This window comes from Urtica dioica, chromosome 1 (genome assembly GCF_054948205.1).
Source record: "Urtica dioica subsp. dioica isolate 48M chromosome 1, U.dioica_male_clone48M_v1_H2, whole genome shotgun sequence".
Classification (NCBI taxonomy): Eukaryota; Viridiplantae; Streptophyta; class Magnoliopsida; order Rosales; family Urticaceae; genus Urtica; species Urtica dioica.
Window position 1 is genome coordinate 4,953,489 of NC_142756.1, and position 242,293 is coordinate 5,195,781.

The 242,293-nt window shown below is 37.2% G+C and overlaps 24 protein-coding genes, 4 long non-coding RNA genes, 2 other non-coding genes and 1 pseudogene across 63 annotated transcripts; 19 read left to right on the forward strand and 12 right to left on the reverse strand.

Annotated features, from left to right (window-relative positions):
- The first annotated feature begins 13,728 nt into the window (after positions 1–13,728).
- Positions 13,729–16,425, forward strand: LOC149406651 (putative transcription factor bHLH107). The gene is made up of 2 exons (XM_089608002.1): positions 13,729–13,992; positions 15,715–16,425. The coding sequence occupies exons 1-2, from the start codon at positions 13,795–13,797 to the stop codon at positions 16,150–16,152; spliced, it is 636 nt and encodes a 211-aa protein (XP_089464128.1). The 5' UTR covers positions 13,729–13,794; the 3' UTR covers positions 16,153–16,425.
- A 15,700-nt stretch (positions 16,426–32,125) lies between these two features.
- On the forward strand, positions 32,126–36,496 carry APG7 (ThiF family protein). The gene is made up of 14 exons (XM_089608014.1): positions 32,126–32,336; positions 32,594–32,811; positions 32,912–33,103; positions 33,189–33,243; positions 33,330–33,424; positions 33,496–33,685; positions 33,783–33,888; positions 33,981–34,125; positions 34,214–34,372; positions 34,642–34,830; positions 34,937–35,140; positions 35,237–35,352; positions 35,869–36,028; positions 36,137–36,496. Exons 1-14 carry the CDS (start codon positions 32,219–32,221, stop codon positions 36,308–36,310), a joined length of 2,121 nt encoding a protein of 706 aa, XP_089464140.1. The 5' UTR covers positions 32,126–32,218; the 3' UTR covers positions 36,311–36,496.
- A 105-nt stretch (positions 36,497–36,601) lies between these two features.
- TRNAG-GCC (transfer RNA glycine (anticodon GCC)) lies at positions 36,602–36,672 on the forward strand. The gene has a single exon. It is a non-coding gene; the product is annotated as a tRNA-Gly (tRNA).
- A 5,651-nt stretch (positions 36,673–42,323) lies between these two features.
- On the forward strand, positions 42,324–51,432 carry LOC149406654 (ARM repeat superfamily protein). The gene is made up of 2 exons (XM_089626193.1): positions 42,324–42,769; positions 50,437–51,432. Exons 1-2 carry the CDS (start codon positions 42,342–42,344, stop codon positions 51,287–51,289), a joined length of 1,281 nt encoding a protein of 426 aa, XP_089482319.1. The 5' UTR covers positions 42,324–42,341; the 3' UTR covers positions 51,290–51,432.
- TRNAG-GCC (transfer RNA glycine (anticodon GCC)) lies at positions 43,330–43,400 on the forward strand. Its single transcript has one exon. It is a non-coding gene; the product is annotated as a tRNA-Gly (tRNA).
- Positions 51,433–56,535: 5,103 nt separating the features above from the next.
- On the forward strand, positions 56,536–57,829 carry LOC149406656 (membrane-associated kinase regulator). Its single transcript, XM_089608025.1, has one exon. It carries the CDS (start codon positions 56,932–56,934, stop codon positions 57,661–57,663), a length of 732 nt encoding a protein of 243 aa, XP_089464151.1. The 5' UTR covers positions 56,536–56,931; the 3' UTR covers positions 57,664–57,829.
- Positions 57,830–62,252: 4,423 nt separating this feature from the next.
- On the forward strand, positions 62,253–66,354 carry LOC149406657 (uncharacterized; annotated as a pseudogene). The gene is made up of 4 exons (XR_016299777.1): positions 62,253–62,307; positions 64,454–65,082; positions 65,209–65,405; positions 65,561–66,354. The product of XR_016299777.1 is annotated as an uncharacterized LOC149406657 (transcript).
- Positions 66,355–68,656: 2,302 nt separating this feature from the next.
- On the forward strand, positions 68,657–73,662 carry TRM22 (DnaA initiator-associating protein). The gene is made up of 5 exons (XM_089608048.1): positions 68,657–69,510; positions 69,674–69,741; positions 69,820–71,493; positions 72,484–72,595; positions 72,699–73,662. Exons 1-5 carry the CDS (start codon positions 69,345–69,347, stop codon positions 73,409–73,411), a joined length of 2,733 nt encoding a protein of 910 aa, XP_089464174.1. The 5' UTR covers positions 68,657–69,344; the 3' UTR covers positions 73,412–73,662.
- A 108-nt stretch (positions 73,663–73,770) lies between these two features.
- Positions 73,771–74,804, reverse strand: LOC149406659 (homeobox Hox-B3-like protein). The gene has a single exon (XM_089608532.1). It carries the CDS (start codon positions 74,661–74,663, stop codon positions 73,989–73,991), a length of 675 nt encoding a protein of 224 aa, XP_089464658.1. The 5' UTR covers positions 74,664–74,804; the 3' UTR covers positions 73,771–73,988.
- Positions 74,805–76,853: 2,049 nt separating this feature from the next.
- Positions 76,854–79,842, reverse strand: LOC149406660 (Peptidyl-tRNA hydrolase family protein). 2 transcript variants are annotated; one of them, XM_089608067.1, is made up of 9 exons: positions 79,737–79,842; positions 79,310–79,544; positions 79,084–79,168; positions 78,915–78,982; positions 78,513–78,563; positions 78,332–78,405; positions 77,665–77,723; positions 77,497–77,573; positions 76,854–77,202 (listed from the first exon to the last, which is right to left on the reverse strand). In XM_089608067.1, exons 2-9 carry the CDS (start codon positions 79,538–79,540, stop codon positions 77,086–77,088), a joined length of 762 nt encoding a protein of 253 aa, XP_089464193.1. In that variant the 5' UTR covers positions 79,541–79,544; positions 79,737–79,842; the 3' UTR covers positions 76,854–77,085. The 2 variants fall into 2 exon arrangements, with proteins under 2 accessions (XP_089464193.1, XP_089464184.1); XM_089608058.1 differs by having other exon boundaries at positions 79,728–79,842.
- Positions 79,843–92,470: 12,628 nt separating this feature from the next.
- On the reverse strand, positions 92,471–93,312 carry LOC149406661 (zinc finger protein 3-like). The gene has a single exon (XM_089627781.1). It carries the CDS (start codon positions 93,081–93,083, stop codon positions 92,595–92,597), a length of 489 nt encoding a protein of 162 aa, XP_089483907.1. The 5' UTR covers positions 93,084–93,312; the 3' UTR covers positions 92,471–92,594.
- Positions 93,313–97,819: 4,507 nt separating this feature from the next.
- LOC149406662 (uncharacterized) lies at positions 97,820–102,626 on the reverse strand. 16 transcript variants are annotated; one of them, XR_016295619.1, is made up of 10 exons: positions 101,861–102,626; positions 101,581–101,723; positions 101,433–101,485; positions 101,091–101,267; positions 100,926–100,998; positions 100,644–100,753; positions 99,524–99,855; positions 99,251–99,434; positions 98,519–98,770; positions 97,820–98,417 (listed from the first exon to the last, which is right to left on the reverse strand). It is a non-coding gene; the product is annotated as an uncharacterized LOC149406662 (long non-coding RNA). The 16 variants fall into 16 exon arrangements; XR_016295655.1 differs by having other exon boundaries at positions 99,524–99,622; positions 99,739–99,855; positions 101,581–102,626; XR_016295631.1 differs by having other exon boundaries at positions 99,524–99,642; positions 99,734–99,855; positions 101,581–102,626.
- A 4,072-nt stretch (positions 102,627–106,698) lies between these two features.
- LOC149406663 (uncharacterized) lies at positions 106,699–113,752 on the forward strand. Of its 7 annotated transcripts, none has more exons than XR_016295743.1 (10): positions 106,699–106,809; positions 107,044–107,164; positions 107,522–107,636; positions 108,505–108,557; positions 108,691–108,881; positions 109,648–110,017; positions 110,106–110,183; positions 110,646–111,346; positions 111,535–111,901; positions 112,023–113,752. It is a non-coding gene; the product is annotated as an uncharacterized LOC149406663 (long non-coding RNA). The 7 variants fall into 7 exon arrangements; XR_016295749.1 differs by having other exon boundaries at positions 110,646–110,896; positions 111,229–111,346; positions 111,535–113,752; XR_016295731.1 differs by having other exon boundaries at positions 109,648–109,791; positions 109,881–110,017; positions 111,535–113,752.
- On the reverse strand, positions 113,650–117,198 carry LIGB (catalytic LigB subunit of aromatic ring-opening dioxygenase family). Its single transcript, XM_089608074.1, has 3 exons — positions 116,915–117,198; positions 115,217–115,587; positions 113,650–113,918 (listed from the first exon to the last, which is right to left on the reverse strand). Exons 1-3 carry the CDS (start codon positions 117,149–117,151, stop codon positions 113,705–113,707), a joined length of 822 nt encoding a protein of 273 aa, XP_089464200.1. The 5' UTR covers positions 117,152–117,198; the 3' UTR covers positions 113,650–113,704.
- Positions 117,199–129,071: 11,873 nt separating this feature from the next.
- Positions 129,072–134,119, forward strand: PGLCT (plastidic GLC translocator). Of its 2 annotated transcripts, none has more exons than XM_089608076.1 (14): positions 129,072–129,287; positions 129,537–129,792; positions 130,341–130,455; positions 130,559–130,626; positions 130,766–130,898; positions 131,005–131,104; positions 131,215–131,327; positions 131,739–131,832; positions 131,933–132,086; positions 132,578–132,724; positions 132,810–132,883; positions 132,980–133,068; positions 133,153–133,267; positions 133,726–134,119. In XM_089608076.1, the coding sequence occupies exons 2-14, from the start codon at positions 129,546–129,548 to the stop codon at positions 133,906–133,908; spliced, it is 1,632 nt and encodes a 543-aa protein (XP_089464202.1). In that variant the 5' UTR covers positions 129,072–129,287; positions 129,537–129,545; the 3' UTR covers positions 133,909–134,119. The 2 variants fall into 2 exon arrangements, with proteins under 2 accessions (XP_089464202.1, XP_089464203.1); XM_089608077.1 differs by having other exon boundaries at positions 129,540–129,792.
- A 350-nt stretch (positions 134,120–134,469) lies between these two features.
- LOC149406666 (uncharacterized) lies at positions 134,470–136,025 on the reverse strand. 2 transcript variants are annotated; one of them, XM_089608079.1, is made up of 5 exons: positions 135,853–136,025; positions 135,236–135,296; positions 134,988–135,129; positions 134,788–134,839; positions 134,470–134,512 (listed from the first exon to the last, which is right to left on the reverse strand). In XM_089608079.1, exons 1-4 carry the CDS (start codon positions 135,967–135,969, stop codon positions 134,797–134,799), a joined length of 363 nt encoding a protein of 120 aa, XP_089464205.1. In that variant the 5' UTR covers positions 135,970–136,025; the 3' UTR covers positions 134,470–134,512; positions 134,788–134,796. The 2 variants fall into 2 exon arrangements, with proteins under 2 accessions (XP_089464205.1, XP_089464204.1); XM_089608078.1 differs by lacking the exon at positions 134,470–134,512 and having other exon boundaries at positions 134,633–134,839; positions 135,853–136,024.
- A 6,271-nt stretch (positions 136,026–142,296) lies between these two features.
- On the forward strand, positions 142,297–146,299 carry LOC149406667 (Core-2/I-branching beta-1,6-N-acetylglucosaminyltransferase family protein). The gene is made up of 2 exons (XM_089617292.1): positions 142,297–142,821; positions 145,479–146,299. The coding sequence occupies exons 1-2, from the start codon at positions 142,297–142,299 to the stop codon at positions 146,118–146,120; spliced, it is 1,167 nt and encodes a 388-aa protein (XP_089473418.1). The 3' UTR covers positions 146,121–146,299.
- A 13,370-nt stretch (positions 146,300–159,669) lies between these two features.
- On the forward strand, positions 159,670–162,445 carry LOC149406668 (delta(7)-sterol-C5(6)-desaturase-like). The gene is made up of 3 exons (XM_089608080.1): positions 159,670–159,989; positions 160,616–160,921; positions 161,960–162,445. The coding sequence occupies exons 1-3, from the start codon at positions 159,764–159,766 to the stop codon at positions 162,256–162,258; spliced, it is 831 nt and encodes a 276-aa protein (XP_089464206.1). The 5' UTR covers positions 159,670–159,763; the 3' UTR covers positions 162,259–162,445.
- A 2,041-nt stretch (positions 162,446–164,486) lies between these two features.
- On the forward strand, positions 164,487–168,216 carry LOC149406669 (LEAF RUST 10 DISEASE-RESISTANCE LOCUS RECEPTOR-LIKE PROTEIN KINASE-like 2.4). Its single transcript, XM_089617302.1, has 4 exons — positions 164,487–164,505; positions 164,670–165,008; positions 165,092–165,392; positions 168,189–168,216. The coding sequence occupies exons 1-4, from the start codon at positions 164,487–164,489 to the stop codon at positions 168,214–168,216; spliced, it is 687 nt and encodes a 228-aa protein (XP_089473428.1).
- Positions 168,217–169,335: 1,119 nt separating this feature from the next.
- LOC149406670 (uncharacterized) lies at positions 169,336–172,537 on the forward strand. Of its 3 annotated transcripts, XR_016295839.1 has the most exons (4): positions 169,580–169,884; positions 170,560–170,664; positions 171,041–171,157; positions 172,232–172,537. It is a non-coding gene; the product is annotated as an uncharacterized LOC149406670 (long non-coding RNA). The 3 variants fall into 3 exon arrangements; XR_016295833.1 differs by lacking the exon at positions 172,232–172,537 and having other exon boundaries at positions 169,585–169,884; positions 171,041–171,535; XR_016295827.1 differs by lacking the exons at positions 171,041–171,157; positions 172,232–172,537 and having other exon boundaries at positions 169,336–169,884; positions 170,560–170,866.
- Positions 172,538–175,915: 3,378 nt separating this feature from the next.
- Positions 175,916–178,822, forward strand: LOC149406671 (uncharacterized). 3 transcript variants are annotated; one of them, XR_016295856.1, is made up of 4 exons: positions 175,942–176,239; positions 176,915–177,019; positions 177,396–177,512; positions 178,587–178,822. It is a non-coding gene; the product is annotated as an uncharacterized LOC149406671 (long non-coding RNA). The 3 variants fall into 3 exon arrangements; XR_016295862.1 differs by lacking the exon at positions 178,587–178,822 and adding an exon at positions 178,564–178,582; XR_016295850.1 differs by lacking the exons at positions 177,396–177,512; positions 178,587–178,822 and having other exon boundaries at positions 175,916–176,239; positions 176,915–177,221.
- Positions 178,823–184,865: 6,043 nt separating this feature from the next.
- Positions 184,866–191,483, forward strand: LOC149406672 (LEAF RUST 10 DISEASE-RESISTANCE LOCUS RECEPTOR-LIKE PROTEIN KINASE-like 2.4). Its single transcript, XM_089608082.1, has 4 exons — positions 184,866–185,856; positions 186,708–187,391; positions 190,084–190,116; positions 190,239–191,483. The coding sequence occupies exons 1-4, from the start codon at positions 185,061–185,063 to the stop codon at positions 191,330–191,332; spliced, it is 2,607 nt and encodes an 868-aa protein (XP_089464208.1). The 5' UTR covers positions 184,866–185,060; the 3' UTR covers positions 191,333–191,483.
- A 42-nt stretch (positions 191,484–191,525) lies between these two features.
- LOC149406673 (RNA polymerase Rpb7 N-terminal domain-containing protein) lies at positions 191,526–193,663 on the reverse strand. Of its 3 annotated transcripts, none has more exons than XM_089608083.1 (8): positions 193,473–193,663; positions 193,247–193,365; positions 192,942–193,037; positions 192,743–192,830; positions 192,510–192,594; positions 192,353–192,416; positions 192,174–192,266; positions 191,526–191,783 (listed from the first exon to the last, which is right to left on the reverse strand). In XM_089608083.1, the coding sequence occupies exons 2-8, from the start codon at positions 193,355–193,357 to the stop codon at positions 191,700–191,702; spliced, it is 621 nt and encodes a 206-aa protein (XP_089464209.1). In that variant the 5' UTR covers positions 193,358–193,365; positions 193,473–193,663; the 3' UTR covers positions 191,526–191,699. The 3 variants fall into 3 exon arrangements, 2 of the variants coding, with proteins under 2 accessions (XP_089464209.1, XP_089464210.1); XM_089608084.1 differs by having other exon boundaries at positions 191,528–191,783; positions 192,174–192,263; positions 193,473–193,662; XR_016295908.1 differs by having other exon boundaries at positions 191,742–191,783; positions 192,174–192,269.
- Positions 193,664–194,622: 959 nt separating this feature from the next.
- LOC149406674 (serpin-ZXA-like) lies at positions 194,623–195,689 on the forward strand. Its single transcript, XM_089617334.1, has 4 exons — positions 194,623–194,974; positions 195,215–195,219; positions 195,315–195,439; positions 195,477–195,689. Exons 1-4 carry the CDS (start codon positions 194,637–194,639, stop codon positions 195,687–195,689), a joined length of 681 nt encoding a protein of 226 aa, XP_089473460.1. The 5' UTR covers positions 194,623–194,636.
- Positions 195,559–201,250, reverse strand: CRS1 (maize chloroplast splicing factor-like protein). Of its 2 annotated transcripts, XM_089608086.1 has the most exons (9): positions 200,406–201,250; positions 199,325–199,742; positions 198,505–198,635; positions 197,795–198,148; positions 197,153–197,309; positions 196,474–196,766; positions 196,301–196,360; positions 196,102–196,205; positions 195,559–195,684 (listed from the first exon to the last, which is right to left on the reverse strand). In XM_089608086.1, the coding sequence occupies exons 1-8, from the start codon at positions 201,141–201,143 to the stop codon at positions 196,149–196,151; spliced, it is 2,208 nt and encodes a 735-aa protein (XP_089464212.1). In that variant the 5' UTR covers positions 201,144–201,250; the 3' UTR covers positions 195,559–195,684; positions 196,102–196,148. The 2 variants fall into 2 exon arrangements, with proteins under 2 accessions (XP_089464212.1, XP_089464211.1); XM_089608085.1 differs by lacking the exon at positions 195,559–195,684 and having other exon boundaries at positions 195,837–196,205.
- Positions 201,251–208,402: 7,152 nt separating this feature from the next.
- On the forward strand, positions 208,403–212,972 carry LOC149406676 (uncharacterized). Its single transcript, XM_089608087.1, has 5 exons — positions 208,403–208,925; positions 210,300–210,336; positions 211,438–211,674; positions 211,758–211,805; positions 212,234–212,972. Exons 1-5 carry the CDS (start codon positions 208,621–208,623, stop codon positions 212,627–212,629), a joined length of 1,023 nt encoding a protein of 340 aa, XP_089464213.1. The 5' UTR covers positions 208,403–208,620; the 3' UTR covers positions 212,630–212,972.
- A 723-nt stretch (positions 212,973–213,695) lies between these two features.
- On the reverse strand, positions 213,696–215,721 carry LOC149406677 (anthocyanidin reductase ((2S)-flavan-3-ol-forming)-like). The gene is made up of 6 exons (XM_089608088.1): positions 215,567–215,721; positions 215,317–215,483; positions 215,018–215,218; positions 214,774–214,933; positions 214,193–214,406; positions 213,696–214,107 (listed from the first exon to the last, which is right to left on the reverse strand). The coding sequence occupies exons 1-6, from the start codon at positions 215,691–215,693 to the stop codon at positions 213,963–213,965; spliced, it is 1,014 nt and encodes a 337-aa protein (XP_089464214.1). The 5' UTR covers positions 215,694–215,721; the 3' UTR covers positions 213,696–213,962.
- A 3,330-nt stretch (positions 215,722–219,051) lies between these two features.
- Positions 219,052–220,375, reverse strand: LOC149406678 (50S ribosomal protein-like protein). The gene has a single exon (XM_089608089.1). It carries the CDS (start codon positions 220,022–220,024, stop codon positions 219,512–219,514), a length of 513 nt encoding a protein of 170 aa, XP_089464215.1. The 5' UTR covers positions 220,025–220,375; the 3' UTR covers positions 219,052–219,511.
- A 3,513-nt stretch (positions 220,376–223,888) lies between these two features.
- LOC149406679 (Ribosomal protein L14p/L23e family protein) lies at positions 223,889–225,902 on the forward strand. Its single transcript, XM_089608090.1, has 3 exons — positions 223,889–224,089; positions 224,219–224,310; positions 225,213–225,902. Exons 1-3 carry the CDS (start codon positions 224,056–224,058, stop codon positions 225,591–225,593), a joined length of 507 nt encoding a protein of 168 aa, XP_089464216.1. The 5' UTR covers positions 223,889–224,055; the 3' UTR covers positions 225,594–225,902.
- Positions 225,903–226,525: 623 nt separating this feature from the next.
- LOC149406680 (Protein kinase superfamily protein) lies at positions 226,526–235,528 on the reverse strand. 2 transcript variants are annotated; one of them, XM_089608091.1, is made up of 4 exons: positions 234,561–235,528; positions 228,562–228,597; positions 228,120–228,458; positions 226,526–227,603 (listed from the first exon to the last, which is right to left on the reverse strand). In XM_089608091.1, exons 1-4 carry the CDS (start codon positions 235,357–235,359, stop codon positions 226,699–226,701), a joined length of 2,079 nt encoding a protein of 692 aa, XP_089464217.1. In that variant the 5' UTR covers positions 235,360–235,528; the 3' UTR covers positions 226,526–226,698. The 2 variants fall into 2 exon arrangements, with proteins under 2 accessions (XP_089464217.1, XP_089464223.1); XM_089608097.1 differs by lacking the exon at positions 234,561–235,528 and adding an exon at positions 231,251–232,177.
- Positions 228,605–230,950, reverse strand: LOC149406681 (LEAF RUST 10 DISEASE-RESISTANCE LOCUS RECEPTOR-LIKE PROTEIN KINASE-like 2.7). The gene has a single exon (XM_089608109.1). It carries the CDS (start codon positions 229,877–229,879, stop codon positions 229,109–229,111), a length of 771 nt encoding a protein of 256 aa, XP_089464235.1. The 5' UTR covers positions 229,880–230,950; the 3' UTR covers positions 228,605–229,108.
- Positions 235,529–242,293: the final 6,765 nt, after the last annotated feature.

A 242,293-nucleotide genomic window follows, 5' to 3' on the forward strand; every position in this document is an offset into this window, starting at 1 on the left:
TTATGCTATAACAAGTTAAAAAAAATCGCTCAGAAAACAAGTGAAATATTTTGTTTCCATATTTTCAATCTTTTGATTTGATATTGTTCATTCATTCTTATAGAATGGTCTAATTAACTTGGCAGTCAAGATTAAAAATGGTCTGAGATTTGTTGGATTTAGCAACTTAGTGTTCTATAAGTGAAACTTGCATGTAGTAATGCTAATTTTTAAGTAACTGTAAGAATACCGTGTTTAATTTTTTTTTTCCCAAAATAATTTTTTTCAAGTCGTTACAATGATCATTTTTCTTGATGTTTACATAATTTTTTTTTTTTTTTTTTTTTTTTTACTTTTTTTCACTACTTAGTCTTCATTTAATTTTGTTTACCATTTATAGTTTCACTCATAAACAAAGTTACTATTTACAATTAATAAAAAAAATACGGTTCTTGAAAATATATAAAACGCCCACTATTCTGAAAATGTTACATTTTTAAAACGTCGTTCTTATATGTCATATATGTAACTCATCTCGTGAGGCAACATATTTGCATTTTTTTTAAACATTGAAAATTATAATTGTCTTTACCAAATAAGATAAAAATAAAAAATAAAAAAAGCCCGATTAAAATTACTTTCTCATTCTCTCATACTTCACTCACCCCATATATCGTTTCCACATTCTCTCATACTTCAAACTTCATTCACTCATTCTCTCACTACGTTGTGTAAACTAAAGCACTACGGCTCGTCATGTTTATTGTTTTGTTACCATCGAAGTAACCCTTTCAAAGCCTTGCCGTAGAAGAAAGTGTTTAATTGGTCTATACTCGATTGTCCAACACAAAAATAATGCACCAGTTTCTGAAATAGTTATAAACGAACGTTTTCTCATTTAAGAAAGTACTTTTTCAACTATTAGATTAATTGAAACAAATAGAGCAAGAAGACTAGCCAATAACTTATATTTGTTTTTATTTTTTATTTTTATAATTGTAAATGTTACTTATATTAGATTCAGAGGACAATTGTTTGCCCAATAAGGATTATAAAATGGGACTTGAGGATCATTAAAAATTTGAACCGATAGTTCATTACGTAAGAGCAAACCATTCTAAGCAGGACATCAATGAGAAGAAAAACTTACTAGTTAAAAGAGTACTCAAACTACAAAAAGCTGGTTACATCATAATTTAAATAAATCGACTAAGAACGCGTGTTAGGCGGTTATCACAACAACAAAAAACTCCGCTTTCGAGGGTTTATAAACAGTTAGAAGATTACCGCTCAGTCATGTGTTTTGTGACCCTCAAACTCACCTCTTTAAGAGGGTAACAAAACAACAAAGAAAGTAGACGCTCACTCGCATACTCGAACATATTTATCTTCATTATCTTCCTTGTCACACAACCCCCTCGATTTATCTTATTTCTTTTTGCTAGATTCATTTTAATGAGCGACAATCTTATAAAAATATTCATAGTGTTCAACACCTTTAATGCTCGGTATTCTGTTCTCGTCGGCAGGGTCGCTCGAAAGCGGGGCGAGTGGGTCAGTGGTCCAAGGCCTCCTACATGAAAGACCCAACCATATATAATTAGCCGGCCATAATTATAAGGCACTCACCAAAGTATAAGGTTCAATATGTTTATTTTGTGTGGAAATTAGTTTTAATAGCCGTTTTTTTGTAATTTTATCTAAAGTTTAAAATAGTTACATTAAAAAAAGTAATTGTAAAAGACTATTTTCACAATGAAAATTAAGAGGCATTATTCTTGGGATAAATTACATAAATGCCCCCTGAACTTTTAACAATTTAACAACGTGGTCATTATTTTTATTTTTCTTACAGCGTCACCCTTAAACTTTGACAATCTTATAAACTTAGTCCTTCCGTCTATTTTTCTCAACAATCCATCCATTTTTGCCCATGTGATTGGCATGTGACTATTTAAACATGGACAAAATTGTAAAATAACAAAAAATTAATGATTTTATAATTATTAAAAATTATTATTTATTATATAAAAAATAAATAAAAATAAAATAATTATGTAAAATATGAATTTTTAATAAAAATGAATTGTAAAAATGAATTATTATTTATTATTAATTTTCTATTATCGTGAAAAAAAAAATTATAATGGAAATGGATAAAAAAAGTATTAAAAAAAGACAACAAACAAAATGAAAAATTAAATTTTTTAATTTTAATTTATTAATTTTGAATATAAACTAATTAAATAAAGGATATATAGGTAATTTTAAATATTCAAGTTGTAATATATCGATTACACAAGTTAAAATAGACGGAATATAGAAAAAATTTGACGGAATATAAGAATATGAAAGTTCAAGGGTGACGCAGTAAGAAAAATAAAAATAGGGACCACGTTGTTAAATGGTCAAAAGTTCAGGGGGTATGAGTGTAATTTATCCATATTCTTGTGAGACAAACAATTTTCACTTTCATCTCAGGTCCCAGCATATTGCCCTTCTCTGTTTTTTTATTTTGTTTTCTGAACATATACCTTTTTTTTTCAGAACATGTATTATTTGAAAAATATGTTACTTTTTTGAAACATGAGTCTTATGATAATTATTAGTTTATACAAGAGTCGTATGTGATAAGGAACGAAATAAATTAATCCTTTGGTCCAATATTTGACATTATTCATATAAGAAAAAAAAATGATTTTGGCTTGTGGCTTTGTTTATGTTTTTTTGTCGTGACGTATGGTTAAAAGTCATACCCATATAATATAAGAATTAATTAGTGAGTGGTACAGGAAAAAATGGTCGATCTTTTTAATAGGAGAAAATAAAGTAAAGCACGAGATTGTCAATTTCTTGTTTAAGATCATCCCGTCACAGGTGGCATAATGCGACCTAATAATGTATCGATCTAAATAACTTTGACAAAAACTTATAATAATTAAAATTTGTGGTAAAATAAAGACAATAGAGTATCAATGCAGTCAATGGGGATATACGGGAACAACGAGGCTTAGTCCTAGTAAAGATTCTTTAGTTCTTTCCAAAGGTAATTTGCAAGACATATATTTGATTTTTTTTTAATTGTAATTTGAATTGGATTCTTCTTTCTAGGAGGTGTTACTATCCCTGATGAAGTGATATTCTTTTTTGTGTACACTAATTCAAAAGGAGACTAAGGATTAATACAACATGAGTGTTAAGGTTTGAGAACATCGAGAATAAGAGTGCATCTTCTAAACATGGCTATACCTGAAATATTGGATAATATGTTAGCTCGAAACTTGTTCATTTTCATATATGAGAGCTTCATGTTAGTTAAAGTACTGCTCACGAAGCCGATCGAGGCTACGTGAATCCAAGATTTCTTTTCGGAAGTGCGAAAATACAAGCAGAACTAGGTTGTCAATGAAGCTAGGGTTGTATTTTCAATTTCGTTTCCATAAAAAAGAAGATATATGAGCAAGGTGCTTGTTGGCCAGCCTTGAACATTTAGATGAGTTATTACCTAAACGTTTCCTATACAAAGAGGACTTTCTTTTTGATACGACCACAACACCCGATACATCCCAGGAGCAAGCCCAACCTTCTGCAGCAGCCCAAGAACCAGTCCAGCCCAATACAAGCGAAGAAGAACTGATGGGGCGAGGTCATAGGAAGCCCAAACCGTCAAGATGGATAACCGAGTACGGACGCTGAAAAGCACCTGAAGCAAGGACGTGATTCTAGAAGTATTTTCATAAAATGTGTTGTCTTTTTTTTATTGGCTGAGAATGAATTCTGTTACGTGAGGGTGTGGTCCATGAGGGATATGTACTGACTTTTGGAGATTTTGGAAACATTACCAGAAATAAGAAATCTCTTCTTCTCTCTAAATATTCTCTTCCTCTGTATTATTGTGAGCATTCCTGATACTCCTGAAGCAGGAGCGTATCATTGGTGCTTTCATTATCTTCTTCCCACAATGGACCTCCAAAATTTAGTGGCGTCGATGCAATCACAGTTGGATGCTATGATGTCGAAAATCGAATCTCAGGGAGAGACCTTCTACAACACGCTGAAGCAGCAGGGGTTGTCGGTGGAGGCCAAAATCGCAGATCTGCGTGACGAACTTTACCACCATAAACCCACACAAGCCGGACCGTCCACAGCCAACTTCGCCGCACCACCACCACGCTTCTTCGACCCAAACCATGCGGCGCCTGCTCGTGGCCTGAAGCTCGACTTACCTCGCTTTGACGGCGGAGACCCGACAGACTGGTTATTCCGCGCGGAGGCGTTCTTCGATTTTCACGCCACGCCACCGGAAACCCGCCTTCAGATCATCTCCTTCCATTTGGAAGGATCGGCAGCGGCCTGGTTTCAGTGGGCCCAGCGCAATCGCTTACTTCCCACTTGGTCGGCGTTTGTCGCCGCCGTGAAGCATCGATTTGGCGCGTCGGTCTACGAAGATTACGAATGACGTCTCTCTAAGCTCACACAAACCGGATCCATCTCGGAGTATCAAGCCCAATTCGAGGAGATGATGAACAGGGTTACTAACATCTCCGAGCCCCTGTTGATAAGCTTCTTCATAGCGGGATTGAAACCCCATCTCAACCGCGAGCTGCTCTTCAATCGGCCGTCAACATTGATGGAGGCTTTCTCTATGGCACGGGCTTACTCAGATCGCTCTGATGACCATCACCATACCCAATCAAAACCATGGACCAGATCTACTTTGGCCCACTCAAGCCCAAACCCAAATTTTACCCACCACCGCCAGGCCCATTTCTCTCAGCCCAGTTCCGACCCAAACACACACACCCAATACCCTAAATACACAACCGCTGCTCCAAACCCTAACCCCACAACCAACACAACCCCTCTTTTTCCCAGCCCGCCTCTCACTACCCCCACTACTATGCCGATCCACAACCTTCCCATTCGGCGCCTCAGCCCGGCCGAACTCCGTGACCGCCGTGCTAAGAGCTTGTGTTTTTCTTGCGACGAGAAATATACACCAGGTCACCGTTGCAAGAGTAAATGCTTGCTCCTACTCGCTGACCCGGAAGACGACGCTCCGCCACCCATCGCCAACCAAGAGGAGTCACTCCAGGAGGACAGCACCGACGATATTTCGAGCTTCTTGGCTCTATCCACTCACTCGGCGGGGCGATCCCTTCGCGTCACAGGATCCATTGACGGGGTGACGTTCGTGGTGCTTATTGACAATGGCAGTACTCACAATTTCATCAAGCCTACGCTAGCCGAACGACTCGGCTTGTCGGTGACGGCTTGCCCACGATTCAGGGTGGCGACCGGCAGCGGTGCTCCATTGTTGTGTGATCAGGTCTGCGCCGCCACGACATTACACCTCCATGATATTTCGTTCACCGTCGATCTGTTCATAATCGCTGTGGAGGGACCAGATGTTGTACTGGGATTCCCTTGGCTTCAACAACTGGGACGCGTAACACACGACTATCCAGCTTTGACCATGGAGTTTACGTGGAACGGCGTCCCGACGGTGCTACGTAGCGAATCTGGCTTATCCCCTCTCCCGGTCTCCCTACACTACCTCCAAGCACTCGCACACAACCACACGGAGGCAGCGCTCTTCACGATTTCAGCTTCCCCATTGGAGTCAAACATAGACGCGACGGTACCAGCCCCATCGACAGCCGACCTTCCTCAACCGGTTCGCGTGTTGCTGCAGCGCTTTGACGCCGTCTTTCAGGCGCCAACAACGCTACCTCCAGTACGAGCCATCGACCACCGGATCCACTTGACGGACGGTTCTCGACCGGTGAACGTCCGACCGTACCGGTACCCCTATTTCCAAAAAGGGGAAATGGAGCGACTAATACGGGAAATGCTCGACCAAGGCATTATTAAGCCAAGTCAAAGCCCATTCTCGTCGCCGGTTCTGCTGGTAAGAAAGAAAGATGGAACGTGGCGTTTTTGTGTCGATTACCGTGCCTTGAATGCAGTAACGGTGAAGGATAAATTCCCTATTCCCACCATCGATGAGCTTCTCGACGAGCTCGGCGGTACGTCCATTTTCAGCAAATTGGACCTGCGAGCAGGCTATCACCAGATACGGGTACACCACAGCGACACTCACAAGACGGCCTTCCGAACTCACGACGGCCACTTCGAGTTTCTCGTAATGCCGTTTGGGCTCACCAACGCACCCTCGACATTCCAAGCTACGATGAATCAACTCTTCGCCGCGTACCTCCGTAAGTTTGTCATCGTTTTCTTTGATGATATACTTATCTATAGCTCTTCGTTAACCGAGCACATCGCTCATCTTGAGACGGTGTTCGGGTGTTTGCAATCTAATCACTTCTACGTGAAGCTTTCGAAGTGCTTATTTTGTCAGGCCGCGGTAGAATACCTCGGTCATATCGTCTCGGCTCGCGGGGTTCACGCCGACCCGACAAAGATCAAAGCCATGACCAATTGGCCAGCGCCGAAGACGATCAAACATCTTCGCGGTTTCCTCGGACTCACGGGATATTATCGCCGTTTCATCGCGGGATATGCATCGATCGCAGCTCCGTTGACCGATCTGTTACGCCGTGATGCGTTTCAGTGGACCGAAGCCGCCGACGCGGCATTTGTGGCGTTGAAGGGTGCCATGGTGGCTGCCCCGGTGCTTCACCTGCCAGATTTTTCACAAGAGTTCGTCATCGAAACGGACGCGTCAAATGTCGGGATTGGCGCGGTGTTGATGCAAAACGGACATCCGTTGGCATTTTTTAGCAAGAAGCTTGGTCCGAAACTTCAATCGTCATCGGCTTACATCAAGGAACTCCACGCCATCACTGAGTCCGTACTCAAGTGGCGTCAGTATCTGCTGGGCCATCCCTTTGTAATCCGAACAGATCACCGCAGCATCAAGGAACTGTTTCAACAGGTTATTCAAACCCCGGATCAACAAGCTTACGTACGGAAACTACTCGGGTTCCATTTTCGCATAGAATACAAGCCCGGGGTTACTAATCGGGCTGCCGATGCCTTATCTCGAGTCCCCGCCGAGTGGCTGCCACAAGAACCACCGTCAGAATCCAGCCTTATGGCATTAATGTCCAGCCCCTCCTTCGACATCTTATCGCAGCTCCGCCAGGCCAATGTTTCGGATCCCTATCTACTCGATCTACACCGACAATTCGAGCAAGGGACACTTTCATCCTCGTTCTCAGTTCGCCGCGGGTTGTTGCTCTTTCGTGGTCGATATGTCCTCAGTTCTACCTCGCCACTTTGCAAGGATCTCATTCGGGAATTCCATGATACACCGATTGGGGGCCACGCAGGCATAAAGCGAACAATGGCACGGTTGTCGGCGAACTTCTTTTGGCCGCACATGCGAACCACAATCACTGACTACATCGCGGACTGCATCCTATGCCAACAGATCAAACACTCGACACAGGTCTCGGCCGGCCTTCTTCAACCATTGCCGATTCCGGGATCAGTTTGGGAAGACGCGACAATGGATTTCATCACCGGTTTACCCCCTTCCAAAGGCTACACAGCAATCATGGTTGTCGTTGATCGTTTGTCGAAGTATGCCCATTTCTCGCCATTGCCGACCGGGTTCGCAGCGACTCGCGTAGCTGATGCTTTTGTGGATTCGGTCGTCCGCCACCATGGGTTTCCTCGAACATTGATCTCGGATCGCGACCCAATCTTTGTGAGTTCATTCTGGAAACATCTCTTCAAACTCAGCGGCACCACACTAGCCATGAGTACAGCGTACCACCCACAGACTGACGGGCAGTCCGAGGTAGTTAATCGGGGATTAGAACAGTACTTGCGAGCATTTTCACAGGATAAGCCATCGTCTTGGAGCAACCTTCTCGGCTGGGCAGAGTTTCACTACAACACCAGCTTCCACTCGGGACTCCGCATGTCACCTTTTCAGGCTCTCTATGGTCGTCCACCACCGACAATCCCGATGTATACAATGGGCTCTTCTTCAATCCAAGCCGTCGACGACGAGCTGATGAATCGCGACGAGCTGCTGCGCACACTCAAGCAGAATCTTCTCTCTGCTCAACATCGCATGAAGGAAAAAGCCGACAAACATCGTCGAGTGGTCACCCTCGATGTTGGCACCCTAGTCCTGGTCCGCCTTCAACCCTATCGGAAACTCTCAGTCGCAGGATGTCGATACCACAAGCTCTCGAAACGTTACTATGGGCCATTCAAGATCCCGGAGCGCATCGGCCCGGTAGCGTACCGCCTCGACCTGCCGAAAGAGAGTCGCATACATCCGGTGTTTCACATCTCCGTCCTCAAGCCATTCCGAGGCTCCGCGATTTCCCTTGGTCGCGACTTGCCAGCTCACTCCCAGGACAACAAACCGGTGGATGAGCCTCTTGCGATTTGCGCCACTCGCACTGTCCTCGTGAATGGCAAACCAGTACAGCAAGTGTTGGTTCAGTGGAAAGATACTCCTTTGGAGGAGGCATCGTGGGTACCCCTCGAGACGTTCCGCACGACGTACCCCAGCTTCCACCTTGAGGCCAAGGTGATTTTCGAAGACGGCGGGACTGATACGACCACAACACCCGATACATCCCAGGAGCAAGCCCAACCTTCTGCAGCAGCCCAAGAACCAGTCCAGCCCAATACAAGCGAAGAAGAACTGATGGGGCGAGGTCATAGGAAGCCCAAACCGTCAAGATGGATAACCGAGTACGGACGCTGAAAAGCACCTGAAGCAAGGACGTGATTCTAGAAGTATTTTCATAAAATGTGTTGTCTTTTTTTTATTGGCTGAGAATGAATTCTGTTACGTGAGGGTGTGGTCCATGAGGGATATGTACTGACTTTTGGAGATTTTGGAAACATTACCAGAAATAAGAAATCTCTTCTTCTCTCTAAATATTCTCTTCCTCTGTATTATTGTGAGCATTCCTGATACTCCTGAAGCAGGAGCGTATCACTTTTCCTATGGATTCAGGGCATCACCAACGTTAACATCAAATTTAGTGTTGAAATCACACTATTATTGTATGTTTTTAGCACTAATTTTTTATTTTCCAATTCCAACCACAAAACAAAATTTCATACTAAAAATACTATTCTCTATTATTATATTAATAAAGTCAAATAATCTCTAACAAAATATTTCATAAATAATTATAATTCTTATTTTTTTATTAAGTGATTAAAATTGTATCTAACATGTCAATACTTAATAAAAATGTACTAAATCTAAAAATAATAAAAATTTGAAACAAATATCACATTACAAATTAGCTTTTATGTTTATTTGATGTGTTTAATTTTAACTTTATAATTTATGTTTAAGTTTTTCATGTTTTATTTGAACTTTGTTTTAATATGACTTTTTTGTTGTCATTTTGTAAAATTTGATGCTTTATAATTTTGGTGTTTTAATATGATTATATATATATATATATATATATATATATATATATATATATAATTGGTAAAAAAAAAAAAGTTTTTGCCACCAAATTTGGCGTGTTAAACGGTATAATAAAGTGTGAGTTTTACCGTGTGATTGGAGGCAATTTGACACAATATATAGTGATTTTTTGTAAGATCGGAGTTGGCCTCAATGCCGATACAGAAATTTGGGAAAATTTTGTTTTAAGTGAGGAGGCAATTTGACACTATATATAATGATAGGAACCATATCCAACAATGATCGTCGTATGAAAATTAGGTCAGAAGCCGATCTCAACGGCCAGGAAAAGGGTGAAAATCTTCACCTTATAGAAAGAACGTGAATATTGCAGGTGAAGATTGGGGTCTATACCCTATGGAAAAAAACATTCTGTACAAATCATCTTTCACATTAAATTGAAAAAAAAAAAAAATCATCTATATGCTATATCCTCTCAATTTCATTAAAATGCAATCTTTTTATATTATGCAATTATTGGTGTTAAAAATTAATCTCTTAATCAGTATTATTATAGTGATGGGAATAAGATGCATCAGAAACTTAATTTGACTCATTTTTCTCTACCAAACTTGCGTCATTATATATAGGAAAATTATTAGTTCACTCCCCACATTTTAGTCATTTACACAAAAAATTCAGCAAGATAACAAAAGGTAAGGAAAAAAAAAAAGTCGGCAACAAACAAACAAAACTTGTAGAAAAACAATAATTTTTAAGTAATATTATTGTCTTATCTCCGATATAAGCTGTATCTAGACAAAAGTGCCAACATATTCAATGTCGTTTAGATTCCTGAACATATATAGAAACTGCATGTATTATTTAACATAACAAAATTTATTATTGGTCTAAGCTCTAAACTATTAGAAATGGTGAAAAGGAAAAGAAGCCAATTAAGAGGACCACTTGGATACACATTCATCTTTTCTCTCTCTGCAAAACTCTCTCTCTGCAAAACCCGTTCAAAGTTCAAACCCAGACTTTCTTGCCGCCGCCCCCCTGGGAACCGGACGTCGGTGGTACGACTCCGACCCGGGGGGAAGGCGAAGGTCGCGTGTCTTCGCGAGTGGTGGCTTCTCCGACCTCGCACGACTTCCAAGGCGGTGACCGTGGGCATTTTCAGATCTGGGTTGGTGCAGATCTGGGTCGGCGGCGACCGGGGCTGGTGCAGATCTGGGTCGGCGGCGACCGGGGCTGGTGCAGCGCTTCCGCCGGAGGTTCTTGCAGCAGCCGTGTTCATCGTGCTCCACCGGAGAAGGCAAAAGCGGTCCATCGGGGGTCCATGGCTCAGTTCGGCGCCGGCCTCGTCGTCCCGGTGGTTCGGTTCCTCCACGGCGAGGGTGCCTCCGTCGCGGTCCTTGTGGGGTGGGAGGTCTTTGAGAGCTTTTTCTTTTTCCTTGAAGATAATATTAGTTTCGTTTTGTGTTTTGATTTCTTAGTACTAGTTTATGCTTGTACTGTAGTGAATCTTTATTTTTATTGTTGTGCTTTGGTTTTTTTGACTTGTTTTGGAGCCGGATTAGCCGTAGTCTCCTTATCCGTAATGGATTTCCTGTTAGGTTTTGATCTATGCAGGTGGAAGAGTCATCTTCTTCGTGGTCATCGGACCAAGGTTGGTTGGATTTTTCCACCGCCAATCTTTGGGTTTTTGAACGAGCCTCTTGTGTGCTCTATTGGTGCTTGTAATCCTTCTCGTTGTCGGAAGTATGCACATTATGTACTTTTACCGGATCTTAGTGTTAGATTCACTTCGACTTAGGTCTTGGTGTTCCTTGTACTAAGGTGATATTCTCCTGTATGAATGGGTTTTTTACCCAATTTTAATGGAAAATCCGTTTCTTCAAAAAAAAAAAAAAAAAAAAAAAGAGGACCACTTGTATAAACAAGACAAATGAAGACCCATTAAACACACATAAAAGTTAAAAAAAGAATTCCCAAGTGGATTAGCAGTACGGTTTCGCCTTTTCAATTTTAATTAGTAGTTATACTTAATTTAAGATCGATGTGTGTATAACATATATTATACATCTTTATCTTTGGTGTGAACGAACAGCCGAGAGCTATTCCGACCCATTAAAAAGATGGGGCAAATATTTTGCATAATCCAAACCCTCCAAATGCTTACTTATTTTGGCTTTTGGCCTTACCTGAGGAGACAATTAATTCTGATAATCCAATTATCCAAACACAAATTTGATACCTTTAGTTTGTCTGTGTTTTTTCTCCTCTTCTCATAATAATATTATTACCCTTTCAACATTTTAATAGACTTTGCCATTGCAAACAATGTCTGAACGTGTTTTTTGAATAGCAGTAGATAATACCACTATAATACTTCGTTTTTTAGTACGCCATCTTCAAAAATGAAAATTTTATTTTCGACACAATAATTATACAAAATTTGAAAACTATACATATATATTGTCATTCTTACTAATGACGGAGGCATGATTTGCGTTACTTCTTGCAACCATTTTCTACTTGATTGACTTTATAATAACCCTATGATTTAACTTAGTGACGTGATGAGGTGATTTTTTTCGAGACGGCTGAAAGTTCAAATATTATATATCAAATATAAAAAGTTGTTCATGCTGAAAGTCATTGAGAAGCTAACAAAAATTAAAATGATTTTGTCCAATGTATTTGTTTGTGCATTTAATGTAAAATTATAAAATACTAAAGAAAATAATTTTGTAAAATATAATATATATATATATATAATATATATTATATTTTACATTTTTATGTCCAAATGTAGTTCAGATAAACGACAGGTTGGCAGTACTCTGCCAAATTGCATCTCAAATATTTATATTTAATGTTTAAATCTTACATAAAAAATGTTTATCTAGAATGCATACGTTTACGACACTAAATTAACATATCTTTGAGAGTTCCAAACAGTAGTATATAATTTATGAAAGCTATTCTAATGAGATACACTTGATTTAGCATAAAAAACACCAAGGTTTGATCTCATTAAAGTGATTAATCTGAGAAGGTTTGTAGTTTTCAATTTGAACATTCCAAAGTAAACGTAAGTTTCGTGTGTCTCTATGAGTTTTAAACTAGGAATTATTCACACTAGTATTTTTTTTTTAAGGACAACATTTTGGACTCTCTCCAACCTCTAAATGTCAAAGTTCGTTAATTAATAACCCTTAACTCCGTTAAAGAGTAAGGACTATCGAACAAAGCTGTCTAGTCGAGAAGTCGCAAGCAGTCGAACGAAGATAAGAATCATATGAGAATACGGTTTTAACATTATGAATATCAACCGAAAAAGGCATGCATAGTCACACAAATATGAATATGTCATGCGTGTGATAGAAAAATTTCACTCTAAATTAGATTTGATCGCAAATTTAATTAGAGAATCATTATTCCGATGCAACAACGCAAGTATTTAACTGTTTTGGTTTGATGGCCAAACTGTACACATCCAAATGTTCATGTGTTTTGTTAGTTGTTACTAAAAAAGTATATAAGCAATGTTAACAAACCTATTTATATGAGTTATATAAATGATTCATACATATTGATTGTAAATGAAATTTAGAATATTATTTATATAATTAATAACTTTGAGGTTTTACGCAATAATAATTTTATTAAATTATATCATAGTGGAAAACTTATTAACGAGATGGCAAGAATATTTAGTAATAAAATAATCTTTTTATATTAAATACTTAAAAACCTTTTCTGCCGTATCAGATTTTTTTTTTAAATGATGAAGGAAAACAATTAATGTTTTTTCTTCTTCAAACATAAGATCTATCATTTTTCTAAACACAATATACACACCTTTCAAAGCTCAATTAAAAGAAAGAGTAAATATAAAATTGACTTATGTGCCTTTGGTTTAATTCATATAATATAATCTACTTTATTTCAACTTTAAAAATAATTGAAGGTATGAAACCTCAACTAATTATTGTAGTGGATGATGTAGGCCAAAAATATGACGCACAAATACAAACTAATAAAATATATTATACATGTATGACATAATCGGCTCTGAAATAAATTAATTGTTTCAATTGAGTATAAAAGTAGGAAGTTTCGGAGGATCGTGGATTCCAATCATTCCATTTGAGTGTCTTCGAAAGCATGGTTACCACCAAGAATAAGATGTGGGTGTTCTCTTTCTGAATTAAGAATAATCTCAATTGTCCAGTCTTTTCTTGTCACAAAGAATGAAAGCTGGGAATGAAAAGATGATGATGATCACGGTGTTCGTGATTCTGAGTAACAAATATCTCTCCTTTTGGTTCGCTCCCACTACTCGCCCTCCTGGCTTCTAATAAACAAAACCCTATTCACACGAACTTATTTCCTTACTTAATTTCATAATTAAACTAGACTATACAATACATACATATATGAATATTATGGCTTGCTACGGTTTCTTGTCCGCGGATACCCGGGAGCTGTTGCCGGGGAAGAGATCGGTGGGTGTGGCTTCGGAGGCCAAAGCATTGGCTGCTCTAAAGAATCATAGCGAGGCCGAGCGCCGGCGCCGCCAGAGAATCAATTCCCATCTCGCCACTCTACGCGGCCTTGTCCCATGCAACGATAAGGTATTGTGTGCGCTTCTCTCTCTTTTTTTTTTTCTTGCAAAAAATTGAGAAAATGATATTTATTGCTCCGACTTTGAGATTGATAGATTTTTATACCATTTTCATCTTTTCCTTGTAGAAATACTCTATATTTGCATAAAATTTTACATTAAAATGGCATTGATTTGGAAACAAATGTGGAATGAGACATAAATGTCTACCGCTACAAAAAAGGGACAATCCAGTGCATTTCTCTTTTAGATTCAAGTTTTTATTAAGAGTCAGCTATTACATTTATATAACAATATATGGAAATATGGATACAATGAGAGGATGGAAATTGTTGATAATGAAAGAAATTCATTTTAGGGTCCATTACGTAAATAGTCATATTTACACTTTGAGATTGTTATTTAGTCAACGTTTGGTAAATATTTGGTAAATAGCCTCATCTACGTAATTTACACGTTTAAATTAATGTAAATGCTCCACTTTTTTTATTACAATGAAATAACAAATCAAGAATGTCACGACATGTTTGTGACTATTTACCAAATATTTATCAAACATTGGCTATATAACAATCCAAAACGTCTAAGTTAGCTAGTTACCTAAATTTTTGTTAATTTTATTTGCTTATTTTAGATAGACAAGTATATATTTAAATATAAGTTATTAAACTTTCTTTATCTACCATAATAAACAAACTAACAACAACAATAAAAATATTTTTGGCTATCTTTTTTTTATTATTTTATTTCTAGTACTTCTATGTGCTGATTTTACTGGTGTATGGTCGATTTTTTTTTTTTTTTTTTTCAGTGGAAATCGCGCAATCACTACGGTAAAAGTAATATAAAATTTTGATTCTTTTGAAAATAATACAAAATTCTTGCAAATAGTTGCCGAAAATCTTTCCAGCGAACTTTAGGCTATTTATAATTTAAGATTTTTGTTGATATTTAAATAAAGAATCAAAGCCACGTTTATATTAATTATTTAAATTTATGTCGAGTGGTTATCTTCGTAGAATGCAACTCAAAAGAAAGAAATACTCATTTTTCTCATAAAAAAAAGGCATGAATTAATTATCTGAAATTGCTTTGTGTACTTTTTTGTTTAGGAAAAAAAAATTATCATCGTCTTTAAAAACTTAGTAGGATTAGAAATTACAGGATCATGAATTTGCAAACCACCCTATGCCACACGCACAACGCAATCAATCGTTTCTATAAAGGAAAAAATTTCCCTGGAGATGTGATGGGTTGTAATGGTACATTATTATGTTGGACATATGGTATTTTATGATTCAACTAACCAATTTTTTTCTCTCGAGCATTATTTGTTATTCATCACGTCCATCATCATCACCATGTAGATGTTATATTGTTATTACAAAAGTCAACTCTTCCATCTACTATTTTTGACTCTATCATATCTCTATTCATACCTATCATGTTGCGGAATTGCAATGATGACGAAAAGCTTAATAATACCATTTTTAAATTTATTGGTTTTTGTACATGATGTTTAACTCGCATTAAAATAATCATTAGATTATATATGTATTTAAGTTGTGACATCCTTTATATAAACGAAAACGTATACTCTTTATTAATTTTAGTTATAATATACAATACACTCTAGATTGAACGTACGTATCCCTATTTATTACACATTATGTACTCCATATGATATCACACATCGAGCCTTTTTAATTAAATTGGATTTTAAAATAAACAGATGGACAAAGCGACATTACTAGCAGAGGTGATAAAGCAAGTGAAAGAGGCAAAGAAGAAAGCCGCGGAGGCGAGCAATGGGGTTCTAATCCCGACCGACTATGACTCGGTCGTGGTAGAGACCGAATCTCTTTCATCTTCATCTTCATCTTCATCTTCATTCAGTATCAGTTTGTGTTGCGGATACAGACCAGAGCTTCTATCAGACATAAGGCAAACCCTAGAGGCTCTCCCGATCAAGACGGTCCGCACACAAGTGTCCACACTCGGAGACCGGCTCAATCTCTCATTCGAATTCACCGCGAACCAAAATGTGGATGGTGCACCGAAATTGGTTCGCGACGCACTGAGCTCGGTGCTTGATAAGGCCTCGGCTTTGGCCGAGTACTCGCCCCGATCCTCACTGCCCTCTAAAAGGCGTAGGCTTAATCTGATTTAGCACAACATTGCAAAGGCTCAATGAAACTAATTTCTACTTTAATTGTCTTAGTTTCACTTCTATATTGTATAACCTAATGCTTCTCTATGTGCTATGTATTCTAATACTAGCTTTTTTCATAGGTTAATTGATATTCAAGATTTATAGAGGGGTGTTCTATTTTTATCTCCCTTTTACTTCATTAATGTATGGAGTTGTAGTGATCATATATTGTATTGTATGTGCATGAATATATTCTATTATTTTTTTAAGGAAGAAATGATTTAATTATTTAATTTACTAGCTCCGTTTGGTTTAGTTTTGCTTTTAAAAGAAGTGTTTTTAGATCTGCTGTAAGAAAAACTGTTATTTTCAAAAACAGATAAGTGTTTGGTAAACTATTACAAAATAGATATAGCAATTAGTCAAAGTAGATTTAATGTTTGGTAAAATAGATATTAACATTTGTAAGTAATAATCATTTATATAAAACGTAGTTAATAATAATGATACATTTTTTCGGTATATAAAAATATATTAAAGTGGGTGTCTATAGATTGTAAAAAATAAATTATAATTTTTTGCTCATATCGAAAAAAAATATTCGATAAAAGAATATAAATATAATTAGAATTAAAAGTTAAAATAAGAGAATAAATGAGTTAGAAAAGAGAAAATTAAAGCCAAAAGCTAAATCTATGTACAAAAACTTCAAAGTGAAATTTGTTGTAGCTAGCCAAATTTGCTATTCTTATTGAGAGAATAGCTCAAGTTTTATTTTATTAAGCAAATAGCTCATATTTTTTGCTCAGACCATAATGCCCTCGCTTCCTTCACGAATCAGTAAATTAATTAACGTACTGGATTGAGTTAGGTTAATTAATTAACTGATTCGTGAAGGATTTGAAATTCACAAAAAATTTACAAAAATAAGAACTTAAGTCAATTGATATTCAAAGCATTCAATTAATTAACCTAATACATAATTCAATCATTTAGTAAATTAACTTTACTAAAAAAAAAAATCAAAACCTAAGCTAATATTCAACCAATAAGTTATTAATTAACCTAACTCAACAGACAGTTAATTAAATTAACTGATTCGCGAATTTACAGTGAATCAACAAAATCGGCGAATCCTTTTCTTCTTCTCCACCACCAGCGAACCCGAGCCACAATTTAAAACAAAAAACCCTAGAAAACCTCTAATCAACGCCGGACACTTTGTCGGAGGCTCGATCGCTGCGTGAAACGCGAGGCGGTGGAGGTGAAAAATCTATCGGCATCGTCGTTTGAGTCGGTGGAGGCGGCGAGTCGACCGTCACCGTCGTTTGTGGCGGCGGAGGCGACGAAATCTTCTGAGTCGCGTTCGACGTGGCCGGGGCCTCCGACGGAGCCTCCGGAGGCTGTGGAGATGTGTCGTTCGCCGGCGGAGAGATAGTCGGAGAAGTAGACGACATCGTGAGAGAGAGAGAGAGAGAGAGAGAGAGAGAGAGATAGTGAAGTTGGGTTGGGTGAGTGGGATTTCAAGGATAATTTAGGTAGTGTACAAAATATGGGTTATTCCCTTAATTAAATGAAATTTTGACTATTCTCTTAATATTCGTAGCTTGATCGGGACAGTTAGCAAAATAGCCCAACTTGAAAATGTAGGTTTTAGATTTTTAGTTAAAATATTCAAAATCACTTTCAACTTTAATTTTTTTTTTTTTACCAAACACTTAAATATGATTTAACTTAAAAAAAAGTTAAAATTAAGCTTAATAATAAGCTATGCTAAACACAACCACTCTCTAAATATGAAATTGTGAGTTGAAGATGATGTTTTCTATAAATTGATGATTCTCTAAGATTATTATTATTACTTTTTTAAGTATAATATCATTTAAAGAGAGATTTGTTTGAATTACTATCAAGCCGACCACGACAGTCATGTTCAAAACTTCAAACAATCGTACAAAAAACATTTCACGTGGTGCCAATATTGCGAGCTTCAAGAAAACCAACCGAGTTTTATCCAATCAGGACGTCCATTAGGATTCTATTAATTGAAAAGAGTAAGATTTGACTCTTAGCATGTTTTATCTGGATCGTGAAGTGATAAAGATGTCCTAAAATGGCGGAGTGTGACTCGGGTGAAAATAATTTTATAGAAGGAGAATTAAGAATGATGACAATTTTTACAATTCTGTGCATTCTCGAGCGACGCTATGAAGATTTGGGTCTCTGTTCTCACCTCCGATTGAAAGCTCGATCTCTGGCGATACCATCCCAACCCCCAGGTTTGTTTTTTCACATTGATTTGAAATTAAATTTTTGAATTTCGATATATAGATTTTGATCTTTCTTCGACTTGAATTTGGTAATTTCAAGCTCCGAATAGGATTAACCATCCACTGTTCTTGCTATATGGAGTTGGGACTAATGCCATTGGATGCCATCTCTCTCCAGAGGTAAATTTTTGTTGCATGATTTTAATTTCATTTAACAAAAAATTAGGAAAATAACCAACTTAAATGTTTGATATTGGTAAATAGCCATAAATGATGACGTGGTTTAATATATGACAATGACTATTTACTTAAGATTTACGTTTGTAAATATATGAAATTGACTATTTACCTAATATTTACGAAATGTTGGCTATTTAGCAATATCAAACGTTTAAATTGGTTATTTTCTTAATGAAGGGTTAATATAGCTATCTTATATAGTGATACTAGTTTCTTCGGTTTGGAATATAATGGTATATATATATATATATATATATATATATATATATATACCATTATATATATATATATATATACTGTGTATGAAGCTATCTTACTATATAGTTTATTTTTTTTTCATTTATTCCCTCTAACACTATATTTTACAAAATCATTATAATATCTGTTTTTACTGAGGAATTAATGGTCAACTTTATTGTAAAATGCAGTATCCTATTATTATTAAGACAATATCCTCAATGGTCAATTTTATTGTAAAATGCAGTATCCTATATTATTAAGACAATATATGTTTTTATTAGTAATAAATTTTTATTTCTATAATTTATTATATAAAAAAATTAAGAAAATAGTCAACTTAAACGTTTGACATTCCTAAATAGCAAACGTTTGGCATATGAAAGTGGCTATTTACCTAATATTTACGTCTGAAAGTGGCTATTTACCTAAGTTTTACCAAAAGTTTGCTATTTAGCAATGTCAAACGTTTAAGTTGACTATTTTCCTAATTGACTCTTATTACATTTGTTTGTGTCTACGGTATTTAGTATGTCTCGAATCATATATTCTATATAAATTAAAGAACATAATACGATGAAGTTCATGACCTAGCTTAGTGGTTAGGTGCTTGATAACTGCATGGCCCTCGTTCGATTCTTGGACAACGCAACATTTTGGTTCGAATAGAAAGAAAACCAACATCCGTAAAAGGCAAACTACGAAATTCAACGCAAAAACGACAAAAAAAGGAAAACGGCGAAAAAACGACGATAAGCAACGATGAAATTCTGAAAAACGACAAAAAAATTAGAAAACGACGAAAAACGAGGGTATTCGTAAAAACGAAAAAAATGGAAAACGGACGGAATACGTAAATGAGAAAATATGGTTAAATTAGGAAAATGAATAATACTGCCCTTTTTTTAGCGGTAGGCATTTATACCCCATTTCACTTTTGTTTTCAAATCGATGTCCTTTTTTAGTGTAAAATTTTATGCAAATGTGGGGCATTTTTTAAGAGGAAGAAATGGAAAGGGCATAAAAACCTATCAATCTCAAAGTAGGGATAATAAATTCCATTTTCTCATCAAATTAAAAAAATAAAATTCATACCGAAGATAATAATAATAATAATAACCATTTCATATTTGAAGCTAGATTTCATACTGCTTTACAGTTCACATAACACGCCGCACCTAAAAATAACTTCAAAGACCTTTTGGTAAAAAAATTTGAAGAGAATACTCATGACATCAAGTGGCTTGATGAGGATAACTAAGCTCCTGTGATCCTACCAAACAAAGTCATCTGTCCCATCACGACGAAGTTTCTATCTTTCTCCAGCCAGAGATTGCAATCGCAGACGAGGAGCATATCAGGGCTAAATGTTTATCACTTTTTGTTCTCCGCCTACGACTACATGCGATAGCTACCAGTCGGTTGATCCCAAAATCGAAAAGAAAGCGAGTTCCGTGCTTTGCTGCTTACGTTCCCTTTGAGGGTAGGGTAGCTTTTTAGAAAGAGTGGATTCTATTTAATATAATAATATTTATAGATGATATCCCTGTTCGAAAGAAAAAAAAGCCTTTCATCACAATATGGATTGGTGAGGAAAGCTTGGTCACGAGCTGGATTCGAACCAACATTTCTAGATGAATTAGATTCATTCAACTTCATACATACCAAAATGATCGTGATTTGTTGACCCGGTTCACCTTTCAGCTACGTCCGGGCATTGATTATGTTAGTATTAGTATTGGTTGTTTCATGAGACCGTATTAGGACTTCCCGAATGACCGTACCGGGGAATTCTACCGTACTCCGTGCAGCTATTGTTGATAAGCCAGAGCTTGTATAGGATCCATTGATGTCATTAGACCCGTCCGGCAATAGGTTTTGTTTTCCCTCATATCATAGGTATCATTCAATGGTATTATGATGCCTCGATACCTCTTTCCTACGGTATGAGTATCTCACTGCGTTATCTTCGATACCTTAATACGGTATAGAGTATCTTCGATCCGTCATTATCTCACTGCGTTCGATACGTCATTATCTCACTTCCTCTACGAGCTCGATGCGTCATTCAAGATGATCGATTGGTGACTCTCGTATCCTCGATCTTATCTTCGATACCTTAATACGGTACGGTAGATTGTAGATTAAGGCATAGAGGTTCATCAATTCTTTGCATGCAAGGTATCGAAGCGAAGCGAGATACCGGAGTGAGATAATAGGTTTGGTTGTATTTCATGAATAGACTTTAATCCATTGAAATAACTCATGGTCCTGTTAACTCTTGAGATACCATACCTTCATTGGCTAACATTAATCGATGTACTAGAGGAGCCGTAGGATCACTACAGCTGTCTGTTTAACGTATGAGTATCGAAGCAAAGCGAAGATAATGCATCTTGAGAGTTATTGCAGTTATCTATATCAATGCCATTGATGAAATGCTTTATCATGCAGATGAAAGGGAGCAGCAATGAAAGAGGACAACAAAGAAAGAGGACATGAGAGTGACCGGGATTATGACAGGAGTTAACAAATGTTAAGGCGGTTGAGTTATTTCTATTAACTATGGAAAGTATTTAATGCATACTGGCATCTCCTTGATGATTTAGGAGCGACTGACCAGTATATCTGCGATGGGTAAAGTTCTATAATGATTCCAACAATGAATTGAATGCCTATGAAGAAAACTTAATTCATTGGGATCATGAGAAGACTTTTCTGCACGCACCTTTTTCACCCCGAAGTCGTAGGTATCACTCTACCGTATTAAGGCATCGAAGATGCTCGTAGGTATCACTCTACCGTATTAAGGCATCGAAGATGCTCGTAGAGGGAACTATAGAACTATAGGGGCATTATACTGCTCTTAAAAGAAAACCCTTCCTTGTTCCTTGAAGTCCTGTCCTATCCTAAATCGAAGAACAGATCTTTTAAGATATGCAGAGATTATCTATGGCATCATAAATACCAGTTATCAGTTATCGACCGGATTGGATTCGTGAACACTGTTTTTCTTTTCTTTCCTGGATATGTATCTACATGACCTTTTATCCTACGGCTATCGAGGGGGTATCTCGCTTCGCTTCGATACCTCTACGAGCATCTTTCTTCGATACCTCCCCTCTGTTTCACTCCAGAGACTCTGAACTGAAGCTCTTACCGGAATACGCAGCTACCGGCTACAATGGTGCTGTTGACTACTACCAAAAAGCTGCTCCTGTCATGATGAATATTTCACATGGAGGAGTGTGCATCTGTATGTTGGGTGTTCTTCTGTCGTGCGACCCGGAAAGAGGGCTATAGGCTATATATAATAACTCGATAGTGGAAAATGGCCCACGCCTCCTTTCTTTATTTCTTTATAGAGACCATTACTTAGGCTCTGTTTCCTTAACGGCGTTGGTATTTAGTTATGGTATTTAATTATGAGCTGTTAAGTCTGTCTATTTCATTTTCACTTATTTCTTTTATTATTAATTTCGGGCGGCGTGAACTCTGATTCGATCCGGTCATTGTATTCCCGCTTGTGCTCAGAATTGCGAAATGAGATGTTGACTCCTTAATTAACCTTGATAGGTAAATGGCTTATTTATTCTTCTTACAATTAATTCATTCGTGCATAAGGGTAAGGAACTAAGGATGAACTAATGCGAATGGGTGTAAGAATGATAAGAACCCCCAGTGCTGACCACACTTATAGCCAATGATTATGATTTAATAATTTCTGAGTTCATGCAAGACCGCCAGTTGGCGAAGTGGCCTTTTTTTTCATCCTTTTGTTGCGGTACGAAAAGAGAGGTCGTGATGATATCATCTACGTCCGTACCGCTCTTCGTGGAGTAGATCCCGCATCCAACCAAGTCTTTGACCAGGGAACGGGAGAATTTCCTTAATAGCTCTTTTTTCGATTTCTTGTTCACTAGGAAAAATGGTATAAGGGCTTCCCAAAAAGCATAGAATGAAGTAAAGGCATGAAACGGTTGAGCGGACGTGGGGAAAAGGGACAGCGTAACTAAGAACACACACTGCTTTACAGAGAGAACAGAACCGAGAGACAATGTGTACCCATAAGGTGTTTTTTACTTGACCCTCTTGCCACAAAGAAGTAAGATGAGGACCTTACCCGCATTATGATGCATTCCAAGACGGAGGAACAGTACCTTCAGGGTTTGTTTCCGAAGTATGAGCCCTATAAATGCCAGGTATCGATTTGAATGACGCAGTGAGATAAGCGAGATACCGGACATAAAAGAGAATGTGAGATAATTGGGCTTGTATTATCGCTCAAACAAAATTATCAACAATTCTCCGATCTTACCAAATGCTAGGTACTACGAGGCTCAGGATCGATTCGAGGTTCATCAATTGGTTTGTTTTGTTTAGAATCAACTTGATGATGAACGTATTTATCCGTTCTATGTTGACCTGCTATGGTCTCAAAACTTTCTCTTTTTGGATTACTATAGTTGGATTTCAAAGAAATGTGCCTCTTCAACATGTTCAACCATGATTTGAATCTTTAAGGCTCATGGTATTGGTCTCTTATTCATGACCTCGTGTTTCCCCGTTTCGGAAAGCGGTCGGTCTCACGCATAGATCTGTGATGAACATGTATATTTCTTCATTGAATAGAGAGCAGATGTTAGAATTGGTAATGGCCTTCTTTCCTTCATAATGGTCGTATAGAGCTGTATGAGGCAGAAGTCTCACGTACGGTTCCTTTGAGAGGCCGAGCCCTGTTTTTTCCCAGTACCAGTAATTGTATTAAAATGGCGCGGCTTAGGTCAACTAACACAAAGAGGATACAGTTCACTCAACGATTGCCTTTGGGTTCCGAACTCCATATGGGGAAGGAGCGTTGTTGTTTGCGAGGTCTCGATCATTTACATGGACCCACTTTTCATTCCATTTGTGGGAATTTGATGATCTATTATAAAGGGTCCCTAACGAACGATCGGCTCATGTTTGAGCATGATGAATCACTTCGTTCGGAAGGCGACCTGTTTCCAAAAAACTTTCCTCCGTTACCTTCGGGATCGAACTATGATGTGAACTCCGAAAGAGACTCCAATGCATGGTTCTTATGGTTGATTAAACTGAATGGAAAACAACTGCAGCTACATGAAGAGCATTTTCTGCATCGGTGGATGAAGAATAATGCAAGAGAACATAATAATTTCCGGTTGACCATATTCCCAGAAAAAAGATACTTTCGAGAAAGGACGAGCACGACTGAAGTGGCTATACATACAAATATATTTACGGATCTATATGCTTCGATTGGAACTTCCAGAACTGGCTGGTATACCACCATAATGAAACTGCCTTTTCTTTTTTTTATTCGGATAGGATTTATGTTGGCTTCGTCGGGAGGCTCGCGTAGTTTGTTACGTCAGCTCCAAAAGGAAAAGTTGCGTTGGAATCGTGCGCCGTGTGAACTTGTATTAGCTAACTAAGAGAAAGCCCGTCTATAAAGTATTGTATTAATGATGATCTATTTTTCTATCAGGTTAAAAAAAACTGAGAGCACACCGACGGCTATTCGGGGCAATTATCAGCCCCGTATCGTAATCGTATCTTGTTCTCTACCACCTTTTGTTTGAGTCACGCTAATATACATACCGCTAATAGCCCGTTTCTCCTCGTTCTGTTCTTGCGCTTAAATTAATTCAATTCGATCACTACCTTCGCTTCGGTACGAGCACCTCTCCTTTGGTACCGTACGTAGCATCTTCGATCTGTGCCTCGTTCGTATGGCCTGTTGTTAATGCTTAGGAGTTCATGTGTTTGCAGTTGTTATCTTGTAGAAGTTCTTATCATTGTTCTTGAGTTATTCTCTTTGTTATGGTTGTTATCTTGTAGAGTTAATATAGGTAATACCAGTTTCCTACCATGTTCATCTTTTGTTGTTAGAATAGGTCATTGAATATCATTGTTGTTATTCATAGGCCTCAAGTAATGTCGGATCTTATGTTCTAGTGAACGGAAGAACTCATAGGTCAGCTCATGTTATCCTTGTTAGTGGTAGCTATTGTCTTATTCATGGAATTGTTATCATCCGAAACAAACGCATTAATAGATGACTATGACTCTTACATTCCACTGGACTCATAACTCCCGATAACAACTTTATTTAATACTATTCCCTTGTTCATGATTTCTATTCATGACCTATTTATTCCGGCTCTAAGAGTAATTCTTTGTTTTCTTTAATGCTGCGGGCGGGTATTCTGTTCTAGATTAATGGTTGTCTCTATAATGTTGTTTCTTTTGTTGATAATGGTACCAGTCGCTTTCATAGAATTGGAGTTATAAGTTATTTATACGCCGCTTCGCTCATTAATGGCAGCATTATAGCAGGATGACTCTTACTACATTCTATCTGCAGCATGGTAAAAACTGTCAGAGCCTTTACTGCAAGGACAGCATGAACTAGAGTCTTTCTTATAGACAGACTGGAAGAGTATACCCGGTATTAATAGCTCTTCAACCCTATTCAATTTAGGGTTGACCGGTTCCGGCGGTTCCTACGGATAGAGAAGGTGGTTATATAATATGTATTTTTTTGCATGCTGTTAGCTCTAACTACTCATCCATCCTGCTGCTCATGACCAGTTGTTGTCTTTCCTTTCATTGGCCTCATTCGACACACCCACCGGGATAATACAATGTCCTTTCAGAACCTTCGGAATACGGGCACTATCAAAAGATAAGAGCATGAAAGATATGCAATTGGCTGGCGAATAATCAGAATGGTACTCTCATACTGTTGCTCCTTCAACTTCCTCGAAACTCGTTTCTAAAAATGATGCTTAAAACATAATGTCTTCCTCGTCCTTTTCTCTTATCAAACATGTGGTTTTTCGCTGCTCAGCCTCTGTCGGTTTTTCTCATAGGGCCCTGGATTCCGTGAGCTCCATAATGGAAGAGGTTTCCCAAACGCGCTCATTCCGACATCTTCCAGTGGACCCTTTTCGGATGAAGTTCTTGAAGAGGGATTACATTGATCACTCGGAAAAGGCATTAATAGATGACTCTTACAAAACCAACCCGAAAAGACGTCATTGTGTCATGTAGAGTTGATAGAAAGAATACAGAGGAACCGCCCTATTCTTCATGTATAGATCAATCAAACAACAACCCAAAATGGGATCAAAGAAACTAGCAGACTTATCATTCTTTCGATACATACACAGTTGAAAAAAACAGCTGAATCTTGAAATGGCTGTCCGGTGGGGTTACAAAAAATAAACAATAATACATAGAACAGGTATTTATTACTCGCAAAGCATGAATTAATAGAACCAATACATAAACAGAGAAAACATATAAACAATAAAACCATAGAACAACTATAGGCAAGAAACAGATAACATGACATAGAACAAAGGCCTAGAGAACTATCAATAAAAGAACTATCGATAATACATAGATTCATTTACATCTTTTTTACTGGCAACATAAATACATTATGACTTGAGTCCTGTATTTTCCATAAATTCTTTCCAATTCATGATATTACAGTTAATATCTATGGAATAACATCATTAACGAAATCTATGAAACAACCATAAATCAAGCACCGGTATTTATACGGATATAATAGTCTCTTAATACAAGTTCTCTCACGTTCTAATGGTAGTCTTAGGATGTTTAGACCGCTCACTGTAGTTCTGAAAAGATCATGAAAGAGGCGATCAGAATGGTACTCTCATCCATTTACGATCCCCCACTTGAGGCCGGCCCGAGGACAATAAACCATGCAAGGGAATAAAAACCCGACAACTTCGGTTTCCCAGGCGATGAAAGTGATGTTGGAAAACCATGCATGGGACACATCCATCGTTTTCTTCTGATGCACTATTTCGGTTTCACTATGCCCTAGGGGATACGGTGACAGGTGCGGAGCTTCCGCCTCATGATGTTGGAATGATTCAACAGCGCCCTATCGTTATTAACCCCATTATTCAACTCAAACCACCACTCGGCCCTAAGACGGATCAAAGAATAATGCATTTTCAGTGGGGTTTTTCCAGAACTGGAATTCGACATCAGGAAGTGTTCCATGGTTTTTGTTTTCTTTCACACCACCGACTCATCCCAATCTTTAAGGAAGAGATCGACGATCCCAAGTTCTTTGACAATAATAAGAGACAGAATAGAAAGAGCTGTTAAAAAGATGTTCATGGGCCGTTTGTTAACCTGACTTGGGTTATTGTTATTCTTCTTTTTCTACAAGCTTCTTTTATAGCTAAAATTCTTTTAGGCTATATTGAGTTGGAAATAAAAAAGTGAACTCTTGAAAGATTTCATGGTACTGTTATAAGAGTTATCAGTTCTTGAGTTCTTGAAGTCTCGATTCTAACTAAACTTTCCGTAAGCCCGGATAGATGGTGCAGGTCTTTTCTTATGGTTAAGACCTCCGGCTCCGGCTTGTCAATGCTATATGCGATATTGATATAAAAGTGAAGTTAGTTCATGATTTCAAGAATGATGGAACCAAGACCCTATAAAGCGCATTAACCATTAACTTTCTAAGAACTGAACTCCTGTTTATGAAACTACTTTCTTACCAATAACCGGTCTATGCCGATAGTGAGGTGAGCCGTGCTTCTATTTCTTCATACAACTTAACTTATATAATTCCCAATGTCAGGGGTATTAATACAATGGCTGCTTTAATGGCCTCAGGTACGGTTGTTCCCCTTCGGCTCATCTATATACCTCCGCATCATAGGCTTTATAGTTATCTATACGGTATTAATCTCCTTATCATGGTATCTCTCGTACCTCGAGTCCGATACCGTAGGCAAGTTCATGCAAGTTCATTGTTTCATGTTATTGGTCAATATTGGGAAATGCAGCTACGTTGCTTGTTATGGAATTGTATTGGCGCCTTCGGCTGTAGAGAATGGCATTCTATCGCATTAACTAACCGGAGGTGAGGTCATTCAATGCTCTTGAATGCAGTTCTTGTTTTCATTCAAGAGCATTTCATGGCATTAACCGGAGGTCATGAACAACAATGCAGTTTCATATCAATTGCTGAGATGCAATGTACAATCAGGCATTATAAATACAAGCGACATCCGGGAACTCCCATTTATGAACCGGCAATAGAAGTTCTTGTTATCGTTCTCATGGCATCTACATTTGCATTAATACAAAACAAACCCTCGTATGACTCGATACCTAACCTAAACTCGGTATTGTTCCGAGCATCAAGGTTGGTTGGTTCGATACATTGATCTATCTTCGATACATTGATTGGAGTATCTTCCATTGATTAATACCTCTCTCGTCATGATAGTATCTTCCATTGTTCAATTGATACCTGTCTTTTATTCGGTTCATAGCATCTTCGATTCAATACAATCTTTCTCCGATTGATCTTCAATATTCGGTAAAATAAAACTAGACAATCAGACATTATGGTTTATTGCCATGTTAAGTTTATAACGGTTATGATCAGTTCTTAGAGAACAACAGATAATTGATAATTGATAATGCTTGAAATGCACTCATTGAGAGAATAACATTATATACGGCATTTATATAAAATTAAACAAGGCGAAGAACATAAACAGACCATAGCAGGTAGTGAAAGGATAGACCATTAACGATTATCAAACTCATTAGCGTTTTTTCGAATAAATAGGCAAGATGCTCATAATCAATCATTGTCTAGTTTTAGACTCCATGCATTACTCGTACAGACCTTGGTATCAATGGAAGATGGTTTTATACTATCATGAGATCAGTCTAATTGACCGAATAAAAGACAGGTATCGATCATTACTCGAGGTATTGTCTATATAGTTTTAGACTCTTAATGAGGTATTTATTGATCATAAGTACGAGGAATCAATGGAAGATGGTTTTATACTATCATGAGTTTTCTACTCGCACACTCCGAGTTTAGGTATCGATCATGACTCGAGAGGGAACAATACCGAGGTCTATATCTATATCTTCTTGTTGTCCAGATTCATGCAACAGGTATAGAGTCCTATAATAGATTATTCCCCATATGATGCATTGACCGTCAAAATAGCATTATTGGCATGAAGTTCTATAGAAATAACCCGGTTCACATATCAAAGTTCTATAAGACTATAAAGCTATACAAGCCCTATACTCCGTCATTAGAATAGAATCATTTCACTCTTTGTTATAATAGATCTGTAACAACTAGAGTTTATTCCCCATATGATGCATTGACCGTATAACTGAGAGCATTATTGATAGAATTGATATATTATAATGGACAACATGAACTCTATAACTATGATTTATAAAACTCACTTTACTGGATTCAGATTCATTAAATAATGCAATGGAAGAATCAGGTATCAATGGAAGATGCTATGAATCGAAGATGCTCATTATCAATGGAAGATAGATCAATGTATCAATGGAAGAAAGATCAATGGAAGAAGATCGAAGAGGAAATAAAGAATAAGGAACAAGCTGAAGTCGGAAATGACCTACATTGTGATAGACAAGAAGAACGGCACATGCGACATCAAATGGTTCTATCGAATTATCAATTAATTCCATGATCTAGTTCTATGAAATCTCATTGCCAATACCTCGGGTTCATAGTCATGCTCTTTTATTCGGTTCATTCATAGCATCTCGTATCTACCATTGATCTGTGCATCTTCCTTCGATCGTATAAAACCATCTTCGTTACTACGGTACCCTACTCCGCATCTATCTTCGATTATGAGCTTTGTCTTTGTGCGAGCATCTTCGATTAAAACTAGACAATCTTTCTTTAACTCCGATTCCAAGGTTCCGAGCATCAAGGTGCCTCTCTATGATCTTCGATGCCTCGGTCAAACTGTCAAAACTATACAATCTATTGATCTGACATTATGGTTTCATGTTAAGTTTATAACGGTTATGATCATAACAACAGATACAGATAATTGAAAGATAATGCTTGAAATGCACTCATTGAGAGAATAACATTATATACGGCATTGATATAAAACTATGCGAAGAACATAAACAGACCATAGCAGGTAGTGAAAGGATAGACAATGCTGACTAAGGATAGTAATTGACCATTAACGATTATCAAACTCATTAGCTGCCGAATAAAGATGCTCATAATCTCTCATGAGATACTCCAATGTATCAATGGAAGATGCTATGAACAATACCGAGAGAGGAAGATAGATCAATAATCTAATCTTTTGCTTCTTGGTAACACAAATAAGACAACGGTAGAGCACTCATTTCCGTATCATAGATTCAGCCATTAGAAAAACGAAGTGTTGATCATTATTCTTATCATTACTCTTAGAGACCTTGAAAGATGCTCATTAATAGTCATGAAAGTCATTAAAGACCACTATGCATTATTCATAACTCATATAATAAATAACTATACAACAACAAAACAAACATAAGAGTTCAAGAGAAAAACCAATAAATGAGAAAATGACATTTATTGCTCCTACTTTGACATTATAAGGCTTCTATGCCCTTTCCAATTTTCTTTTCTCTTGAAAATATCTCACATTTGCATAAAAGCTTGCACTAAAAAGAGACATTGATTTGTAAACAAATGTGGAATGAGACATAGATGTCTACCGCTCAAATTAAATTGAAACACATCACGATTGTTAGATCAAATTGACGCAATATAAAAGCAAATAGGTTAAAAGGACATGGATTAGGATTTGCAATCAGAGGAATTGATAAATCAGATAAAAAAAAATTAACAGATAAGATAATTATCTTTTCTCTAATTTGATATTCTTCATAGGAATGTTATTTGATTCGATAGAGAAGTGACAAGGAAAAATGACAACAACAAAAAGAATTGCAAAAGGTTCAAGAGTAAAAAAAAAAAACATATCTAAGAAACAAAAATTAATGTTGAATGATACTCGATGATAATGGCGACTTTGAACGACACTCGACAACTCCGAACGAAGTTGGATTACACACCACGACATGTCTTTGTCTTCTCCAGCTCGGTCTTCCATTTTTGGGGATTTTTTCATGTTTCGAGGACGCCAAGAACATAATTGCTCTTACAAAGTTTAGTTCTAGAGCAATATATTATTTTCTTCAAGAGATAATTTTTTGTTATGCAAAGCCAAAATTTGATGTATGAAAGCGTGATGTATACTTCGTATGTTACATTTTATTGTTTTATGCGACAGATATATAACTAAAACTGAATTTTCCGGTTAACTTCGATTAACCATTCACCGAAATATACGGTTAAAATTAATTATTAACCGAAATTATAAATAGTGCAATTAATTGCAATTAATCGTTTTAACCGAAATTGTAAATAGTGGGTAATTGTTTCAACGTAGTGAGTAATTGTTTTTTTTTTATTGTTTTTTAACAATATCAATTAACCTAGGTTAATTGTTTTTTATTCGGTTAATATTAACCGTACGGTTAATTTTAACCAAAAATTCAATTAAAATTAACTATACAGTTAATTTAACCGATTATTTTCAATTAAAATTTAAATATAAATTTTTTCTTTTATATATAACGTGCACGCCCTTAATCTCAGTCCCATTTTTTTTCTCTGTGTTCTTTTTATATATTCAATGAAGGACTACCCTATTCTCCCTTTAGTAGAATGGCCAGTCACACCCTAGAATCCCAAACCAAATAAAATAGTTAAAGATGATATAATTCTAATGATATAATAAAACACTTTATTAAGCCTAATACTCAGGCTCTTAACATGTTTTTGTCTTAAATGTGGGACAAGGTTAGCTTTGAGTTTACTATGTGCGAGATTAAGAGAATTTAAAGTTGTTGAAAATTGAGGAAATTATGAGACTACCATTAAATAGACATAAAATACTCTAAATACCTTGGGTTTAAAATAATTATTGAAATAGCTATACGAGCTAAACATCTGGACAAAAATGCGCTTGAGATTATACTTAATAGTGTATGAGTAAACCTAGAACTTTCTTCGTTATTGCAAATATTATATTTCTACAAGTTTGAAAATGAACTACTCTTTTTTTTTTTTTTTTTTTTCGCGAAAACAAAGTGTTGAAGTAACGCCATATGAAATATAGAGAATGAGATAGGTCTTGGAACAAGAATAATGAGTAATTAGATAATATAAGATAGTTTTTGAAAATGAGGTAAATAACGTAATTTCCACGTAGAAAATTTCCCAAAGATGTATCCACAGTCCACACATTAGTGGGCTAACACCGGGCCGGCCCAGCAGTTTCAGACGAGAGAGAGAGAGAGAGAGAGAGAGAGAAGAGAAAGAGAGAGAGAGAGAGACGTGTGATCTTTCTTCTCAAACTCAACTGATCATCGTCGCATTTTCAATGGCGATGCTTCAATTTGCACCGTTCCAGAGCGCGGTGGACGATGCTTTCTGGCACAGACTCTCTTCTCTCAAGCTCAACAAGCTCGGCATCGATGATTCTCCGATTGCCATTTCCGGTTCGCCTCTCTCTATCTCTCTCCTTGCTTTTCTACTTCTTTTAGTCAATTCAATCATTCTCTCGTAGAATATAGTATATTCGATGTTTCAGTATTCTTTACGTTAACATGCACGGTAGGATTAGGAAGAAGGAATCAACTAATAGTAACAAACCTCTCAAAAGTCAAAACTTCTTAATTCGGGGATCAGATGGATAGAAATGATCATTTCGATTCTGTGTATGGCTTTGTATGATTTGGTTCATTCCGTGTGCCAGGTTTTTACGCCCCGTGTTCACATTCCCAAGTATCAAACCGGTTAACCCTTTTGGCCGAGTCTTTACCTGCCGAATCAAGCGAAGAATCGTCAATTCAGTTGGAAATTCAGGGGAATCGGAACCGATGCTCGGTCCCCGGAATCCTTTACAATATGAATACGATCGAAAGCTTTCAGGCTCTAGATAAAATGGGTTTGTTAAAGGAGCAAGCAAAAAAGGTAAAAAAAAAAAAAAATATGAAACTTTCGATGAACCCGATTCATAACGAGTATTGACAGACCATGATAATAAATGGTTTAGTTATTGTTTGGGTTGTAGATTTGGGAGGACATTCATAGTGGCAGAGCTTTGGAGGACACTTCATTGCTTTCGAGGTTTCTTCTTATCTCCTTCGCTGACCTTAAAAAGTGGACCTTCCATTACTGGTTTGCTTTCCCTGCTCTGGTACTTGATCCTCCGGTGACCTTGACTGATCTCAGGCCAGCTTCTCAATGGTTTAGCTCCGTTGAGGTGATCCGGATAAATGAGTTTACTTACTTGAACATTCTCTGTTGGAGTTTGATATTTATACCAGTTTTTTTGGTCTGCAACTTAGGCAGAATCTGTTTCGGCTGCGTGCAATGCTTGGCGTAACTCGAACTTAACAACTGGTATACTTGCTCTTCTTAACTTTATGTCATATTGTATATATGAAGATGGGCTGTTCGTAAACCTAATTCGAGCTGTCCCACTTCAGACGTTCCATTCTTTTTAATCAGCGTTGATTTGGAATCTCACGCAACGATCAAGCCTCTCAAGGATTTCAACGGCTGTCAAGACGATAGTCACAAGGTTTGTCTGAAGAACACGCAATTTGAACTTAAATACATTGTTTCTTAGCTTTCCATGGATGCATTTCGCAGTTGCTCTTTGGATTTTACGACCCATGCCATCTTCCGAATAATCCCGGTTGGCCTCTTCGGAACTACCTTGCCTTCATTTGCTCGAGATGGGATCTCAATTCGGTAAAGTTTCTGTGCTACCGAGAGAATCGAGGGTTCGCTGATTTGGGGTTGTCCCTCGTTGGAGAAGCGTTGATCACGGTTCCGCCAGGTTGAAAATAACTTTAATAACTGATTGATTGATTGTACTCTCTACAAAAGCTCAATGCAGTTTCTTACCTTTAAGCAATTGTGTCCCGAACATGTAGAATGGAAAGATCGGCACTCTGTTCCTAATGCAGTGGGGTGGGAATTAAATAGAGGAAGGAAGGTTCCTCGGTCCATTAGTCTCGCTAAATCTCTGGACCCCACTAGGTATCTTATTTTCCTTGTTTCAGTCTGCTCTGTAATAGAAGTGGTTATTGTTAAGATTTATTCCTTAGCTTTTCCAGATAAAATTATTACAGGTTGGCCGTATCCGCTGCAGATTTGAATCTAAAACTAATGAGATGGCGTGCTTTGCCTTCTCTCAACTTAGAGATTTTGTCGGGTCTCAAGTGCCTTCTATTAGGAGCCGGCACTCTCGGATGTCAAGTGGCTCGCATGCTCATGGTGAGTGCTCCAACAATTTATTTTATTTTGGGACTGGACTGTTTAAGTTTTCTCAAGGGATTTGAAATGAACAATCTTTTTCTTTTAGGCATGGGGTGTTCGGAAAATCACATTGGTGGACAATGGGAAGGTAGCAATGTCTAACCCACTAAGGCAATCCTTGTATACGTTCGAGGACTGCCTCAATGGTGGCGAGTTCAAAGCCACGGCCGCGGTTAGAAGCCTGAACCGAATATTCCCAGCCGTGGTAATTGTCTTGATACCTTTTTCCTGTGTAGCGTAGAGCTTGGGTGAAGAAAAAACGTGTTACAGACCTCGTAGAATCTATTAGTAGAAAGATGGAATACAGCGATACAGTTTTTGCATTCCTTTCTTAGTAGTGGTTTGTATCTGTAAACTAATGAAACTCCTAAATATTCTACATCAAACCTCTGACTATCTACTTATTCTATCATACCCCATAATCCTAAGATCCTAACAAAATATCTACTTTATTCCTTTAAATTGTTTTCTCAGGAAGCAGAGGGAATTGTGATGGCCATACCAATGCCTGGGCACCCGGTTCCTAGTCAAGAAGAGGACAGTGTAGTTGATGATTGCAAACGCCTTCGTGATCTTGTTGACTCGCACGATGTAGTTTTCTTGTTGACTGACACTAGAGAAAGTCGGTGGCTTCCTTCTCTTCTCTGTGCCAATTTCAACAAGGTCTATATTCCTCTATCTTTAATTTTTTATTTATTTATTTATTATATCTGCTTATTTTAAGTATAGAACTTGCTGGACGAGTGATTCAATTTTTCGGGTCTTACAGATTGCTATCACCGCTGCTCTTGGCTTCGATAGCTTCTTGGTGATGCGCCACGGAGCGGGTCCTTTTATTAGCTCCAACCACGATGCGAAACGCGAAGCTTCTAATGCTTTATCTGCTGATTTGGGAAAGCTTGGCCTTGTTGAAAGGGAAGGGAAACCAAGGCTGGGCTGTTATTTTTGCAATGACGTGGTCGCACCGGTGGATGTAATAAACCCTCGAAACCTTTGATTAATCCTCTGATTTTTACGTTAATACGCTGTTTCAGTGAGTGAGTGAGTGACTGATTGTTTGCATGAGCAGTCAACTGCGAACCGGACTTTGGATCAACAATGCACGGTCACACGCCCGGGGCTCGCTCCGGTCGCCTCAGCTCTCGCCGTGGAGCTAATGGTGGGAATCCTCCATCACCCTCTCGGGTAAGTACACGCCGCAGATTCGCATGCTTTTACACTTGTGTCCTTACATACGTTGAGCAATTAGTCCACGAACCTAATTTAACGGACAAATACCCTGAATTATTGATGTTGGTCCTTACAATGGTGTCAATTTTTTTATTCTTTTTGTTTTTTACTGGAATTCATCGTCTGGACATCTGGTAAACCTAATTAAATTTTTTGAACAGCTTGTTCGTTAAGATAAAAAAATTAATTAAAATCTAATTTAATCAAGAAATATCAGATAAGATAAGATGTTAATTACTTTTGTTTTAAATTACCACGTTTCTGCAACTCTATAGTCCTTCAAAATGTTAAACCGTGTCAACCAAAAAAAAAAAAAGGGATAGTTTAGGGATCAAAATGCAACTCGGTGTTATACTTCAGGGACCTCTTTTTCTATGTTCTTTTCTAATTATTATTATTCCATGCTCTTATCGTGAAGTGGTAGTCCAATTTGGGTACTTTGTGATGATCCAATCGCTTCGACTTTTGCAGGATATTTGCAGAAGCTGAGGTAGTTGGCTCTGACAATGGTGGAAATAACGATTTGCCTCTCGGGGTTTTACCCCATCAAGTCCGAGGCTCGTTCTCCCAGTTTTCTCAGATGAGCCTCGTTGGTCACTCATCAGATAGTTGCACGGCTTGTTCCACCACCGTAAGCTCTTCCATCAACACAACTCGATTCCTACTACTGACTTTTCAGAATCCCATTTGTCGGTTTCTTCTAAGAAAATGAAAATTCATTTTCTGATCCCTATTTCAGGTGGTATCGGAGTATCAGAAACTGGACATGGGCTTTGTACTTCAAGCGATTAACCATCCGAACTACTTAGAGGATATCACCGGGCTGACAGAGCTGATGAGAACAGCAAGCGCTTTTGAACTAAACTGGGACGATGAGACCGAAGTCGACGGCGACGACTTCCTCGAAATCTGATCAAATCTCTTTAACAAGTTTCTTGATTATACTGAATTTCAACACTCACAAGGAATGAGCAAAGCTTTGCACGATACGCTCTTGTAATTCTTCATTTTAGTTTCTAATCCATATTGTTGCAAATAAACCTTGATTCATATATTCTAATTTTAGATTGCTTCTACAACTGGTTTATGGTTTTGCTTACGTCTTCGCATCAAATTGATGTTCATCAGGAAAGCATTTAAAGTTTAAACATGGTCTTCATGATATTTCAAGAAATAAATTTTGTTCTTGAATTGAAGCAAGAAAGCACCAGTGGTCTAGTGGTAGAATAGTACCCTGCCACGGTACAGACCCGGGTTCGATTCCCGGCTGGTGCAGATCTGTTTTTTCTGTTTTTGTTTAATTTTACAATTACAATTTATGTATATAGGACTAAAAATAATCAGAAGATTTAATGAGCATTCATAGATTAGTTAATGATTATGATAGCGACTTCAGGAATATACGTAAAATAAAATAAACAGTATTGCTTTATTTTTACCTTCAAGTTATATTTAATTGGGCTGACAAGCAATAAAGAAATGATCAACATTTTCAGAATTGTCAAACTCGAAGCTTAAGCATTGACCTCTCGCTAAGTTAAAGTGTCCGTATAATGCAAGTTAGGTACTATGAGAATGGTCAAGGGATGAGAGTCAAAAAGCACATCGGAATGAACAAATGATACATTATAGTGTTGAGAAAATATGTTTCAGAGCTTAGTCACAAGTATTTGAAGCAGACTTTGAAGTAGTACAACTTACACAAAAATAATAAATTATCATTTCTCCAACTTTCGGACTCCTAAAGGAAGACCAGAAAGTGAAATTTGGGCGAGAAAGGATACAAGTCGTGCAACTTTTTGGGTCATAATCCACAGGTCGTGGACTATGAATTTGTATAAGAAAATTCAGGTCATAAACCATGATATAATTTCGACGTAAATGCGTATGTATATTAGGCACATAAGTTGGCAATTGGCAATTCTTACAACTTTTTTCGCCGCACCGTAGTAATAGGATATTATCTTAGCAAAATCACTAAAGGTTTTTTTTCCTTAAAAAAAAAAAAAAAAAAAAAAAAAACACACGAAATTGCGTCGATTTGGTGTCGTTTGAAGCACGTGGTGTTGTGCTACAAACCTTTGTTCTGAACTCCCAAAAATGCTCTTTAGAACTTTTTTGGTTGTCACAAACACAAATTTTTTTAGGAGAAAAAAGCGAGAGTTTATTGGCTAAGCCCTCAAAAGCCCCGTCCATTTTTATTTGGTCAAAAAAGTATCGTCAACCATTATGATACGCAATTTAGGCAGATATTATGCAACGTTCCATTCAATATATATCTCTATATATCTTTTGGAGTACTATGGCTGTTGATTGTTGAAATTGACCTTCATCGATTCATGACTAGTACTTCCAATATCCCAAACCTAGTGGGATCTCCATTTTCACCCTCGTTTTTCATGCTATTATTATTATTATTATTATTATTATACGTGTATTTAACTTATCAAATGTGGGAAAGAGAAGTTAGTAATCTAAAAATTATACAAATTGACACGTGGTATTTCGACTGAACTTGGCCACTTAGATTTATATTATATATTATGAGTTTGGGTGTTGAAGCCTAATTTCTCAAGATCTTTTAGGTTTTAGGAGTGTCGTGTGTTGAACATGCCCTTACAATGAAATTCAAAATGCAAAAAATTCAAAATGACATTCTTCTTCCTCCTCTTCTTCTTCAAACAACATCGTGGCGCTACATTATTTCTACGCCACAATGCGTGTTCCGAGGTAGTAGCATCACAACGTTACTTTTCAAATGATGAAGAAAAGACGCGTGCTTTATTTTTTTTGGATTATATATATATATATAGGAATCAATCAATCGTCAAAAAATTTAATCACAATATACAAAATAATTGTAGTTATATTACTTAGAACTTGAAACTTTGTCTATTTTATGTTATTTAAAAAATAATATGTGTGATATATGTAGTCCTCCTTTGATCCGCAAGTAAAATTCATGTTTTGAGATAGAAATAGTGTATATACAATTGGAAATTCAGCAATAATCAAACTTTTAATCAGTACTTTTAATAATGCATTAACTTTGTAGTACTATCACTGGAAACTATAATTTATTACTGTAACTAGTTTTGAAAGGTTAATTATTGTCACATTCCATTAATGGGCATTTTGTGAGATATCCATGAAAGTTATAATAAAAAGGCAATAGTTGCGGTACACATCATAAAAACACATTTTGATGTTTAAATAAGCACACATCAATCAAGAACATCACACGTGTACAAGCCAGCTAGATACCTTTGCATGACTTTTTTCCACATGGGATAAATATATTTTTGAGCGAGGCAAATATAAGTTGAGATTGAGAAGAAGAGAGTGCACATGTGTAGAGACTCGATGGGGCATGACGTGGCATTCACACTTCGTCTGGATATCGAAATTATTATTGTTAAAATAGTTTTCATTCTCTCAATATCAAAGAACCGTGGTTATCTTCTTCTATACTTGAGAAGAGGTCAATATTGGTGATCAAATTAATTAGTGGTGCACTACCGAGCATTTCTATATTCTTATTCTATACTACGTTTCTATTATTGTTATTATTTCAATATTAATATTCATCAAAGCCAAAGAGAGATATTCTACGAAAGGCAATCGAATTATCACGACAATTTTATAATACTATGGTTTAACTATTTTACGATCAAGGTTTAGAAAAATCGTTGATGATAGCTAATTTAATCGATAAATTGTTTTTTCATGCTATAAGGCGGCAAGCGTTGATTATTTTATTTCGTTGTTAAAAATCTCTAAAATGCATGTGAATTTATAAATTTTCCATAATTAGCAACATTCCCGTGAAATCTTTTAATTAGATTTTTACAAGAGTTTAGAAATTCTAATGAGCGTGTAAATACTCTAATAGAAAATTTAGATCTTTGTTATAAAATTTTAGTCGGCTTTCTCGTAAGCCACCGACATTTCTATAAATTTAAATCATTAATTAAACGAAAACCAACAACATTTTTAACTTATATTATAGGTACTTGTATATGTGGCCTCTGGATTTTACGGGTTTGATTAACTTGTCTTTATTTTTTTTTATTATGGCACCAATTACTGATGAACTTTGAAAATATGCCACTCGTGTTATTTTCCATATATATATATATATATATATATATATATATATATATATATATATATATATATATATATATATATATAATAGCAGAAGGCTTTTTATTATGTTACGCAAGAGTACAAACATAATACATCTTCTAATATTGAAGGATAAGATTTAAGAAAAACAACAATAACTCAAAACTAAGATCTAATGAATAATACATATAGTACATGAGCTTCCGACGAACGAAAAATAGGCTACACTAAATTTCAAGCAATTCAATAGTTCTTTCAAAGAACCCTCTGAAGCTAATGGATGAACAAAATTGCTCGCGGACCACTAACATTGAAAAGGATGTTCAATTGCATGCACCTCCAAATACTAACAGAGAGCTCGAACTATAAACTTAACAGATGATTATAACATCTTCGGAACACAAAAACTAGAATAAGCTATAATAAACATCCAACAAAGACAATCGAACAAATAATTTAAAAAAATTTAAACTACGACTCAAAATCAACCTCTTTTTGCATACCAATCAAAGGCCAACCACCATTGACGACGCCTTGCAGCGGGAGAGTGCAAAATTGAGATCGGTGAGAACAGTAGTAGTTAGTACCGAGTTATCGTTGTAGCTCTATGACTGAGGTGGTGCGACCATCGGTGGACCGGCGATAACAACACATACATTGAACAGAGGCAACATAGATGGATATGCAAAGGAAGAAAATAAGATGAAACCTAAACGAGGAAAAACCGGACAAAAATCACTAGAGAAGTAAAAGAAGAAGGTTGAGATTCTTTCTACGTCAGAGTCTCACTGTCAGCGGTGATTGGGAATCCAAGAAAAATGCGGCGGTCGAGCAGAGAAAGATAATTTTTTTTAAGCCTTAATTTAATTTTTAGAGAGAGAGGCTCGTTATTTTTTTTTTTTTTTTTGTATATATAACGAGCTCATTTATATCTGTAGTTATTATTACTGCACAAACCAATTAGAGTATAATTACTTTTATATAATCATATAAACAAGTTATTTTATCATTTAAAAAAAATGATCACGTTGGTCACAAATTTAAGATTTTCAAAGAAAAATGTCAATAATTAAACAAAAATGCCACTTAAGTGCTGAATTTTCAAAATTGAAATAGTTGGTGCAAAAAAGAAATATGGGTCTGTCTGACTTGATTCGTAAAACTAAAAAACACTTGCATGTACAAATAAGAGTTATCTGAACAACAAATAATTATATGTTAATCATTTCATTACCAGCTCATTCCCAAATCTCAATGATGCAGCGTAGACGCATTTAATGCAACCATGCAATAAAAGATTAGCAAGATCAGATTAGTTATATATAGACTTGTAGTGCAATAGAAAAAATTATAAATAATTTAAGCCCCCTATGTTTTAAATACATGATCATTAATTAATGTGCACATGAATTGGAGGGATTTTGATTCTTGGGGCAGACAACATTTTTTCAAACAACCAGCATGTGGCAAATATCAAGGCAGGTATACATCATAGATTTTCTCTCAAATAAAGACAAAAAGGAAAACATACATTTACTTAGTGGAAATATAATTATATACATAAATACAATATATTTATAATTAGCAGAGTAACATAGATCCAGGAAATTAGCAGCCACCTCGTTTTCTTTTGTTGATTGCCAGTTGAGCATTCAGATATCAAAAATTATACTATGAGCATAAGACCATAGATCAGGAAAAAATAAACAGAATATTATTTTAATAAAGGGAAAATAAATATTGTATGTGGCAAATCTAAAGAGATAATTGCATCAGAACTCTAAAAACCCGCAAAATAACTTAAAACAGAACCAAAATTATCTATAAAAAAAAAAATCTGACCCTAAATTTAGTACCTACTTTTTTTTTCTTCTCCATGTGCTTTTTTTCCCTTGAAATAAGATGGTAAAGAGAGACAAAATTTTCATAATTACAGTTTGTATAGCACTTAGATCTTCAACTTAGCTATGAGATCACGGGATTTTTTTTTTTTTTTTTTTTTGGCACTATTTTTTCATTCTTACTTCCACACATACATGATATAATTTTAATTTGATTACATCGAACACTTAAAACATAAATTATTGAGAACAAGTTCGACGCCTACACATTATCATGGGCGACTTTACGAAAACAATATAGAATGATCATGATCCATAGTTAAAATAGTTAAATTGTGAACAAAATATTTAATTGATTTTTTTGACATTATTATAAAAAAAATATTTTATTTGCATTATTACTATGGTAACAATGGTTGAACTTTCTAACAAATAAAAATTTGTTCAATGAAGAGTCTTGAGGCACGTTCACAACAACAGAAATAGAGAAAGAAAGATACTACATTATAAAAAATAAAAATAAAAGAAAAAAAGACACACATTGAGATTGAGGGAACAGCCAACATGAAGAGTGTCTCCTAGCCGAGTGATTCGATCACATAAACCAACCAAACTAATTACAAAATAAAAAATATATAATGAGAGACTGATTAGTATTAATGTTGTTATAACATATGTTTCTTATTCAACAATCGGACTTAATTAGTTCGTTAATATATGTTAGCCACGGTCGCGTGGTCGGTCACTGTTCCTTTCATTGAAAAAAATAATTATTTTGCATGTGTGACTTCCTTATTTCTCCCATAAAAGGGCACAAACTTTCTAATTAATTTAAATATCAAAAGTCATTCACAATTTTTTTTTTTTTTGCATCAATTTTTTCATTCTCATCATCAATAATATAAATAAGCCCCCAAAAAAACCAAAACCAAATAGCACACTTGCTTCTCTCTCTCTCTCTCTCTCTCTAACAAAATGTCAAAGGCTTCTAATTCATGGTCGTCATCGTCTACGATATGGGTAAAGCTGAGATTCTTCAGCCGAATCCGACGGTTCATACGGTCGAAAGCCAAGCGATGTCAGCCGTCCGATGATGATAACAATATTGTTATCAAGGCAGTAGTGGTGGCGGTGGAGAGTGGTGGTGGTGGTGGTGGTGATGACGTGGCAGGGGCGGCGATGCAGAGGGCCGTGAAGAAGATTCATTTCGGGGATTGGGAGGAGAAAGAGGCCGCGGCGGCGGAGATCGGGAAGCTGGCGCGAAATGACGTCAGCGTACGGAAGCTCATGGCGGGTAGTCTAGGTGTCGTCCCGCCATTGGTCGACATGGCCGCCTCCGACGTCGCTCACCGCCGCCGCGCCGCCGTCTCCGCCCTCATCCAACTTGCCAACGGCACTTACACGTACGTATATACTAATTCACTCACTCATTAATTCTCTCTTTACTTCTTTCTTCTTTTTTTTTTTTTTCTTTTTTTTTCTGTTTTTACAAAACCCTGGCGGTGCATGTGTTATATTAATGGACATGGGCTTTGTACTTCAAGCGATTAACCATCCGAACTACTTAGAGGATATCACCGGGCTGACAGAGCTGATGAGAACAGCAAGTGCTTTTGAACTAAACTGGGACGATGAGACCGAAGTCGACGGCGACGACTTCCTCGAAATCTGATCAAATCTCGTTAACAAGTTTCTTGATTATACTGAATTTCAACACTCACAAGGAATGAGCAAAGCTTTGCACGATACGCTCTTGTAATTCTTCATTTTAGTTTCTAATCCATATTGTTGCAAATAAACCTTGATTCATATATTCTAATTTTAGATTGCTTCTACAACTGGTTTATGGTTTTGCTTACGTCTTCGCATCAAATTGATGTTCATCGGGAAAGCATTTAAAGTTTAAACATGGTCTTCATGATATTTCAAGAAATAAATTTTGTTCTTGAATTGAAGCAAGAAAGCACCAGTGGTCTAGTGGTAGAATAGTACCCTGCCACGGTACAGACCCGGGTTCGATTCCCGGCTGGTGCAGATCTGTTTTTGTTTAATTTTACAATTACAATTTATGTATATAGGACTAAAGATAATCAGAAGATTTAATGAGCATTCATAGATTAGTTAATGATTATGATAGCGACTTCAGGAATATACGTAAAATAAAATAAACAGTATTGCTTTATTTTTACCTTCAAGTCTATATTTAATTGGGCTGACAAGCAATAAAGAAATGATCAACATTTTCAGAATTGTCAAACTCGAAGCTTAAGCATTGACCTCTCGCTAAGTTAAAGTGTCCGTATAATGCAAGTTAGGTACTATGAGAATGGTCAAGGGATGAGAGTCAAAAAGCACATCGGAATGAACAAATGATACATTATAGTGTTGAGAAAATATGTTTCAGAGCTTAGTCACAAGTATTTGAAGCAGACTTTGAAGTAGTACAACTTACACAAAAATAATAAATTATAATTTCTCCAACTTTCGGACTCCTAAAGGAAGACCAGAAAGTGAAATTTGGGCGAGAAAGGATACAAGTCGTGCAACTTTTTGGGTCATAATCCACAGGTCGTGGACTATGAATTTGTATAAGAAAATTCAGGTCATAAACCATGATATAAATTCGACGTAAATGCGTATGTATATTAGGCACATAAGTTGGCAATTGGCAATTCTTACAACTTTTTTCTCCGTACCGTAGTAATAGGATATTATCTTAGCAAAATCACTAAAGGGTTTTTTTCCTTAAAAAAAAAAAAAAAACACGAAATTGCGTCGATTTGGTGTCATTTGAAGCACGTGGTGTTGTGCTACAAACCTTTGTTCTGAACTCCCAAAAATGCTCTTTAGAACTTTTTTGGTTGTCACAAACACAAATTTTTTTAGGAGGAAAAAGCGAGAGTTTATTGGCTAAGCCCTCAAAAGCCCCGTCCATTTTTATTTGGTCAAAAAAGTATCGTCAACCATTATGATACGCAATTTAGGCAGATATTATGCAACGTTCCATTCAATATATATCTCTATATATCTTTTGGAGTACTATGGCTGTTGATTGTTGAAATTGACCTTCATCGATTCATGACTAGTACTTCCAATATCCCAAACCTAGTGGGATCTCCATTTTCACCCTCGTTTTTCATGCTATTATTATTATTATTATTATTATTATTATTATTATTATTATTATACGTGTATTTAACTTATCAAATGTGGGAAAGAGAAGTTAGTAATCTAAAAATTATACAAATTGACACGTAGTGTTTCGACTGAACTTGGCCACTTAGATTTATATTATATATTATGAGTTTGGGTGTTGAAGCCTAATTTCTCAAGATCTTTTAGGTTTTAGGAGTGTCGTGTGTTGAACATGCCCTTACAATGAAATTCAAAATGCAAAAAATTCAAAATGACATTCTTTTTCTTCTTCTGAAAACAACATCGTGGCGCTACATTATTTCTGCGCTATAATGCGTGTTCCGAGGTAGCAGTGCCACAACGCTACTTTTCAAATGATGAAGAAAAGACGCATGCTTTTTTTTTTGGATTTTATATATATATAGGAATCAATCAATCGTCAAAAAATTTAATCATAGTATACAAAATAATTGTAGTTATATTACTTAGAACTTGAAACCTTGTCTATTTTATGTTATTTAAAAAATAATATGTGTGATATATGTAGTCCTCCTTTGATCCGCAAGTAAAATTCATGTTTTGAGATAGAAATAGTGTATATACAATTGTAAATTCAGCAATAATCAAACTTTTAATCAGTACTTTTAATAATACATTAACTTTGTAGTACTATCACTGGAAACTATAATTTATTACTGTAACTAGTTTTGAAAGGTTAATTATTGTCACATTCCATTAATGGGCATGTTGTGAGATATCCATGAAAGTTATAATAAAAAGGCAATAGTTGCGGTACACATCATAAAAACACATTTTGATGTTTAAATAAGCACACATCAATCAAGAACATCACACGTGTACAAGCCAGCTAGATACCTTTGCATGACTTTTTTTCCACATGGGATAAATATATTTTTGAGCGAGGCAAATATAAGTTGAGATTAAGAAGAAGAGAGTGCACATGTGTAGAGACTCGATGGGGCATGACGTGGCATTCACACTTCGTCTGGATATCGAAATTATTATTGTTAAAATAGTTTTCATTCTCTCAATATCAAAGAACCGTGGTTATCTTCTTCTATACTTGAGAGGGGTCAATATTGGTGATCAAATTAATTAGTGGTGCACTACCGAGCATTTCTATATTCTACACTACGTTTCTATTATTGTTATTATTTCAATATTAATATTCATCAAAGCCAAAGAGAGATATTCTACGAAAGGCAATCGAATTATCACGACACTTTTATAATACTATGGTTTAACTATTTTACGATCAAGGTTTAGAAAAATCGTTGATGATAGCTAATTTAATCGATAAATTGTTTTTTCATGCTATAAGGTGGCAAGCGTTGATTATTTTATTTCGTTGTTAAAAATCTCTAAAATGCATGTGAATTTATAAATTTTCCATAATTAGCAACATTCCCGTGAAATCTTTTAATTAGATTTTTACAAGAGTTTAGAAATTCTAATGAGCGTGTAAATAGGCTAATAGAAAATTTAGATCTTTGTTATAAAATTTTAGTCGGCATTCTCGTAAGCCACCGACATTTCTATAAATTTAAATCATTAATTAAACGAAAACCAACAACATTTTTAACTTATATTATAGGTACTTGTATATGTGGCCTCTGGATTTTACGGGTTTGATTAACTTGTCTTTATTTTTTTTTATTATGGCACCAATTACTGGTGAACTTTGAAAATATGCCACTCGTGTTATTTTCCACATATCTATATATATATATATATATATATATATATATATATATATATATATGTTACCCAAGAGTACAAACATAATACATCTTCTAATATTGAAGGATAAGATTTAAGAAAAACAACAATAACTCAAAACTAAGATCTAATGAATACTTATACATATAGTACATGAGCTTCCGACGAACGAAAAATAGGCTACACTAAATTTCGAGCAATTCAATAGTTCTTTCAAAGAACCCTCTGAAGCTAATGGATGAACAAAATTGCTCAAGGACCACTAACATTGAAAAGGACGTTCAATTGCATGCACCTCCAAATACTAACAGAGAGCTCGAACTATAAACTTAACAGATGATTATAACATCTTTGGAACACAAAAACTAGAATAAGCTATAATAAACATCCAACAAAGACAATCGAACAAATAATTTAAAAAAATTTAAACTACGACTCAAAATCAACCTCTTTTTGCTTACCAATCAAAGGCCAACCACCATTGACGACGCCTTGCAACGGGAGAGTGCAAAATTGAGATCGGTGAGAACAGTAGTAGTTAGTACCGAGTTACCGTTGTAGCTCTATGACTGAGGTGGCGCGACCATCGGTGGACCGGCGATAACAACACATACATCGAACAGAGGCAACATAGATGGATATGCAAAGGAAGAAAATAAGATGAAACCTAAACGAGGAAAAACCGGACAAAAATCACTAGAGAAGTAAAAGAAGAAGGTTGAGATTCTTTCTACGTCAGAGTCTCACTGTCAGCGGTGATTGGTAATCCAAGAAAAATGCGGCGGTCGAGCAGCGAAAGATAAATTTTTTTAAGCCTTAATTTAATTTTTAGAGACAGAGGCTCGTTATTTTTTTTTTTTTTTGTATATATAACGAGCTCATTTATATCTGTAGTTATTATTACTGCACAAACCAATTAGAGTATAATTACTTCTATATAATCATATAAACAAGTTATTTTAGCATTTAAAAAAATGATCACGTTGGTCACAAATTTAAGATTTTCAAAGAAAAATGTCAATAATTAAACAAAAATGCCACTTAAGTGCTGAATTTTCAAAATTGAAATAGTTGGTGCAAAAAAGAAATATGGGTCTGTCTGACTTGATTCGTAAAACTAAAAAACACTTGCATGTACAAATAAGAGTTATCCGAAAAACAAATAATTATGTTAATCATTTCATCACCAGCTCATTCCCAAATCTCAATGATGCAGCGTAGACGCATTTAATGCAACCATGCAATAAAAGATTAGCAAGATCAGATTAGTTATATATAGACTTGTAGTGCAATAGAAAAAATTATAAATAATTTAAGCCCCCTATGTTTTAAATACATGATCATTAATTAATGTGCACATGAATTGGAGGGATTTTGATTCTTGGGGCAGACAACATTTTTTCAAACAACCAGCATGTGGCAAATATCAAGGCAGGTATACATCATAGATTTTCTCTCAAATAAAGACAAAAAGGAAAACATACATTTACTTAGTGGAAATATAATTATATACATAAATACAATATATTTATAATTAGCAGAGTAACATAGATCCAGGAAATTAGCAGCCACCTCGTTTTCTTTTGTTGATTGCCAGTTGAGCATTCAGATATCAAAAATTATACTATGAGCATAAGACCATAGATCAGGAAAAAATAAACAGTATATTATTTTAATAAAGGGAAAATAAATATTGTATGTGGCAAATCTAAAGAGATAATTGCATCAGAACTCTAAAAACCCGCAAAATAACTTAAAACAGAACCAAAATTATCTAAAAAAAAAAAATCTGACCCTAAATTTAGTACCTACTTTTTTTTTCTTCTCCATGTGCTTTTTTTCCCTTGAAATAAGATGGTAAAGAGAGACAAAATTTTCATAATTACAGTTTGTATAGCACTTAGATCTTCAACTTAGCTATGAGATCACGGGATTTTTTTTTTTTTTTTTGCACTATTTTTTCATTCTTACTTCCACACATACATGATATAATTTTAATTTGATTACATCGAACACTTAAAACATAAATTATTGAGAACAAGTTCGACGCCTACACATTATCATGGGCGACTTTACGAAAACAATATAGAATGATCATGATCCATAGTTAAAATAGTTAAATTGTGAACAAAATATTTAATTGATTTTTTTGACATTATTATAAAAAAAAAATATTATATTTGCATTATTACTATGGTAACAATGGTTGAACTTTCTAACAAATAAAAATTTGTTCAATGAAGAGTCTTGAGGCACGTTCACAACAATAGAAATAGAGAAAGAAAGATACTACATTATAATAAAATAAAAATAAAAGAAAAAAAGACACACATTGAGATTGAGGGAACAGCCAACATGAAGAGTGTCTCCTAGCCGAGTGATTCGATCACATAAACCAACCAAACTAATTGCAAAATAAAAAATATATAATGAGAGACTGATTAGTATTAATGTTGTTATAACATATGTTTCTTATTCAACAATCGGACTTAATTAGTTCGTTAATATATGTTAGCCACGGTCGCGTGGTCGGTCACTGTTCCTTTCATTGAAAAAAAATAATTATTTTGCATGTGTGACTTCCTTATTTCTCCCATAAAAGGGCACAAGCTTTCTAATTAATTTAAATATCAAAAGTCATTCACAATTTTTTTTTTTTTTTTTGCATCAAATTTTTCATTCTCATCATCAATAATATAAATAAGCCCCCAAAAAAACCAAAACCAAATAGCACACTTGCTTCTCTCTCTCTCTCTCTCTCTCTAACAAAATGTCAAAGGCTTCTAATTCATGGTCGTCATCGTCTACGATATGGGTAAAGCTGAGATTCTTCAGCCGAATCCGACGGTTCATACGGTCGAAAGCCAAGCGATGTCAGCCGTCCGATGATGATAACAATATTGTTATCAAGGCAGTAGTGGTGGCGGTGGAGAGTGGTGGTGGTGGTGGTGATGACGTGGCAGGGACGGCGATGCAGAGGGCCGTGAAGAAGATTCATTTCGGGGATTGGAAGGAGAAAGAGGCCGCGGCGGCGGAGATCGGGAAGTTGGCGCGAAATGACGTCAGCGTACGGAAGCTCATGGCGGGTAGTCTAGGTGTCGTCCCGCCATTGGTCGCCATGGCCGCCTCCGACGTCGCTCACCGCCGCCGCGCCGCCGTCTCCGCCCTCATCCAACTTGCCAACGGCACTTACACGTACGTATATAGTATTTTCATAATTCACTCACTCATTTCTCTCTTTACTTCTTTCTTCTTTTTTTCCTTTTTTTCTGTTTTTACAAAACCCTGGCGGTGCATGTGTTATATTAATGGGTTGAATTTTGAGGTAAGGTTATATCAGTTAAATTATGAAATTATTAGGTTTTTAGCAAAATAATAGCGAAGGTCTTATCATACATGTCTACGATTAAAAATATCTTTGAAGCAAGAGAGAATAATCATACAGAAAAAAAAATTGTAGAAAAAATTTATCTATTTTATTATATATATTTTAATTTATATCAAAATAAATTAGGAAAACAAAAATAATGGAGATTGAACTCACATCGTCTACTTTGTAAGCGGTGTGAAATTGTCAGCTAACTAAACTATGTTAAGAATCACTAAATCATGTTGTTGTGTACGATAATATGTACGAAACGATATTGTAAAAAACACAATTTTTTTTTTTAATTTGACTATTGCGTATATATATACATACTTCGCTATCTACGTATTAAAATAAATAAGACTTATTGTGGTCTTTTGGGTAGGGTTCGTTGGAGTCCCACCCGTCTAGTTGACCAAACAATTCAATCAAGCTATTTTAAACACAAGCGAAATCAATTATTTTTCTCAAAATCAAAAGCAATTCGAATAAACAAAAAGTAGAAAGACAAAATGGAAGTAGCCAAGAACCACAAGATGAGTCTATCGTAAAAAAAAAAAAAGGAGTAATTTGAAAGGATAGGTGTGCTTGAATGTCAACAAGAAGAATTGGACTGTAGTGACAACATATTCTTTCTCGCAAAGAGACATCATATCTTCGAGAGACTAATTATTATACAATTCAAGTTGTAAGATTTTAAGTGTCGTCTGTTCAGATTCCATACACAATACATATTATTAAACTGCCTTTGTTGACCTCTAGTGATAATGCAGCAATAATTTGTTGACTTAGTTCATTTCCTAATCATTTAATAATTATTTAAATCAGGAACAAGGCTCTGATCGTCGAAGCGGGAATACTACAGAAGCTACCAAAGGATTTGAGCCTTGTAGACGAAGCAACAAAGCTGGGATTCTCCGAGCTATTGTTGACCCTATCTTCACTGGCCAACACGTGTGTCCCTCTCAGCCCGTTGTCCGAGATCGTCCCGTTTCTGATCGGAACATTGGAGTCGGACACGTCGGCCGCGGAGGCAAAAGAGGCGTGTTTGGGCACACTCCAAAACCTGTCCACGGTTTTGGACAACGCCGCCGCTTTGGTGTCCAACAACGCCGTTGAGACGCTTCTAAGGCTCGTGACGGAAAACGGCGAAGAGTCTTTCTTAGAGAAGGCTTTGGCTACGTTGGGGAATCTCGTGGTGACGTCGGCGGGGAAAAAGGCGGTGGAGAATAGCCCGTCGGTCCCGGGGAGTTTGATTTCGGCTTTGAGGTGGGGAGAGAAGAGAAACAAGTGCGTTGAGTGGTCGGGCTATATCCTAATGGTTTTGGCCCATCATAGCCCGGCCCAACGGGCCAAGATGGCCCAACTTGGGATCGTGCCGGTGCTATTGGAAGTGGCTTTGTTGGGAAGCCCGTTGGCGCAAAAGAGGGCTATGAAGCTCCTCCAATGGTTCAAGGACGAGAGGCAGGCAAAAGTGGGCCCGCATTCGGGACCGCAAGCGACGATGGGCCCGATGGGCTCGTCATCGCCGCGGAGCTGCCACCGAGAAGGGAAAAGGATGATGGAAAGTTTGGTAAAGCAGAGTTTGGATAGGAATATGGAGATGATCACAAGGAGAGCCAATTCTCCCACCACCAAGGCCTTTGTGATTAGCACAAGCTCTAAGAGCTTGCCTTATTGATTATACTTACATACGTCTCTCTCTATGTACACACGCAATTTTTTAGACACGTAATTCTCTTCTTGTTTTTTTTTTTTTTTTAAGATGTGCATTAGAAAATGCTATTCTTTCATAGTGATTGAAATTATAAAAATGTATGTTTCATGGTGTCAATTATAATGTATAATGTTATATTTGTTGACGGTGGTAATTGAACCACAACCCTTATTTTAGATGTGGTGTAAAATTACCATCAAGGCGGGTCCAACTTAACTTTTAGGTGGATTAGGCAATTGCCAAAGCCCCTTTTTTTTCTTTGAGAGACGAGGCCTATTTTTTCTTGTAAAAATGGTGGATTTGTGTTTGGGGCTCAATAAGTGGATAAACAAAAAGCCTATTGTCCAAGCTTTCTCCAGAAACTAACAAATGTTTGCTAACACTTTTTAATCTTAGAACAAAAGCACAATGACAACAGAATTAGCGTTGAATGGAAAACAAGAGGGAGATAGACAATTGAAAAAAAAAAAAAAGATTACACACTTTCCTTTTCTCTATTAGAATTCATTCCATGGTTTAGTTATCCTATGAAAATGTGATAAACAATTTAGGAGTTATTAAAGAAGATGAATACCCAACCACATAATTCAAGAGTACAAAACATGGTAATTTGAAACAAAAACATGACCGGGACAAAAATTGTGTTGGCCCAGCGTGAAATGTACTTGTTACCCTTGATTTTTTTTTTCTTATATCTAATTTTCACTCTCTTTTCTCTACGTATCTTTCTCATCTCCGATCACGATTACAATTTTTGGTTCGGACTCTCACGGCTAATTCCATCGCGACCGGCACTGTGAGCAGGCACGAAGCCATGTGTATATGAGGGGGGGTTATAGCCCCCCTCAAAAAAAAATTTGTATTTTTTACCTACTTTTTATTTTATTTTTACAATTTTTTACCCTTAAAATTTACAAATTAGCCCTCCTGAATTTTTTTTTTACAAATTAGCCCCCCCTAAAGTGAAATCCTGGCTTCGTCCCTGACTGACTGTGAGGACCTCCTCCTCACTTTGAGCTCCGCCATTTTTCTTTTTTACTTTTTTTTACATCTAATATTTGTGGAGATACAAGCCAACAACTTATGATATTTGCTGACATATACAAGATATTAAATATCTGGATTTGTTGACTTAATCGTATTTGTTGACTTGTATGTCAATAAATATTGAAGTTGTTGATTTTTATATAAACAATACTGGAGTTGTTGACTTGTATGTCAACAAATATCAGAACATACATGTCAACAAATCTAGTTTTTGTTTGACATATAAAATATAAATCAATAAATTCAAGTTAACGTGATATTCATTTCCCAAAAATTTTAATGGCTAGAGAGTACATGCTTCGTATAAATTTACGCACTACAAATCATCATCATCAACATGATTGCAAAAAAAAAAAAAAAAAAAAAAAGAAGAAGACACGGTGCCTTGCAGATGTTTCACCCAATTTAGACGCTGGTGATATCGATTTTATACATTTTTTTGGATCATCTTGATATGAGTACAGCTATATACAAGACGACCAACAAAGTGGTTTAAAGAGTCCGTTGATTAAAAAAAAAATAACCAACTCATTATCCCTAGAGCTCTTTTTTGAGCTTGTTCATGACAAAAAACTGTAGGCTCCTTAAGATCAATATATATAAGTTCCCATTCAAAATTTCTTACTCGATATAACACAAAGTGCAAACACTAATTCGAATTAAATATCAATTTACATCAAACATTGACTGAGCTGATGAATATTTATAATTCTCATTCAAAATTTCTTACTCTATATAACACAAAGTGCAAACACTAATTCGAATTAAATATCAATTAACATCAAACATTGATTGAGCTGATGACAAAAATCTACCAAACTGCTGAATTAAACAAAACCTCAAAACTGTTTTCCCTTAGCTCTGCCTTTTCTGAAGTGTTAACGCCTGAGCCACTGAAGTTACTTTAGTATAGCTAAGATTAAGGATACTACAGTGCTACATATTTACCCACAAATAATTTCCTAACAAAAAAAAATAGACCTTGATTTTTCTCAGTGACCAAACATAAATTCAAGAAGCGGAAAAAGAATATTTGAAGAACCGTCGGTCATCGAGACAAACAAGGCGGTGCAGTTGAACGCGTTTGTAGTCGAACAAGGGTTCGAGTTCTTCAAAATACGGCCTAAGAAAAGGAACAAAACAAAAACTATAAATTATAAAGGGGATATAGAGAAGCCTACAGCTAAGGAGAAAGAATCTCACCATTTTTGAATCTGCATTAAGAGGTTTCTTCGTGTTCACGTCAAAATCACGCCGAAAAATCACAGCTTGATTGAATTGAACTTAATATGTTCTATTTTTTTTTCTTCTCAAAATATAACTCAAATTGATGGTTCGATTTGGTTCTCTGTTTGAGAGAAATAAAGAGTTTGATATTCTCTTTGAAAAAAATTATCTCTTCAATTTTTACTGATAGAATTATTCTGATTATATTTTATTTGATTTTCGTAATAAAAAAAAAATCACACTACCAATATTAATGTCCAGATCTCAAACTACATCGAAGAATAGGACATGTTATTTAGATTAGAATCAACAAATCATATTTAATACTTATCGAAATATGGGTCACTTCTTTTCTTGTCCATGTGACCCTGTCTCTAAATTACCTTTTTCTTTTTTAAAGAGTGGGGTTAAAATCCATGGAACTAGTGCTCTACCAATATAAATCCCTCCTTTATCTTTTGATGTTTTATAATGCGATCCCCACAAATCCTATCTGATACTTTCGTTTAGCCTAATTGCAATCATCACTAGTGATCATCACCAGAAAGTTTGATGTCAATCTGTATCTCTTCTTCAATAAGAACCTTGCCGGTTTATATTACACATACCAAAAAGACGTATATACCCTTGTACATCAAAAATACTTACATTAATTGTTTAATTTCAGTCATAATAAAGTAAACACATTAGAGTCAGTACATCATGTCTCTTAATATCTTGTATGATATTGGCTTACAAAAATAAGAAGATAGTCTGTGACAAGTGGTGTATGGTTAAATGTCAATTATTGACCAAATTTGACACTAAAAAGTGTGAGATTCCACTACTCACCTGTTGCACCTTTTGGGGTTTGCTCACATGGCACGTGGACAAAACATAAAATAAGAAGGGAAATAAATTAAAACTATTCAAATTCTTTTTCTTTTCTTCTTCTTTATCAAATTTCTTTTTCTTTCCCCATCTCTTTTGTTTATGATATGTTAGTTTTATTTTCTTTTATATGTTGACCAACGTTATTTCATGCATACTAATCCTTTTTTTACCATGCTTTAGCCCACTTGATGGTGATTGGCGAGATCAAATATCACCGAGTAAAATTAGATTGTACGAGTCAACATGGTCGTTTTATACTTTACACGACAGTTAAACATCAAAATCGCCAAGTTAACGAGTAAACACAAATACTATAATACGAGATCATGCGCATAAGTACTAGAAATGACCGAGAAGAACGATGTACACATTTACTTGTACATAATTATCTAACTTGCTTAATTTGTAGACAATCACATATAATGGGACAATCTATGTCTATTTGTTCGGTTCTCTCATGAAGTGGGGATGAAGAGCAATGTGAACAAGTGATTGGTTATGGTGAAAACAGGAAAATTTGTGATGAAGGAAGAATCTAAAATCTAAGAGCAAATTTGTAACCCTTGCCCTTAATTACTAGATGTTACTGCAAAGAGCCATGCATTTAGTCTCGGATGATGAATAGAAAATTCTGGTTTGTTTATTGGATTTCCAAGAGATCAATAGTTACCGAAGAGTGCACGCACGGCAGTAACTATCTCTGTATACAGGGACAAGTGACACGATTATTGGCACAAGAAAAACCTCTTAATCGAAGCAAAGACACCATAATTAACCAATTTAGATGCCACAAATTGTCACGTCTAATACTATAAATTTTGCGCCAAAATTTACATCATTTAGACATGACTTTCAGCATGAAATGAGTCGCGACTAAAATTCCAACGATTATAATATTAATTGCAACTTCTACATCGACCATAATGTCGCTAGTCCCGTCTAGAAATATAAATTGATTTTTTAAAATTTTCGTTTATGTTATTATAAATTAATAATATCATAAAATATGATATTGTAAACTAATGAAGTCATATACAAACTAATAATAATAAAGTCCATGCAAACTAATAAAGAGTCATTATTATATATGTTATCAAACTATATACTAATAGAATCACTAATCGGGAGTTGAATGAGTGTCCTCATCGTAATTTAATGCTCTCGCTCTTGCGCAACCAAGTTTCCTATTTTTTACGTAGTTGCTCGATCGCTATTGATGTGGAACTAAAGGAGTCATCTTAGAAGGTTGTTGCGATGTGTTTTTGACTAGGTGATTGAGAGTTTTCGGCTCCTCTAGTACAATATGAATAGTCTCAATTATTCTTGAAAGGCATCAAAATGTTTGCTTGTGAGCTTGTCTCTTGAAAGGTGTCGAAGTCGTGCACATGTGTGGTAATGAAGCCTCAATGTCGAGTAGCTAACGATGACAACATCGACTCTCGGAAGCAAAGGACCTATCGTGCGAAGGGAAGATTTAGGGGATTCAAAAAAGAAAAAGAGAGTCTGAATAATCACGTAATAATGAGAAATACAATAATCTGAATATATAACTATAATACAACAAAAATAACTAAAATAACCTTATAATAAATAGAATCATAATAATAAATATAATATACTATGCTAATACGGAGATCAGCACGTCATACCCTAAGAACCTTCCATATCACGTACTCCTCTCACATATCGATTTATTTTTTGGCAGACCCTGCTTCTCGACTTGCCGCCTCTGCTCGACGCGAGCCTCACCATCTTATCTATGCATGATCTTAAATTAAAATGTTAAAAAAATTATATAATTAGATTTTATATAGGGAAACAAGATTGTTTATAGTTATACATGAGCTTACATTTACCTCCTTTGTGTTTGGGAGTTGTTCAATCACCTCCAAGTTGGCAAGCTTCCAGATTATAAAGATATTCGTCGCTCTTGGAGAAGTACTCTTTATAAAATAAAATAAAATAAAATAAAATTAATGACTTTATAATGATTGACTTGTAGGGTCAAAAGAAAATATATTTATTTTATCATTACAAAGCCAAACTCCCCATACTCTGAAGTCCTGAACAAAATCATTTTACCAGTAGTCCATAAACACGTTATCGTTCACGTACACGTACACCCATGACATGAGGTTGGAAACAGAGGATTAAAACTCACATAACTTCTTTCTCTCCACATAATAAATACCTGCAATGTACGCACGAAACTCTGTGCACGTCTTCTCAAATCTCCCAGTCAAATCCTCTCAAAAATACACACACAGCAAGAACGCGCATTAAAGTCCCTCGAACATTCCCGTTTCAATTCCTTTGCCTATAAACCCTCTTTCTATTTCTCTCTCTAGAATAGAAGTTAAAAAGGCACTTCGCTTTCTCGCTGCACTCTTTGTTGGGGTGGTGGTTATTATTAGGGTCTCTAAACGAATGTTAGCAGTGAAAAAGACAAAGACCCAGTTATGTCTATCGACCTTTGTTCAGAAAAGTCCTCGCCCGTGGGAATAGGAAGCAATAATAACACCCCGCCGAGAATCTCATTCTCGTACGACTTTCTCCAATCCGACGTCGTTCCGATAGAGCAACGCCCTCTTCGCTCCAAATCGTCGGGACTGAACTCGAGCATCGACTTCGACTTCTGCGTCCGACAGATCAGCTGCTACGACAACGAGCCCTCCTCCGCCGACGAGCTCTTCTCCGACGGGAAGATCCTCCCGGCCGAAATCAAGAAGAACCCCGATCGTCCCACCCCGGAAAAGCCCTCCCCGGCGGCGGGATCCGAAACTCCGGCGACGCCGCTCTCTCAGGCATTTCCTCAAACACCTGGCGTGCGCGAAGAATCCGGCAAGTCGAGGTCGTTCTGGCGGTTCAAGAGAAGCAGTAGTTGCGGCTCCGGCGGCGGGTACGGACGGACTCTCTGTCCGCTTCCGCTTTTGTCGCGTAGCAACTCTACCGGCTCGGCCGACGAAACGAAGCCCATCAACGGCAAAAGCAAAACAACGTCGTCGCCGAAGGAGAGCGCTTCAAAGCACGTGCTGAAATCCCACTCTTCTTTGAAGCCTCCGCTGAAGAAGAACCTCGGAGCTTACGGGAACGGAGTTTCGATCAACCCGGTTCTGAATGTCACTCCGGCGAATATCCTCGCCGTGGGATCGATCTTCTCGCATGGGAAGAGTAAGAGCAAGAAAAAGTGATGGGCGTTACGTGACAGAATAGTGATTTTGGGTCTCGTGTGGATTTGGGTTTCTTATATTATATATCAATATGTGTGGATTTTTTCAGCGTATGGGTTTTCAGTTTGTAAGACTAACACATCTGTAAAATAAAACTTTTGAATTTAATTGTGGATTATTGTTATTATTATCAATTGATGAGCGATTAAAGTGTTGTTCAGTTGAGACTTCGTGGCTAAGTTGTGTAAGTGAATGGGTTTTTGGATTGAAGAAGTGTAAAGAGGAGAGGAAAAAAAGCTAATAATTCAGACGAGCACGAAGTGGTAGGACATGCAAAATATGCCATAATTCAAGTTTCACATGGTTTGGACTGGGCATCGCAAAACGACAGGTAACGCATTGTTTTCATGTCTGTCCTTTTTTTTTATTTTTTTTTTTATGTTCGTCCTTAAATTAAAATTTTACTTGTGTTATTATCTTCGTGTTTACGCAACTTTGATCTTATGCTCAACGCGTAACTCTAGCCAAACCTTAATTATTTTGCTATTCTATTAATTTCTAGTAGTTATTTAGTTATATCATTCTTTGGGCATGTGTATGTGCTATGGACTACGGAGGATTTTTCAACTGAGTTTGAAGAATTGGGAAATATTACATTTATTATATTCAAACTTTTTTTTTTATTTTTTTTTATTTTTTATGTTTTCAGTTAGTTTGGCAATATCACATGATATTTTCTAAAGAAATTTGATAAAAAATATATATATATGTCCGAATATATTTTGCTATTTTTACCTATTTGTCATGACAATTGAGAAACTATGTTATCTTTGGGCCATTAAAATATCACAAAAAAAAAGCACTATTTTCTTATAGGCATGTTGTTGTCGCTGAAAATTGAACAACGTTGAAGACTTTGGACTGTCGATCCAAGGACAGATCAAGTGGTTGCGCCCAAGTCAGGTGTGAGGAACTCGTAATTTGAGCCTTCTTCTCTTGGGTGAGGGGTCTATTTATAGGTGTTAGAGGACTGAAAATAGCTCAAAAATTCGAAATTGGAGAAGGGAAGGCACCCGCGTGCGCAATTGCTGCGTGCACGTGTCTACTAGCTTTTTTGCCTTTGTAGGTCTGGATCTAGCTTTTTTGTGAGCTTCATTTGGACTTTCATATGAAATTTCTTGAAAAGTCACAACAAATTTAATTTTACCGAAAACGATCGTAAACAGGTCCGTTGCAGACCATTGTTGCAAGATAGCAAAAAACAGCATACAAATAAAAATAAATAAAACAACAAAAACAAAATGCATAATAAAAAACTATATCTATTCTTATATTTGGTGGTACGATCAATTTGAAACGTACAATAAATGATATAATTAAACTTGTATATTTATTCTTATATTTTATTCAATGAAACATCACATAACTTTCCGTATAACCGTGAGATTGGGATTTTTTTTTTCTTCAATGAATCAAGATTGGGTATTGAACGAGGGAAAACTATTTTTTATAAAATATATATATATATATATATATATATATATATATATATATATATATATATATATGAGGGAAAACTATTGTAAACTTGTATAAAACTTTTATGGTGGAGATAATATGAAACTAAATTTGTGGTACTTTAAGAGGGAGAGGGAAAAATTGTGAGAAAATGAGGGATAGAAGGTACAAGGAGTTTATCAATTTCTACACATATCTTAAAAAATAATTATTCTCTTATTTATTATCATGAATAAATTTATCTGTCAATATAATATAACATAAAACATAACGTACGTGTATTATATATACAACATAAACATGAAAAAAAAAGTATATATATACAATAAATTAATAAAAAAAAATATTTTCATGAGGTGGTAATGTGAAAAGCACCTATTTACTTTATTTTAAAGTAATCTAATTACTTAGATAATCACATTATCAGATTTTTTTTAACATTAACTCGTACAAAATAAAATAATTTTATGATACTCGAAAATGTGATTAACATTGCCCCCAATCAAACATACTCTTGATATCTTCACTATTTAGTTGGATAAAAACTAACTTGCAAAAACAATATCTCAATGTAAGGCCAAGGATTGTCTACTAGATTCAGAATTGTCTAAGGCCCGCTACTTTAATTATTTGAGTACTTTTTTAAAAGGAGAAAATAGCTGACAAAATAAATATCATATCATAAGTTTCCTGATTGAATTGTACAAATGAAGATTTGATTGGCCGCATAATCAAACGTCAAAAATAATAAATATGAGAGCTTAAAGTATGAGCAAATGCGAACTTAGACTATTTGGAATTTTAAAATCGAGTTGAGTTCCGTCAATACTCAAATTTTAAATTTAGTGTAATTTACATCAAATAAAAATTAATGTTACACTAAATTTAATGTAATGCTGTTAATTTTGTCTAAAAATTACACAAAATATTCAAACATTAAAATCATTTAATTAATTCATATAATAATTAATGTGTAGATATTTAAAATTTGACATATGATCGGTGAATAATAAGATTAGATTAATTAAACTAAAATCATATTATTAGAATATTCTCTTTGTAAAATATAGTGTATTAATATTAAAACAAAATTAAAATTTCGTGTACAAGTTATATCATATATAGTATACAAAATCACACCAAAATCCACAGGCGTTCTTTATATACATTGGCTCTGTTTGACTAATCTTATATTAAGTCCAATTTTTTTTTTTTTCTAAAAGCTTAACCGTTTCGAACTGTTTGGTAAAGTTTCAAAAGCATTTTGAAAATTAAACGTAACTTGAAAAAACTACAAATCGTAACTTTTGAGAAAAGCGTTTTGTTTTTGTAATACAATTACTTTTATATCCTCGTCTAGTCGCTCATAAATTGATATAACAAAAAAAAAAATACGATCGCAAAATATACCGAAGCTAAAAACACGCATTTATAGTTTTTAACGACTCGCACCTCCATTCACAAAATATAGTCACAATACTTAAACTATCTCCTATAATTTCTCTAACAAATATCTATAACAAAATATATATTTTCAACAATAAATATACGCATTTACATAATTAAGTGTATAAATAATTAAATATCACACTCATTCTCTGGAGAACGTACTCCACAAAATAAACAGCAACTATGTGAGAATAAAAAAAGTTTTTTTTTTCTTATACCAAGATGTCGATTTTGGTCATTATCTTTAATTATATTTATTTTACCAAACGTTAAATCTACGTTTGTTACCAGCAAAAATTAAGTTAAAAATAGTTTATCAAATATCTGCTTTTGAAAAAAAAAACATTTTTTTAAAGCATAATTTAAAATCACTTCCGTCAAAAGTAAGTTATGTGCCATTATCAATAGAATGTACATCGAGCTCTTCAATACCCCAAAAATTAATATGAAAAAACGACATGTTAATTACAGGAACGTTCTCTTGATGACTGTCCATGTGAGCATAAAACCTTGAACAGTTGTAGTTGGGGCCGACCAAAGAAATGTACAGCTCAAAAGAGGATGAACATGAACTAGTGGGATAGGACTTAAATCACGTGATGTGAATATATGTGATCCAAAAACAACAGGTCAAATTCTGGAAACTAATTGCATGTAATATCTGTCATTTTATCTCCTAAACATGTACCCAACTTGTCCTACATTTATGTTAGAATACAATATAATGTAAGATAATATCAGTTTCCCAAATTATATATATATATATATATATATATATATATATATATTCAGATTATATATGTAGAAAGTCGTTTCATTCATTAGTAATCTTAGCCGTTCCACCAGAAACGCTCTTCCGATTTTGGTCAAACACCTATTTTAGTCTTGGTTGGAATGAAATATTCCGGCCAATAAAAACCCGATTTATGGGCCTCATAGAGTGGTAAATATCCGGTTCAAAATTGGAAATTCTCATTAAAAAAAATTAGTTTTTTAAGAGAATAAATTGTAGACGTTTTTTTTTTTTTTTTTTTTTTTTTTTTTTTAAATAATAAAGGGTTAATATGAAAAGTGGATAATAAAGAAGAATTTATTGAGAACGGCCATGTTAAAACCTCTCCGAGCAAACTCAAAACGATAAATCTCACTAGAGGAGATAGTGCTTCTGAATTTTATTTATGATTATTCAAATTACAAAGAGATAAAAAAAAAAATATATTCTTGACTGTCTACATTTGAATTATCATTCATAAAATCATCCACGAGGTCGATATAGATGCATGTCTCTCGACCTCGTCTTGGATGAAGAATCCAATCTTTGTCAAACGTTAATGCCTCGATCTACATTACAGCTTGAAGTGAGATAGTTGAGGTCTTGATATATATCTCAATACTGTCACTAACAGTATATATTGTTTCTGTGTGATATTTATGATATGTTTGACAAAGAGATTAAATGATTACGTCTTTGATTCGAGCAAAAATTATGGCACGAGAACACAAAAACTTCAATAATTTGAAATTTTTTGCACAAACACGTTTTAGTCACCCAATTCACTTTGTTGTCTTCACCTCCAGCAATAGCTACACTTTTAGTGACACTTCCAAGTTGGTTCAACTTCAACCAACAAATGTCAAGGACGATGTCAAAGTCGTTGAGAGGAATCGCGAAGAGATCTGCATCGAATTTGTTGCCCTGTACCTTCAAGCGAAGTCCTTTGCAAACCCTCTCATTGTCTTAACCGTTCGTCGTCCAAAAGAGCCATGCATAATTTGGGTCGGTTAACCACTCAAAGTCCGAGTGTCTTTGTAGCGCTGCTCTTGACGAGGTTATGCGTACTTCTATTGCAAGCAAGGCTTTGAAAATCCCTCCGGCTATCTCAATGCGCACTTGAAAAGTTAGATCTTTGTGCTCTTCCTTGATTGTGTGAATGAAGAGCTCGAGTATATCATCGTTGGTGAGTTCCTCTATCCCGCAGTCTACTATTTCCTCGATCATGACAATGTGGAAGCAGAGGCCCTTGACATGTAGCTTGCCGATTTCATTGCTTGTGAGTTTCTTCTAGAGTTTTTGACGAGCCATTGCTTGCTACACGAGGGTCGACTATCATTTTGGGTCGAACCAAGTCGTGATCCCTGGGCCAGATGTCCACCTACTCGCGGTCCGCCATGTTGGTCGTGACATGCGATCAAAATAAATTCTTACCGCCAAAAATCTTGGCCCATTCGACCCGTTTGTCACTCGCGCGCGACCCAAGGCCAAGAGAAGTTTTAATGATTACATGAATCCATAACACTATGCGAAAATCACAAAAGTAACACTTTTTAAATATAATATTTCAAAAATTAAATTGTTAGTAGTAAATAAAATTAAATAGAGTCAAAAAAATTTAAGCGTCTTTTTAAAAAAAAAAATTGTAACATCAAGAATAAACAACTTAAAAAAAAATTATTTTTGTATTAAAAGCCTTAAACATGTTTGGTAGTTAACTCAAAAAGTTTTTGTTTTCTATTTTCTAATTTTTGTAGTTGTATTGAAAAATTATTTTGCAGTTGTTTTCAAAAAGCTGTTTGGTACAGTTTTCATTTTTGTTTTTGAGAAAGTGAAAAAACTGAAAAAAGTGTTTGGTATAGTTTTCATTTTTGTTTTTGAAAGAATGAAAAGAGAAAATGAGGAGAAGGAGAAGAGAAGAGAAGAATTTTTTTTCCAAAAACACTTTTTATTTGTTTTCAGTTTTCTTTACTTTTTTACAAAACAACTTCAAAATTTGTTGAAATTTTTTTCCGGAAAATTAAACCAAACACTTTTTCGTTTTTTGTTTTCAAATTTTTCAACTCAAAAACAGTTTTTGAGAGGAGAACCAAACATGCCCGTTATTTTCGGGATAAAATATAAAAAACGGTTACTGAAACAATTTCCACGTTTCTTTTTCAGATTCATTTGTGTCATGCTTAAAGTTATGCTGGAAATATTTACGAAACCAGGTATATATATGTCTTGAGTCTTGACTAGTGTGAAGATTCCCCTGGGCGATTCCCATATTTATCCAAAAAGAGACCATTGTGTAGATGGCGAGGTGGGATGAGATATTTTCGCTTCCAATTCAGAGTCCTCCGAGTTCGGAGTTCTCTTCTTCCGAGAGTGGCTGATTTCGTAAGAGGAGAATTCGACAGAAAAGATTGCCCCACAAGATTCCACGTGGAAGCTAGGCGGTGGCGGAGATCTACGACGCCGTACAAGCCCAAAGTTGACAGAGTTCTCGAGTACATTCTGTAAGTTTTCACAATCTCGCTTCTATTGTGTTGTTTCTACTCTGTCACTGTTGTGCTTGTGTTGAAGATAGTGGGATTTTATTCATGTAGAAGGTTGATACTAAGATGTTGAATCAACTTATTAGTCTGTTTGATGTTGAATTTATACTAGAAGTCGTAGAATAGTTTTATGGCGAGGCTCGGATAAAACCCAATTCACGGATCAAGACTGCTGTGGAATTAGCCACACAACAAATGAGGATGGGAAACTTGTGTTATTAGGGATGATGAAATGAGGATGAGATAATCTTGGATAACCTCGATTAAGACTGTGGTGGAATTAGCAACTGTATGGCCAAAGACAGCAATGACTGAAATGTGTGATAGGTTATTGGAACACTACATGATTATACCTCTTGATTAGTCAGCGAACGCTATAAGAGAAGTATTTTATAGAAAAAGAAACACACAAAGATTATCAATTTTCAAGTCTCTTAAAATTATCGACGAATTTCACTGATCTTTGTCGACCCTTTTAAGCCAGCTGATTCTAAATTGAGCAGATATTGGTGACCAAGTAGGAAAACTTAAGTTCCGAAGAAGAAGAAAAACGCCGGTCGCCCAAACACCAAGCGAGGATGTACTTGTCACTTTATCGTGAAACGCTTAATCGCCGAGCCCTCGGTGGCTCTCGTAATCTTGGAGGAGCTTCGTCTCCGAGTTCTGTCTCTGCTACACGTCGGCGTTTCCGTCGAGACCATAATGCAGAGGCACAACGAATCGGTGGAGAGACAAGGCGGGCCGTGCAACCGCGACGACCTTCTGATGCATCGGTATGTCAGGAGACAAGAGAGAAGCATCCGGCGGTCAACGCACGAGCTGGACCGCGACGATTCCGTCAGCGTCGGCGTTTGGGTCGAAACCCATCGGAACAATGTCTTCTTCTACGAGGATTTCTCTGACTCCGAACCGTTTACTTTGGGGATCCAGACGGAGTGGCAGTTGCAACAAATGATTCGGTTTGGAAATCGCAGCCTTCTAGTCTCCGATTCGAGGTTCGGAACCAAACCCAGTAGCGTGGATAATATCTCCGAGATTTTCAAGCACAGATACATATAAGTGGACGCGAGCTCTTTATAATCGAGTTCTAACAAAGGATCCTTCTTGGAGGTTGGCTGGGTTTATTATTGACGATCCTTTGGCTGATGTTCATGCAATCAGGTATCTTATTCTTTGCTAAATTCCTCATTGAAACCCTCAAGTATAGAGGAATAATCTGTTCTTAATGTAAGTCGTAAATATTGTGGTTTGAGTGATCTGAACAATTTGTCTCCTGCGCTGATTCAGGGACCTGTTTCAGTGCTCTGTATTGGTAAGCTTTTGGCGGCTCCGTCACGCGTGGCAAAAGCACTTGATGCAAAAATGTGTAGGAAATGAGATTCGAGTCGAGATATCAACACGACTTGGGGAAATTGTGGACGACATTTGTAAAGGAGACGAAGTGGAATTTCTGGATTATCTTACAGCGACTAGGTTAGTCGTGTGTCCCTACAAATATTAATCTGCGAGCATTTTTGTATTTGGGCAGAATTGCAGGCTGGCTTTTTGTCCGAAACGTTACAAATTTGTTTTTACTCTTTATGAATTATGCCAATATGATCTTTTTTTATTTATTTATTTATTTTTATTTTTTCGCTAGGGCATTGGATTGCTGCTCTGCAAGGTATTCCTCTTGCCAGTCAAGAAACCTGCGCATCAGTTGAGTTTTACCAGAAGCTTCGGTTGCTGAACGAGAAGAATCTTAATTTAAATCAAAGAACGGACTGGTTGGTTGATAAGTTGAATGACAAAGTGCACTCCCATTTCTGGCTCGACGAGTACCCGGGGACTAGGATATCGAGCGGCTTAACCTCTCGGCGTAAAGCAATGGAGATTCCAGACTATGATATCGTCGTGGATGCCAAGAACGCAAAAGCTAAAGACCAGCTCGACGGGGATAGAGTGTACGCTATCTGTAACGCCAGTTCTCATTTCGGTGTCTGTGACTGCAAATGGGCAGAAATGGGCAACCTGTGCGAGCATATCCTTAAAGCTTTAAGCACGTTGCGGAAGAAAATCCCGGATACGCAGTCTATAAGCTTGCTTCAGTACCGCAAGGCATTGATCAACATTCTAAATTGCCCGCCCCAAGATTCTTTGATTTGTGACCACTCCGTCGCTTTAGCAGTTTTAGTACAGAAGCAGATGAACGCACTGGTCTCTGTGCAACGATCGGTAATCGAGAGAAACAGTGAGAGATTCGAGAGAACGATCCTGGAACAAGCCGGAACGGGATTCGTGCTTTCAGCACGGACATGGATGTCGACCCGCCAGGTGTACATTCGGTCGACGAGGTTGTGTGCGGTGGTGTCATTTCGGATATTGGCGAAAAGGCTGTGGGTAACTCAGAAAGTGATCATCTTCCTTCAAACGACGCTGCTTTTGACACCTTAGTGAATAAAGGAACTCAAGAAAGTGAATCAGTCAACCTCGATACACCGCAGTTGACTATGGAGTTTTCGGTGACCATAAAACCGACGATTCTCAGCCGAAGAGTGTTTCAGCCTCGATGGGTGTCGATAAAGCTGCCATTAGATGAGACTTCTTCGCCTATGGCTGTGCTGGTTGAGTGAGTCTCACGGGGTCGAGATTTCTTAAAATTCGTTGTTCAAGAAAGAGAGTGGAAATTAATTGAAGGACGAGAATTCCTCGAGATGACATGTCGGCTTGTAATCACCGTGGAGAAGAATAAACATTGTTTTGATCGACGGAGCGTTTCGGCTTTTTCCGAACTTGAAAGCTTGTTGAGATGAGGAGATATTGGTGATGTAAATGCAAAAAGTTAGACTTGCAAACCAGATTGGAGTTAGAAGTTGCCATAGAGATGATGTACAACTATAACGTCACTTTTGTAAGTCGTGCTGTTTTGGATTACACGTTAGTATCTTTAATAGTAGCAACCCTTTGAGAATTATTGTTTCCACTGTTATTAAGAACAAATCAAAGGTTTTTTTTTTGGACTATATAGTTCATGAATTAAATTCGTAGCATCTTCGTTGAAGAGTTCAATATTATTAGTATGAAAGGATTCAAATGTGACAAAATTAACCTACTCACCAAAATATCCCATTAGCCTACTTTCACAGCATTTTATTATTTGTATGTTTCTTTGTTTTTAGAGAAAACACCAAAGAAAGAAATTCTATTTAGTCTTTAACATTGTGAATACATCAGAATAAGCAACGCAAGGACAGTAAGAATAATAAACAATAGATATTATTTTAGAATAAATGTACTTAGCTTAGCTGGCATCATATAGAAAATCGATATTTGAGAAAAACAGCACCACCGTCAAGAAAAGTCGTACTTAGTAAATTCTAATGCAAAGTGAAGCTTTGGTATTTGAAAAGTTGAATAACGTAGTAGACCCGACGATAATCAACCTTTCGTAATATAATAATGATTCTCTTCTTTTGTAGACAAAACTATTACAACAGTAACGCCTACACTTGATTTTATATCTTCTTATCTGCTTCCCAATATTGTCTCTATATGATTTTTTTTTTGGAATCAAATATGATTCCCTTTTGTTTAGGGGAAGTCTCTATCTGCTTTTTGAACCCGCCAAAATCACATATCTTTCTAAACTTTTTCGTGGAGACGATATTTAATGGATTTTAAATGCATAACTCGAGTCAAATTATATGTATCTGGCTATGCAATAAACTTATTCGGATGTGAAATATTTGGCTTGTTTTAAATCAGTCACTGTCAAAATTTATTTATTAGTTATTATTATTATTTTTTAAGAATTATATCAGTTTCTAGTATTGACTTTGAGTAGTCAATACTCAATACAAGAACTCTGATATAATTCTTAAAAAAATATATATTTTTTTAATTATAACTTTAAAATCAATGGATTAAATTGTCAAATATATCACTTTATATTTTTGGAAGATCATATATATATATATATATATATATATATACACGGCGATGTTCTAATACAAGTGTGATCTATTTACATGAAGGCTCCACCATCTATTTCACATCAACGACTTCTGATCTCGTTGATGAAAATCATTAAGAGAATAATATTTGCATTTTAAATAAGATATGAGACATAAATGATTTTGTTTCATCTTTCATATGTTAAAGCTTAAGTTTTAAATGATCATTTCGGATAGACCAAACTTGATTTCAATAAAATTCATGGGTATTTTTTTTTTCTCTCCTAAAATAAATTACTTAAAATCGACGATCTAACATCATTTTTCATTTCTAGTCTAACAAATTGAATTCAAATTCTAAACAATGACTTCAATCTAAATTTAACTATACCTTAATTGAGTCAGAAAATATATTGATCAAAATTATAAAATGGTTAAGCAAGCTCACTATGTCATTGTTTTGTCTCTTTGACGATAAAATAGTTCATTTTTCTTCCACTCAATTGAGGTGACTCCACTCGAGCATGTCGCTCACACTATATAATAAAATATAAACACAGTAAAAATTATAAAATAAATCTCAAGACACGTATATCATTTTATCTTAAGCTTATTTTTCCGTTGTTAAATAAAAGAAACAAGCAAACATGCGAGTGTATCTATTTATCTCGAAACTAACAATTGAGGCATATCAATAAATCGTCTGTGATCTGATCTTTGACTCTTTAAGTGGGCGGTGTCCGACAAACGTCTCGTTGGCGCGTGAGGAGCTGAAAAAGCTCTTATCCTGTGCACCCCTGACGCGCTCCGACTGAGTTGGCTCTTTCACACAACACACAGTATAGAGTAGAGACACTGATGACATGTATAGAGAGCGAAAGAGAGAGAGAGAGAGAGCTTTCTTTAATGACCAGTAATGACAGAGGAGAGAGATAGAGAGAGAGAGAGAGAGTGTTTCGCTCTTCACCATCTGACCATCCTCGAGCTACCAACCTTGAAATTGAAACGATAATATCTTTTTTTTTTTTTTTTTTTTCTTTTTCTAGGTTTTCGCGTTAAGCACGTCAAAGATCTCTTCTCTCTCTCATGCGAGTACAGAAAAAGCAAAGCAAGGCGAAATTCTGGTGTCAGGCTCATCAGTCTCTTTTTGTAGGCTTGTGCTTGTTCGCGAGCGCTCTTCATTTGCGTTGTCGCGTCGTCGATGCAACGGAAGCTCTGTCAGTGAATCGTCGCTTTCGAGAATTTTTTTTGTTTACCTGGTTGTGGCCTAACACCGTTACAGTTACAGAGTTGCTTTACTTTGTTCTGTGACTGTTGTGGCTTGTTGTTGTGAGTATGAGAGCAATGTGATGTGCTGTTCGACAATGCCGGTCTCAATTCGTGGAGATTTTCGGGATCGGTAGTGTGATGAGTCCGAGAAAGGCGTGATCTGAAATAATTACACCATTTCGATTTTGTTTGCGGTGGTGTTGTGGTATTTGGGGGAAGAAAATGAGTGACGTTTCAGGGAACACAACGGCGTCGTCTTTGGCGATCACTGAGAAGCGAACGACGACGCACAGAAGCGGTGGCTGTGTTGGGATATTCTTTCAGCTCTTTGATTGGAACCGGAAATTCGCTAAGAAGAAGCTCTTCTCCATGAAATTGCTTCCTCCTGGTTAGACACAATCTGTACTTTTTTACTTTCATTTTTATTTTTATTTTTTTAATATAAGATTTGCATCACTCGCATGAGTTCACTTTTTAACATAAAAGAAAAGGAAAAAAAGTTAATGATTGATTTTTTTTTTGTTATTTTGTCTTTTGTTTTGTTACTGTAGCTCGAGCAAAGCAGACTTCGAAGAAGTTTAAAGGAAATGAGAAAAAGGCAACTTCAAAGCTTCACTTGGTATGCATTGTTTGTTTATCAGTGTCTGTCTATTAAAAACTGTGTTTATCTGATATTGGTTCTCTGGGGATCATATAGATTGCTGATGAGAACGAGGGGGGTTTTCCAAAGATGAGGAAAAACGCTAAAAGTGGAGCTGATTCAGAGCACAATAGCTATGAAACTAGGGCACCGAGTTTGGTGGCTAGGCTTATGGGTCTTGAATCCATGCCTGTTGCGCGTGAGAAGCCCAGAAAGGGTTCCTTCTCAGAGGCTTGTGATAATGGAGGGAAGGCTGTGAATAGTGTCACTGGGTCTGGGAATATGGACGAGAACATTGAGAAGGGAAGCGTAAAGCTAGACTCTCGGCCTCAGAAGCTTCAGAAAACCGGGCAGTCTGAGAGCCAAGCGGTGACTAGGATTGGACCTGAATCGTCTTTTCAAATAAAAAACGTTTTGTCGAGATCGAGGAAGCATTATCATCACCACAATCACCACCCTAAATTTGTTTCTCCGGTGAAGAGCCCTCGGATTCCGTCCGGGAAGAATGCTTCTCGGACTTCTCGGCTGATTGACGCGGCTACCAGGATTTTGGAACCGGGTTTGCAATCTTCGAGCAAGAGGACTGCTCTTACTTATACGGGGTCGGTCCATTATCTTCACCCCAACAGCGAGCCTTTGACCGAGAGAATGGTGCTTAGATCAGAGGAGCTGATTGAACACGCTCCGTCGGGTTCTTTCACAGCTCAGAATTCTTGCAAAAGTTGTGGTAATTTGCTAGACGTGAATTGCTGGCCAAACGTTGACCAAGAATCGGCGGCGTTTCCATATTCTTGCTCGGATTATCCCAACAGCTGCTCCGTGGAGAGAACAGAAAGGAGCAGAGGCTGGGACCGACCCGTGTCCCCTAGTCGCCGAGAAAAGGAAGAAGCATATGATGTTCGATCAAACAACAAACCTGTAATCGAAAGAAAATTCATGCGCAGCGAAGGTCTAGCTCCGTGGCCATCGTCGAACCGGCCACGTGGATTTCAGATTGACGGTCCGTCTTCTATGAACTTTAGGAAGCGAGTTCAGACACAGGATCAAATGCCAGTAAGCAGAGATAGGACTCCACCGAGGAATAGCTCAAGACCCAACAATGTGGAAAGCAGAAGAGTCCAATCCACTGGTAATTCTGTTCGAGGGAATATAGATTTCGTCTCGTTGAACCGAAATGTTACGGCTCATTCCAGACCGAGGGTTCCCATGAGAGCTGACAGTTCTAACAAGTATTTTATGGAGAAGAGAGCTTTTGATGGAAGGGAAGAAGTTTTACCACAGCTGAGAAGCCCAGTTAGGAAAAGGACAAGCAATGTTGGTGGGCAAGTTGAGAGTGGAGCCCTTGTTGGCTCGACTCCTTTGACAAATCGAGGCTACGCAAGAGGTAGATTAGTTGGTAGTACAAGAGAAGCTGACAGAGAAACTAAAAGTAACAGCAATGGAGTAAATTCGTTCACTTTCAACTCCCCAGTGAGTCAAAGTCCCAAGGGCTCATCTGCAATGGAAAAGAAGGCTGTGGATGAAGAGATGAAGATGACTTGTAGAGCGCCATTGTCTTTCAAAGGAGATTCCATAGCTGCCCTTTTGGAACAGAAGTTGAAGGAGCTGACTAGTCAAGAAGACAACGACATTGTGATGGGTAGATTGCCAAAGAGATCAACAGCTATGATTTTGCAGGAACTAATATCTGCTTTAACTGCGGAGCGGCCGGATATAGTGTCGGCATCCACTGTAAGTGGTTTTCTATACTCTAATATCTTTGTTTGCAATTATTTTAGTTTTATCTTGATATTTACAGAGTTATAGGCGTATATTATCTTCTCTCAGATAACAGTTTCGATGGAATATTTTGTGGAAGTGTTGTTTAGCCTTTGTCTGTTTGTTTAGCAACACTTCATGATAAAAAGTCACATGTGGACCGTATGCTTTGATAAAGAGAACGACGTAGACTTGGTGACTTTAATAATTGGGTTGACCGAATGGGAAGGAAGTAATGGAATGCCATAACATACAGAACTTGTTATATTTAAAATTTTGGCACAGGTGGTAACACCACCTTTTAATTGTAACCTCAGAATTTACGGCACGGAGAATAATTCTCATGGATTCTAGTACAATTGGAATAGCAGTAATTTTTTGTTGGTGTTGAATTGACTTTAATAGAATCATACACTGGGGTGCGTTTGTAGTTCTTCTCTTCGCTCCTTCTGTTGAAGATGTTTTGTAGAGGAGTCTGGATGGATTATCTGGGTGGGATTAGAAACATAGATTACAAATGGATTATACGATATCTTAATTATTTTTGGTTTGGAGTAGACGTGGTGTTAAAGAAACTATTTAAAAACCGAGATATTTTGTAATTTTCAACCAAAAACTTTCTTCCCTCTGCCCCACTGTTTCGTACACAATAAGTTAATTGAATATGTGAATCTAATAATTGAGTCTCTAACGTTGGATGTGACTGTTATATATGTGGACATTGTATTTGTGTCGGTTGTATTATTTTCCTTACTTTAAGCTGATATTTTCTCTAATTGTTTTATCTTTTAGTACATTACAATAAGGATAACTATTTGTACATTACCAAAAGTTCTATTTGTTCAAAATTCCAAAGGACAATGTCTGGTTATTTCTGTCAAAATCTGTTACGCTGAAGATATGACAATGTATGTCACATAATTATTTTCTAAACCATTTGTTTTTTTCACTGCTCATTCTCAGGCTGAAACAAAGCACGAAAGTTCAGGTGGAAAAATGAAAGTCACTGATCATTTGAGCCCTGGTTCTGTTCTCGAAGCTTCATTCTCTTCTAGCAGTGTGGACGATAGCTCAGGTTCGTAAAATTGCAGTACAATATTTTCTCTTTTACAAGATGATCTGCAAGGGAATTCGATATTCGACATTTTACAACATCTATGTTTTCCTTAATTTTGCAGGACACAGACTCTACACCGACTCAATAGACTACTCGAGCGATCAAACGCATTACTTGGGACCGGATTCTGATATATTGGACTCGGCAACCTCATCTCGAAAGGACTCGACTGGATTCGAGAGAGTGATGGTTCTTGTCGCCACAGTCTCACGGGTACTAGACGCTATCAACTTGGCCGGAGGAAGATTGACCGAACTCGGTCTCGGTCACGCGAAGCAAGTCGTTCTGAACGCCGAACTTCTGTTCGGAAACGCACAGCTTTATAGGCTAGATGGTCTTGAACGGCTCTTCCTCGGCCCAATCCTCCTCGAACTGGAAGCCATTGCCAACATCGCTTGGACAAACATAAACGTGCTGACCGGCTCGGACCCCGCCAAATCGGGAAATAATCAATACAGAGGGTTTCTTTTCGACTGTCTGATAGAGTGCCTGGAGAGGAAGTACGGGCGTCATCCAAACTCGGGATTCGGGGCTTGGACGAAACTTCTTCCGTGGGTGGACAGAGAGACCATAATCGGAGACGTCGAGAGCGATATGAAGAAATGGACGCGATTGGTGGGTATGGCGACCGATGAGATTGTCGAATGGGAAATGAGCCATTCGCTCGGGAAATGGACGGACTTCGACATCGAAGCCTTTGAGATCGGCGCCGAGGCTTGCGAGGACATACTTGACGCCTTGGTTGACGAAACTCTGATTGGTCTTTGGGGTTAAAAAAAAATAAAAGTAAGTTGGATCGGTGTTTCTATTTTTGTAATTTGAAAATTAACTTTGTTTTAACTCTCACTCACTCCCCAGAATATGACAGTTTTTTTTTTTTTTTTTTTTTTTTTTTTTTTTTTGTTCTTTTCTTGTACATTCTCTGATTGTGTAATTGAATAATTATTCTGTAAATCTTTTTTTTTTTTGTTGGACATGGGTTGCTAAGAAATAGCCGTAGCTGTGCTAGCTCTTTTGCATTGATTACCAAGCACAATTATGACAGTTTGATTGAACATTTAAGGCAAGCTCTAATTATACTAGCAGAATAAGAACACCATAATTGCCTTGGCTCTGATTATGACACAATCAAATCAAATAACTGTTTTTTTTTCTTCTTATTATTATTTCCCCAAATCAACAAACAAATCAACAACTTTACTCCATTTCTATACTGCTATAACATCCAAACTCAGAGTGGTAAGGTACGGTAATTAAATCTCTTCGAAGAACACGATCCAAAATAAAAAAATAAAAAATCAAGAACTAAATTTCGCAACAGCTGAGAGAAAAAAAAAAAAAAAAAAACTCATCAAAGCGCTCGAGAGCCCAAAATAGTTCTTCTGCCACCGTTAATGGCATTCGCGGCGGCCATGGAGAACCCCTTGAGCTCCTCGATGCTCGCGTAGCTCTTCCTCGCCGCCGCCGCCGGACGGCGCTTATCTCCGGCGCCGGCGGATTTGCTCCCCTTCGAACTCGACATCGGCTTGGCCCTCGACACTCCTCCCTTCGGCGGCGGAGTCATCTCCATCATCGTCGGCATCGGAGGTCTCCGATTCTCTTTCCTCAGTACGGACGAGAAATCGGGCACAGACTGAGCCACGGCCGAAGAAGAATAATTGGAGACTTTCCTTTTCGTCGTCGTCGTCTCCAAATTGGTCTGAAACTTGACTTGTTTCTTCGGCGGCGGCGTCAGAATCCTGCTCGTGAGCTCCGGCTCTTCGCTGAGCTGCGGAGGCGAGAACCTCATTCGGAGCCTGGATTCTCTGAGCTCCGCGTAGGCTCTGTACCGTGGACCTCTCTCCATGATGAAGCTCTCCGTGGTGAGACTGAGTTGACCCGGCTGGTCCGAATCAGGGTTCTGCGAGAGGATGAGAGATATCGGATCCAGGCAGTGGAGAAGGGATTGGAGACGAGGGTTTGGGTGTAGTAGCGAAGAGCCGTTTATCTCTGCCATTATTGACTGATTTTCGAGGTTTCGCTTCATTGGGGCTATTATTAATGGTTTCTGTAGTTACTTCTTCTGCTTTAACACCACTTTTTTTAATATTTAATGATTTCTTTTTCTGATTTGTTTTTGTAACGGTCTAAAAAATGAAAGTCGCAGTGAAGAGTCCCAAGATAGAGAGGATAAAAGCCCTTTTTATTGCTCTTTTGCATCTAACGTTCCGATTTATGGTGGGGTCCACTGAAAATCCACACTGCATTTTTCTTTGAGACCTCATTGGATTCCATGTTTACTGTGTGATTTGTGAATGTTTGATGATTATTAACTATTACTCGAGAAAAAAGAGTAGTAATTCCTACGTGGCTGTTCTTAAATTTTTATTTGAGGATATATCATCAACTAAATCAAATTGTACTTTAATAATTGTGTTGCGTTTGTGTGTACAAATTTTTTTTTTTTTGCTCAAAATTTGAGTGTACAATCTAGCAAAGCAAGATGATCCTAGACCTTTAAGAGTCTCAACATTTTAGTAGTCTCATCGTACTTAGCCGGTTGAACACTAATGGATAGGTAGTTCAATTGTTGATCCACCTAATAGTCTTTGAATTGCTAGTCACTAAAAGTGAATAATTAGTGACTTGTCGTTTATAAGTTCAACCGGTCGTATGTAAGGGTTTCGCATATCGCATTGAATTTTTCACACAAGAAATTCTTCATAACATAACTATCTAATCAACCGGAAATAGCCAAATCAACAAAAACCGATCAATGAACAGCAATCCCCAACCTAATGACGAGATCAAGAGCGACTCAAAGGGAAATATATATTTTTTTTACCAACTATACGGATGGAAATTGCACAAACGACCCTTGAGGACATTAACACTTTGTCAACAAAGTAAACAACAATAATTACTAAGATATACACGTTATGCGGTTAATATAACTATGATAAATAAAAGGAATAAAAGAAATTATTAATCTACTCTTGAGGACTAATAATAATATATGCTAATATGTGCCATTATATTTTCTTTTAGTATAAAGAATATATACGGGTACTATTACTCTTAAAATTGTAATAATATGTATTTTACCTTAGGTTATCAAATAAATTGAGACGGATTGTTTGCTTGGTTTGGTTCGCATCACAAATCATAATAAGATATTAGAGCATCTCACTATGTTTACATTTAAAAGTAAAATATGAATTTGAGCACATTTACTTGCATACTCGTTTATTAACTTGTTGCTATTTGCTATTGGGAGAGTGAACATACTAGCCCAATCAACCCACCAATATTAGAAGAATAACCAAAGTTTGAATGAATTAAGTGAATAACCTAATTAATATTTCACTACCTAAATTACCCTCATATGTAAGAGCAAAACTCAATTTTTCCAAAACCTAAACTCGTTCTCATCTTCGTCCATTTCACGCCGCCGATCCATTTCACGCTGCCGCGTCGTCGCCAATCGTGTCCATCCTCGTTACTGATCCCTAACGTCGCCGGCGAGATCCGCCATAGACGCCTTCAAGATCCACCATAGACGGCGTCGATTCCGTCGAGCTCCGATGGTGGCGATGCTCGGAGAATCGACGGCTCAGATTGACTCGAAAATCGGCGAGGGGAGAGGAATCGGCGGCAGAGAGGAAATCGGCGGCGATGGAGGGGATTGAGGAGAGGCACTTTGTAAATTCGCGAATCGGTTAATTTAATTAACCTACTAGAGTGAGTTAGGTTAATTAATTAACTGATTCGTGAAGGATTTGAAATTCACAAAAAAATTACAAAAATCATAACTTAAGTCAATTTGATATTCAAAGCATTCAATTAATTAACATAATTCCAAATTCAATCATTTAGTAAATTAACTTTACTCACAAAAAAAAATCAGAACCTAAACTAATATTCAACCAATAAGTTAATTAATTAACCTAATTCACTCTAGTAAGTTAATTAAATTAACCTATTCGCGAATTTACTAAAGGCGTTATGGTTTGAGCCGAAAAATATGAGCTATTTGCTTAATAAAATGAAACTTGGGCTATTCCTCCAATAAGAATGACAAATTTGGCTAGTTACAACAAATTTCACAATAATAAATTATGTAAATTGTTGAATTCTTGTCTAATTTTTTATTTTTATTTTTACTTTTGAAGACATCTTGGCTCCTAGTACTAGCACTCTTTCGAAAGCTGGTTGGAATTCTAAGGGAAAGAGTACATAACAAAACATGGCCTTACGGATAGTGAAGCTCAAAGAGAAACCATGTCAGCAAATAGCAGGTAATATTTAGCAGAGAGACAGAGAGAAGAAAAAAAAAGGATAAGATAGAGAAATTTCCTTTAGAAAAATGCTGTGTGTTACACACCAGAGCTTACGTTCGTATCTGGGAGACGGGTTTGTATGTAATTCTTCCCCCGCTAAGAAATCTATATAATAGACTAGTGATAGAGTCATACTTTGTGAAACTTGTATTTCTGCCCCAAATTGAATCGAGATATCGAGTGGTTGAAACCATAGCGCACCAAGGACCGGACAGCCATAACACCATCTTTGAGCGCTCCATCAATCTTCCCACATAAAAAAAAAAAACCCGTTAATTTGACAGCAGAATAGGCCAACCGGTGGAAAGTAGAAACTAATGCTTGAGCAAAAAACAGATTAGGAAACCATGTCATAAAAAAATCACCTTTATAGAAGACAACGATGATCACTATCAGGTTAGCCGTACATAATTTAATAAAAATGGTATCACAACAGGAATTATGTTGTGCATTGTCGAGTAGAAATTGTACGATATGTCATCGATCACATCAGTGAACAGAACTTCCTTTGTAAATCATTTTCCATTACAATTGGCATACCTGTTGTCTTTCTACAGAGCTGAACTTTTGTAGAAGGTAGGCCCTCATGTCCATGGTGCCCGGTGGGTTCCCAATTCCTGGCCAAATAATACACAAAATGAGTATTTAATGACAAAAGTTACCGAAAAATTTACTGATTGAATGAGAAGTAACACAAGAAATACAAACCTATACATAATCGAGGAAAATTATGGCAACCATCTAGATGGCCAGTCACACTCTTTACTCTGCAACAGTGAGAGAGAAATTATCATGATTCCAGGTCTGTAAAGCTCATCAAGTCAACATATCATAGAACAAGAGAAAATTTACACCACATTGAGAAGCTCCATTTCGAAAATTTTAAATTTTTTCAACAATCTCTGCAAATGAAAAGCACAATGCATTCGATCTAATCCTTAATACCTACTTTTAGTGACTCTGAATTTCTCATCGGCTTGTAATTCAATTTCTCCAAGTTGACACACACACTATAACTACTTGCTCTACAAATTCTCCATAAACACATAGAAATCTATCACGCCAGCAAAGAAATTAGAGTAAAAGAGATTTGATTACAATCAAAGTAAATAATTGTCTTCCAAATGAACCTTTAATAATGTCTGATTTTAGCACTTTAATGTTCAACTAGCAACGAGTAAAAGTCTTGGCGTGCATAGTTATCACCCTCAGTTCTAAACATCTGATTATTGAACCCTTCCTGGCTATTTTATCATCAATATTGACGATTATTTGTTTTCCTTACAAAAGTAACCCAATAGCTATTAGATTATAGACTTCATAAAATAGAAAGCAGAGCAGATAACAATATACTACTTCTTGTGTCAATACATACCCATTGTGATGACCATGACCTCCTTTTGGCTGAACCCTTAAAACACCATTTGGCAACATCATCTCATCATAAGCCTACACATGAAAGGTATAAATATGTTTCATGATTCATTTGGACAGAGTATTTCCATGCAATTATCTATTTACTTGCTAAGTGGACAATATCAAATAAAAACACTCACCAACAAAATATGGCGTAAAGGTACTTGATAATGCGCAGCAAGTGGTCCTACCTTCATATCAACCAAAGAACCGAAGAAGTCAGTAACAGATACTACAAACATTCTTGGGCTATGATCTATACTTAAGAATTCAACACAAGAATTATACTTTATTTTTAGGATACTACTCCACCTTTTTACACCGGTGTTCTATGTTTAAAAATTCAACATAAGAATTATACTTTATTTTTAGGATACTACTCCACCTTTCTACATCCGTGTTCTATGCTTTAAAAGCATAAAGTTCAATATAAACTTCATAAATTTGGGACCATATATATGGCATCAAATTCAAAGGTGAGAAAATGTCAAGAACATCGTATACTTCGACAAAGAGCATTAAAAAAAAAATCAAGAACTGACCGATTCCCCACTGAAATTCATGTATGCTTGAGGCTTCACCAACAAAATTGGTACATCCCCAATTGAACCTGTACACAACCGTAAAAAGCATGAGTTTATAAATATTGAACCCGACCAAATATAGGGAAAACAGATCGATCTTTCAGAGGGCAATGCTAAAATTACAAACCGATTCCCACCAAGGCCTTGGACTGGATCGTATTCATGGCGATTCCTTGCGCTTCAGCAATGGCATCAATCATTTCAAATCCAACCTGATATCAAATAACACGAGCACATCAACATTAAAAAAGACAAAAAAAAAAAAAAAAAAAAAAAAAACACCACAGAAATAGTGTGGTGATAAAGGTGGTTAAAGCAAAGCAAAGAAGTTTATACACAATTTATGTCGTTACATTGTGCCTAGTGCCGCGATACTTATTCCCAGGATTCCCAAGCCCGGCGATCAACCATGGCGTGTATTCCACCGGGCCTCCATTGTTAGGGCTCTTCGGCGTCGACGGCAAAGAAGAAGAAGCACGGACTCGAAAAGTAGCGGAAACAGATCGCTTTGGGGCTAATTGAAGGCTCAGAGGGTTTGTGGTATGAAAGGTGTAAGAATTCGGGCATGACACTGCATACCACATTGACCTGCACGAACACGCCATTTCTTTTTCATCAGAACTAATTATCACTAATTTCACTGTAACATTCAATCTAGAGCTTCAAAGATGAATTCAAGAGCTGAACCATAAGAGAATTGAGTCTTTTTCAAAACAAAACAAAACAGAGAGAGAGAGAGAGAGAGAGAGAGAGAGAGAGAGAGAGAGAGACCAGACTCGCCGAATTCGGAAATGACTCGCCGGCGAAGAGAGCAGAAAGTTGGAAGGCAAAGGCGAGTCTTGAAGATGCCAAGCGAAATGAACAAATGAAGAAGATAGTGGACAGATAAGATGGGAAACTTGATAAACCAAGCATTTTGTGAAACCACATTTGAAAATAAAGCCATGTTTTGATACTCTTAGGAAAACCAAGCATTTTTGCTTATGAAAAGTCAAAAATACCCTCACCTTCCTTCTTCTTTCTTCCTGCAGTAACAGTTAAATGAGTTCAAGAAAATTGAAACAAAAACACAGAGCAAAACCCACGAGACCAAACCCACGAACGGCGAGAAAGGACGAAGCACGAACCGACGAAGCCCGAACCAGAGCGCCGACGCAAACCAGTCCTCCTCGTCGCCGCCATTTCGCTCCTTCCTCTTCTTGTATAAAGCAGAGAAGAAATCGCCGACCCCTCGTCACCATCCCGACCACCATCATCCTCCACCGAGCAGAGCAGAGCGCCACCGCCGCGAGCTCGCCGTGGCCGCCGTGACCCATCCTCCACCGCGCGCTTCAGGCCGAAGAAAAGAGACGTCGCCAGGAGTCGCGAGGACGCCGGAGCAAGAGCGACCACCGAGGAAGGAGTGAGTGGTTGCCGGAGAATCTAATTCCACAAAAATAAGGTGAGGAAGTCTCTTTCTCGGATGGATTTTCGAGCTAGGGTTTATAGCTCATAATTTGGGGATTTTGATTCCGGGATGACTTCTAAGCAATTGATTGTGTTTAGTTGATCTTTGGACCCGATTATTGATGTTGAGGACTTGAAATTGGTGATTGGTTTCGGATTTCTTGGTTGTGGTTTGAATTTGGCCGAATTTGTGAAAAAGAAAAACTGTTTGAACTGCCTCTGTAAATTGACGTGGACAGACCGATATGATCTGAGTTCTTATTTTTTGATATTTTTCATGGATAGTAGACTGTATTAGCTTTCTAAAATGACCAAGAACATGTAAATCCATTGAGTATTGAATGAGTTATGAATTTCCAAAGTTTGTGTTTCGCAGCAGTAAAACGAGATTTCCAGAATTGTAACAGTGAATTACGGGCTGTTTTTGAGATAGCTATTCTTGTCGTATATATACTTGTAATATCTCGTTAGAAAGCTACATGTGTCTACTTTCATTTGCAACTTGAATCAATCGATTTCAAGTTTTGTAGCTCGAGTTATGATGGCTTAAGCGCTAGTGGGTCAGGCTGTCGGGAATTCTTTTGACTTGTTTATGTTTGTCGAGCGTTCGATTCTTGTGAGACCGACGCCGCAAAATCCGAGGAGGAAGAAGGAGTGAGGGTTCGATTCTTGTCGTATATAGTCAAGACTTTCAGGTGGATTTTATGTATATTTCAGACTTTTCAGTTATTTTATGTCGTGGATTTCAGACATTTCAGAAATTTTATGTAATGGATTTCATACTTTCCAGTTATTTATGTGTTGGATTTCATACATTTAAGTTATTTTATGTCTTTGATTTCAGACATTTCAGTTATTTTATGTCTTTGATTTCAAAACTTCCAGTTATTTATGTGTTGGATTTCAGACATTTAAGGTATTTTATGTAATGGATTTCAGACATTTCAGGTATTTTATGTAATGTATTTCAGACTCTTCAGTTATTTTATGTTGTGGATTTCAGACATTTCAGAAATTTTATGTAATGGATTTCATACTTTCCAATTATTTATGTGTTGGATTTCAGACTTTTCATTTATTTTATGTCTTTGATTTCAGACATTTTAGTTCTTTTATGAAATGGATTTCAGACTTTTCAGTTATTTTATGTCTTTGATTTCAAAACTTCCAGTTATTTATGTATTGGATTTCAGACTTTATAGTTGTTATTTCGATTGCATTTCGAACTTTTTAACTTGTACAGATTTGACTTCTAATGTATACTTTTTAACTTCTTAATAGGTCCAAACGTTAATATATGTTGTTTATTTGATGGTACTTGGGTGAACAAGAGGATGGTGAGGAAGACGACGATGATGATATCGGTTTATTTAATGGTTTATTTTCTCAATTTCAAAGTTGTTTGTGGTTTTTAATTATTTTATGTTGGATTGTGTAGTTTCGAAGAGAATTGAGTTTTTTGGATAAAAATTGGGTTTGTAATGTTTAATGATAATTACTTTGGTAGTTTTGGAGACTAGTTTTTTGGATGAAAATTGGGTTTGTAATGTTTTGAAATCAAAGACATAAAATAACTGAAATGTCTGAAACCCACGACATAAAATAACTAAAAAATCTGAAATCCATTACATAAAATACCTGAAATGTCTGAAATCCAACACATAAATAACTGGAAGTTTTGAAATCAAAGACATAAAATAACTGAAATGTCTGAAATCAATTACATAAAAGAACTTAAATGTCTGAAATCCACGACATAAAATAACTGAAAAGTATGAAACCCACGACATAAAATAACTGAAAAGTCTGAAATCTACGACATAAAATAACTGAAAAGTCTGAAATCCATTACATAAAATACCTGAAATGTATTAAATCCATTTCATAAAAGAACTAAAATGTCTGAAATCAAAGACATAAAATAAGTGAAAAGTCTGAAATCCAACACATAAATAATTGGAAAGTATGAAATCCATTACATAAAATTTCTGAAATGTCTGAAATCCACAACATAAAATAACTGAAAAGTCTGAAATACATTACATAAAATACCTGAAATGTCTGAAATCCATTACATAAAATACCTTAAATGTCTGAAATCCAACAAATAAATAACTGGAAGTTTTGAAATCAAAGACATAAAATAACTGAAATGTCTGAAATCAAAGACATAAAATAACTTAAATGTATGAAATCCAAAACATAAATAACTGGAAAGTATGAAATCCATTACATAAAATTTCTGAAATGTCTGAAATACACGACATAAAATAACTGAAAAGTCTGAAATATACATAAAATCCACCTGAAAGTCTTGACTATATACGACAAGAATCGAACCCTCACTCCTTCTTCCTCCTCGGATTTTGCGGCGTAGGTCTCACAAGAATCGAACGCTCGACAAACATAAACAAGTCAAAAGAATTTCCGACAGCCTGACCCACTAGCGCTTAAGTCATCATAACTCGAGCTACAGAACTTGAAATCGATTGATTCTAGCGGAAAATGAAAGTAGACTCATGTAGCTTTCTAACGAGATATTACAAGCATATATACGACAAGAATAGCTATCTAAAAAACAGCCCGTAATTCACTGTTACGATTCTGGAAATCCCGTTTTACTGCTGCGAAACACAAACTTTGGAAATTCATAACTCATTCAATACTCAATGGATTTACATGTTCTTGGTCATTTTAGAAAGCTCATACAGTCTACTATCCATGAAAAATATCAAAAAATAAGAACTCAGATCATATCGGTCTGTCCACGTCGATTTACAGAGGCAGTTCAAACAGTTTTTCTTTTTCACAAATTCGGCTAAATTCAAACCACAACCAAGAAATCCGAAACCAATCACCAATTTCAAGTCCTCAACATCAATAATCGGGTCCAAAGATCAACTAAACACTATCAATTGCTTAGAAATCATCCCGGAATCAAAATCCCCAAATTATGAGCTATAAACCCTAGCTCGAAAATCCATCCGAGAAAGAGACTTCCTCACCTTATTTTTGTGGAATTAGATTCTCCGGCAACCACTCACTCCTTCCTCGGTGGTCGCTCTTGCTCCGGCGTCCTCGCGACTCCCGGCGACGTCTCTTTTCTTCGGCCTGAAGCGCGCGGTGGAGGATGGGTCACGGCGGCCACGGCGAGCTCGCGGCGGTGGCGCTCTGCTCTGCTCGGTGGAGGATGATGGTGGTCGGGATGGTGACGAGGGGTCGGCGATTTCTTCTCTGCTTTGTACAAGAAGAGGAAGGAGCGAAATGGCGGCGACGAGGAGGACTGGTTTGCGTCGGCGCTCTGGTTCGGGCTTCGTCGGTTCGTGCTTCGTCCTTTCTCGCCGTTCGTGGGTTTGGTCCCGTGGGTTTTGCTCTGTGTTTTTGTTTCAATTTTCTTGAACTCATTTAACTGTTACTGCAGGAAGAAAGAAGAAGGAAGGTGAGGGCATTTTTGACTTTTCATAAGCAAAAATGCTTGATTTTCCTAAGAGTACCAAAACATGGCTTTATTTTCAAATGAGGTTTCACAAAATGCTTGGTTTATCAAGTTTCCCGATAAGATTTAGTGGCAGGGGTTAAGGAAAATAAATAAATTTGTTTGTACAATTTTTTTTTTTTAAAGAAAATCAAGTGAGAAGTGTATACAAAATTAATCCATAATCAATTATGAAGCGATAATCAAACCTATTTGGAACTGAAATTTCGTGTAAGGTGGCCATCAAACTGAAAATTTGGTTCACTTAACCGTATACATCTTGTAAAATTGGGGGCAATTAGACCACTAACCCAATAATTCACCGTCTTAAAAAGGAAATAATAAAAGTTTCGTTTTATTAAAAACAAATAGTCTACCGGATCGAAGTAAATTAATTAACTAAATAGGTTAATTTAATTTACTTTCGGAAAATAGTCTTTCAAACCAAAATAAATAAGAGATTTGTAAGTAACTAGACCACTTTAAACATGTGATTTTGGATCTAGCCTATGTTTGACAATTTTTAGGGATATAGTCAAATGGCTTATGTGGCAATAATTAAGGTCTGATTTACCCTTATTTATTAACAAATTCGTCACTTTCTCTCTCATATTTTTTTTCAAATAATTTTTTTTGCATCAAAACTTCAAAAATTCGTATCTTTCTCATACGAACTCGAAATTGAGTGATTTCAGATCCTACAAATTTGTGGCGTCGAGATCTTCAAAAATAGACCCATTGTGTTTGATGAAAAACTATGTTTAATGTATTATATTTACATTTCCATTTATTTTTTTGATAAATTTCAATTATTTCCATATTTAAGGTAGTAACATGATTTTTCTACATCCATGGTATTAAAAATGATTTTTCATCAAACACAATGGGTCTATTTATGAAGATCTCGATGCCACAAATTTGTAGGATCTGAAATCTCTCAATTTCGAGTTCGTATGAGAAAGATACGAATTTTTGAAGTTTTGATGCAAAAAAAATTATTTGAAAAAAAATAAGAGAGAGAAAGTGACGAATTTGTTAATAAATAAGGGCAAATCATACTTTAATTATTGCCACATAAGCCATTTGGTTATATCCTAAAATTGTCAAACGTAGGCTAGATCCAAATTTCATAGTTTCATTTTGGCTATTTTGCTACACTGCCCAATAAATAAATTAATATGATTAAATTAATTAATTTACTTTGGTCTGGTAATAAAACTTTAGTTAAAATCTTAAAAAAAACTAAAAAATTAGTTAGTTACAACCAATTTTTCTATAAAATTTGATCGATTATTAATATTGGACATAACAAAAATTCAATTTTTAATTTTTTAGCTGATTTTTTTATTATATATAAATCAAATAACCAATTTTGATATTGGAATGATTGGTTTCGAACCGGATAATCATCTTTGAAACAGGATCATTGATGCAATAATCGGATAATCAATTTTTATACTAATTAAGTAACCGAATTATTTCTAAATTAGTAAAGGAAAAATGGCATGAACTAGCCAATTCAAACTATGGCTTTTGCAAAATAGCCATAGTTTCATTAGGTTAACCAAAATAGCCATTACTCTCATCCCTGGACTAAATTAATCATGCCTGGATTAAATTTAATCCCGATATTTTGTGTGGATTAAATTTAATCCTGCCTGGATTAATAATCGCAGCTTGGCTATTTTGCTTATACTTGATAAACTTTGGCTATTTTGCAAATCCTTAAGTTCTATTTGGCCATTTAGCCGCTTGACCCATTAGTAAAAGTTGCATAAATATAACTTGATTTAAACTGGATAACCAATTCTTTTTTATCACCAGTTTCAGAATTGAAAAACTTCTTTTAAACTCGATTTTTTAGACTCGATTAACCAAAAATTTAAATAGATTTTGGTTTCCAACAATTTGGTTTTCATTCTTAAAACGCACCAAAACAAAACTGAATAAGTTTTAGCCCTAGTGAGAGAGATATATTAAGAAAATAACTACGAAAGTTTTAGCAAAATAATTAAAATTTATTAAATTATCATACCGTTGTTCGTATTAATATTCTAATTTTACTAAGATACTACAGATTATTTTATTATTTTTTTAATATATGAATATTAATTTTTCAATACTTAATATGGGGAGAAAACTGGTAAAGCGTGTGTGTATATATATATATATGGAAAAATAATATTTTTGAGTGGTGACTGCTCCTTCGATCTAAATTGTTAGAGTTGATTCTTAAGTTTTTTAGCGAGGAGTATAAGATCAATTATTTATTTGAAAAAATTGAAAAAAAAAAATGAATGAAAAATTGATATTCGAAGTGTGTACGAAAAAAAATTTATCTTGTTGTTGGGTTTGTACAACAAAAGTTTCACATAGACAAATATGTAAAACTTTGTTGTGCTAATATATATATACAGAATGAGTATATTTTTAGGCTTCCAATAATCCCCCAGTTTTGTTGAGAGACTATAATGCACACAAGCCCATCTCCACACGCGCCGTCGTCCGGCCGGTTTGAGCCCAAAAGCTATTTTTTCCTTCCCAATTTTTATTTATTATTAAAAAAAAGTTAATAAAAATCTTTGTACTAAATTAAATTATTGAGGCGCGACATATCCAAGCTCCAAGTGCGGTTGGTACTGATCTAGATGCACTCGAGGCCGAGGGGCACGGAGCCGAGTCATGGCAAACCATGATAATTCAACAACATGCAAGTGGTCATTTGTCGATTTCGATTTAAAGGCATTTCACTATATTCGCTCGATTTCGAGGCATTAATTCTTAACCATTTTTAATAATTTGGTGTGTTAAATCTTGTCAATCGGAAATCTCAGACCAACAATAACATTTACTTCTCCTATAATTATCACACAACTTAGAAATTGATGATTATTTCTGAAGTTTTTCTTTTCAATCACACACAAAAAAAAAAAAAAAAAAAAAAAAAAAAAAAAAAGATGCTAGGTTCTTTTAATAAAACCTACTTAAAGTCCTCTTGGAAATTAAATCTTTGCCTCTACTAGATTTTATTTTATGTAATCTCTCCAGAATATTACATTTAGGCTTTGCTGGGTTGTATTCATCTCTAGTCTTGACAAAAGAAATTAGCGGTAATCCTTGTAGATCTTAATAAACACGATAGTCAAAGTTACGCACCTCTCATTATTTCATTAATACAGGGACATATATTCGACGAAACATAAGTATCTCTAACCCGTTGAACTTAAACCAACCAACTATATATATAGATCTATAATAACAGCATGTGCCATAGATCCTGAAATTCTCGAGTACTACAGAGAATGTATATATAATATCTATCATACATAGTTATCTCACACAATTAAACTACACTCATCATCAGGCTGTTCTTATATGTTGAATTTGTCGAAAATTCTTCTGCGCGGCTCTATTGTCGACACCACCGTGATCGTCTAGCACGATTTGAGAAGAAGAAGAAGAAGAAGAAGAAGAAGAAGAAGACAACGAACATGGAGACGAAGAAAAGAGGTGAATGAGAGTTTCCATGGCACAGCCAAGGAGTGGAATAGAGAGACATATCATCAGGGCTTCTTTGGTGTTCATTTTGTTAGTCTGGTTTAATTAAAAAGAAAATGATGTTTCTTGCAAAAGAGAATATTGAAACTTATGTTCTTAAGTGCTTTTATAGGCTGATAAGAAAGCACTACCTGTAACCTGTGGACTCTTTTTAATATTCTTGTTTACTTGGAGAGGAAGCAAAGGATAGTGAGAGACATCAGCGTGGAATTATTGACCATATTGGATATGACTTTTGACTTCAGAGACGAGCGTAAAATAGCAGGAAATAAGGTTTATTGCTTGATTGCAAAATTGAAAGAAATTTCCTCTTTGGTTATTGACCATATTGGATATGACTTTTGACTTCAGAGACGAGCGTAAAATAGCAGGAAATAAGGTTTATTGCTTGATTACAAAATTGAAAGAAATTTCCTCTTTGGTTATTGACCATATTGGATATGACTTTTTGAAGCATTGGTTATAAGTTATAACATACTTCCCTCAAATTTTGTGACTTAATTATTATTAACAGCAATTCCCACCTCCCAAACATTCAGTTTTTTTGTTTGTTTGCTAATTTTTTAATAAACCCAAGCATTCAGCTGAGATAAATATAGTCAATGTGCTAACTATAATATGACTATAGATCGAAATTTCAGAGTGATATCAGGTGAATTAATATTATTTTTTAATTTTTTTTCAATAACTGGTCTTACATAAAGGTTCTCGTGATCGATGTCGTATACTTGTTTAATTTGTACGTGGAGTCCCTTGTTACCACAGATATATAATAGATTGTGGTGTTGCATGTAGTATTACTTATCTTGGCAATATAATATACCAATAATTTGCATTATGCATGATATACTAGTTACTTATTTTTGTCATGAACAGTGATGACAATCGAGAAAACATATTTAAAAAAATTATATAAAATAGTCATATGAAACTAATCGATAAATAGTAAGTTAAAGTTTTAAATTTGTAGCAAAACAATTAAAATTACGCTGTCAAAAAATATTAAAACTGCTTTTAAATTTTTGGACGTTGTATAGGTTTGAAATTCAGCCCATATGAGGGAGGGGTTTGAATATCTCCCGCTCTATATGCTTCAATCACCGAACAAGTATTGCAAATTTATCAACAAAAATATTTATTAAATAGCAAATTTATTGCAAATAACAAAAGTATTGTATAACACATAGATACCGCAAATATACCACCAAATACTCAGGTGGACACCCATTTTTTTGCTGTTTACCTTTGCAATAATGGGTATACGTATACCACGTGATACATGACACCACAAATGTTAATCAAACACATCGGTATACCCCGGGTTACCAATAAAATCAGAAGTACCACGCGGCTGCACTAAGCGGCATTTCAATACTTAGATATACAATTTACCATTTTTAAATTTTTTTTAATAAAAGGGTCAACAAAATGATTTCAACCCTTGACTATTTGACTAATTTAGACAAACTTTTGAGTACTTTGTAAATACATTAATTTGACTTGATTATTTAGTTTTAACACCCTATATTCGGTGGGTGCACAAATGAAAAGATATTTTAATTTTAATTGATTTATAAATTAAAATTAAAACAATTTCTTTTAATTTTATTGCGAATTACATGTGTGTAAAAGATGACTTCGTGCCTCTTTAATATTTTGCATTTTCATGTTGTTTAAGATGCATTATGTGATCGTTTGATTATCTGAGGGATCTAGAGTGTTCGTAACTGAACTTGGAGTTTGTGTCTATTTAATTTCTGCCTCATTTTTGTTCTAATGTTGTATTTATGATCTATTTTATGATTGTTTGGTTGTTTGATTTCTACGATTGTAACTGTACCTGGAGTTTGTGTTTGTGTTTTTTTTTTTTTTTTTTGGCGTCATTATTGTTTAATTTTTGTGTATGATGCATTCTATGATTGTTTGGCTGTTTGAGGAATCTATGGTGTTGGCTGCAATTGTAATTGAATATCGAGTTTGTGTCTCTTTTATTTATGTGTCATTATCATTATCGTTTTTATGTTGTTTATAATGCATTATGTGATTGTTTGATTGGCCGAGGATGTATGTGTGATCGTAGTTGAACCCATAGTTGAGTCTCTTTCATTTTTGCTTTTTCTTGTTGTTTATGATGCATTCTCTAATTGTTTGGTTGTTTGAGCGATCTAGGGTCTTGGTGGCGATTGTAATTGAACCTGGAGTTTGCGTTTCTTTAATTTAGGTTTCATTATCGTTTTCTGAATGTTTATGACGCATTCTGTAATTGTTTAAGGGATCTAGGGTATTGGATGCTACTGTAATTGAACCTGCCTCTTTTTTTTTTTTTTTTTTATTGTTATCGTGTTGTTTATGATGCATTATGTGATTGTTTGGATTGAGGGATCGAAGGTGTTGACTGCGATTGTAAGTGAACAACCTAGATCAAGTTATACCTCCTAATGACAAAATTAAATAGAAGTTACAGTGATCAATATGATATATTAGATACACCAATGAGCAATTATGATAAGTTATTTTCTTAAAAACGGGAATAATTTATCTATTTCACATCATATATTTCATAAACTAACAGTTCCTTCATTATCAAGTTATTTTCATCTTATTATGTTATTATCATACCTCTCTCTTTAAATTCTTGCACATTCTATGTGAAAGAATACATTTCTAGATTCCCACATGGTTTGTGTATGTATCAAAAGGGCTTTTAGTTACTTATAATATGTATTGTCTTGAACATAAGTGATTAGTTTTTCTGGTATATGATACTATGTATTCTCTTTAATTTATTTTATTTATCATGACATTTTTATTATTATATGAAGAAAACATCAAACCATTATGTATCTTGCACATGCAATAAGTTTTCGAAATCACAAACATGGAGAAGACATTTCAGAACTAGAGCTGACAACAAATTAATCTTTTGACTGCATATAACTGCGAAAACAGATTATTTATTTGGTATTAGGAGCGAGGGTAATCTTTTTTTAATATTTTATTTGTTTATAGTTTAAGCTTACTGTAAATATGTCCTTGCAAGATACGTCAAAGCTGATGACATTAACGAGCACTATGAAACATGATAATGTTGACTGACATACGAAGATTTAATCGAAATATACTTAAGTATCTTGGCGAGTTAGAAATAGCATACTAAATTTATTTTATAATTTTGTTTGACATCTTAGAGTTCAATTTTAATATACATGTTTTGTGTGCAGATTAACACTTTAGCTGCACGTGCCTACACGCACAGAGTCATCAATGATCCTTAAACTAAAGTAACTAACATAAACACAAATAAAAACACACATAAATCACACCAACATAGCTAAAAAGACAACCAAATTAAAACCACATGTTGTCCTACTTTCACATTCTTTGACTGTTTTAAACTGTTGAAGCGTGTTCTTCGTCCAATCTTTGATTTCTCATTCTTGAATTTCAACTGGTGTCTTAGAAGTCTTGGTATGAAAAGTTTTAATATTTTGCAAATTTTAATGTCAATCCAGATAAAAACAATTGCAACGACCATGTGGCTAAAAAAAAAATAAATAAACGTCGATCGAATAACGACCAAACTCCCAAGCAAATCGTCAAATCAGCCCACATCATCCTCTCAACCAATGGGACCCCGGATGTGCAAGTCTCATGATCTATGTATTGGGAAGTTTATTTCCTAGCTACCTAACGGCGCATTGTTTAAGCGTCTCGGTGATCACGTCTAGTTGTTGAAGCGGCTACCAAAAGATAAAGACGAGTGTCCATCTTCAATTACCTCAATCTCAACACAGGATTACATGATATTTATATACCACAAAATACCTCGGTGAATAACTTTTTTTGCGGTTTACCTCTACGATAACGGTAGACCACACGACATGGAATAACCATAATGTTAATCAAATACCACAATATACTCTATGAGGCACGCAGGTTACCAGTAAAATCATAAGTGCGGCGCGACTACAGTAAGCCGTTTTTCAATCCTTAATTGATATAAGCAGTGTTACCTTATTTTTAAAAAAGTTAATCAAAGAGTAAATTATTATTATTTTAATTGAAATCTTATATTTTCATATTTTTGAACATTTTGACTATTTCACTAATTTTAAACAAATTTTGGTTACTTTTTAAATTCATTAATTTCACTTGGCTATATAGTTAACCCTATATCTAATGAGTACAAAAATGAAAAGATATTTTAATTTTAATTTTTCTGACATTTGATCAAAATATAATAGTTAACAGGTTTTCTAGATATATAACTTTATAAAAATAAGAAAAATTGTTATATAGCCAATTTTTTTTGTCAATTGTAAGTAAATGGTTGTACCTCTTTATTAAAATGACTAAATTTACGTAAATATCTAAATTACGTAATACCCATAAGGGTGTGTATATATAAAATACTCGAATTGTCCACATAATGACACATTATCCGAATGAGTATTAACTTATAATTAATGAAAGGTTGACTATTTAGTAATTCAAAAAAATTTAATGGCGGTTAATTAGAAATTGAATAATTAAATGCTCGAACATGGAGTGATTTTTTATTTAATTTAATCAGTGCCAGCAGTGTAACAAACCCTTAAGTCTTATCTATTTTAATTTTACTAGTTTTCCAATAGCGCCCTAAGCAAGTGTTATATTGAATTTTACTGTCCAATATCAACATAGTAATTTTTTTAAAAACATTTAAATAGTTTATGAGAAAGTTAGATATATATAGCTCATTTAGGTCTATTATATTAAAATTATAGTGTAACCATTTCATAATGGTTAAGACTATAGCCCAAGCTAAGACAACAGATACATAATCTGTATTCTACTCTGTCTATTTATTAATCCGTCTACTATAAAGTTTGCAGAGACATAAAAACCCGAAGCTAATTATTTTTTTGTATTTTTTCTTTTAAATGTGGTAGCATCCCATGTTTACCATTTTCCTCATATTTTTCCTTTCTAACATTGAGCTCCGCAAGTCACGGAAAATCGTTTTGCTGACGAGAAGTTGAACAAACGACCAAGAAAAAAAAAAAAAAAAAAAAAAAAAAAAAAACCCAATTGCAAAAAAAAATCATATTATCAAGCCAGCTTGTTCAAAGCCGTATTACAATTAATCAAGATAGCAAAAAGGAAAAATAAAAAAGACATCAATGCTTCTCAGAACGTCCAAGACCCAATTGCAAATCCAAAGCCAAACCGTCCCTAACATCACTAATCACGCGATGCCCTCGAAAACCAGTACCGTCAAAGGAAGAAAAAGAAGAAGAAGAAGCCATTAACGCAGCGATGTGGTCGTAGTCGTATATACCACCCCGGCTTCCCGGTCCCGGCACCGTACTCGCCCTCGAAAGGTATCCATGCATTGCCACGTGGCCTAGCCCGGAGGCTGACGTGGCGGCGGCGCTCTGTCGACGATGATCGCGCTGTCTCTCCTTCTTGTGGGCGTTCTGGTGGCCGCCGAGGGCTTGCGAGCTGGCGAACTCTCGGCAGCAGTACTGGCATTCGTGCTTCTGAGGTCTGTCGTTATTCGAGGCCTCGTTTCGCTTCTGTCCCGTGATCTCCTCCGATATGTTGAACCCGAAGAGCTTCACGGGCAGTCTCGTTTTCGATTCGTACTGATCAGCTGTGGACTCCATCGCGGTTGATCGAAAACTGTAATTTAGTTCATTTATGAAACTACTCTCTAGGTGTAGCTAGTGTATATATGCATGCTAGCTAGGTCGATGTAGAATATTGTTTTTTGAGGATGAAAAGCGGAAAAAGATAAAAGTTGAGTACGTTGGGTGTGAATTTTTGGAGTGATGAGAAAGAAGCTAGAAGAAGAAAAACCAAAGGGTGCTAAAGGAGGGTCTTTGATATGGTTGGCTATTTGTAGTGCATGAAGTGGAAAAGAAATCTTTTGTTTGATTTTGGACTCTCTCTCTCTCAGTTATATTTTTTTTTTCCCTATTATTAATGGGGCTTGTCGGAAATCTTCAATTTTCAAAGAGTATTAAGTGCTTTTTTGGATTCTATTGGACGTAATAATTGAATTTTATTTCACTCTATATATCTAATCAAACTATTAGATATGACTACGACTGTCCTGATTCACTTAATATCCTACATCTTGTTTAAGTCAAGATATTTTTTTCTCATTGCATATTTATGGGCTTTTTTTTTCTTTCGAATCTTCATAATTTACATTTTAACTTCTAATATCGGCAATAGAGCTTCATTTGAAACGTGTAGGTGGGCGAGCTAGTTCAGAACATTTTAACCTAACATGGATATTATGGATAGTAACTTATTTAATATTTAATATGTTCTAGAACATGGATATATAGTTTCAACCATGTGTTTTAGTAGAGATAGAGAGAAAGTGTGCGTGTCTTCGTGGGTCAAACCAATTTTTGGCGTGTATATGGTTCAGAATGATATTGAAAAAATGTTGGCGTGATTGACGTAACTCCGGACTCTTAATAGGAGGAAGATGCTACCAATATTTTTGTTTTTATTGTTTTCTTCAAAGAAATCGCATCTTTCACCTTTTTGTGTTACGCACCAATTAAAAGTATACTAATAACTACACTACTTTCTTACATTTATTGATGTATAGATAGTTTCTAAAATCTTGAATAGACTACTCGGTCAGTCGGCGCATAAATATAGCCTCCATACATTAAACACAGGGCCTCGATTTTTAAGTGGAAAGCACACTAGTTTCGTTGGACCCTCTTGGGGTTATAGCTTTACCTGTTTTGTGACTAACTCGAGCTTCTCGAGATTTTAGGTTGTTGCGCTTCTCATCATAGCTTTCATAAGGATCTCTTGGCATTTTTTTCCTCGATGATGTGTATATCTACTTATACGATGCCTCGTGGAGTATGTCATGTTAGCACGTTGTTTTAGTGGGAATGATTAAACCATGAGAATCTATCTATGTGTTCATGTGGAAAACTTGTGATGATGACTAAAAATGTCTAAAAGGTCATCATATCTAAGAGAAACTGATTGATATTGAATTTGACTTAGGTCAGAGTATATATGAATTTGATCGTCGCTAAATATTTTCCCGCGAACTTAACGACGACAAAAAAAAATTAGCGATGAGAAATTCGTCGCTAATTATCTTAGCCGTCAAACTTTAATATTTTTGGCACCAAAAAATCAGCGACGCTATTATCGTCGCTAAAAGGGTGATTAGCGACGATTAAGTCGTCGCTAAATGTGGTATTTCTTGTAGTGAGAAGTTCCAACGAGCTTAGCCGAAATAGTGACTAACTTGAGCTACAGGAGGTTCGAGTTGCTGCACTACTCAAATTATACTTCGCATGACGCCAGTAAAGTTGGGCCAAAGTCGGGTTCAGTATTCCTCCCCAACAACTTACGACCCATGCTGGATCAACTTCATCGATTTGGAGACAGCCCAGAGTCAAATCCCTCAAGATCCAAAAGACCAAGCCAAAAAGCTCTAAATTAGATCCCTCGCCATCCCGACGAGTACAGCTTAAAAAATCTCAAAGTCAGATCTCTCGCGATCCATACGAGCAAGTCATGAAGCTCAAAGTTAGATCTCTCACGATCTAGACGAGTATGGCTCCAAAAAGAACTCAAAGTCAGACCCTCTTGGTCTGTATGAGCAAGCAAAAAAAAACACCTTAGAGTCATACCCCTCATAGTGCACAATGCACCTTCTCAGAACTTTCTTGTTTACGAAGCAGCTTGATAAGAGGAAAAAAAAACTTTAAATTGATTATAACCTAACTTTTAAAAGCGATATGAGAAACGGCTAGTCGTTGTTAATGCCGTTTGAATTCAAATAAGGGTAATTTAAAGCACTCAGAATTTTACGAAATTTCGAAGCGGCTAGTTGCCCTTAATTTATAAGATGTTTTTTTTATGCTAAAATATATATTATAAGTCTTGATAATCGTTTTAGAAGCGACTAGACGCCCTAAAAGAGAATGTCGCTTCTAATTATAAGCACTAAAAGATGTCCGCTACAAAATGTCCATGTCTCCATGAAGACTTCCCGTTATTCTCTCTCTCTCTCTCTCTCTCTCTCTCTCTCTCTCTCTCTCTCTCTCTCTCTCTCTCTCTCGTTTGATACAAAATTATTTTCCCTAACAAAAATGAATACCAGTAAGCAAACCCCTCCAACGTAGAAGAGCCCGAAACTCCTGCCACCCTACTTCGGTCTCTTCAACGCATAAGAAAAAGTGTGCAACCACGACGACCATTCCAGAGAAGGAGACAATAGAATGATAATAAAACGGTTGATGTCTTTGATTCTTAGTCTAAGTAGAAAAATTTGATGTCTCCCGAACGAAGCCAGGAATCTAAACTAGTGGGGCTAATATGCAAAAAAAAAAAAAAAAAAGTTATTGACCTAACAAAAAGGGGGGAAAAAAAAATTTAACTGAAAAAGCCGCTTTTGAGGTGACCCAAAAATGATTATCTAGCAAAAACTAAGAGGAAATGAATGACATTTTTTTACTAGTTCAATTTTACATCATACATCATATTATCAACAAAATTCAACATTTAAACACAAATTACAAAATATAATCTTCAAACATCAATACTGTGTTTCATAAGAATTGAACTCTCGCCTTCTCGCGGAGATCACTTCATAGACAAGAAGTCTTGCCACCCAAGGTAAACTCTTAAAGAGGTAATGGATGACATTTTGAACCACAAGAACTTTAAATGATATGTTTCATTCAGGCAAATAACGCAAAATAATTAAGATTTATACTCTTTTAAATCATTGTAACCGATTAACACTCTACCGCCATAACTGGTACAAATGATTTTGGATTGTTTGGTTAATTCTTTTATGTGGTCTAATTAGTTTATTTTCTCTTAAAACATAAATTTAAATTCATGTTCTAGATTCTGGACCCCCATTATTAACAAATTTGATATCTACCCATAGCACTATCCCTTTGACAAGATGATTAATAAACTTGACATAACCTCGCGACAAGTTGATTATTCCGACACTAAAAGACTACATTTTTTAAATAGTATACAACCGAATATCATACATCTTTTATAACCAAATAAACATGCATTTTTGGTGCGAATGAAAAATGAATTCTAAAACTTAAAACATAAATTAATTTCTTTTAAAGAGAGACATAAATTAAAGCTAAAAAAGAAAGAAGCGCGCATACCAAAAGCATATTAATAACCGAAATTCACGTAGGAGACAAATATAAGATGTTAACGAAAGGTAAACAAAAAATATCTAGCATATTTGAGAAAGCCAACGACCCATCACTTTGGACATGATCACACTTGAAATTTCAATCAGAAGTCAAAATAAACAACTAAGAAATTGAGAATGACACACAATCACACAAATAAATCACAAACCACATATAAAACAATTGCCCAGGAAACAAAAACATAAAGAAGCGTAGACTAAGAATCAAATCACACAAGAAAAGTATGCACTACAGGTAAATGGCAGCGATATGAAAAACCAAAATTTTATTATGCCACAATCATCACGGACGACATAAGATACAAATATTTAAAGCCATACACCACACTATTAACAGACAACCCGTTAAAGACCAAGTAAATTTGGTAAACAATAAAGCGTACAAGGTCAAAACATAATCATAAGGCTACATCTTCAAAATACTATCACGTGGAAATTCGTAGAAACCAGAAAAATTATTAGAGACGAATTACTGGACACTAGAAAGGGGCCAACCTACAATATCCATACGAGATAAATATAAAGATTTTTTTTTGAGACAGTCAGTACTGACACGTCTAAAAGATTCAATCCTAAAGAGGCAAGTAAAAAAAATCTAATAGTTCAATCATAAAGCACCAAGTAAAAATCTAAGAGATCCCATAAACCAAGTGAAAAAAAAAAAGAAAAAAAAACATAAACTGAACTGCAAGAAAGCCAAAGACATAACATGGATATACCTGCAAGCCCAAACGTTATTTAATACTTGACCTCCACAGAGACCGAGAATAGAAACCTTTCTCTCAGACTGATCTATAACCCACGAATGTTGTGATGGTAATCTAGCGGATCTCCCAAAAACGAATATGTTTGCCATGCACATAAACAAATAGTTCTCTTGTACCAGAATTCCCACTCACAGATGATACCCATCCTCACATCCAGTAAACGACTATTCGAGACAACAAGGGATCAAAATATCAAATCCCAAGTACAAGTAAGAACGGTGACTCAACCAACGCAAATCAGTCACCAAAACGACTCGTCGACGAATGACTCACTCAAATCCCCAATAACCAAGAAAAAAAAATTGTATCTGTTTACAGACCAAAACATCTCCGGCTTCCACCATTCAACGTAAAGTATTGGGGGGAAAACAGCTAGTACCAGATGCTAAAATAACCAAAACTATCCTGAGATAAATTTAACATAAGCAAATTCACCATCCCAAAATATAAGCAATCAAACAAAAACATAAGCCCCTTGAAGTCAATACACAGTCCCAAAATATAAGAAACGAAACACAACAATAAGCCCCTCGGAGACTTAATACCAGTGACTGGCCAGAGAGAAGGTACTCGAACCAAATAAATTCCAACTACTGATCAATTGCGCAACCAAATGTTGAACTCGGATGGGAAGAACCTTGTATGAGAGAAACCCAATAGAAAGACGTAATCAACATCACTCGGTATAAATTCCCAAACCCTCGTGGACGGAGAAATAAACACAAAGGAAATATACCATCTCGCACACGAGCAACCACCAGAGACCAATACCTTACAGATACTGAGACCCAATCCGTGAAGATATGTCATGCTAGAGTAAGAAAGAAGCCCACCCAAAAAAACCCAGCTCGGCTTGATCAAATATCCCAAACCATCCCGTAAGAAGAGATAAGAAATTAAGGCAAGCCTATATTCCATCCCGACAAAAAATCAACCAATCCCATATATACCAAAATTCTCATGATCATCAACCGACCCCATATTCCATCCTGTAAGAAGAGATAAAAACAGGTGAGATCAAGAAGAAAAGTTCTAGACAAGAACTTGCAAACAGAGATGAATTTTAGCACTTAATTCGGACCTAATCTACCTTTAGTTTGCGTTGAAAATCAACAATAGTGACAGCACCAAATCTGTCCAACAAGTGACAAGGGACGCCCCGGGGACCCATTTGGCTTGAGTAACGTTTCAGAAGCCCCGACAACATTAGAAATAGAATAAAGAAACATATAATTATAGAAAAAAGGAAGGGAAATGGTAGGAAAGCATGATCGCGTTTAGCCTTTTGGCCTCTGTGCCAACTTGACGCCTTGAATTTTTGAGCTCCCCTTGTTTAGAGAAACTGCAAGGCCGTGAACAAATTAGTTAGATCAGATGTACAATGGAAAAACAAATGAAGACTACTATAATTTATTTTAGCAAATTAATATAGATTGAAATTGAATCGCAAAATAAAATTTCAAAACTAAAAAACCAGGTACCATATGAGTTGTACAAGCTCATGTTACTACATGATTTGAGATTCATTGTTAGCAATTCTGATTACTTCCTTAAAAAAAAAAAAAAAAAAAAAAAAAAAAAAAAAAAAAAAGATTACTTCCATTGCACTACAAACATTTTGATGAATTCGGGGAAAACATATAGAGCAATTACACTGACATATAGCATATACACATTACTATAGCAGAGAAACATAATTACATTCGTGAAACTTACTAAATTGAGAAAGGGCATGTGAAAACTTATTACAGAAAAATGCGATGAAATGACTAACAGGAAGGAAAAAAATGACAATCAACACTAGGGAAAAATGTTTACCTACCTCATAGAAGACGATGAGGCGTTCTGGTTAGTGAAATTGAACCTGCGTGTTCGAGTGCAGAGTTACTTCCTCCTCCGGATGATGTTCAACAAATTGTTCAAGTGAAACTGAACCTGCCTGTTCGAGTGCACAGCTACTTCCTCCGCCGGATGATGTTCAACAAATTGTTCAAGTGCACCCAGCTCTATAGCAAAAAAAAATACAAATTTTAAACAAAACTGAAAAGTATACGAAACTAATAATGAAGTGGATTATATCATATATAATACTCACCTGAGATCTAGCCCCCAAACCAACAAGGTTCTCGAGGGCGTATTAAAAACCAGCAAATCATTTCAGGTTAATTGGTTACAGTGGCAACAGCCGCCAGTGCTGCACGGCGCACAGTTTATCTAAGAAAAAACCAATACATGCCCACCAAATACACAAACATAGCCTTTGGTAAAGGTTACGACAAAATAAAACAAGAGACTGTTCACATACACCGCCTTATTGAGTGTTGAAAGCTCTCCGTCCCTCGGCTTCCAATTATTCTACGAGATTGCTAGCTTTCTCGATCCGCCAAAGTACGATCCAAAAAAATCATAACCCCCTTCTCGCAAAGCCTGTGTAAAGATATAGGGTTACAAACAAATACACAACTGGGCAAGAAGAAAAGAAAAAAACTTGAAAAAGAAACTCCCTATTTACAGATTTCTTTGTTCCATAATGACACCAGATATCTCTCAACCTTGTATTGTTCTCCCTTTTCTCATCATCCTTCGATACAAATACTGATAATTTTGTATCTATTTTGAGCACAATAAAGTACTATGAAGAGCAACATATTGGATTATATACATTTTAAAAGTACAACGGCAAAAAAATCACCTCAAAGTAGAAGTAGCAAAGCACAAGTGGAAACTGAGTCGTCGAGGCATAAGAGAAATGATCCAGTACGTGTAGGGCCAAAACAGATATATATATATATATATATATATATATATATATATATTAATGTAAAAGAGTTGAGAAGAGCACAAAGAAGTGAGTTTCAGATCAAAATCCAACCTGCTTTGCATTGAGTCTCCCATTCGCGTTTTCTCATTTGACATAATAATAACAGTTAAGTAAGATTTATTTATATGTTATCAAGAGGCCAATGGGCTAAAGCCTATGCCTAATAGTACATACATTTAAACCATGTTATATCGACACATCTACCAGTATGTTTGTAAATTCTGAGATAGATGTCCATCGAGATATCAACACATGCAAGATATAATCAAATATAAAAAAAACAAGACTAAAAGAGAATGGTTTTGCTTGATATTCAAATTTATTATGAATACTTTCTTTTGATATCTCAAGTTGTTCAGGAAAAAAACTCGAAAGGAAAATATGAACAAATTACCTCAAAATCTCTGAGTTTCCTCATCACGCTCTATCCTTGCATAGTCCTCCTAATCAACGAGGAAGGCCTGGTCAAATTGGATCCCCATAATCAAAAGACATATCCATGATCTACAAAAAGCATAGTTGAAAAGATATGTTCATTAAATTTGACTTTTGGATAGAAAAGAAATTCGACAACATGGAAAGAACACGTGGATAACAGTCTGTCACTCAATGAACACTGTGATTCAATAATATTATAAAAGTATCTACTACTCTTTTGTTTTCTTTTGCAGAGTACCTCTCTCTGGGTGATAAGCTGAGAAACCACGCATTTCAAAGTTCCATGAGTCTTCGAAGGCAGTACACTGCAACTGGTTCAACACGAGATTGGTCAGAACTCGAACACCACTCTAAAACAAACAAATATTTCCATCAGTTCCGAAACTACGGCTGTTTCACATACCATAATTTGCTGGGCACGAATCTTAAAAATGCTCTCAACTAGGTATCTCGAACCAATGAAATCATAAAACGCTCATTCCTCCACAACAAAACAGTACAGAACTTTGAATAAGATAAAGCTTGGATCCAAAGCCCCAAGTCTTCCTTCATGCCTGGGATATTCAGCAAAGTTGCCCAGCTATCCTAGTTCAATGTCGCAACAAACCCAGAATTAAATAAAAAGAAATAAAACATGGTCAATTACATATGATATTAGATACAGTGTAATGTATTGGATAATGTCTAATACATACTAATCTGAGTGTCACCCATGAACAGGATCATGGTAAACAGAATAACTCACTGCTTGTATTGACGTCAGCCCAAGTATTAGCTCCTCCGCAAGTGTGAATAGGACTTCCTTGAGGCAATTGGTACAGGTAAGTACATAACTATTTATAATAACACCACTATTAGAAATCAGTAAATAAAATAGGAGATTGTTCACTAACACTGGTGGACTAATTGACTGTTGAAAGCTCTATTTCTCTTGGCTTGAGGTTCCCGTCTTTCTCGATTCCGACCAGCCTTGCAAATCGCATCGATCTCACTCGCCAAAGAACGAAGCAAATGAATTAGACCCATCTTGTGAATCCTGTGAAAGATATCGAGTTAGAAACAAATACACGACAACAGGGCAGAAAATAATTACTACTACACAATACGTATATACGACACTGTTGGCAGTTTCTCTGTTCCGCCAAGGGCATGAGTGAGTACAAGGTTAGGGACCTCGCCATGACACACCCCGGGGTTTATGCTTTGCTTTCTAAGGTTAAGGATTTGGGGTTTTATTGAGTGTTGAAAGCTCTATGTCCGATGAATCCGAATGAATCAAAACCTTCTCGCAAAGCCTGTGTAAAGATATGGGGTTAGAAACAAAAACAGGCAAACAAGATAAACAACGAAGGATAGTAATAAAACAAAATAAAAATACTCCCTAATCGCCATCGGAGCTGATTGGGGATTGCGACAGTGGAGTCGAAGAAACGAAACGAATTAGAGAGAGACTGAGAGTGGGTTGAAGGGTTTATGCATTGGTTTCTAGGGTTTTTACGGAAACTCTCGCTAGAGATCATTGGCGCACTGTTTCCGGCACCGAAGCCCCGACGAAAGCTGTGATCCACCGGCCGGACGGATTAAAGGAGGTGCGATCTGGCAGATCAACACCACCACCTCCAAGAGGAGTATCCGCGACCCAAACACGGCGAACTTCCCTCCAGGCTCGGTCGAAACTGGAATGGACGGGTCAAGGGACTTCGTCTCCACAGCCAATCTCGCTCTCCACCCGCGCTTTAAGCCCGATCACCGCCTCCGGAATTCCGACAGAAGCTCGCCGGACGGGTTGAGATCTGATGGTGGTGGTTCGACTGGCCTCCGGACACACCGCAGATCGAAACCACCACCTCCAGCCTCGGCAGAAGATTGAAGTACCCGTTGGAACCGGCGAGCTTCTTGTTGAGGACGAACAACCTTATTATGCCGGAAACGGCGTCGAGGTTTGACGACGAGGCAGAGAGGGAATGGCTGGGAACGAACGAGCGTGCAGTAAAAACCCTAGATTGGTCAAGAAAATTGTTGTCTCCACAGCCATTCTCGCTCTCCACCCGCGCTTTTAGCCCGATCACCGCCTCCGGAGCGCCGAAAGAAACTCGCCGGACCGGTTGAGATCTGGTGGTGGTGACGCGATCTGGCCTCCGGACACACCGCAGATCGGCACCACCAACTCCAGCCTCGGCAGAAGATTGAAGTACCGGCGAACCGGCGAGGTTCTTACTGAAGTCGGCGCAGTAGATTAGCCTTGCGATTCCGGCGACGGCGTCGAGGTTTGGCGACGGGGCAAAGAGGGAATGGCTGTGAATGAAAGTACTGAGTATGTGCCGTGAAACCCTAGATCGTCATTTACGCGCCGGTGATGTATTATATATACCGCCATAGTCTTGGCGTCCAATTTACTTTCCCTTTCTTTCTCTCTCTCCTTGCCGTTAGATTAAATTTTGATCCAACGGTTGTGTTATCTTGTTGTGATAATTGCCGATATTTTATCTCAATAACGATACAAGTTACAACACCAACAAAATATACCAACGGATATATAATCTTATAAACGCGTTATATTTCTTTTTGTTTCCTTCTTTACAATACAGACACCCCATTAAAATATTCATAACAATCAAATGACTTTCCAAACATTAATTAACTTTTCCTTTTTCTTTCTCCTAGCGTTATGGTCGAAATTTTTTACTTTTGATCCAACCCGGAAAATTGATTGTACAGTTGTCTTTTGAAATTTGGGTAACATGAATATAATTGATAAATTAGCCAACGTTTAATTTTTTTTAATCTAACAGTCATCTTGATGAGTTACACTCTAAAAAAAAAACATTAAAAAACAATGTTGGTTTGTAGCCAACGTTTAATCTTTTTTTAATCTAATAGTCATCTTGATGAGTTACACTCTAAAAAAACATTAAAAAACAATGTTGGTCTAACTGTGACACTAGCTGACACATCACATTATTACTTGTGAACCATTTAATTTTACATTTATCTTCTCTCTCTCATTCTCCCTTGTTAAATGTACAAAATATTTTATAATAAATATTTATATGTGGGTATTACTCCTACCTAATTCTTCATCTCTCCTTCTCAATTTCGTCTTCTCTCTCCCTATTTTTCTCTTTGCTCGAAATCCTCATCTTTATCTGCAACTTCTTCTTCTCCATTAAAACTTTTTTTCCCTGAAATATTTTTATGAAAATCTTCCGAAAATCTCACGAAATTCCTGCATGGTTTTCTTTTCTTGCGAATTTCCCGAAAATATGATTTTTTTTTTTTACGTTTTTAAAGGTTTAAGTTAAATGAAAAATGGTGATTGTCGTTCGGAAAAACAACTTGATGTTTTGACAACAGCTGAGTGACAACTAGCGAAAAATGTAACGGTCGTGGGCCGTTAGACCATCGGCATTGGGACTCTCTCTCTCTCTCTCTCTCTCTCTCTCTCTCTCTCTCTCTCTCTCTCTCTCTCTCGTCGCATTTATTAGCCATGGACAAATGTCAAAAACATTAAAAAAAACGCAATTAATAGTCGTTAATAGGTTTCTGCTTCAACTAATAGTTGGTAATAACTGTTAATAGGTTTCTACCAGAGATGCTGTTTTTTTTCAACTTTCGTTATGGCTAAATATGTAATGAAGAGATAGATAGATAGATATAGAGAGAGAGAGTATTTAGGTATAGATAAATTATTTTCATTTAATTTATTTTTGGCAAAGAATTAGGGGAAAAAAAAAAGGATAATTATGTCTTATTTCATCAAAGATTGACTAATTATCAAATATTACTAAAACGTTGGATATTTCACAATTCCAAGTTTTAAAAAAGTTAGTAAGCTAGAGCACCCTTAAATTTTTTTAAGCAAATAGTCGTTTTGATGAGTTGACACTTGAAACTAAGTTTAAAAATGTCTATATCGTCTTTAACATGAAGTTGCTGGTTTTTTTTTTCAAACGAATTATGGAATTGTTAATTAATGCCACGTTTTTATGGAATGAATTGTTAATTAATGCCACGTTTTTATTTCCATGTCAAAGCAATTAGTCATTAATGCTTATATGAATTTGAAATATGCTATTATTCATCCCTTATTCTTCCAAATTTCACAATATTCTTTTTCATTATTCATACATATATATATATATATATATATATATATATATATATATTTTTGTTGATGTTTTGATCACATTTATAATCTTGATTGCTCTTGTTTACATTTTCTCAATCGATCGATGTGCATTCTCATGTTTCCACATTTGGTAATTATGGAGTTTGATCAGGGATCGGTGGATTTGAGTTCAAACGCTGTGTCGAGCTCGAAAGTTGAGATGAGCTCGAAGATGTCTCTGAAGGAGGGCTGATTGGGATAGTCCTCTGAAGATATTTCTTTTTTGTTTCCTTTTTTACAATACAGACATACCGTTGGCTAGAATATAATAAATATAACGCGTTTATAAGATTATATATCCGTTGGTATATTTTGTTGGTGTTGTATCGTTATTGAGATAAAATATCGGCAATTATCACAACAAGATAACACAACCGTTGGATCAAAATTTAATCTAACGGCAAGGAGAGAGAGAAAGAAAGGGAAAGTTAATTGGACGCCAAGACTATGGCGGTATATATAATACATCACCGGCGCGTAAATGACGATCTAGGGTTTCACGGCACATACTCAGTACTTTCATTCACAGCCATTCCCTCTTTGCCCCGTCGCCAAACCTCGACGCCGTCGCCGGAATCGCAAGGCTAATCTACTGCGCCGACTTCAGTAAGAACCTCGCCGGTTCGCCGGTACTTCAATCTTCTGCCGAGGCTGGAGTTGGTGGTGCCGATCTGCGGTGTGTCCGGAGGCCAGATCGCGTCACCACCACCAGATCTCAACCGGTCCGGCGAGTTTCTTTCGGCGCTCCGGAGGCGGTGATCGGGCTAAAAGCGCGGGTGGAGAGCGAGAATGGCTGTGGAGACAACAATTTTCTTGACCAATCTAGGGTTTTTACTGCACGCTCGTTCGTTCCCAGCCATTCCCTCTCTGCCTCGTCGTCAAACCTCGACGCCGTTTCCGGCATAATAAGGTTGTTCGTCCTCAACAAGAAGCTCGCCGGTTCCAACGGGTACTTCAATCTTCTGCCGAGGCTGGAGGTGGTGGTTTCGATCTGCGGTGTGTCCGGAGGCCAGTCGAACCACCACCATCAGATCTCAACCCGTCCGGCGAGCTTCTGTCGGAATTCCGGAGGCGGTGATCGGGCTTAAAGCGCGGGTGGAGAGCGAGATTGGCTGTGGAGACTAAGTCCCTTGACCCGTCCATTCCAGTTTCGACCGAGCCTGGAGGGAAGTTCGCCGTGTTTGGGTCGCGGATACTCCTCTTGAAGGTGGTGGTGTTGATCTGCCAGATCGCACCTCCTTTAATCCGTCCGGCCGGTGGATCACAGCTTTCGTCGGGGCTTCGGTGCCGGAAACAGTGCGCCAATGATCTCTAGCGAGAGTTTCCGTAAAAACCCTAGAAACCAATGCATAAACCCTTCAACCCACTCTCAGTCTCTCTCTAATTCGTTTCGTTTCTTCGACTCCACCGTCGCAATCCCCAATCAGCTCCGCTGGCGATTAGGGAGTATTTTTATTTTATTTTATTACTATCCTTCGTTGTTTATCTTGTTTGCCCTATTGTGTTTTTGTTTCTAACCCCATATCTTTACACAGGCTTTGCGAGAAGGTTTTGATTCATTCGGATTCATCGGACATAGAGCTTTCAACACTCAATAAAACCCCAAATCCTTAACCCTAGAAAGCAAAGCATAAACCCCGGGGCGTGTCATGGCGAGGTCCCTAACCTTGTACTCACTCGTGCCCTTGGCGGAACAGAGAAACTGCCGACGGTGTTGTATATACGTATTGCTAGTACTCATTATTTTCTGCCCTGTTGTTGTGTATTTGTTTCTGACTCGATATCTTTCACAGGATTCGCAAGACGGGTTCAATTCATACGACATTATCCATTCGCAAGACGGGTTCTTTGGCGAGTGAGATCGATGCCATTTGCAAGGCCGGTTGGAGTCGAGAAAGACGGTAACCTCAAGCCAAGAGAAATAGAGCTTTCAACACTCAATTATTCCACCAATGTATGTGAACAATCTCCCATTTTATTTACTGATTACTAAAAGTGAAATTATAATACTTGGTTTGACTCTCAGATTAATATACATAAGACATTATCCATTTTATCCCAGTGTATCTAATATCATACACATAAGACATTATCCAATTTATCACAGTGTATCTAATATCATACGTGATTGACCATGTTCTAGTGCTTTATTTTGTTTCATTTTGGGTTTGCTGCGACACTATTGCAGAACATTCCAGACACGAAGGAGGACTTGGGCTTTGGATCCAAGCTTTATCTTATTCACTGCTCCGTACTGTTTTGCTGTGAAGGAAGGGGCACGCTTCACGAGTCGTGACCTGCATATTATGGTATGTGAAACAAACATAATTTCAGAACTGATGTGGAAATTTCTATATGTTATGTGTGGTCTTTGAGATCTGACCAATGTCGTACTGAACCAGTTGCATTGTATCTGCCTTCACTGACTCGTGGAATTTTGGATTGCGTGGTTTCTCAGCTCATCACCCAGAGAGAAGTAATCTGCAAAATAAAATTAAAAAAAGAAGTACATACCCTTTATAAGAATTTTGAATCGCAATGTTAGACAATGTTCATCGAGTGACAGACTGTCATTGACATGTTCTTTTCATGTTGTCAAAATTTATATTCTTTCTCAAAAGTCAAATTCAATAAAAAGATCTTTTGAACTATGTTCTTTTTTGTAGATCATGGATAGGCCTTTTGAACACGAGAGTCCAGTTTGACCAGACCGTCCTCCTCGTCTGTTAGGATCACTATACAAGGACATAACGTGAGGAGGAAACTCATTGAGATTTTGAGGTAATTTGTTCAAATTTTTATCTATCCTAACTCTTCTCGCTTGAGATAATCTTATTGACATGTATTCTTCTCTTAACTCTGTTTGTTGTCTTTGTTTACGAACTCATCTTCTTAATCTGCTCATTTGTTTTATTGCATATAAAGATAAGAGATGGCAATATGAAGTTATGTTTGTCTAAGTATTATGTTTCATCTCACAAAAGAAGCTCACAAACTAAGCACTTTCCACTTCTCAAACAACAATAACTGCATTTTTTTGGCCAAAATTCCTTTAGTTTTTTTCCTGAACTAAAAAAATAATCTTTATGAATTTGAACATCATGCAAAACCATTCTCTCTCTTTGACTCTCGTATTTTATTATTTGATTATTTTTTGCGTGTGTTGATATATATATATAATTCACAAACATACTGGTAGATGTGTTCGATTTATCATGGTTCAAATTTCTGTACAATAAGGCATAGGCTTTAGCCCATTGGCGTCTTGCTAAACATAAATGAATCTTACTTTACTGTCATTATTATTCCAAATAAATACGCGATGAAACCTTTTGAGCAAATATATACACGCAGCGCTGTGTTCGTTTTCTAAACAAATATTTGTCTCTTTGCTGGAAATTTCATGGCTATACTAGTTTACAAATTCGTATTTGTGTGGTTAATTCATCAAAAGAGGGTCGTGAAGGTGCGAGAGAGAAGTTCTCTCGTGGCGAGAAATTTTGCCGGAATGGGAGACTCAGTGAAAAGCAGATTGGATTTTGATCTGAAACTCTCTTTTTTGGTGTTTATCGCAGCTTTTGTACATTAATATATATTTTTTAAGCTTTTGGAGATATATGAACTCTCTATCTCCTCAACCTTGAATTAGGATTTTAATTGGCTGGGAGGATGACTTCACTCAATTTCCAACAGCCACAACAGGTTGGGTTTTCAACTTCGTCCTCTTTGTCGGTTCTGTTTGATTGTTTTTGTTTAAATAAATTGATAGAAACTTGACAGCGTAACCGTTGACGTAATTTTTTCACTCTACAATGAACCATGTATATAACTGCAGGCGTGTGCTGTGTGCTCAGTCTCTCGATTCTTTTTAGTTGGAGCGCTCTGATCTGTGTTACTTCTAGTCGATCTCTGGTTCATTTTTTCTTCTTTCCAAATATTGTAACACCAAATAGAACTTAACATTGATGTGTTTTTCAGTACTTCATTACGAGAGAGACGTGAATGGTGGTTACGATTGACCTACAGGTACTGTATCATTTCTCTTATGCCTCGACGACAAAGTTTCTTCTTGTGCTTTACTACTACTTTGAAGTTTGTTGCCATTTTACTATTAAAAAATATAATCAAAATGTTGCTCGTCATATTACTTTTCCATTTTACCTGAAAAATTTGTTGCTCATCATATCAATCTATTGTGCTCAAGATAGATACACAGTTATCAGTATTTGAATCATAGGATGATGAGAAAGTGGAGAACAATACAAGGTTGAGAGATTTCTAGTGTCATTATGATAAGACCCTGGGTCTAGGGTGATAAAGGCTTTTATTATATTTCGGCTTTTTATTAATTAATTTAGGTTTTAAATTGTTAGGTCAGGGTGGATTACTTTCCTTAGTATGTATTTATAAAAGGAAATAATGAGGGATTAGGAGGGGCATTCAATCAACTAGTCAACTTTGGGATTTTCCAATAGAGAGCACTGGCCCTCTCGAAAGGCCAGGGACCCATTTGTAAACATCATAACCATTTTATCAATACATATAGTCTTTTTTTCTTTTATACCTTCATTGCTATACGTATCTGATTAGAATAGGGTTCTATCACACTATCGAACAAAGAAAGCTGTAACTAGGGAGTTTTTTTTATACCATCCTTGCTATACGTATCTGATTAGAGTAGGTTTCTATTACATTATCGAACAAAGAAAGCTGTAAATAGGGAGTTTTTTTTTTCTTTCCTTTTTTTTTTGCCCTGTTGTACATTTGATTCCAACCTTATATCTTTACACAGGTTTTGCGAGAAGAGGGGTATGATTTTTTCGGTTCGTTCTTTGCATAGTGAGATCGACACGCTTTGCAAGGAAGGTCGGATCGAGAAAGGTGGCAATCTGGTAAAAGAAATGGAAGCCGAGCTTTCAACACTCGATAAGGCGGTGTAAGTGAACAGTCTCTTGTTTTATTTTGTAGTAACCTTTGCCAAAATCTGTGTTTGTGTAGTTGGTGGACAGGTATTGTTTTCTTCAGATAAATTGTTGTGTGCAGCACTATCGGCTGCTGCTACTATAGATCTGCAACCAATTAACCTGGAATGTTTTTCTGTTTCTTATGAGATTATTCACAACGCCCTCGATAAACTTGTTATTTTGGGGACGGGATCTCAGGTGAGTATATATGATATAATCCAATTGATTATGAATGTCATATACTTTTAAATTTTGTTTAAAAATTGTCATTTTTTTTGCTTAATAGCTGGGTTGCAAGGAGCAGTTTGTTGAACTGCTTTGGGTGAAGAAAGTAGCAGTGCATTCAAACATCTTCGTCTGTGAGGTAGGTAAACCAGTTTTTATGTAATGTTGATTGTCGTTTTTTTTCCCTCCCTGTTAGTCATTTCGACGCATTTTCTGTAATAAGTTTGCAGATGTGCTTTCTCGGTTTATGAAGTTTCATGTATGTAGTTGTATTTCTTTAGTGTGTTGGTACATAATAGTAATGTATATATGTTGTATGTGAGTGTAATTGCTCTATGTTTTCTCCAAATTCATCAAAATGTTTATAGTGCAATGGAAGTAATCAGAATTGCCAACAATGAAAACCCCAAATCATGCAGTTACATGAGCTTGTGCAACTCATATGGTACCTGATTATTTAGTTTGAAATTTGATTTTGTGATTCAATCCATATTATTTAGCTTAAGTGAATTCTAGATGTTTCACATTTTCCTTTAGAATAGGGCTTTGTTTGCTTTTCCATTGTACATCTAATCTAACTAATTTGTTCACTGACTTGCAGTTTCTCTAAACTTGGGGAGCTCAAAATTAAGGCATCAAGTTGGCACGGAGGCCAAAAGGCTAAACATGATTATGCTCACCTACCCTTTCCTTTCCCTTTTCCTATAATTATATATTTCTTTTATTTTTCTTTCTGATATTTTCGGGGCTTCTGAAACCTTACCTTAGCCAAATGGGTCCCGGGGGCATCCATTGTCATCCGTTGGACAGATTCGGTACTGTAACTATTGCTGATTGTCTACCCAACTTAAGGTAGATAATGGTCGGAATGAAGTGCCGAAATTCGTCTTAGTTTGCAAGTTCTTGTCTAGACCTTTTCTTTTTTATCTTCCTTGATTCATAGTATATGAAATGGTGAGAGCGAATTCACCCTATTTGTTTGTGTTGTGTCAGTCTATAACTAACGCCTTGATTCTTGGGCTATGTCTGACATTCTCTGTCCCTGGACTCTGAATCTCTCTGTTATCCTCAATGAGGACTCAATTCTCTTGTTGCTGAGTTTTGTTCGCTCTTCTTTGGATTGTATACCAATTTAATTCCTAGTCTGCAAGTAATTCTCTCACACACAGTTGTTTATTTTCCAGTGGATACGACCATCTCTCATGGTATTACGATTCCTAGGAGTGCTTTTCTCTTTCACACACATATTACCACTGTTTTTCTGTGCCTTCAAACTCTTGAGTAGGATCAATGAATCGTCAGGTAATATCACTTCTATATTCGCTGAGTAATATCTTCTTGTGCTTTAATTTCAACTTTGCGGTATTAGCTTTTCCGCAGTACAATAAAGACAAACCTAATGCTTCGGATTTTGGTATATATATATGTCCCGTTGATTTTATGTCAGGATGGTATATTGGCTTGACTTTATCTCTTATTTCTTCTTACAGGATGGTTTCGTAAATTTTTATCAAGCCGAGCTGTTTCTTTTTTTGTGGGCTTCTCTATTACTCAAGCATGACATATCTTCATAGATTGGGTCTCGGTTGCTTTAAGGTATTGATCTCTGGTGGTTGCTCGTGTACGAGATGGTCCTTTGTGTTTATTACTCCGTCCAGGAGGGTTTGGGCAATTATACCGATTGATGTTGATTTGTTCTTTCTGTTGCGTTTCTCTTATATAAGGTTCTTGTCATCCTAGTGCAACACTTGGTTGTGCAACTGATTAGTCGGTGGAATTTATTTGGTTTCAGTATCTTCAGGGATTTTTGTTTCTCAGTTTTTCTGTACGGATTCTTCTCTCTATTGAGCCACTACGGTATTAATTCTCCAAGAGGCTTATCTTCCGTGTTGGGTTGCTTATGTTTTGAGGCCGTGTACTGACTTTAAGGGGCTAATGTTTTTGTTTGATTGCTTATATTTTGGGATGGTTATTTTAGGTTGAATGGTGGAAGCCTGGGATGTTCTGGTCTATAAACAGATACGTATTTCAAAAGGCCGGGCATTTTTTTTTGGTTATTGAGGATTTGAATGAGCCCTTGGTCGACATATCTTTTTGGTGTGATTTCCGTTGGTTGGGTTATTAATCTCGCTTGTATGTGGGCTTTGATATTTGGATTTCTGGTCGTCTCGAATAGTCATTTTATGGCTGTGAGGATTGGTGTGAATGGGAATTCTGATATGAGAGAACTCTTTGTTTCTGCGTATGGCATACATATACGTTTTTGGGAGATCCGCTATATTACCGTCACAACATGCTTGGATTATGGATCATTATGAGAGAAAGGTTTCTATTTTCGGTCATCGTGGAGGTCAAGTATCAAATCACTTTTGGGCTTGCAGGAATATCCATATTATGTCTTTTGGCTTCGTTGCACTGCATTGATTTTTTTACTTGGTTTGTGATTGAATATCTTAGATCCTTACTTAGTTCTTTAAGATTGAATCTCTTAGATTTTTTTTACTTGGTTCTTTATGACTGAATCTCTTAGGTGTGTTGAGTACTGACTGTTTATCTTTATTATTTTATGTTATTATCTCGTATGATATTGTAGGTTGGCCCCTTTGTAGTGTCTAGTGATTCCTCTCTAATTTTGTGTCTAATTTACTTGGTCTTTAACGGGCTGTCTGTTAATTGTGTGGTATATGGCTTTAAATAACACTGCTTATGTTTTTGTTTCCCGGGGCAATTATTTGAAATGTGGTTTGTGTGTGATTGTGTGAAAATGTCAGTTTCTTATTTGTTTATTTTGACTTGTGATTGTGATTGAAATTTCAAGTGTGATCATGTCGGAAGTGATCGGTTATCTGTCTCAGATATGCTAGATTTCCATCATGTCTTGTTAGCGTGAAATTTTTTGGTTTACCTTTCGTTAACATCTTATATTTGTCTCCTATGTGAATTTCGGTTATTAATTTGATTGTCTGCGCTTTCTTTCTTGTTTAGCTTGCTATCTTTGTTTTGTATGTTTGTTATGTGTGATTTTTGTGTGTGTGTGATGGTGATATGATATCTTTTATTTATGTCTACACACGGTGTGCTTCTATCCAGGTTGTTATATGCTTTCCTAGTGCGTGATATGATAGACATCTTATTTATTCTTACATTATGATTAATTCTTATACGATGATGCACGATGTATATATTTTGTGCTTCTGTTTAAATTGTCTTTAGTAAAAAAAAAAAAAAAATTGCCGAGTAACAATAGATTCGTTAGTTTTATTCTGGCTCTGAGCATTACCATACCTACCCCTGGCCCTGGCAACAAGTTTCAAATTAAGCTCGTCATTTCAAAATAATTGATATCTAACACACTAGGTGAGCAAATATATCTGTGCCACAATTTCTATCTCAAAACCATTTCCACAATTATTTTCCACCATAATTTCTACATTACAGTAAAAAAAATAAAAAAATGTAATATTCAAGATTGTCTTAGCCCTCTATGCAAATGATTAAAGAAAACAATCAAACTCAAAGTAAAATAACATTTCTTCTTAATATATCACTGCCAGAAGATGGGAGAAAAATGAATAACTACTTCGTTTTATAAGAAGAAAATCGTTTTAAGAAGCGTTTTTTTATACAAAAGCTCCATTAAAAACTAGTGCACAAGAGCATTTAATTCTCTTGTGGCGCGGGATCAGCATTGGTGGTAAAGCGATAGGAGGCATAAGAAAGGACTCCGGCGGTCCAACTGCGGTGGATCAGCTCCGCTTTTGCATCGTTCCCTGCAGCGCCCATCGCCACGTGCAGCGGATAAAAATGATCCGGTCGTGGATGCGCCGTTTTTGCATGGGGTGCCTTTTCTTCGTACATGTTCACATCTTCATATCTATGATATTAAAAAAAAAAATTAGATAGACATGCATTATTAGAGCATCCTCAAAAGAATCATACAAAAATTGTACTTAATAATTTGGGATTTTGACACAATGTTGCTAAATTCATGTCAGTATATCAAAATTTAATAGTTCTATTACTAAAAGGGAAAATAACACATTTATACCATGTGTTTTAGTGAAATGTCGAGTTTAATCCTCGGTTTTCAAAAATGTCGAGTTCATACCCTCTGTTTAACTAAAATGACGAAATTATACCCTCTGTTGAACTAAAATGACGAAATTATACCCTGAAATAGACAACAGTGTCACAAATATTCTTTTTATTGACTTTTAATTGACGTTGACTATAATATTTATAGATAAACACCAATTATCTTTATTCATTCGCGTCATATATGTAATTTATTTAAAAACTAAAAAATAAACAACAGTCTCTTAATCGTGAAGAACACAGAAAGAGGCAAAGGGGTAAACATCGATAGTTGATAGTCATCAAAATCGCATATTCGAACAGAGTATGCAGGATTTAGAGTTACAATTCGAACACGGAATGAAGTCATTTCTTAGGAGGTATGAGTTTTATTATTTAATTTCAATTTAAGGCTATTTTTATTTCAAAATTTAGAATTTGGAAGTTAGGGCACTGATTTAGATTTGATTTGGTTTTTCTTATATAAGAGTTAATATCAATGAAAGAGAGATTTGTGACGCTGTTATTCATTTCAGGGTATAATTTCGTCATTTTAGTTAAATAGAGGGTATGAACTCGACATTTTTGAAAACCGAGGGTTAAACTCGACATTTCACTAAAACACATGGTATAAATGTGTTATTTTCCCTTACTAAAATCAAGCGAAATAATTATTTTCTTATAATTATTTTTTTCATGACCGTTTTTTTATTTATTTCGTGACCGATCTTTCACGAAATTTAAAATCGTTCACGAAATACAGAATTTCGTGACTGAATTATCACGAAATTCTGTATTTTGTGACAGATTTTTTGTGACAGAATCTGTCACAAAATTAGGAAAGGTATTACAATTTTTGTACAACTCATTTAGTAATAAAATACCCTCTTTTAAGTTATAAATTTAGGTAAGAAGATATGAGTACATTAATATTTGTGTCAAAATCCCTAATAATTTGGAGTAGATAATTTTATTAGAAGAATTAGTTTACTCTATTAGTATATACATGCAGGCATCCTCATATAATTTTAGCTTAAAAATATAAAAATTAATAAATAAAAAATTACATATATAACTAGTTTGGGGATTTATATATACCTTCCTTGAATAAGGGCTTGTTCAAGCCAATTATCGAATTCTGACGCCCAAGCAGGGACCGAATTATCTGGAAAGCGTTCGGTCCTCAAATTATGAGTTGCACTGCCGGAGCCGATTATGAGGACGCCTTCGTCTTTGAGTGGGGCCAAAGCTTTCCCCAAGTTGTAATGATGAGTACCGTCCTTCTGAGTTTGCACCGAGAGCTGACACACTGGGATTTGTGCCTCGGGGTACATCAACATTAGCGGGACCCACGCCCCGTGGTCTAGCCCGCGATTTTTGTCCTCGTCGACACGCTTATGACCAGATTCCAATAGCAACTCCTTCACTCTTTTAGCCAACGCTGAAGCACCTGGTGCCGGGTACTTTAGCTAATCTCACATTAAAAAAAAAAAGAACTTATTATACTTGGTGATCCAATTAATCTGATGATCTAGGATTCAGAGAAAATAGAGTGTCTGAATAATAATGAAGCGTAATAGAGAAAATACAAAAGTTTGGATATATAACTCTAATACAACCAAATAAATAAAAGATTAAAATAGCCTTACATAAATAGAATAATGACAACTATGCTATGCTAATACGTTCCAATGTATAATTAGACTGATCATCCATCATATTTTATTTTTATCCCACTTCTGGTTCTATTTCTAGCTGTTGAAATCTTATTGCATGGTGTCAAATTTTATTTTACAACTAATTTATAAAATTAAAAATAGTTAGATATTAGATATATATATTTTTCTTAAGAAAGATATTAAATACACATGTAGGTTTTTTAGGTGGAGAATGGAAGGTGGGGGATTAGGTACTCGTCATAATGGAAAGACTCGAAATCGAAGAGAGATTAATAAATATTTATTCCTTCACTCTTTTAGCCAATGCCGAAGCACCCGGTTCCGGGTACTAGAGCTAATCTCAATTTAAAATAAATAAATAGAAAAAAGCTTGGACATTATTCTATTTAGTGATCCAATCCAATAGTTGACGTTCCAACGTATAATTAGACTGATCCTCAAAAATATTAGATATTTTTTCATCCCACTTCTAGTTGTAGTTGTTGAAATCGTATGACATGGTTTTTTTTTTTTAATTTACAACTAATTTATATAAAATTAGATATCAAATACATATATACATGTAGGAATTTTTTTATTATTTTTTTTTGCAAGTGAGAATAGAAAGTGGGGATTAGTTAGAACTGTAATGGAAAGATCTGTGAAATCAAAGAGCAATATAAAAATAAATAAACATTATGGTTCACGAAGCCTTTTTTTTTTTTTTTTTTTTTTTTTTTTTGAGGGAGTTCACGAAGCCTTGTCTTGAAGAAATATCACACATTAGTGAAAAAAAATTGAATTCATATAAGCCTTTTGAAGCAATAAAAAAAAAAAAAGAAGCTTACAAGCTAGATAATTGCTATAAATATGATGATCAAACCTTACCTATAATCTATGTGAATATGAGAAAAATAAGGTAGGTCGGTAATTTCCACGATCCATTTATGAATGGCCCGAGACTTAGAAATTAATAATTGATTTGGTTGACGACCTATAGATCTTACTGATTTTTCTAAAATAACTCTCATTTCACTTTATCTAAACCAAAAAAAATTCCGTCCTATTTTGGAATATATAAATTTTCAGAATCATACCACTAAAGGAAACAAAAGTGATATTATTAATATGGACGAACCTGGTACATGGGTTTGGGAAAGTTATAGAAGTCATAGATGGTATCGTTGGTTTCGACGGCGTTGACCGTTGGTACGTCAGTTTCCCAGTGACCGGAGATAATGAGGATGGAATCGGGTGTGTGAGAGTACACCGTATCCTTCCACGACTTCAGAAAATGCCTCGCTGGCAAGCTATCGTCAATCGACAGCGTTGGTGATCCGTGTGATATGAAGAACGTATCCTTTATCATTCCCATCTCTCTCCCTCTCTCTCTCTCTCAATCAAATATCTTTTTCTCTATTTTATAGACGTATCAATGTTGTTCCTTTGAATGATATATTTATAGCTTCCATGGCGTTTGTATAATTAAATACATAACCGACGGTAATATATATGTTTACAAAAATGTATAGATGTTATTATATCTTTTGCGAATAGATGGGATCGGCGCGCACTCACTGATCCAATCCAACTGTCGTGATAGAATAAAAAAAAACATATATATATAATCAGGGACGAAGCCAGGATTTCCATTTAGGGGAGGCTAATTTGTAAAAAAAAATTCAGGGGGACTAATTTGTAAATTTTAAGGGTAAAAAATTGTAAAAAAAATGAAAAGTGGGTAAAAAATGAAAAGAAAAAAAAATTTGAGGGGGGGCTTAGAGCTGGCTTCGTGCCTGTATATAATTGCATGGTTCATGGTTGCTCATTAAAAATAATTATTTATACGTTATTGAAATAAAAATATCATATAGTGAATACACGTGTAGTACTGTACTTTAATTTATAGTCATATTTGGAAGTGAAGGTTGCAGATCAGGTACTCCGACTGGAAAGATCTGTGCAATATAAAAATAAGGAATCTAAACTAATCACGAAGGCTTGTGCTTGTCTTCTAAGAATTATTATTATTACTTTCTAAATTTAAATGAGCTGTTTTCTACTACCTAAAGCTACCAGAAAACTTTATTTCTTAGTTTTTATATTTAAAGGGTTGCATTTTTAGGAAGAAAAAAAAAGTTATTTTCTAGTGATGAAATACGAATGATAAATCTACGTTCGGTGTAATACATTTCAAGTACACAGCTCAAACAAAAATGTTTGTTTAGATGACTAGTTTGGTTAAAATTTCGCAACATTCTCTATTTTCAGTGTTCATACAAAAAGATACGACAACAATTGCTTAGTAAAGAGTCCACCGAGCCGAGCTAGTGAAGATTTAAGACCAAACTTTCTCTATAAATAGATACAAGATAGAGAATAAAAACAGAGGTGCTATTTGTTGATAAGCGTCTGAGTTTGTGCTATTTCTTAGTGATAATCGTCGAAGTTGTGGTTCTCGGGACCACATTCCCACTTTTTTTTTCTTCTAATATTTGTCTGGTCTTTACTTAACTCGTTATATTAATTATATCTTCCCCACAGCTTATTGTATGAGATCTATGATTTTATCATAAAAATTTTCTAACTCTATTATACAGTTTATATTTAGAAAAATTACACGAATTAAGCCACATGAAACGTTGAAATTGTAAACTAGCCAACGTTTCAAAGTATTTGTTTAAGTAGCCAATTTTGATGATGTGGTCATTAATCCACTTTTTTGCTTACATTTTTGCCCTTAAAATATATTATCATATCTTAAAAAAAAAAAAAACTAATTTATTCTGTAATTAGATTTGGCTATTAAAAGTCATCAAAATTGGCTCATTTATTATTTGCGTTGAAAACCCTCGTTCGTCTCCACTGAATGGTGTACTTTGGGAATTCGCCGCCGCGCCCCAAATACCATCTCTTGACGCTTGGATCTGGATCGGAGTAGTATAGAATCTGGTATGATAGCACTTGACTCGCGAATCAAATTGGTGAGACGCAAACGCGGGGTTGGTGAGCAACGAAGATGTTCTGGTGGTGGTGGAGGATGAATTCAAGGCGTACGTTGATAGCAACAGTGAAGGTGTTCGACAACAACTTGGTGGTCTGAGAGACGTTGGAGTGCCAGGGTTAGAGTCAGGTTTTGGCCATCGACGGCGGAGAGGCGTCGGAAAAAAGAAGTTGTCGTCCATATCGCCGACGTTCCTTCTGTAGTGGCCCAAAGGTACTTTTCAAATCTGTATATTTTTGTTTGTGCAATTGAAAAATTTGTGTGTTTGTACCATCAAACAAAGGCAATTAGACTCGTTGCGGCCAAAGCTCTTGTCTCGGAGATGGCAGCTCAAGTTTCGTGTTAATTTTTGTTTGTGCAATCGAAAAACTGTATGTGTGTTTGTGTAAATTTTTGTAAATGTCTATATAAATTTGTGTTCAATGTTGGTATATTCGTGTTTATTTATGTATATTTTTGTTTATTTATTGTTTCAGATGACGGCGGAGTCGGATCGGTTTCGTTCGCGGTGACGAGGGTGAAGGGCGAGCAAAATTAGTGTTTATTTATGTATATTTTTGTTTATTTATTGTTTCAGATGGCGGCGGAGTCGGATCGGTTTCGTTCGCAGTGACGAGGGTGAAGGGCGAGCAAAATTAACGGTGTGACCAGATCTCAAGCTTCTTTTTTTTTTCCCTTTTGATTTTTTGGCCGATCTAATCTGCAAAATCTCCATATGTATTTTCAAATTTTTATAGATTTTTGTGATCTATAATAAGAAGAGTTATATTTTGTCATTCATTTATTTTATTTTATTAATTTATTAATATATGATAATTGTTTATTTAATGAAGGGTAATTTTGTCTTTTAATATTCGTTTATTTCAGTAAATGGCTAGATTACAAAATTTACCAAACGTGAGCTAAAAACTAAAAACCACGTTTCAAAATGGCTACGTTGCTAGTTTGCCCTTATATTTATCTCTAACTCAAAATTATCTTTAACACCAAAAAAACATTTATTTATTTATTTCTTATTTAAATAATTTTAACAACTTTCTATATATCACAATTTAGCCCACATATAATTAAATTATATCTTTTATATCCTATCAATTTTTTATTCTTATTCATTTACATGCATTTAATAAATTGTAGACTCTAAAATAGATGTGAATTCTTTTATCCATATCATATACTTTTATATATTAATTTTATCATTGTTTTAAGCTTGAAAATTTATTTTTTAGGATTTTATTACATATTTATGATTTGTAATTTATTTTAAATTTTGTTTATAATAAACATTTATATTTTAAAATTATTTTGTGTTATTATTTTCAATCATATTAAAATTAGTTTTTACTCTACAAATTCTAGAATGAAGATAGTGAGCGAGTTTCCGACGAACATAATGAAGATCACACTAAATTTCGAGCAACTCAATAGCTCTTTCACAATACCTTTCGAGGTTGATGGATGAATCATAACGGGATCATCACTTATGAAGTAAGACGTTCGAGCTTGCACTACCAAAATACTAACAAATGACTCAAACTACAAACGCGATAGATGATAATTTCGTCTTCAGGACACAAAAACAACCATAGTAATGTGGACAAGACATCAAAACCAACATTTCCTAAGCACAAGAAATAATTTATGCTAAACAACACACCAACCATGAACATCAATCCAACAAAAACAAAATTACACATAAATAAATGGGGAAGTGGTGGTAATAATACTCAATGTTTGGTCAAAATATTACTTATATACTCGAAGTTTTTTTTTCTTTGGGAAATATACCACATGTTACGTTATAGTGGGTCCGTTACTACCCAGACCGTTAAGTTAAAACATAAATTTTAATAGCAAAGTATTTACGTGTAACTAAATTTAAAACTTTGAGTATTTTTGCCAAAGAAAAAAAAACCTTTGAATATATAAGTAATATTTTGACCAAACATTGAGTATTTTTGCCATCATTTCCCCTGAATAAATTACTTCTACATGACATCCCTATTTCAACCAACCAAAACATAACCATCACATAAAAACCTTTGTCGGGAGAAGAGGCAGATTCGGGATTGACGAGGTCGACAGTCAACACCGAGGCATCATCGTAGAGGGTGGACTCCACCTCTGAAGAGTGTTCAAAGATGGTAACTCGGGATCCGCCAAACCGCACCGTCGGGAGCAACAACGGCGCCGGGGAGTGTCGATAAAAAAAATATTAGCAATGGATTTTGCAACTGTCGATGGAGAATGAATTTGGAGGCAATCTTCAAGCCGTGGCGTCGTAGATCGGTGGATACTTTAGAGAGAGTAGCATGAAATGTAGCACTTCAAGACTGGTTGGTACGAAGGAACTCTCTTCGGTGAGGGCGAGCAACACCAGAGGAGTCCACCCAGAGAGGACGGCGAGGATCTCCACCGGATTCTGACCGGAGAAGACGATTTCCGCCGGAAGAAACGCCGTCAAACCACCGTTATAGCCTGAAAAATAAACCCACACCTCAAAGAAACACACACTCGAGCTCAACCACGATGGAACTCGCCGGAAAACACCCATTATCAAGGATAGTCCCCACATCGACTGGGTATTACGATCCTGGGCTCTTTATAAGGTTTGTGGATTACTCCTCTAATTACCAAGCTTGGTTTTAGATGGAACCCCACACCTTTAAGATGGTATCAGAACGGGGCCCATTCTCGGTTGTGGGCTACCTGATCGGGCCTATACTTCACGCTTCCAGTGCCTGTGCCAATGTGTGCATGTGCCTGTGCGCGTGAGGGGGTGTATCAAGGATAGTCCCACATCGACTGGATATTACGATCTTGGGCTCTTTATAAGGCTTGTGGGTTACTTCTCTAATTACCAAGCTTGGTTTTAGATGGAACCCCACACCTTTAAGACCCATGGATAGTTGGAAAGAGAAGATGAGATGAGGAAGGGAAAAACCAAAAAAAAAAAAAGAAAAAAAAAAGAAAAAATGGCTCCCCCTGGCCGGAGCCTTGTCGCTGGTTAGATCAGAGTGGCAGCGACTGGAAGACACGTGACGGCCGCCCAAAAAAAATATAAGTATATAGGTATATAAAGTGGAAAACATTAGTGCCGAAAATTTCTCAAAAAATAAGTTTGACTCTATTTCAAAACAAAATTTTGAGAATTTTCTTAACAAATGTTAAAGTAGATTATTACAAAGAGAATCTTTATTTCATAAAATACTATTAATACTCGGATTAACTTTAATCCAAACAGTCCATCTATAAATCAAATTTAGCCAATACCGCCCACTGAGACCTAATAAGATTAAATTTTTTAATTCTCTAATAACAATTACATTATTGAAGGAAATATTATCTTTTATCCTTGAAAAATTTTGGGAGTATTTTCATTTTTGGGTACCTCAGTCTCCCTTTGAAAATTGGTCTCAGATCTACTTGAAATTTTTTTGTTTTCCAATTATAATGAACACTCGATCACTATCAAAATAGTAAAAAAAAACATTCCCTCCTACTTTTAGTTAGAATATAAGTTTAAGTATTATCTTGTGAAATAGAGCTTCTCTTTCCAATAATCTACTTTAATATCTGTTTAAGAAAATTTTCATAATTTTGCGTTAAAATGGAGTCAATTTTTTTTTTTTAGGAAATCGTGGCATAATACCTATTGTTTTCGACTTTATACAATTATATATTCGTTCTTTTTTCGGTGGCTGTCATGCGTCTTTCCGTCCAAATATAATGGTTCGGTAGTAACGGTGCAACTAAAACAAGACATTAGATATTTATGCCACCGAAAAAAAAATGAGTATATAAATGTATAAAATTGAAAATATTAAGTATAATTATGCCGTCATTTCTTCTATAACAATATATAATTTTCATCCTAATTTGAACTAAGTATTTACTATTACTTGAATTACATGTCACTTCACAGTTCACACATAATTTCCAAAATTTTCCTTATATTTACATTATATTTCAATAATTCATTAACCTTTTTTTTTTCACAGTCATAAATTTGGGATCATTCTAAAAAGGCATGTGCATTTAACCAAATTGTACGGAACCTGGCAGGACACTTCTTCATCAAATATACATATTTTACCACCCCCAAAAATAAAAGTAATAATAAAAATGTCTGTCCCTACATTTACCCAAAAATCTAATCCAAAATCCCACGTAATCGCAGCATATTCTACGCAACTATATCTCTTCCTCCATCCAAATCATAACTATTTTTATATTTCTCTCTCTCTTTTTTTTCTTCATATACTATTAAGTATTAACTATTAACGCATTAAAAAACAATCCCAGTCACACAGCTTTGGAAGAAAACAAGGTGAAACATAAAGATAAGGACTCGCCAGAGAGAGAGAGAGAACACTACAGCACCGAATAATTGATATCTAAAAGAACCACATTCTTGGAAATGCAAAATCAAATAGTTAAGTAAATGCACAATGCTCTCCGTACAGTTGACCTTTCTCTGAAGTCTACGAAATAACTTGTCAACGGGAACAGCGGCGAGCTCCGACTCTCCCTTGGGACATCACGGTCCTTAGGTTCTTCATACCTTGCCCTTCATGGGTCCCAAAAGACTCCGTTCTTGCAACCCTTTCGAAGACGACGACGATGACGATGCTGAGATGGAGGAAGTAGTGGCCCAAACCTCTACCCTACTGGCATCTGAACTAAACATTGGCAGACCTCCTGACCAGTCGACGGCAAAAGGCTCTGATAATGTCCTCTTAGGGAAGATCGTCGCCTGGAAACCGTGTGGAAGAGGCACCATCTCTGCTGTCTTGAACCGAGCCTGGAAAACTACCAACTCGTGGACAATCTCTGAGATTCGGCCTAATCTCTTTAGGCTTCAGTTCAAGCAGAGAGAGGATCTCGACGATATTCTAAAACGCGGCCCATGGACAGTCAAGGGAGCACAATTTCTCATCCAACCATGGCCCGAAAACCTCACCTTAGACGAAGTCAAGTTTCGGTACTGCTCTTACTGGATTCGTCTATCCGGTCTTCCCCCGGAGATGATCCACGAGCACTGTCTCCGCCGCATCGCATCCTCCTTCGGTGAAGTCCAGGAATGCAAAGTGAATAGAGGGGGTCGATTCCGACACTCGGTCCGCTTCAAGGTCTCAGTTCCAATAAGGAGACCTCTTAAAGCTGGTTTTTTCCTTGACAGAGGGAACTCAAAATTCTCCTGGGTCCAGGCAAAATACGAGGGCCTCGGTTTTTTCTGTTTTCGCTGCGGTGTCCTCGGTCACAACCAGAACGATTGCTCTCGCTCCGCTGATGTTCTGATCGAGAAAGATGGCTTTGAACGGGTTCCCATGTATGGAGACTGGCTCATAGTGTCCTCCCCGACCGACACGTGCTTCTCCAACGGCGGCAGAACTCTCGGCCGACGAGAAACACCAACACCGGAGGAAGGCCTACCTTCAGGACGACCCGGCCAAGGAAATCGCGTGGATCACACGCGAGTTGAGGAGGTTGCAGAGCAAGGACACCTTGAGCAGCGCGCCATAACCCAGCCTGCTAGGTCCCCGTCGAGGCCTCTGATTCCGGCAGTCGAGGAAAGGCCCTGTACCCCGATTTCCTCTTCAAGGAATAAGGCTCCTGCTCAACCTCAGCCAAAAGGGAAAGAGAAAAACCCTAATTCCTTTTTGGTCGAACCCCAGCCTTCTTATCCTTGTGCAGAGGAAAACAGCTCCTTGGGTTACACGTCAGCATCTGTTCCCCCACATGGGCCTCAAAACTCAAACCCAGGCCCAACTCTTCCCATTTCTGTGCCAAGCCCTTCGCACCCACTTACCCCTCTGAGCGGCCCACGAGCTGGACTGAACCAAGACCGGCCCAACCAATCTGAAGTCAAGTTCGTCTCTGAGGCTCTACAGCGCTCTTTCACTGGCGCCATCTCATCCCCAACTTTTTTGAAGAAACAAAATTATGGTGTTAAGCAAACTCAAGCAAGCCCCCGACATCTCCAGCTTTCCCTCCGGAAGCGACGCCGCACCGCCTCGCCCTCCACACCCCAGACTCGGAATGACGTCTCCGACCCTCCTACAGTGGCTTCACCTTCGGTTTCGGCTATTTCTCCTGCTGCAGATTTGGCCGTACCATCACAGACTACCTTATCGGCGCCCCCCATGACCCGGGGCGACCGGTCGCAATGATCGGCTTATTTTGGAACGTCTTTGGGCTTGGCAGCCCAGAGACGACAAACGCCCTCCTCAACCACATTCAGCGGTACAGTCCCGACTTCGTCTTTCTATCGGAAACTAAATCCTCGAAGCAACGTATGGATAGTCTCAGATTTAAACTCGGGTTCGGTTCTTGCCTAAGTGTGGGGAGTGAGGGTAAAAGTGGAGGCATAGCTTTATTTTGGAAAGATGAAATTACATTACGTATTGGCTCTTATTCGAAAGCCCACATAGAAGCCTCGATCACCGAGGAGGATGGCTCTACCTGGCGTATCATGGGCATATATGGCAATCCCAAACAATCTCTCAGGAAATTCACTTGGGAACTCCTCTCCCGAGTTCACAAGCTTGCCAACGGCCCATGGGTGTGCGGGGGTGATTTCAACGAGCTCTTATACGACTGCGAGAAGAAAGGAGGCAGTAGGAAGTGCCCGGGTCATATGGCTGCATTCCGCGACGCCCTCGACGAGTGCCAACTAGAGGACCTGGGTTATGTCGGGGACCCCTTCACTTGGCGGCGTGAAAATCCGGGAGGCGATACTACCCTTGAGCGCCTCGACCGCTGCGTGGCCAACGAGGAATGGCGGACCTTGTTTCCTCGAGCCACTGTGACTCACCTCGACCTTTGGGCTTCCGATCACCGACCTATCCTCCTCTCCACGGAAGGCTCCTCGAAACGGCAACCCCGTATCTCCCGCCGCTTTGTCTTTGAAAAGGCATGGTGTGACGAAGAAGTGTGCAAAGACATTATCTCCCAACTTTGGCATTCCTCGCTAACCTCATCGCTCTCCCGCTGCGCCGCCGCCTTATCCACGTGGGGGAGGAAGCGTTTCCGGGAGATCTCCTCCGACATCGAGAAACACAAGCAAATGCTCCTCCGCTTGAATGACTCCTCCAACCCTTTCGACTCCATGGCTATCCGGCGTGAGGAGAGAGCTCTTAACGCTCTCCTTGCTAAGGAGGAGGTTTATTGGCGTCAACGGAGTAGGGTGGCTTGGCTCCGGGAAGGCGATCGCAACACGAAATTCTTTCACCGGAAAGCCTCGCAAAGGCGGGAAAAAAACAACATCAAGGGACTCTACGACGAGGCCAATGGCTGGACCGAGGACCCCATCGGTGTGGAAGGTATTATATCGTCCTACTTTGTCAATATTTTCTCGTCAACTAATCCTTCCGAGAGAGATATTGCTTGTGTTACACAATGTCTAGACTCTACCATCTCGGAGGAGACGAATGGCTGGTTGACCTCGGAGTTTAGTAGAGAAGAAGTTCGTGCGGCCTTCTTCGACATCGACCCTAACAAGGCGCCAGGGAAAGATGGGTTCTCTAGCCTTTTCTTCCAAAAGTTTTGGGATATCGTGGGAGAGAGCGCCACAGACATTTGCCTTGGAGTCCTCAACCACAAGAAGGATATTGGCTCACTCAACGAGACCCTTATAGCTTTGATTCCCAAGACCAAGCACCCGGTGAAAATGCAAGACTTCCGGCCCATAAGTCTCTGCAATGTGGTTTACAAGGCTATATCCAAGTGCATCACTACACGCCTCAAATGCACTATGGAGGGAGTCATCTCCGAGAACCAAAGCGCCTTCGTGGGAGGTCGCCAAATTTTTGACAACGTCATCATTGGAGTCGAGGGCACCCACACCATGAAGAGAGGAAGATTTGGCAACGGGAAATGTGGGAGTCTCAAGCTTGATATGTCAAAGGCCTTTGATCGCGTTGAGTGGAACTTCCTTGAGGCGGTCATGAGGAGGCTCGGCTACGCTAGGGATTGGGTGGACCTAGTCATGAGGTGCGTGCGTTCGGTTCATTTCTCCTTTATCCTCAACGGAGAAGTGAAAGGAAACATCACACCTCAACGTGGCCTTCGACAAGGAGATCCCCTCTCCCCGTTCCTTTTCCTTCTTTGCTCCGAAGGACTCTCCGCGCTACTCCGTCGCGCCGAGACGATGGGCACCATTCAAGGCCTCAGTTTCGGGTATCACGGCCTCCAAGTCTCCCATCTTTTCTTTGCGGATGATAGCTTGATATTTTTCCGTGCCACGAATGAAGAAGGGCGAGAAGTCCGAGTTTGTCTCGATAGCTACGCACGGGCCTCCGGTCAACTCGTCAACTATGAAAAGTCCGCGATTAGCTTTGGGAAAACCGTGAAATCTAACCGCGGCATCGAGGTGGCTAGAGCCATTGGAGTGAACATCACGGAGGGCCACGACAAATACCTTGGGCTCCCACTCTCGTACGGGCGTAGTAAGGCCGAAGTTTTTAGCTTTATTCGGGAACGCGTGTGGAATAAAGTCAAAGGATGGAAAGGCAATTTCTTCTCCGCGGCCGGGAAAGAAATTATTATCAAGGCTATAATCCAAGCTCTCCCAAGCTACGTGATGCATTGCTTCAAACTACCGAAAGGCCTAATCACCGATCTCCACAAGCTCTCGGCCAACTTTTGGTGGGGCACCGATGAAGAGAAGAGACGTACTCATTGGGGACGTTGGGACAAAATTTGCGCCCGGAAATCTTGCGGAGGTCTCGGCTTTCGGAATTTGGAATGGACAAATAAATCCCTCCTCGCCAAGACCGGTTGGAGAATTCTTCGAAACCCGTCCTCACTTGCTTCCCGTGTTCTAAAAGCAAGCTACTTCCCCAACTCCACTTTCCTTGAAGCCTCGAACACCCGCCACGACTCCGGTCTTTGGAGAGGGATTATTTGGGGTAAGGAAATCATTGACCTAGGCTCCCGGTGGAGGATTGGAAATGGTCTTGCTGTGGACGTTTACCGAGATCGCTGGCTTCCCAGAGCGGGAAACTTCCGGATCCGGCGTGGCAGCACCCCCCCGCCGGACACTCCGGTAGCGACGCTCGCCCTCCCCTCCGGTGAATGGAACGTTCCTCTTCTTCGCTCCCTCTTCTGCGATGATGATGTGGAAGCTATTCTTCGCCTCCCCGGCACCTCTGCCTCAGCCCCGGACACCCTTTGCTGGCACCACACGAAAGACGGGGAATATACTGCCAAGAGCGGCTATTGGGTGGTCGCGGACTCCCAACAAGCAGCGGAAGCTTCATCAACTCTCTCTACAAGACGCTGGTGGAATTCTCTTTGGCAACTTCGTGTTCCTCCTAAGGTGCGCTCTTTTATTTGGAGGACTTGTCGTAACTGGATCCCTACACGCCGAAATCTTGCAGCACGGGGTATGCAAATTGACCCGAGGTGTTTCCGCTGCGGATGTGATATTGAGACCTCCTTTCATGCCTTATGGGCCTGCCCAGCGAGTAAACCACTTTGGAAATCTACGAGATGGTGGCAGCTAATCAAGACTAGTTACCATGGGGACATCATTGCGTTCATGGCCAGAATCAAAGACCTCCTCCGCAGCGAAGACTTCGATTTGTTTGTTATGTTGGCTTGGACATCCTGGAACCGCCGAAATGCAGCAGCTCATGACAAGAGAACCAGCTCGCCGGAGGATAGCATCAACTACAGTCTCAGCCTCCTCGAAGAATATCGCGAGGGCGCGAACTCATGCCCCCCGAAACTGACTCCCCGTCAGCCCCGGATTACCCGATGGCCCCCTCCGAGCCCAAACATCACGGCGCTGTCCACCGATGCCGCCTTCTCCTCCGACGGAAGACGTAGTGGCCTCGGCGGTATCCTGCGCACCTCCGACGGGACTGTTCGAGCCTCCTTCATCGCTCCGAGCAACGCTGGTTTCAACCCCACTCTAGCGGAAGCTCTTGCCATCAAGCACGGCGTCCACACAGCCCTCTCCCTCGGGATCTCGGACTTGCTGGTTCAGACCGACTGCGAGACACTCCCGAAGCTTCTTCGCTCCGTTCCCCTGCCGACGACCGAGGTCGGCCGAGTCCTCGGCGACATTACTGACATGGCCTCCATCTTTAGTTCCTTTTCTGTTGTTCATATTCCTAGAACATGTAATTTGGCAGCTCATCTCTTAGCCAAACATGCCTTGAACTTCAATGGCCATTCCATGTGGCTTGATTTTGCACCTCCCTTCTTGTGGGAAACTCTTCTGGCTGATAAGCCTTCAATGAATTAAGTCACAGCGACTTTCCTTCAAAAAAAAAAAAAAGAACCACATTCTTTGTTTTGTTGCGGTGAGTGAGTGAGTGAGTGTGCTTTGAAAACAGTCTGCCCATTCTCTTCAGCGGATTCTCCAACTTTCTCTCTTTGTCATATAATATTAATAACAAAGATTCAAATAAATTCATTTCTATAATACTCAACTTTCTGCTTCAGGGCGTTTTCTTCTTAATAATACTATAATTCTCAAGCGTTACCATAAATTTGGGTATATCCTCTTTTTCCTTTTTTTTAACACTCTTAACCGCTTTTTTTGGATCAAGTAGAGGAAAGAAATAGCAATCTGCCAAACCGATTCTTCAAGTCGCAAGAAATTCAGTTTGATCTATATGCTTTATAGACCATATAGCTATAGATAGTGTGTATTTCTCGTTTTCTTTCATTTGGAGCCAAACTTTGACTTTTTTTTTTTTTATGAGTCTTTAATTTTGGGGGCTGAGTATATTGATTGCATCAGCAGGTAAAAATGCAAGCGTCAGCATTTGGTTCGGTTAAAGGAGGATTTGGGATCCAAAGCCAGAGAAGGATTTCGCTCTGTTTGGCTGAGTCTCGGAGTGGAAGAAGAGTCTCGGTCTCCATGACCGATAACAGAGGGACTTGCTGTGGTGGTCTCAGCCTCAATTCCATGGCTACTGGTATCGAGCTTGGACGAACAAGGATGGGCTTTGGATCTTCTTCTGCGAAGCCAAGACTCGTCAAGGCTCAGGCTTCTGGTTTGATCATTTGACTCATTACTCCATTTTTTTTTTGGTAATCGATTAATATGCGCTTTTATGATCCAGATTCGAGAATGATTTGACTTGGAAGATTACCGAGTTTTTTTTTTTTTTTTTGGTGATATTTTGTTGTGTCTTTCTGAAATTGTATTCTTAATGGTGGTTATTGATTCAATGCCTGTTTTGTTCTTTTGTTAAATATGTGGGTATGTTTGGTAGTTTCTTCAGAGCTAAGGTTTGACGTGGATTTCTTGGATCGGAATGTCAATTAAAGAAAAAAATTCCTGATTTGTTAGTTGTTATGCTGAATGAGGTTTTGCCTTCAAGATAGTATTTTTTTTTTCATATTTATTACTGTGGTCTCATAAAATCAGAAAACAGCCAGGTTTTTCTTTCATTGTCAGAAACTTGATCAACGATTTGACGACTAATATGGTGATATTTTCTTAGAATACATGTCATTTTTTTTCCAATTGTACTTTGTTTTCCATTTATATAATATTATGTGAATTTTCGATATATGTGAACAAAAATATTTGATGCAGATGACGATATTGAAGAGTTGGTTCCGTCGAGCCATCGCGAAAAATCATCGGGAACTGTTTTGCCATTTGTTGGCGTCTCTTGCCTCGGAGCCATTTTGTTTGGTTACCATCTTGGGTAATTCTTAATCCGAATTTTTTTCTCTCCGAATTGATCAAACTCAATTTTAAGATCAAACTTCGTACACTAATCCACCTTGATTTTCGATTGCTTGTCGCAGAGTTGTCAATGGTGCGCTGGAGTACCTAGCCAAGGATCTTGGTATTACACAAAATCCTGTTATTCAAGGTAATTGATCACCTGGTTCTATTCAATCATCCATTACAAAAAAAAAAAAAATGCCTCTCCTATCAGCTAATTTGAAAGGAAAGTACAATTTTCGAATGAGGTTTTACAAATGTAATACTAATAATTAATGCCTATGAAGGTTGGATTGTGAGTACACTTCTGGCGGGCGCAACTCTCGGGTCGTTTACAGGTGGAGCTTTGGCTGACAAGTTTGGCCGAACTAGAACGTTCCAATTGGACGCGATTCCACTTGCAGTCGGGGCTTTCCTTTGGTTAGAATCTTCTATCACGAACAGTTTAAGTTTACCATCACAACTATGTACATAAATTTCATAATTATTTACTAAAGATCGTTGTCTATTTAATCACCACCTTCAGCGCCACGGCTCAGAATGTGCAGACGATGATAATTGGTCGTTTACTTGCCGGCATTGGCATCGGCATCTCATCTGCCATAGTCCCCCTTTATATATCTGAGGTAAAAAATAATTTTTTTTAGTAGTTTTTGAAAGCTTTTTATCTCTACTTTTTGCTAAAATTTATTGGAACTTGTGATTCTGTTTTCGATTCTATTTTGTGTAATGGTAGATATCACCTACCGAAATTCGCGGAGCTCTGGGATCGGTGAACCAACTTTTTATATGTATAGGCATTCTTGCGGCGCTGATAGCTGGGTTGCCTTTAGCAGCGAACCCATTGTGGTAATTTTTTTATTCTTTCCTTTCTATGGCTTCTTAATGAATCACTTGCTAGCAAATTATTACCAATCACAAAAGTAGTTAAGGTTGAGTATTTTGCCAAAAAAAAAAAAAAAAAGTTATTTTATATTTCTGATTTCATATGATTCCGCAGAAATGTATGGTTTTAAATGTTTTAAATTTGAGTCAAAGTGGCGATGTAATGCATGCGATTACAGTCTGTCAATATCAACCTTGGGAAAGTCTCATGTGTAATTAATTGCAGATGTACATAATTTATTTTGTGCAAAGGCAAACGAAGAATAAATCAAGAGTTATGTGCTTTTATCAGTGATTTGCGATTACTTTACAATTTGGAGGTTAAAGATGAATATTTCGTGATGAAATTGATTTTTTAGCCTTTACACTCTTTAGGTGGAGGACAATGTTTGGTATCGCAGCTGTTCCTTCTATTCTGTTGGCCCTAGGAATGGCTGTCTCACCAGAAAGCCCTCGATGGCTCTATCAGGTTTTCATTTTAAATTAAGCTCTCGCACACTTCGTTTTGAATAGGATTGCTTGGTTTGCTTCCATGAACATAAGCACAAATATATATCCTCTATCTTCAGCAAGGGAAGATTCCCCAAGCTGAAAAGGCCATCAAAACACTGTACGGAAAAGAGAGAGTCGCTGAGGTCATCGCTGATTTATCATCTGCAGGCCAAGGCTCCACTGAACCCGATGCGGGCTGGTTTGATTTATTTAGTACCCGCTACTGGAAAGGTATATTGATCTTACGTCTTGCTAGGGAAAGTGTTTCATGTGGACTACTTTTCGGACAAGCTTCGTATCATGGTCGGGTTGTACTTGGCTATGTCCAGTCTTCTAACCGAACCAATCAGGACCAAATAAAGAAAGGAAAAAAAAAACGAATTGGAATGGTTATATTTATTTTACAAATATATCCGAAATGACTATTATTATTATTATTATTATTATTATTATTTCGTCCTACTATATTATTATTATTATTATAAATATGAAGAAAAAGAAGGAACTGGTTCTGCCACGATTTAAAACCGTGGTGGGGGCAGTTTCAGACCGATTCTAAAAAGTCAATGCGTTAAAAAAAAATTAATTTTTTTTCGTTGCAAACCCATGTTAAAATTTAGGCTAAGAGAGGTAGAGTAGAAAAACTGTATAGTATGGACTTTTGATGTTAATATGACCACACTATTATTCTGATTACTAATATATATATTTTATTTTCTCAGTTGTTAGCGTAGGCGCATCTCTTTTCTTGTTCCAACAGCTGGCTGGGATCAATGCCGTTGTGTATTATTCCACTGCCGTGTTCCGCAGCGCAGGGATCGCCTCTGATGTCGCTGCAAGTGCTCTTGTCGGGGCAGCCAATGTGTTTGGTTAGTCTTTCATTTCATCTTCACTATTCACTTCACACCATTGTCTCTCACGTCACGAAATCTGAAGTGCCATGGTCTTTTGCAGGCACGTGTATCGCATCCTCGTTGATGGACAAACAAGGAAGAAAGAGTCTTCTTATGATAAGCTTTAGTGGAATGGTAAAGCTTTTTTTGCTTTTCCGAGTCGGTGCAAAATACATTCGTTGTATTTCTACCGTATTTAACTTACGACTCTCATGGGTGTATTATTTCCAGGCCGCTTCGATGTTATTGCTTTCTCTCTCGTTCACGTGGAGCGTTCTGGCACCGTTTTCCGGGACTCTCGCGGTTGTCGGGACTGTTCTGTAAGTTATAAATATTGAATTTCTAACTAAAACAAAACAAGCTCGTCTTAACTCGACATTTTATTTTCCCTGCTCGTTTCACAGATACGTATTGTCGTTTTCACTCGGTGCTGGTCCCGTGCCTGCCCTTCTTCTACCGGAGATATTTGCTTCGAGAATCAGAGCAAAAGCTGTTGCCTTGTCATTGGGCATGCACTGGGTACGTTATCGAAACCACTTTCATAAATTAAAACTCTTATCCACTTTTGAGAAAGAAAAAAAATACTATAGAACATGTACAACAAGTAGGATTCCATTTTCCTTTGAAGATAGCAAAGGAAAATCGAAATCGAATAGAATTCACGAGTACATGATTTTATTTTTCTTATATCTTGCATACGGATGCTTCATTTCTCTTCCTAAATTTTCAATTCTCCTTTTACGCCTTCAAATTCGCAAAACATCCAAATCAGAGAATAATAAGAATGACATTTTCAATGACTTCCAACTACATTTTTTCTTTATTCCTAGTAGTTGTTCCTGATTATCTCATTTTTTTTTTACTAAACTCTGTATTCCTAACGGAAGTTTGAAGATTCGACAGAATATATCCTCAAGTGTGCTGCTTTTTTTTTCTTCTTCCCCTGATTCTGATAATTTGCGATGCACGTAAATCAGATATCCAACTTTGTGATTGGGCTATATTTCTTGAGCGTGGTAAACAAGTTTGGCATAAGCTCGGTGTACCTGGGGTTCGCAGCTGTGTGTGGTCTTGCGGTCTTGTACATTGCAGGTAACGTAGTTGAAACAAAAGGACGGTCGTTGGAAGAGATAGAACGAGCTCTTAACCCGGCTCTTTGAATTCAACCACTTCTCTGAGTCCAAGCACACGCCACTGCCATGGATTCTTTGCACGCACCTCAGAATAGCAGCGACGTATAAATGTCCTTTTATTTCTTGTAGGAACAATATAGAATATGTTCAATTTATTTTTTTTGCCTTTGAAGTTTTGCTTTTTTTGTGCAAATATTTGGATCACGACACTAAGCGATGTACGAGCAGCTTCTTCATATGAGACTGGTCCCAGAATGTGCCTGAGAATAGCATTTTTTTCGTTGAATTTAATGCTTCAAGTAGATTGTTGATCAAGGAAAGAAAAAGAATAGGCAATTTACATCTATTTTCAATGGGCTAAATGAGTTTGAGTCATTGCTAAAACAGAAACCGTCCAAAAAAAAAAAAACAGATGTATATTGTTCTGGTAGAGTTCAACTGAAAAAATGAAACGGCAAAGGTTCATAAAATGTAGAATTTGGGGATTTGATTCATGCAAGCACTTCAATAAAAGGGTGTCACATCTGACCTGAGATTTCATTTAAAATTAGAGTCTGAAACTTTTAATTAATCAAAATCCCCGCAAAATAAGATTTTGGGGGGTGCATTTTATCCTATTTTCCTTTAGAACGTTAATTGTGGTTCATATAATTCGACAATCGAGGAGCGTTTAAGACCAGAAACTTCGCTACTAGATCGGAGACATCACTGTACTGGTGCTCTTAATCAAGTATCAATATGAGACAGTACGAGCTACACAGGTTTTTTTTTATTTTTTTTTGAAGCTTTGGCAATCTACTAAAATTTATAAATCGATGCCAGGATTTCATATTTGCAGGCTCCACTACACTGCATGATAATAAACCCAAAAAAAAAAAAAAACAAACAAACATTGAATTTGGGTGTGTTAATTTTTTACATGTTTGCTTTCCGCTCCCACCTTTCCTTCGGGTCGAGCCTGGAAAATTAAAAAAAAAAATTGAATATCATGGTTCGTATACCGAATCTACCACATTTTACCACAAAAATCTCGAATCCAAGTAGAACCGCAGAGATTTAAAGTGTGTATATTTCAGTCTTACTCATGAAGAAAACACAAAACATACCCCCAATATAACTTCTGGCGCTGTTTCGGAGCAAAGCACGTCTCAGTTTCTTCTCTTCTGGCGTCGTGGTTGTCGGAGCTGAGACCACTCGAACCTTTACCGTCGCAATCTTTAAAGGTTGGGGTTTTCAAGGCACTAGTTTCTGTTATCTCGGAAAACAAGTTAAACCCCAAATACATGATATGCTATAGCCATTGTTATAAACAGTTGTGTGTGGATGTAACTTGTAAGAGAAGCAAAAGAAGAACCTTTTTGTTTATTCTTGAACTTCCATTTCGACTTTATTTCCAAACGTTTCCTGTGCAGCTCCTATCACCACCAAATGTTCACACACCAATGAAAGGCATACTTAAAATAATCGTATTTTTCTCTATTTCTTCTAACATTATATCGCAGAACTCAGATATCTTAGAAACTAACATGGTGTCAAGCCAAAAAATAAAAAATAAAAAAATCTTGAAGTCAATTGATGTCAGACGAGATGAAACCGTAAAACTTAACAAGCTCCACTGAATGAAAATGTAGTTGATTTTATTACACAGTGAAACTTGATTCATTTGACGAGTCTTTACTCGTCTAAAGAGCTTGGATGATAGATCACAATGATTCCAATGCCAGAATATTTCGCAGGAAATTTAAAATTTATGATTGGGGGAGAATATCATGAAACTAGTGCTTTTTTTTTTTCCCCTGGGAACCATTCAAATGACAGAAACAGAGAAATTCCGCATAAATAAACCTAATTAGCTATCAATTCTTAACTAAGCGGCTAAATTTTCCAAAATCCGTTTGCAAAAGAAGATCACAATCCCCACAAGAATGAATCAGAAATCACAGAGCGCGATATTAGATACGACTGTGAAACCTGGAACTTGGAGATTCGGGAAGGCGTGGCGATTCCATTAGAGGTGAAATCAGATTGTAACGCCGGAGTTGATGCGATCGCCGCTTCTCTCCTCTCGTCCTCTTCCTTGTCCTCCATCTTCTCTCTTCCCTTTGCCCTTTCCGATCACTTTTGCGTTTAGCGCTCAAGTTTTGGATAAATCTTAAATATAGCCCCCGAAGTTTTATCTGTATTTGTAGTTAACCCCTTAAGTATAAAACGTCTCAAGTACAATTTATGTCTTTATTCTTTAATAAAAAAATAAAAATAGTTTTAGTCCTTTTGTTCATATCCGGCAATTATATATTTCGATTGCCTATAGTTTTTATAATTTTCATATTAATGATTTCATTTTGACTAGTTTTATAAAGAACTACTAAAATAGAAAATTAAATAAAAAAATATCGCTACCAATTTTAACCTTGTCTTGTCAAAATCTCTACGCAAACCTAAAGAAAATTTATGGGTAGAGAAAAAAGTACCCAAAAATCATATTAATATGATTGGTTTCCGGGAACTCCGGGCCACCAAATCATGTTGAAGTCTCCGGTTAACCCAAGTTTAGCAAGACCGTGAGTTAACAGTTTGAGGATGATAAATAAACTTGACATTGCAATTATGAAAATACCATCAACAATCAAACCAATATCGAGGACTCATATCGGTCTCGTCGATGAAGTTTGTTGATAATCTCCTGGTAATCTGACTCCACAATAATGATCTTCAAGAACATGAATTTTTGACAAATTTTGACATCGTGAGGAATCGCTTGAGCTTCGGTCATCACGGGGAGTAATTAGAATCGAAGTTACTGACGGCAAAAGCTAAAGCTTGTCCGTGCTCATCTCTGATCACACGACCAATGCCTACTAGCATTGTTCGTGTCCAGACATTTGTCAACATTAGCTTTATACCACCTAGGCCCGGCCTCCAAACTTTGGTATCCGAGTCAGTTCCTCTGCGATGCGAGGTTTGTGAGCAGACATAGTTATATGCACACTCACATTTTGGTACGCACAAATTTAGTTGAGCGCACATTTTTTTTTTATCGCAGTTGATTATTTATGAAAAATGGATATTTTATATTCTACGTGTTATGAATCTCACGTCGAAAGTGAATGAGAACTGACAAGAGTTTATAAAAGGTCATGAGTTACTCCTCTTATTGTCAATTGATTTTGAGATGAAACCACATGATACTTTCACTTGGTACCAGAGCTCATAAAGCTCAAACGGGTATCTGATCTAATAGTTGAGATTCGGCTCAAGATGAACAAACATAAAGAGTCGTCATCTTGAGGGGACGTGTTAGGAATCTCACAATGAAAGTTAATGAGAACTAATAAGAATTTATAAATGTCATGTTTTGCTCTTCTAATTACCAATTGGTTTTGAGATTACACCTAATTCAATTTCTAATGGAGATTTGTCATAAATATGATAATATATGTGTCTTTTGACCAAAGAGTCCTTCCCTTTAATTGACTGCATCACTATTGAACGCAGGCAATCACATTCAACTTCGTTCGACAGCATTGTGGTCAATTATAGGCAACTTCGATCAATTATGTGTCTAAGGGCATCTACGTAAAATTATGTACAAATTTAAGATCTTTTATTTTTGACACATAAAAAATTGAATTAAACTCCACATACACTACCAAATTTTCAAAAAAAAAAGGTACACAACTGCTTTATGGATTTTTTTTAAGAAGTATCCATTTCAAATTTAATGTTTAGCGAAATAGTAAGGTTTCATAAGTTAATACATTCTAACCATTTATACTGTTAAAAGACTAATATACTCTTAATGTGTGAGTGAGTGAACCCATTTTTTCTAAGATTTCAAAATAATTAATCTACACTACTACAAATACAGGTCAGGAAAACCGATCTCTATTTTCCATTTATACACCACATATTTTGAAACACTTTCTGCTTCTTTGTAGAGTGTGTTTGGCTTGTTGACCATCCCGTTCGGCCTTGTATTTTTAGTTGGGATTATGCTTAAGGAACCACATTTGCCCGACTTCTCGTACCGCCAGGTATTTTGTCCTCTCAATCTCTCGGCTTTATCTTTCTTCTTTTCCTCTTCATGCTGAAAGTTTGAGACGGACTCATGTGAATCAGAAGTTCATTGCCGCTGGACACGCAATGTACACGACTCTGAAGTCTGCGAGTGTGTGGAGGCCATGTTTGTACATGTACTTGTCCTTTGCGTTGAGCTTGAACATCCTGGAGGGAATGTTTTATTGGTACACAGATGCAAAGGACGGTCCATCTTTCTCTCAGGAGAACGTGGGGTTCATATTCTCGATCGGTTCGGTGGGGTCTCTGGTGGGAGCGGTGCTGTACCAGAACGTCCCGAAAGAGCAGCCTTTCAGGGACTTGCTGTTCTGGAACTCCATGTTTGTGAGTATTTTTAGCCAAATTAATCATAACAAAAACCAAAAAACATACATTGTTATATATATAGGTTGATTAATAATATAAATGATACGTAATTTTTTTTTTTTTCAGATCATAGTGGTGTCATGGATTCTGGGGTACGGGATCATCCACAGCTCGTTGCCCAAAGGGTTGACTGTGTTCATCGGAATCCTCGTGTTTCCGAAGGACACGGTGGTGACTTTCGTCGAGCCGGAGAAGTACGAGCCGGCCAATCACTCGCAGATGGAAAACGGCCACACTGGAGTTGGAGCCATTCCATTCAGAGAAGACTTGGCTGATATTACTCTGCCTCACTACTCAACAAAGAGAAGAGTGTTGTTCTCACTCTCATGTTTTGTTCTGATGCTTTTTCTTTTATTATTTTGTGTGTTACAGATGTTTTTGTTTTTCATTTTCTTTTCAATTGACAAAAGAAATGTGTATTGGACAACGAGGTACGAGAGGCATGAGGATTTGAAAACGATGTTCTCTTTTTTTTTATGTAATTAAATAATTGTATATTTTGGTCTCAAGAATGTAACATATTCAGTGCATCAATTATGTGTTTTTCCAAAGATTTAAAGTCACTTTATAATAGAGTGACGTCTAAAACACTATTTTCCAAAGATTTAAAGTCACTTTATAATAAAGTGACGTCTAAAACACTATTTCTTGTCATGGCGGGAGAGTATCGGGTGCGACAAAGTCGCACCCAATGCTCTTTTACCCGCCTTTCCACGGATTTTGGTGACAATTTAGGTGCGACTTTAGATGCGGAAAGTCGCACCTAAATGTCGCACCCGAAAGTCAAGACTTTTGGGTGCGACTTTTCGCACCCAAGACTTTTAGGTGCGGATTTTCGGGTGCGGAAAAGTCGCACCTAAAGATATCTTTGGGTGCGAAAATTGACTTTTGGGTGCGAAAAAAGTCGCACCCAAAGGTCTTTTTTGTACTAGTGCTAGGTGTCTAAAAAATTTAACCAACTATTTTTTAATGCACTTATATATATCAAATAGTTTCAAAACTAATTCCATCGTAAAAAAAAAGTCAACACATTTTCAAAAAATTTATCATGCCTTCAATATTGTTAATCCAGTTTCAAAACACATAAACAAGTTACATGATTTAAGCCAAAATACATGATTTCAAAAATTTAATCATCTCTTCAAAATATTTAATCCACCAACAGATAACAAAATGTTTGAAGTCTAGTCATCTGCAACGAGAAAGCAACGAAGTGTCAAAATATTTAATCCTGCTTTAAAAAAATTTAATCGACTCTTCGATGAACCAGAAGAAGAAAAAGAAGAAAAATAAGAAGAATAAGACAGTAATGGTGGTGGTGATGACGATCGACGCAGACCTTCAATCTCTGACCTTCGATCTTTGACGGTATCCTAGAGACCACCAAGCTCACTCATCGCCAAGCTCTAACTCTAAAAATCTCTCCCTCCGACCTCGATTCCCTTCCGAACCTCGACATCGCCATCAACGGCATCGATGATTCCAAGCTGCAGCGACCACATCGCACATCGCAAATCATAGACTCCGCATTGAACGCCAGGAACTCGAAACCCTCCTCCACAAAACCTCCTCCGATCCGGCGAAAACCACCGCTCCGGCCGAAACTCTAAACAATCCTCGCCTTCTGTAACTCATTCTCAACTTAGAATTAGCCGCCATATGCCAACCAAGTTTCGAGAGAAGCGCCAAGTTCATGTCTTCGAATCTACAAAACCCAAGTCTGCCGGTACCTTTTGGTCTACAAATTTGGTTCCAACTGATAGATGCCAAGTATCATTTATTTTAACCCCGTCCCTTTCCACCAAAATTTTATGGACATCTTATCCAACCCTTGACAAAAAGTACGGGGCAATTTGTAGTAGACATAGCATAAACTGGGATGCTTTGAATCACCGACTTGACAAGTGTCGTCCTACCGGCCTTAGAGATAGTTTTGCCATCCATCCTTCAATCCGACCGTGAACTTTTCTTTTTAAGAAACTAAAAAATTGCCGATTTATCCCTACTAGTGAAGAGAGAATTTCTCAAATGAAGGATGTCTTTGCTCCACTCTTTCATAGAAAGAGAGTTTTCAATGTCTATTTGATTCTCGACCGAGCAATTTTTTGAGAAAATAAAACCAGAATTTTGATGATTTACTTTTTGACCCGATCACTTGAGATACTTTTCCACACAATCCTAAACCACTTTAATCTCATTTGTTGAAACTCAACAAAAGAGAATTGTATCATCAGCAAACATTAGGTGAGAAATGCTTGGAGTGCCTCAACCAGTTTGAATCCTATGAAAATTACATCTTTATTCTTCTCTCATTAAAATCCAACTAAGAACTTCAGAAGCTATGACGAAAAAATATGACGAGATAGGATCTCCTTGTCTAAGGCCTCTTTCAAGTTTCAAGGGCGAGGGAAGTCTCCCATTAAGCAGAATGGCACTAGTCGCCGAGCAAAGACATAACCTAATCAAGCCAATCATTTTGTCCGAAATCCCAAATATTTTGAGCACTTTGAAGAGAAAACTCCATTCCTTCTTATCATACATCTTGCTCGTATCCATTTTGATGCCCACCAAACCCTTCTTGGCCTTATTTTTTCTCATTTTATCCATAACTTCTCGGACCAAGATAGAGTTCTATGCGATCCATCTTCCCAGAACGAACGCCGATTGGAACGGGGATATCATCTTATCGAGGAATCCTCTAAGCCTCGGGTTTCGGCGGCGGAGCTTCGTGACGTCCTCGGCCAACTCAAAGAGCTCTTGGGTTTTCCAGACGTCTTTCTCCGCCGATCGCCGACGGATAGGGTGCGAAATCGCCGGCGACGGCGGAAAGTGAGGACGGCACAGCGGAGCCTCCGTGAGGGCTGAGGAACGAATGTTGTGTGTGTGGTAGTATAAAGATATTTTGGAGTTTTTTTTTTCTAGCTATTTGACCTCAATTTTAAAAAGTAACTCAAACTTAAATATACCACATGTAGCCGCATCGCCCATCATTTATTCTCAATCATCTCTCTCGCTCTCTCTAGCACATATTGATTAAATTTGCGGTTGGAGATATGCTATTACTATATATTGAAGTGTTTAGGTTTTTATTACCCTTCACCGTATCTGCTTATTGAAGCCTTGATCTTACAGTTTTCTCCCCTGATTCCACAATTTTTCTCTCTACGTCGACTGGAACTTGAATTTTTTATGTTATCTTCTATGTTGCTCTTAGTCCGCTCAAAATTAACGCATTCACCAAATTCCCTATAAGATTTGCCATCTCGATCCTCTGAACCGATGAACAGGAATAAAGATAGGAATTGTAATTTTATTTTACATATTTTTTACTTCAGTTAATGTGTAAAGCATCAAACGAAGATTTTGACCGAATTAGCATCATATTTAGCAATATATTAAGAAATATTCATTTTCCATATTAAAAAAATGAATAAATTTAATGACTAGGATCATGAATCTTCTGACTACACTGGTATTTTGTTATCGTTTTAAAAAAAACCTTTACTATTTTGTTATTTAAAATCTGCAAAATTAATTAATCACCATAAATGACTTATTTTACAGATTTTCGAACGGTATAACACACCTTTCAGCAGAGTACGGATATCAATTTCTTTATAATCAAATATTACATACTCCATTTAGATATACTTTATTTGAATTTAAAATTATTCAATGCATGTTCCATTTCCAATTTACAATAACATAAAACAAAATATATCGTTATATACATATATATATATATATATATATATATATATATATATGTTACGGACTATACCAATGCTATATATCGTAGCCCACCCATAAAGAGTTTTAATTATTAGGCACCAAATTTAATTATGGTAACCATCGCCTTCAAAGTTGCTATAGACCCCATAGTTCGTACATGGTCCAAACCCTAGATGAATATGAAGTATCAGCTTTTAGTCTCTTCGATATTTCGTCTATTCCAATCAACTAACAATAATTATGGGTAACCAGAAATATTTGCTCCTCCCGAAATCAGTGTCCAAGCCTTCGCTGATCGTCTCCCATTATTTACAACTAAACCATTTCTTCTACTTCCTATTCTTCATCATCGGCTTGTCCATCGGAATCATAGCCAGTTTATATTATCAAACCTTCCCATTCGCCGATTCGTCCGGAGTCTCGTTTTATTCAGAGCCGTTGCTCGCAATTTTGTCCTCGTCAAACGAAACCCACCGTGGCAGTACCGTAATTAGAACAATGAGGCACAACATGAGCGACGACGAGTTGTTCAGGAGAGCGACGGAGATTGAGGAGCTACGTTATGATGATGATGATGATCAACATGTTCGACGCAAAGTGGCTTTCATGTTTTTGATCAGAGGCGATCTTCCTTTGGCTCCACTTTGGGAGAGTTTCTTTAAAGGCCATGAAGATTATTACTCGATTTACGTGCATGCTGATCCGTCTTCCAATGACACCGTGTCCTCGGATTCTGTCTTTCACGGCAGAAGAATTCCTAGCCAGGTTCGTATATTATGCATTAATGGATTTCTTAAATAGCTAACCTTGAAAAAAATGATAGCAAAATTTACAAAAATGCATGTGTCATAAAATTGTAGCGTAACTGTAAATTTTTTGTATATAAGTAGACAGTGAGCAGAAATGTAAATCAAGGTGGCCAATATGCAAAATAAAAATCCGGAGAGTTAATTTATATATTTTTAAGGTAAAAAAAGAAAATTTAAAAAGAAGTTAAAAACTAACAAAAAGTGTAAAAAATAAAATTAAAACGAGGGGAGGCTAAGCCTACAATAGTTCCGTCCCTGATCTAGGAGAATGTCAAAAAGTTTATAATAAATAATGGGTTTCGATTATTTTGTTTAAAAAGTTGAAAACTTTGGCTGATTTAGATACCATTTTCTATAATTTCTCCTAGTGATATCATGTATATATGATAAATCCCAAACTTTAAATGCAACTAAAATAGTTTCTCATTCTTTCTTATATTGTGATGTTAATATCATTGATTCATTGATGTGCAGATATTACTCTCCTTTTAGTAAAGGAAATATTATTAGAGAAAAATAGATTATTTACTGAGTATAGCTCCCGCAAATAATAGCAGTTAACTAGTCAAGATTCGAAAGTCATTAGGTAAAGAATCAGCTAACTAATTGGTTTAAAATATATTGATTTAAAATTAGTAAGATTCCAAAAGTTATTTTTGCTGAATTTAAGACTTCTATTACAATCTATTTGTTATAAAATATATTACCCAGCTAAAGTCCCGTGGGTTGCTAGTAGGGGGACTTTTCATTTCTCTCGAGGTATAGAACTGTTAATATATCCAAAACAAAAATAATTATAACTACTTTCATAAATTGGATTAAGCTATAAAATTATAATTAATTTTAATAAATTGGTTTAATCTGTATAATTATAATTTCTTTTTCTTCATATTATAGCATAAAAATAGTTGACAATGTAAATATAACTTAATAATTGAAGAAAAAATTATGTTAAGCAGGACTAAATAATTTATAGACATTGTAAACAAGAATTGTAAAAATGAGAAGAAAAGCTTTTGATATTCCAGAATATACACTTGAGAATCCGAATTAAAATGAAAATAACAGCATAGATGATCTATGTAGTAAATACATAAATGAGTTTGAATTAAATTCATATAATAACATTTATTTTCCAATGCAAAGTTTACTTTTGGTCAAGTTGTGATACCTAATTTGGTCTAATGGTCAATTTCACACCACCTCTAAAATAGGGGTCAAGGGTTCAATCACAACCCATTAATGCCCTTAAAAAAATTGAGTAGTTAGCCAAAGTAATAGTTTTTAGAATCCTTTCTAACACTGATTCTCATTATCATTATTTATGAATTTTATTGTTTCCAGAAGAAGTACATTTATCTATATGGTTGGTAATTTGCATTTAAGCCTTTTTATTCGTTCTATTTCTGAAATCCAATAAAAGTTTGGGTATTTGCCAAATCTATTTCTAAAATTAGGCAGATAAATAATTATAGTTAGGTAAAATATGATTCATGTCCGTTTTATTATAATGTTATACCTTCATACTCTGCTTCTCCTAGTCGATAACATAATTCTAGTTAGGTAAAGTATCATCCATATAAGAACGAGTATAATAAAAGAAGATACCTTTTTTATTACTTTCATTTAGTAATAATCAGTTTAGGTCCTCAAATATTCATTAAGAGTTTAATTTGTTCACATCAATATACTTATGAAACAAAGAGCAAAATAACTGAAAATATGATTGTGATGGACTTGAAAATACACTTACGTTAATAAGACTAGCATTAATTTGAATAAATCGTAGGGAATACTGGTTATTTTTCGTTCTGCCTGCTGAGTTATTAAGTAGCACAATCCGCACATCTCTGTAAGTATCATTTTTTGTTTGTTTAGAATTTAAGTATCATTTAAGTAAAAAAAAAAAAGTAGCTCATATATATCATATATCACACTACTCTTCCATAATAAATTAAATTTAGAATGCTAAGCATGCTTGCAATTTAATTTACTTGAAAAACCTTGATACATCCTTGAATGACAGTCTTTAATAAAAACCTTCAAAATAATTTTATTAAATGGAATCGTCAAATATATCAAATAGAGGAACCACACCAAGAAAATTCGACCTTATCAGTAAATATGAATTTTTTTTTCAGATGAAATAGGAGATTCAGAATGCGTGACAGAATATGATTCGAATTGTAATAGATTAATAACATGAAAAAGAAATTTTGATTTATTTCAACAACATAAAAATCCAAATAATCTAGGATTTTGATTATGTAATAAAAGAAAAATGAGAAACTGATAACTAACCTTGATTACGTAAAATTTCAGAAAATCATCGAAAACCACGAGTTACAGATCAGCGTTAACTGAATTTAAACTAATCCCAATCCATGAGTGAGTAGGCGATATAAGTATAAAAGAAGGAAATTTGAACTAATATCATGAGGGCAGATATATATCAACGATTTTTTTTTTTAAATATAGCTCACTAAGTACAACTATCTGATTATTTTGTTGCATTATTATTATCATTGTTAGTATTTTTTCTTCTTCTTTGTTTTGCTCAAGAGTACTATACTATATAATACAAAAATATGACGTGCATGGATATGCATGCAGGCAGTTGAGTGGGGGACGATAACGATGGTGGACGGAGAGAGACGGCTTCTCGGAAACGCCCTTCTCGACCCATCGAACCACCGATTCGTACTCCTCTCCGAATCTTGCATCCCAATCTTCAACTTCAACACGATCTACTCCCACTTCGTCGGATCAAACCTCAGCTTCCTCGGCCTCTTCGACGAGCCCGGCGAGGTGGGCCGCGGCCGATACGACCCCGCCATGAGCCCCACCGTGGAGCTCCACCAGTGGCGCAAGGGCTCGCAGTGGTTCGAGCTCACCCGAGCCCTCGCATCGCTCCTCGTCTCCGACACAACCTTCTACCCCGTCTTTCGAGACCATTGTCGGGGCGGGTGTTACAGCGACGAGCACTACTTTCCGACCATGGTCCACGTGTTGTACCCAGGGATGAGCTCCAATAGGAGCGTCACGTGGGTCGACTGGTCCGGCGGCGGGGCCCACCCCAGGGAGTTCCGGCGGGAGGACGTCACGGAGGAGTTTCTGAACCGGATTCGGTTCGGGTCCTGCGACTATGGCGGGGTTGCCACGTCGGTGTGTTTTTTGTTTGCGAGGAAGTTTACGGCCGAGGCGTTGGAGCCACTTCTCCGTGTGGCTCCTCTTTTGCTCGGCTTTGATCCGTAGCAGAGCCGGAGAAATTACCCGTTTCTTAATTCTTCTTCTTTAGGTGGTGGAGAGATTGACCCGAGTTGTATAATTATATGACTCTTGTAACGTGGATGTTAATTTTTATGATGGGTTATTTTTGGATCTGATGATGGTGTTTGGTACTAGCTAGTACTACTACGTACCCTAGTTAGTATTCGTGGAATAAAATTTTGTATGGTTGGATGAAGTGTTTAAGATTCGGAAAAAAATGTACAAAATAATCGAAAGGTTTAACTTTTGGGAAATTGCTCAAAGTACCACATTCTCACAATCTTTTTCCAAAAATCCACCAAAGCATAATTTTGGCAAAAAATACAAGTTAGCCCTTTGTGAAAAACCAAATTTACACTCCACTTTAAATTTTCTTTCAATCTCACACCTACCTCATTTAATACCATTTCCGAATTAAATTTTTTTTTTTTAAAAAAAATCTTTATTTATCTCTCTCTCTCTCTCTCTCTCTCCCCCTAACCGTCTACTTTCAAACCCTCTCTCTCTCTCTCTCTCTTATTCAAACTCACCCAGAGTCTTCTCTGAAACCGTTCCTCACCCAAAATCACCGTTCTTCTTCTCTGAATCGCGACCGAACCCGAATTCCTTCTCTCTCTCTCTCTCTCTCTCTCTCTCTCTCTTATTCAAACTCACCCAAAATCGCGACCGAAACCCTTGCCCGAACACGAATTCACTCAACCAGTCCCTCAAGTCGCCATGTCTGACCCACTCAACCCTATTCTCGAACCCACAACGCGAAAGAGTCCTAGGACGATAGGGCCCAAACAACCGGAGGCGTCTGGAGCGACGACGCCAAACCCTTCTCCGGCCCGGAAAAGGAAAACGACCGTTTCGCCCAAGGTGAACACGAAGAAGGCTACGAAGAAGCCATGCCGTGGCATGAAACCCACCTCTTATTCGGACAAGGAAATTTTTTTTTTTCCGTATATTAACATGTCCTGTAAATGATATCTCATGATATTATTTGGTTCCATATCTCGTAATGTCAATATATATATATATTAAATATTACATATTATGAATCTGATATGTTGTGGTTGAGATTGTGAATTGTGTTTGAGATTTGTTGAGAATTGTGTAAATGATAGTTTGTGTTTGAGATTGTGTCTGATATGTTGTGTTTGAGATTATGAATCTAATATGTAAATGATATAATTTGGTTCCATGTCTCGTAATGAGATTGTGAATTGTGTTTGAGATTTGTTGAGAATCTGATAGGTTTGAGATTGTGTGATGGTAAATGGTCGGAAATTGTGTTTGAAATTGTGTGAAATTGTGCTTGGAAATTGTGTTTGAGATTGTGTTATGCTCATGTTAATTCTCATCTATTTTGTTGCGGTATTCAGGGGTGGAGGAGGTACATTTCTGAATCAAATGTGGTTGATCATAATATCAGTTTTTATGGAACGCTTGAGACGTTCGATAAATCAAAGGCTATGGGTCCAGAAGTGAAGGCGATGTTCAGCAACTCTTGTTTTGGCCAGTTTCTTGACGTCCCGAAGGTCACCCGATCCTCAAAGATCATTAACCATTTGTTGATGAGGGTCGGTTACTTTATTGGTGAAGAAGAGAGTGAAGATACTCTCTTTATGGAGCTCGGGGGAGAATTGCGGGCTTTCACAAGAGAGGATTTTTGTTCTATCTTAGTGCTGCGCCATGGGGACGTCCCATCCTTGGATTATACCGAGCCGGCCGAAGATGGACTGTTCAGGGAATTGTTCTCCAACGGGACGACGAACAATCGCGTAGTGCTTACAACAAAATTGGTGGAATCGCAAGGGTGGCCGCATGAGAAGCGAGTCAAGCTCTTACTTCTTCATTTTCTCTTCAACGTACTTCTCGGTGCCCCTTCGGATACGACCATTCGAGATTGGTCGTACGTTAAATTTGTAGAGGACTTGGACCAATTTAACTCGTACCCGTGGGGCAATGTGGTTTGGAAGTTCTTCGTCGAAAACTGTCGTAAGTACGGGAAGAACGTGGACAAGAAAGATTCCAAACCCAAGATAAACATTCCTTCATTCATATACCCACTTCAGATTTTGGGGTACGAAACCATGCCCGTGTTCTCGACTCTATTGTATTGCGAGAGATTGTCTGATATCGCTGTACCTCTCATGCGTCGGTGGAAATCAACGACTCATGTCGTTGACAACACGTTCTCAACGATTTTGTGGCAATATGAGAACTTTGTGTTCAAACCAATGAGAGGAGAAGAGGTTAGCTTGAAGGCAATGAAGAAGACGAGCCAACAGAAACTCAAACAAAAGGTGATTAATCTCGATTCTATGTTTTTTTATGGTTTTAACGTCAATCGTTGACATTGATGTCAACAATTGACGTAAATTGTTGACATTGATGTCAGCAGTTGACGTCAATTGTTGACATTGATGTCGAGGATGAGATTGATATTCAAATATTTATTCTTAGAACGTATTGATTTGACCCCATAAGTGATGGAATGGGGTAGAGGTCGACCTCTGTTGTCGAGATGGAATGAGGGTAGAAGTCGACCCCTGTTGTCGAGATGGAATGGGGGTAGAGGTCGATCCCTGTTGGCGAGATGGAATGATGGTAGAGGTTGACCTCTGTTGCCGATATGGAAAGGGCATTGCCTTTTGCGGGGTTGGAGGCAAGCCTGGTTTGTCATAAGTCTGAGCTCTTCAATTTATTTCTTGGGTCGGGCTCGCCATGCTTCTTTGTTTTTGGGTTGGGCTTCGATATATTTCGGGTCAGAGAAAATCCATCATAACACATACTATACTTTTTAGCTCGGTATGTAATCCCGAGCTCAAATCAACATATGCGATGTTGTATAACATTGTTTGAGGTATTTGAAATTTAGATGATATATCAATTATTTAGCGATAGAGAATTCAATGTGTTCCCACAAATTTTGGCAAACTAATGATAATATATTATGGTGAGCTCATAAGCTTTTTAGATATATAAAATAGTGAACTCCAATATAGGAAGATTGTATAGACAATTAAAGGTCTAAGCTTCTATTTAGCTTAGGTAAGCTTCCGAACTTTCGTGGAATGCTAAAGCAATATCACCATTAAATCGACATTCTAGGTGTTTATCATTGTATGTCCTCGATCGGTTGTGCGAAGTGGTTTGTAATGACTCAAAAATTTAATAAGTCAAGTCTTATGTGAGACTCACTCTTTTTTTTATCTCCACCGCGGCTTGAGCTGGGATAGTGATGTCCAAACTTAACTCGACATACATAGGATGAACTACCTTTGCATCAACTTACGTCTAATAACATGTCTCTTGTGTCAAACTCATGGGCTGGGTTGTGTATTTGAGTCCATAATTCGATGCTAAATAACAAAATTCTACACCAACAATTGTTTTGAAAAAATATAAGTTTCACAAAAAACTCGACGGAATTCTTCGGAATCACAAAAAATCTTGGATACTTCGATGTCGTTGCCATGACGATCTTTCCTCCGATCACGGAATAGCAACAAGAGTAGCGGACCGGCTGAACTCTGTCGCCACCATCCAGCTCAACGATTGGGGCTTCAACATGGATGACCTTGTCGGTGCATTTCCCTGAAAAGTAGTACACTCTCGCCGGATCAGAGATACATGACGGGAGATGCTCAACTCCGTTTCGGACGAGCACGGCCTCCACGAAGAGCGGAGCCTTGCAACCCTTGCCACCAAACTTAACCTGAAAAACCAATGTATGTTAAAACGGAAAAAGAAAGATGGAAAAAAAAGAGAGAAAATATACAGTCATCTTGTTGGTTTTGGGTTTGGTTTAATGTAAATACTAATGAATGAATGCAAAGAAAAGCTTATTAACGTCGAAGGTTTTGTTCACAAATATAAAATATAAGTTTTGGTTCTAGTTTTAAATTTAGTAATACATGTAGAAAAAAAATCAATTGATTTTTAATGTATTTAGTTCAAAAAAACTGATGGATGATTTTTAATTGTTTTTTATATTAATTTGTTCTCAAATATAAAATGAATACAAATTTGTTCTCAAATATAAAATATAACAAACAAAAAATTAATATAAAATTAAATTTTAAAATCTCTTAGGACTTCATATCTGGATAACATTAAAATTAAATTAATATAAAAAACATTAGAATTAAATTTATTTGATTCATTGTAACTCTTGATCACTTTTATTTTCTCTCAGTTTTTATTTATGGGAACCCGAGCAAAATAGCAAAGTCAAACGTTGTAATTATCAAAATAGCAAACTTTTGGTTTATTTTTAATGTGTAGCCAATATACCACATTAACAGGTTAAAAATACAAATTTGCCCTTCATTTAAATAATATAAAATCAAAATATTTGGAAGATTCATGCGTCCAAAAAAGAAAGAAACGAAATTGGAATCGCGTGAATAAATGCCAATTAAAACAGATCCACCGTGATAAATGCTTATCTTTCAAACACGCAACCAAACCTACACCGCACGAGAAAAAATTCAAAAACAAAGTCAAACAAAAAAATTTGAAGCGAGACCGGCGATTGAAATTAACAGATATTAACAGAAATTAACAGCAATTAACAGATATTAACAGAAATTAATAGGATTGAAATCGCTCCAGACATGAATCAATGAGTGAAAAATCTTCAATCAAACTCTAATTTAACATCTAATTTACGTTGCAATCAAATTAAATAGGCAAAAAAAATTATTGTCTGCGATTTACTGATACAAACAGATTAAATACAAAGGACCAACACAAGATCGTCAACAGCAATTAACAAGAATTAACAGAAATTAACATGATTGAAAACAAGATCTTTAATTCCTGTACAAATATCAAACATAAAAACAGATAACAAAAACCTATAAATCGTTCAATAGTGAAAAGTCGTCACTCAAAGATCTTGTAAGGGACAGTTCTTCATTCGTAATTGTTGAAACAGACAAATTTTCTATCGACATTTCTTAGGGTTGGTTTTTTCAGTGGAACAAATGAAAATCGAGATCAGATTTGAAGGTGTTTATTGATGAATAAGACTCTTCATATTAAACGTGGAAATTCTGTTAAACAAGCATTAAAAGTAGATCATTGGTTGACTTTTTCATTTTGATTCTTTCAGTTTATATAAAACCAACGTTCAAAAAAATAAGGGCAATTTAGGTAGAAAAAACACGTCTGATTTGCCAGCTCACCCATATTGGCTATTCTGCAAAAGTTTCTCAAAGGTTGGCTATTTTGCAATCTAAACGTTTTGACATGGCTAGTTCGAATAATTTTTCTTTATTTATTTTTAAATTTTAATAATCACATTCAAAATCTATTTTTGAACTAACAATTAAAGTTTAAATACATTAAAAATCAATTGATTTTTTTTCTACATGTATTACTAAATTTGAGTTGGACTCTGACCGGAATCTCAGGAAACTCGTCTAGCTCGAATGGAAGGAGTTTGTTGAGTTCGATCGGGACCGGACTTTTCATAACCTCACCGAGTCTATGTTTACCACGCGAGCTTCCTTCAAAAGAGCTCCTTCATCATTGCATTCTAGCGGTTTTTCAACGTCGATGAATCGTCCGACTAGTGGATAATAGAGGGTTAGGGCTTGGGACAGAGATTTCTTAAGATTTTTGGATATATCGGCGACATGATTATCATCATTCAAAGTATTGTAATATATAAAAGGACTGTAAGCTTTAAGAGATATTTGGTCAAGGAAAGAAAGAGTGTAATGGCGAAGATGATCTGAGAATCTCATTAGAAACTACTTGAACCTCCATTTTTCTTTATGTATGGTAATGTTTTTATTCATTATTGAATAACGGAAGATCAAGAAGATCAAATTTTTTAAGTCCGCTTTGCTGCTAGTGAAGATTGAATCCACGACCTCCATTTTGGAAGTCGTGTGGGATTACCAATTAGACTATTCTAGGGACCAATCAGGAATATCAGTTTGATCGCAATTCTCGTAAAACCACAAGAGATCGTGTTGTAATGCAGTCCTATTTGATGGTCTTATCTCACATTCTCTTTTATATTTGTCATAATCTCACTTCGTCATTCAAATCGATTGGTGCCGCTCATATCCTAAAGTTTTTAGATATCTAGATATGTCATTCTAAAGTTCAAGAGAAGACAGTCGACTACCGCCGCATTCTTTTTAGTTTCGCCATGGAAGAACGGGACGATAAATACCACAAGGACGAGTGTGATGGTCATCCATCTCGTCACAGCGTCTTTCGGCATCACATAAATCTAATTATAATGTTTTTTTATATTATTTTAATTTTAATGTTTTTTATATTAATTTAATTTGGAAGTTATCAAGATATGCCTTTAAAAAAAATAGATAATTGTGCTTTAATTGGTAACTCCAAAGTAAAACTAAATATTTCTTATAAATTAAAATATAAAATAAATAAAAACAAACGGACACCACCATATTCTTTTTGGTTGCCCCTTTTTTAAAATGGGGCGATGAACACCGCAATGACAAGCATTACAATCATTCATCTCATCAGGGCATCTATCGTAGAGCAACATAGCAAAGAAGTAAAGGAACTAACACAAGCCGTTGCTAACAAAAGTTATGGAAGTCTCTGAATAAGGAACCCGCTTGAAACTTATGATGAGCCATTCTAAAGTTCAAGAGAAGTCGATCACCGTTGCAGTCTTTTTAGTTTCGCCATGGAAGAACGGGATGATGAATACCACAACGACGAGTGTGACGGTCATCCATCAGTCACGGCGTCTTTCGACATCACATAAATTTTATTATAATAATTTTATATTAATTTAATTTTAATGTTTTTTATATTGATTTAATTTTAATGTTATCAAGATATGCCCTTTTTTTTAGAAATAGAAGATAAACTAAAAAAAAAACAGTTTAGCATAGACACCTAATCAAGGATTAAAATCTCGGGGTTCCCATCCGAGAACCGGATTCTGGAGTGTCTCCGGCACGGTTCAGTACAAAACCATGAGATTCCCTAAGAACCGGTGGGAACCAGATGAGAATCAGACTAAATCCTGGTTCACAAAAACCTGCTTGGTTCAGATATTATTTATACAAAAATTGGGGGTAAAAAACTGGATTCTGGCCACATTCACTTACACCGTAATCTCGCTCGACTGAAGAATCTTCACACCGGACCGCCACTTCCCACCAAATCTCCCAGTTTCTGGCAACGTAAGGTTGAAAACTATCGTTTTCCCAGCGAGAAGCAGTGGTAAGTGTCCAGTTCCTGATCAATTTAGGATTTTGATGAAATTTGATGGTTTTTTTTCAAATTTTTTGTGGATCTTTGAGATTAAGCTTATTTTCTTAGTTGTTTTCATGATTATTATCATTAATCTGATTTAGTTTCGAATTTTTTCAATTTTTAATTCGAATTTAGGGATATGAATGTGTTTTGATGATTTTGTTGAATTTTTTATTTTTTTATTATTTTTTATTATTTTTATATAGATTTGTCAATGGTTAAACTAAATTTATTTGTTTTGAACTTGAATATGAGTGTATGTGTTTATGAAATCCAAATTTTGATATTAAATTTTTGTTAAACGTTATGTTCATGATAAGTTATGGTTTACTTATATGAATATGTGTATACTTGTTTATAAAATTTAAAATTAATATGATTTGTGAAATTACGAACATGTGTACATGTATGAAATTTAAAATTAATGTGATTTGTGAAATTATGAATATCTATATATGTGTTTATGAAATTTAATAGTAATGTGATTTGTGAAATTATGAATATGAGTTTATCGCTTTGTGTTAATGACTTTATGTGTTATTTGTAGACTTGAAGAATGACGCTACTCAACCCAGTAAAGAAGTACTAACGTCCGTTTCGGGAAAGACGGATTCAAACATTTGTAATTTTTGTAGTAATATAATGGGAGGAGGGGGGATCACGAGAGTGAAAAATCACATGGCACATTTGGACGCTCAGAAGAATGTAAACATGTGTGATAAAATCCCTCCTGAGGTGATGGAGGAGATGCGAGCCTTAATCCTTGGTAATGTTGAAAAGAAGAACCATAAACATACCTTGCATGAAACGATTCGCAAGACCTTCAACAATCCCTTTCACAATGACGATGATGAAGAGGATCTTGAATATGAAGCCCAACTCCGAGCAGCGACGAAGAGGTCACGACAAGATACGGCTTGGTCAAAATGGGAAGCACGGTTGCAATCGGGTCCCGAGGAAGGCTCAGGTGCAAAATCTCTACCCGCGGCTCCCTCGTTATGTAAATCTCCCAGTGCGAGGCAACCAAGAGTTGACGAGATGGTGGACCCGAAGAAGAAGACATGGCTCGGAAGAGCTATCACCAAATTCATCGTTCATCAGCACGTGCCGCGAGTAAGATCAACAGTCATGAATTCAAAAACATGATCGTGACTGCTCAAGATCTCGGTAATTCTCATAAGTTGTTGTACTTGTATTGCAATATTTTCGTTTGCATTTTTTTTATTGTAATGTGATGTTCAATGTATTGCAAGTCCTAAGGTTCTTCTTGTTGTCAATGGTGCCCACAAGAAGAGTTGTAGTCTTTATTTTGTACATTTGATGTAATAAAGTCTCACGAAGACTCTTGCTTGTAATTGCTTATTCATTAATAAAGCTGAAACGTTCATTCATTCCTTCTTGTCTGTTTGAAGCTTTATGATAAAACACTAGTCTTTAGTCCATAAACAAACTTAACAACTTACGAAGAGACAAATATAGATTTGCATGAACAAACTCTTCGTAGTTTGCTTAAAACGATATATTCGCAATCTAAGGGTCAAAGGACTATTGACCTCAGTATGATTGTTAGAAGAATCTATGATGTCTGGTTATGAGACATTGAGAGTTGGAGACTCTATAGTTCTTCTAGGTATCTTCCGAAGGTATTGAATTGACCAGTGCACTTCTAGAGACAAGATAAGAACAAACCATTTAACCTCTTATGTCTCGAAGTCACTACGTATGAATTGCATCATGCTTACCTTAATCCTGAAATGAGACATGCCGTTTCACAGCTTACGTATTCTCATTTGAGAAAGTCAGAGTTCGGACTCACTATGTGATTCCGAACAGGGCCTATTGGTGAAGTACTAAGTTGTAAGAATATCATGAGTAACTTTGTGAAGTTCTCATAGATATGGAATTCATGTACAAGATTGCTGAAATGCAATGTATATCACCTCATGCTTTGTTCCTTGGAGTGTGAATAAATGAACTGGCCAGTGTCCAAATTGAGTCTTGACTCTTTTGGATGAAACAATGTGACTTGTTAGCTCCTCGTCAATACATTGTTTCTAACTTATTCACAAGCGACAAAGGAGTTGAGGAAATAACAGCTAGAAGGGTAAAATGGTAATTTTGTAAATCCCAACTAGCTGATGATATTCATGAAGGGTAAACACTGATAATATTCCGTGGATCCGCTCATTACAATTAGGTTGAATTCTTGAGTAGAAAATAAATTCATTTGAACCGAGAGATTTTCAGTGTCAACTCTTTAGTGGAGTCAGTTGACATTAAGCTAAACTTGGAAAATGTTTGTGAACTTTTGAGTCCAAGTGTTTAGCTCAAGCTTTGTTCATTTGGGTCCATGAGGTCACTGTCACGAATCACATCGAGTAGGAATAGTTAAACTGGAAGCTAAGTCAAAACAAGAACGAAAATTGTCAAAATGGTATTTTTGTCTTTTAGGACATAGGACGAAATGAATGTCAATAAATTTTTTGACATTGTCATATGATGACAAATGAAGTTAACACCACACGGCCAAGTTAAAGAATTTGGGCTTTGATGATTAATTTCATTTCAAGGAATTTTATGTGAAAATTCTTAATGAGTTTTTCTTATTTTGTCATGAACAAATAAAGAAACATCTAGAAGCATGTTCTAGGCTCAAAATTTCGTGCGTACCATAGAGAGAAAGAGGAAATTATTTTGTGCATTGATGTATGAAGATACTTGCCAAAAGAAAAAGAGGAAACAAATTTCCTTTAGAAGGAAAGCTAATTTCGGCCACCAAGCAAGAGAGAACAAATGAGGAAACAAATCCATGTGGCATAAGGAATATGTTACATGCCCAAAATGAAAAGGGAAACAAGGGATTTGCTCATGAATATATGATATTCAATAGAGAAGAGGAAACTACCTTTTGAAGGTAAAACCTCTCCTATAAATAGAGCCCTCATTCCTCTCATTTTATTCATTCCACACAAGTTAGATATTGAGATACTCTCTCTCTAGACATTGTGGCCGCCCCTCTCCTCTCTCTCTCTAGTCAATTTCGTTTTATTGTTTTGGCACCTAGGTCCTCATTTGACCTAGAGTTTAGCTCTGCGATTTCAAGACTCGTTCTTAAGTCGTAGTGTTTAAAAGTGCCCACTAACTGATTCCTTTTATTTCGAGTGATTTAGTGATAGAAACTTTCGTGGTTGCTCGAGTCGCCGAGGAAAGAAAGAGAGACGTGCTGCGAGGAGACGAACGTTTTCAACCTTCCGAAGGCTCATCAACGTTCAAGCTTCTAAAGAGGTTAGTAAATTTAATTAGCTCATATTAGTTTTAATTATATGTACTTGCTCTTTGTCTAGGTTAGTAAAAAACTGTTTTACTTGAAAAGAAAATTTTTAAAATTCCGCCGCTTTGCGAAGCGTTAAACTTTTTCTTAAACCCTAGATCAATTCCAACACTTCTTCCATCAGCGTATAAAGTTCACAACAAGTACCTCGATATGGAGGTTGTAGATGCAGAGAACTTCGTGGAAGAACAAAAGAAGCGGAAGTTGTATGGATGCACCATATTGGCTGACGGTTGACAGGCCCGACCAAGTTGAGTATCATCAACATCATGGTGTATTGCATTGGTGCGACGGTGTTCTTGAAGTTAATTGATGCGTTGAAGAATATGAAGAGTTTGGACTACATCTATTCAATACTCAAGGATGTGTTGAAAGAAGTCGGGAGACACAATGTCATCCAAATAGTGACCGACAACGGATCGAACTACAAGAATGTTGGTTCGTAATTGATGCGGCGTTATAATGTGTATTGGACACCTTGTGCCGCACATTGCATGGATTTTATGTTTGAAGATATTGAGAAGAGAGAAACGGTTAAGGGGACAATCAAAGCAGCGAGGGAAGCGACGAAGTTTATCTACAACCACGGTGTGGTGTTGTCCAAGTTACGAGAAGTGGCCCCAAGTGAAATTATCCGTCACGGGACAACAAGGTTTGCAATGAACTATCTCTCTCTTAGAAGTCTTTGAGATAAAAGAGTTGCGTTGAGGACTTTGTTCACTAGTCAATGGTGGGAAGACAAAAAATTGAGCCCTACACCTACCCGGTAAATCCATCACCGAGGCTGTTTTGAACCCGAGGTTTTCGCAATCTATCGATGAGTTATGTGCGATTTTTGAGCCTATGTACACCACTCTTTGATTGGTTGATACCGAAGTGCATCCGACGATGTGATTAGTGTACTACGTGCTCCATGAGATTAATAAGAAGTTGTCCACGCTCAACGTCGAAAAATGGATTCTCGACATCGTGGAGCGTAGATGGACTAGTAAGACGTGTCATACATTACACATAGCAGGTAAACTTATTCTCACAAACAACTTAGTCATTGACATCCAAAGTTGCAATATAACCCGGATGTAGTAATGGATAATACGCATATGGCGGCTGCCACAAAAGTGTTCGATAAATTGCATCTGGAGTTAGATTGTGCTTTACTTAGAAGAAAGGTATAATTTTACAGGTATGCTATTCAATGAGATTTAGTATTTCGTATTTGTAGTCAAATTTAAGTTATTCATTGCAGTTGATTGCATTTCAAGAAGCTAGATGAGACTTCTAAAAAAAAAAAGTGCTATCTCAGCACGAGGGACATTGTGTGCAAGTAATTGTTATGTAAACTGTTATACGAAGACTATTCCATGGACATGGAATGTAATGAAATGAAATTATTTGACTTTTTGTCACATGATTACATGTGAGTGGTGGAAATGTTATGAAAATTGGACGCTGACGTTACATGTACTGGCCATTCGAATCTTGTCGCAAACTTCATCATCACCTACTTGCGATAGAATTCGGAGTACGTTTGCCTTGATCCACACCAAACAGAGGAACTGCCTATTATACAAGATTTTCTAGAAGTTTGTCTTTTGCTCATACAACATGAAGTTGTAGATAAGATAACTGACCCAGATTCATGACAACTCGGCGGTCTCGATGGATCCTTTGGATACTATCGAAAGAGATTTTGAATGTTCGGGTCATGATAATGAGGGAGACGATGAACAGCTTCGCTGGATTGACTTGGTTTCATTGGAGGACGACAATCAGAACTCGGATTCGACAATAGCTCAGACAGCCCGAGAGCTTGGACTTGATCCGGAGCGCACGATGGCCGATGAAGTTCTTCCTCAACGCGAATCTAGTGATAGTTCTGATTCCGATGACGGTGGTGGAGGTGGATAAGGTCGAGGTTCTAGAGGAGGTTAATGAGGTGAGGGTGGTGAAGATGGAGGTTCCTATGTTAGTGTTGATGGTTGAGGTGGAGAATTCTATAGTAGTGGTAGTGGTGATGATGGACGTGGAAGTTCCTATAGGGGTGGTGATGATGGACGTGGAGGTTTCTATAGTGGTGGTGGTGGTGGAGGATACATGCCAAGTGATGAAGACTAAAACCGTTTTCACCTTACTTTTTTTTACTTAGGTTATGGGCGCAGCCACGACGGAAGTATGAATGATGTCATGTCATTAACTTCTAGCAATGACATTGATGACTTATCCAACAACTTCGGATCGGTGACCCTTACTCCTCAAGACACATGGTACTCGTACCCGTATTATGAATGATCTTCCTCTTACTATAACAACCAATATTGTCCATCACCACCTCCCGACATTACTCCAGTCCGACCGCAACAAGGTGCATACTCTTTCTCTACTGTATGACTCAATGGAAATACGACTATCATTTGGAAACGTACCAAAGTGCATATGCTCATTTCTTGATTTGGTATGATTATTGTATGATCATTAGCCGAGAGATATTGTCAGAGTAGTCATTTTATTGGTTGTTTTTGTTGAATTATGATATTTGGTAAATTGTGTTATCTTTTCATTTTGGTTCGTACTTTAAATTTAACTATTTTAATTAAGTTTGTGTTGAACTATTTTCATTAGGTTTGCGTTGAACTATTTTCATTAGGTTCGTGTTAAATTATTTCATATTGATCATATTTAGTCTATGATATATATGACATTTTATAAATATTTATTAATTAGATATCTCATCGATAAGTCCGGTATTTACCGATAAATCACATAAGTAACAGTAAATTTACCAATATAATTTGCCTTCACTTTAAGGTATCTCCCGATAACAGCAATATTTGAGTCCCAATATTGGAATCGGTAACGGAATTTCATTGCACACGACACGTGCATAAGCTAAAAAGTAAAAACGTAATTGGCAACAAAACAAAAGTAGAGAATCTTTATATATCAATGCAAGTTGCGACTTCCAGTTCAGCATAGACTAGGCTGTCGTTTTCTTCTTCTCCTCTCTCTCTCTAGAAAACCATTGGCGAAAATCTCTGATTTCATCGCCATGGAATCTCCGGAAGAATATCTAAAGCTTTTCGTTGACGAGAGCAACTTTTACACCGACATTGTTCTCGGAACCGTCCTTCCCGCTCGGCTTTGGCAGCCATTGCCGCACTTTTTCCAGAGCTGGCTTCGAAACTACATCGGAGGCGTTTTGCTCTACTTTATCTCCGGTCTACTCTGGTGTTTCTACATTTATTATCTCAAACGTAACGTTTATGTCCCCAAAGGTATTTTTTTTGTCTCTCTATTTTTGGATTGTTTATATGCTGTGTCGATTACGGTTTGGCCGATTCGACTATTTATTAAGATAACTTTTAGCCGTGGATTGACCGACTGTTTGGCAATTCAGGCGGTGAAATTGAACTAAAAACGCTAAATTTCTCTAAGAGATCAAAGAATTTATCGTTTTCTTCGATTTTTGTATTTCTTAATCGCAGATCTGTAGTTTCACTCAATAATCAGTATCACTAGGTCCGTGAATCTTGATATTCCGTTAGTTTTCGATGAGTGTTTGAGACTGAGCATAGTATGGTCAACTGTGAATAGAGAGTTACTTGTCAAACGTAACCTTCGCAGCTGTCACGTCTCACGTGTGACATTTACTTTTTAGCTGTGGGTCTCTAGCTGTTCATATTAGTTTAATTAATTGGCTTTAAGTAATGTACAAGATTTGGAAGCCAAAAAAAAAAAAAAGTAATGTACCAGACATCTTGATATAGTTACAGAAATGAATTAATTCCGTCATTTTCCCTTTGCTCTGATGCCAAAATTTATCAATGGGCCTGAAAATAAATTAAAGCTATTGATATAACATCATGATATCAAATCTCGAAGTTCATATTGGTTTGACCAGATGCGATTCCGACGAGGAAAGCCATGCTGTTGCAAATATACGTGGCAATGAAGGCCATGCCTTGGTACTGTGCTCTTCCCACAATTTCAGAGTACATGGTCGAGAAGGGTTGGACGAGGTGCTTTGCGAGGATGAGCGATGTTAGTCCCGTAACGTACATCGCGTATTTGGCGATCTATCTCGTGTTTGTGGAGTTTAATATCTATTGGATGCACAGAGAGTTGCACGACATAAAGCCTCTCTATAAATATTTGCACGCCACTCATCACATCTACAACAAGCAGAACACTCTCTCTCCGTTTGCCGGTAATTAATTTCTCTCTCCTCTCACCGTGTACTTTAAATTGCAAAGAGATTTTTTTTAAAGAAGCAAGGTATATTTTACGGTATATCTCCTTATGAAATGTGTTGGATACTAGGTGAAGTTATTTGAGTTTCTGTTACTATGAATTATTCTCAAATTGTGTGTGTGTGTGTGTTTTTTTTTTTTTTTGAAAGGTGATGCTCTAATGTCGAATCCATTCTAAAACATGTTTCACTACTTACCCACTACATCATTGTGGCATATAATTGATTATATGTAAATTGGTTTTGTCTGTTGCTCACAGTGTATGATTTTGATTAGATTGGTCATTGAATTTTACTTGGAATATGGGCATATGGAATTAAGAATATTGTTTCCTGTTTCCATGCCTGTTGGATTAATATTTGGATATGGCTTGTGACGGTCTGGAAATCTATTCCCTCGTTCTGGACCGTCGTAAATCTAGAAATCGATCCGATAAGTCGTGCGGTGATATATATTTGGTGTACAGTAGTTCAGGAGCCAAAGGGTAATGTTGAAATTAGTGTACAGATTCTGGTTGAAAATAGGGATGCTTCTCTTAGGAAAGCAAAAGCTTCTCGAAAGCTTGTAACTATCTTTGTGTTTTCCTATATCGTGAGTAATGATAGACACCACGGTTCGTTCTTTTTAACGGTTTGACTCACTGCTCGTGTTGGCTCAGTAGCCAATGCAGAGAATCGCAACACAAACTCGCCTGACAACCACTCGTTTTTGTTACAAATTATTGGGCATTTGAGTGTGGGCTCACATAAACAACAAGAGAAACATAAATCAATAGAGAGGGAACACAACGAGGGAAGGGGAAAAAAAAAGAAAGAGATGAAAAAAAAGATACATTTATCTATCAAGTAACTCATGTAGGAAATAAGGATTATACAAAATTTGAAAGCTAATTTGGCACTTGAACTGTTCATCAAGGTTAAAAATCTACTTGAACACATGCCAATGTTATATAACAAAGGTTTTTTTTTTTTTTTTTTTTTTTTTTTTTTTTTCAGGTTTGGCGTTTCACCCATTGGACGGGATATTGCAAGCTGTACCGCACGTGGTAGCTTTGTTTGTAGTTCCAGTGCAATTCACGGCACACTTGGTGCTCCTTTTCATAGAGGGGATTTGGACGGCGAACATTCACGACTGTATTCACGGCAATGTGTGGCCTGTAATGGGCGCCGGTTTCCACACCATTCACCACACAACATACAAACACAACTACGGCCATTACACCGTTTGGATGGACTGGATGTTCGGAACGCTTCGCGATCCTTTGGAAGATGAATCGCAGAAGAAGGTGATATAATTAAATTCGGCCTCACTGAGCTTTACAACAATTTTTCACATGCCCGTCCGGTCCTTTTTTCTACTCTCTGTACTTCCATGTAAATTGTGTTTTTGTTAGTTCATGTGCTTAGCTGAAGACGGGATTTCGGACCTTTAAAATGAACATTATGGAATGAATTTTTCAAAAGAAATAATTTTTTTCAAAAGAGAGGCGGTCACTTGGATTTTGATTTAAAAGTAAATATTATCATTGAGACTCGCACAATAAAGAAATGTGTCCGGGTTTATTCTTTTCTAATTATTGTTTAATGGCATTTAGACGAGTTAGTTCGGATTAAGAACATAGCGATGCTTTTAAGTTTGTAAGAAAAATTAGTCGAGGTTTCAAAAGTTTAAGCAAGATAGTCAATGTTTCGACACGATATATTTTTTTTTTTTACAAAACATGTTCTTGCTTTAGAATAATAAACTTAATTATTATCGGCAAAAGATCATGAAGTGCTTAGTTCTTTTCCTTCAAGATTGATGGAGGTTTTGGCTCCACGATTTTAAGAGTCCTAAAGAAGTTGATTGCATATGGAAACCAAAATTCTCAGAAACCGCAAGAGGAAAAAAGAAAAGAAAAGAAAGAGATGTCCAGTTTCTCGGTCGATAATGTCAGGCCTCGTAGATTTTAGTCGGGTCGTGTTAAAAAGATGTACCTGTCGAGTTGCAAATGAACCCATGTCTCTTCGTTGCTAATCAAACCAGCTCTCTTTCTACCTCAGAGATCTAAAACTCTCACCATTTCCATGTTACAGCTGACAAAGGAGAGTACGACCAGTAGTCCTTGTGCATGGTAAATGAGGACTTACAGCAAATAGATTTTGTGCCGGAAAAGCAATTTCGTAGGGTCTTTTATTTCACTTACCCAAATCAGTTGTTTTCTTGAAGCCTTGGTCAGCTAATCACTCTGCAATAATGACTTGGTCATTTAAAACAACAAGGAACCTTCTATTATGACTTGTCATTTCGTAAAATTGTTTTCTTTAAATTCTAAGGTTGTAAACTTCGTGGAACACTGCCATTTTCTTTGAAATTGCTGTTTCGAAAGTGATAGGATTAAATAATACATTTTCATGTTGTATTATGACATCATGAGCATTATAAGAGCATCTTTAATGGTTTGTAGCTTAACAAATGTGAGGACTTGCTAGCAATTAGCAAAAATTGTAAACTAGTTGCTTACCATTATTTTGCACTTTATCTCTTAGCTTAATTAAGCTACTTTGCATAACTAAGCTACTAGTTTAGCAAATTAAATTGACCAATTTTTTTATTTATTTAATAAGTGGGAATTGAATAGAAAATAATAATAAAATATTAATTATTGACATGTGGGATAAAGTTAAGCTATGAGAGTGATTTAGCTTACCAATAGAGAACAAATTTGCTTAAATTAGTTGTAGCTTAAATTGGTTATGTGGTAAGTTAAGCAAATATGGTATTTGCTTACCATTAAAGATGCTCTAATTACACCATTTTCTCCGTCTCTCGTCATTTCATAAAAATATGAAAAATCATTTCCTCTTCCCAAGCGGTTTCTCCTTGTTCATCACGATCATCATTCTAGTGTTTATTATCACGCAAAACTCTGTGCCCTCACAAGATTTTTCAATACGATGAGTGTGACAAAATCAAACCTTTTAAGCGCACAAAAATAGAAGATCTCCGATATCCCTTTTGGAGCAGCAATAATCAGTCGAAGTATTGTGGCCACCCAAAGTTCGAGCTCAACTGCACCGGGGGCTCTGCCGGAGATTACACTCGAATTGGTGTGAAGTATGAACTCTATTTAATATTAACTAGACATTTTGTTTATATATGGTGTGAAGTATGAACACTGTGAATTTTATTTAGGAATATTTGGTGTGACTCTATTTTATATGTTTGTGATGTGATCTTGCTTATGTATATGAGGTTGTGGACTCATTATGTATCAATTGAACATGTTATAATAGTTATGTACGTGTAAAAGAATTCGATGACATTTGTTAAGCACATGGCTAGCTAAATAGTATAATTGCAACTATATATCTTGGGTGATAAGACAATAGGTACAATTTCTTTTTCGATTTAATGATGAAGTGGAAGCTAATTGATCAACACCCTTTTTTCTTAATTCCATCAATACCTAAAAGCTGGGTATATAGAATAATAAATAAATAAATCACTTGAGAGATGAGCCATTAACTTGAAATTAGAAATATGGTAGGGGAAAAAAAGAGTATATATAACTTCTAAGTATTCAAAGTCTTTCCTTACTCAATCACACACCTAGAAATGTTTTCACTCAAAACTATGCCTTCCCTCTCCGAAATGAATAAAAAAGTCCGCTTATCTCGTCTCATTTTCTCATAATAATATGTTACGCACTTGTACTGTTCGAAGAAATTCCCGTCTGCTCAACCTTCGATCCGTACGCGACTTGCAGCAACGAATTCCGGTGCGGCGACACCGAAGCCGAGTTTCCCTTCTGGGGACGAGACAGACAAGAAGGCTGTGGATATCCCGCTCTAAAGCTCGACTGCGACAAAGACAAAACCACAATCACGATCAGGGACGTGAAGTACCAAGTTTCGAAGCTGAACCAGGACTCACGGACTCTCAAAATCGCCAGAGCCGATTTCACCAAGGGACTTTGCTCGCCCAAGTACGGTAACACGAGCTTGGACGGAGAGCTGATCCAATACGCGGCGGAGTCAAGCGACGTAACGCTTATATACGGATGTAGCTCAAAAGTCCAGTTTTACATTTCGATTTCGATTTCGATTGTCCGAGAGAGAAAGTGATCGTAGTTTCTGGGAATCCAGGGAGTAACGGAGCCGGGGCTTTCAGATCGGTGGTGACAGTGAGAGTCCCGGCGATGGGAAAAGACTTCAACGTTTTGACGATCGAGAGGGCATTGGAGGAAGGGTTTGACGTGGGATATAAAGACGACCATAGTTGCGACGAGTGTAAAGCCTCGGGCGGGGTTTGTGGCTATGACTGGTATTCCAATCAGACGATGTGTCGTTGCCCAGAAGATCGATCCATATCGGGTTTCTCGGCGTGTTCTTCGTCCGAGCCCGGATCGGAAGGTCAAGTTCAAACCAAAGGCGCTCAATCAATCAGGTACGAAACTGAATTTGTTGATTGAGGATTATGCAAACACATATATAGTATAATTAATCAAGTAAAAATATGCTTATATAGTATTTTCTTCTAGAAAACTAATCGTTAGTTGTTGATGATCAATATTAGGACCGTATAATTTTGCTTTCACGCTCTCTCTAATTTTGTTATATATGGATTTATATTTCTTTAAGAATAATAGCATTGACAACTTAGAGAATGATCCCAAATTATTTTTTCGTGTTTTTCTCTTCTTCTTCTAAGTTTTGTTGAATTAGGACAAAATGATTGTCTCGTAAACAGACGTCGTGCATGTTGTTCTCTAAGAAAATGTTGTCATGTATTACTATAATTTTGATGTTAGATTTTTTACTTATTCGTGTCTCTTAGCGTGCAAATTTGGCTTAATATTGCCAAATCATGGTTTACCTAATTCATCTGCGTAATACATTTAGAATAACATTTGACTCCGTCCTAAATTCCATATATGAACAACCACTGGTATATTTTTTTATTTAATCAAATACGTCACATGCTAATGGGTTGATTCGGTCAGAACAACACGTCATACTTAACTATTTGATATAGATTTTCAGTACTCTGTCCAGTTCTGAAAAAGAAAGACTATATAAAAATCAAACATAAAACATTTTGACTAATTTAACCGTCCTTGTTCTCTTAAAGAATATATTTAAAAATCTTTGATCATCTACACAGAGGGATGAAATAACTATACGTACGTAGTGTATCAATTAAAAGTTAACCTTCCATCGATCATAAATCCAGTACAATTACTTTCCAGTTTCTAATTACTAGGTTAGATGGCTAGTCGCTCTCGCATTTAAATAGGAATTGCCGTGAATTCTTTGGCCTTTAATCACTTTTTTTTTTTTTTTTTTTGAGTAGAGGCACTATCGATCAGGATTACATGATATATTAGCAGTGCAAAGTGCAGGTGGCACTATCGATCAGGATTACATGATATATTATATTAGCAGTGCAAAGTGCAGGTAGCACTATCGGCTAAGATTACATACTTATTAGAAGAAATCTTAGGGGGCATGCATTTCTGCATCCCATGGGGGCTTGAACCCATGACCTATCCGTCGAGGTGTGTGTGGGATTACCGCTAGACCAAGCTAGCTACCACGGCCTTTAATTACTTTTATGAGTGCATTAATCTAAATTTTTAAGAGACAATAAACGACGTTTGGTGACGTTTGAAAAACGAAGACTTAATCAATGATGCTGCCTTTAGTAGGTGTAGCAATTACTCACTACATTTATTCTTTATTTTTCATGCAATAAAAGACACTTGATAATTAATCAGATCTGACCTTCAAAAACAAAAAACAAAAACAAAAAAACCAATAAACCCTGGATCTGGCCACGTACTTTAAACAATATTGTTTCAACACTATATCATCTAGCTCGATCCTTTTCTTCGTATAAAAATGAATCTTCAAAATATACCAATTGCATGACAACGAAATAATAATGCATGTCATTCTTATATATATTCAGTTGAAGTATAGTCTCTAATACTTCAATACGTAGAGGAAAATAATGGATCATTATTCGTCACCTTACATGTCCATTGTCCAACAACTCTTGACTAGTACAAATTTGTAATAAATCGAGAATGATAGGGACAGAGAGAAAACAAAGAGTACTCTCGTGTACGCCCAACAAATACTCTCGATTGAGTGCAAGGCATTTGCAAGGGACTGGGTCATATACGACAATATTAATTCCAAGTAATTCTATGAGTTAGTTACAACTAAGTAACTATAACTATTACTACCCCTAAACAAACACAGGGTGGTGAAATCTTTTACCCTAAGTTTGGAACCATTATCAAGAAAGTAGAGGTTGAGCTAAATATGATCGGTCTAGACATGTGTAACTAGGACCGGGGTAGAGGTAGGTGGAGACCAGGGGGCATATGGTGCCTGAACTTTTAAAAATATATTTTTTATGTCCAATTTAATATATTTTTTAAATATTTTTAACTTAAAATTATATAATTTTTTCATATTTGACCCCCCAAAGAACAAAAAAAAGAGAAAAAAAAAATTCGTACACATGCCTTTTTTATAACTTTTAAATCGTATCATTTATGTCTCTTTGCGTTCAAATTCTGGTTCCGCCACTACTCACATTAAGTGGATTTGTTGAGAACTTCTAAGGTGCCTGTATTGCTAAATTGTTCCATCGACAACCTGGCTGAGAACTTCTAGCATGTCACATTCTAGCGATTTTGAGTTCATTTCTAGTATCATTTACTGGTGAAGTCAGCGTCAAGACCTCCTTTTAGACAGTCAAGTGAGCATTGATGACGTGGCAAGATCACAGCTTAAGGTCTTAATATCAACGGTGAAGGTTAAAGCTTTTGTAACAAACTAGGGATATGACTTGTGTATAAAGTCTCAGTAGTTAGTTGTCAGGATTATTCTATTCAGCTCATTTTTGTTGTATTGTTATTCCTTTTGAGAGATCTTTGTTGTGAGGCTTAGTCAAGAACTGAGAGGTTATTTCTCAGGGGTGTTCTTGACAGGGTAGGTTGTACTTAGGTCTAAGAGGAAGATACGAGTTGTGACTTGGAGACGAAGCTTGTAAAGGTTTTCACCGGAGAAGATAATTGAAGTGACTCGAACTACCTTATTCTGAGGAGTTCCGGGGATTAGGCATTCGTGCTGAACCTCGTTAACAAATCTTGGTTGTCTTTGTCCATTTTCTTTCTTTACATTGCTGTTTGTCTGGTTTTTGGCGTTCGTGTATGTTTTGCTTGCGCAGGAAGTTACAGCATTTGGGAATTGAATAGAGTAATTCTTCAACAAGTGGTATCAGAGCCTTAGGGTTCGAAAGCGCTCCTCAATTCCTCAGATCGCCTCCACGCTGATTTTCGATCGCCGCAACCCTGGAGGAAGAACAAGACTCAAGTCGTTTACCAGGTTTCGAAGGCGACGAAGGAACGAGACTCGATTCCAACCAGTCCAGGAATTCTACGATAGAATCATCTCAGATTCAATCCTCAAGCGTTCTCCAGTGGAATCCAAATCCAGATATGAAGATCGACATCGAGAAATATGATGGCACCGGCGACTTCAGGATCTGGCGAAGAAAGATCACTGCTCTGTTGGCTCAGCAACGTTTGCTGAGGCTGATCTCTGATCCAGTTGTGTGGCCGACGGACATCTCCGATGATCAGAAATTGGAGATGACTGAGACGGCCGCAGGTACGATAATCTTCCATCTTTCTCATTCAATTATTTGTTTGATTGACAAAGAAGACACTACTGCCAAGATTTGGAACAAACTCGATGAGTTGTTTCAATCTAAGTCTTTGTCTAACAAAATCTACTTGAAAGAGAGATTATTTGGTTTTAAGATGATGCATTCAAAATCCTTAGAACAGAATCTTGACGAATTCCTGAAGATGACAATTGAATTGGTTAATTCCGGTGAGAAAGAAGCCCTCAGTGATGAAAACCAGGCTATCATCATTTTGAACTCACTACTAGAAGCATATCGTGAAGTCAAGTCAGCCATCAAGTATGGCAGGACTGCCATTACTCTTGAAGAGGTAATATCAGCTTTGAAATCTAGGGATCTTGAGATTAGATTGGATAAGCTGAACACATGTAAGGTATAAACTTTTGTAAACGCTCGACTTGTGAATTTGAATAAAATAAACAAGTTTTATTTTGAATCAAATTCTTGTTGCACATGAGACGTCCTTAAATTTTAAATATCTTGGAGAAAAAAAAATAGTAATCATAAATGTATTTAAGGTCGATGAAATTTCGGAATAAGGATATTCGAGTAAACTCGATATTTATTTCCGAATAAATTTATTCGGAACGTACTCGGAGACTTAAAATCTCTAGAGTGAAAATAAATTCCGAAATCCCTTAAATATATTTAAAATAACGGGAATTAATAAGAAATTCTCGGTTATTTTACATGATTATTTTTTTTTATAAACTAAGGACGAGTTTGAGAGGATTTATTTGGAAAGGACTTAAGTGCAACAAAGCGAGGGACGAGAGTGAAAGAAAAAGATTTATGAGGGGTTGTTTGAGGAGACGTGTGGCTCAATGGGAAGCTGCCACGTGGAAATCTTATCCTTCTTTTCCCTTATCTCTTTCGGCCACTCTCTCTCTTCTCTTTCTTTCTTCTTCACGTGCTATATATGTTCTCTTCTCCTTCTTCACGCGAGTCACCTGCAAGAAGAAACAAAGAAAAAAAAAATTCAAGCAACAAAAGCTTGCTCGGCCATCATCACCGATCCTCTTCACTAGCACCCGACCTCAACCTCTTCTTCCTTTCTCCTCGTCGAGCGCCATCTTCTCCAGCCGAGTCTCCATCACCGCGCGCGCCACCTGAGAAGAAAAACGAGGCCGCCGTGAACCAGCGGGACGTCGGAGCAAGGGGAGATCACCGGGAAGAGGACGAGGAAGCAGTGGGTGAATGGTATTTCGCTGATTCGGTGAGAAATTTCATCTCCTTGGTTTGAATTGTAAACTAGGGTTCATAGCTCAAATATTTGGGGGTTTTTGATCCGAGCTAAAATCAGTGGAATTGATGAGTTTTATTTGGTTGTTGGACTTGATTAATGATGTTCCTAGCTCGGATTTGTGATATTGAGTCGATTTTGAATGATTTGAGAATTTTGAGCTCGCTGTGAACAGCCTCTGTAAATTGACGTGGTCAGTTCGGTACAGATTTAATTTGGATTTGTTGATATTTTTGCTGGATAATAGACGTTATGAGGTTTCTAAAATGACCAAGAACGTGTAAATCCGTTGAGAATTGAGTGAGTTATGAATTTTTGAAAACAGGGTATTGAAGCTGGAATTATGAACGTGAGTTTGAAATATTTTTGACCGTGTGTTTACTTTGGCCGTGAGTTTGGTCTTGGTTATGTGCTTTGGTTCACTAGTTAGGTTGATGAAATTTGAGCCTCGGGGTGTTATTTTGAGTTAATGTCCGGTTTGATTTTTGGTTGATTGTGAAATTGAGAAGTGATTTGGAAGTGGTTTTGAAGTTTGGTTCGTTTTTGAGTTTGGAATGGAATTTTATGACAAGTTTTGATTTCGGGTTCTAAGTCGAGTCGGGAATTGGATTTGTAAATTGACTCGGTGTTTATTTCTGAATTTCACAGCTCAGTCACAGATCGGATAGAATCGAGCGAGATCGGTGGAAACTGAGCGCGTCGAAGCCCAAGAGTAGTGAATTCAGAAAGAGATTTTAGAGCTCGATCTCACTCGTGAGTCGTTTATCGCTTTATAGCGTTAGACTCGAGTTTTAATTTTGGATTTGAGATTGTATTCAGGGATTATTTATTTAAGAATGTTCGAGAATTTAAATTCTGGTTAATTAATTCAGAATTCTCGGTTTGTATGATTTTTCGGATTATTCATTTAATTTATTTAAGACTCGTCAAATAATGATTTGGATTTTATTTCGTACTCGTTCTCTGGTACGAACTCGCACGAGTCTTGAATAAGTTTAAATTCCGAAAAGCTGAGAAATAAGTGAATTAAATTCTCGAACCCCTGAACCGACTCGCAGTGAATCCCGATAACGAACCTTAAGCTCGTCAGCTTTTCCCGAATCATTGATTAATGAGATTTCAACTTCAGGTTTTAGTTTCTCGACGCTTCAGGATGTGTTAACGCTTCAGGATGTATAGAGTCACGGGAAGCGTGAAAAGCAAGGAAACTCCGGAAGTCAACAAGTTTTCAGACGATCTTTTCCAGGTAAGTGAGGAGACATAAGTCAACTACTTACCAAGGGTATAACCCTGTTTGTTTGTGCATTTGCTTGCTAGTAAACAAGAGTAGGTAAAAGCCTAAAATGAATAAACTCGAAAGCTAAGGCTTCGGCCACTCTTGCTTGAAAACTTAATTCGGGTACGCCCGTTAGGTTCAAACGCTAACTTGAACCAGCCACGTTTGCTATGTGTATAGTTAGACCTCTCTTCTAATTCTAGGAAGTAGGTTAGAATCGAGAGGACGGAAGAGCAATAGACTCTCGAATTCAATCGGGAGTAGAGGGTTCGGAAGTCACATTTCGAACTTTCAGCTTAAAACACTTAACGAGCTTCAAAGAGAAACAATAAGTTCTTTCGGGGTTTATCCCGTTAAGCTCTTCCGTATATAAGTATAACGTGTACGCTGCTAGCCGCAGAATACCCAAACTTTAATTTAACTCGTGTCGGTGGTACCCACAAGTCAACGACTTGTTTTGTGGCAGACCTAGGTGGTCTGTATGGCGCTGAGTACTCAAAACTGGGGAGAACCCAACGGTAACGGGCAGTCGCCACGAGCGAACCCGATGGTAAAGGGCAGTCGCCTCGAGCGAACCCAACGATAACGGGCAGTCGCCACGAGCGAACCCGATGGTAATGGGCAGTCGCCAAGAGTGAACCCATTCAGCAATGAGCAGTCGCCTCGAGTGAACTCATTGTCGTGCCAAGGGGGCACACATGCGCCGACGTCAGATGAAGATGGTACCACTAGTGGATCCCAGACAATCTTAAAACACCCAAGCCGCCGTAAGACTACTGCTCGAGGTCTGAGGCTGGCTTATTGTCGTTGTGGAGATCGTAGCAGAAGAGGATGTACGATCTTGCAGAACGACAAGTGAATAGATAGAGTGTGATATCACGCGTCAGTCATGCTCTAATGTTATGTTCTAGCGATATCTAGCAATTATTCTGCATTCTTGTATGCTTGTTTGCACGTCACATGGCATTAGTCGTTTTACTTTATAGATAGACTCCCACTTACTGAGTCAATCGATTCATAGTTTTATGACCCTTGGTAATGTAGATAAGGGAAAAGCTGGTAAGCGGGAAACGAGATTGAAGACCGAGACCGAGCGCGTATTGCATTGACCTATGGGCTATGGGGTTTCTTAATCGGGGGTTAGTGTCTTCTGTTAAAACGTTCCGGAACATATTTGTATAGGAGTCGCTATAAGACTCTAAGTTATAAAAGCGAAAAATTTCCCCGAATTTTCGCAAACTATTTTATTATGTTTAATTTATGTGTTTATATTATGAGTTATGTACAGATTTGAGTTGATCAGTCGCGGTTCGTGGGCGAGCTATCGCTTGCGGGTCGTGACAGATTTTGTGGTATCAGAGCCCCAGGTTTAGCCATTTCTGTAGACTTGGGATACGTGTTCTCGGTATAGGTCGCGAGTATGCCATGTGATAGTGTTGTGCTTAGAGTCGACTTGTCTAGAGATAGGTTCGACATGATGCAGAATGAATTGCTAGGAGTTAGATCTCTCCTCCCCGATGAGATTCGTCTGTACCGCGATGCGATCACGTGAATTCTTTCGACCGCAAGTACGTTCAGTGTCGTGAGAGGCACCATCACTTAGGGGCCGGTGAATTGGTTTGACTTGTGAGTGGATGAGTGTTATCTCGACGCTTTACTGCTCTCGTACGAGTATCGCGATGACCCCTCCTTACTGGCCAACGTTGAGTCGATGGACTCGTTTCACCGCTGATGGCAATATCAGCCGAAATTGTGAGATCTTCTAGAAGGTGATACAGTACACGTTTGGGACCAGGGGAGAGGGACGAGTGAAAGGAGTAAGCTTATGAATTCTACCAGCTCGGGATGGAATCGGTTGTCCGATATGGAAATCGATTGTCCAGAAGATTACGGACCGGTGTCCGATGTGCTCAAGGATAGACTCCAGCGAGGTATCAAGTATTGGGAGCTGTGTGTAGAGCTCCAATATCTGACGCTGGAATCTGATTGTCCCTCGTTCGCTGTCTTGCGAATGCAGAATGAGTTCCTCGTCGTGACGCGATGTGGTATATGAGTACCTTACCCCCGATGATTGGTTTTCCGGTGGTTGTTCCGCATGATGACGGGAGGATTGACTGTGACGAGGGAGATTCCGAGGAGAATCCCGCTGAGCCTCCGGCACACCCAGCTGCGTAGACGTTTGCTTGTCAACCACGAGAGTGGTTGCTTTGTGTGTGTAATGCGAGAACTAGAATTTTGTGTCTAAGTTTCAGTTGACTATGCCTTGAGAGGCTAGTCCATGTTGGTTATGTATTCTTGTTATGGTTGATTGTGATGCTCAACCATGCCCATCCCCTTATATGTGAAAATAAGAAGGAAGTGAGGTCTAGACAAGATACGTCTAATGCTGAGAATATTTCAGCTGCGGATCTCTTAGAAATTAGACGCATCCTGAAAAATTTGAGTTGACGCTGCTCGATGAGACGAGCATAAGGAGCGTCATAATCACGCTTTGCTCAACGGATAGAGCAGTATAGCCGCACGATTGCGGATGTCTTGATGAAATTGAACGCGCCACCCCAGTTAAACCCTGAACCTCCAGCTCGGGAAGAACGACGCGATAAGCCACTATAAGTGCATATGCATCCTCCGGAAGAATTAAACTTCCTGATTTGTGACATCGTCCCTCCAGTGGGCGAGCCTGTGTACAAGAGGTTTCGTAAGCAGAAGCCTCCGACGTTTGGAGGCAGTGTTGATCCAGCTGCAGTTGAGAATTGGATCAAGAAGATGCAGCAGATCCTCAACTTCATGCATCTATCTGATACAGAGATAGTGGCTTGCGCCGTGAGTCAGTTGGAAGATGAGGCTGCGGGCTGGTGAGAGGTGATGGCGTCGCCTGAGGATATCCACTCGATGACGTGGGTCCATTTCCTCAATCTGTTTCATGAGAAGTACCTGAGTGAAGCTAACTTTTCGGACAAGACGCGTGAGCTTGTGAGCCTATGACAAGGTTCAATGTCAGTATCAGAGTATACGACAAAGTTCGACACGTTAGCAAGGTTCGCTTCTTATCTAATCCCTACTGATCAGGCAAGGAAGATGATGCGTCAGGGATGCGCTGGTTACCTTGCAAGCGTGGTAGACGTCACAAAGACCGTCAAGCCGCAGCCGCATGAGATTCCAGTTGCTAGAGATTTCCTTGATATTTTCCCAGAAGATCTTCCAGGTCTACCTCCTGATCGAGAAGTTGAGTTCAACATAGAGCTCATTCCAGCCACAGCTCCGTTATTGAAAGCGCCATGTCGAATGGCTCCAGTGGAATTGAAAGAACTCAAGACCTAGCTACAAGAGTTGCTTGACAAGGGGTTCATACGATCGAGCCATTCACCTTGGGGAGCGCCTGTCTTGTTCGTTAAGAAGGCAGATGATTCCTTACTGCTCTATGTTGACTACCGTGGGTTGAACCAAGTAATGATCAAGAACAAGTATCCGTTGCCACAGATCAACGATCTTTTTGATCAACTGTCAGGAGCAATAGTGTTTTCAAAGATTGACTTGCGTTCGGGATACAACAGCTGAAGGTTCGAGGTGAAGACATCCAGAAAACTGTTTTTCGAACTCGATATGGTCATTTCGAGTTCTTGGTAATGTCGTTTGGTTTAACTAACGCGCCAGCAGCGTTTATAAACCTGATGAACCAAGTATTTGAGGAGTTTCTGGATAAGTTCATGATCGTGTTCATCGACGACATTCTTATCTACTCGAAAACTAACGAAGAGCATGAGCAGCATCTAAAGCTAGCGCTAGGCAGACTGAGGGGAAAACAACTGTACGCAAAGTTCTCGAAGTGTGAATTTTGGACCTTTCGAGATTCTGGAACGAGTAGGCAAGGCAGCGTATCGCCTAGCACTACCACCGTCTATGTCCAACCTCCATGATGTGTTTCACGTATCGATGTTGCGAAAATACATGTCTGATCCATCACATGTACTGCAAGATCAAGAGGTGGAGATTTCTCCTGACATCAGATATGAAGAATCAACCGTTGCAATCCTAGATCGTAAGGAGAAAGTCTTAGGAAATAAGACTATACCTCTGGTCAAGATACTTTGGAAGAGTCACTCTACGGAAGAAGCTACTCGGGAGCTTGAGAGCGAAATGCAAAAGTAATACCCTGCCTTGTTCTAAGTTTCGAGGACGAAACTCTTCTAAGGGGGTAGGGATTGTAAGGTATAAACTTTTGTAAACGCTCGACTTGTGAATTTGAATAAAATAAACAAGTTTTATTTTGAATCAAATTCTTGTTGCACATGAGACGTCCTTAAATTTTAAATATCTTGGAGAAAAAAAAATAGTAATCATAAATGTATTTAAGGTCGATGAAATTTCGGAATAAGGATATTCGAGTAAACTCGATATTTATTTCAGAATAAATTTATTCGGAACGTACTCGGAGACTTAAAATCTCTAGAGTGAAAATAAATTCCGAAATCCCTTAAATATATTTAAAATAACGGGAATTAATAAGAAATTCTCGGTTATTTTACATGATTATTTTTTTTTATAAACTAAGGACGAGTTTGAGAGGATTTATTTGGAAAGGACTTAAGTGCAACAAAGCGAGGGACGAGAGTGAAAGAAAAAGATTTATGAGGGGTTGTTTGAGGAGACGTGTGGCTCAATGGGAAGCTACCACGTGGAAATCTTATCCTTCTTTTCCCTTATCTCTTTCGGCCACTCTCTCTCTTCTCTTTCTTTCTTCTTCACGTGCTATATATGTTCTCTTCTCCTTCTTCACGCGAGTCACCTGCAAGAAGAAACAAAGAAAAAAAAAATTCAAGCAACAAAAGCTTGCTCGGCCATCATCACCGATCCTCTTCACTAGCACCCGACCTCAACCTCTTCTTCCTTTCTCCTCGTCGAGCGCCATCTTCTCCAGCCGAGTCTCCATCACCGCGCGCGCCACCTGAGAAGAAAAACGAGGCCGCCGTGAACCAGCGGGACGTCGGAGCAAGGGGAGATCACCGGGAAGAGGACGAGGAAGCAGTGGGTGAATGGTATTTCGCTGATTCGGTGAGAAATTTCATCTCCTTGGTTTGAATTGTAAACTAGGGTTCATAGCTCAAATATTTGGGGGTTTTTGATCCGAGCTAAAATCAGAGGAATTGATGAGTTTTATTTGGTTGTTGGACTTGATTAATGATGTTCCTAGCTCGGATTTGTGATATTGAGTCGATTTTGAATGATTTGAGAATTTTGAGCTCGCTGTGAACAGCCTCTGTAAATTGACGTGGTCAGTTCGGTACAGATTTAATTTGGATTTTTTGATATTTTTGCTGGATAATAGACGTTATGAGGTTTCTAAAATGACCAAGAACGTGTAAATCCGTTGAGAATTGAGTGAGTTATGAATTTTTGAAAACAGGGTATTGAAGCTGGAATTATGAACGTGAGTTTGAAATATTTTTGACCGTGTGTTTACTTTGGCCGTGAGTTTGGTCTTGGTTATGTGCTTTGGTTCACTAGTTAGGTTGATGAAATTTGAGCCTCGGGGTGTTATTTTGAGTTAATGTCCGGTTTGATTTTTGGTTGATTGTGAAATTGAGAAGTGATTTGGAAGTGGTTTTGAAGTTTGGTTCGTTTTTTAGTTTGGAATGGAATTTTATGACAAGTTTTGATTTCGGGTTCTAAGTCGAGTCGGGAATTGGATTTGTAAATTGACTCGGTGTTTATTTCTGAATTTCACAGCTCAGTCACAGATCGGATAGAATCGAGCGAGATCGGTGGAAACTGAGCGCGTCGAAGCCCAAGAGTAGTGAATTCAGAAAGAGATTTTAGAGCTCGATCTCACTCGTGAGTCGTTTATCGCTTTATAGCGTTAGACTCGAGTTTTAATTTTGGATTTGAGATTGTATTCAGGGATTATTTATTTAAGAATGTTCGAGAATTTAAATTCTGGTTAATTAATTCAGAATTCTCGGTTTGTATGATTTTTCGGATTATTCATTTAATTTATTTAAGACTCGTCAAATAATGATTTGGATTTTATTTCGTACTCGTTCTCTGGTACGAACTCGCACGAGTCTTGAATAAGTTTAAATTCCGAAAAGCTGAGAAATAAGTGAATTAAATTCTCGAACCCCTGAACCGACTCGCAGTGAATCCCGATAACGAACCTTAAGCTCGTCAGCTTTTCCCGAATCATTGATTAATGAGATTTCAACTTCAGGTTTTAGTTTCTCGACGCTTCAGGATGTGTTAACGCTTCAGGATGTATAGAGTCACGGGAAGCGTGAAAAGCAAGGAAACTCCGGAAGTCAACAAGTTTTCAGACGATCTTTTCCAGGTAAGTGAGGAGACATAAGTCAACTACTTACCAAGGGTATAACCCTGTTTGTTTGTGCATTTGCTTGCTAGTAAACAAGAGTAGGTAAAAGCCTAAAATGAATAAACTCGAAAGCTAAGGCTTCGGCCACTCTTGCTTGAAAACTTAATTCGGGTACGCCCGTTAGGTTCAAACGCTAACTTGAACCAGCCACGTTTGCTATGTGTATAGTTAGACCTCTCTTCTAATTCTAGGAAGTAGGTTAGAATCGAGAGGACGGAAGAGCAATAGACTCTCGAATTCAATCGGGAGTAGAGGGTTCGGAAGTCACATTTCGAACTTTCAGCTTAAAACACTTAACGAGCTTCAAAGAGAAACAATAAGTTCTTTCGGGGTTTATCCCGTTAAGCTCTTCCGTATATAAGTATAACGTGTACGCTGCTAGCCGCAGAGTACCCAAACTTTAATTTAACTCGTGTCGGTGGTACCCACAAGTCAACGACTTGTTTTGTGGCAGACCTAGGTGGTCTGTATGGCGCTGAGTACTCAAAACTGGGGAGAACCCAACGGTAACGGGCAGTCGCCACGAGCGAACCCGATGGTAAAGGGCAGTCGCCTCGAGCGAACCCAACGATAACGGGCAGTCGCCACGAGCGAACCCGATGGTAATGGGCAGTCGCCAAGAGTGAACCCATTCAGCAATGAGCAGTCGCCTCGAGTGAACTCATTGTCGTGCCAAGGGGGCACACATGCGCCGACGTCAGATGAAGATGGTACCACTAGTGGATCCCAGACAATCTTAAAACACCCAAGCCGCCGTAAGACTACTGCTCGAGGTCTGAGGCTGGCTTATTGTCGTTGTGGAGATCGTAGCAGAAGAGGATGTACGATCTTGCAGAACGACAAGTGAATAGATAGAGTGTGATATCACGCGTCAGTCATGCTCTAATGTTATGTTCTAGCGATATCTAGCAATTATTCTGCATTCTTGTATGCTTGTTTGCACGTCACATGGCATTAGTCGTTTTACTTTATAGATAGACTCCCACTTATTGAGTCAATCGATTCATAGTTTTATGACCCTTGGTAATGTAGATAAGGGAAAAGCTGGTAAGCGGGAAACGAGATTGAAGACCGAGACCGAGCGCGTATTGCCTTGACCTATGGGCTATGGGGTTTCTTAATCGGGGGTTAGTGTCTTCTGTTAAAACGTTCCAGAACATATTTGTATAGGAGTCGCTATAAGACTCTAAGTTATAAAAGCGAAAAATTTCCCCGAATTTTCGCAAACTATTTTATTATGTTTAATTTATGTGTTTATATTATGAGTTATGTACAGATTTGAGTTGATCAGTCGCGGTTCGTGGGCGAGCTATCGCTTGCGGGTCGTGACAACACAGGTGATGGAGAAAACCATATGGCTCGAGGAAGACCTCAATCAAGATCCTCTTATTCAAGCAATCAGAGATCACGAAGCTCAAGCAAAGGCAAGGGCAAATCTACATCTCAAGAACCGTCCTCAAATAAGGACAAGAAATGCTATCACTGCAAGAAGATGGGTCATATCAAGAAGGAGTGTTATTCATGGCTCAAGAAGAACAAGGATAAAGCTGGGACACCCTCTCAAACTCCTCAGGATGCAGCTAATCTAGGAGATGGCTATGACAGTGGTGAAGTCTTGATGGTCTCACTAGACCACAAGGCATCTGAATGGATCTTGGATTCAAGCTGCACATACCACATGACTCACAACAAGGAGTGGCTGTCAGACTTTCAAGAAAGTGAAGGAGGTAAGGTGTCAAGTTTCAGGTGTTGGCTTTGTGAGCATAAAGATGTTTAATGGAGTCACAAGAACCTTGCGGGAGGTCAGATATGTGCCAGAACTGTCAAGAAATCTGATCTCCCTAGGTGTCCTTGATGACTTGGGATACTCAAACAATATCAAGAGTGGCACCATGAAGATCAGCAAGGGAGCCATGACAGTCATCAAGGGAGTTAAGCAAGCAGGTCTCTACTATCTTGTTGGTGAGACTGTCATAGGTCATTCTGCCATGGCCATGACACCTGAAGATCAGAAAGCCACATTATGGCACAGGCGCTTGGGTCACATCAGTGAGAAGGGACTGCAAGTCATGAGCAACCAGAAACTTCTAGGCAAAGACAAAATCAGCAAAGTTGATTTCTGTGAGCATTGCGTGCTGGCCAAGCAACACCGACTCAAATTTCAAGTTGGGAAGCACCAATCTACACAAGTCCTGGAATACATCCAATCTGACCTCTAGGGACCATCAAGAACAGCCACTCATGGTGGTAATCTGTATTTTCTCTCTATCATAGATTATTTTTCTAGAAAAGTTTGGGTTTATCTTTTGAAAAATAAAATCAGGCTTTTCAGAAATTCAAAGAATGGAAACTGCTGATGGAAAATCTTACTGATAAGAAAGTTAAGACTCTAAGAACTGATAATGGTTTAGAGTTTTGTAATTCTGAATTTGACTTGTTTTGCACTCGTGAAGGAATTCAAAGGCATAAAACTGTTAGACTAACCCCTCAGCAGAATAGTGTTGCTGAGCGAATGAATAGAACCTTGCTCAACAAGGCAAGAAGTATGTTGTTTAATGCAGGATTATCAAAGGCTTTCTGGGGAGAGGCTATAGTCACAGCTGCCTACTTGATCAACCGATGCCCTTCAGGTGCCATAGAGTTTAAAACACCAGAAGAGAAGTGGTCCAACAAGCCTCCAGATCTTCAACACCTCAGAGTTTTTGGTTGCACTACCTTTGCACACCAAAATCAGGGTAAATTAGAACCTAGATCTATAAAATGTGTGTTCCTAGGTTATCCTCAGGGGACTAAGGGTTACAGATTGTGGATTAAAGATGGTTCTGGCTTCAAGACTATGAATAGCCGTGATGTGGTGTTTAATGAATTTGACTTCCCATGTATTGTAGAGACTAACCCTCTTGCAGGTCAAGAAAGGTCAACATCTACTACTACAGGCTATATAGAGAGCCTCATTCAGGTGGAGCCAGTGAGGCCAACACCCCCACAACCACAACAATCTGCAGCCAGTGAAGCCCCCACTGAGAGATGTGAAGATCAAGGAAGAACTCCTATCCAAGAGGTTGCTGAGACCATATCAGATCTAGATGAAGATGGTAACAACCCTGAGTACCATGAAGACTCTCATGAAACCTCAGAGTCTCCCCAAGATTTGGAAGAATACCAACTCACCAAAGACAGATCAAAGAGAGTGTCCAAACCAACACAAAGATATGGCTATAGCTCATATTCTGAGCTCCTGGCCTATGCTTTCACATCTGTTGTGGTAGTCAATCTGCAGGAACCCATGTTCTACCATGAAGCGATGTCAAGCCAAGACTCTTAAAGATGGCATCAAGCCATGAAAGAAGAGATGGAAGCTTTGTACAGAAATCAAACCTGGCTTATTGTGAAGAGACCAAAGGACCAAAAGCCAGTGGCTCGTAGATGGCTATACAAGCTCAAGGAACCAATTGTACCAGGAGAGGCTCTAAGGCACAAAGCAAGGCTTGTAGCTAAGGGCTTTACTCAGGTGGAGGGCATATACTACAATGGGATCTTCTCTCATGTAGTCAAGTACAAGACCATCAGGGTAATGCTGTCTTTAGTAACTCCGTTTGACCTTGAGCTGCAACAAATGGATGTTAAGACAGCTTTCCTTCATGGAGAGTTAGAAGAGACTATCTACATGGAACAACCGCTTGGTTTTGAGGTTCACAAGGGAAAATACATGGTCTGCTTGCTTAAAAAGTCCCTCTATGGACTTAAGCAATCTCCACGCCAATGGTACAAGAGGTTTGACTCATATATGCTGAATCAAGATTATCAGAGAAGCTCCTTTGACTCTTGCCTCTATTTCAAAGGGTCAAATATCCTTGAAGCTGTTTACTTACTACTTTATGTGGATGATATGCTTCTCATCAGCAAATCATCAAAGAAAATCTCAGTGCTAAAGCAGGTATTAAGCAAGGAATTTGACATGAAGGATCTTGGTAATGCAAGGAAAATTCTGGGAATCAATTTTTTCAGAGACAGAGAAAATGGCAGGCTGTTGCTTACACAGCAAGACTACCTGGAAAAGGTAGTGGACAAGTTCTCTATGAGAGGTTCCAAGCTAGTGAGACAACCTCTTGCAAGCCACTTCAAGCTGTCAAGTTCTCAAAGCCCCAAGGCAGCATCAGATCAGGAGTACATGAGTGAAGCACCCTATCCAAGTGTTGTTGGTTCAGTAATGTACACTATGGTGTGTACCAGACCAGATATTGCTCATGCAATCACTGTGTTGAGTAGGTTTATGTCTAAACCTGGAAGAGAACACTGGTTAGCAATGAAGTGGCTCCTAAGATACTTGTGCAGTACTACAAACTTGGGGTTGGTCTACAGACAGCAAGGAGAAAAGGTTAAGGTTGAAAAGTATGTTGACTCTGATTATGCAGGGGAACAGCCTACTTCTTTCTAGTGTGTGGTAACTGTGTAAGTTGGAAGTCTCAACTCCAACCGGTGGTGACATTGTCAACTGCAGAAGCTGAGTACATTGCTGCCACAGAAGCAATTAAAGAAGGCATCTGGCTACAAGGAATGCTTAAGGAACTAGAGATATACAATGAGATTGTGACTGTGTTCTCAGACAGTCAAAGTGCTCTTCATCTCTGCAAGAATCCTGTGTTTCATGATCGAACGAAGCATGTTGATATAAAGTATCATTTTATACGAGAGAAGATAGCTGATGGCATTGTCAAAGTCAGCAAGGTTGGGACTGATGACAACCCTACAGATTGTGGAACTAAAGCGGTGACTCTAGGCAAGTTCAAGCACTGTCTTGAACTCCTAGGAGTTGGCTCTCATTGAGTCATACCAGAAGATGAACAATGAATCATGGATAAGGGAAATGATAAACTGTTTGAGTCATTTCAGATGAAGGCCTTGTCACTGAGGTGGAGTATGTTGAAGTCAGCGTCAAGACCTCCTTTTAGACAGTCAAGTTAGCATTGATGACGTGGCAAGATCACAGTTTAAGGTCTTAATATCAACGGTGAAGGTTAAAGCTTTTGTAACAAACTAGGGATATGACTTGTGTATAAAGTCTCAGTAGTTAGTTGTCAGGATTATTCTATTCAGCTCATTTTTGTTGTATTGTTATTCCTTTTGAGAGATCTTTGTTGTGAGGCTTAGTCAAGAACTGAGAGGTTATTTCTCAGGGGTGTTCTTGACAGGGTAGGTTGTACTTAGGTCTAAGAGGAAGATACGAGTTGTGACTTGGAGACGAAGCTTGTAAAGGTTTTCACCGGAGAAGATAATTGAAGTGACTCGAACTACCTTATTCTGAGGAGTTCCGGGGATTAGGCATTCGTGCTGAACCTCGTTAACAAATCTTGGTTGTCTTTGTCCATTTTCTTTCTTTACATTACTGTTTGTCTGGTTTTTGGCGTTCGTGTATGTTTTGCTTGCGCAGGAAGTTACAGCATTTGGGAATTGAAGAGAGTAATTCTTCAACATTTACCAGATTGAATTGGCTTTTGTTTACCAAAGAGTTGTCCATGTCATCGAGACCCTCCAAAAAATAAAGAGAATAAAAAAATGTTTATATGGAGCGGTGAAGAGAGAGCTTGCATGGAAATATTTCAGTTCATAGATGACGAGCCCAAAATCATGATCCTCCAATCAAATTCAAAGCTTCCCTCATTTGATGCTTGGGATAGAGTAACGATTTTCCTTCACTAGTGCCCCAAAATTTAGAATCTACATAAGCATCGATCGAATGATTAGCCGTCACCATCATTACTCACACCTATCAAATACATACTAAGTGTCACAAAAGTTGTCGTTTTCTCGTCTAAGGAGCAAAAAGAATTCCCTCCTAAGTAGATTAATGAATCTCGAAAGATCTCATAACCTTAGCTCGACCAAATCTCCACTAAACTTAAGGCTAGTGCAAACTGTCGTAGGAAAAAATCTTGACCATGCCACGTATGAAAGGTCAGAAACATAATTTCTCCTTGGAGACTTGACTAGAGAATAACTCCATAAAACACATTCATTGTCAACTGGCTAGGCCATAATAACCACATTGAGTGAGTTATAGAAAAGTTGCACTTTTTTACCCAAAACTTTAATTCTTTTTCTCTTATTTATTTACACCCTAACACCAAACCCTAAATAATCCGATGACTTTCTTATGCACATGGCTAATTAATATAATTGCAACCACATATAACTCAGGTAATAAGTCAATAAATCCAATTTCGGTGATTTTTTTTCTTTCTCAAAATTTTAAATGATGAATTGGACGCTAGTTGATCCACACCTAATTTATTTATTTATTAATAGTTTTTTTGAATCCATCAACACCTAAATCCATTTGTTTGCGTTGAAATTTATGTTTCGTGAACACTATCGAGAACCACACAATTGGTCAAGCTGGGTGATAATAATAAATAAATAAAACAAAAAAACAAAAACAAAAAATATCACTCTTTCCTCACTCAATCACTCGCCTAAATAATCTCCACCACAAACAGTGCCTTTTTGTCTCTTGTATTTGATTTCCTACTGTTTTTCTTTCATACATATAAAAGAAACCAAAAAAAAAAAAAAACACAGCATAACTTCTTCTTCTTCTTCCTTCTCAGAAATGAATAAAAAAAATCTGCTTCTCTCGTCTCATTTCCTCATCGTATGTTACGCTCTTGTACTGTTGGACGAGATTCCCGTCTGCTCAACCTTCGACCCGTACGCAACTTGCAGCAACAAATTCCGGTGCGGCAACATTGAAGCCGAGTTTCCCTTCTGGGGACGAGACAGACAAGAAGGCTGTGGATATCCCGCTCTAAAGCTCGACTGCGACAAAGTCAAAACCACGATCACGATCAGCGACGTGAAGTACCAAGTTTCGAAGCTGAACCAGGAGTCACGGACTCTTAAAAACACTGAATTAGTTTTTATAGAACATTAAAATCATCTGCTTTTCGGAGCTTTTTTATTTTCTTTCTCGTTCGTCAATTCCTAACACCAAACCCTAAATAATCCGATGACTTTCTTATGCACATGGCTAAATAATATAATTGCAACCACATATAACTTAGGTGATAAGTCAATAAATCCAATTTCGGCGATTTTTTTTTCTTTCTCAAAATTTTAAATGATGAATTGGACGCTAGTTGATCCACACCTAATTTATTTATTTATTAATAGTTTTTTGAATCCATCAACACCTAAATCCATTTGTTTGCGTTGAAATTTATGTTTCGTGAACACTATCTAAAGAACCACACAATTGGTCAAGCTGGGTGATAATAATAAATAAATAAATAAACAAAAAAAAACATTTAGTTGAGACGAGCCACAAACTTGACCTCTAAATATTCTAGTCTTTCCTCACTCAATCACTCGCCTAAATAATCTCCACCACAAACAGTGCCTTTTTGTCTCTTGTATTTTGTTTCCTACTGTTTTTCTTTCATACATATAAAAGAAACCAAAAAAAAAAAGAAACACAGCATAACTTCTTCTTCTTCTTCCTTCTCAGAAATGAATAAAAGAAATCTGCTTATCTCGTCTCATTTTCTCATAATAATATGTTACGCACTCGTACTGTTCGACGAAATTCCCGTCTGCTCAACCTTTGATCCGTACCCAACTTGCAGCAACAAATTCCGGTGCGGCGACATTGAAGCCGAGTTTCCCTTCTGGGGACGAGACAGACAAGAAGGCTGTGGATATCCCGCTCTAAAGCTCGACTGCGACAAAGAAAAAACCACGATCACGATCAGGGACGTGAAGTACCAAGTTTCGAAGCTGAACCAGGAGTCACGGACTCTCAAAATCGCCAGAGCCGATTTCACCAAGGGACTTTGCTCGCCCAAGTACGGTAACACGAGCTTGGACGGAGAGCTGATCCAATACGCCGCGGAGTCAAGCGACGTAACGCTTCTATACGGATGTAGCTCGAACGTCAAGTTTTACATTCATTTCGATTTCGATTGTCCGAGAGAGAAAGTGATCGTAGTTTCTGGGAATCCGGGGAGTAACGGAGCCGGGGCTTGCAGATCGGTGGTGACGGTGAGAGTCCCGGCGATGGGAAAAGACTTCAACGTTTCGACGATCAAGAGGGCATTGGAAGAAGGGTTTGACGTGGGATATAAAGACGACGATAGTTGCGACGAGTGTAAAGCCTCGGGCGGGGTTTGTGGCTATGACTGGTACTCCAATCAGACGACGTGTCGTTGCCCAGAAGATCGAGGACAATCCATATCGGATTTCTCGGCGTGTTCTTCGTCCGAGCCCGGATCGGAAGGTCAAGTTCAAACCAAAGGCGCTCAATCAGGTACGAAACTGAATTTGTTGACTGAGGATTATGCAAACACATGTATAGTATAATTAATCAAGTAAAAATATGCTTATATAGTATTTTCTTCTAGAAAACTAATCGTTAGTTGTTGATGATCAATATTAGGACCGTATAATTTTGCTTTCACGCTCTCTCTAATTTTGTTATATATGGATTTATATTTCTTTAAGAATAATAGCATTGACAACTTAGAGAATGATCCCAAATTATTTTTTCGTGTTTTTTTCTTCTTCTTCTGAGTTTTGTTGAATTAGGACAAAATGATTGTCTCGTAAACAGTCGTGCATGTTGTTCTCTAAGAAAATGCTGTCATGTATTACTATAATTTTGATGCTAGATTTTTTACTTATTCGTGTCTCTTAGCGTGCAAATTTGGCTTAATATTGCCAATTCATGGTTTACCTAATTCATCTGCGTAATACATTTAGAATAACATTTTCTCAAGTCCTCGTGTTACTAGTTCTTTATTATATATAAAAATTGTAATTCCCAAAGTGTTTCTTCATTTGAGGAATTAAAAAATAATGAGATGCTGACTATATAATTGCGTTTGTAACTTTTGACTTTTATACAGTCGATAAAACATGGTGTCATCTTGGAAACGCTAAAACGTTTCATAAAATACGAAATACAAATTTTATTTTATTTTTTGTGAAGGACTCGGTCACCTAACTCTGCCGTGATTTGGCAACAGACTATCTAATTCAAAACAGAAGATTCTATTATGACACAATTTTCGTCCCTATGTTAGCATTTTAATTAGTATCGTCAAACAACCACCAATTTTTATATGATGGCTCTCACGCAAACCTCTGTGCTCTCACAAGATGATCCTCAATACGAGACGTGTTCGAAAATCAAAACGTTTAAGTGCGCAAATTATAGAGAAGATCTCCGATATCCGTTTTGGAGCAGCAATGATCGGCTACAGTACTGTGGCCACCCGAAGTTCGAGCTCAACTGCACCGGTGCCGCGCCGGAGATCACACTCGAATCTGTGACGTACCGAGTCCTTAACGTCACTTTTGACAATTATACCCTCACCGTCGCTAGAGCCGATCTGTGGGACGACCTTTGTCCCGACGAACATCCCGACACGAAACTCGATACCACCGTTTTTGAGTTCGCTCCCGCGACTCAAAACCTGACGCTGTACTATCGATGTTCGGTCTCGTCGCTGCTTCCCAACAAGTTTAGTACTTGTCCCGGCGATGAAAGTGATCAGATCAATATCTATGCATCGCCAGCTTTGGGAACGCAAACCTTGAGTGATGATTGCGATGAAAGCATGGACGTTACTTTTTCGGGGTCGTCGATTGGGAGGAACGCGGTGGATCCGGCGTCGTTTAATCTAAGTGCAGTTCTGGTGTCGGGTTTCGGGATTAAGTGGAAGGCAAACGACAGCTTTTGCAGAGAGTGCGAAGAATCTGATGGGGTTTGTGGATCAAATGATCAAACCGGGGCTTTCGCTTGCTACTGCAAACACGGGCCTACACTGCTCAAATGTCCGGGTAGGTTTCGATTTTTTTTTTTTCCGGTTCTTGAATTATTCCTATAATCTCCGTAACTCTCCAATAATTTAGGAAATTAAAAAAAAAAACTTGAGAGAATTGAAATAAGTTGTGATCAAGGTAATGAATTTGCAACTAAATATATTAGTTGCCTCATAATGACATTGTAGCAAAATAGTTAAAATGAACTCGAAATCGAGTGATTTCAAATCTCAGTGAGATCTTCAAAAATAGATTCATTGTGTTTGATAAAAAAAAATCATGTTTAATACCATAGATGTAGAAAAATCACGTTTCTACCTTAAATATGGAAATAACTGAAATTTTTTGAAATTATCAAAAAAATAAATGGAAACGTAAATATAATGCATTAAACATAATTTTTCATCAAACACAATGGGTCTATTTTTGAAGATCTCGACGTCACGAATTTGTAGGATTTGAAATCACTCAATTTTCGAGTTCGTATGAGAAATATACGAATTTTTGAAGTTTTGATGTAAACAAAATTATTTGAAAAAATATGAGAGAGAAAGTGACGAATTTGTTAATAAATCAAACCAAATTAGACCTTAATTATTGCTACATAAGCCATTTGACTATATCCCTACAAATTGTCAAACGTAGGTCATATCCAAAATCATATGTTTAAAGTGATCTAGTTAGTTACAAATCTCATTAAATAACTTTCTGTAATCTTTCTTAAATTGAAATTGTAATATTCATTAGCCTAAAAAGCTGTTGAAAGCAACCAAGTAATCAATATTTATTTCTGAAATTGAAATTGTGATCACTTATTTTCAATCGTAATCTTCTCAAAGTTGCAAAATTTGACACACGTAGATCATAAAAAAAAATTAAATAAATAAAAATAAAAAAATAAAAAAATTAGCCGTTCTAAAATAAAAATTCTAGTTTCGTCCATGCTACATAGGAGGAAAATAAGTGTAGACTTGGCTTAATATTGCCAATTTATGGTTTGTTCTGCCTAATTCATCTGCAAATACATTTAGAACAACATTCGACTCCGTCAGAAATTCAATATATAACCAACGACTTGTATTTTTATATTTAATTAATACGTCACGTGCCAATGGGTTGATTCGGCCAGAAATAACACGTCATACTTTACTATTTGATATAGATTTCAGATTGCGAAATAGAAAGATTTAAAAAAAAAAAAAAAAAAGGTAATGAGGGCATTAGCTCAGCAGTCCATCATCTTTTTAAAAAATAATTAAAATTTTATTTTATTAAAAAAATATTTATTGACGTAAAAAAAATTCAATATTTTCGATTTATTGCAATTTGATATTCATTCTTTAAAAGTTGCGGAAAAAATACTCAATGTTACAATATTCTTCCACTGATATTACTTGTCCGTTAAAATGGATGGAAATACACATATAAGTCATTTAAATGAGCAAAATTAAAATAAACTTATTTTTTTTTACTATGTTAAAAATATAAAATAAAAATAAAAAGGATATATTCTCTCATCTTCTCTCTTTCCTCACCATGAGCATGAGCATGTATATTTATATATACACTTTTGTTTTGACAAACTTAATGTTAAAAGCATTTTATTTATTATTAATTTTTGAATTCTTTTAATGCCGTAGAAAATAAATAATTTTAAATTAAAATATTAAATAAAGAGCTAGAAGCAATTTATTTATTGTTAGTTTAATATATTTGAATTTATTTAAAAACAAAGTGTATTCAAACTTTTTCACTATTAAAATAAAGAATGAGCAATATTACAAAAATTTATTGTTAGAGGGGTAGAAAATTTAAGCTAAGGATAGAGAATGAGCAATATTTTAATTCTTTAAATATTATAAAAATATGATGTATATTTTTTTTTAATTTTGCTCATCTAGATGACTTATACGTTTTTTATTCATTTTAACGGACAACTAGTAACGGTGGAAGGATATTGTAATATTGAATATTTTTTCACAATTTTTAAACAATAAGTATTAAATTGCAACAAATCGAAAATATTGAGAATTTTTGCCGTCAATAACTCTTAAAAAAAATTCATCAGGCTTTAAAAAATTAAATTAATTGGTTTCTTTCGACCTGTTGGACTATTTTCTTAATAAAATAAAATTTTGATTAGAATCTTAAAAAAAAACTAAGAGATTTGCTAGTTGTAACAAATTCTTTTTAAAAATTAAAACATAAATCTAATGACTCACATTTAACTAAATAGTCAGATTTTCCAATGCAAGCATCAATTGCGCTAAATATACAAGTTTGGGTGTCATTAACACAAGTTCAGTTCAATCCCCCCGAGATAGCGATTTTTCTCTATTAATTGCCTTGAATTCTTTGGCCTTCAATTACTTTTATGCATGCTTTAATCTAACGTTTTAAGAGACAATAAACGACGTGTGGTAACGTTTGAAAAACGAAGACTTAATCAATGACGCTGCTCTTAGTAGATGTTGCAATTACTCACTACATTTATTCTTCATGCAATCAGGGGCTTGTAGTCACCTTGTAACCATTACAAACAGAGCAAGTTATTATTGGTATAAACTATAAACAGATAAATAATGAGTACTAATTTAGGTGGATAAGCGAGGCAAATACCGAATATGATATTCTTGACTCTCGATTATCCTATTCCTATGCCCCATTTCTCACTTCATTTAACATTGTTAAACCTTTTCTTTCTTTACAGTGACCTCTTCGAAGTTTAGCCGCTCAGCTATAGGTACGGTGTTTTATTGTCCGATATTGTTGTTTTGGAACTCCCAACATATTATAACACTACGTTATTGCTACAAAACATTAATATTAATCTTATAATGAAAACTAATTTGTTTTATTATTTAGGCATCATGGTTGCTGCATTGGGATTAATTGTTATAGTTTGCCTGGCACTCATATACAAAAGAAAATACATATATAGGAAGATACAGTTTACTCGGAAGAAAAAATCAAAAGAAGAATTTGATGTCGAGGAATTCTTGACAACTCACGGCTCATTTGCTCCGAAGCGGTACAACTTTGCTGATCTGAAGAAGATGACAAATTCGTTCTCTGAAAAAATCGGCAAAGGAGGCTTTGGCGTTGTATACAAAGGAAAGTTGGCAGACGGTTGTTTAGTGGCTGTGAAATTGTTAAATGACTCAAAGGGCGACGGAGAAGAATTCATAAACGAGGTTGCTAGCATTGGTAGAACATCCCATGTTAACATTGTCACTCTCATTGGATTCTGCTACGAGAAAAGGAAACGGGCTCTTCTTTTCGAGTACATGCCGAACGGTTCGCTCGATAAATTCATATTCCACAAAGAATCTTCGGATACAAGTTGTCGCTTAGAATGGAAACCAATATACGAAGTTGCCGTCGGCATTGCTCGCGGGCTTGAATATCTACACCGAGGTTGCAACACGCGGATTTTGCATATGGATATCAAACCTCACAACATCCTATTGGACAATGACATGTGCCCGAAAATCTCGGATTTCGGTTTGGCCAAGCGTTGCCTAACGAAAGAAAGCATCGTGTCGATGGACGGAGCCAGGGGAACGATCGGATACATTGCACCCGAAGTGTTTAGCCGCGCGTATGGAGGAGTTTCTCACAAATCCGACGTCTATAGCTACGGAACGTTGATTCTTGAAATGGTTGGAGGAAGGAAGAACTTCGATGCTGGAGCGTCTCGGACTAGCGAAATATATTATCCGACTCGAATATACAAGGATCTAGAAATGGGAAAGGAAGTTCGCGTATTGGGGAACATAAACAGCGATGAACAAGAGCTAGTGGAGAAGATGATTGTAGTAAGCTTTTGGTGCATTCAGGCGAACCCTTCCGATCGTCCATCGATGTCTAAAGTGGTAAAAATGTTACAAGGAAGCCTTGACTCTTTGGAGATTCCTCCAAAACCCTATTACTTGTTTTCTCCTACTCGGTCTCCCTAGCATATATACCCATGTGAAATGTGATGAAATCACTTTGCATGTATATTTTTTTTTCGTTTGTAATTTTTAAAACACTGAATTTTTTTTATTTTTTGAAGAAATTATATTTTGTTCATCCAAAATATGATTTCTAACATACTTAAAGTTTACGTTTTTTTAGATTATTCAAAACAAACAACAAAAGTTTACGTTTTTTTTAGTTTGAAAATGAATTTTAATTGTGATTAATTACGATTGAAAGTTAACAAAATAGAGGGCATTGTGACAGAAAAATTATACTTGAGGCACTAAAAAAAATGTGTCTGGTGAACATGATGCTAAACATCTAACTTGCCAACTTTTTTTTCCTTCCCTATTTGGCATATTTTCAAGCTTCTTCTTTCTCCTCGTCGGCCTGTTCTGCATCTTCCCACCATGAAACTGGACCTAAACCATCTGAATCAAGAGACCCCTACAAAACAGGATATATATATATAAGAAAAAACAAACTAAACACTCGATGAAAAAAAAAACACCAAGTTTGTCTGGAATCTTTAACACGCTCCTCAAGATGGTGCGCGTGTTTTATGGACTCTGATACCATGTTATGTATCATGGCATTCATCTCAAAACTAATTGAGAATGAGAAATAACTCGTGACCCTTATAAACGAACAAGCCTTTTATCTTTCTGATGGTGGATGGATCCTTAAAACAGTCCAAGATAAACAAGAGGTATAGAAAACTAGATAAAGGGGAAATCAACAAGCTGGTCTTTGTCACAATATCTGAAGCTCCTTAAGCTAATGCAACAATTAGTAAAGAACGAAATCAATCGTTAAAGAGTTCAAGGATGAACTTACAGTAATAATCATAGGCGCAAATGGCTTTGATTCTTTTGGCTGTTCAAGCGGAATTGGAGGGTAATTTACACTGTGAACTTGGAACCTTATCTGCTACTAAGAAGGTGCAAAAGTTAGATTACTATATATGCTTCAGATATAGCAATGCCTTTTACAAACCCATATAAAAGACCACTAACCTCATCCAGTGGATCGATAACAAAATCTACGCCATCGTAGTCCCATATCCATGTCACTCTGTCCCTGTACTCGATTGAACATGCAAAAATGTACTATAAAAAAAAAACCCATTATTCGAGCTGTATTTCTGTTTCAGGACAAGGGTGGAAGGAATACTTTTTTCTTGGATCAGGATCAGGGTGAGAGGGATTGGGCAATAGATTGGAAGGTATGTAAATGTCATCAAAAAATCCAAGAGAGACTGTCAAATACAGAACAAACATCAACAAATAAATATATATATATATATGTAAGCTCTACCGCAAAATATCGATATAATTTAAGTATTCGGGCAATAAATCAATCAAAAGGCTCGATAATGCTACAGGAAAGGTATACATAAGACGTACGCCGTAATCCACTAGTGTTAGATTCCTTTATTTTTGCAGTTATAATCTCTCCCACAAACGGACGAAACATAATCAACCTGAAGACCACCTGACAAATTATAAAAACACCAATCAACTACAATGATTGAGTAGAGATTACCTTGCGAAAAAAATTTGGACACAAAAACTTAGCTTAGCTCATGGAAACTTAGCACCTTACCGTATAAGTTGCAGCACCTTCAGCGGGAAAGATAAACCCACCGTCAATTGAATCGATATCATAGACAGAAATGCAAAGCCCCAACTTCGAGATAACCTTCATCAATCAAACACATCTTATGAAGATACTTCAAACTATACTAAAATGTAAATGCCTAAGATTTCTGTGACCTTCATTATTGCAAGGGAATATAGAAAGAAAGAACAGAACCGTTGATTTGGAATTCTATGGGACTATTGTCAGTTCAAGCACAACCCGTGAAAATGCTCAGCCTTGAAAAAAGAAAAGCTTAAGGAAGGTCAAACCTTGTCTAAGAAAAGTTTTTCAAGCTCATCTTTGATTGCCTCGGCAATAGGACGCCTCAGCATATCTGGAGGCACTCTCAGCGTGTGCTCGATTCGGCTGAGGTAGAACATTTTGAAATCTGACAAATTTACAAACTCTACCATCATTTTTTGTCTCTTGAATGCCCTAACTTCTTTGCACAGTTCCTCTACAAGGTATTTAAACCTTAAAAATACTCGAACTTACCTTCGTCAGACACAACTGTGCCAGCACGACGCGATTCCGAACCGTCAATCTGGCGATTTTCCGACACAGTAAGCAAAGCTCGGTTCTCTTCCGATAGGACTCGGAAACAGTGGAGGCTTCTCTGTATAACGCTTATGCCTTAGGTCACAATTATAAGGAAACCCTTACTGAAAACTTCTGTGACAATTTAGCCCTCTAATAGTTGTCACATAATATAATGGAAATTTTTTTAATTATTGCAAATGTTATAATAAGTAAACGACACGACTTTTAACCCTTGCGTTGTCGTTTTTCTATTATGTGCAACGGCATTCCTATTCCGCTTGGCTTAAGTCCCACGCTAAGTGTGAATCCAGATGATGAAGAAAAAAAGCATTAAATTCAAATGAAGTGTAATTAACCTTGGTGCTTTAATAGGTTTTAATTGATTCCCCAAATAAAGATTAAGGACCTAAATTTTGATCTCGTACTTCCATATATAAAACCTCGTACACTCAATCTTCTTCTTCAATCACAACCAATTCACAATTCGACCAAATACTCGATCATTTCGCTATCAAAAGCACTGCCCCTAAGTCAATCTCTGAATTTTTTTTTTTCTTCTAATTATCTGTTCTTTTTGTTTGAATATTTTCTTCCCTTGTACAGGAGTAACCATGAACAAAAGAGAAGCCAGGATCAACCAAACCGACGTGGCTTTGCGGCTCTCGAAGCACGACCTCAAGAACGAGGGCAAGGACAAGAACGTAATTTTGTCCCTGGCGTTGATCAATGTGGCCCTCGGCCTCATCGCCGCCAACTCGAAGGGTCAGGCATTGGAGCAAATTCTCTCCTTCCTCGGCTTTGAATCCGCCGACCATCTCAGGTTTTTCGCGTGGAAGCTCGTCTCTGTCGTCTTCTCTGATGGAAGCCGCGCCGGCGGGCCTCAATTGAAGACTCTCTATCTATATTATTTTTCAAGAATATTTCAAATTAGGTATGCTTTGGTGGTTTCATATAATTAGTGAAACATGTTTAGAAATGTGCAATGATATTTCCTTTTATGATTGTACCAATTGATTTAATGTCTTAAAAAAATTTGTTATTAACTACATTCACATATTTATTTTGCAAACCATGTAATTAGGAGACCTTGCCTAAAGTGGCTTAATATCGATTTTGATAATGGTGTTATTTCTTCAGGCTCCTGAGATTTCACAAGAAGTGAATTCATGGGCTAAGAAAGAAACCAAAGGCCTTGTCAAGAACCTTCTTCCTCCCGAATCGGTAGATAGCTCAACGAGGATAGTCTTAGCCAACGCACTGTACTTCAAAGGAGCATGGAAGAAAGAGTTTGATGATTCTTTGACTAAAGACTACGATTTCCACCTTCTGAATGGGAGCTCGGTCAAAGCGCCTTTTATGATGAACCGGAAAAAACAACTACTCGAAGCATACGATGGATTCAAAGTCCTCGGGCTCCGCTACGAACATGGCATCGACCGAAAGCGCCGCTTCACAATGTAAATTCTTCTCCCGGACGCCATAGATGTGCTTTCTGGTTTGGTCGACAGAGCGGGCTCCGAGCCCGGATTCCTCGATCACCATCTTCCGCATAAAGAAATAGGGGTTCACTAGGAAAATAGCCAACTTAAACGTTTGATATTCCTAAATAGTCAACGTTTGGTAAATCTTAGGTAAATAGTCATTTTCATGTATTTACATACGTAAATCTTATATAAATAGTCATCTCCATATATTAGGTTACGTCATTATTTATGGCTCTTTACCTAAGATTTACCAAACGCTGGCTATTTATCAATGTCAAACGTTTAAGTTAACTATTTTCCTAATTTTCTTAAGAAATAGCCGTTGGCGTGTTCAGGATCCCAAAGTTCAAGATCTCGTTTGGGTTCGAGGCTTCAGATATTCTCAAAGGCATGGGACTTTTGGTTCTTTTCTGCTTGGATGGTGGTCCCTCGGATATGGTTGACTCGCCTGATAGTCAACTCCTATACGTTACAGATACACCACAAGTCAGTGATCGAAATCGACGAGGAGGGAACCAAAGCCGCTTCTGCCAGGATCAATTTGATTTCACCGATGTGTGCGATGATTACGAAGACAGTTGACTTTGTTGCTGACCACCGGTTCATGTTCATGGTCATAGAGGACGTGACTGGAACGGTACTCTTCAGTGGCCACGTTCTCAATCCACTTCAACGACCCGACCCTTAAACACAGCACTGTAGTTAGACGGATTATGAACTTTTATTTTGCTGTTTAACTCGTGTTCTTAGTGAGACTTTTGTGGTCCTAGTTCATATATTTCAGTGTATTTCTGTTTCTCATTGTTAGTTCATATAAAAACTTGAGCAAATTGTAATAAGTTTAGCGAAAATTTGAGAATGGCCAGAATCTACTTCATCATGCTTCAAGTTCCAATAAATTTTAAGAACACTTCCTTTTGAGACTTTTATTTAGGTCGATTAATTCAACTGTCGATCAAATAAATGCTGTAACCTTCTCAACAAATGAGAATTATTCAAATGGCAGGCGTTATATACAAACAACCTTCTAATCTCATGGAATGGACATAATGGGCAGATAAACACATTGCATGTAAATCTTCTGCTTTAAAAAATCTTACGTTTTTTTCGCAGTAATTTGGTGACCGCAGGAGAAACACTCGGCGTCTTACTCGAGAGAACCGTGTTTTCTTGAATCAACTTCCAAGATAGAATGTAAATTTTCCTACAAAATTCATAGGCAATTATTTGGATGACAAAACTAACTAAGATCGAGTTTTTTTTTCCTGATCATAATTAGATATGATTTAAGTGCCATACCAGCTTCAGCTTCAGCTCCGAGATTGCCTTCTGTCTCTGGTACGCAAAAAATTTAAGAGACTGAAACAAGAAGAGTAAAAGAGAGAGTAAATTCAGTATCATCATTTTCCCTCACAAACCAAACACAACAAATATATTCACAATTTTTATTTAAGTGACCGGATCGTTCTTACTCCGTTTCTCTGCATCTCAAGTGACCTGCGCAGCGCTTGTCGTTTCGTCAGAAGGTTCCCAGAATTTACTCGTATAGGGCGTCGGTAATTTTTCCCGCGGTACATGAGAATGGCGTGGCCGTGTTTTAGCTCCTCCACCGAAATCAGAATCCCTCCGCTCTCTGCTTCGAGCATCTTGGCGGTGTGTAGGACCCGCCAATAGAGTCTCTGCATAGAAATGACTTTCGCTATTTCTCTATGCTTCCAATGCTGACGCAACCCTTCTATCACACCGTCAAACACTCCACGCCTTCCTGAAACCAAACAACAAAACCCAAAATTATTTAGTCCAACTAGATAGATAAAATGCTGTTATATTTAAATAAAATCAAAGCTAAACCAATTTTGAAATGTCAAGAGTAAGATTGTGTTCTAATGACTTTTTTTGTTTAAATGATAAAGTTATTTGAGCCCCAGATTTCACTGAAAAAATTTAATACATTTTGCTATTATAATTAGTTTAGGGACCAAAATACCACACATACAGCTATTATCCTCGCTTCCAACATAACATAAAGGAAATCTTGAATGACATCGACTTAAAACGAAATCTCTTGAATCTCGAAGCTTATATACCTGACCAAAGTATTGGATCACTGTAAAAAATAACGCGTAAATAGTTATCATCTTATTTCCTTACCTAGCACAAGAACACCGCGCATCTTCACGCCTATGTTTCTTAAACACTCCCTCTCTTCTTGAGTGATGAATTCCTGGTCACCACTCAGCTCCGAAGGTTTCCATTCGCCATTCAACTTCACCAACTCTGCTGTTGACCTCTCTATCTTTCTGGTGATCTGCAAAAATAAATAAATAAACAAGTATTTGTTGCAACTGGCCAATTCTTCACCTCATTTTAAGGATCTAGCCCAAAGTTTCATTTTATTAGGAAAATAGCGCACCAGGCCAAAGTTAATTTAAATGTTCAGTTAATTTAATTAACTTCGGTCTGATGAACTATTTTATTAATATAATGAAACTTTGACTATTTTTTAAAAGGAGGGTGGACTATTGAGCAGCTGGCCTAATTTCCACATAAATAAACAGCTTGTGAACATTATGTTTCATCACTATTCCACTAGCTTTGGATTTACTGAACCGTGAAAGTAAAGAGAAGATGAATTAGACTGATTCAATCATATTAAAGAGTTAATAGGTAATACTGTATAAACAACCCCTATGATATCTCCTTTTAGCAGCCATGTTTGGTTATTAACCTGAGTGATTACTAAATTAAAAAAAAAAAAAAAAAAAAAAAACACACACACAATTTTGGGCTTACAATTGAAAGCTTGCGCTCTTGATTCTTTAGCTCTTTCTGTAGTTTTTCCTTTTCAGCTTCAAATGGAAGTTTTATCTCTATTTTTTCCATGATGTTCGGATCAACATACTCGCTTTGAATATCTTGAAATTCCGACAGAGTTCCAGCGGTCCCGGGACTCTCTTGGGGTTCGTCGGCAACCAAAAGTGTCTCGCCCACTTCTAGCCGCGCGTTTTCTTCATAGATTTGGCATTTTTCAAGCACCGATTCTCTTTCCGAAATGAGATCTGAAACTTGGGGAGGAAGGAAATCCTTGCCCCTGTAAAGTAGAATGATATATTTGTTGCGAAGCAAAAGAACTCCTCCGGTGAGATACTGCAAACTAGAAATCAAAGGAAAGTGTCATTGGCGGTACAGTTTGTGTTCAATATCATTGTGATGGATTTCGCATAAGTCACAGACGATGAATCTTCGATAAAGGGGAAAAAGGTTTTGCGATAATATTGGCCAACGTTAAGATAAAGCCAGTTCTGCCAAGTTCGCTTCTCGAAAACGAAAAATTTACTGAGTGACTTAGTTATAGTTTTTAAGCTTGTACCACGCTTTTTAAGACCGAGTGCCAAGGTTAGAGACATTTACGACATGTAAATTAAGACATGTGAGCTAATGAATTAAGAAACAAATGTTTCTTCTTTGTGGAATGGAACTAATGACGTTAGTCTTAAACTTGCCTTGAGCTCGTCCGCCATTTCTTTGTTGCTTGTGTTCAGAGCTCCCATCTTCAAAGCAATCTTTGCTATGTGACATTTCTCCCACAGTTTCAAGATAGCTGCCGCCAAACCTTGAAGTTTTCTGTTTCTTCCTTCAGAAGTTAAAAAAAGATTCTCAACTATACACATTTTAAGTGAAAAAATATATATCTTACAAGTACCAATTACAAAATAATCATACGTTATATCGCATCCATGGCCACTGTACTACTCAGGTGACAATATTTTGGCACAAAGTCCTCTTTTTCCTTGGCAATTTACTCCCTAAACTTGTTTTTTTTTTTTTTTTTTTTTGGCAATTGCTTACAAATTTCAGCTTTGAGCGAAATTTGTTCAAGTGTCTATCTTTCACATATATAACCCTGTAAGGATAATGTATGTCATCTAAAATTCGTTACCGTTGAAATTATCAATAAAACGCTAGTATTAAACTACAAGTTTTAGGGGGAAAAAATAAAAATAAAAATAAATAAAAAAAACTTACATCCGAAATGACTCCTATTTGTTTACTAATTTCTATGAAGTTGCAAAAAGAAATAAAATTTAAGGGGAAAACTTGCAAAAATAAATAAATTAATAATAATTATATCATGGCCCAAACTGTCACCACCCGAATAGCATATGCCAAAAACACCATACTTTATGCATCACTGTACATCAACTTCATTACCAAAAGATTATCAACTTCATGGTTAGATTAGCCCATGCTTATTAGCATAGCATTGATTACTTCTTACCGCCGATCAAAATAACGGACCAGTAACAGTTAAAAATGTGTTACCTAGGACAAAGTGAGTGGGCAAAGGGCGAGCGACGCTCCTCAGGTGAGTCAACTCGTAGTCAGTGAGCTGCGATCTCGTGCTCGGAAGAGAACGTCTCGCCGGAGGTCTAAACCCGCGAACCACTTCGGGAAGCAAATCCGCGTCCACCGGCAGAGGCTTGTTCATCCACCAGTCCACGAACCGAGGCCCTAAGCCCTCCAATAATCTGTCGGCTTCTCTCTCGTACAGCGACTTCTTCGGATCAAACGTCCCGTCGTCTCCGAATATGCTATTTCTTCTGCGAACCGGCTCTGCTTCGCCGCTCGTTTTTCGAGTGTAGATCTTCGAAAGTGTGTGCGTGGACGGGCGGTAATCGCAGCCTCTGTAGACCACAAGAGTGTCTTTCCTTCTCCACACAACTAGGCCTCCGGTCTTTAGCTGTTCATAAACTCAATGATTACTTACATCATTAACAATATCAGTACACGAAGAATATATGAGACGCAATGGGAAAAAAAAAAGTTTTTTTTTCTTTTCGACTCTTCTATAAGCATAATGGCCGAGAATCCTCGGTCAAAGCTCAAATTTTCGTGATTTCCGTGTGTCACGGCCTAGATTCCTCAATAAGGACTAACATTTTCGTGTTTTCATCATGGCCAAGAATCGTCGATCAATCATGGCCTAGATTCCTCTGTCAGGACTCATATTTTCGTGTGTCATTGCCGAGATTCCTCAGTCAAAACTTTGTTTTTCAAAAAAACAACTTTTATGTGAAATGAAAAAAAAAAAAGACTATTATTCATTATATTTGCTGATATTTTTTCAAAAGCTTTGAATAAAACTGTCGTTCACTCACTCACAACGCAAAAATAGTAAATTTGGAATAATATTAACATGAATCTTAAGCATTAACAGATACCATGAAAAAAAAAAAAAAAAAATTAACAGATGAGCAACGGTTGCACTGGAAGAATCATTGAAGTGTGAGCGAGTGACCCCAAATAATTAGCATTTAGCATTATTTGCAAGTAGTGTCTCCTCAATATTATAATCATCCCAAATTAACAAGGGGACAGATATTCAACATAATAGAAAACGGACCTCCAAAATCTCTTGAGCTCTGTCCATGTTCCTGCAGAGAGGGACATCAAACCTGACCATAACAAGCTCGTCGCTCTTCCAAATAGACCTGACATAGCTCACAACCTCTTGAGTCACACCGGCTTTCTTGACCTTGACCCATTTCCTCATCTTCCCAGCCTCGCCTCTGAGCCTCTCAAGCAAACCCCTTTCGAGCTTCACCTCCGCCGCGCTCGCTACCTTTTCCTTCTTCATCCTCCGAACCACGAAACCCACCTCCGTCTCCCACGGCATCTTCTCTCTCTCCTCCGACGAGCCCTCGAGACCGTCTCCGAAGCTTCTCCGGCGAGCCTCTCCCGGGTCGACTAGCCTCTCGCCGAGCATCTCGATGCTTCTGGCGATCCTTCTCGTGTCGTATTTCCCTCTGCGGTTGACCAGCTTGCCGGAGAGCTCGTCGCGTGGGTTTTCGCGGCTCGTGGTCTTTCTCGGGTCGATGATCTCGTTGGGTTGGGTTACGAGCGGGGTTGTCATCACCCATGGAGGCGTGGGTGGTGTTTTCATGGGCTCCCATGGGGGTTTGGAATCTGGGATTTCTTTGGGTGATTGGAGAGACAAGGGAAATGGGTTTTTGGAGGCGTTTTTTTGGGGGGGTTTTGGGTTTAAGGAAGAGGAAATTTGCGAGGGCTGTTTGGGGTTGGAACAATGGCAGTGAGTCTGGTAGAGATTCGAAGAGTGAGATGGGAAAAGTGTTGAAGGCATTTAGTAATTGCTGGGTGAGAAGGAATTGAGAGAGCTCGCTGAACTTGTCAGACTCAGAGAGTGGTTCGTTATCTCTTAACCGTTTCTCTTGTTACATTGGGCAATATCCATATTCCATATACAAGTATGTTTTTTTATGGCCTTTTTTTTTTTTTTCGTACAACGAAAACTATGCCGACTGTTATAGTCCCTTACACATTCATTGACTATGAAAGAAAATTAGAAATAAAAGTCGAGTTTATACGGTTGTTTTTAAGGTGTTTTAGCTATATAGTACATCGAAATTAATAAATTTATAAATGCTCAAAGTTTGTTTAATATTAATAATAGAGTTAAAATATATAAAAATCTGAAGTATTAAGTATCAACAATATTTTGACAACGATAAATTATTTATATACAAGAGTTGATATTTTTATTGATATTGTAAATGACTATTTTGTTAAGAACTTACATGTCAGCTATTTTACTAATTACTTGATTTTCATGGTATTTTTTTGCTGTTATAATTGGTCTTTAGATTAAAAAAACGTATTCAAAGTAATATAGTGGCTGCGTTTGGTTGAGATTAAAATATCCAGTTTTTGTTTTTAGAAAAAACTAAATTGTTTATCTGGTGTTTGGCAAAATTGTTTTTACAAAAAACTTCAAAAGCGATTTTAGATTTTGTACATTAGATGAAAAAGCTAGAATTTATAGCTTTTGAAAAAAGTGTTTTTAAGTTTGCTATACAAATTACGGTAATATCCTCATACAAAGTGTTTCTAAGTCATCTATATGATATTTTAAACTCTATCTCACTTCGTAAATTGTGAGAATTTTTGTACCATAATACATAACTTTTATCTCTGCCTCCTCTTTTTTTTTTATCTAAGAGTGAAACTTGTTCAAAAATGATTTATGCATTTTATTGGAATGTCGTTGACGTTGAAGTCCAATAGTAGTTTGTTTTGTTACGTTTTTTTTTTTCTCTTTGATTTTTTTTTAGAAAAAAATATTTTTCATATATAAATAAACATATTAATAATATTATTTAGTTTTTAAGAACATGTCTATTTTAGTCTTTTTACTATAATATATTTATTTTACCGCACGCTAAATCAACTTTTGTTATCAGCAACAACTGTTTTATAAACAATTTACCAAACACATGTCGGTTTAAAAAAAAGTTTTTTTTTTAAAAAATTGAATCTAAAAGCACTTTTTTTTAAAACAAAATTATGCCAAACGGGACCAGTATATGATTTCCCATTAAGTTTTGAGTTCATTTATGCTAAAAAAAATTTCTTAGCCCACAAACATTATTCTCTAAAAAATATTGATAAGCTAACTTGTTCTCAGCAACCAAAAGCATCTACAACGTTTCATCAAGTTTTACAAAACATTCCACGTGTTGCAAGAGTTTGAGAGGGGTTTTCTCAATAGTGAACTAGTGTTTTGTTATTTTCATCAACTAAATTACATGTTTTGACCATAAAAACATCCAAGGAGAAAACTATATCAATCATTAAAGAAGATAAATCCAACGACCCGGTCAAAGTCAACTATAAAGTTTATCCACATATTTACACAAAATGCTCTCACTAAGTGAACATATAGTTTTTAAACATATGTAATTTTTTAATCTAACTATCTAGACCTATAGATTAATCACCGATCAAATTTAACGTTCCACTTAGACTTAAAAAATTCATACTCTTATTTTATTTTTTATTTTTTTTTTACTATTTTTCATTCATACATATTATAACCTTTTATCATGAGTTTGGACTTATGTAAAGGTAGATAACTATTTTGAAGAGATTGATCTGTGTCTTCTCCTCTCTCTCTCGGCCTATATTGCAATCAGGTGGCATGATAAATGGATTCGAACAAGCACAAGCTCTAGAATATTTTCGGTCAAATCGTCCTATCTCCATATCCTTTTAGTTGTATCTCTCTACGATATTTGGAATGCCCTTCTAGTACGCTCAACTCTTACCTTGAGAATGGATATTGTTGATATTATATGTCCATTATGGCATCTGAAGCTGAAACATCCATCCACTTGTTTTGAAATTGTGTCATTGCGCATGCCCTTTAGAATTCGCTCACCTTGAACTTTACATACATAAGATATTTTGTTTGGATTCTTCTGAGAGGTTGCTTATGCTTCCCTCGTAGGTTGGGGACTTTATTTGGAAAGCTAGAAACAACTAGATTGAAGATCTACATCGAAAATCCTTTGCCTGTATGGCAGGTTGGATTTCTCGTTGATGTAGTGGCTCGGGACATTGTGGGAAACATTCTTTGTTTAGTGGCATTCTCCTTTGCCTGTAGCCAATCATGGCACAAAGCAATATATATATATATATAGGCAGGGAGCCAGCTGAGGGGGGGTTAATTTTTTTTTTTGCATTTTTTACCCACTTTTCATTTTTTTTACAATTTTTTCCCGTTAAAATTTACAAATTAGCCCCCCTGAATTTTTTTTAACAAATTAGCCCCCCCTAAATGGAAATCCTGGCTTCGTCCCCTGTATATAGTGACTCTCTTCTTGCAGTCCAAGCTCCTCTTTAATGGTAAGCTACTTGCTTAATCATTATTTTGTATATTAGTTATTGATTTAACTTAGCGAAGTAGCTTTATAGAGCAAATTCCTTAACCATTAGCTTAGCAAAACTAATGGGACCCATTTTTTTTTTCAACCAATGAGAACTAAATAAAAATTAGAAAAAATATTATTTACATGTAAAATATATTCAAGCAGTAAGAGATATATTAACTTACCATTGGAGATGGTTATAACTTAAGTGATTGTAGTTTGAGTTGTTTATGTGACATGATAAGCTAATATGATATTTAGTTTATCATTAAAGATGCTCTTTGTTGCGAGTGAGAGGTCTTTCACGTGGTCTACCGTTAACTATTCTACAACTAGTCATCGACTGTGTGTTTCTACGTACTTTACTCTGCTGTTTTTTATTTTACTAATTGACTCTTGTTTTAGCCTTCTTGCGTTTTTATATTGACTTTTGTTAATTTTTTTAGGGAAAAGGACATGATTGTCTCATTTTTTTTTAATCTTAATCAATGTCTATTTCTGTGTGTTAAACATAGAAAATTTTCAAAGAAAAACATAAAACGTACATAGAGATCTACCAATTTTTAAGTAGACACGATTTACGGCATTTTTTTTTTCTCTCTTCTAATAATTAAATAAAAAGACATGTTGTCGTATCTTAAAATTGGTATGAGATAAATTTGGGAAGAAAGTTATCACGCTCTTGGATGTTGGCGTGTCGCCCCCGCAACTCCACTCACCAACGAGACAACCCATATGCCTAACTCTTTTTTTTTTTTTTTTTTTTTTTTTTTTTTTCATTTTTGAAAAGAATGCCTAACTTTTTATATGTAATAGTTACGTGTTTCCCTCGTACGCTCCTTTACAAAACACACGTAAAGCAATATCTTTGACACGTCACATAGACGATAAAATAAAGACCTATACAATCGTGCCTTCTCCTTCTTTTTTAAGCCATCTTGCCCGTCTTATTTATTATAAATAATCTTGTGATAATCACTAAAAATGGTTTGCTTTATGGCCATGCATTACCGGTGTTCAGTATTTTTTTTTTTTTTTAATTATATGTAATCTATCTATGGGTTATACTTATACGTGAATTAGAACATGCTTTTCCTGATCTAATTTTACGAGGAAGATCAGCATCGAGTACTCTTAAAATATATGTTTAGCTAAGTTCTTTCCAAGATTTTCAAGCTTAACACACTTGATACTTGCATTTTTTTTTTGTTGTTGCTATTTTACTAGTTTTAAACAAAGTTTCACTATTTATAAATTTATACTTTTAATTGTATATATAGCTAGAAAAACTCATACGTAATTTATTTAAATGATGAATCTATATAAATATATACAGTGGCGGAGCCATAAATTGAAGTCGAGGGCGAATTCGAAAAAAAAAATTAAAAGAGGACAAATTTGAAAAAAAAATCATATAAATTTGGGCTAAAAATTAAAAAAAAATTAAGATAAAATTTATTATTTTGAAAAGTTCAGAGGGAGCATTAGCCCCCCTGATTCTCATGTGGCTCCGCTGCATATATATATTCGGATGACCTAGGTTAAATATTTGGATTTTCCAAAACTTTACTATAAATATTTTAGTACAATTAACGTACACCATTCAAAAGTGCCATAAGTTTATTTTCAATATCTCAAATTGTTAATGCACTCAACAATATCATTAGAGCTTCAAATAATCAATCAGAATTATACAAATTTTGTATGTTAGTTATATAGCATTATTGAAATGTTGAAATTAATTTTAACCAATTATGATTTTTTTATTAATTTTAATAAGCAACTATGATTACCCAAATAATAATGGTATATTGGTACAAAATCGTTGTCATCACTTGCCATGGCATCAAATTAGTTAATTTTTAATAATTAACTAACATTGAGTAAATTAAATTTACAATGTGACCACAAATTTCAAATTAAAATGAGCTGAAGTAAAAATCTTCTAGGAAATTGGAGTGATCCTCTGGGAAGGGCACTCTCACAAGACATCATATAAAATATTTGCACTCTTCCTTGAATTACATTTATCGATGAATTTGAAAATTAGTAGGTGTTAAGCCGTTTTTTGGATTTAACATTTGAGGACACGTAGTGTGCCTGGAATAGTCACGTGCCTAGTATTGGATGTGCCCAAAATCACTCTTCGAGATCCCAAAGGGCTCAAGGAAGTTTAGGACAAGGCCCAAAGCGTCCCGGAGTTTCAGAGGAATCTTTGATTCGTGATTCGGGATGAAGACTCGAGTAGAATTTGAGTGTTGTGCTGAAATATTCCTCATATTAAGTGAAGAACATGAGAATCAATTTCTCAAGCTCTTGACACTTTTAGAGAGGTATATTTAATTTGGCTTGACTAGCCTTAGTTTTTGAGATAATGTGTTTGAGAGAATAAATATTTCTTCTCACATTCTACAGAGAATGAAAGTAGATTATTCTTCTTTTCTGTTTTGCTTTATCATTTTCTCTTCTTTTGTGTGATATTGTATGAGTTTGGTAGCCTTGTTTTGGTTCTCTTTGTCTCGATGACGAGTCCGTCAGAGACTCGGTCTCGTGGCTCATTGCCTCATCGAGTGGTCCGTCGGGGACACTATCTCGTGGCTCGTCGCCTCGCCGAGTGGTCCGCCGGGACGCTATCTCGTGGCTCCTCGCCTCGCCGAGTGGTCCGTCGGGGACGCTATCTCGTGGCTCGTCGCCTCGTCGAGTGGTCCGTCGGGGACGCTATCTCGTGGCTCGTCGCCTCGCCGAGTGGTCCGTCGGGGACGCCATCTCGTGGCTCGTCACTCCGCCGAGTGGTCGGAGGAGGCTCGTTGGCTTTGAACTCGCGATGGCTCACCGGCACGGGTCTTTGCTAGGCTCTCCGAATCGGCGTTTGGGGTACTTGCCGACAACGTCTTTACGGTGCTCGCCGACCACGTCTTCGTGGTGGTCTCTGACCACGCCTTCGCGGAGACTCGTCGACCGGTGGTCTCCGACCACATCTTCGCGGTGCTCTCCAACCACGTCTTCGCTTGGCTCGTCGGCACGAGTCTTCGCCCGGCTTTTTGGCCGCGTCATCGCGGGGACTCGTCGACCGGTGGTCTCCGACCACGTCTTCGCTCGGCTCTTCGACCACGTCTTCGCGGGGACTCGTCGACCGGTGGTCCGACCACGTCTTCGCAGTGCTCTCCGATCACGTCTCCGCTCGGTTCGTCGGCACGGGTCTTCGCCCGGCTCTTCGACCACGTCTTCGCGGTGGTCACCGACCACGTCTTCGCCCGGCTCTTCGACCACGTCTTCGCCCGGTTCGTTGGCACGGGTCTTCGCCCGGCTCTTCGATCACGTCCTCGCGGGGACTCGTCGACCGGTGGTCTCCGACCACGTCTTTGCGGTGCTCGCCGATCACGTCTCCGCTCGGCTCGTCGGCACGGGTCTTCGCCCGGCTCTTCGACTAGTCTTCGCGGTGGTCACCGACCACGACTTCGCGGGGACTCGTCGACCGGTGGTCTCCGACCACGTCTTCGCGGTGCTCTCCGGATCGGACTTCGTGGTGGTCTCCGACCACGTCGTCGCCGTGCTCGCCGACCCCGTCTTTGCGATGCTTGCCGGCTCGGGTCTTGTTTTCTATTTCGTCGGGGCGTCACGGTTGCCGCCGACATAGAGTCATTTTCTTTGTGCCCGCTCGGATCGTCTCAGTCGTATCCGTTTTCGGGTCTTGTTTTGTATCTCGTCGGGGCGTCTCGGTCGCCTTCGACATGGAGTATTTTTTTCTTTCTGCCCGATCGGATCGTCTCGATCGTATCCATTTTCGGGTCTTGTTTTGTATTTCGTCGGGGCGTCACGGTCGTCGCCGACATAGAGTCATTTTCTTTGTGCCCGCTCGGATCGTCTCAGTCGTATCCGTTTTCGGGTCTTGTTTTCTATTTCGTCGGGGCGTCACGGTCGCCGCCGACATGAAGTGGTTGTGTTCGAGGCAGGGGGCCATTGAAGTTTGTTGAGGGCAAAGTCTCCGATCACCAAGGCGAAAGCCTTTTGAGGTAAGTGTGGAGGACGTGGTATAAAGCTCACGTGAAGAGAGCTTTGGCGTCAATCTTCATCGTATTGAAAGGTCTTCCGCGGAGGAAGTTGATTTGCTGGTGGAGAGCTCGTGGTTGTTCTCGGGAACCCCTCCTTCTAGCGCCAAAATGTTAAGCCGTTTTTTGGATTTAACATTCCAGGCACACCACGTGTTCTCAAATGTTAAATCCAAAAAACGGCTTAACAGTAGGTGATAAATATTTATTGATATCTTGTTCCAAAGACCTAAAAGAAAAAAAAAAAAAAAATTTGTTGCACAAAAAAACGCAAATTAATGTAAAGTTGTAAACACAGTACAGATCTTATTTCCTCTTTTTTGTGTTCCTTTCTATATATCTGCACGATTAAATTATGCAATAATATCATCCCTAGTTAAGCATTTTAAGCACAAAAGTACAATGCATAATGATGATAACTCAACAGAACTTAATTCACCAGATATAGAACGGACGATCCAGGTTGAATTATATTCTCGGATAATAAAGAAACCTCGTTAAATTCGTTTAGCGCATTTATTTTCTGATCAAAATTAAAATTTCTAATAAAATAAATAGACAGAAGGCCCACATAATTTCCCACACAGCACGTGACGCCCACTATGAATGACGAGAATGAAAAGAAAGGAAAAAAGCTTTCTTCTTAAATCTCCCTAACTCTGTAACTCAATTATCAAACTCAACTTGGAATTAAATAAAGCGACGATGACGTGGACATTCCTCTGTCGATTTTGAGCACGCTCCGTCACGCGCCACCTCTTTCTCTCTCTGATTCTCCCCCTCAGGAAAAAAAAAAACCGCTTCAATCTCAGTTGCTTTTTTTGCGTGTGATGAGAATCGGAGAATGGGCGGAGTGACATCATCGATCGCCGCGAAGTTCGCGTTCTTCCCGCCGAGTCCGGCGTCGTACACGGTGGTCGCCGCCACTTCTGACGATCCGAGGCTGAGAATCCCGGAGATTCCGCTGAGAGACGGCGTGGACGTGCTGAGGCTCAGGACTCGCCGGGGAAACGACATCGTTGCGGTGCACGTGAAGCATCCTAGGGCTTCCGCGACGCTGCTCTACTCGCACGGTAACGCCGCGGACTTGGGCCAGATGTACGAGCTCTTCGTAGAGCTCAGCGCTCGCCTCCGCGTCAATCTCATGGGGTAATATTTCTCTCTTTCGTCTTTAATTCCGATACGCTTTTAGTTGTGATTGTGAATCGGAGTTTGTACTGCTTGGTGCGTTTTGGAACAGTGTTTATGTTGATTTGTGTTGGACAGAAGTCTTAAAGTTTTGATTATGAGCTCAGATGTTATTTATTTTATTTGTTTGAAGCTGTTGAAGACTGCAAGAGCAAATGGATTGGAATTTCACTAGAATTAATTATATTTATTCTCTGTATATATATACTACGGCTCTTGCCAAATTCTTTTTTGATATATAATATAATGTTTCTTCCAAAAAAAATTGGAGTAGTTAATTTTGCTGAGTGCTTGGCTTTAGTAATTAGGTCATTACTAAGGACTCACATATGTGATTATTGTACTGAGCTTTCTTAGACCGCTATGATAGTCTTTGGGTTTAGATGGAAATACCATTTGGTGACTGCGAAATACAGGTAGATCGAGAGAAGAGACACTATGATAAAATGTAGTGAGTGCCAAGTTTCTAGTGCTGATGTAGCTAACTCGATACACCGAGCAAGATAGGAAAAAGTCGTAAAGCAGCACTGGAAAAATTGCCTATTGCTCTGAGTTGGAAATGAATTTTTGTTGCCGGAATTTGGCGTTATTATATTTTAATTTGTGTTTGACTAAAGTAATGAATAGGAAGTTTATAGGAGTGAATTATAGTAGTTTTAATCGGAGACAAGCTTGTGCTTGGTTTGGATCAATCAGCTGCGAGAGCTCTTTAGAAAGTTTGCTGGTGAATTGACAATTTCTCATGTATAAGGGTTGATATATTGTAATGAGGGTAGGGCTCAAGTGCTTTTGCCCAATAAGGGTATTGTGCTTGTGAGGATGGTCTGGTGCATTTAAGTGCTGTAGGGTTGAGTTTTGACAGTTATGATTATTCATAATTGTGTACCTACATGTGCTGGTTATAGTTTATTTGACATGTTACTTGAAAGCATAATTGTATTCAGGATAGTTCACAAGCCAAAAACTGTGGTAGGCTGTGTATCGAAGCGCAATATATGAAACTTGTTTAAATTTGTGTCATATTAGTTCAAGGGTATCAGATTCTTGCTTTTGTCTTTCGTTGATATGGGGAGAACTTCAACATAATATTATGAGTTTCCTTACAAGATGTCATACTGCAAGTTTCTGCACCTATACCTGACTAAATTTATTCTTATGCGAAGTGAACTGTGATTTATTGATTTTTTGTTTATTTATTTCATGACACCTTAGTTTCTCCAACAATGTTGTATGGTTTTCTCTATTTCTAATGTTTCCGATATGTATATGGACTATTGTGCCTTATGCTGATTTTTCATTCGAATCAGTTTCGTAATCTTAAATTCATTTTTGCAGGTACGACTACTCTGGCTATGGACAATCAACTGGAAAGGTTAGAGGCCTAGATCCAGCTCCTAATTTCTTACATGTCTTGATAGTAAATTTTAGTTGAAAATGTGAATTACTTGTGATGGGTTAAATTGGCTTAATGCATCTGGCTCGACAGGTAAGTCTTAGAAGAGTAGCAAGCCAACTTTTTTCGTTTTCTTGTGTGTGTGTTCGTGAGTGAAGTTTTCCATCATTAAGTAACTTATATATGGGAGCCTCTGTGTATGGAGATCCATATTCCATTTAAACATAGTTCTAGATATTGAAGTGATATTTAACAAAACATGGAAAATATTTTCCCCCCAAGTTCTTGATGCGAGTTTTCCTGTTTGTGGGTTTGTTTGTTGGTTTTTTTTTTTAATAATTATTTTTTATTACCATCTCCTTATTCACTGGCATGCATGTTGTTTCCAGGCTTACAGGCCTTAGCGTTTGTGGTCACTTTAAATTACACTTAGCACCTCCGAAGTTCTTTAACATGTAAATTTATGGTGTTAAGATTACTTGGTGGAGCCAGGTGGCTATCTCCCCCCCCCCCCCCCCCCCTGAAATTTTTAAAAATTGCATTTTTTAATCTCTATTTTTATGATTATATTTATATTTTTAGCCCAAATTTTATATGATTTTTTCATATTTGCCCCCTGAAATAAAAATTCTTACATGCCCCTGATTTTTTTAAATTCTATATTTTTATCAAATACACCCCCGAGTTCAAATTCTGGCTCCGCCACTCACAATGCAGTATTGCTAGATATATTCCGTGTTATGAGTATAGCACAGATGTTTCTAACTGTTGTCATCAAAGGATTTTCATTTCTTTTTGGATATTTTGTGCAGAGACTTCATGTAATTATAACTTGAACCCTTCATAGATATTAGCAATGATCTGCAAAGTATGGTCCCATTTTTTGTCGTCATTTGGTATTTACATGCCCCCGGCACTATCCAAATGTACTTAATGATTTTGCTCTTCGTATTGCTGATTAGATTACACTCAACTGTAACAACTAACAATAATGCCGGTTAAGTCAGAAGTTGCTCTGCCATTTTTTTTCTTCTTGAATTGGACTCATCAAGTAATAATCATCAGTTCTTTCTGAAACAGCCAACGGAATATAATACATATGCAGACATTGATGCAGCATATAAATGCCTGAAGGAGCAATACGGTGTCAAGGATGAGCAATTAATATTATACGGCCAGTCAGTTGGTAGTGGCCCCACAGTTGATCTCGCATCACGAACACCAACTCTAAGAGGTGTTGTTCTACACAGCCCAATTTTATCTGGGCTAAGGGTCTTGTATCCTGTCAAAAGGACATACTGGTTTGATATTTACAAGGTTTGTTATCTGACGCAACCTTACATCTAAGTTGTTCTTGATTGCATTACCACAGAGCTAACCGGGTTTTTTTTTTCGTCCAGAATATTGACAAGATCAGTATGGTGAATTGCCCTGTTTTGGTAATACATGTAAGTTACAGCATTTATAATTGTGATTCTTCACCGCCACTCTTCCCTCACACCTATCTCTGTGACGATGATTGAGTAAAAAAACATTTACAGATGCTTTCAAGCCAAATTTCTTTTGTTTCAAAAGAAAAAGAGAAAAGATGAAGAAATTGATGAACAATTTGATAACAATTACATGTTCCCGAACTTTTAATCGTGGCCGTGTGATGATATTTTCAGAGATTATCCCAAACCTGAACAAATTTTGTTTTCCTCTTTGACTGGGGCATGACGGAATCTCTTAATCAATTAATGAATTAAATCAATCATGAGCCTGAAAATCCGAACCTTCTTCAAAACGTGTACCAAGGAAAACAGTAATGGGTGTATTGATTTCTGTTCTTTTCTGTTTTTTTTTTGTTTTTTATTTTTTATTTTTTATATATCAGGGAACAGCAGATGAAGTTGTGGATTGTTCCCATGGAAAGCAACTTTATGAACTCTGCAAGGAGAAATACGAACCGCTGTGGCTTAACGGAGGTGGGCACTGCAATTTGGAGCTCTACCCAGAATTCATCAAACACCTTAAGAAATTTGTACAGACACTAGGCAAAACAAAACCGACCTCAAATGGAACGGAGAAGAACAACGCAGCCGACTCTGAGGCTCAGACCAGACTTCCTGAAGCCGGAACATCAGTCACAGCTGCCGATCTGCCTGAAATTTCTAGAAACAGTTTAGATAGTCGGCTTGAGAAGTCTAAAAAGCCGAACAAACCTGAAAAATCTAGGATGAGCACTGACCGTGTTGACAGGTTTAGGAGACGAAAGGGTTTGGTGTGGTGATTAATAGTGGCTCGGACGTTGCAATAAAACCAAACTCTTCTAGTTTGACGATCTCTCAAGCCTATGGTGAATTTACCATTCTGAGCGAGTCGTTTAACTTATCTTTTACGTTCCCTGTAATATGTATATTGACAAACGCTTTCTTGTGCAAAATGAGCATACTTCGGATGCGAAAGACATGGCATGTATGTTTTTTTCTTCCTGCAATCTTGTAAAATTATGTGTCGAATCAACTTGTTTAGAAGAGCAAAGTTCAGAACTCTATTTATTTAGCTGTGGAAAGCCAATAGCTTTACTGCCGGTTCACTAGAACCGTTTATTTATTTATTTATTTTGTTTTTTTTGAAGTGTAGAGTCCTTGGATTATTATAACGTTTTGCTAGGGCCATTTTGTTTCCTAAATAGATTATTTGAGCATTTCTATTCGGAACTAGTTGTATTTATCTGACCAACTTGTCGACGTGCATATGCAGTAGCATTCTCTGACGAACACCGAGACTTCGAGTCTTAGTGCATTGATTATTTACAGAGGAGTCGGAAGAAATTTAAACTTATTTGTAATATGTAGCTCATACCTTGAATAAACAATAGCATTTAGTCCTTTCAAAGAATTCTTAGCGTATTTTTGTAGCTTTTTTTGTCCGACAATTTTTTTAGAAATACTTGACTGCTTCTGAGGCTTGAATGGGGACGGAGTGAAGCTGAGAGCAGTGCGGGCGTAAATGCTTGAGAAGGGCAGATATTATTCTCTCGGTGTGAATATATCGGCTCCTCTATCCCTATGTGCGATTGTCACTTGAACCGTTGGACTCGACCCGTTAGCCTTGTTCATGCTCTGAAAGAATATCTCATTATAGCTATTTTGTATAATTATACAGAATAGCTACGATGAAATACTCTGACGCCTTGGCTATCTTGTATAATTTTTTCTTTCATTATATCTGTTGCTAGCTTATAGCAGAATGTCTTGAAGAACCAAGAAGCTAAAAGCTTTGAAAGATCTCGAGAGAGAGCGTTAGCTAGATGATGGAACCGGAAAGATCGATAAATCATCTATAAACTTATAATCATTTTATCAGAACTGCCAACTTCTGCTCTACACAACACAACATGCATATTTCGCATCCCATCTGGGTTGATTTTTCATATTTATCCCACTAAAAAAAAAAATTCTTAAACACTCAAATTTTTTGTCACACACAAGTCGAGTAAAAGAAAATTGAGACATTTCTTATTGCAAACAAAGACAGAAAAGGAAACTAAAATCGCTCTCATGAAGAAGTCCCATAACATCTGGAACAGATTCTGTAGACTAATTTTTTTCTTCTTCTTTTCAATTCTGCAGAATTCCCTTGGTCTTCAAGTACTCCACAGTCTGGTCATATATCTCTTCAATCCCATACTTGAAAGTGAATCCCTCTCCCTCAAGTTTCTCGGAAGAGATAGCCAGCTTTGCCTTGGAAGGGAAATCACCAAAACTGCAAAATTTATAACATATTTTATTAACAGATAAAACTTTGTGCATGGCAGTGAGTATAATTTTAATATTGGAGAGCTTATTACTCTGTAGCAATTTTGTATTGAGGATATCTTGCACCGAGGAAGTTAGCGAGCTCAGGCAAAGTGGTGTTGACAGCACAGCAAATGTATCGGCCGAAGGCAGACTCTTTCTCGGCCAAAAAGACATGAGCTCGACATACATCTTCGACGTGAGTGATAGATATCATCCCCGACATCATTTGCATTCCTTTCATTGCATTCACCAAAAACTCATTCCCTGCACATGAAAATGAAAAAAAATATATATATATACGAAATAGCCGTTTGAAAATTTTGAAACTATTTGATTAGCAAAATTAAGCCAAGTTTTGTAAGTTTTAATCAAAATTTTGACACCTTAAATACAAATTTCAACTCATTTATAAAAAGAAATTTACTAGTGTCAAAAAATTTATTGCCAGGACAAAAGAAGTTGTTGACAACTGGTACTCAAACATTTTTTTTTTAAATTTTAACTATTTCACTAATTTTACGCAAACTTCGGGTGTTTTATAAACTCATTAGTTTCAATTGACTATTAGCATAGGCCACCTGATAATAAATGTCCCATATTATTGTACGAATTAAATCAAACTTTACGAGACCTGAGATCAGAGCCGTGGAGATTGCGACGCTGCTCGGGACGTCTTGAGTAAGAGAAGAGCCGCTCGCGAGAAAAGGGATAACGGTTATCAAATCAATGTTGTTTTCTTTGGAGAATTTCCACGCGGCTTTCTCTGCGAGTATCTTCGAAGTAGGATAGCCCTGCAATTACAATTTACAAGAACAGGTAAGTTCATAACTCATAAAAAAAAAAAAAAAAAGGTCTGAACTCGGTACTGTACGTACCCAAGTCGGGGGCTTTTGAGTAGTCAAGAAGTCAACGTCACTCCAATCCTTTTCGGTCAGAACCGAACCGGCCGATTTCAGTGGGTCGATCGCGATAGCAGAAGCAGAGGAAGTCAAGACGACACGTTTCACTGTTTTCGCTTTCGCGCAAGATTTCATGACGTTCAGTACTCCTTCCACGGCCGGCTTGATCATGTCGTTCTGCACGATTTAGGCGAACGCATTTATATATAAAGATGATAAAAAAAAAAAAAGTTACTAAAAACCATTACATTTGATGAAGTGTCCGAGTTTAGTACCTCCGGATCTTGCGAGGCCATGTTAATAGGCGTAGCGACATGGAAGACGAAATCGCAGCCCGATATCGGCTCGTCGAAACTTCCTTCCTCGCTAAGGTTGGCTCCGAAGATTTCGAGCTCGCCTAAGGTTTTGAGCTGCAATAGATGCGCTATCTTCTTCGTGTTGTCTAAACCAACACAAACAAGATGAGAAACAATAACTTATGTATATATACAGAGAGAGAGAGAGAGAGAGAGAGAGAGCAATAACCAGGTTCTCTAACAGTGGTGTTAACGGCATAGCCCTTGTGAAGCAAGAGCTTGACGAGAAGAGAGCCTATGAAGCCCGCACCGCCGACCACACAGGCCTTCTTCTTCGGGGCAGTTTCGGTTTCCATTGAGCTCTGTGTTTAAGCTTGTCTCTCGAGTATCTTTTGCTTTTCATCATAAATAGACGTTTTCTAGCTTTTGGTATGTGAGCACGTGGAGGTTGAACTTGTTCCCAGCTAACGACTGAAAACATAGTGTACTTGTTTTGTGTTGTCGTTGCTTATACGAATTTGGGTCAAATGACTAATCTCCGTTTTGTCCCCGTGCTGACAATTTTTTTTTTTTTTTTCGTGCATGATTAACATAATGGCGAGGTTATGTTTTCAGTCATGTAATTCTCACTCTAATTTGTTCGTATTTATTGATACGAGGGATTTTCTCCGGATTCCCTCCTTCGTCAAAGATCTCTTACATGGTGGTCACATAGGCACAGTGTGTTATTAAAACACATTAAAATTATCAAATGTTTTTCACATTCTCTCTTTCAAATTCAATCTCATATCTATTGCACAATTAACAAAATCTAATAATTGTGATGTCATATTCTCATCTGATCATTGTTATGTCAAATGAAATAAATGCTCTCTGAGTCAAATAAAACTTGGACCCTTTGTCCACTTCCTCCTAATAAGTCACCCGTTGGTTGTAAATGAGTGTAAAAAATCAAATAATGGTTCAATTGAGCGTTATAAGACACGCCTAGTTGCTTAAGGTTATAATCAAATTGAAGGTATTGATTATCACGATACTTTTGCACCCGTAGCCAAACTTGTCACGGTACGTCTCATTGTATCTATTGCATCTATTAAAAATTGGTCGTTGCATCAACTCGATGTCAATAATGCATTTCTCCAAGGTGATCTTGATGAAGATGTCTACGTAAAAATACCTCCAGGTTTCTCAACCAATGGAGAATCTCGTGTTTGCAAGTTATAAAAATCGCTATATGGCCTCAAACAAGTTTCCAGTCAATGGTTCTCAAAATTATCATCTACTCTCATACGTAAAGGCTTTCATCAATCTATCTCCGACTATGGTCTTTTTACTTATATCCATAAACAAACTTATGTATTTATCCTTGTCTATGTTGATGATATTATCATCATTGGCAATGATGATATTGCCATTTCAAAGGTTAAAGAATTTTTAGCCAGTGTTTTTTCAATCAAGGATCTTGGGCCTCTTCGTCATTTCTTAGGCATCGAAGTATCTAGATCAAAACACAGTATATTTCTATGTCAAAGAAAATATGTGCTTGATATCCTATCTGATTTGGGTACTCTTGGCTCTCGATCATCAAATTTTCCGATGGAGCAAAACCTTCACCTTCATCCCTTTGATGGAATTCCTCTCCATGACCTAGTTGTCTATCGTCGTCTCGTCGGCCGTCTCCTATATCTAACTGTCACACGTCCTGACATACAATATTCTATCAGTACCTTGAGTCAATTTAAGCAAAATCCTCATTCAACCCACTTAGATGCTGCAAATCGGGTTCTTCGCTACCTTAAAGGTATTGTTGGTCATGGACTTTTCCTTCCGTCTTCTGGATCTCTTTCCATAGTCGGTCATTTTGACTCTGATTAGGCTGGTTGTCATACAACTCGATGTTCGACAACTGGTTACTTTGTCATGCTTGGTTCTAGCCTGGTTTCTTGGAAAACTCGGAAACAACCGATTGTATCTCAGTCCTCCGCTAAGGCAAAATAAAAGTCTCTAGCCGCTTTAACATCAGAATTGTAATGGTTATATTATCTTCTTCGTGATCTTGGCATTGACCACTCACGTCCTATTTGTGTCTATTGTGATAATCAAGCCGCTATCCACATTGCCTCTAACCTGTTATTTCACGAACGCACCAAGCACATTGAACTTGATTGTCACTTGTTCATGAAAAAATACAGCCATGTCTTATTACTCCGTCCTTCTTACGATCCCACGACCAGCTAGCAAATACTTTTGCTAAACCGCTTGGAGCAGAGGTTTTTGGCCGCACACTTAGCAAGTTGGGTGTAATTGATCTCTCAATCCCAGCTCCAACTTGACAAGGCGTGTTAGATGACTATAAGACTCATTCAACCACAACAACACACAGCTAATCAATCAGCCTCACATTACAGAACCGTAATCTCGGCAACCAATATTTATGAATATGTAAATTACTCCGTTGCTAAAATATCTCTTTCCTATACTGTCAGTTTATTGCTTTATTTACGTTAATCAGTTTTTAAGTAGTTGCTATTTTCATGTATAGTCAATACTTGTATTTCTATATATATGTACGATTCACATCAATAAAGAAGCAAGTTTAGAGAAACATTTATTTTCAATAATTTGTGACATCAAAACATCAAGCAATTTGGCAGTTTTTGCTTCAAGTCATTAAATTTCATTGGTCTTATCAATATCTAATAAGAACTCCAGAGTCATAACTCTTTATTTGCTTCAAGTCATTAAATTTCATTGGTCTTATCAATATCTAGTAAGAACTCCAGAGTCAAAACTCTCTATATCTCAAGACGATGAATCAATAGTTTTATAACAATCAATACTTGAATTTGATTCTTCTAAATCTTCAAATTGTGAATAGTCATCTTAAACTACCTTCGAATAGATATCTTACTATACTTGACTCTTCATTTGTTTTGAGTTATTAAAAGGCTAGCTTTATAAAAACATACTATATTCAAATGAATCTTTTAACTTATTCATCATCGTTAGGTTGGAACTCGAAAGACAAAATCAAATACATTCGTACATAGTGACATATACCTCATATGTGTTCGATATCCTCATAAATTAGCGTGCTTGGATCCCTTGTGTCATCTCGTGAACCTCATTGCTATCGTTCTGAAGTTAGGGATCATCAGAGAGGGTTTGTTCCACGAATGATTCTTTAAGGTCTAGAAGAAATTGTTTTGGGAATTTTGAAAAAAGAAAATTGATTTTTTCTTGTAATATCACTTGAAATTTTGGTCTTTGTGTTACAGTACAGACAAATTGTATCAATCAAAGAGTGGATGAGGATTTCGTCCTAAAAAAAATTTAAGAACTAAAACAGCTCCAAATAAATAGACAAACAAATAAACTAAATATACTAAATAACTCATCAAGTCATTCCTCTTCTTTTTCCTTTTTTTTTAATGGACCTATTAAGTCTTTCTTGAGTCACTACTATATAATAATAACATCAGTTTGGTCCACATCACGCTCTTCGAGTATTTATCCTATACGAAAATGAATAAATAATTGATATTCAAGTCTTTAAAATTCAACTATCTATTGTCGGAGAATAAGTTTTCCAAGCCATCCATGAAAAAGATCTGAAAAATTGTTTTAATCCGCACTCTAATATTATATATATTAAAAGTAGAACTTCAGCAGAATAATAGACATAAGCCGTAGATTTTCACAGCACCATGGACGAACCCAATAATACAAAATCTTCACTTTACCAACATTAAATGGCATTATTAATGTATTCAGTACAACGAATTCCGTATGACAATCGAAAAGAAAGTAACAAGCTCACAATTTAGTTTAAGACAAATATTAAAAACTAAATAATTGCCCAAAGTATAGTGAAGACAAATTAGTATTTGTAGCAAATTTACATGATGACCCCCATATTCCCTGTCGGAATAATAATGTGCCGTTGAGGACGCGAAATTCCACGCAAATTACGCAGCCGTTTCAAAGGCAGAGAGAGACCGTTTAAGTGTCCTCGATCGGCAACACCCCGGCGCACATTAGCAAACTACGCTCACCAACCAGAGCTCAGAATGCGAAACCAATTTATGATTTAATATTATGAGCCGATAAAATCAAAACAAAACAAAATAATAATTTGTTTTCGATTTATATTCGTAATTTAATTTTCTTTTGACTACTCAGGGATTGAAACCAGAACTGGTCGCCAAGCTCTCCTAAGAAATCTGTACCGAAATCCCGATGACGTCACTGGCCGGAGCGATCCGGCTCCGAGCCGCCGAGCCACCAAGCCGACGCCGAAACCTACGCTTCCGTTACCAGCCGGCAAAAACCGTAACCCTAGCTCTTGCGATTCTTCCACTTCTTCTTCTTCTTCTTCTCTGTCTCGTCTTTCGTCGTCTCTCTTCTCCGAAACTCGATCTCGAACCACCGGCGGCGGCGACGAGACGAAGAGATCTTTCAGCTTCCGGCGAACCCTGGCGTCCTTCTTCTTCGGCGGATCTTCCTCTCCGCCGCCGTGGATCTCGTGAGAGGGAAGGCCGTGGCGTCGCTGAGGGCGGCTGAGGAGCATCCGAAGGGTTTTGCGGCGGCGGAGATGGATCACCGGGCTCGCCGACGGGCTCCGCGTAGGGCTTCCGGCGACTGCGCATTGCGTCGCCAGGAGCTTGAACTTTTGCAGGGTAGCCATGGAGCTTTTCAATGAGAAATTCCGAAATTCGTTTGCGATTTAAGAGATTCAGAGAGTTGGAATTTAGGGCTGAAATGGTTGCTTGGACGAGAGAGAAAGCGAGATCTGATGTAATGATGCCATGAGACACAGAGAGATAGGATTTTGTCTTTTGGAAGTGAGAGAGATGAGAGACTAACTGAAGAAATGGATTTTTCTTTGGAAGATAAAGATAGGAATCAGAGGATGGCTTTAATGTAATTAAACAAAATAATATATTTGTAATTGATAGCACACAAATGCGAGTCAGATAGACCGAGAATACGGAGGGCTTTTATTAATTTATATATCCTCTTTAATTAATGGGTTATTGTGCGTAGAGAATAATAAATAATCATTTGAGTATTGAAATCGGCAAGATAGTATATATATATAGTGACGGAAATGAAAGGAGTTTATTGTTTTTCTACGTGTCAACCTGTCGTGGCTATCAAACCTTAGATGTACTGATGAGGTGTGAGTGACTCCGTGTTCATGCCATTAACAAAAGCTTTAGAAAATAAATTTATTTGGCTTATTATGGGAATGGAAATTTCAATTGTTTTCTTATCTACCACAAGAAGAAGATAGTGATAATTCTTTTTCTATCTCTCGTCTCATTCGCTGGGGGGGAAGTTGGGCCCAGATTGTAACCAAGGAAAGCTAAAATAAAGCCAAAAAAAAAAAAAAAATGTCTTGAGAGTTTAAAATGTAATGTAAAGTGGCATTAGACGATATATTTAAACATGATTTTTTATAGTTAAAATTAAAATTAATTGGGTGGGTAGTTATGATTGATAATAATTCATGTTAATTAGTGAATTGATATTTAATACAAAAAGTTAAACATAATGCAACCTATACTTCGAAGTATCTAATTGTTATGATCAATGCCGCAAGGACCGAGTAGAAAGCTCAAAAATTGCAATTACAGAGAAGCGTCAAACTCATAGCTTAAGAACTCAACTCGCAAAAAAAAAAAAAAAATATCGATTAAACGGTCGAAAAATAAAGGACTAATCCAAACATATAAGATTATCACTCAGAATCAAGAGCTCAACGGTTGTCACCATATAAATGAAAAAATATCATGAGTCCGATGATCCATGGAAGTACTCGATTGTAAAAGAAAAATCCAAAAAAAGAAGAACATGACATGCTTATAATCACATACTATAAAAATAACTTAACTTAGAATTTTCATTGTCTTTAGGCTTTTACTTGGAATAAAAGTGAATATTTTGTTGGTAATTTTGTAAAAGTGTTGTTCATCAATAGTTTGGCGGTAGAAGTAATAAAATTGAGAGTAATTATAGTACTAGGGCACTATATAACGTCACTGAGGAGCAAAGTCGCACATTAATCAATTGTTTGATCCAACTAGACATGTACGACAAGGATAACAAAGTTATACACATATGGTTTCGACCAACCTAAGAGGGAAAAAATGCACGACATGTACGAATATTTGGAGAGCATGAGATAAGCAAGTCACACAAGTAAAGGTCTAAGACTAATCAATTCTATGATTAAGGAGCCAGATATAAACAATAGTGAAAACTCATTTAAACACGTGTTTTCAAAAGTTGGAGTGTCTGCTCAAAGAACTTTTCTACGAACAAAAAGAAGCCCTAAAATGAGTACGAGGCATTACATTACGAATTTTTGCTCATCTTCTTCCAACTTGACTTGCTTGAGCTTGTTGTTGATCCTCTTGTCTTTCTCTTATAATTTCTTCCAAATTTTTTTTCTTCTAATGTTGCATTACCTAAATCATTCTTTCTCTATTTATGACTTTCATCTTTTTTTATTTGAGTTTGTTCACTCATTTGCGTATCAGATCATTGATGAACACAAGTGTATGACAAAGAATGATATGTTTTCTACATATGGCCAATTTCTTACTTTCTCCTTATAGCTCTCGTGCATAATGGAGATATCTAGAGAGAAATCTTTGATACAAATCTAGATTAAAATGTATTTTATGTTTAACACATACCATACTACTCCAATTTTACTTATATTTAGGTGGAAACTTCATTTTATCTCCACAATCCTAAAATAGCTAGATATAACTTTGCGTCGATAAAAAACCTTAATCGTTTAGCAACCAAGAGACCATAAACGTTTTAGATTTAATGTAGCAACAACAATACAGTTGGAAAGCGAGATGAACAGAACAATAAAGATTCAACATGCATGATCCGATCAATTTCAATTTTTATTTCTCACCAGAATTACCTAAATCTTTGCGGGAATAATATCTAGATGTGCCGAGTTTACTAAAGACTTAGAACAATTATGGATTAAACATTTAGAAAAGTAGTAAAAAGTAAAAACAAATTTTACCTAGGTAATCAAGTCAAATAGAAGTATAAATATTCATGAACGATTATCAAATAAAAATAAAAACAATCCCATACAATAAAATACTCGAAAAAGTTTAAACCTTATCATTTTTTATGTCCCGGGTTCAAAATGACCATAAAATGTTGAAGAGAGTTTGTTAAACATAATTAAAATGGAATGATGAACGAATCATAAAAGTTACACAATAAGCGAACAAAATAATATGAATATAAAAGAAATTAAAACTGCTAATAAAAACTAATATATAATAAAAAATAAAAAATAAAAAATAAAAACTGATGAATAATCAAACTAAATGCCAACATAATCCTCTCCGCAAGTGCACGCGAATAGTTAAACTCATGAACATGTAAAATTAAAGCAAAATAAAGATGACTAATGAATACCCAATACGAACAATTCAAAATTTATGAATACAAACACTGCAGTCATCCTAAAAATAAAAACTTGAACTAAACTTCGACTAAAAGAACTAAACTAAACCAATATCCCTAGAGTATTGCTAAAACCAAAAAAAAAAAAAAAACAAAAAAACTTTGCGTGAATTCCTTTTTATGGGTCAAGCCCTTTATTGTTCCTTCAATTCTGACCAAAGATTGAAAATCCGCATAAATCGGACAGAAACCGGATCAAAGTCCGTTTTTTTTTTTAGAGTCCCAACATTGGAACTCACAAAATCGGAGTTTTCCTTAGATTCCGAGGGAATCTGGATGGAAACTGGTCCGGTTCCCAGTTGATGAAAACCGTTTAGGTTCAGTTGGTTTTTTCCAAAAAGTCATGGTATAAAAGATGAAAATCGAGACCAAAATCAGAAAAAATGTCAGAAAGTTTTAGAATTTTTTTCGCTCGGCGAAAGATAAAGTGTCACAGTTTTCCGTCAAATTTCAAAGATTCCTTCCGTTTTCCGGCGTTCTTAAGGCATATCTTCCCTTCAAACTTTGATGAAAAATCGGGTTTTTTTTAATGAAATTTATTGTAATTTTTTAATGATTCAGTTCAATTTCTTAGTTTCTAACTTGATTATTGGTATTAATGTAAGTTTGTATCCAAATGATTTCATTTTTTCTTGTTAGATCAGAAAACAGAGTTTTGAACCCTTTTTTTTTTTTTTTTTTTTTTTTTTTGTCGAAGTGTTTTGAATGCTTTATGTTGAACTATTTGAATAACAACTTGTAATGTAATGAAGATATTGTAGACTGTTTCATTTATAACTATTGAATAATGTCATGTAAATGTAATGATGGTATTCTATAAATACCTCTAATTTTAAATGTTCCATAAATATTTCATTTTTTTTTAAGTTTTCAGATGACTTTTTGGTTATTTTAAATAAAATTCTAAACAATAAAAAAATTAAAATGAAATTGTAAACATATAAAAAAAAAAGTAAAATAAGACCATAAAAACAAGTGAATTATTTTAGTTTTTAAACGAGGTAGCTCTGATATTTTTCACAAATGATTTTGCTTGAGCCATAAAATAGACGTTTTTATTTTTATTTTTTTTAGCTTAAGAAACGCTTTTACGAAACGTTTTTGTAACTCACTCAGAGGAGGAGCAGGCTCTGTGTTGCCGATAAACGAAAAAATAAAAATCACACTCCAAAAGAAAAAGAAAAAAAAGGACTCAAAGGTCGATCAAAAATGGCTACGAGTATGGGCTCCAAGTTTTATCGTGGTAAGCCTCTCTTCCTTCATTTCACGTAGTTCGTGACTCGAATATGTTTCCCTTTTCTTCTGGTTGCGTTTTAAAACTGTTTTTGCCCTAATTCGAGATCACGAGACTCACAATTTATTTTCTATACAGCTGGTCGGTCATTGCTGGGTGGTCTCGGCAACAGCTCGTCCGGATTTCTAAGTTCAACGCGCGAGACAACAAGCTTCAATTTCATGTCTCAGGTTAGTGAACCAAGAACCCTAAGCACCAGTGTGCTAGGACCTGAGATTCAGAAGGATGAAATAGTAATATGAGTTGATTAGGAGGATTAAATATAAAATAGCAGAAGTTAGCTAGCCTATAAATAAAAGGAGATTAAGAGGGAAACGAGTATGAAAACAGTCTGAAAAGCATTTTGTAAGAAATAAACAGACCTCTCCAATGTCCGATATCACCTATTGTATCTCGTTCCGTTTATATATCAGTTAATATAATATACTAGTGTGTATCACAGTGGTTTGAGTTTGAATTTGGATTTGAGTTTATTTATTTTTTACATTAGACTAACACTTGGGTAGGGGTTTCTGAGGGTTATTGAGTTCAAGTTTCTTTCTTTATTTTTTTCCTACTTTGAAGTCTGAAAATTTGCACTACCAAAATAATTTGTGTGATCATTACTTTCTCGAGAATCGAAATTGAAATTGAAATTGAAATTGAATTTGTGTATCAGAGGAGTTTATTTATTTTTTACATCAGACAAACACTTGGGTAGGGGTTTCCAAGGTTATTGAGTTCAAGTTTCTTTCTTTATTTTGTTCCTACTTTGAAGTCTGAAAAATTTGCAGTACCAAAATAGTTTGTGTGATCATTGCTTTCTCGAGAATTTGAGTTTGAGTTCGAAATTGAAATTGAATTTGTCTATCAGAGGAGTTTATTTATTTTTTACATCAGACAAACACTTGGGAAGGGGTTTCTGAGGTTATTGAGTTCAAGTTTCTCTCTTTATTTTTTTTCCCACTTTGAAGTCTGAAAAATTTGCACTACCAAAATAGTTTGTGTGATCATTGCTTTCTCGAGAATTCGAGCTTTGAGTTCGAATTTGAAATTGAAATCGGATTTGAGTTTGAATTTGTGGGATGAGCAGCAACAACAACAGAGGAGTTTCATACAGATGAGGACAGTGTTGAAAGTTGTGGACAACTCTGGGGCTCGGAAAGTGATGTGCATTCAGGCTCTGAAGGGGAAGAAAGGGGCTCGGCTCGGGGACACGATCGTGGCGTCGGTGAAAGAGGCTCAGCACAACGGGAAGGTGAAGAAAGGGAAGGTCGTTTATGCTGTCGTTGTCAGGGCAGCGATGCAGAAAGGTCGCTGCGACGGCAGCGAGGTCAAGTTCGACGACAACGCTGTGGTACTTGTCGACAAGCAAGGCCAGCCCATCGGGACCCGCGTCTTCGGTCCCGTGCCCCACGAGCTCAGGAAGAAGAAGCACGTCAAGATTCTTAGTTTGGCCGGCCACATTGCTTGAAAAGGGATATACTTTGATGCTCAAAATCAGGCATAACTGGATTCTATAGATTTTGCAACGGGTGTTTTCTTTGTTTTTGTCGCAATTTATACTCATAGGGTCTTTTTTTTTTCTTTGTTCTTTTTTTTTTGCTTGAAAGACAACATCAGACTAACACTTGGGTAGGTCTCATTGCTTGAAAAGGATATACGTTGCAGAACGAGTTTTTAGAACCGGGAAAACTTTTTATTTTTTTTTTATGTTTATTTGAATTATACACTAGTTTGATAGTCAAAACCAGGCACAGCTGGATTCTATAGATTTTTGCAATGGGTGTTTTCTTTGGTTTTGTTGCAGTTTTGTACTTTTTTTTTTCGAAAGACAACATTAGACTTGCACTTGGGTAGGTGTTTCTGAGGCGCTATTGAATTAACTTTCTTTCTATGCTTTGTTTTGTTTAATTTTTTCCAACTTTGAAATCTGAAAATTTGCAGTACCAAATAGTTTGTGTGATCATTGCTTTCTTGAGAAAATAGATTTGTGCATTGTTGAGTGATTTGATCACTGCAGAGGTGGAACCCGATGCAGAAAATGCAGTTTCGAAATTGTTTGGATGAACCCTTGGCTAATCGAAATTTTTGTTCCCTTTCATGTATTAGCAACTGTTCAAAATGAAAGCATATGAAGAAATACAATCTATAACGAAAAAATTATAAGCAGCAACTAAAAATTTAAACATATGACTTCTAAGGTGTTCACGGAACGAAATCCATGACCTGTATAAAGTGTGAGCCCTAAATCGAAAGCATGAGTAGAGTCGGAACTTCTCGATTCCCCACTCAAAACGGGCAGCTTAGATTGTCGAACTTCCTCTGAAAACCGTCTTAGAAAATCAAAATATGTTTGTATGCACTTAGTGTTCACTGCCAAAGATCTTATAACAAACGTACATAAACACATCCCAAAAAAATATAGAAATAAGCTCTCTATATGTATATTCTTATATACAAAACAACCACACGGAAAGAAACAAAGCCCCAACCAACGTGGTAATTGATAAACGCATATCAAGACAAACCACTCTTCAAGTTACAAAAAAATGAAGAGAAAAAAAATATTCCAAGCTCTAATCCATCCACTTATCGGCGGCGGAAGAATCCGGCGAAAGAGGCGGAGGAACGTTCTTGAGAAGCCCGACATCCTCGGCCCTGATGTCGACGACCTCAGCGACCTGAACCGCCGGATCTCCGTCCCGAATCGCTCTGAGCGCAGCCGCGGCTTCTTCCATGGAAGGCCTCAAATCCCTCTCCTGCTGAATGCAGCGAAACGCCAGCTCAGCCATGTCCGTGACCATCCTCTTCACATCCTCATCCTTGTCGAACCCGAGTGACTGGTCAACGAGCTCGCCCACGGACCGATTCTGAATCTTCGTGATCGCCATGTTCGCGAGGTTGATATCGTGCCTGTGCCGGCTCGTGTCGACGGCCTGAAGCGACGACAAAAGCTCGATCAAGACGACCCCGAAACTGTAGACATCGCTTTTAGTGGTCAAGTGGTAGCACTGGTAGTATTCCGGGTCGACATAGCCCGGGGTTCCCTGCGGCGCGGTCGAGACGTGAGTCACGTCAGTCGGGAACAGCTTCGAGAGCCCGAAATCCGCGACTTTGACGCGAAACTCGTCGTCCAATAGGATGTTGTTGGTCTTGACGTCTCGGTGGATGATCTCGGTGCGGTGGAGATAGGCCAAGGCGTCGGCGGTCTCGATGGCGATGCCGAGTCTGACGGGCCAGCTCAGCGGGCCCGACTTGGACCGGTTCCCGTGGAGGTGGTCCGCGACGGTCCCGTTGGAGATGTACTCGTACACCAGAAGAAGCTCTTTGCTCCGCCTCGACGTGCATCCGTAGAGTTTCACGAGGTTTGGGTGGTGGAGCCGAGTCAGAATCTCGACCTCGTTCATGAACTGCTCTACTCTCTTGAAGCTGTTCTCGTACAACCGCTTCACCGCCACGACCCGCCCGTCGTGGAGCTTGCCTGAAAAAAAAAAAGGAAAAACAAAACAAATTTCAAATTAACATGTTAAAATAATTAAGGGTCCATTAGAAAAATAGTTAACTTAAACATTTGATGTTGCTAAATAGACAGCGTTTATTAAATTTTAGGTAAATAGCCATTTTCATGTATTTACAGACATAAATCTTATATAAATAGCCATCTCCAATGATTAGGCCACGTCATTATTTACGGCTATTTATCTAAAATTTACCAAATTTTATGTCAAAACAATGAAATCTGGATCATCTATCTCTTTTTTCGTGCTTCCTTCCGTGTCGGCAGAGCTAGGAATTCCAATCAAGGGGCAAATTTAAAAAAATCATATAAATTCGAGTTAAAATTATATATATATTTTTTTTAAATTTAACGTAAAAATTGTAATTTTGAAAAGCTCAGGAGGGGCATTTGATCCTAGCATATTTGATTTGAGGGACACAAAACTGACATAAAAAATAGACAGATGATCTGGATTGAGATTAAGGATTATAGCCGAACCATAGTAGACAGTTCCGAAGCCTCCTTCTCCGAGCTCTCTGGAGGCGTCGAAGTTGTCGGTGCCTTCCTCTAGCTCGGCGTAGCTGAAGACTTGGACGCCAAAGTAGGTGCTTCCCTTTTCGAGGTCGGATTTGGAGTGAGAGTACGAAGAGCTCGACGGGGTGCTTCGGAAGAAGTTCGTGTAAGGCTCGGTGATGGTCTTGCTCGACGGCTGGGTCGAGATGTCTCTGGTTTGAGCCTGGACAGCTCTGGCTTGTTGGGTCTTCCTTCTCCGTACGAAGAAGCAAGCGAAGCCTCCGATGAACATCAACAATACGAAAGCACCGGCGACCGAAAGTCCTTTGAAGATGATAGATTTACAACAACAAAAAAAGTTAGCAAAGAACGTTGGTTCGACACAGCGATGCGATGAAAGACACTAACTTTATTATGTTTATCTCACCTAGTGTTTTTCCGAGTTTATTGCCGCTATTTCGACCTGCATCATTGAATTGAAAGACTTGGATCAGTATTATTAATGATAGAACTCAATCAGAAGCTAATTCAAGAAACTAATTCACCACCACTGTGATATCAATATCTAATGTTAACGAAAAAGATTTTAAAGAAAGAGAGCGGGATGATCTAGCACATAAAATAATAAAGCTTTGAGAAAGATCAGAAAGCTAGCCATGAAAACTGGCAAAGATAGTCTTTTTCTCTGATGAGCGAGAGTCTTTCAGCGGACACATCATACCGAGTGAGAATGAAAATAGAATGACGAAGTAAAGGATAATATTTTCTTCATCCAGTAAAGGAAAAGCTAAACAAGGGCCTTCTTAACGATGGCTACTCCAAAATTCGATACTATAGATAATTGTGTTCTCATTTTAAGAAGGTTTCAGATTGTTCGTCGCCAAACAGACGACCAACAGAAGGTTTCAGCAGAATTCGCAAAGCTCTGGAATTCGCTTCGCTAACGAAGTTAATGCATCCATGTTATCTCCGAGTTAGCACAAGATCAACCTACCTGGGACAGAACAAACTCTCTCGCCGCAGATGCAAATCGGCAGGCTCGAACCGTAGTCGAAGCCACACTCGCCGCCGAAATCAACGCACCTCGAACACCGGTCAGCGTACGGAACCGTGTAGTTCGCATTGAATCCCTCCATGAGAGCCTCCCGGAGCAGAGACCGATTGTGCGTGAGACGAGACGCGATCGAGCGCAGAATCGGAACCCTAACGCTCTCGTTGCACCGCACGACGGCGAGGATCGGATCGAACGGAATCGGACCGACAAGGAAGTAGGCGTCGCCGTCGCCGGAGTCGGACTCGCAGCCGAATCGATTCTCCGGCGTGACGGTGAGCACGGAGTCGTTGCAGCGGTAGAACATTGTCAGGTCGGCGTTCCCGGCGCCGTAGCCGACGAAGGATCCGGCGACGGAGGTGTTGCGGAACTCGCTAGGGCAGGTCTGGTTCCAGAGGTCGGAGCGAGCGAGTGACATGGTGTGGCTGAGCTGGTCGACTCGGAGGACTCGGTAGTCCAGCGAGTCGACGGCGATCTCGGCGGCGGAGTCGTCGCAGGAGAGGCGGAACTCCGGCGGGCCGCAGTGGGCCGGGCGGGTCCGGCCCGTGAATGGGTGGGAGAGGTTTCTCAGGGGCCCACAGTCGAAGGTCTGGTTGCAGCCAGAGAGCGAATCGAGGCCGTCGGATGAGAGAGAGGCGATGGTGACGTGGAGGGCGAGGATGAGGAGGAGCATGGAGCGAGGGATGTGACGCATCGCAGAGGAGTGGGATTCGAGAGAGATGATCGTCGGATGTCATTTTTGGGATTTGGCTGTGGAGTGGTGAGATATGGAGTCTGGCGGGAAAGTGGTTGCTATGGTTCGTCTTTGTGCTTTTTTGACCGACTCTGGCTGGCTTTGGAAGACTGTTTTGTTTACTCGTACTTTTTTATCTTTTTTTTTTTTATATTATGATTTAATTTATTGACTAGTGAAATCCCACGCGTTGTACGGATATTTCTTTACTGCTCATTAACCTTAATTTAAATAATTTTGTATTTCAAAACATGTAGCTACACTGTGTTCACAAGGAAAAAGTATTTCAAAGGTGTGCTAGGGACTTTGATGAGACCTTTATTTTGTTTTGTTTTTGGGTCATGTGAATTGTGTGAAATTAGACCTTGTCTTTTTATAACAAGGTAGTTGAAAATTATGTTGGAATTGAAAAAGTGTGGTTACTAGAGAAATTAGCCTCGGAAATATATTTCAACAGAGGTGGTTGATGCCCCTGTGACGACGACGTATGAGACTTGATCAATGTCTTGTTTCAATATGCATGACAAATATGCACACGTAAGTTTTTTTTTTTTTGTTTGTGTTTATGTCTATGTTTTATTGGTTTTCAGTTTGTTTTCTTCTTGCAATAATCCTGTTAAAAATGTTGACTTGTCTATCCACAAGAATATGTATGAAGCATTTTCAGCCTTTGAAATATACAGACTGAGAAATTAGGCTGAAGAATAAGGGCTTCGAAATATGCAACGGAGAAAAAAAAGGGAATGTAAGATGATCGATCGACAATAGTAATATAGTATTGTTTGATCTTGAAGACCAGAAACTGATCAGTGTGGAACGAACGAAGATGATATGTTTGGAGGAATAAAGACTAGAAGAAAGTTATCTAGCAGAAAGCATCTCTAATATCTAAAAGAAATGCAAACAAAACCATGGACGAAGCTAGAATTTTTATTTTAGAACGGCTAATTAATTCTTTTTTATGATCTACGTGTGACAAATTTTGTAACTTTTTAGAAGATTACGATTGAAATAAGTGATCACAATTTCAATTTCAGAAAGAAATATTGATTACTTCCTACAGCTTTTTTGGCTATTGAATTTAAGTAATAATCACAATTTCAATTTCAGAAAGATTACAGAAAGTTATTTAATTATGAGGCAACTAATATATTTAGTTATAAATTCATTACCTTAATCACAACTTATTTCAAATCTCTCAAGCTTTTTTTTTTTAATTTCCTAATAAAAAAAAACGTGTAGCTTTCTCATATATACTTGTATGAACTTATATTCATCTAACGGAGATTATAGGAATAATTCAAGAACCGGAAAAAAAAAATCGAAACCTACCCGGACATTTGAACGGCATAGGCCCGTGTTTGCAGTAGCAAGCGAAAGCCCCGGTTTGATCATTTGATCCACAAACCCCATCAGATTCTTCGCACTCTCTGCAAAAGCTGTCGTTTGCCTTCCACTTAATCCCGAAACCCGACACCAGAAGCGCCCTTAGATTAAACGACTGCATATCCACCACGTTCCTCCCAATCGACGACCCCGAAAAAGTAACGTCCATGCTTTCTTCGCAATTATCAACAACGGTTTGCGCTCCCAAAGCTGGCGATGTATAGATACTGGTCTCATCACTGTCATCGCGGGGACATCTAAATTTGTTGGGAATCAGTAAGTCCGGACATCGATAGCGCAGCGTCAGGTTTTGAGTCCCGGGAGCGAACTCAAAAGAGGTGGTATCGAGTTTCGTGTCGGGATATTCGTCGGGACAAAGGTTGTCCCACAGATCGGCTCTAGCGACGGTGAGGGTATAACTGTCAAAATTGACGTCAAGGACTCGGTACGTCACAGATTCGAGTGTGATCTCCGGCGCAGCGCCGGCGCAGTTGAGCTCGAACTTCGGGTGGCCACAGTACTTTGGCGGATCATTGCTGCTCCAAAACGGATATCGAAGATCTTCTCTATAATTTGCGCACTTAAACGTTTTGATTCTCGAACACGTCTCGTATTGAGGATCATCTTGTGAGAGCACAGAGGTTTGCGTGCTGGTAAACACTAGAATGATGATCGTGATGAACAAGGAGAAGCCGCTCGGGAAGAGGAAATGAGTTTTCATTTTTTTTTTTATTATGTTGAATTTACAAGAGAGACGCAAAAGAAGCGATTTAATGAAACGTTTGGTGTGTGTTGAATGAAACAGAAGAAAAGTATAACCCGGAGAGATGAAATAAATGTAGTTTGAATTTTGATCACTTTCAAAGAGCCATCGTGTAAAAATTGGTGGTTGTTTTGATACTAATTAAAATGCTAAGATAGGGACGAAAATTGTGTCAAAATAGAATCTTCTGTTTTGAATTAGATAGTCTGTTGCCAAATCACGGCAGAGTTAGGTGACCGAGTCCTTCACAAAAAATAAAATAAAATAAAATTTGTATTTCGTATTTTATGAAACGTTTAAGCGTTTCCAAGATGACACCTGCATGTTTTATCTGGCTGTATAAAAGTCAAAAGTTTCACACGCAATTATATAGTCAGCATCTCATTATTTTTTTAATTCCTCAAATGAAGAAACACTTTGGGAATTACAATTTTTATATATAATAAAGAACTAGTAACACGAGGACTTGAGAAAATGTTATTACTAGTGTTGTCATCTAGAAGCGACATGAATGTGTTCTAGTCTCCATAAAATATAACCAACAAAGTTCTGAAGTTGGTAGGAAAAAATTGTTGACTTCTGGTCTACATGCCCCACTTTGACGAAAAACGACACTAAAATATTTCAGAGGAAACATTCAAGGAATGATTTGGCTGCAATTTTTGGGATGGTTATGAGAGGAAATGTGTCTTTTTACTCAGATAAATCCTTACAGACATTGACAGGGAGATAGACTCTAAATTGAAGGGAGTAAAGTAAATTTTTTGCTAGGGGACTAATTTGTAAATTTGTAGGGTGTAAATAAATAAGAGAAAAAGAATTAAAGTGACATGCTAGAAGTTCTCAGTCAGGTTGTTGATGGAACAATTTAGCAATACAGGCACCTTAGAAGTTCTCAACAAATCCATTTAATGTGAGTAGTGGCGGAGTCAGAATTTGAACGCAAAGGGACATAAATGATACGATTTAAAAGTTATAAAAAAGGCGTGTGTATGAATTGTTTTTTTTTTTTCTCTTTTTTTGTTCTTTCGGGGGCCAAATATGAATTACTTGGAATTAATATTGTCGTATATGACCCAGTCCTTTGCAAATGTCTTGCACTCAATCGAGAGTATTTGTTGGGCATACACGAGAGTACTCTTTGTTTTCTCTCTGTCCCTATCATTCTCGATTTATTACACTTTGTACTGATCAAGAGTTGTTGGACAATCGACATGTAAGGTGGCGAATAATGATCCATTATTTTCCTCTACGTATTGAAGGATTAGAGACTATACTTCAACTGAATATGTATAAGAATGACATGCATTATTATTTCGTTGTCATGCAATTGGTATATTTTGAAGATTCATTTTTATACGAAGAAAAGGATCGAGCTAGATGATATAGTGTTGAAACAATATTGTTTTTGAAGGTTGGGTTTGTTGATATTGAGTAATCTGATTATTTATCAAGTGTCTTTATTGCATGAAAAATAAAGAATAAATGTAGTGAGTAATTGCTACACCTACTAAAAGCAGCGTCATTGATTAAGTCTTCGTTTTTCAAACGTCACCAAACGTCGTTTATTGTCTCTTAAAATTTTAGATTAATGCACTCATAAAAGTAATTAAAGGCCAAAGAATTCACGGCAATTCCTATTTAATATGCGAGAGCGACTAGCCATCTAACCTAGTAATTAGAAACTGGAAAGTAATTGCACTGGATTATGATCGATGGAAGGTTAACTTTAATTAATACACTACGTACAGTTATTTCATCCCTCTGTGTAGATGATCAAAGATTTTTAAATATACCGTAAGTTACAAGTTCTTTAAGAGAACAAGGACGGTTAAATTAGTCAAAATGTTTTATGTTTGATTTTTTTAAAGTCTTTCTTTTTCAGAACTGGACTGAGTACTGAAAATCTATATCAAATAGTTAAGTATGACGTGTTGTTCTGGCCGAATCAACCCATTAGCATGTGACGTATTTGATTAAATGAAAAATATACCAGTGGTTGGTTATATATGGAATTTAGGACGGAGTCAAATGTTATTCTAAATGTATTACGCAGATGAATTAGGTAAACCATGAATTGGCAATATTAAGCCAAATTTGCACGCTAAGAGACACGAATAAGTAAAAAATCTAACATCAAAATTATAGTAATACATGACAACATTTTCTTAGAGAACAACATGCACGACTGTTTACGAGACAATCATTTTGTCCTAATTCAACAAAACTCAGAAGAAGAAAAAAAAAAGCACGAAAAAATAATTTGGGATCATTCTCTAAGTTGTCAATGCTATTTATTCCTAAAGAAATATAAATCCATATATAACAAAATTAGAGAGAGCGTGAAAGCAAAATTATACTGTCCTAATATTGATCATCAACAACTAACGATTAGTTTTCTAGAAGAAAATACTATATAAGCATATTTTTACTTGATAAATTATACTATATATGTGTTTGCATAATCCTCAGTCAACAAATTCAGTTTCGTACCTGATTGAGCGCCGTTGGTTTGAACTTGACCTTCCGATCCGGGCTCGGACGAAGAACACGCCGAGACACCCGATATGGATTGTCCTCGATCTTCTGGGCAACGACAAGTCGTCTGATTGGAGTACCAGCTGTCATAGCCACAAACCCCGCCCGAGGCTTTACACTCGTCGCAACTATTGTCGTCTTTATATCCCACGTCAAACCCTTCTTCCAATGCCCTCTCGATCGTCAAAACGTCGAAGTCTTTTCCCATCTCCGGGACTCTCACCGTCACCACCGATCTGCAAGCCCCGGCTCCGTTACTCCCCGGATTCCCAGAAACTACGATCACTTTCTCTCCCCGACAATCGAAATCGATCTGATTGTAAAACTTGACGTTCGAGCTACATCCATAGAGAAGCGTTACGTCGCTCGACTCCGCGGCGTATTGGATCAGCTCTCCGTCCAAGCTCGTGTTACCGTACTTGGGCGAGCAAAGTCCCTTGGTGAAATCAGCTCTGGCGATTTTGAGAGTCCGTGACTCCTGGTTCAGCTTCGAAACATGGTACTTCACGTCCCTGATCGTGATCGTGGTTTTGTCTTTGTCACAGTCGAGATTTAGAGCGGGATATCCACAGCCTTCTAGTCTGTCTCGTCCCCAGAAGGGAAACTCGGCCTCAATGTCGCCGCACCGGAATTTGTTGCTGCAAGTTGCGTACGGGTCGAAGGTTGAGCAGACGGGAATTTCGTCGAACAGTACGAGTGCGTAACATATTATTATGAGAAAATGAGACGAGATAAGCAGATTTTTTTTATTCATTTCTGAGAAGGAAGAAGAAGAAGAAGTTATGCTGTGTTTTTTTTTTTTTTGGTTTCTTTTATATGTATGAAAGAAAAACAGTAGGAAACAAAATACAAGAGACAAAAAGGCACTGTTTGTGGTGGAGATTATTTAGGCGAGTGATTGAGTGAGGAAAGACTAGAATATTTAGAGGTCAAGTTTGTGGCTCGTCTCAACTAAATGTTTTTTTTGTTTATTTATTTATTTATTATTATCACCCAGCTTGACCAATTGTGTGGTTCTTTAGATAGTGTTCACGAAACATAAATTTCAACGCAAACAAATGGATTTAGGTGTTGATGGATTAAAAAAACTATTAATAAATAAATAAATTAGGTGTGGATCAACTAGCGTCCAATTCATCATTTAAAATTTTGAGAAAGAAAAAAAATCGCCGAAATTGGATTTATTGACTTATCACCTAAGTTATATGTGGTTGCAATTATATTATTTAGCCATGTGCATAAGAAAGTCATCGGATTATTTAGGGTTTGGTGTTAGGAATTGACGAACGAGAAAGAAAATAAAAAAGCTCCGAAAAGCAGATGATTTTAATGTTCTATAAAAACTAATTCAGTGTTTTTAAGTGCGTTTTGAATATAAGGTCGAAGTGGGTAACCTTAGATTTGCTTGGTTGTTTACAGCTTCGTAACAATGTTGACGTGCTCTTTTAAAAAAAAAAAAATATATATATATATATATATATATATATATATTTAAATTCGTATGTCGTTTTGATAATCAAGAATAGTTATACAAATGTCGTTTCTTTCATTTCATAAATAGTAGTCTATTCAGCTAAAAAGAATAATATGGAGAGAGTTAATCTCAGGAGCAAGGATTAAAATTTCGGGGTATTGCGGGGGATTTTCGTCAAAATTATTATTTTTGGGATTTCGGCACAAAAATGACATTTTGATCGTTTCGTCACTTTATTTCGTCGTTTTGTCGTGGAAATTTCGTCGCAATCTCCATGTCGTTTTGCTCTGAGTGTCGTTTTAGAACCTTATCTTTGCAAATCGGCGACGTATCCTTGTCATTTCGACCGTGCCCACATTATTTCGACGCTGTCTGTGCAAAATCAACAATATTTTCGTCATTTCTTGGAATTTCGGCGACATTCCCGTGTTATTCCCTCTGTTTTGTGCCGACAGTTTAAGTTTGTGATGAAATCGAATTATTTTGATTTTTTTGGAAAAACTTGCTGGAGTAACTACTGTGATCTCCAAGCATAAACCGGGGGTTACTATTAGGGGTGGCAATTTGGTCCGGACACGAAACACGAAACGGTTACGACACGATTTAAAGCGGATTTGGATCTCAATAAATGGGTCGGTTCTTAATTGGATCGAACACGCTAACACGATTAAATAATGGTTCAAAACGACACGATTACGGTAACACGATAAAAAGCCGATTAACACGATTATTAAATGGTCGACACGAAACACGATTACGACCCGCACGAATATGATCCAATTAACACGATTACGAGTAATAGCACGATTACGATCCATTTAAACACGATTAATATCATATATGTAAAATTATAAATTTATACCTATAAACATAAAATTATAATTATAAACATAAAATTGATATAAGAAAATATGATGTAATAAAATAAAGTATATTCGTATAAATATTCAATTTTTAAGAACGATATTCAATTTAATATAATTCAAGGAGCCATAACCAATTTACAATCACAATAACAATGGTCCCATAATAAGGTATCATATTCAAATTTTCTTTTATTTCATTTCATATTGAACAATCACAATAACAATAGTTTGCTAATAACATATCATATTAAATTTTATTAGATTTCTATTCATATTGAACCATTACAATTTACAATCACAATAATAATAGTCTCATAATAACATATCATATTCATATTTATTTGATTTAGATTTTAGTCAATTCATATCGAACAATCACAATTACTATAGTCTCATAATAACATATCATATTCAATTTTAATTCAATTCCTATCGAACAATCACAATTCACAATCGCAATTACTATAGTCTCATAATAACGTATCATATTCAATTTTATTTGATTTTTATTTTAATGCAATTCATATCAAACAATCACAATATCTATAGTCCCATAATAACGTATCATATTCAATTTTATTTGATTTCAATTCAATTCACATCGAACAATCACAATTCAAAACTCACAATCACAATAACGATAGTCTCATAATAACGTATCATTTGTTTTCGTTTCTCCTAAAAAATTAATTAGTTCACTTTACTTTACCAATGTTATTTTTTGTATGTAATTAACAAACTATTATTATTTCATTTAATTATAAACTTATATTATTATTATTATTTCATATAAGTATAAATTTGAAGATTAATATTGAGATTTAAAATCCCTCCAATACATTCCCTCCATTTTCTACATAAAATTTCAAACTAATTTTTTTATTTTGTTGTACCCTCGTCACTTTCCCTCCTTTTTGGCCTAATTTTGTGTGGGAAAAAAAATGAAACGCATAAAGTAAATACAAGACATGTCAGCCCATAGACGCAGATAAGCAACCGAAGAAGAAAATCGGCTATTCTTGAGAGAGAGAGAGAGAGCGGACCAGCAGAATCTTAGCCGGCGAGATTGACCAAAAGGCGGTGAATCTCAGCCGTTCGATCCAAGATCTACGGCAGAGGCTTCCTCCGCCGAACATCTCGGAGCGGCTTCCTCACCTCCACTCCCACTCGGCGGCGTCGATCGCTGACCTAGACCTCCAACTCACAGTGGCGAAGGATTCACTGTGGTCGGAGTCGTTGTTCGTCGCAGGCGTCTTTAGGTTATTCTTCACTCTTCTTCGTCCTTCTTCGTTGTTTCTTTTCTTCTTCAATCTCGGCTAAAATCTGGTGTTTGGCTCTGGTTTTCGTTTTCTTCAAGGCAGGGTGTTCGTCGCCGTGGTCGGAGTCGTTGATGATTTTTGCAAGTCTGGGAAAGTGCGGCTGATGCGCTCGAGGAGAGGCAGAGTGGCTGGGGTCACTTTGGTCTCTATGCGGCTGACATCGTCAAACGAAATGAAATACAAGTAAGAACAATTTAATTTTTTTTTTTTAAAGTTCACAGTTTAAATCCATGTAAGAATAATCGACTTTCTGTTTCTGTTTTTGTTTCTAATAAAAAAAACAGATTTGTTCTGCTTGCGATTTTGGCTTTAAATGTGTAATTCTAATCCTGTCTGTCTTTATTTCAGTATGGACTACCCCTTTTTTTTTCTGTTCGTATTGAAGGGTTACAGCTACATTAAGGTACTACCCAAAAGAACATATCCAATATTTTATGGCAGAGTCAGTATCATTCTTATTAAGGAATGCCTCTTCTGATCAGCTTAAACAAGGTATGCATGATAATCCTGGTATTGTTTGTTAGTTAATTGATTATAATACTATTAGCAAGTGCCACAAAGCTGATGACATCCTTTAGAAAGGGTGTTTGCCTATCATGCGTAACGTTTTATAGTCCGGTCTCTAACCCAAATCAGCATTAATAATATTAATAATATCTGAACTATTACCCTGTGACCATTGATATTTATTGTTAATACGACATTACCGTGTGACCATTTGTCGATCTGTTTGTTTCTAAATCCCTTTTTCTTTCTCAGGCTCAAACACCATTGTTGATGTTCTGATTCTCACATTCGAAAAATTATGCGATGCTACGGATTCCGAAGAGCTAAGTTTAATGTAGAAATGCTTACAAGACGAAATTGACCTTTCTATAAAGAATAGACAGTTTATCCGATTAAATCATTTGTTATCACTGCTAGTAACTACGGTTCAGATTACTAATGGAAAAAAAGTTTCCGGTGAGTGATAGCTTGCTTTGTGTGTGTGTGTGTGTTATATATATATTATATATATATATATATATATATATATATATATATATATATTTATGAAGAGTTGTCTTTGATTTTCCTCGCTTTTCTTTATTGCTGCCACAATATTTCTAACTCACACTTGGATAATCAATATTGTCGGAAGAGTATTTGGCGATTTGATAAAATTCTTCTAAATGTATACCCTTTACGTATCATTTATTCAATTTTGATTTTGCTGTTCTTGGCCTATTGTCTAATACTTTGCAATCTGTCACAGATTCTAGCTCTATGGTTAAAATCGTTACTATGCTTTTACAAACAACGTTATTGCCTTCCGACATTAAGGATAAGGTTCTACAGCTGATGCTGTGCACTCTAGATGTGCTGCAAGATCACAAAAAAACCATCACTTGCTGCTCTCAGTGGACTCCAGTATTTGAATTTCAAAGTTTAAGGTGTGTTTTTATAATTTAAAATTTTGGCATGCGTTTTTTTTGTTCTTTGTACTGACTATTTAGTGTGTAGGCATTTTTAATTGAATTATGTGCTAGGTTGTGTGTTAAGCATAGTTGAATTATTTTTCAATTTTTATGGTCATATATATATATATATATATTGTGTTTTTCTATTTTGTTAGCCTATATTTGTTGAAATTTGTATTTTTAATGGTGTCAATGGTAGGTGTTTACCCTTTCATCAAAATGCCATGGAAGGAGTGACGATTCTCCTTCGAGTTGAGCAAGAAGAACGCATTTTTTCGATGTAATTAATGTAGATGTAATTAATGTCTAAATGAGTAAAACCGATTAAAACACGATTAAATTAACCATTTAACACGATTAATAAATGGTTTAATTTAAATGGATATGGTTTTGTAAAAAAATAAATGGTCGGATTTGGATCTAAGTTTCAAACACGATTAATAAATGGTCGTCGGATTTGGTTCTATCTCATATTTTCAAAAACACGATAAACACGACACGATTACGACACGAACACGAATTTGCCATCCCTAGTTACTATCAACCACACCGCCACTCAACTACTATTGAGTTTTGTTATCTATGTTGAACTTGGTCTGTGTTTTGAACTTATCTTTGTTTTTGAACCTATTAAGTGTTTTGGACCTTTTGTTTATGTTTTTTTTATGATATGTGAACTTATTACGTGTGTTGGATACTTAAATTTGGAGTTCAAACGTATTATATGTGTGTTTGAAACTAATTTTGTTACGTGTCTGAAGTATGGATTTTATTTGTTAGATTAAGAATTATGCAACATTATTTCCGTCGACACAATTTTTTCAAATTTCCACATTTTTTCCGTCGCAATTTCCGTCGGCCACCGCAATTTCCGTTTCTTTAGGCCATCGGGACGAAATCGGTCGTCGGCATTTCAATCCTTGCTCAGGAGTTCATTCGGCCGGTACCAGAACTCCAATTTCGATCGAACATACATTCTAGTCATTATAATAACGAAATGTTTCGGCCTTGATAATAACAAGGCGTTTCAGACTTGAAGGGACCAAATTCTACCGTTTGTAGCACTTCCTCTTACAGAACTGGTACATCGATTACCGTGTATCACCATAATGAAATGTAAATTATAACAAAATTGTTTTGAATACTGGTAAAAACAAATGCACAGTGCAATTATTTGGAGCATCAATATACCATATCGTTGTAGACGCATATATAATTTTTGGCAAAAATATTTCTACAAATAGTTTTTCGATTTGGACGAAATTAAGGGAGGATCAATTTTCCCTATTTTCTCTATATTCCAAAATTTTCGTCAATGATATGTTTTATCATATGGAATAGATGATGACAATGACTTTTTTTTAGGGAAACCCAACCAGTTTTATTAATGCCCACTGTGGGCAGAGGCTAAATCAGTCAACAGAAGTTCAATGCTACTGGGTGGTGGTTTCATCGCAAGGTTTGAAATGCTGACGATCGATAATGTATTGATGGTCTCAAAAATCGGAAATTACGGTGATCATCAAAAATAATATGGAAATTTGAGAAAAAAAAGTTGACGGAAATTGCGGTGACCGAGGAAAATTGCGATAAAACATGGAAATAATGTTGCACAACTTCAAATATAAAAAATAAGTATCATACATATAATAAGTTCAAAACATCATAAATAAGTTTCAATTTCAAACACACACATAATACCACCATAAATTCAAACTTCAAACTCAACCACACATAATAAGTTCAGACATCATAAATTCAAAAACATAACCAAAAATTTCAAAACACGTAATAAATTCAAAACACATCATGTGATAATACATAATAGTTACTCTTGGATCGTGCTTGGAGATCATAATATTGAGACCATGTCATGTGACTCACATAGGCTGGTGTAGTTGTTGAGATGCATATTGTAGCTTGGTTGGCCACCTCCAACAACATTATAGAAGACAAGATACTGAGGTAATTCTCCAATTAGGTGAGGACCGGATACAATATATCCAACAGTTTGAGCGAGTCATCATCTAAGGAGTCCATAGAGGTGGGGACGGGAATGCACTACTACAAATTTGGTTTTCTGATGCGTATGACTATCAGGTGCGACCAGTCGCACCTAAAAGTCGCATCTAAATGACTTTCGGATGCGACTAGTCGCACCAGATTGTCAACCCGAAGTGTTAAAAATTTTGCTAAAATTGTTTTCTGCTTTTGAGTATCGGGTGCGACTAGTCGCACCCGAAAGTCATAAAAACTATCAGGTGCGACTTTGTCGCACCTGATAGTTTCAAAATTTTAAGCGGGCCAATTATCCCCCTCATTATTTCATTCAGGATTGACGTGGCATCCTGGGTTATTTTTTTTTAAGATATTATCCGGTGCGACTAGTCGCACCTGATAGAGCTTTCGAGTGCGACAATGTCGCACCTGAAAGGTAGGTTTTTCTATAAAACAAAATCATCTGCACTTCGTCTTCCTCATTTCAACAGCCTATTTTTGAAAAAAAACTACTCTCTCTCGAAAAAAAAACCTTCTCTCTGTCTACCACCTCCGCCGCGCTCCGCCGCCG

Bases quoted from the DNA above. Each gene is read 5' to 3' on its own strand.
- LOC149406668 (XM_089608080.1), top strand. From the start codon at position 159,764: ATGGAATCTCCGGAAGAATATCTAAAGCTTTTCGTTGACGAGAGCAAC. The intron at 159,990-160,615 runs GTATTTTTTTTG...TGGTTTGACCAG, and splicing joins TAACGTTTATGTCCCCAAAG to ATGCGATTCCGACGAGGAAA. The intron at 160,922-161,959 runs GTAATTAATTTC...TTTTTTTTTCAG, and splicing joins CACTCTCTCTCCGTTTGCCG to GTTTGGCGTTTCACCCATTG.
- LOC149406677 (XM_089608088.1), bottom strand. From the start codon at position 215,693: ATGGAAACCGAAACTGCCCCGAAGAAGAAGGCCTGTGTGGTCGGCGGT. The intron at 215,219-215,316 runs GTACTAAACTCG...TAAATCGTGCAG, and splicing joins TGGCCTCGCAAGATCCGGAG to AACGACATGATCAAGCCGGC. The intron at 214,407-214,773 runs GTCTCGTAAAGT...TTTCATGTGCAG, and splicing joins CTCCACGGCTCTGATCTCAG to GGAATGAGTTTTTGGTGAAT.
- LOC149406659 (XM_089608532.1), bottom strand. From the start codon at position 74,663: ATGAAGCGAAACCTCGAAAATCAGTCAATAATGGCAGAGATAAACGGC.
- TRM22 (XM_089608048.1), top strand. From the start codon at position 69,345: ATGAGTGACGTTTCAGGGAACACAACGGCGTCGTCTTTGGCGATCACT. The intron at 69,511-69,673 runs GTTAGACACAAT...TTGTTACTGTAG, and splicing joins CATGAAATTGCTTCCTCCTG to CTCGAGCAAAGCAGACTTCG. The intron at 71,494-72,483 runs GTAAGTGGTTTT...GCTCATTCTCAG, and splicing joins ATATAGTGTCGGCATCCACT to GCTGAAACAAAGCACGAAAG.
- LOC149406678 (XM_089608089.1), bottom strand. From the start codon at position 220,024: ATGGCTACCCTGCAAAAGTTCAAGCTCCTGGCGACGCAATGCGCAGTC.
- LOC149406666 (XM_089608079.1), bottom strand. From the start codon at position 135,969: ATGGAGGACAAGGAAGAGGACGAGAGGAGAGAAGCGGCGATCGCATCA. The intron at 135,297-135,852 runs GTTTCACAGTCG...TGGTGGTGATAG, and splicing joins CCCGAATCTCCAAGTTCCAG to GAGCTGCACAGGAAACGTTT. The intron at 135,130-135,235 runs GTTCTTCTTTTG...CCGAGATAACAG, and splicing joins GTTCAAGAATAAACAAAAAG to AAACTAGTGCCTTGAAAACC.
- LOC149406681 (XM_089608109.1), bottom strand. From the start codon at position 229,879: ATGCGTCACATCCCTCGCTCCATGCTCCTCCTCATCCTCGCCCTCCAC.
- LOC149406656 (XM_089608025.1), top strand. From the start codon at position 56,932: ATGTCTATCGACCTTTGTTCAGAAAAGTCCTCGCCCGTGGGAATAGGA.
- LOC149406660 (XM_089608067.1), bottom strand. From the start codon at position 79,540: ATGTGGTATGCAGTGTCATGCCCGAATTCTTACACCTTTCATACCACA. The intron at 78,983-79,083 runs GTTTGTAATTTT...GGTTGTGTACAG, and splicing joins CAAGGCCTTGGTGGGAATCG to GTTCAATTGGGGATGTACCA. The intron at 77,203-77,496 runs GTATGCCAATTG...TTATGTGGGAAG, and splicing joins GCTCTGTAGAAAGACAACAG to ATTGATGGAGCGCTCAAAGA.
- LOC149406654 (XM_089626193.1), top strand. From the start codon at position 42,342: ATGTCAAAGGCTTCTAATTCATGGTCGTCATCGTCTACGATATGGGTA. The intron at 42,770-50,436 runs GTACGTATATAC...TATTTAAATCAG, and splicing joins CTTGCCAACGGCACTTACAC to GAACAAGGCTCTGATCGTCG.
- LOC149406679 (XM_089608090.1), top strand. From the start codon at position 224,056: ATGGCTACGAGTATGGGCTCCAAGTTTTATCGTG. The intron at 224,090-224,218 runs GTAAGCCTCTCT...TTTTCTATACAG, and splicing joins GGGCTCCAAGTTTTATCGTG to CTGGTCGGTCATTGCTGGGT. The intron at 224,311-225,212 runs GTTAGTGAACCA...TGGGATGAGCAG, and splicing joins GCTTCAATTTCATGTCTCAG to CAACAACAACAGAGGAGTTT.
- LOC149406651 (XM_089608002.1), top strand. From the start codon at position 13,795: ATGAATATTATGGCTTGCTACGGTTTCTTGTCCGCGGATACCCGGGAG. The intron at 13,993-15,714 runs GTATTGTGTGCG...TAAAATAAACAG, and splicing joins TTGTCCCATGCAACGATAAG to ATGGACAAAGCGACATTACT.
- LOC149406667 (XM_089617292.1), top strand. From the start codon at position 142,297: ATGGGTAACCAGAAATATTTGCTCCTCCCGAAATCAGTGTCCAAGCCT. The intron at 142,822-145,478 runs GTTCGTATATTA...ATATGCATGCAG, and splicing joins GCAGAAGAATTCCTAGCCAG to GCAGTTGAGTGGGGGACGAT.
- LOC149406676 (XM_089608087.1), top strand. From the start codon at position 208,621: ATGGGCGGAGTGACATCATCGATCGCCGCGAAGTTCGCGTTCTTCCCG. The intron at 210,337-211,437 runs GTTAGAGGCCTA...TTTCTGAAACAG, and splicing joins ATGGACAATCAACTGGAAAG to CCAACGGAATATAATACATA. The intron at 211,806-212,233 runs GTAAGTTACAGC...TTTATATATCAG, and splicing joins GCCCTGTTTTGGTAATACAT to GGAACAGCAGATGAAGTTGT.
- LOC149406669 (XM_089617302.1), top strand. The intron at 165,009-165,091 runs GTAGCTCAAAAG...CTGGGAATCCAG, and splicing joins CGTAACGCTTATATACGGAT to GGAGTAACGGAGCCGGGGCT. The intron at 165,393-168,188 runs GTACGAAACTGA...TTGCTTGCGCAG, and splicing joins AAAGGCGCTCAATCAATCAG to GAAGTTACAGCATTTGGGAA.
- LOC149406673 (XM_089608083.1), bottom strand. From the start codon at position 193,357: ATGTTCTACCTCAGCCGAATCGAGCACACGCTGAGAGTGCCTCCAGAT. The intron at 192,595-192,742 runs GTACGTCTTATG...TGTATTTGACAG, and splicing joins TAACACTAGTGGATTACGGC to TCTCTCTTGGATTTTTTGAT. The intron at 192,267-192,352 runs GTTAGTGGTCTT...CCTTCTTAGTAG, and splicing joins TTATCGATCCACTGGATGAG to CAGATAAGGTTCCAAGTTCA.
- CRS1 (XM_089608086.1), bottom strand. From the start codon at position 201,143: ATGCCTTCAACACTTTTCCCATCTCACTCTTCGAATCTCTACCAGACT. The intron at 198,149-198,504 runs GCAAGTTTAAGA...TCTAGTTTGCAG, and splicing joins AAATGGCGGACGAGCTCAAG to TATCTCACCGGAGGAGTTCT. The intron at 196,361-196,473 runs GTAAGAACGATC...TTCTTGTTTCAG, and splicing joins TTGAGATGCAGAGAAACGGA to TCTCTTAAATTTTTTGCGTA.
- LOC149406680 (XM_089608091.1), bottom strand. From the start codon at position 235,359: ATGAATAAAAAAAATCTGCTTATCTCGTCTCATTTTCTCATAATAATA. The intron at 228,598-234,560 runs GTACGAAACTGA...TCAATGATGCAG, and splicing joins AACCAACGGCGCTCAATCAG to GTCGAAATAGCGGCAATAAA. The intron at 228,459-228,561 runs GTGAGATAAACA...TCATCTTCAAAG, and splicing joins TAAACTCGGAAAAACACTAG to GACTTTCGGTCGCCGGTGCT.
- LOC149406661 (XM_089627781.1), bottom strand. From the start codon at position 93,083: ATGGAGTCCACAGCTGATCAGTACGAATCGAAAACGAGACTGCCCGTG.
- LOC149406674 (XM_089617334.1), top strand. From the start codon at position 194,637: ATGGTGTTATTTCTTCAGGCTCCTGAGATTTCACAAGAAGTGAATTCA. The intron at 195,440-195,476 runs GTTGACTCGCCT...TATACGTTACAG, and splicing joins ATGGTGGTCCCTCGGATATG to ATACACCACAAGTCAGTGAT.
- LIGB (XM_089608074.1), bottom strand. From the start codon at position 117,151: ATGGGAATGATAAAGGATACGTTCTTCATATCACACGGATCACCAACG. The intron at 115,588-116,914 runs GTTCGTCCATAT...ATGTGAGATTAG, and splicing joins TTCCCAAACCCATGTACCAG to CTAAAGTACCCGGCACCAGG. The intron at 113,919-115,216 runs GTATATATAAAT...TTAATATCATAG, and splicing joins CAAGCCCTTATTCAAGGAAG to ATATGAAGATGTGAACATGT.
- APG7 (XM_089608014.1), top strand. From the start codon at position 32,219: ATGGCGATGCTTCAATTTGCACCGTTCCAGAGCGCGGTGGACGATGCT. The intron at 35,141-35,236 runs GTAATAAACCCT...TTGCATGAGCAG, and splicing joins ACGTGGTCGCACCGGTGGAT to TCAACTGCGAACCGGACTTT. The intron at 36,029-36,136 runs GTAAGCTCTTCC...TCCCTATTTCAG, and splicing joins GCACGGCTTGTTCCACCACC to GTGGTATCGGAGTATCAGAA.
- LOC149406672 (XM_089608082.1), top strand. From the start codon at position 185,061: ATGAATAAAAGAAATCTGCTTATCTCGTCTCATTTTCTCATAATAATA. The intron at 185,857-186,707 runs GTACGAAACTGA...TGCTCTCACAAG, and splicing joins AACCAAAGGCGCTCAATCAG to ATGATCCTCAATACGAGACG. The intron at 190,117-190,238 runs GTACGGTGTTTT...TTTATTATTTAG, and splicing joins GTTTAGCCGCTCAGCTATAG to GCATCATGGTTGCTGCATTG.
- PGLCT (XM_089608076.1), top strand. From the start codon at position 129,546: ATGCAAGCGTCAGCATTTGGTTCGGTTAAAGGAGGATTTGGGATCCAA. The intron at 131,833-131,932 runs GTTTTCATTTTA...CTCTATCTTCAG, and splicing joins GCCCTCGATGGCTCTATCAG to CAAGGGAAGATTCCCCAAGC. The intron at 133,268-133,725 runs GTACGTTATCGA...CACGTAAATCAG, and splicing joins TGTCATTGGGCATGCACTGG to ATATCCAACTTTGTGATTGG.